At 41.6% G+C, this 243,793-nt stretch overlaps 3 protein-coding genes across 4 annotated transcripts; 2 read left to right on the forward strand and 1 right to left on the reverse strand.

Moving 5' to 3' along the window:
• Window positions 1-8,839: 8,839 nt before the first annotated feature.
• LOC134358664 (EF-hand calcium-binding domain-containing protein 6-like) lies at window positions 8,840-80,696 on the forward strand. The gene is made up of 18 exons (XM_063071118.1): window positions 8,840-9,310; window positions 14,548-14,645; window positions 36,429-36,529; window positions 40,141-40,218; window positions 40,918-41,091; window positions 46,951-47,079; window positions 60,565-60,716; window positions 63,117-63,262; window positions 63,898-64,094; window positions 64,269-64,376; window positions 65,328-65,393; window positions 66,979-67,089; window positions 69,817-69,919; window positions 73,173-73,297; window positions 73,402-73,645; window positions 76,213-76,382; window positions 78,960-79,119; window positions 80,431-80,696. Exons 1-18 carry the CDS (start codon window positions 8,926-8,928, stop codon window positions 80,647-80,649), a joined length of 2,766 nt encoding a protein of 921 aa, XP_062927188.1. The 5' UTR covers window positions 8,840-8,925; the 3' UTR covers window positions 80,650-80,696.
• Window positions 63,071-160,279, reverse strand: gucy2g (guanylate cyclase 2g). Its single transcript, XM_063071119.1, has 22 exons — window positions 159,899-160,279; window positions 157,497-157,845; window positions 152,131-152,255; window positions 139,092-139,274; window positions 136,032-136,176; window positions 134,239-134,374; window positions 132,923-133,023; window positions 129,091-129,260; window positions 128,872-128,985; window positions 123,600-123,683; window positions 122,123-122,227; window positions 119,794-119,865; window positions 110,959-111,124; window positions 110,710-110,865; window positions 109,194-109,365; window positions 108,202-108,342; window positions 104,588-104,780; window positions 102,945-103,119; window positions 99,908-100,006; window positions 98,624-98,715; window positions 95,101-95,232; window positions 63,071-63,439 (listed from the first exon to the last, which is right to left on the reverse strand). The coding sequence occupies exons 1-21, from the start codon at window positions 160,277-160,279 to the stop codon at window positions 95,125-95,127; spliced, it is 3,267 nt and encodes a 1,088-aa protein (XP_062927189.1). The 3' UTR covers window positions 63,071-63,439; window positions 95,101-95,124.
• On the forward strand, window positions 125,703-243,481 carry acsl5 (acyl-CoA synthetase long chain family member 5). Of its 2 annotated transcripts, XM_063071939.1 has the most exons (22): window positions 125,703-125,827; window positions 129,190-129,372; window positions 192,261-192,409; window positions 196,333-196,447; window positions 196,540-196,604; window positions 198,789-198,890; window positions 201,012-201,111; window positions 204,949-205,127; window positions 205,448-205,480; window positions 219,811-219,862; window positions 221,321-221,394; window positions 222,546-222,623; window positions 223,967-224,101; window positions 228,571-228,705; window positions 230,439-230,534; window positions 230,841-230,913; window positions 232,548-232,636; window positions 232,715-232,831; window positions 234,579-234,722; window positions 235,208-235,309; window positions 236,529-236,600; window positions 242,560-243,481. In XM_063071939.1, exons 3-22 carry the CDS (start codon window positions 192,287-192,289, stop codon window positions 242,698-242,700), a joined length of 2,025 nt encoding a protein of 674 aa, XP_062928009.1. In that variant the 5' UTR covers window positions 125,703-125,827; window positions 129,190-129,372; window positions 192,261-192,286; the 3' UTR covers window positions 242,701-243,481. The 2 variants fall into 2 exon arrangements, with proteins under 2 accessions (XP_062928009.1, XP_062928008.1); XM_063071938.1 differs by lacking the exons at window positions 125,703-125,827; window positions 129,190-129,372 and adding an exon at window positions 175,636-175,813.
• The last annotated feature ends 312 nt before the right edge of the window (window positions 243,482-243,793 follow it).

Genomic DNA, 243,793 nt, shown 5'->3' on the forward strand with positions numbered 1-243,793 from the left:
CTATGCAACTCCCTTGACTATTCGTTCTCCCTACTGACCTCCCTCCTGGCACTTATCCTTGCAAGCGGAATGAGTGCTACACCTGCTCCTACACCTCCTCCCTCACTACCATTCAGGGCCCCGAACAGTCCTTCCAAGTGAGGCAGCATTTCACCCGTGAGTCTGTTGGTGTCATCTTTTGTATCTGGTGCTCCCGGTGTGGCCCCTTGTATATTGGTGAGACCTGACATAGAATGGGAGACCACTTGGCTGATCACCTATGCTCCATCCACCAGAAAAAGCGGCATCTCCCAGTGGCCACCCATTTTAATTCCACTTCCCATTCCCATTCAGACATGTCCATCCATGGCCTCCTTTACTGTCCTGATGAGGTCACACTAAGGAGGAGCAACACCTTATATTCTGTCTGGGTAGCCTCCAACCTGATGGCATGAACATCGATTTCTCGAGCTTCCAGTAATATCCCCTCCCCCTTAACCATTCCCCATCCCCTTTTCCATCTCTCACTTTGCTCCTTAGCTGATCTCACCTTCCCTGTTACTCCTCCCCCTTTCCTTTCTTCCGTGGCCTTCTGTCCTCTCCTATCAGATTCCCCTTCTCTGGCCCTGAATCTCTATTCACCAATCAACATTCCAACTCTTTACTTCACCCCTCCCCCTCACAGTTTCATCTATCACCTTGTGTTTCTTCCTCCCCTCCCATCACCCTCTGACTCCTCATCTTTATTTTCTCCAGTCCTGCTGAAAGGCCCAAAATGTCGACTGTACTCTTCCATAGATGCTGCCTGGCCTACTGAGTTCCTCCAGCATTTTGCATGTGTTGCTTAAAAAAAGGGACATGTTTTATAATAAATTATTATAATAAAATATTTTTTAAAAATTAGAATAAAATACAACACTAAGTACAGGTGCAGAGCACCTTTAAAATAATATTTAAATCATAGACATCTCTGTAATCCAATCACTACCTTGGTGATGAGAGGGCATACATGAGCAAGATATACATATCAACTATTTCAGTGGGGTCGCAGCAACAACCTTGCATTCAACGTCAATCAGAACAAAGAATTGATTGTGGACTTCAGAAATGGTAAGACAAGGGAACACACACCAGTCCTCATAGAGTGATCAGAAGTGGAAAGAGTGAGCAATTTCAAGTTCCTCGCTGTCTATCAATACCATTGAGGATCTATCCTGGGCCCAACATACCGATGCAGCTACGAAGGAGGGATGACAGCAGCTATATTTCATTAGGAGTTTGAGGAAATTTGTAATGTCACCAAAGACACTTGCAAATTTCTACATGGAGAGCATTCTAACTGGCTGCCTCACCATCTACTGTACAGGATCAAAATAAGCTGCAGAGGGCTGTCAACGTTGTCAGCTCCATCATGGGCACTAGCCTCTGTAGTATCCAGGACATCTTCAAGGAGCAATGTCTCAAAAAAGCAGCGTCCATCATTAAGGACCCCGTCACCCATGACATGCCCTCTTCTCATTGCTACCATCGGGAAGGAGGTACAGAAGCTCAAAGGCACACTCTCAGGGACAGCTTCTTCCACTCTGCCATCCCATTTTTAAATGGACATTGAACCCATGAACACTACCTCACTACTTTTTAATTTTTAAAAAATTTTTAACACACTCTCTCTCTCTCTCTCTCTCTCTGTCTCTCTCTCTCTCTCTATATATATATTTACTGTAATTCACATTATTTTTCTCGATTAGTATGTATTGCAGTGTACTGCTGCCACAAAGTCATAGAAACATAGAAACATAGAAAATAGATGCAGGAGTAGGCCATTCGGCCCTTCGAGCCTGCACCGCCATTTATTATGATCATGGCTGATCATCCAACTCAGAACCCAGCCTTCCCTCCATACCCCCTGACCCCTGTAGCCACAAGGGCCATATCTAACTTCCTTTTAAACATAGCTAATGAACTGGCCTCAACAAGTCAAAAAATTTCACAGCATATGCCAATGATGTTAAACCTGATTCTGATTGACTACCATATTTACAGCCTTGATTGAGCTTTTGCAAGTTGCCGGTATATGTTCCATATTTAAGTGTCCACATCTATAACTTTTTTTCTGATCATCCAGACCTGATGTAAACACAACAAATAATACCAGATCTCAATAGAATTTGCTGTAGTTACTACAAGTAAAGATTAACAAGGATGGTTTCTCAGTGTTGGTTGATGCAATTGCCTGATTTATACTAAGAAACCCAAACTTACTTTTATAAAATACACCTAACATAAAACATGCATAAGATTGTCTAGAAGTGTGGTTTTCCACAAACAATTCTATAAACAGACATGTAGATCTCAATCCAAATAATAAGCCAATGTGGGCAAAAATCCAGATCACAATGCACAGAGCTCGTCTCGCAACCAATCAGTGACAAGACTCCCTCCCTACATCACAAACGAGTTTCTGTATGACAATCAATCAGCTGATTGATAAGTACATATATAAAGGCCAAGCATTCGGAGGACACCCCACTAGTGAACAGCGCACTGATGATGTCTCCATGTACAGAGAACAAATGTTTGCAAATGTATTACCAAGATTGGAGAACAACTCAACCCAAGCATCAACCACCAGAGCTAAGAGGGGTGATTGATAAGTTCGTGGCCTAAGTTAGAAGGAGACGAGTTATACAACTCTAGTTACATGCACCTGCAGGTCAACTCTTTTATTATGCAAAATGTTTGAAGTTAATAACTCATCTCCTTCTACTGTAGGCCATAAACTTATCAATCACCCCTGCTGTGGACACTTTCTGGAGGTCCAAGATCCGTATGTGCCACGACCGCTCGACTAAGTGTGTAAATTTAGGAGGGGACTATGTTGAAAAATAAAATGTGCTAGGTTTTCTAAAATTGACTCCTTCTACCTTAGGCCATGAACTTATCAATCACCCCTCATATACATTTTCTGAGTTATTTCCACATATACTGTATGTTTGTAAAACAGATGTAGCAATGTGCTCAGAGATTTCTGGATTAAAGCCATAGTTACTACTGGAGCCATTAAAGATGAATAGGAGGCTTTTTATCCCTTTGACTGTGTGCTGGCTCTTTGCTAGTACAAATCAAAACTAACTCTTATTATTAACACAAGACAGTCTGCAGATGCTGGAAATCCGAAGTAACACACACAAAATGCTGGAGGAACTCAGTAGGTCAGGCAGCATCTATGGAAATGAATAGGTAGTCGATGCTCTGGACTGAGACCCTTCTTCAGGACTGAGATGGAAGGGGAAAGATGCCTGAATGAAAAGGTGGGGAGGGGAAGAGGAGAAGCCTAACCTGCTGAGTTCCTGTGTGTGCAACCCTTACTATTTACTGATAGATCTGATCTTCCTCTGGTCCCTTCAGAGAACAAAGTTGCCCAAACCCATTTTCAAAATGTAGTTGTTAACAGAAGGAGATCATCTTTGAACACAGAAAAGAGTGGTAGCTGGTTGGATGCGTTATTTTTTACCTCTGGTCCGAGGAATTTGTCTCTAGGTTTATTTCTTTCTCTTGGTTTACTGAAATGTCAAGACACAATCTTCTTGGAATAATTTGAAAATATTCATTTTAATATACTGACCAGTTATATAAATTCCCAAGCAGGTACACAGTATTAATGCTGTGATTTTTGCTGCCTACATTGCATTGGCAGGATTAAAAAAGAGAATTTTGAACATCCAAATTATGTCTTCTTGAAATGACATTATGTGAAAATTCCTCATTTAGAGTTGTGCTGTCACAATGAAATGAAATTTTGAGCAAAATGTCTAAAAGTGAAGCAACTTTGAACAACCATAGAATTTGCATTCATTTACTTTTAATAATATGGAAAATGTTGTTGTTGTTGTTGTTCGTCCTTCATAGTCGAAGATGACCATGGCTTCAAAGTCAAATGGGAGATTGGTGGCTGTGGGTCCGGAGGTGACTGATGAGGCCAATCTGGGCCCTGAAGGCTCGCCCACATGTGGGACACAAGTGGGTGGGTGCTGTCGTGGCAGTGGATGCTGCTCGGGCCTTGCGCGCAGCACACTTTTGTTGCGCCTCGATGATGCGCCTGACTTCAGCTGCACGGGCTCTTGTGGTGATCTTGCTGCGCCAAGCTGGATGGTCGAGTGGTCGAGGGCAAGTGTCTCCCACGTGTTGATGTCGACACCCAGGCCTTTGAGGGACGCTTTCAGGCAGTCTTTATAACGTTTCTTCTGCCCCCCGACTGAGCGCTTGCCCTGACACAGTTCTCCGTACAGCAGCTGCTTAGGCAATCGGCTGTCTGGCATTCTGACCACATGTCCAGCCCACCTGGCTTGGGCTTTCAGCAGGAGGGTGTAGACGCTGCAGAGCCCAGTTCGTTCCAGGATTTCCGTGTCGGGGACTTTGTCCTGCCACCTGATGTGGAGGAGTCTGCAGAGACAGCTCAGGTGAAAATGGTTGAGCTGTTTGGCGTGTCTGCTGTAGACAGTCCAGTTCTCGCTGGCGTAAAGGAGGGTGGTAAGGACCACTGCACAGTAGACCTTCAGCTTGGTGGTAAGGCTGAGTCCTCTCCGCTCCCAGACGTTCTCACGGAGTCTCCCAAAGGCAGCACTGGCTTTGGCAATCCTGTTGTTGACCTCAGCGTCTATGTTCACTGCGCGAGAGAGTATGCTGCCCAGGTAGGTGAAGTTGTCGACTGCCTGGAGGTTCTGGCCCTTCACCGTGATGCGCGGCTCCTGGTATGGCTTTCCTGGGGCAGGCTGGTACATAACTTCGGTCTTTTTAGGCGCCTGCAGGCAGTTACAAAGGTGCGAGAGACTGTCATCAGAGACTTGTTGTTTGCTGATGACTGCGCACTCAACGCCAGCACAGAGCAGGAGATGCAGCGTGAAATGGACTGCTTCTCACAAGCCTGTGACAACTTCGGTCTCACTATCAGCACCAAAAAGACCGAAGTTATGTACCAGCCTGCCCCAGGAAAGCCATACCAGGAGCCGCGCATCACGGTGAGGGGCCAGAACCTCCAGGCAGCGGACAACTTCACCTATCTGGGCAGGATAATCTCGCGCAGTGAACATAGACGCTGAGGTCAATATGGAAAATATTCCAATGAGGTTAACAATGTGACTTACATTTCACCCCCAGGTGACATCCAACATTTGGAAAAGAAGTTTCCTTAGCCAGTCACAGAAAGGTTAAATCCCAGAGTCACAGAAAACATAAATGGGCTCTTGTTTTTGTATATAATTTACTATTATGTTTAATGAACTACCTGAGTCCAATTCTGTTAGAGAATCTTACTGAAGTTGGGTGTAATAATCTAATCTAATTATGATCCAAAGGTTGTTCATATTGGCCAGTCTATTCCTCTGTTTAGTCAGTTGCGACTTAGCAGTCAATCTACTTTAAACAAGTATGGTGTAATGAAAGATAAAGAGCAGGGTATTCTCCAGCAGTGCAATACCAAAGTCAGGAAATGCTCATTTCAGAAATATTAAGGTTCCTCATTGACTGTGACAGCATGGTAGTTCAACTAGCTGAGCTTCTTTGAAACTAGACTTGTGTTTTCCAAAATGGATTCTGCATTCTCTTTTTAACCCTTAAATTGTTCACCTGGAATATAATTGTAGAAGATATGTGTGATTTAGTCAAATGATACTGATTGAGTAATTATTTCATTGCTATTAACAGGGGTGTACGAGGTGTCTGGGGAGGGGTAGCACCTCTGGTGAAGGGACTTGTCATGTCCGTTCCAGGGCAGCTCACTCACCTTTGGTCCACACCGGACACTCAGCTCTCACCCGTGGCTCCAAGTGGCTGTTTGCCACACCCCGGTACGCCACTTTGACAGGCTGGCTAAATCTAGTGAGGGTAGTCCGTGATCTCTTACCCCTGTTAGATAGGGACATGTCTGTCCTAGCATGCGAATTCTGCCTCAGCAGACAGGGTGGATGAGATCTAGAGTGAAATCCAATAGCCAGGAAGACGGTTCTGCAATGCTCCATGGACAGCAAAGGGCACAGAAGACATGGTCATCCACTGTAAGCGGGGGGTCCCAGTTTGTGATGCTTGTTCATACCACTGGATCAGACTCATGAGGTTGAGAGACAGGAACTGCCCCAGTGCAATGGCTTTTCTGCTTTAAAAACTCTCCCGCACAGGCTTCCTGTCATCGTCAGACATGACAGACAACCACCAATATTAACACGGAACATAGAAAATCACTGTATGGGCACAGGCCCGTTAACCCACAATGTTTTGCTGAGCCATTGAAATTAGTAATCAAATGCTTGGCTAATCTAATCCTTTCTCCCTACAGAATATCCATGTTCTTCCATTTCCTACACAAGAGCAACTTGAATGCTTCTATCGTATTTGCCTCAACTACCACACCTAGCGGAACGTTCCAGGCACCCGACGTGCTCCGCACATCTCCTTTGAACTTTATCTCACCTTAAATGCATATCTTCTAGTGTTAGACATTTCAACCCTTGGAAAAATATGTTGGCTGACTACTCTATGTACATCTCCCTTAATTTTTTAAAAATCTGTCCCCTGCTCCGGAGAATCCAACCGGAGTTTGTCCAACCTCTCTTTATACCACGTGCCTTCTAATCCAGGCCGCATCCTGGTTAACTTCTACATCCTCTCTGAACCCTTGGCATCCTTCCCGAAAAAAAAATGCAATCAAGTTAATAAGACAGGTCTTGTCCCACACAAAACCAAGGTGACTGTCCTTAATTTTGCCACAGTTTTCCAAATACTCATAAATCCTATCCTCTTCAGTAACTTCCTTACTGTTGACATGTGTCTCCTGGTCTACTGTTTACAGGATTTCCCTTCTGGAGTAATAGAACAGCATTAGCTACTCTCCAGTCCTCCAGAACCTCACCTGTGGCTAGAATAGGTATGAAAATATTGGTCAAAGCTCCAGCAATCTTTTCTCTTGCCTCATTCAATAACCTGGGGTATATCCTATCAGATCCTGGGGATAAATGAAGTATAATGTATTTTAAAGACCTCCTTCTTTATCTTGAAATATCTAGTATATTTGCATGCTCGCACTAATCTCTCTATCCTCCACATCCTTCTCCTTGGTAAATACTGATTGCTAATTACACATTTAGGACCTCACCCATACCCTTTGCCTCCAAACACATGTTCCATCCTTTATCCTTGGATGTGTCCTATCTGCTCCATAGTTGTTCTCTTGTGCTTGATGTCTGTGACAAATTGTTCCTTGGATCTTGTGGAAAACTAGTTCAAATTTGCAGAGGCCCCAGCAGATGTGTTGGGAACACCCAGTGCCTTGAGTGATATGCCAGAGGATTGGAGGATAGCTAATGTTCTGTTGTTTGAGAAAGGCTCTAAGAATAAGCTGGGAAATTATAAGCCAGTGAGTCTGATATCAGTAGTGGGTAAGTTATTGAAAGTTATTATAAGGGACAAGATAGGTAAGCATTTGGATAGACAGAGACTTATTAGGGATAGTCAACATGGCTTGTGCATGGTAGGTGTCCAACCAAACTTATAGTGTTTTTCGAGGAGGTTACCAGAGAAGTGGATGAAAGTAAGGCAGTGGATGTAGTCTACATGGACTTTAGCAAGGAGAAGCCAAAGTTTGGTATAGGTGGTTGCCTCTCTGACTGGAGGCCTGAGACCAGTGGTGTACCACAGGAACCTGTGTTGGGTCTGTTGCTGTTTGTCACCTGTGTGACATGTAAGTGGAAACGTGAAGAAACATAATCTACACCAATATTTTTGCTCTAATATAAAATACAAAACACGATCTATTTTTAGTGTTTGTTCATGTCTCTTTCAGGACTTCTTGCCAGATGGCATTTGAGAGAAATGGACAGTATCAACCTGAAAATTTGACTGTGTCTTTTCCACCATGATGGTCCCTGATCCACTGAACTCCCCCAGCATCTTGTTTGTTCCAGATTTCAGCATCTTATATTTCAACTTTTGATCAACTTAATTATTATTATTATTATTTTTCTATATTTGCACAGTTTCTTTTGCACATTGCTTGCTTGTCAATCTTTGAGTGTAATTTTTCATTGATTCTACTGTATTTCTATGTTCTACTGTGAATGCCTGTGAGAAAATGAACCGCTGCCTGATATGGTGGTAGAGGCAAATACATTAGAGGCTTTTAAGAGATGTCTGGACAGGCACACAAGTGTGCGGAAGATGGACAAATATGGACATTGTGTCGATAGGAGGGAATAGTGTTTGGGGTGTTTTTGATTTCCTTTTTCGCTGGTTCAGCACAACACTGTGGGCTGAATGGCCTGTTCCTGTGCTGTACTCTTTGATAATAAACTTAATTTGAACTTTGAAATTGCTCTAGAGCATAGGTTCCCAATCTGGGGTCCATGGTTAATGGGAGGGGTCTAATGCATAAAAAAGTTTGGGAACCCCTACTCTATTGCATAGTGTTTGGATTGAAAAAGTCAAGACTGTCTGTATTATTGGAAAAGGCATGATGGTGTACATGAATTTGCAGAGGCAGAGAATGGAAAGAGACAGTGGGTCACCGGAAGCCTTTGTAGGTAGAAAAGCATGAGTGATGTTTAAATGAGACTTTGCGTGAAGATAGGGTAACTGCCTTTTCTTCAAGACATAATGCAATGATCTTTTTTGGGAAAGAATCAAAAGGTGAAATTTGTTTATAATGATTAGCGCAGCGTGGATTCAAGTATAGATAAAAACAGAAGAAACAATAGCACAAGGAACAAGTAAACAAAATCCTTTCTTCAAGGAAGTACGAAGGGGTGACAGACAGGTCTGAACTGTTGAGTTCTCCGATAATGACACACCATTAAATCAGTATTAGCAGGACTATGTTTAATTTAGTCATTCAGTCAGAGCTCCCCTGCAGCTAATTCCTTTCAGAGGTATTAAATTGAGGTTGCCCATAGTAACTCTATGTTGTTGCTCTGGCTAGTTCCTATCTGTTGCTTGGGAAGCAATGCTTTTCTCGATTTTGTACTTGTTCAGATAAAGACAACCAAGATGGCTCAGGTAAATATTAATAGATCTGCTTCACATTTAGGATTGTCATCCAGGTTTCCCAAATTACACCATCCTTTATCAAGGTTGGGCGATCCTGAAGCTGTTTCAGTACAGGGTATTTCCACAAGCAGAGGAAGATTTGCTTCTCAGAAGCTCAGGGATAGTAGGATGTCATTGAAATTCAGTGTCAACACATCGGAAAAGAGTGAATCTGGATCTGCATTGGAACATGCGTTAAAAATGCACAAGATGGAACAGCTGGACAACTGGAGGAAACTGGATCGTTGGTTAAATCTCAGTAAGTGGCAATATTAAATGATTTTTAATGATATCTTGAATTAAGTATACACACCATTCAGTAAATTAAACATTCTCAGTTGTCCCTCTGACCACTACCCCCCAATAAAATATGGATCTATATCACACATGAACAAGAAGAATGCATGGGTGATAAATTCTCAGGGGATTTGGAAGGAAAAACACTGAATTTCTAGTCTTCAAATGCTTTAGGGAAACATTGCTTGCTGATCAGGGTGATATCCTCTGCTCGCCTTTTCCAAAAGTGCTGCACAGTTTACTAGGAATGCACTATTTAAAATGCATGTCTAAAATGAAACACTATGGAGATTTTCTGCTGATGTTGTCTTTACAGTCCTGGAGATTAGCTGGCATTTACATTTCTACTGAATAGTACAGGAGCACTCTGGTGTATTCAAGAATCTTACCCAATGGTTAGCAATAGGTTGTGCTTGCCAACACTGTCTAGGGTTCAGAAACTACAAGCCAAGCATGAGTAAGAAATCAAAACTTTGAAGAACTTTGAAGAAAACAAATTCAATTGTATTTCTTTCTCCTCTAATTGCCTGCAAGAAAATAAATCTCAGTATATGGTAACATTTATGTACTTTGATAATAAATTTACTTTTAACTTTCAATTTACCTTGAACTTTGAAAACTGCAGAGTATAAATTTACTACCCACTCATTACAAATCTGTCCTTCCATATTCTTAAAATACCCCTGCAAGTGTCAGTGTACCTGCACTCTGAACTTCGCATGTTTGTATAGACCAGGGGTTCCCAACCTGGAGACCATGGACCCCTTGCTTAATGGTTTTGCTCCATGGCTTAAAAAGGTTGGGAACTAATTGCAAACAAGAGAGAATCTGCAAGTACTGAAAATCCAAGCAACACACACAAAATGCTAGGGGTAATCAACAGATCAGGCAGCATCTATGGAAAAGACTACAGTCAATGTTTCAGGCCAAGACGTAAGAACATAAGAAATAGGAGCAGGAGTCGGCCATCTGGCCCATTGAGCCTGCTGTACCATTCAATAAGATCATGGCTGATCTGTCTGTAAACTCAGCTCCAGCTACCTGCCTTTCCCCATAACCCCTAATTCCCTTACTATGCAAAAATCTATCCAACCGTGTCTTAAATATATTTACTGAGGTAACCTCCACTGCTTCATTGGACAGAGAATTCCACAGATTCACCACTCTTTGGGAAAAGCAGTTCCTTTTCATCTCCATCCTAAATTTACTCCCCCAAATCTTGAGGCTATGTCCCCTAGTTCTAGTCTCACTTACCAGTGGAAGCAACTTTCCTGCCTCTATCTTATCTATCCCTTTCATAATTTTATGTTTCTATAAGATCTCCTCTCATTCTTCTGAGTTCCAGTGAGTACAGTCTGACTTCATAGTCTTTCTTCATAGTCTGACTTCATCTCTCTTCATAGTCTGACTTCATCTCTCTTCATAGTCTAGCCCCCTCATCTCTGGAATCAACCTGGTGAACCTTCTCTGCACTGCCTCCAAAGCCAGTATATCCTTCTTCAAGTAAGGAGACCAGAACTGCACACAGTACTCCAGGTGCGGCCTCACCAGTACCCTGTACAGTTGCAGCATAACCTCCCTGCTCTTAAATACAATCCCTCTAGCAATGAAGGCCAATGTTCCATTTGCCTTCTTGATGGCCTGCTGCACCTGCAAACCAGCCTTTTGTGATTCATGCACAAGCACTCCTGTCCCTCTGAACAGCAGCATGCTGCAATTTTTTTACCATTTAAATAATAACCTGATCTTCCATTTTTCCTTCCTGCTGAAGGGCCTCAGCTCGAAACGTCGACTGTACTCTTTTCCATAAATGCTTCCTGGCCTGCTGAGTTCCTCCAGCATTTAATGTGGGAACTAGTCGTATACACAGCAAATGATAGTGGGATAATTAAATGTCATCCCCTCTGGAAAGCATACTAAAAACAGACTACACATATTCATCTGTTTACCAGACTTAATTGTTACCTAGGGTTGGGGTATGCCCCTGCTCTGTGTCACTTCCCACCCTCATTACTTTCAAACAAACAGCTGCATCTTCCAGCTTATTGGAAACTGGGCAGGTACTGCTTGTACCTTTCTGGCCATTGGAATCAAACCTATATCTACAGCTCCTCCAAGAGGACCACAGCCTTGCCGTGGTTTGGAGGCTCGTGTGCCTCAATGACCCAGAGAGCTCTGCTGGCTGGAGTCAGGGCTTTATGCTTTGGCTCCTGGTAGGGTCACCCACATCAAACAGGTCAAAGGGCAGAGGCCAGACTAAGAGTGGTCCACCTGTCCTCCAGTTTTGGGGGTTCAGCTCAGGGCCAACAACCTGAACTGGTAAAACAAAACTGTTACAGAAACAGCAATGAAGAATTATACATCTCAGTGTGATGGCATTCCTGAGTGTCCACCCAGGACTTGCATGACTAAGAAAAGTGAAAACCAAGCTACTGACACAATGAAGGAAGCCCTCCAGAGATGGAGGACCTCCACTGCTGCCCGAAATGCCAGCAGCATACCTGGCAGTAGGCAGGTTTACTGCTGTTCTATGGCATTAAACATTGGTACCCTGAAACTCCATGTTAACGTGCCAGTTATTTACATTAATGCACTGATACCACAGATGTATTGTATTGTAGTATGTTACAATATGATTTTGAAGCTACAACAACACATCTTGAGTGGATCCAAACTTAAGGTGGATGGGCAATCATCAAAAATGTGAGCTTACTAAACATTGTTTACATTAGCCAGAGGTGGCTTTGAAGATGAGAAGAATCTAGGGCAGGGGATCCCAACCATTTTTTATGCCATGGACCCCTGCCATTAGCCAAGGGGTCCATGGACCTCAGGTTTGAAACCCTTGATCGAGAATAAAGCCTTTCAATGTCCGTTTCAATGGGTTGCCTTCCAGAAGAGATGAGACATAAAAACATAAGATTAAAATTAGGCCATTTGGCCTATTGAGTGTTCTCTGCTATTCGATCATGGCTGATTTATTATCCCTCTTAACGTTATTCTCCTGCCTTCTCTCTGAAGCCCTTGAAACTCTTACTAATGAAGAACCTAATCAACCTCGGCCTCAAATCTACCCAATGGCTTGGCCTTTGAGATCTATGGTCCTGAATAATAGGTTGTACAAAAGTTAGTAATGCTCCCTCCAGTTCCAATAGGTTCAGTCTTGACCTTTGGCCTTATCTGTATGTAAATTAAAGTAAGGAATTTTAAACACAGACCAGTACCACAAAGGAACAGACCCTTTGGCCATTGATGTCTGTACCAAATATGATACCAAATTAAAATACATCTCTTCTGTCTGCACATGATCCAATTCTCTCCATTACCAATATATTCTTGTGTTTATTTACCTAAAATGCATGTGCTCCAGTATATGGGTGGCAAGGTGGAGATACATCTCTACTAAAGAGGTGTAAGGCACTCTTTCCCTCTGCTAGCCTGCAGATCACCCTTGGGCAAGGTGTAGCACCTGTTTAGCAACCCCACCTCCCCCACCCCGGATCAGGGTCATGTGAAGTCATGGGAGCAGGTTGTGGATGGCCGTATGAGCCGCTGGTGCATATCACAAGTCCTAGTTATGGGAGCTTTGACGCCAGGCGGACAATCTCTGAAGAGTATTGATGATGGCTGGGCTTACCCACCTTGTAAAGACACTGCCCAGAAGGAGGCAATGGCAAACCACTTTTGTACAAGAATTTGCCAAGAACAATCATGGTCATGGAAAGACCATAATGATGATATTGATGACCCTGGGACATTGAATCTGATCATCTGCCCCATCTAGGCCTCTTATAATTTTATAAGCCTCATTCAGGTCTCCCCTCACCCTCCAACACTCCAGAGAAAACAACCTAAGTTTGTCCAACCTCTTCTAATAGCACATTCCCTCTAATACAGGCAGCCTCCTGCTAGACCTCTTCTATATTCTTTCCAAAGTTTACCCTTCCTACTGAGGATTAGTTTAGTAGTGTTCAAGAAGTTGATATTAGTACAAGTTTCAAAGTTCAAAGTAAAAATTATTATCAGAGTTCATACATGTCACCACATACAACCCCGAGAGTCTTTTTCAGCAGGCATACTCGGCAAATCTATAGAACCCTAACAGTAAACAGGATCAATGGGAGAACAAGAGCACAGAAGACAACACACTGTGCAAATGCAAATATAAATAAATACCAATAAATAATGAGAGCATGAAATAACAAGGTAAAGAGTCCTTAAAGTGAGATCATTGGTTGTGGGAACATCTCAATAGATGAGTGTAGTTATCCTCTTTTGTTCAAAAGCCTGATGGCTGAGGGGTAGTAACTATTCTTGAACCTGGTGGTGTGAGTCCTGAGGTACTTGTACCTTCTACATGCTGGCAGCAGCGATAAAAGAGCATGGGTCTAGGTGGTCAGGATCTGTGATGATGGATGCTGCTTTCCTATGATAGTGTTTCATGTAGATGTGCTCAATGGTTAGGAGGGCTTTACCCGTGATATACTGGGCCAAATCAACTGCCTTCTGTAAGCCCAGCAGGAAGAGGAAGAAAGAAATTGCCTTTAAACTCACGAGAGAGCATAGGCCGTCAACTTTTTGCTGTTGATGTTTCTGTAGCAGGCAATTTCTTGTTTTACGAGGTTGAGTTGCTAGCTCGACGCTCAACCCAGCACGGATGCAAAGCGTGCCGGGGGAGTCAGCTGGACTCGGGAGACTTTGCTCCGAAGTCCGGCGCTGAAGCCACTATGCCACCAGCTGGCTCCGAGCCCAGCAGGAAACACAGGCAATTCTTTGCTGGCAGGAAGTTCTGGGTCTGTGTCCTTTTGTTTCTTTTGCTCTTATGCAATTTCCATCCTTGGATATTCTTTTGTAACAGGATGGAGAGAAAAAATAAGTGACTCACTCCCACCATGAGCCATTCCCTTGTTCTTTTGATGTCTGTTTGCAGAAAAGGATTGGTTAGTTGCCTATGCACTCTTTGAATTCAAGATTAATGCATTTTAGGACAATCCCGAAAAAAAAAGCAGATATATTTTACGTGTTTGTGGAAGTGAGAATTAAGGAAAATAATCTACAAAGATTTGGTCTTATTGGCAAAACGTCAAACGACTGAACTAGCAACTCATATTTTATTTATAGGAAACATCAATGGAGAGCTTCAGTTCATAATTTTGTAATGGTCTGCCTGATAATGATGGTAACTTTTGAATTTTCTAGAAAAGCAGTGGGCTTGTGACCCCAGATCGGTTGACCATGATTCTCAAACAGTTATCTCACCAAGGCCTGGAACACAGATGAGACTAAAAATTGACGAGGTGAGTGCTCTTTCTAAATTTGGTAAAGAAATGCTGTGAATGCTGGAAATCTTGAGCATTGGCCAGCTGTTGACCTCATGGGAAGTGACCTCTTGGTGGGGCCAAGAGAGTGTGACCCCACCATCCAGGTCATGCTTTCTTCTCATTGCTGCCATCAGGACTCACACCACAAGGTTCAGGAATAGTTATCAGGCACTTGAACCAAAGGGGATAATTTCACTTAATTTCACTTGCCCCATCAGTAAAATGTTCCCACAAACTATGGACTCACTTTCAAAGATTCTTCATCTCGTGTTCTTGATACTTAGATTAGATTAAATTATGAGGACATGCAGTCCTCTTTTATTGTTATTTAGTAATGCATGCATTAAGAAATGATACAATGTTCCTCCAGTGTGATATCACAGAAACACAAGACAAACCAAGACTAAAAAACTGATAAAAACCACATAATTATAACATATAGTTACAACAGTGCAAGGCGATACTGTAATTTGATGAAGAACAGACCATGGGCATGGTAAAAAAAAAGTCTCAAAGTCTCTCAAAAGTCCCATCATCTCACGCAGACGGTAGAAGGAAGAAAAACTCTCCCTGCCATGAACCTCCAGCACTGCAAACTTGCCGATGCAGCATCCTGGAAGCATCCGACCACAGCCGCCTCTTGAGTCCGTCTGAAAACTTCGAGCCTCCGACCAGCCCTCCGACACCGAGCACCGAGCACCATCTCTGCTGAGCGCTTTGACCCGGGCCCCGGCCACAGGCAATAGGCAAAGCCGAGGATTTGGGGCCTTCCCCTCCGGAGATTCTCAATCACACAGTAGCAGCGGCAGCGAAGCGGGCATTTCAGAAGTTTCTCCAGATGTTCCTCCATGCTTCTCACAGCTGTCTCCATCAAATCAGGATTGTGCACGGTACCTACTTAACAAATACCGATATCATTTCAGAGCAGCCGCGCGCGCTGCGTCGCGCCACTATCTTCTTCTCCTTTATGCTCATTTATTTATTATTATTATTTTTCTTTTTGTATTTGTACAGTTTGTTGTCTTTTGCGCACTGTTTTTTCATCCTGTTGGTGTGGTCTTTCATTGATTCTAGTATGGTTTTTGGATTTACTGAGTATGCCCACAAGAAAATGAATCTGGGGGGTGCATATGATGACATAGTAAATGTACTTTGATAATAAGTTTATACCGAACTTTGAACACACACAAAAATGTTGGAAGAACTCGACCACTCAGCATCTATGAAGGGGAATAAGCAGCTGAGGACAGGACTCTTCATCGGGACGGGTTGAAGGGTCTCAGATGCAACGATGAGTTGCTGACTTCCTCGAGCATTTTGTGTGTGTTGTTCTAAATTCTATATATATTTTGCACACTCTAAAGCAATTCTCAACAAGATAAGCTTTTTTTTTAGGCAAACACAAATACTTAATTGTTTAGACAAGCTGCAAAAAAGGAAGGTCATGGGTGTAGAGTTTGAATTTTATTTTTAAAAATGGCCAACAACATTTAGCATTGAATTGTACATTATTAAATATATTGTAGCAGGTGTTTGGTTGACATAGAGTGGCAAGTGGTAAGGCCAGAGTAACAGGCAGAGGTTCATATCATGGGAAATTTGCTCAAATAATGTATTATTTTGTCAGTTCAATATGCAGTATTTATGCATAATCTTTATAATTGCTTCATTTTAAAATATGGTGAGGCTGCCATAACTCGGAATAAATTCCCAGCGGTATATTCGGACAATGAAAGGCAGTACGATCAACAGCACCTTTATCTAACTGCCTGACTAGTTATACAGAAAAGACAGTGGCCTCATCTTGCATGGCCATCGTTCCTTGGCACAGGCTGTAAAAGTAGAAGGTTCTACTCTAAGACTACTGAATGAATTGTAACCTGGTGTCAGAGTGTAGTGGAATGTCCTCTATGTATCTGGTTCAGGACATTTCCGGTGATGAGGAAGAACATAGAACAGTACAACACAGGAACAGGCTTTTCGGCTTACAACATTGTGCCAAACCAAATCATTTCGCTAACTAAACAAATCTCTTCTGCCTACACATGTCCATATCCTTCCATTTTCCTCACGTTCATGTGCCTATCTAAACCTCTCTAAAAGTCTCTAATGTATCTGCCTCTCCCACCACCCAACGCAGCAAATTCCAGGCACTCACCACTCTCTGTGTAAAAGAAAACCTGCCCTCACATTTCCTTTGAAACGACCCTTTCTCACTTTAAATGCATGCCCTCTGGTATTAGACATTTTAACCCTAGGAAAAAGATGCTGTCTGTCTACTCTGTCTATTCCTGTCATAATCAGATCGCCCCCTCAGCTCCACCACATCACGGAAAACAACCTAAATTTTTCCAACCTCTTGTAATAGCACATGACTTCTAATACAGCCAGCATCCTAGTAAACCTCTTCTGCACCGTCTCCAAAGCCTTAACAGCCTTCCTATAATGGGAGACCAGAACTGTATGCAATATTCCAGAGGCAGCCTAACTAGAGTTTTACAAAGCTGCACCACAACTTCCTAACATGAACTCATTGCCTCAATGAAGGCAGGCCTGCATATTCCTTCTTAACCACCTTATCAACCTGTGTAGTCACTTTCAGGGAGCTCTAAACTTGGACCTCAAGATCCCTCTGCTCATCACCTCTGTGCTTTTGCCTTTAACAGTGTACGGTCTTTTTGCATTTGACCTACCAAAGTTCAACACTTTTAGCTGAGTTAACCTCCATCTGCCATTTCTCAGCCCATATCTGCAACTGAACCATGTCCCACCGCATTCTTTGCCAGCCATCTGATCTATCCACAGCACCAACAATCTTCCTATCGTCTGCAAACTTACTAACACATGCACTATATTTTCATCTGGGTGATTTGTACACATCACAGCAGCAGAGGTCCCAGTACAGATCCCTGCAGAACACCACTAATCACAGAACTTCAACAAGAGGTCAAGAAACATGACACTACCCAGGTCAAAGCAGACCCCTTGGTTTGATACTTCAATCACCAGCTTACTCAGTTCTTCAGCATTGCTGCAGGTTGTCTGCATTGTGTACAAGATGCACAGGAGCTTCAATAACGTCACCTCTCAAACATGCCACTTTCACCACTTGGTCATATGCCCCTAACTTGGAAATCTATCAATGCATATTAAGTTGGTAAGTTCGAGTTGGTTAAAAACCTGCATTTTTCAGTGATTTCCTTTAATACAGGGGTTCCCAACTATTTTTATGCCATGGACCAATACCATTAAGCAAAGGGTCTGTGGACACCATGTTGGGAACCCCTGCTATAATAGAAGGATTGCAATGTTCAAGAAGGCAGCTCACCACCAGCCTATAAAGGACAGTAAATACTGACCAACAGGAAAATGTGATGTTAGCATCTATTTCAAGAGGACTAGAATATAAAAGCAAGGGTGTAAAGTTGAGGCTTTATAAAGCTGTGGTGAGGCCTCTCTTGGAGTTTTGCGAACAGGTTTGGGTCCCTTATCTTTAGAAGGGATATGCAGACACTGGAGAGGGCTCAAAGGGCGTTTCCGAAAATGATTCCAGCATTGAACGGCTTGTCGTATGAAGAGCGTTTGATGGCTCTGGACACGTACTCACTGGAATTCAGAAGAATGAGAGGTGACCTAATTGAAGCCTACTGAATGTTGAAAGGCCTCGACAGAGTGGGTGTGGAGAGGATGTTTGCTATGGTGGGGGAGTCTAGGACCAGAGGACCACAGCCTCAGCAAATAGGGATATCCTTTTAGAAAGGAGATGAGGAAGAATTTCTTTAGACAGAGAATGGTGAACCTGTGGAATTCATTGCCACTGGTGGCTGTGGAGGTCAAGTCATTGGGTATAGTTAAGGCAGAGGTTGATACATTCTTGATTAGTCAGGACATGAAGGAATACAGGGAGAAGGCAGAAGATTGGGGCTGAGAGGGAAAATGGATCAGCTCTGATGAAATGGCAGAGCAGACTCGATGGACCAAATGGCCTAATTCCGCTCCTTTATCTTTTGGCGCTATGGTCTTATATCCCATGAATGAATCCAGAATAATCACAATGCATGACTCTGATGCATCACAATGCAGCATTAGGGTTAGAATGGTGTGAAAATTCTAAAAATAATAAAATAATAATTAAATTCAGTAAGATTGAACATTTTATTACTACAAATTACTGTAAATAAAAAAAGTCTCTTAAACTTTAGGGAGCTTGAAGCACAAAGTATTATCTACCTCATTTTACTAGCTGATCTCAGACATATCTACACGCCATTTCCTTCTTTGCAAGTAAACTGAAGTTAATGCAAAGAAACATGGGTAAATGTTTTACGTGCAAAAAAGCTAGAAGTGACAAAAAGAATTGAAAACACAAACACGAGAAAATCTGCAGAAGCTGGAAATCCAGAGTAATACACACAAAACACTGAAGGAACTCAGCAAGTCAGGCAGCATCTATGGAAAAGAATAAACGGTCGACATTTCAGGCCAAGACCCTTTTTCAGGATTGAGAAGGAAGGGGGAAGATGCCAGAATTCAAAGGTGGGGGAAGGGAAAGAGGAGCTAGAAGGTGATGGGCAAAGCCAGTTGGGTGGGAAAGGTCAAAGGCTGGAGAAGAAAATATCTGATAGGAGAGGAGTGTGGACAATAGGAGAAAGGGAAGGAGCAGGGGACCAAGGGGGAAGTAATAAGACCATAAGACATAAAAGTAGAATTAGGTCATTCAGCCCATCGAGTCTGCTCCGCTATTAGGCAGGTAAAAAGAAATAAAAAGTCCGAATTAGACACAGAGGAAGTGGGAGATGTTTAATTCACCGGAAGGAGAAATCGATATTCATACCACCAGGTTGGAGGGTACCCAGACAGATTATAAGGTGTTGCTCCTTCACCCTGAGGGTGGCCTCATCTTGGCACAAGGGGAGGCCATGGATCGACATGTTGGAATGGGAATGGGAATTGAAATTGAAATATTTGGCCACTGGGAAATACTGGAGGTGCACAGAAGATTGGGCAGCATTTATGGAGAGCGAAACAGTTAATATTTCAAGTCAATGTTGAAACTAGAACTGGGGAACTGAGAAAACAAAAATGCTTTGGAGCGAGGAGGAGGATTGCAATGCACAGAGGGAATGTCGATGGCTGGATGAAGACTAATCTTGACCAGGTTAACAGCTATTCTGTTGTGATTGAACAAACAGTTAATGACTTGATTCCATGCTCTGCAAATAGAATATAAATGCATTTCTTCCTCCTCTGAACTGGTTACATGAAGAATATGCTAATGATATTCTAATACTTTGGATACCTTAAAAGTTATTTGTGGCAATAACCCAGGTTTTGTGCTCAGTCGTAAAGAAAAGAGAGTTGCCCATAGAAACAAGTAACTTCTGCAGTGATTAGTAATTCCAGCTATGGGACTTCTCAGACACTGGGAAAGAGTGATGTCATCAGGCAGACACAAAGTTAATCACAGAAGTAATTTTCACAGTTACCAAGCCAGAAAGTCAACAATCAGCCAGCTATTTGAACACTTTGTACAGAGCAAAATTAAAATCTAATTACTGATAGGATTTAAGCGGAAATGGGAAAAAAAATCACAATCTCGTGCGCAGCAGTAGCGTAGCGGTCAGCGCAACTTTATTACACCTTGGGGTGTTCCTGAGTTCGGAGTTCAATTCCGGCACCATTCTCTAAGGAGTCTCTGTACATCCTCCCTGTGGAATGCTTGCGATTTCCCTGGGTGCTCCGGTTTCCTCCCACAGACCAAAGGCGTACTGAGTAGGTTAATTGGTCACTGTAAGTTGTCCTGTGATTAGGTTAGAGTTAATCCAGGGTGCTGGTGTTGCTGGTATTGTGCGGCTCAAAGGGCTGGGAGGGCCCACTCTGCGCTGTACCTTTAAATAAATAAGTAAATATTACATGCTATTGATTATTATTAGAACAATGGATTTTTAAACAGTTATCATATAGAATTATACTTCACTCACATCAAACCAGCTCTTTCAGTGTTAAAGAAGTTGATAAACTTTATCAACACACATATTTCAGAAACAACTTCTATTACAACATTACCTCTTTACCTTCATTTTATTCAACAATTGCAAGGTTTGTTTTACTACCAGGATAATTTCTAAATAGTTGAAATTCCTGTCAGTCAACAATGTAGATAATTGAATGCAGCAAAGGAGTAGAAAAACAGAGCATCATTGAGAGCAATTTCTGGATTCTATATTACATACTTCAGAAACTTCCTCTGTTACTACAGCAAATCCTGTTCACCTCACCACAACTTCTGAGTCAATAGTTTTCTCAAAATCTCAAAACGGATTTTCTATTCAATAATGTATTTAACTTACTTTAGCCTTGCAGCTGTTACATTTAATAGTGTTAACCTGCACACCACATTTTTTTCGGCTCACAGAATTGATTAATCTAATCCCATCTATTGAGAGACAAAATAAATCACTGCTCTTGGCAACAACTGGCCAGGATTTTCTGTTATTATTTCAGATTTCCAGCTTTGTTACACTTATTTCCAGGAGGATCACTGGGTATCACTCAGGAGCAGAGACGCCAACTGATTTCTTTTCCCTCTGCTGCTTATAATGATTCACCCAGAAGCTGTATTAGCGCTGCAGTTGAAAGATTGATCCTCAAGATCTATCTGTTTGGCTCAGACCCACAGCATACTCTGCAAAAATGCACTTAAGCCAGGAGCTAAAACCTCTTCAGTCAAGCAGTAGAAACAGGCCCCTTCAGTGGAGAATTCACTTGTAAACTGGCCGTACTCAGTATCGTGGAACTGACATCTCAGCTGTTCCTACCTATCTAAATAGGGACAAAGGCAAGTATCTTAAAGCTCTTTGTCTGGATGTCAACCACTGAGGGAACATCAAGTAGCACGCATTCTTCTGGTCAAAGCTATTGTGAACTTCTGAAAAAAACAACAGTGCTACAATGAAAGATCTATAATTGTGCTTAAATGCATTTTAATATTAAGTACCATTCTTCTCCAGTGAGGGACGGTCTGAACTAGATAGTGAGGCTGTGGTTTCATATTTTTTCCACTTTTTCACAATGGACTGCACTGAGCTCCAAGGTATGTTCAGTGCCTTTGAGATGGTCTTGGACCCTTTTCCAGATTTGTGCTTCACTATTATCATGTTCCTGACTCGTCTTGAATGCCCTTTTGCCTTCATTTTGGTCTGGTCTGTCGAAAATCTACCATGCTGTTGGACCTTACAGAGAGAGGGGGTATTCCTTGAAAACAGGTGATCCTCCAATTTTCTACATCAACACATGGGGTGAGTTGGTAAGATAATACAGTAAATTGCATCGAGAAAAGTTAGTGTAGTAATTACCAAGGGAATGAATACTTTTATAGCCTCACAATCTTAGTCTTTAGTTTTTAGTAAATTGTTGACAGTTTTGGAATTTTTCTTTTGATTTGACATGATGCACGCAAAAAAATCCTACTTCAATATATTGAATATTTCAACAAAAGTGGGACAGTAAAATGTGAACATAGTTGTTGAGGCTGAATACTTTCTCAAGGTACTGTAAATGGTTCTGTTCTATATAATATTACGAAAACAAGTCTACAACCTGAGCAAAGCTGGGTGTTGAATGTTAAGGGATATTTAATTTAACGTTTATGAAGGACAAGCAAAAGGGAAAAGGAAAACAACCAATGCAGTGATAAGAAATGACCTTTGTTTGGATTACTACGGTGTCAATTTGGGTCAAACTAAAAGACAGCAAAAGATGATAACGTTGGTAGGAGTTATTCATGGGCCACCATATAGTAATTGTAATATTGAGCACAGTATAAATTAGAACATTATGCAACAGGGGTGATATAATAATCATTAGGTACTTTAATCAACGTCTCCAAATCAAAATCAGATATAATACCATTAGCATATTTATTTATTTATTTGTATATAGCAGGGGTGATATAAAGAGTTGTTTAATCAACATTTCAGAAGTAGAATTAGGTATAATATCATTGGTGAAGTTATTTATCTGTTTGCTGAGATATAGAGTGACACGGGCCCTTTTGGCCTTTCCAGTAACTCCCGATTTAATCCTAGCCTAATCACAGGGCTATTTACAATGACCAATTAACCTTCCAACCAGTATATCTTTGGACTGTTGGAGGAAACCGGAGTACCCAGTGGAAACCCACGTGGTTATGGGGAGAACATGCAAACTCCTTGCAAGCAGTGGAAGGAACTGAACCTGGGTCGCTGGTACTGTAGAGTGTTGTGCGAACCACTATGCTACCGTGCTGCCCCATGCGAATAGGTAGTGAAATTTGTTGTTTGCAGCAGCAGTCCATTGCATAGCTCATAAAAAGAATTTTTTTTTTGTGTTCATCCATCATCGTCGATGAGGACTAGCACGTGATTTGGATTTAAGTGAGGGAGAGTTGCGCAGCGTCAGCCTCACTCCCTCTTCCCAATTCCCATCTGGATCCAGTGGCAAGACAGAGTCGAGACGGCTGGAGATGGGACTAGATGCAGTGGATGACCAGGACGTCTTCTGTGTCTTGTCCTGCTCTACAAGTTCCACGACACTTGCAGAGACCCCGCCTTCTTGACTGTTGGACCAATAAAAAGAGCTATAAATTACAATAAGACATTATATATATATATTTAATTAAATTAAGTAAGTAATGCAAAAAGAGAACAAAAAAGAAAAAAGAAGTGGATTCAAATTAACAGTAAGGAAGAGGGGTATACAAAATAGTTCTGAAGGTCAATATGTTGAGGAACTGTGTTCAGATCTTTTTTTTCCCAGAAGATTAATTTTGATCTTTTTATAAGGAGTCTTTGAATAAAGAGTGACCATGATGCAAAGGAATTCTTCATTACAGTGGAAAGAAAAGTAGTTTGATCCGAAGATAGGGCCCTAAATCTAAGCAAAGGAAATTGTAAATCTCTGAGGAGTACCCTGTCCCCGGTAGATTGTGGTCCTTCAGTGAAGGCATGTGCTGGAGAATAGGCAACGTTGAAGTGCTGTAACTACACCAGTTATGCATTTTGTTTTGGTATAAAAAACAAAATATGAATTAGGATTCATCCATAGCTTTTAAACAAAGTTAAGAATCTTTCCAATCCAACCACAGCATGCACTGAAGTGAAGAATAGTACCAGTTTCAAAGAGGAGTCATCCCAGATTGAATAGACAACTAGCAGCTGTTTAGAATTCACCACAAGAAATGACTACGAAATTGGTAGAGGGCAAAAAAAAAGAGTCTGAGAATAGACTTCTAAGGAACATAAAAGCAGACTATAAAATATTTTGCAACTATATATTAAGAAAACGATTGGGCAAAGTGCACCAGCACCTTCACTTTCTGATGAGGCTGAAGAGAGCTGGACTTTGCACGTCCATACTCATGTCATTCTACAGATACACGATAGAGAGCATTCTAACAAGCTGCACTGCAGCAGATACAGAGGCTCAGCGATGGGTGGCCACGATTGCCCAAAGCATCACTGGCACCAGCCTATCCACCATCAAGGAACATACACAGAAAGGTGTCGGAAGAGGTCCGATAACACCATGAAGACTCCAACCCACCCTGCTCATGGACTGTTTGTTCCACTCCCATCGGGGAGGGTTCTATGTAGCATCCACACCAGGATCACCAGCCCCAAAAACATTTGCTTTCCCCAAACAGAAAGACTGATCAACACCTCTGCCCACTAACTCCACCACTACTTTATTATTTCCCATCAGTCACAAAATGTGCAGCCTAGTGTCACTTTATGGATGTATAATCAATCAATATATATAAACTAGCTTATGTCTTTATATTTATTGTACGTTTTATTATTATTATTATTGTGTTGTTTATCTTTTCGTGTGTTTTTTGTGCTGTTTCAGATCCGGAGTAAAATTTATTTTGTTCTTCCTTTCTCTTGTACACAGGAAATGATATTGAACAATCTTGAATCTTGAAATTATAACGTGGGAACAGAATAATTTCAATTCCTTTGGTTCAGTCTTCATAGAAGACCGTACAATACATATCACAATTGTTTCATCATGTGTGATATAACAAGGGGAGTTAAGAGAAATAAGCATTGGGTTAGAAAATGTGCTGGAGAAATAAATGGGGGGAGAAACTTCAAAATCTCCAGGGTCTGATCATCGGCATGCAAGGTAGCTGTGGAAATGGTTACGGTATTAATCGTCACTTTCAAAAATTCTGTACGTCATTGAATAGACTCACATTTTGGAGGGTGACCAATGTTACTTGCTTATTTACAAAAAGCTCTGGAGAGAAAATGGAGGCCAGAACAGTCATCTTAACATCAGTTGTTTGGAAAATGCTGGAGTCTATTTTAAAGAATGTGATAACACAATGCTTAGAAAATATCAGCAAGGTTAGACAAAGTCAACATGGATTTATAAAAATAAAATCATCTTTGGCAAGCCTACTGGAGTGTTTTTGAGGATATAACTAGTGGAATAGATAAGAGAAAGCACTGGATATGGAATAATTGGATTTTCAGAAGATCTATGCTAGAGTTCCCATGTAAGAGTTAAGTGTACAATAATAAACCATATAGAATTGGCTTAATGTACTGGCATGTATTAGTTATAGACAGGAAATGCAGTAGAAATAAATGGGTCTTTTTTAAAGAGACAGTCAGACATAGGGATCAGGACTTGCGCCATGTTATTTACAATGATGGGGGAATTAAAGGTAATATTTCTTAGTCGGCTAATGACGCTGAAGTGAGGTAATAGTGAGGAGGATGCAAAAGGGCTTCAAGCCAGTCTGGACATGTTGAGTAAGTAGGCAAATGAATAGCTGACGTAGCATGAAATGGAGTCATGTGAAGTCATCCATTTTGGTAGGAAGAACAGAAAGGCATGTTGGTGATAAATGGGAAACGCTGAGACTATTTCTGGAATATTGTGTGTGGTTCTGCTCTCCTTATTAAGATACACACCCAGTGTCCACCTTATAAGGTACACTTATACATCTCGTAAATGGAAATATCTAATCAGTCAATCATCTGACAGCAACTCAATGCATACGAGTATGCAGACATGGTCAAGCAGTTCAGTTGCTGTTCAGACCAAACAGAATGGGGGAGAAATGTGATCTAAATGACTTTGACTGTGGAATGATTGTTGGCACACATTATGTGGTGTTTTGAGAATCTCAGAAGCTGCTCATCTCCTGGTATTTTCACAAGCAACAGTCTCTGGAGTTTAGTGGTACAAAAAACAGAAAAACATCCAGTGAGCAGCAGTGAGTGTGGATGAAAGAGTCTTGTTAATGAGAGAGGTCAGAGGAGAATGGTCAGACTGCTTCAAGCTGACAGGAAGGTGACAGTAAATTAAATAACCACGCATTACAACAGTGGTGTGCAGAAGAGCAGCTCTGAATGCACAACATATTGAACCTTGGAGTGGATGGGCTACAGCAGAAGACCATGAGCATATGTATATGTTATAGCGGGGATGCAAGAAAGGGTCCTAGACTGATTCCTGGGATGGCATTGACTATCATTTTAAGCGAGATTGGAGCAACCAAATCCATGTTCAGAGGAGCTTAGAAGATCAGGATTGAGGACTGGAGACCTCGAGGCGGCTGTGGAGGCCTGTCTTTGTGGGAAAGCGACTTATTCTGCTGTTGGTTTGTTCTGTTGATGTTTTTGCTGCCGTTTGTGTTGTTCTGCTGAGCATTATGGGTATGTTATGATGGCGCCAGAATGTGTGACAGCACTGGGCTGCCCCCAGTACATCCCTGGGTTGTGTTGATTGTTACACAAATAATGCATTTCACTGATGTTTTGATGTACACGTGATCAATAAATATGAATCTGAATCTGATCTCGTTTAAACATGCAGAATTTTTGACCGGCTCAGTACAGGAAGAATATTTATCTATGTATTTAGAGATACGGTGTGGAACAGGCCCTTCTGACCAACAAGCCACACTGCCCAGCAACCCACCTGTTAAAAACCTAGCCTAACCACAGGACAATTTACAATGACCGATTAACCTATCAATCGGTACATCTTTGGACTGTGGGAGGAAACCGGAGCAACCAGAGGAAGCCCATGCGGTTCACGGGGAGAACGTACAAACTCTTTTCAGATGGCTCCAGAATTGAACTCCAAACTCTGGAACGCCCCAAGATGTAGTAACGTTGTGCTAACTGCTATGCTACTGTGATGCCCGGTTATTTCTCTGTTCTTGGGTGAGGACAGTCACCGTTTCAGGGTATAGGGTAAGACATTTCAAACTGAGACGAAGAGCATTCTCTTCACACTGTTGGTGAACTTGGGGAATTCTCTACCACAGGAAGCTGTGCACAAGTTGCTGAACATATTTTGGAAGGAGATCCTGGGTCCATTGTTGTTTGCCATCTACATCAATGATCTGGATGATAGTGTGGTAAACTGGATCAGCAAATTTGCAGATGACACCAAGATTGGGGTTGGAGTGGACAGCAAGGAAGACCATCAGAGCGTGCAGTGGGATCTGGACCAGCTGGAAAAATGGGCTGAGAAGTGGCCGATGGAACTTAACATAGACAAGTGCAAGGTGTTGCACTTCAGCAGGACCAACCAGGGTAGATCATACACAGTGAACAGTAGGGCACTGAGGAGTGCGGTAGAACAAAGAGATCCAGGAATACAGGTCCATAATTCGTTGAAAGTGGCAACACAGGTAGATAGGGTTGTAAAGAATGCTTTTGGCACATTGGCTTTCATAAATTAGACTACTAAATACAGGAGTTGGGATGTTATTTTGAAGTTGTATGACACGTTGGTAAGGCCTCATTTGGACTATTGTGTGCAGTGTTGGTCACCTACTTACAGATATAAATAAGCTTGAAAAAGTATGGAGAACATTTACTGGAGGACCTGAATTATATGGAAGGATTGAATAGGTTAGAACATTATTCCTTGCATCGTTGAAGATTGATAAGAGATTTGATAGAGGTATACAAAATTATGAGGGTATAGATAGACTAAATGCAAGCAGGCTTTTTCCATTGAGGTTGGGTGGGATAACAACTAAAAGTCAGAATCAGAATCAGATTTAATATCATCGGCAAATGTGAAATTTATTAACTTAGTGGCAGCAATGCAATGCAATAAATGATAATATAGAAAATAAAGTAAGTAAATCAATTACAGTAAGCATACATACAATGCCTATAAAAATATTCAACCCCCTTGGTAATTTTCATGTTTTATTGTTTTACAACATTAATTAACAATGGATTTAATTTGGCTTGTTTTTGACACTGATCAAAATAAAAAGACTTTTATGTCAAAGTGAAAACAGATCTCTACAAAGTGATCTAAATTAATTACAAATATAAAACACAAAATAATTGATTACATAACTATTCACCCCCTTCAAGTCGGTATTTAGTAGATACTCCTTTGGCAGCAATTGCAGCCTTGAGTCTGTATGGATGGGTCTCTATCAGCTTTGCACATCTGGACACTGCAATTTTTCCCCATTCTTTACAAAACTGCTCAAGCTCTGTGAGATTGCATGAGGATCGTGAGTGAACAGCACATTTCAAGTTGCTGCAAATTCACAATTGGATTGAAGTCTGGACTCTGACTTGGGCATTCCAAGACATTTACTTTGTTGTTTTTAAGCCATTCCTGTGTAGCTTTGGCTTTATGCTTGGGGTCGTGGTCTTGCTGAAAAGCAAATGTTTTCCCAAGTAGCAGTTGCTTTGCAGACTGCAACAGGTTTTCCTGCAGGATTTCCCTGTATTTTGCTGCATTCATTTCACCCTCTACCTTCACAAGCCTTCCAGGGCCTGCTGCAGTGAAGCATCCCCACAGCACGATGCAGCCACCACCATGCTTCAGGGTGGGGATGGTATGCTTTTGATGATGTGCGGTGTTAGGCTTATGCAAACATAATGTCTAGTCTGAAGGCTGAAAAGCTCAATTTTGGTTTCATCAGACCATAGAACCTTCCTCCAGCTGACTTCAGAGTCTCCCACACGCCTTCTGGCAAACTCTAGCCAAGATTTCATTTAATTTTTTTGTTAACAGTGGCTTTCTCTTTGCCACTCTCCCATACAGCTGCGACTGGTGAAGCACCCGGGCAACAGCTGTATGCGCAGTCACTCCCATCTCAGCCACTGAAGCTTGTAACTAAGCCAGAGTTGTCATAGGTCTCTTGGTGGCCTCCCTCACCGGTCCCCTTTTTGAACGGTGTTACGAGAATACACATAAAATTAAGATGTTTGCTGGCCTGGGCTAGCATCAGTGGCATCAGCAGTTGGTCTGCCACCTGCCCTCAGGGGAAGGAGAGATAAGGAACAATGGAGCAGCGTCTGGAGATGTGTAATGAAGGGATGTGGGAGGAAGAGCTGTCTGGAGCGGCTCCCCCCTTTGAACCCTGAACTGTTTGAAGTGATGGACAGGCGATACCCCAGCAGGGGGATAAAAAGGGACAGGTTCGCTAAGACAGACACACACGCCACCCGAGGTAACGAGACCCTGGAAGCGGTGCGCTTCTCACGAGTGGGTGAGAAGTCCCGGACAACGCACAGGGTGGAAAGGTACGATCAGCGGGAACCCGGTGTGTGTCCGCCCTTGCCTGGGTGCCGGGTTCACTGCAGAGGATCGACCGCATCTGGAGGAGGGGTCACAGTCGGTGACCTCAGGTGACATCACCAAGGACCCGCCCAAATGCTGTTTGTGAGCCATCTCGCTGGTCTGTGAGTGAAGCTGTGCTGAATGATGAGTTGTTCCTACTCTATGTCTCTCTTCCCCACCTTGTCCATCGCCATGACAACGATTACTGCGAACTGAACTACTAAACTGGACTGAACTTTGAGTCATTTTGAAATTGGTCATTTACCCCTAGACAACGATAGAGCTTGATTAATGCTGTTATCTTAGTTCTGTGCACATGTGTGTTTATCATCACTGAACTGTTGCATTTATTATCCTTTCGATTACTGTGTTGCTTGTTTCTTTAATAAAACTTTCTTAGTTCTAGTACTCCAGACTCCAACTGAGTGATCCATTTCTGCTGGTTTGGCAACCCAGTTACGGGGTACGTAACATAAGTGGGGGCTCGTCCGGGATTTTGAACGCTAAATTTGGGACGGAATAAATTGATTGGGTTAAAATTCCCGAAAGAAAGAAAAGACAAACAGCAGAAATGGAGGTTGAGGAATTTATAAAGGCGCCGACCTTGGAGGCATTAGAGGATGCCAGGAAATCGGAATTGATAGCTGTGGCCAAACGGGTGAATCTTGCTAAGGTGAAGTCGACAATGAGGAGAGAGGAGATACACAGAGCTATTGTAGAGCACTATGTATCTAAAGGTGTGTTTTCCCAAGGTGAGCTGGGGGAGGTGTCTATTGAAAAACCTGCTGGAGACGCGGTACAGGTACAGCTTGAAAAACTGAGACTCGAGCACGAGTTCCGGGTACGGCAGTTAGAACACGAAGAGAAGCAGTTAGAAAGGCAGGAGAAAGAGAGAGAGTTAGAAAGGCGGGAGAGAGAGAAAGAGTTAGAAAGGCGGGAGAGAGAGAAAGAGGTAGAAAGGCAAGAGAGAGAAAGACAGTTGGAGAGAGAAGAGAGAGAGAGGGACAGACAGTTGGAGAGAGAGGAGAAACAGAGGGAAAGGGAATTTGAGCTGGAGAAGTTAAAGATAAGGGCCGAGCAGGGGCTCGTGCCGAACCAAGGTGGAGGGTTCCGGGCGACCCAGGAGGTTAGGCTGGTTCCCCCATTTGACGATACCGCTGTGGATCGGTACTTTCTCCATTTCGAAAAAGTGGCCATAAGTCAGGAATGGCCGAGGGATAAGTGGGTTGTCTTACTTCAGAGTGTACTGAAAGGGAAGGCCCAACAAGCTTACTCAGCTTTATCCGCGGAAGATGCCCAGAGGTATGAGGTGGTGAAAGAGGCCATCCTCAGGATTTATGAGTTGGTCCCGGAGGCATACCGGCAGAGGTTCCGGAATGCGAGGAAGCGGTGGGACCGCACGTATTTGGAGTTTGCTCGTGAGATGCAAACATATTGTGAGCGTTGGTGCGCCTCGAAAGGGGTAGAGGGGGATTACGACAGACTGCTGCAACTGGTTCTGATTGAGCAGTTTAAAGGTTGTGTCCCTGAGGGTATGAGACCCTACCTCGATGAGAAAGAGGCAGCCACGTTAGCCGCAACTGCTAAGTTAGCGGATGAGTATGCGTTGACGCATAAAATGAAGGTTGCCCCGAGTAAAGGCTACCAGAAGGGTGGTCAGGACGGAGGGGAGAGTCCGCCGGAAAAGTCAGAAAGTAAGCCGGGGACTAGTGAAAAGGATAAGGTAGACCGGGAGCAGTCTGGTCGGAAGTCTCCTGGGGTCGTCTGTTATAATTGTGGGAAAGTCGGACACTTTGCGTCCAGGTGCTTTGCCCCAAGGAAGGAGACGGGGAAAGGAAAAGCGGAAATTTTGAATGGCTGTATTGAGCTGTTAAGCGAACCGCTAGGGAAGGACAGGTCTGAAAAAGTCCAGGAAGGGCGCGAGAGGTTTATCTCGGCCGGACTGGTGTCAGTGAAAAAGAGGTTAAAACCAGTTCCAGTGCGGATCTGGAGAGACACGGGAGCGTGTCAGTCACTAATACTGAAGAGTGTATTAGAGTTTAGCTCAGAGACCCAGACTGGGGAGGTAGAGGTCAAAGGTGTTGGGGAAGGGACAGAGTCAGTCCCTTTGCACCAGATACATTTACAGAGCAACCTGGTCTCTGGACTAGTCACGATTGGGGTGAGGTCCGAATTACCGATGAAAGACGTGGAAGTCTTGCTCGGTAATGACATCGCCGGAGGAATCGTGTTCCCAGTCGTGAGATTGACGGGTCAGCCTGCCAGCATGGAGGCCCCGCCCGCGATGGTGAATTTGGCTGAAACATTTCTGCCAACCTTGTATGAGACAGGGTGTCGTGAGATAAGAGGTAGTGAGGGAGCTGGGACGGACGTAGCAGTAGCCAGGAAAGAATTTGTGCAGACGCAGGAGCGAGACGAGGGGCTGATGGTTTTTGCCGAGACATCCCTCTCTGACACAGCCTTGACAAGCTATTGTGCGGATGAGGAAGTGCTAAGGAAGAAAGGGAAATCAAGTACAGCATCCGCAGATGAGGAGTGGGGGGTGGTGCAAAAGAGTTATGGGGATGAGGTTTTTAACATGGCCCACGAGGTACCCCCCGGTGGACATTTTGCGGTGCTGGAGGAAACAGTTGGTGGAATCATGAAAGAGAGTTACCGGCTGCCCAGGGGAAAAATGTTATTGATCATGACCGACGCGAACTGAGACGGTCACCGGCTTTTGATATGCTAACAAACCTAGTCGGTGTTAGCGTGGAAATCAATGAAGCTAGGGGCCCCCTGCTAAGAGGAAAAAACCATTTTGAAAAGATTAGGATGGGATCGGTCAGATGGGAGAAGGCTATTGTTTTGGCCAGGTCTACTGATAAGGTCTCTCCCTTAATCCCCGAAGGAGTAATTAAACGACTCGCACCCATGTGTTTGATTGTCCCGAGGAAATGCAAAGAACTGGGACGTTGGGTTATGTCGGTTACAATAGGGCAGCCAAGCAAACAACACCCATATTTTTTGAGTAATTCAGTGACTAAAGGGCTGATGAACACAGAGGTGTGTATTGGCAATTTAACACGGCTGTCTGAAGCCAGCGTGATAGTGAGCCTTGGAAAAAATGAATTCGGCCACACGAGAGTCACTTACCTGGGAATTGTGGTGACACAGGGGCAGCTGGCAGTGATGCAAGCTACAGTGCAGGCTATCGCTGACCTCCCAACCCCGACAGACAAGAGGGCCCTCAGAAGGCTCTTGGAGATGGTGGGGTACTGCAGGAAGTTTTGCAATAACTCTGCGGTCAATACCCGTCCCCCTCCTACTAAGCCCTTGCGAGAGAAAATTGAGTCGGAATGGGACGACCCTTGTTATTGTGGTCCGGGACAAAACCAAATGAGAGGTTACATTGGTCGCAATTCATCAGTGTTTTTGGCCACTATGAAGTTTGCTGAGTTGGAGCCTGGTCTAAGGGATTATTAATAACACGTGTAAAAGGAACAGAAAATGTGATGACTGTCTGTCAAGGTGTTGACAGCTTCAAATTCTCTGTATTAGCTAAATAACTGTTAAAGATGTATATTGTGTATGTATCAGATAATGTAGTCATGTTTGTAATTTTTACCTCCCGGTAAAAATCCTTAAAGGGGGGAAGTGTTACGAGAATACACATAAAATTAAGATGTTTGCTGGCCTGGGCTAGCATCAGTGGCATCAGCAGTTGGTCTGCCACCTGCCCTCAGGGGAAGGAGAGATAAGGAACAATGGAGCAGCGTCTGGAGATGTGTAATGAAGGGATGTGGGAGGAAGAGCTGTCTGGAGCGGCTCCCCCCTTTGAACCCTGAACTGTTTGAAGTGATGGACAGGCGATACCCCAGCAGGGGGATAAAAAGGGACAGGTTCGCTAAGACAGACACACACGCCACCCGAGGTAACGAGACCCTGGAAGCGGTGCGCTTCTCACGAGTGGGTGAGAAGTCCCGGACAACGCACAGGGTGGAAAGGTACGATCAGCGGGAACCCGGTGTGTGTCCGCCCTTGCCTGGGTGCCGGGTTCACTGCAGAGGATCGACCGCATCTGGAGGAGGGGTCACAGTCGGTGACCTCAGGTGACATCACCAAGGACCCGCCCAAATGCTGTTTGTGAGCCATCTCGCTGGTCTGTGAGTGAAGCTGTGCTGAATGATGAGTTGTTCCTATTCTATGTCTCTCTTCCCCACCTTGTCCATCGCCATGACAACGATTACTGCGAACTGAACTACTAAACTGGACTGAACTTTGAGTCATTTTGAAATTGGTCATTTACCCCTAGACAACGATAGAGCTTGATTGATGCTGTTATCTTAATTCTGTGCACATGTGTGTTTATCATCACTGAACTGTTGCATTTATTATCCTTTCGATTACTGTGTTGCTTGTTTCTTTAATAAAACTTTCTTAGTTCTAGTACTCCAGACTCCAACTGAGTGATCCATTTCTGCTGGTTTGGCAACCCAGTTACGGGGTACGTAACAACGGTCACTCAGTTTTTGAGGATGGCCAGCTCTAGGCAGATTTACAGCTGTGCCATATTCTTTCCATTTCTTGATGATTGACTTAACTGTACTCCAAGGGATATTCAGTGACTTGGAAATATTATTGTATCCATCTCCTGACTTGTGCTTTTCAATAACCTTTTTGTGGAGTTGCTTGGAGTGTTCTTTTGCCTTCATGGTGTAGTTTTGCCAGGATACTGACTCACCGGCAGTTGGACCTTCCAGATACAGGTGTATTTTTACTACAATCAATTGAAACACCTTGACTGCAGACAGTCTTATCCATGTAACTAACTATGTGATGTCTAAAACCATTTTGGCTGCATCAGTGATGATTTGGTGTGTGATATTAAAGGGGTTATTTTGTGTTTACTATTTGTAATTAATTTAGGTCACTTTGTAGAGATCTGTTTTCACTTTGACAAGCAAGAGTCTTTTTCTGTTGATCAGTGTCAAAAAAAGCACAATTAAGTCCAGTGTGATTCAATGCTGTAAAACAATAAAACATGAAACTTCCAGGGGGTAGGGGTGAATACTTCTTACAGGCACTGTAGGTATATTAAGTCGTTAAATTAGAAATAGTGCAATAACAGAAATAATATAAAAAAGTAAGGTATTGTTCATTAGTTCAATGTCCATTCAGGAATGGAATGGCAGAGAGGAAGAAGCTGCACCTAAATCACTGAGTGTAAAGGTGAAAGGTGCAAAGTTTAAGGGGAACTTGGGGGGAAACTTCTTCACTCGGTGGGTCGTGAGAGTGTAGAATGAGCTGCCACTGCAAGCGGTGTATACAAGCTTGATTTCAATGTTTGAGAGAAGTTTGGATAGGTACTTGGATGGTAGGTGTATGGAGAGCTATGGTCCTGGTGCAGGTGGATGGGAGTAGGCAGTTTAAATGGTTTAGTACAGATTAGATGGGCTGAAGGGCCCGTTTCTGTGCTTTTCTATGACCCTATGTGATAGACATCAAGGGGCATTGGGAGAAAGTAGAAATATGCTTCTGAGCTAAAAGTATCAACCATAATCAGAGTGAGTGGAGAAAGATCAAAAGTACTGAACTTAGTAATTCTGTTCTTGTTTTGCAACACACACTTGCTGTTGCAAAATGCTGGAGGAACTCAGCAGGCCAGGCAGCAGTGATGGAAAAGAGTAAACAGTCGACATTTTGGGCCGGGACTCTTCTTCAGGATCCTTCTCACAGGAAGTTTCGGCCCAAAATGTCAACTGTTTACTCGTTTCCATAGATGCTGCCTGGCCTGCTGGGTTCCTTCAGCATTTTCTGTGTGTTGCTTTGGATTTCCAGCATCTGCAGATTTTGTTGTGTCTGTTCTTGTTTAGGTGCTTTGTGTTTGAATCAGATAAATCCAACCATATCAGGTGTACTACATTTGCAAATATTTGCTTATGTTTACCAGGAATTTGCTTATACCTGGTTTGCATGTTCCGTACCAAAATGTCAATTCTGATTAGCTTAACCAAGTCAAATAAAGCAGTATTTCTCTTTAGTCTAAATTGGTTTTATTCTTATTTGATTCCTAAATCCAATGTTCATATTCAACTATTGGAACCAGCCCAAAAATACAATAACTTTTGAATTATTACTAAATCAACCATGTGCAGAATTTATAAAACTTCACAACATACCAACACCATTATATGATCTACAAGGTAATGGATCTGAATGGAACACCAGGGCTCTTAAATATTTTGTTTTGGGGGCAGCTTAAGAAATGTGCAGAGCCTTATAGTAAAATAAATTGTTTACTAAATATTTTGCACAAAATTCCTCATATTCCTTAAAAATGGATTGTCCCTTAACTTCAGCCTTGGTAGTACATCTTGATAAGGTGAGGTTTTGAGGTTTTGTGTTTTTTCAGTATAGGCAGGATTGCAAGGAGAATTAGTACTTAAAACCTATTAAGATCATCGCTGTAAAATTTTCAATACTGTGCAAAAGTCTAGGCACATATATATAGCTAGCGTGCCTGAGACTTTGCACAGTACTGTAGCAATTTTAATGTATTGCACTGTACAGCTGCCACAAAAGAAACAAGTTTCATGACAAATATGAGTGATGATAAACCTGATTCTGATATGGTTTTCTGTTGTGGACCGAGAGTGGGAAGGGGGCAGGGAGAGGGGAATCACGGTTGGGAAAAGGGGAAGGGAGAGGGGAGGGAGCGGGAAATACCAGAGAGACAATCTGTAATGATCAATAAACCAATTGTTTGGAATCAAACAACTTTGCCTGGTGTCTCAGGGCTGGGTATGTCTGCATCCACGCTGCCTCCTACCCCACCCCGACACTCCTTTTCTGCCACCTGTCCCACACACCTCTCCCGTGATGCGCCACCCTTGCCATTCCCGCTAGATTTACAAACTCGCTGTCCACTCCACCTTGACAAATACAGTACTGTGCAAAAGTCTTAGGCACCCTAGCTATATACTGAATATGTGCCTAAGACTTTGGCCATACAAGTGGCATCTTTCAGATTATAGAATGCTGTGGACTTGCTTATAGAAAAAACCCTGATCTGTGACCATAGGCATTAGGAGGATCTGCAAATTATCAGTTTCAGAATAAGGTTTTATAAGCAGCATCTTGTTCAACCTGATTGCTACTTGTCTTTTTCCCCAGCTTCAATATCAACTGCATGAAAAGATCAGATCAGGTGGATTTTACAGCCTCAAGCAGCTTTTCCATGCAAACGACCCAACCGGCAGGGGTCACGTGACAAGGTGAATCACTGCACTGTTTTCCACAGCTTGTTATTTTTTCCAAATAGAGACAAATATACATTGAGATCAATTTTAGCAGAGTAAGCCATTCTTCATTTCATGGACTAAGTGGTTAGTTTTGTGAGAATTCTCTGATGATGTGGGTCGTCACTGGCAGCAATCTCAACCGAAGTCTGCACTGACAGATGTACAGTCACCGTTCTTCATGTCAGACTACTCTACCAGGTTTATGTACCCAGTTTTATCTGAACTTTAATCTCTTCTTTTCCAGCAGCACAGTTCAGACCTCTGCACACATAGGAAGGGTTGTCTCTATGATTGAAACAACCTGTGGGTCAGAGGGTATAGTTCAGAGGCAAAACAGCATCCAGGGCTTTCCCCTTGATGAGATTGGCAGCATTTTACAAAGACAAGGCATGTGCTTTCACCTTTTCCTTCTTATTAGATATAAAAGAGAGTAATACTGAGATCACTGCCAGTAATACTGATTCCCAGCGACAGATAAGTAGAAGCACAGAAACGTTGTCTGAACTGGGGGGAGGCTTCATTACAAGGAGGAACTTGAGGGGAGAAGAGGTTGCTATCTTTACCTTGCATGGAGTTCCCTGTTACGCATGAGAACAGGGTATTCAATGAAATGGAAATGTTTCAGTGTCAGGTGTTACAGAGGTAAAAGTAGTTTCAATGGTTATTTATTTGTTTATTTTATTTAGTGATACAGCATGGAGTAGACCCTTTTATCCCTTTGAGCCAGGCTGCCCAGCAGTCCAGCAGCCCCTGACTTAACCCTAGCCTAATCACAGGAAAATCTACAATGACCAATTAACCAGTCTGTCTTTGGATTGCCGGAGGAAACCGGAGGAGCTGGGGAAAACACAAACATTCCATGGGAAGGATGTACTGACTCCTTTCAGGTGATGTCAGAATTGAACTCTGATGTCCCAAGCTGTGATAATGTTGCACTAACCGCCACGCTACTGCGGACTGCTCGAATTCCAGATGTTTGCTTTTGTTGCTTCCAGTTTTCCGACAGAATCACAATGGGAGCAATGGCTTCCCCAGTGAGCTTCCCACTGAATCTGATCTTTGTTCAGGAGGAAACCGAGGTCAAGGCCACATGGTTTTTCTTCTATTTCTATTCTGTGGGTGGTGGGGTGGCAATACGTCTCTACCAAAGGAGGTGTATGGCACTCCTTCCCTCTGCCAGCCTGCAGGTTCCCCTTGAGCCAGGCGTAGCACCTGCTTAGTGCCTCCCCACCCCTCCCCGATCAGGGTCACGTGAAGCCATGGGAGGATGGTCAAATGAGCAGCTGGTGCATATCACAAGACCAGGTTATGTGACCACTGATGCTAGGCAGACAGTCTCTGAAGAGTATTGATAATGGCTGGGGTCAGCCGTCTTGTAAAGACAGCAGAAGGCAATGGTAAGCCACTTCTGAAGAAAATTTGCCATGAACAACCATGGTCATGGAAAGATCACGATTGTCTGTGTCAAACGACACAGCACATAACAAACAAATTTATCCTCTGTCACCTGTGTCCTCCTAAATATTATCTATTTTTGGGCCCTATCACTAAGTAACCCACAAAATATGCATCTAGAGCTACATCCTTCCAGGGCAATGGGAGTAGGCAGTTTAAATGGTTTAGCATGGACTAGATGGGCCAAAGAGCCTGTTTCTGCGCTGTACTTCTCTATGACTTGACAAAGAACTGATGCACATAATCAGCATTTGACACAGTGTGAGTTTTGAACCTACCTACATTGAAAAAAATAGCATTTTAATATCAATAGCTGCTTTACCCTGGGAAAACTACACCAAAAATAGGTTCTATTAGAGTCAGCCAGCATGAATTCATTAAGGGGGAAGTTATATCTAATTAATTTATTATAATTCTTTGAGTAAATATTAGCTGGAATGAATAGAAGGGAATTTGTAGATGTAATTTATTTGTATTTTCAAAAAGCATACAACAAGATATACACAAGTAATTATTTCACGTAATAGAAAGTTATATTCCTGGAAGTAATATATTACCAATGGTTAGATACTTAGCTAATTATAATTAGCAGGAAACAGTGAGTAGGGATGAGGGTGAACAACCTATTCAGGTTTGTAGCCTGGAACTGATAAGGTAATTACAGGGATGATATGCTAATGATTTAGAGAAAGGAAGTAAGTGTACTGTAAACAAATTTGCAGATGCCACAAACGTAGGGGGAATTAGGGAAATTTTTTGCCCCACAAAGCTGTGAGAAGGGTAAAAGCAGCTGGCAGATAGATAATGATGGGGTACATGATTGGGCAAAAATTGATCAAATGGAGTCAATGTAGGACGCCATTCAAAAAATGTGAATTTATTTATCATAGGGGGTGACAGAGCAGCATAGTGGTTAGCAAAATCGCTTCACACTGCCAGTGATCACTGATTAGGGTTCGATTCCCACAGCTGTCTGTAAGGAGTTTGTATGTTTTCCACATGATCATATTTGTTTCCTCCAGGTGCCCTGGTTTCTCCTACATTCCAAAGACGTACGGTTAAAGTTAGTAAGTTGTGGGCCAGAAGCATAATGACACTTGCAGCTTGTCCCCAGTACAATCCTCATGGTTTTGATATGACACAAATAACATGTTTCTTTATATGTTTCAATGTTCCGATGTACATGTGACAGATAAAGCTGATCTTTAAATCTTTACTATTTGGAATTAGAAGATCCACTCATATGAAAGCTAACTTGCACATTGTGGTTTCCCATGATAATTGGAGTATCATACTCCAATTACTCCAAACAGTAATAAACATTATTTACTCATTTCCTGCCATTATGCTTTACTTGACTTTGTTTCACCTCGGATTACAACAGTCATTACAAATTACTTCATTGGATGTCCCAGAGTAGGCTTCCAAGTATTCTGTTGGTAGTGATTAAAAAGGAGGTCTTTTAATTCCTTTCCTATCTCTAGATTGTTTACCTATTTTTCTTTCACTGTTCAAATAGATAAGCTATTGATTATGATTCGCACAACCTGGTTCAAGAACAGTTACTATCCTTCACCCATCAGGGTCTTGAACAAAACGGGTTAACTGCACTCATTTGCCCATCCATTGAAATGCTCCCACAACCAGCGATCTCACTTTAAGGACTCTTTATCTCACTATCTCCCATTCTTATTATTTATAGGTATTGATCTATAGTTGTATTTGCACAGTTTGCTGCCTTCTGCACTCTAGTTGATCTTTCATTGACCCTGTTAAAGCTACTATTCTATAGATTTGCTGAGTGTGTCTGCAGGAAAATTAATCTCAGGGTTATATATGGTGACATATATGAGCTTTGATAGTAAAATGTATGTTGAACTTTGAAGTTCGATATAGTATGTGCATTAGTCCAGATTATAAATTTGTTTCATAAATATACAATGGTGACCATCAAATCTACCAGTGTAATTTCTTATGACCAATTATATATTTACTTGGGACAGCAAATGTAACCAAATGACTAACAGTACAGAAATATGTGATCCAATACAATTCAGCACTATAAATAAAAATATTATTCACGGATATGCAATATATAATGTAACAATATTGCTTGTTTTACCCTTCAGAGAAGTCTTGTTGACAGTTCTAACTCGATTTCTGAAACGATTTATTGCTACAAATGAGTTCTATCATCTTCTGCTCAGGTACGTCCTGATAAGTACTTCAAATGGTAAGTAATGGCAGGAATTTTGGTGATCTGATTGAACAGAGGAACCTTAATAATAAAGCAGTTATAATCAGGTTTTGTTTTCCTAATAAATTGTGTAGATATTGATAATATGTGCATAATTCTAGATGTAAGATGTAATGAAAAAAATAATTCCAATATAATTTACCTTGTTTAAACTGATGTGTAAGTTTGGCTGCTTGATATGTTGGAGGAGCTTTTATAACTATCAACCAAGCCGCCAGGGAAGGACCAATATGAACATAAGCCACGGTAGCCACAGTCGCGTAGCGGCTGGTGCAACACTATTACAGTTTGGGGCATACTGGAGTTCAGAGTTCAATTCCGGCATCCTTTATAAGGAGCCTGTAGGTCCGTCCCGTCAAGTGTGCGCATTTTCCTCGGGTGCTACAGCTTACTCCCACGGTCCAAAGACATACCAGTTACTAGGTTAATTGGTCATTGTAAATTGTTCCATGATTGGGTTAGGGTTAAATCGGGGTTGTGGGGCAGCACGGCTCGAAGGCCCAGAAGGGCCCACTCCATGCTGAATCTCTAAATATAACAAACCAAAGACGGAATCCACATTGCAGTGTTCCTGTCTAATGCATGGAGGATTAATTCACTCTTCAGCTTCTTCCATTGATGGGTATTGTTCAACATTTGTCGATTACAGGCTTAAACTTAATGAAAAGACTGTCATTACTTTTGAAAACTTCTGTTCGCATTTCAAAGAACAAGAACCAAAGGGTTATCCAGCTTGGATGGATCCTGTGAAAAGACCCAATGAAAGCAAAATGCTGAGTTCAACACAAGCTCATTTGCAGCTGAAGGCAATGGTGATGGAAAGGTACTGTGACAAATACATTATACCACATTATAACATATAACTACAGGAATGTCATTTGTCAAAGCATCACTCCTTGAAGATGTCCTGGATACTACAGAGGACAGTGTCCATGATGGAGAAATTTTTTTGGTTGAAACGTTTAATAAAATGTTTCATTAAGGATGAGCTCCACCTTGCATGTTGCCCACTTTCACATGGGAATGCAACATTTAACTGGAGAGCTTGAGCAACGTTGATACCTTGCAACATAATAGATCCAGAGACTAGATGGGCTGAAGGGTCTGCTTCTGTGCTGCAGTGCATCAGAATCAGTTATGTCCCAGCTTTATAAAACTCTACTTAGACCGCCCCTAGACTATTGCAAGCAGAAGAAAATCTGCAGATGTTGGAATTACAAGCAAAACACACAAAATGCCGGAGGACTTCAGCAGGCCAGGCAGCATCTATGGAAAAGAGTACAGTTGCTATTTTGTACAACTTCTTATATTCTGTTTGGGTAGCCTCCAACCTGATGGCATGAACACTGATTTCTCAAACTTCTGGTAATGCCCCCACCCCAACCCCTCTCCTTCATCATTTCCCATCCTCTTTTCCCTCTCTCACCCGCGTTGCCCACCTATCGCCTCCCTCTGAGGCTCCTCCCCCCTTTTCTTTCTTCTGTGGTCTTCTGTCTCTTTCATCAATCAACTTCCCAGCTCTTTACTTCATCCCCTCCCCCTCCAGGTTTCACCCATCACCTGGGCTTTCTCTCTCCCCTCCCCCACCTCTTAAATCTACTCCTCAGCGTTTTTCTCCAGTCCTGCTGAAGGGTTTCGGCTCGAAACATCGACTGTACACTTTTCCTAGATGCTGCCTGGACTGCTGAATTCCTCCAACATTTTGTATGTGTGTTGCTACAGTTCTGCGTACAGAACTACAATATTGCATACAGTTCTGGTCACCCCATTAGAGGAAGAATATCGAGGCATTGAAGAGTGTTCAGAGAATGTTTAACAGGTGTTGCCTGGTTTAGACAGCATGGTCTATAATGAGAGATTGGTAATTTGCCTATCACCACAATAGGTCTTCAGCAGATGTGATCTCATTGGCTCTTCACACGGCCTTGGATTAGCTGGATGATGTAAGTACCTATGTCTGCATGCTGTTTATTGACTGCAGCTCAGCATTTAACACAATTATTCCAAATTTCTGATCAAAAAGCTCCAGAACGTGGGCTTCTGCATCTCCCTCTGCAGCTGGATCCTCGACTTCCTAACCTGAAGACCACAATCTGTGCGGATTGGAATTAACATCTCCATCTCACTGACAATCAACACTGGCGCGTCTCAGGGACGTGTGCTTAGCCCACCGCTTTACGCTCTCAATACCCGTGACTGTGGGGCAAGGCATGGCTCAAATGCCATCTATAAATTTGATGATGATACAACCATTATTGGCAGAATTTCAGATGGTGACGAGAAGGCATACAGGAGAGAGATATATCAGCTATGATTTTGCAGCAACAACCTTACACTCAACATCAGTAAGACCGAGGAACCGACTGTGGACTTCAGAAAGGGTAAGATGAGGGAACACACACCAGTCCTCATAGAGGGATCAGAAGTGGAGAGAGTGAGCAATTCCAAATTCCTTGGTGCCAATATCTCTGAGGATATATCTTTCATTAGCGGTTTGAGGAGATCTGGTATGTCAACAAAGACCCTCGCAAATTTCCACAAATGTACCATGGAGAGCATTCTAACTGGCTAATCACCACCTGGTATGGGAGGTGGGGTGGGCAACTGCACAGAATCGAAATAAGATGCAGAAAGCTGGAAGCTTCATCAACTCCATCATGGGCACTAGCCGCCATAGTAGCCAGGACACCAGGAGATCTTCAAGCAGCTTTGCATCACAAAGGTGGCATCCATCATTACGGACCCCCATCACCCAGGTCATGCCTGGTTTTCATTGCTACCATCAGGGAGAAGGTACCGGAACCTGAAGGCACACACTCAATCATTCAGTAACAGATTCTTCCCCTCTCTTATCAGATTTCTGAATGGACATTGAACCCATGAACACTACCTCACTACTTTTTCATTTTGATTTTGATGTATATTTAATCTAACTATTTAATATGCATACAGTAGTACAGTAATATACATACTTATTGTAACTCACATTTTTTTCTGTTATTAGGTATTGAGCATTATGTCGGCAATGCTGATTCTGAAACTTTGGCTGTTTTCTCTGGAGTGTTGGAAGCTGAGGGGAGATCTGATTGAGCTGTATAAGATTATAAGAGGCATCGATAATTAAACAGACTGGAGCTGTTTCCCAGGATGGAAATGTCTAATACCAGAGAGCATGTATTTTAGGTGAGGGGGGTAATTTCATAGGAGATGTTGTGAGTAAGTTTTTTACACAGAGAGTGATAGGCACCTGGAATGTGCTGTCTGGAGTGGTGGGAGAGGCAGAAACATTGGAGACTTTTAAAAGACGTTCAGATAGATACATGAATGTGAGGAAAATGGAAGGATATAGGCATTGAGTAGGCAGAGGGATTAGTTTAGATTGTCGTTTGATTACTAATTTAATTATTTTGGCACAACATTGTGGGCCGAAGGTCTTGTTCCTGCACTGTATTATTTTATGTTCTAATATTGAACCCAGATGACGGGAAATCCAGAAGAGCTTGACTTTGAAGCTTGAATTTCCTCTCTTGTTTTCTTTATGCTTTGTTCCTTTGTGTTCCTCTTATGGATATTGGGACTCAAATAATTAGGTAAATTCTATTTTAGGAAGTGACCAGGAGCTTATTGGGAGTAAATAAAAAGGCAGCATCCATCATTAAGGACCCAACTCCAGGACATGCCCTCTTCTCACTGTTACCATCGGGGAGGAGGTACAGGAGCCTGAAGGCACACACTCAGCGATTCAGGAACAGCTTCTTTCCCTCTGCCATTTATGAATGGACATTGAACTCATGAACACTATCTCACCCTCTCTTTTTGCACTACTAATTTAAATTAATTGATTTTTATATACTGTATATATGTATAGTACTGTGCAAAAGTCTTGGGGACGTAGATATAGCTAGGGTGACTAAGGCTTTTGCACAGTACTGTATTTGTCAACCTGGAGCGGAGAGTGAGATTGTAAATCTGTTGGGAACAAAGGATGTTGGGAATGGCAAGGGTGGAGCACTGTGGGAGGCGTGTGGGACAGGCAGCAGAGTAGGAATGCCATAGGCGGGGGGTGGTGGCATGGGAACAGACACACCAGCCCTGAGACACCAGGCAAGGTCATTTGATTCCAAACAATCGGTTTATTGATCATTACAAAATGTTGTTCTGGAGCTTCCCAGCTCCTCCCCTCTCCCTTCCCCTTTTCCTAAACATGATTGCCCTCTCCCTGTCCCCTTCCCACTTTCAGTCCACAATAGAGACCCATATCAGAATCAGGTTTATCATCACTCACATATGTCATGAAATTTGTTTTTTTTTGCAGCAGTACAGTGCAATACATAAAATTACTACAGTACTGTACAAAAGGCTTAGGCACTCTAGCTATATATATTCGCCCAAGACTTTTGCACACCACTGTACATATTGTAATTTATAGTTTTTTAATGATAAATTTGTGGCAGCAGTACATTGCAACACTGCTGCTGCAGAACAAATTTCACAACATATGCCGGTGATATTAAACCTGATTCTGATTCTGATATATTAGACTTTCAAAGGTCACACAAAAGTAACTCTTCTCAGAATTCACTTCACAATCGGTTGAGTCCCAGTCAATAGGACTTATGGAAGCTCAGCATTATTGACATCTATGAAGAGACTCTTAGCTTCACTGCCAATAAGAACAATGACTCATTCAAAGAAGACTCCCTGAAGACCTAGGAATTAATTAATGACAGATATTCTTGAAGTCGAAATGTCACCATATCTCATGGGAAAAGAGACAGCTCCACAGGCACCTGAAGTTTGTGTTGCAGCGGAAAATCTGGGACGAAAGGAATAGAAAATAAATGGAAAGAGCACAGGAGGCCCAGTAGAGCACTGACACTCCTGACACACACAGACGCTTTGGTGCTGACAAGACCATCTGTGGCCCAGACCCCCCTGGATCCCATCCACAAAGAGGCAAGAAACGAGGTGAACTTCACAATACAAAGACAGTCAACACCCACTGGAAGGAAAAGTTTTCTGAGCCACAGCACTGCCCTCGATTCAGTCCCACAGCAGTCTTCTTTTGTCCAGCTTCATCGCGGCTGCTGACGGATAAGCAGTTGGAAAGACCCAATGGCAACTATAGAGCAAGCTTTTGGGAACAGGTGGAATCACAGCTGAAGTTTTAAAGATTGGCTAGCAAGAGAGCTTATACCAGCTGACTGCAGAGATGCCTTTCAGAGTGGGCGTCAACACTTCTCCCTCCATAGGTGCCACCTGATCGGCTGAGTGTTTCCAGCAACTTCTCTTAATTTTTTTGATCTGTGCAAATTTCTGACGTAATTCAAGTTCATCCCTCAGTAGAAATGTTGGCCGACCTTCTGAGTTTCCCTTTCCTTGGTATTTCCAGAAAATACAGTAGGTACTTCAGGGAGTTTCTTCCAAGCATTCTTGTCAAACTGGAGCTGATATGCATAGATCGTTTTGACTACCCTCATCTCTCGTAGCAGTGATTTTGGATGCTGTGCATGCGAATCAGTAGAGTTAGGGATGCCAGCTCATAACATTCCCAAGGGGATGCCAAGAACTTCACGTGGTGTGTACCCTTGGTTGCAAATGAATAACAATTACCATCTTACTTGCATTACATCTGGTATGGTGAGCTGGGGGGGAGGGCTACTGAACAGAATTGAAAGAAGCTACAGAAAGTTCCAAAATTAGTCAGCTGCATCATGGGGTGTTAGTCTTCGAAGTATCCAAGACATCTTCAAGGAGCCGCATCTCAGAAAGATAGTGTTCATCATTAAGGACCCCGTCACTTAGGACATGCCCTCTTCTCATTGTTACAGTCAGGAAAGAGGTACAGAAGCCTGAAGGCACACACTCAGCGATTCAGGAACAGCTCATTCACCTCTGACATCCAATTCCTAAATGTACATTGAACCCATGAACATTACCTCACTTTTTTTTTATTATTTCTGATTTGGCACTATTTTTATTTTAACTATTTAATATGCATATACAGTGCCTGTAAGAAGTATTCAATCCCCTTGGAAGTTTTCATGTTGTATTGTTTTAAATACAACACAATCTTTTTCTATTGATCAGTGTCGAATGAGCCAAATTAAATCCACTGTGATTCAACGTTGTAAAACAATAAACATGAAAACATCCAAGGAGTTTGAATACTTTTTATAGACACTGTATATACTTACTGAAATTTACTGACATATTTTTTCTCTATATTAATATGTATTGCATTGCACTGTTGCCACTAAGTTAACAAATTTCTGGCCATATGCCGGTGATATTAAACCTGATTCTGATTCTGAAGATGACATGACATCACTCAACTACTATATGACAAATAAACTCTTCTCGGGCTTCCAACCGGGTGAAGGTATCGATTATAACTGACATTTCAATGTTAAACTCTTCAGAAGATGGCAGAATTTGTCATTGAAACATCAGTTATAATCGATACCTGTATCTGACTGGAAGCCCGAGAAGCGTGCATTGATCGAAAACGCTGGGAAAGCACTAGATCCTTTTTTACTCAATTACATATATATATTGAGCTTCAACACAAAACCGTTCAAATCTGTATCTCAATTTCCTGTGTGCTTATCTCTTTGCTCCATTTGCACTTTCTTTAAAAATGTGTAAATTTGAATAACTCATCAATTTTTATTAAATGCAGACCTCTGGAAGTGAGAGATCTTTTCACTAAGATGGATAATGGCAGAATGTTTCCAGCCACATTCCAAAATGCCTTGCATCAGCTAGGAATAGAAATGGAACATGAGGAATTCAAAAAACTATTGAAGAGGTATGGAATATTTTTAATGACGATGCTGCTATTATTGAAGTACTTCATAGCAAATGTTTTCATGATTTAATTGTGATTCCACAGAACCTAGTTTCTCCACATCTTTGAAGGAGGAGTCATATTAGTAGGTTTATGATCACCATTCCCTCTAAGCTGCACAGACGCGTGTCCTCACAGGAACTGAAATGCTCCCATGCACATAACCTTTGTGCTGCGCAGCTGGATGCAGCTAGGAAAAGTTTATGAAATGTGAAAGATTTTCTTTGTTGTACTGTAATTCATTATACCAATTAATAAATAAAATCAAAAGTTTGTGATTTTCCACTTTTCATCTTAAATACTCATAGAATGCATAATTACAAAAAAACTTTTAAAATGCTGTGCAATTTTTAGGCTGCGTAAAAATTTCCTGCCCTTTTGGTCTGTGCAGCTGTAAAAAGATCAGAGGGAACATTGTTTATGATATAAAAAACAATTAAGACTGCAGGGCTGAAGAATTTACCGAGATTGCAAAGAAAGGTTATGCATTGATTTGAAATCAAAGATGATAATTTTAAAGTTAACCAGTTAATTTAACTGTGAGTCAAAGTAGGTCAGTGACAACAGAGACAATGGATGAGCAGTATTTGTTCAGAGGTAGAACAGAGTGCAGATGATTTCGTAATGACTTCCAGGAAATAAAATCTGCTTGGAGCTTAAGCTCCAAGTTATGATCAACTCATTCACTGAAGTTTGCAAAAATAAGACGTTATACAGTGGATTCTGGTTAATTGGGGCAGCTGCTTATTTGGGACAATATGTCGCTTAATTGGGACAGATGAATACTGCCAAACAGTTTCTAACCAGGATCAGAAGTGTGCACTTGTGTGGCCATTAGTGTACACTGTGCTAAGAGCAAACAGTTTTTCTATGGCATAAGTTATGTGTGCTTGTGTTCAAAAAGCAGTGATTTTTTGTCACTGATAGTTAGCAAGAAACAAGCAGTAAGACAATTCAGAACTGTTTTGTTCACTGCTGTTTCAAGCATTCAGGCTTGGAGATGCCAGAAATGGCCGGAAGTGTAAATGAAACAACTTCACTCCTTCTACGAGTTAGGAACTATAAAGATTTAGATGAGTTTATACAATCATCTTGAATGTTACAATGAAAACGAAGATTTGGAGAATGCAATCATTGGAAATTGTATGAAGGCAGTTTATTATCTGCACTCAGTGTCTGTGCTAATTTTGTTCATTTACAGTCAATCAATAGAACACTGCAATGTAAATTGGATGAATTCCTTCGTCAGTGACTATTAGGAACTAATACACATTTTATACATTGGGAGTATTCTAATTTGTTCTATATTTCATTGACATACATAATTTGGTACTCAGTTTGTCTTTTTCATACTATTTTAACTACTTCTGTGAAACTTCAACTAAGTGGGACTCCCGCTTAATCGGGCCAAAATGTACTGGACCCGATGTGTCCCAAATAGCCGGAATCGACTGTAATTAAAATCTACTAAACAAAGCCCAATTCCAACCTGCCTGCAGAATAACAGCACAGTTCCCAGCTCTCTCCATAATATCAGCCTGCAGCAGGGGTTCTCAACTGGGAACCCCATGAACCCTTCGGTCAATGGTAGGGCTCCATGCCATAAAAAATTTGAGAACCCCTGGCCTGCAGACATGTTGACCATTTCCCGTTTTCTGAGAGCAGTTTCTCAATGAAGACAAATATTGACATTGAAAACCATGTGTCTGTGCCAACTTTGGCTTTCTAAGGAAAATTGTTTGAAAATCAAGATTTTAATTGCAGCACAAAATTCCTGGTTTATTAGAGTTACAGAAAACCAGAATAAATTATATTTATTTATTAATCTTATATACATCGAAACATACAGTGAACTACGTCGTTACCAGCACGATCTGAGGATATGCTTGGGGAAGCTTTGCAAGTGTCACTACACATTATGGTGCAGACCTAGCTACCACATGGAAAAGGACCTTTCAACTCACTGAGTCCGTGCCAGTGACCGACCGCCCACTTAGACTAATCCGACATTCACTGTTGCCTCTACGCTGCGTGGGCGCATGGCCGCGCCATAACTGAAATACCCCCACACACATAGTCTTTGTGCCACACGGCTGGAATTTTCTTTATATATATTTATTAAAGCGCCGCGCAATTGTCAGGCGTGTAAAAAATTCCTTGCTCAGATGCAGCTGTAAAAAAAAATTAAAGGGAGAGTTGCCTGCATTACTCATTTTTAAATATCTCCCCATATTCTCATTGTTGTGTATTTAATACTTAAGTAATCTTGAATATATATTATTTGATTAAGCATTCTTGTTCATTTAAATAATTCATTACGGGTTATATGTATAAATATGTGAATTGCGTACATCATCACTCTACCATGTGATACGGGTGTGCTTCACTTAAAGTAAACTCAAAGTTAGACCCAGAGTTCAGACTCCCGTGCCTTCCTTTGAATTAGTTTAATGTTTTGAAGTTACAAGACATAACGCACATCAGCTACCACTAGATTGTATCATTTGCCCACGAGCTGTAGGCAATTTAGATTGGCCAGTTAACATGCCAACCCGCATGTCTTTAGGGTGTGATAGGAAACCATCGCATCTCAAGGAATCCCATGCGGTTACAGGAAGAACAAATTGCACACCAGCATCTTCACCCTAAGCCCAGTTCTCTGGCAACCTGAGGCAGCAGCTCTGCGAGATTTGTCATTGTTTTGCCTAAAGCACTTGCTAACCATGTGGCAATGCATTGGTTGGAAATTGAACCTAATTCTTCTGTGTGTCAGCTGAGCGTTCTACTCTGAACCACAGATGTAACCATAGACAGAAACAATCTTGTTGGGTTCTGAGATATTACTTACATATTTATTGAGAAACAGAACAGAATAAGCCCTTCTAACTCTTTGAGCCACACCGCCCAGCACCTGTGATGTAACCCCAGCCTAATCACGGGAAAATTACAATGACCAATTAATTTGACTTTATTTGGACGAATGACTTTATGTGGAAATGCACGGAGGACTGTGTGTCTCGCAGGATGATCCGGGTATTCCTCAACCGGAAACCTTGGATGAATTATGAGGTCAAGTCCCTTTTGAAAGCTAGAGCTGCGGCTTTTAGGTCCGGAGATACCAGTCGCTACACGGAATCCAGGCATGAACTCCGGAAAGCCACTAAGGGCACCAAGAGGCAATATCGAGCCAAGTTGGAAGCCCAGGCTAACCAGAGGGATGCCAGTAGACTATGGCAGGGTCTAAATGAGATCACTGGGCACAAAGAAAAGGCTGGGAATATCAATAACTGTGGCGCTTCTCTTCCTGACGAACTTAACGTATTCTACGCAAGATTCGAACAGAAGAGGAGCGTCCTGCTCCCTCCGGACCTGGTGGCATCAAGATTCATCGTCACCGAGGAGGACGTTAGAAGGGCCTTCCTGAAGATAAATCTAAGGAAGGCGATGGGCCCAGATGGCATCCTGGGACGGGTTCTCTGGGCCTGTGCAAGAGAGCTAGCTGGAGTGTTTGCTGACATCTTCAACTGCTCCTTGCTTCAGTCTAAGATCCCCTCATATTTTAAGAAAGCAACGATAATCCCGGTGCCGAAGAAGAGCAAGATGGCATGCCTGAATGACTATCGACTTGTGGCTCTGACATCAATTGCTATGAAGTGCTTGGAGCGATTGGTTATGGGACACATCAACCACAGCCTACCGGTCAAACTCGAAGCTTTGCAATTCGCCTACTGGAGCAACAGGTCAATGGCAGGTTTCATCTCTCTGGCCCTACATTCCTCCTTAGAACACCTGGAGAGGAGACTTCCGGTAGCGCTCATGGAGTGAAGTCGCGTTCTTGACTCGCTCCATTACCTCTGAGTTTTTTCTCTCTATGGTCAGCTATACTTTAATTAACTATTAAGGCATCAATTTTTACAATACTTTGAATTAAACTGAATTCTCTGACAATTGGATGATACTGAGATCGGCTATGTCTAAGAACGGGAAAGACGGCAAGGATGGTAAACCTCCGGTTAAACCGAAAGCTACGGATCTCCCTCCGACTGAATCACCGGTGACTTTGGAAGCTATATCGGAGTTAATTCAGAGGGAAATTTCAACCTCTGTTAGGGAGATGATTCGTACAGAAATTATGGGCTTTGTTAAAGACCTGATTCATATGGAAATCTCAACTAAGTTCCAGAAAATTGCCGATTTAATTGATAAGATGCAAACATGTATTGCGGAACATCAGTCGGCTATATCTGGTCTTCAAAAATCCGCGCAACAAAGTGAGCTTAAGATGGGGAAAGTCGAAGAAACAATTAATGTAATGAAGAAGAAACTTGACTTTTTGACTTTTAAAAACTCTGACTTGGAATCTAGAATGCGACGGCAGAATTTACGAATGATTGGCGTCAGGGAAGCCGTGGAAGCTAACAACCCTATGAAATATTTCTCCCAACTTTTAAAAGATGCATTCCCTACTGTATTTCCTGACCAACCACCGCTACTGGATCGTGTTCACAGAATCCCATCATACTCGTCTAGGTCAGATAGACCTAGGCATGTTATCTTACGTTTTCATTACTTTCAAGATAAGGAGAGACTGTTTCGATTCGCTCGATCTAAAGGTTTCATTGATTTTTCGGATCTTAAGTTCCGATTCGTGGAAGATTTCAGTAAACCAATCTGGGACCAACGGGTCCGTTACAGATCCGTGATGTCGGAATTCTATAAGATGGATTTAAGACCAGCGCTGCTGTACCCTGCACGTCTAAGGATTCGCATGTTAGATGGAGCTCTTCGTTTTTTTGATTCTCCATCGGATGCCCAGAGTTATCTGGATCAACTTTCATCTTCAACATCTTAATTGCCTTTTTTTAATTTTCTCCGTTGATCGGAGGCTGTGAATTGGTTGGTTTTAACTTTTCTGTGCCCTATTTGGGCAGAAAAGTTTACTTTCGATTTCTTAATATGGCTGCTAAACTTTCTTTTTAACTGCGTCATTTCTTTCTTTTCCCAGGGGATTCTGGGTGGTTACTTCCCTTTTGTCATCTTACGTATTTCCTGTGCGGCCTTAAATTTTGTAGTTTTTTTTAAATTTTATTCTGTTTTGCTTTTTATAATCATTTTATGTTAATAATCCTATTTTTTTTGTTGCTGTGTCTATTCATGAGTTTGAGGTTTATTGTGGTTTTTTTTAATATATACTTTCCGGCTTTTGTTCTGTTCTGTGTGTATTTTAATTGAGCTAACTTTTTTTTACTTATTTTTTTTACTGTTTTACAATTAGCTGATCCTTTTCATATTTATACCTTTTTTTTAGGGAGCGTATACCGGAAGTCATGGGGGTAGTTTTAGCGCTTGCTTCTTTCTGGCGGGTCTGCTTTAGATTTCGCCTTGGGGTCCTGGGGTGGGGGGCGGTGGGAGGGGCTTCACGTTTTAGTTTGTTTCTCTTTGGGCTATATACATTATTGAAGTATTGGTTACGTCCTTTTCCCCGGTATCTTTTGTATGTTCTGTTTCCTCTCCGGGTCTGTGGGTCGCGCCTATTGTCAATCCTCCTTGTTATGGGTTGACTTTAGGATTTATGGAGTCTATTATTAATTTTGTCTCCTGGAATACTAATGGTCTTAATCATCCTATTAAAAGGAAAAAAGTTTTTAAAGTGTTCCGGAGACTTAAAGCACAAATTTTATTTTTACAAGAGACCCATGTACGGAGGGGGGACAGACTACGTTTTTTCAAATTTTGGAAGGGACAACAATTTCATTCGAACTCCAATGCTAAGATTCGAGGCGTCTCTATTTTTATAGACTCCTCAGTTACTTTTATACAACAGGATATTATCTCTGATCCGAATGGTAGATTTTTATTGGTTAGTGGTTTATTATTTAATAAAAAAGTAGTTTTGGTTAATGTTTATGCTCCTAATATGGATTGTCCGGAATTTTATAAATCATTGTTTGATCAGTTTCCGAATTTGAACGAGTTTTCATTGATTTGGGGCGGAGATCTTAATACCTGTTTATCTCCAGCTTTGGACCGTTCGGCTCCTTTACGGACTTTACCTAATAAATCTGCAAATTTGATTAATTTTTTCCTTTCTGATTCTGGGTCGACGGACATTTGGCGTTTTCTGCATCCTCAGGAAAAAGATTTTTCCTTCTTTTCACATGTTCATCATTCCTATTCAAGAATTGATTATTTTTTCATTGATTCTCGTCTCATTTCTTCAGTGATTAAATGTGATTATGATTCTATAACCATTTCGGATCATGCTCCACTTAAGCTTTCTATTAAAATTATGGCCAATATACCAAACAATAGACAATGGCGTTTTAATTCGCTGTTGCTTCAGGACTCGGACTTTGTTAATTTTATGAATGAACAGATTGAGCTTTTTTTTACAATTAACCATACAGAAGATATTTCGGTTAACACTCTTTGGGACACTTTTAAAGCCTATATTCGGGGTCAGATTATTTCGTATTCCGTTGCTTTGAGGAAGAAACAGAAGCAGGAGGAGATGGTAATTGTGGACAAGATTAAAGAAATTGATAAGAAATATGTTATGGCTCCTTCTGAGGAGCTATACAAACAAAGAACTGAACTTCAAATGGAACACAGTTTACTACTCTCGTCCTCGATTGTAAACCAATTAAAGAAAACAAGAAGTGATTTTTATGTTCACAGTGATAAAATTGGCAAGCTGCTGGCTAATCAATTGAAATCTAATTATGTTAAATCTCAAATCAATCAGATTTATAACCAAAATGATCGATTGATATTGGATCATGTGGGGATTAATCAAACCTTTTGTGATTTTTATTCTTCTTTATACCAATCAGAGTCTCCTCGAGATTCTAAATATATGAATGATTTTTTAGATAAGTTAGACTTCCCTCTGATTTCACAGGATATGTCTTCTTTATTAGATACTTCCATTACAATGGATGAGATTAAGAATGTTATTTTTTCTATGAATCTGGGGAAAGCTCCTGGCCCTGATGGGTTTACCGTTGAATTTTATAAATGTTTTGCTTCTTTATTGATTCCTTGGCTCTATAAGGTTTTTGAGGCTTCTTTGAAACTTGGTAAACTTCCGGAATCTTTTAATAGAGCATCAATTTCTTTAATACTAAAGAAGGATAAAGACCCTGCTCAATGTGCATCTTATAGACCAATATCTTTATTAAATGTTGATTCTAAAGTTTTTTCTAAGTTATTAGCAAATAGACTAGAAAAAGTACTTCCTTCTATTATTTCGGAAGACCAAACGGGTTTTATTAAAGGTCGTTACTCTTTTTATAATATTCGTACATTGTTAAATATCGTTTATACTCCCTCACAAAATGTTCCTGAGTGTGTTATTTCTTTAGATGCCGAGAAAGCTTTTGATAGAGTAGAATGGCCTTATTTATTTAAGGTGCTTGAAATGTTTAATTTTAGCTTGAAATTTATATCCTGGATTAAACTGTTATATTACTCCCCTGTAGCCTCGGTTCGTACTAACTCCTTAAACTCACCTTTTTTTCCTCTCTTTCGTGGTACTCGACAAGGCTGTCCTCTTAGTCCCCTATTATTTGATATTGCATTAGAACCTCTTGCAATTGCTATTCGAGAATCTTTAAATATTACTGGGATAACTCGGGGATTAAAGTCCCATAAATTATCACTCTATGCTGATGATTTACTTTTATATATTTCTAATCCTGAGAGATCCATTCCTGCTGTTTTAGAGTTATTAGCACAATTTGGTCTTTTCTCAGGTTATAAATTAAATCTTAGTAAGAGTGAACTTTTTCCGATTAATAAACATCTTCCCTTATATTATAAATTTCCATTTAAATTGATTAATAATTACTTTTCATATCTTGGGATTAAAATTACTTGTAAACATAAAGATTTATTTAAGACTAACTTTTTACCATTAATAGACCATATTACTCAACTTTCATCTAAATGGTTTCCCTTATATTTAACTTTGATTGGTCGTATTAATGCAGTTAAGATGTTTTTTTTGCCAAAATTTTTATATGTGTTTCAGGCATTACCAATTTTCGTTCCTAAATCTTTTTTTGATAAAGTTGACTCTAAAATTTCTTCATTTATTTGGCAGAACAAGAATCCGAGACTGGGTAAAATACATTTACAGAAAGCTAAGAGAGATGGAGGTTTAGCATTACCTAACTTTAGATTTTATTATTGGGCTATTAATATTCGACATATGAAATTTTGGTTACTTGATCGGGACATACTATTTATTCCTAAATGGGTAGCATTGGAATTACAATCTGTTCAGGGTTATACACTTGGTTCTATTTTAGGTTCCTCTCTTCCTTTTGATTCGAAACGTCTTAAGCAGGTCTCTAACCCGATAGTTAAATATGCTTTGCGCATTTGGTTTCAATTCAGAAAATTTTTTGATCTTAATCAATTCGGGTTAGCGATTCCTATTTTAGGTAACATATTTTTTCCTCCCTCTTTTACGGATCGCGCTTTTCAAACTTGGAAGACTAAGGGTATTTTACGGTTTTTGGATTTATTTTTAGATGGTTCCCTTATGTCTTTTGAACAATTATCTAACAAATATAACTTATCAAGAATACATTTTTTTAGATATTTACAAGTTAGAAATTTCCTAAGTACTATACTTACTTCCTTTCCAATGCTTCCTCCTATATATATTTTAGATTCGATAATTAACCTTAATCCATGTCAGAAAGGTGCATCGGCTATGATTTATAATATTATTATGAAACTTAGGAAAGCTCCATTTGATAAGATTAGGGTAGATTGGGAACAGGAATTGGGGCTTACCATTTCTGTGGATGATTGGGGGCAGATTTTACAATTAGTTAATACTTCCTCTATTTGTGCTAAACATTCCCTAATTCAATTTAAAGTGGTTCATAGAGCACATATGTCCAAAGATAAGTTAGCGCGTTTTTACTCGCATATTAATCCTTTCTGTGATAGATGTTCGGGGCAGATAGCCTCTTTAACTCATATGTTTTGGTCTTGCCCTACTTTGGAAACTTTTTGGAGAGATATTTTCAATATTATTTCTAAGGTATTAAATATAGATATCTCTCCTCACCCTATTACTGCTATCTTTGGACTACCTAAAATTTCTAGTAATCTTTCCCCTTCAGCCCGTAGAATGATTGCATTTCTTACTTTAATGGCGAAAAGATGTATTTTACAACATTGGAAAGAGCTTAATGCTCCAACTACCTTTTTTTGGTTTTCTCAGACGATTTTATGTTTGAATCTGGAGAAAATTAGAAGTAACCTTTATGATTCTTCATTTAAATTTGAACAGATTTGGGGACCTTTTATTCGATATTTTCATTTAATGTAATATTTACCCTTCTTGTTTTCTCTTCACTGTTTTAATGGAGGTCGGGAATTGAGGACGTGATTTTAAGTTTAACTCTGTTTGGTTTCAAGTTAGCCCATTGCTTTGCTTTGCTTTTAGTTAGTTGCACGGTGGGTTTTTTTTTGGGGTTTTTTTTTTCTTTTTTTCCATTGATATATATAAAATCTAGTATACTATTATGTTATCTTGGTTTCTTATGCTTAAATTACATTGTTTGTAGTATTTTCTTTTTGGTATTGTTATCTTTTGGAATTTTATTATACTTTAACATTGTATTAATGTTTATATGGCTTACCTTTTTTGTATACTTACTCAATAAAAAGATTTAAAAAGAAAGAAAGAACACCTGGAGAATAAAGACGCATACATAAGGCTCCTTTTCATTGACTACAGCTCTGCCTTTAATACCATCATTCCAAATAAACTGATTCCTAAGCTCCGGAACCTGGGTCTTAGCACTCAGATCTGCAGCCGGATCTTCAGCTTCCTCACAGACAGGACCCAGGCTGTAAAAATAGGGGACAAGCTCTCCTCTACAATCACTCTGAGCACTGGTGCCCCACAAGGCTGTGTACTTAGCCCCCTGCTGTACTCACTGTACACCCATGATTGTGTAGCCAAGTTTCCATCAAACTCAATATATAAGTTTGCTGATGACAACAATTGTAGTCCGTATCTCAAGTAATGATGAGTTTGAGTACAGAGAGGAAATTAAGAACCTGGTGGCATGGTGCGAAGACAATAACCTATCCCTCAACGTCAGCAAGACAAAGGAATTGGTTGTTGACTTCAGAAGGAGTAGCCGATCGCACGACCCAATTTACATCGGCGGTGCGCAAGTGGAACAGGTGAAAAGCTTTAAGTTCCTCGGGGTCAATATCACAAATGACCTGACTTGGTCCAACCAAGCAGAGTTCACTGCCAAGAAGGCCCACCAGCACCTTTACTTCCTGAGAAAACTAAAGAAATTTGGCCTGTCCCCTAAAGCCCTCACTAATTTTTATAGATGCACCGTAGAAAGCATTCTTCTAGGGTGCATCACAACCTGGTATGGAAGTTGTCCTGTCCAAGACCGGAAGAAGCTGCAGAAGATCATGAACACAGCGCAGCACATCACACAATCCAATCTTCTGTCCTTGGACTCACTTTACACTGCACGCTGTTGGAGCAATGCTGCCAGGATAATCAAGGACATGACCCACCCAGCCAACACACTCTTCATCCTTCTTTCCTCCAGGAGAAGGCTCAGGAGCTTGAAGACTTGTACAGCCAGATTTGGGAACAGCTTCTTTCCAACTGTGATAAGACTGCTGAATGGATCCTGATCTGGATCTGGGCCGTACCCTCCAAATATCCGGACCTGCATCTCAGTTTTTTTGCACTACCTTACTTTCCATTTTTATATTTTCTATTTATGATCTATAATTTAAATTTTTAATATTTACTATCGATTTGTAATCCAGGGAGCGGGAAGCGCAGAATCAAATATCGCTACGATGATTGTACATTCTAGTATCAATTGTTTGGCGACAATAAAGTATAAAGTATAAGTAAAGTACTATCTGGTATGTCTTTGGACTGTGAGAGGAAACCAGAGCACTGGGAGCGAATTCACACATTCCATGGAGAGGACATACAGACTCCTTACAGAAGATGCTGGGATTGAAGTCTGAACTCCGACACACTGAGCTGAAACAGCGTCACCCTAACTTTACTAGGTTAGCTTTATTTGCCATGTGTACATCAAGGTATGCAGTGAAATGCATTGTTTGTGTCAAAAAGCCCAACACAGTTCAAGATGTGCTGGAGGCCACACGCAAGTGTCACCACACTTCTGGTGCCAACATAGCATGCTCATAATTTACTAACACTCATCCTAATTCATATGTCCTTTTGGAACGTGGGAGGAAACCAGAGCATCTGGAGGAAACTCACACAGTCATGGGGAGAATGTACAAACTCCTTTCTTCCTTTTTCAATCTTTTTATTAGTTTCATAGTATATAAACATAACATAGCAATAATACAAAGTTATTGGGAATACATTGTTATACTTAACATGAGTAATTATAAAACCAAATGGTATTTAATTGACAAAACTCCCAATCATATAGGATACCAATGAATAATACAGGACAAAAAGAAAATATCTAGACAAAAATCATGAAAAAAGAAAAAAATATATAACCCCCTCAAAAACAAACTAATCTAAACAGAATTAATCAACTAAACTAAAAAAAAGACCTGGGCTATTTTAACAACGTAAAAAATGGGAGAAAAGAAAACCTTAGTGTCGACGACTCCCTTCCTCCCAACCAACACTACAGAGAAGTAAAATAAGTTTGGAAATTACAAACTCCTTACAGTCAAACTCCTTACAGACATGGGGAGAAAGTACAAACTCCTTACAGACAGTGGTGGGAATTGAACCCTGAATGATGATACCTAACGTTGCACTAACTGCTATGTTACTGTACTGTACATGGACTGTAATCAGCTGCAAACACTGGGGAGATGCTTTCAGTGCTGTCTCCACAATAACCTCCATATCCATGGTCACAATAAGTGACCAAAGGCAGTGTCCAAGCTTGAACCCCCAGATTTGAGGCTCTGATTATGCTCAGCCAGCTCCAACAGGCAAGCCTCCTCAATCCCAGATCCTCCAAGCAGGTGATGTCCCATTCCTGAACCATTGTATTCTATTCTGGGCTAAAGGTGACGGGTTGTATTTGAACCGGAGTGACATGGTACTCGGTGACGGCCCAGGTGCAGAGGGAGAGACACGGCAGCAGAATAAACAGTTCACTGAATTTTAATAAGAACTGTACAGAACAAAAGGAAAAATAATAAACGCTGGGCCAACAGGGCTACTAACTGAAACTCTCAAATTAAAATCTAATGCCATCACCATGGCTTGGAAGCAGTAACTTAATACTAAATAAATTCTGCCGCTTTACAGTGTCAATCTAAATTGTAATCTCCTTTTCTGGAACATGGACTAAATAAGCAGGGAGTGTTGACATCGCTGTGCTTCAGTCCTGACTTGACAAGACTGAAACGAGAGGAAGGGAGTTAAATACAACCACAAATTAATCATAATTGGCTGGAATGCGTATTCTCACGAGTGTGATTGCTGACCTCTCGACCCCTTTCAGCTATCTGTCTGTGAGGGTGTCCAGACTCCACAACAGAGTCTGTGGTTGTGACACAGAGAGGGGCCAATATCCTTGCAGGGAAATTTGTCTAGTGCTAAACAGGAGGGTTTAAAATACATCAGCTATGTGGGAGGGGACACTGAGCAAGAGCAACAGAGACTGAGAGAGAAAATAAATCCGCCATTAGTGAATGGTGGAGCAGATTTATTGGGCCAATTGGTCTTATCATCATCATCTTTACGTGTCGTGTTGTATGAGATGGTTGATCATGGTCTCATGACTATGACTGTTCTTGGCAGACTTTTGTACAGAAGTGCTTTGCCATCGCCTTCTTCTGGGCAGTGTCTTTACAGGATGGGTGACCCCAGCCATTACCAATACTCTTCAGAGATTGTCTGCCTGGTGTCAGTGGTCGCATAACCAGGACTTGTGATAAGCACCAGCTGCTCAAATGACCATCCACCACCTCCTCCCATGGCTTCACCTGACCTTGATCAGGGGGGCTAAGCAGGTGCTACATATCACCCAAGGGTGACCTGCAGCGTAACGGAGGGAAGGAGCACTTTACACCTCCTTTGGTAGTGACGTATTGCCACCCCACCACAACAGTAGTCTTATGATGTAATGTCTATAATACATAATGTTATGTCCATTTTTGAACACAGCACTTTGTTCAGCTCCATTTAGGCTTGTGCTGTTACATAGTAGCCTAGGTGTGCAAAAGCTAATCTAAGTCTTGCTAGCATCAGGTACTAATTTCTGCCTTTTCTTGACAGTGCGTTGGTCCTTTACAGACCAGAACCATCCCCCTTCCCACAGATGCTGGCTGACCTGCTAAGATTCTCCAGCAGTTTGTTTGTGGCCCTTCACATTGTTGTTTTATTTTTAAATTGACCCTGCAGGCAGTAATTTATATTTCCTTCAGGTATGACCCCCATGAAACTGGAACTGTTAAAACCGACAGTCTACTGAGAACACTGGGCTTCCAGGCTAAAAGCAATCAAGGTGAAGAAGGAAACAAAACTTCGTTAGCTCTTGGCAAGACAAAACGATTCAGGTTGTCAGAAGATCAGCCCAGTACATGTGGATATTTTTCCTATTACCAGGGGAATGGTTTTAACTCTCAAACATCTGTCTGGTAGAGTGCAGTAGCTGGGCACCCAATAGTACTGTCAGGAAGGCCATTCTGAGGATCGGTTCTCAATAGGAGGGAGGTTTGTGTGTGTGTGTGTGTGTGTGTGTGTGTGTGTGTGTGTGTGTGTGTCTGCGCGCGTGTGTGTGTGCGCGTGCGTGCGTCTTGCCGGCCAAATCCCACCTGCACCAACTGGCCTTAGGAAAAGTTATGTATCTGTGTGAGCAGTTGTTTTTTTCATTCTGGATTTGAGCTCCTGCAGTCTCTTGTGTCTGCTGAACACACACAAAATGCTGGTGGAACTCAGCAGGTCAGGCAGCATCGATGGAAAGGAGTAAACAGTTGACCCTTCATCAGGACTGGAGAAAGAAAGGATGAGGAGTTAGAGTAAGAAGGTGTGGGGAGGGGAGGAAGAAACGCAAGGTGATGGGCGAAACCGGGAGGGGAAGGGCGAGGGGTAAAGTAAAGAGCCAGGAAGTCGATTGGCGAAAGAAACAGGGCTGGAGAAGGAGGAATCTGATAGAAGAGGATAGAAGGCCATGGAAGAAAGAAAAGGGGGAGGACACCAGCGGGAGATGAGGGGCAGGTAAGGAGCTAAGGTGGAAGTGGGAAATGGTGAAGGGTGGAGGGGGGTGCTTTACCGGAGGTTTGAGAAATCGATTTTCAGGCAGTCAGGTTGGAGGCTACCCAAATGGTGTTGCTCCTCCAACCTGAGTGTGGCCTCATCGTGGCAGCAGAGGAGGCCATGGACTGACATGCTGGAATAGGAATGGGAAGTGGAATTAAAATGGGTGGCTCCTCCCCTCTCTCTCCTTCACCATTCCCCATTCCCTTTTCCCTCTCTCACCTTATCTCCTTACCTTGCCCCTCACCTCCCTCTGATGTTCCTACCCCTTTCCTTTCTTCCATGGCCTTCTGTCCTCTTCTATTAGATTCCCCCTTCTCCTGTCCTGTATCTTTTGCCAATCAACTTTCCAGCTCAGTCCCGTATTGGATCGCAAAGCATTCCAGCGGGTGGTGAAAACTGCCCAGCAGATTATCGGCACCCAATTGCTCACCATTGAGAACATCTACCATAAATGCTGTCAGGGCAGGGTGAAAAGCATTATCAAGGATGCATCTCACCCTAACCATGGACTTTTTACTCTCCTCCCATCCGGTAGGCGCTACAGGAGCCTCCGTTCCCGCACCAGCAGGCACAGGAAGAGCTTCTTCCCTGAGGCTGTGACCCTGCTGAACCTCACATCACAGCGCTAAGCAGTATTGCACCCATTTTGTACTGTCTCAGTACTTTTATATTTGTGTGCTGTAGCAGGTATTTTGTAAATAATACTATTCTTTGCATTTCTGGTCAGATGCTAACTGCATTTCATTGGCTTTGTATCTGTACTCAGCACAATGACAATAAAGTTGAATCTAATCTAATCTTTACTTCACCTTTCCCCCTCCCTCTTCCCTATTTCACTGATCACCTTGTGTTTCTTCCTCCCCTCCCCTACCTTCTTACTCTGACTCCTCAACTTTTTTCTCCAGTCCTGATGAAGGGTCTCAGCCCGAAACGTCGACTGTACGCTTTTCCATTGATGTTGCCTGGCCTGCTGAGCAGTCTGCTGATTTTCTCTCTTGAGTCTGCTTAGGATTTTGGATGTTTCATAGAGTGTCCACGACTAGAATCACATTTACATGATCAGAAACTGACTTGTGTAGGTAGATGAGGTTCCTCCATGTTGCAAGAAACTGCCTCCTCTGCCCAGCTGTAAGACCCATGCAAAATAGCTTCAGAACATGGTAATAAGACCTCACTCTCAACTTAACTCAGTTACCCTCCATTACAATCAGACCGATGGAACTAAGTGCTCCCCTGTCCGGATTAATGCGAAAATTAGATGTGGAAATAAAGATAAATATTGTAAAATCTTAAATAATATTATGGCCAACAAATCCTCATTTTCATTGCATGCATGCTTAAGATACCAGCTTGGAGGACATGAGAGCTTTGACCAACAATGTCTCATTTTGACCAGCTATGTCTAATTTTGACCAATAATGTCATATTTTGACCAACAATATTTCATTTTGTTTGTGTGTAAGGTTAAGACAGCAGTTCGGAGGATGTGAGAGCTTAATTTGGTTAATGCCAAGTCAAAAAATAATTGGTGTGTGTGTGCTTAACTTGATGCATAACTAAATCAATTTCAAGATTTCAAATACTTGATAGTAAATGTAAACATGATTTGGATGAATTTCAAAGTACACTGATATGTGTGCCAAATGGAAAAAAATCAATAGCATTCCCAAACTGAATTTTATTTTAATAATTGATAATTTTTCACATTCAAATATAGGGTTCTCGGCTAGAAACCCATCCAAAGCAGAAAGAGAGAGGAAGTTGACACTGGACATTGAGAACTGGTTGAAGGAAAAATTTAGAGAAGGTTTCAAAAGCATGAAGACTGACTTCTGTTACTATGACCAAGACAATTCTGGAAAGGTAACAATGTACACAGAAATTCTTGACATTTACCTTGGTAAAAGTACAATAGTCACTCAAAGTTATGCTTTGTTGTCAGGCAGTTTCCTTTTCGTGTTTGTCTTTGTAATTGCATTCTGTTGCAACGGCCCATTGTACGTCAGTATCGAGGGGAAGAGTTAATAAACCTCAGTGGTCCTATGTAGAAAACATAGTTTTCAGAGTTTCTTTCATTTCACAGCAGAACATGCCAAAAGGTCATAATTCCAATTTTTGTGTAACATTAGAACAGAGTTTAGATTTAATAGCATAATTTCATAGTGTTATAGAGTAGAAAAAATAAAAAGGCTTTCTTTATGGGCTAGCGTTGGAAAAATGATTTTTCACTGCTTAAATGCAACAGCATTGTTAAAGTGCAGTCAGATCATCTACAGCTGGTATCAAGATGATCTTTAATGTACTTTTAATACAATTTAAATGAAGTTTACTTTTGGAAAGGAAATATTTAATGTACCAAAGTAAGAGAAGTGTAAACAAATCTTGGTTAGAATCCAATTCCAACAAAGTTAAAGTTCTTGAAATTAATATAGGGCAGAAGCAAATTACAGTGAAATTCTCACGCAATTCTGATGGAATTATTATTATTTTATATTAAGGTAACCAGGGAAAACTTTTTGCACGTCCTGAAAAAATTTGACCTGCGACTCAAAGAAGATCAATTAAATACTTTCCTTGTGCGTTGTGGCCTTCAAGAAGATGCACCAAATGTAAATTATATAGAATTTCTTCACAATTTCCAAGACAGAAGTAAAAACGGGATACCTCACAGGATTATAACTGATGAAAATCACAGGTAAGATTAATGAGGAGTCAGGCAAACACAGATAAGTTTTTCATTTTAATCATTCTAGGATTTGTCTCTGACTACAGAAATTATACAGTGACTTCATGCAGTAATTCCTGTGAAATTATTGCAGGATGAGTTGTGTCTTTGATGTTTTTAATAACTTTCTATTATTCCACACAGATTTAATAAACTCAGCAGTTATGGCTCACAATCCTCAGTGACTGCTTTGGAAGCGAAACTAATGAATCTTTTGCATTATGAATTCCTTACACTTTTAGGACTTTTTCAGTAAGTTAATGTTATCTCACTCATAGTTATCATGAACTGATTAGAAAAAACATTGTAGTATATTGTATGTTGTATCAATAATATCTTCCTTCAGGAGATCCTAAGTTGTTTCACTGTTAATTGTTTTTAAGTGGAATCACAGTTGTTAATATTGCAAAAAAAAACATTCATAAGTACCAAGATTCCAAAATGAGCAATGAGTTAAGTGGCCAGTTAACCTGGATTACTGGTATTGGCTGTGGGATGGCTGATGACAGGAACAGCAGAAGTTTTCCTGCTCTCCCATGAATATTGTAATGGGATTTTTTTTTTACATCCCTCTATGTTGCCAGATATGAGTTGTGTAGTGGCCAAACCAAACCAAAACCAAAACAATTGCTGCTGCTGGCCACCCTATGGACTTGTTATACTTGCATGATGTGTCCTCACTCCAATAATGGTTGCTTCGAAAGTGGAGGATATGCATTTGATTGCTTATTGGCAATTAACAGACACATAATCTTGAAGCGACAAAACTAAAGGATACCCAAGTGTAGGCTCAGTGAAATTGAGCATTGTTGCATGGTCAGCAAAAGAGACGACCTCCGTCAGTCCCAGCTACAAACTAACTGTGACCAACAAAGCACAAAGGCATAATTTATTCCCTTTGCCTTTGCCACAGTCCCACTCATTTGGCTAGTTACCATAATAAACATAGTGAACACGCAGCACAGAATACATTGCAGATAGAGACATATACGTGACTCCTGCAGGTTGTTTTAATATTTTTCCAAAAGGTGGAACATTTGCCAGTGTACAATTCAGCAAACACAGCATGAAGTTTTGATGGTGACATTCTAACACAAAGGGTACTGCAAAAGTAACATGATGTCAGATGTCATGTGATCACGTAGTAGGACATTACATGCATTTTACTAACAAATAAGATCGCTGTATTATCTTATTCTGCAGTAAAATTGACAACAAGAAGCTAGATGTAATCAGCCAGCAGGACTTCTGGGCAGTCTTAAACAGCAGGTAAATAATCATACCACCTGATATAAATGTAATATCCTCCCATGCCTCACTGGTGCATCAGGCGACAAACTGGCTGCATCTTTAGCGTTTATCTGTTTTACAAGGCTGGGTTGCTAGCTCGATGCTCAACTCAGCACTAATGGAAAGCGTACTAGGAGCCGGCTGGATTTGAACCTGGGACCTCTTGCCTCAAAGTCCAGTGCAGATGCCACTACACCACTGGGCAGCTATACCAACTGATAATCTTTAATAAATTACAGGCATTATATTAATAAACTGTGATATTAATTTTGCATAACTGAATTATAAACTGCAGATTTGTATACACAATTTCTGTTTCATTTAGGCAAAATCTCTCACTCTAATTACTGGTAACACTTTGTTGCCTAAAATTTCATTCAGTATGATTGTTCTCAAAAGTTCTCAGAAGAGCCCAAGCAGTTCGATCACTCATACCAACAATAAGAGAAAGACAAATCAGACAAATTCCTAGGACATATCATGCAGAAAGATGAACTAGAATAACTCACACTCTCTGGAAAGATTGAGGGAGTAAACCTAGAGGAAGACCTCGGCTTATGTACATCAAAAGCATAGCCAGGTGGCTACACATCGAGGAAATGGAAGTCATCCAAAACACGAAGGATAGAGCTATATGGAAAACCATGGTCACCAAAGTCCGCATCGGATATGGTACCTAGACAGACATGATTGTAAAACTCCAATGATAAGGACCAACAATTATGAATAAATTGAACATGTTTACTATCAATTAAACAATACTGGATGAGACCGTACCAGTGACCAACTCCTTTTTTATTGCTATTTTTGCAAGATTTTCATTGCGGCAGACTGGCTGTGTCACCTCCCGTCAGCAAGTGACACAGCGCTAAATTGAAACGAACTAAAATGAACATTCCTGGACTGTTTCAAGGCCTCTGCTGTTTGATGTTTTACATTCTGTGTGTTTTTTTTTGCCATTTGCGCAATTTCTTCTTTTTTTGTGTGTTGGGTGTTTGACGTTTTCTTTGAAAGGGTGCCATGGTGTTTCTTTGTTTCATGGCTGCCTGTGGAAAGATGAATCTCAGGGTTGTATACTCTATCCATACTTGGTTAGCAAATGTACTTTAAGTCTTACTTCGAATATTGAACACAATTAACAGCCAGTATTACACAATGGGATATGGGCTTTTTGAATTGTTTATGTTCCTCATCTAAAGAGGACTTCCTGCTTCTCTGCTGATTACACCCTGAACCAGCTGGATAGGCTTCATATTTTAGGCTCAGCCATTTACTCTGGAGGTTAGAAAAATGGGGGAATTCCTGGGAATTGTCTCATTTTCCAAATATGGGCAAGTTTCTGATATATTGGCAGTGGATCAATAGTGGATGAGCTTTTGTTCTGACTCTTTCTTCTTGTCCAAAACAGGAGAAATAATCAACATGTCCAAATTTCTGAGCTACAGACTTGCAAATACATGGCATCATTTGTGCGTTTTACTGAAATGAACCTTTGTAAAGAGGTTAAAATTGCATCTTATTTTAATACTGCAGTGTATAATCTCATATATGTCTATCATGCAAGGTTTAGTATCAACATGACTGATGAAGAAAAGAATTATTTGAAGAATAGGATACCGCTTGATTACCAAGGGAATGTAAAATATCTTGAATTCATGTCCCTGTTTGACAAATGGTGAGTAGGTCTTTGCCAAGCTCTACTGTTAATAAATACATAAGGTATTTCCATTTTAAGACCATAAGAATCCACAGTACGTAACAGTCATTCATCAAGTTTTCTACAATAATCCCAGTTGGTAAGCACTAATCAATCTTGAGGTTTAGAAGGTTAGCTGGTACATGTCGGTCCATGGCCTCACCTTGGCACAAGAGGTTGGAGGAGCAACACCTCATATTCTCTCTCGGTAGCACCCAACCTGATGGCATGAAGATTGATTTCTCCTTCTGGTAATCTTTTCCTTCCCCCTCCCCTCTTCTTCTATCCCACACTCTGGCCTTTTACCTCTTCTTACCTGCCCCTCACTCCCCCCTCAGTCCCCTTCTCCCTCCCTTTCTCCTGTGGTCCATTCTCCTCCTACCAGATTCCTTCTTCTCCAGCCCTTGACCTTTCTCACCCATCTGGCTTCCCCTATCACCTTCTAGCTTGTCCTCCTTCCCCTTCCGTCACCTTTTTATTCTGGCATCTTCCTCCTTCCTTTCCAATCCTGAAGCATCTCGGCCTGAAACGTCAACTGTTTATTCATTTCCATAAATGCTGCCTGGCCTACAGAGTTCCTCCAGCACTGTGTGTGTTGCTGGTATTCATTATCTGTCTATCCATTGTGTAAATGAATGAACCATGTTTAGCACAGCTGCTGTAAACAATATGAACAAATGGGTTGCATTTGGCAGTGAGTGGCAAATGATTGAAGCATGCCATTCAGCTTGCACTTTCATCAGTTTTTGATTGACAGTTTGCTTTCAGATACGTATCTGAGCTGCTATAGCGTTCACGACAGAATAACATGAGTGATTGGTAAATGTGGTAGTCTGCAACTAACTGGACTATGATCCGACTGAAACATCACAGTATAAATCAGGAACTTCATCTTTAAATTATGTCAGTAAGCAAAGTAGAGAGGATGTGGTGGAAAAGCTAAGTATAAACAACGAAGATGGAAATAATTCTGAGAGTAATTAAATTCAGAAGTAACGGAACTCCTCACTTTTAAAGTAAATTTCCAGTACCAATAGGCTGCATCATTTCTCTATTAGTAAATACTTTACACTAGAATTCTCCTTCTGGTGTGACTAGTGAGTGGGTGAATTAAACAGTGTGATGTCTGAGTATTAAGTTTAAAAGCCCATCCAATGGCAAGGTACTGATGTAGTTCAAGAAGTGGAATAACTCTGATTGATTTCCCTGATTTACCCTATAGTTCATTTAAAAAAAAACCTAATCATTAAATACAGTACAGTAGTAATTTTATATATTGCATTGTACTACTGGTGCAAAAAACCCACAAATTTTATGACATATGTGAGTGATGATAAACCTGATTCTGAAACAACAGGAATTCTGCAGATGCTGGAAATTCAAGCAACACACATCAAAGTTGCTGGTGAACGCAGCAGGCCAAGCAGCATCTATAGGAAGAGGCGCAGTCGACGTTTCAGGCCGAGACCCTTCGTCAGGACCTGCGCTTTCATCGTCGACTGCGCCTCTTCCTATAGATGCTGCTTGGCCTGCTGCGTTCACCAGCAACTTTGATGTGTGTAACCTGATTCTGATATGGGTCTCTATTGTGGACTGAGAGTGGGAAGGGGTCAGGGAGAAGGGAATCATGGTTGGGAAAAGGGGAAGGGAGCGGGGAGGGAGTGGGAAGCACCGGAGAGATATTCTGTAATGATCAATAAACCAATTGTTTGGAGTCAAATTACCTAGTGTCTCGGGACTGGGTGTGTCTACACTTGCCCCACCCTCGCCCTGGGACTCCTTCTGGTGGTGCTCCGCCCTCGTCATTCCAAACTTCCTTTGCTCCTACCGGATTTACATATTCTCCCTCTGCTCCATGTTGACAAAAACAGTACTGTGTAAAAGTCTTAGGCACTCTATCTATTTATCGCTCTCTCTCTCTATATATATAACTACGACTTTTGCATAGTACTGTATATATTTGATTATTTCTAGCCAACTTTAACTGATGCTGAGAATGTGACACCCAGGATTGCTAATGTTTGATAAATTAGCCTTAGCAAACCTAGGTCAGAGGCAACATTAGTAAAGTTTGCTACTCCTGAATACTAGATGGCAGGCTTTGATGAAGTTCATGTGGTCAATATTAAATATTGGCCTTGACAGTAGTTTTGAGTAGGACTTTGGGTTCATGTTTGGTGAACAGTTTTTGCATCAGGGTCACTGAGACCAATGGGACCGTTTTATTGCAAAGGCAATATGGCCTCAGGAAATATAAAAGCTAACAAGACAACTTATTTTATAACTTTCCTATCTACTCTGAGATTAAGCTGAAAAAGGGGTGTAGCAGTTAATGTAATGCTTTATGGTGCCAAGGATTGGGATTTAGTTCCCAGCACTGTCTGGAAGGAGTTTGCATGTTCTCCCGTGTTTCCTCCGGGTGCTCTGATTTCCTCCCATGTTCCACAAACTATGGGTTGGGGTTAATATCAACATATGGGGCACGCTATGTTGGCACTGGAAGCATGGTGACGCTTGGAGGCTGCCCCTAGCACATCCTCCAACTGTGCTGGTTGTTGACTTAAACATGCATTTCACTGTGGTTTCAATGCTTCAATGCACATATGAAAAATAAAGCTGATATTTAATCTTTAGAAATAAACCATATATGCAACTTCTTGTAAATTCATATCACATTGTCAGACGTGTGCCTTGGTTGCATTGTAGCAAAGGAGCAAGGAGTCTTTTGGGTGACAAGTCCATGATGACGAACCTCAGCAAGGAACAGCCAGTGAGGAAGGAGCACAGTTCAGCAACAACCACAGATCGGGTAGGTCCTAGAGCTTTATTTTCCTGGGCTGAATGTTGATATTCTGTATCATTTTATACCGGGGTTCCCAACCTGGAGTACCTCGGTTAATGGTAGGGTCCATGGCATTAAAAAGGTTGGGAAACCCTGTTTTATACAATGTTATTATGATATGTTAGATTAGATTATGAGGACACTCAGTCCTCGTTTATTGTCATTTAGTAATGCATGCATTAAGAAATGATACAATGTTCCTCCAGTATGATATCACAGAAACACAGGACAGACCAAGACTAAACTGACAAAAACCACATAATTATAACACATAGTTACAACAGTGTAAAACAATACCGTAATTTGATAAAGAGCAGACCATGGGCATGGTAAAAAAAAAAAGTCTCAAAGTCCCGATAGCCCCAACATCTCACGCAGACGGTAGGAGGGAGAAACTCTCCCTGCCATGAGCTTCCAGCGCCGCAAACTTGCCGATGCAGCATCCTGGAAGCACCCGACCACAGCGGACTCTGAGTCCATCCGAAAACTTCGAGCCTCCGACCAGCCCTCCAACACCGAGCACCGAGCAGCATCTCTGCCGAGCGCTTCGACTCCGCCCCGGCTGCCGAGCAACAAGAAAAGCCGAGGATTCAGGGCCTTCCCCTCCGGAGATTCTGGACCACACAGTAGCAGCGGCAGTGAAACAGGCATTTCAGAAGTTTCACCAGATGTCCCTTCGTGCTCTCGTGTCTGGCTCCATCAAATCAGAATTGTGCACGGCACCCTACTTGACAGATAACAGATATAGCCGTTGCGCGCTGCATCGTGCTGCCATCTTCTCCTCTCCTCGATGTGGGTTATAACCAAAGAAAAGATGGCTGGAATCACTTAGCACTCTCGTGTGCGTCAAAACATCAAACTTACAAAAATTAGCGAAAACGGCTAAAAGGAAACGGCTAATCATCCCTGATGAAGATGACAGAGTTTGTCATTGAAACATCAGTTAAAATTGATACCAGTACCCAGTGGGACGCCCAAAAAAAGTTTATTCAAAAACTGCCGATATTTACAAAAAGATATCGGCCTGAAAATAGAATACCAGCTCCATACTTTGTCCAGTGTGAACTCCTGGAAGCCCGGTCTCTCTCTCTCTCCTACTGAGAGCAAACCACCCCAATTTTTAAGCACTAGGAAATAGCATGGCACATGAAACAGAATATGATGAACCCCACAATGTAGTTACAGTCATATTACAAAATAAACAGGTGTAGCTACAATATACAAACAACATATATAGCACACATTTACACATCCCCATTATTAAAAAAAAGGAATATTCTACCATGTATGGCGGGAAAGGCACCAGAAAGCCAAACCCTTTAGGCCCCATTGTAAGAATATGCCAGGGAAAGACATTGTGGTGCATACACACAGCATAATGGCAGCAGAATGACAAGGCAGTGTGGGTGTGTGTGTGTGTGTACAGAGTGCCTTTACGAAGCACCCGCCATCACATACTATCTTTATTCTATTTGTACAAATTATGATCTTATTCAACGTTGGGTATCACCTCAGAGTGCCCAGTATCCAAGTATATTTTATGTTCAGATAAGCTCCATAAGGGCATAAATAGATGAAGCATTGCTGACTGCGTGCTTCCAGTTTCTCAGTACACCCTCCCGTAAGATGAAGTTTTATTCGAAGTGTGTGTGTCCATTCAGTAAATTGACTCAGTGGTGGAGAGTTATTGAAAGAAATTGATAAGCTCTTCAGATAGATCTCAATATTTTTGCACAAGTGGATTCACCTCCTAATAAGCCAAAGAAATATTCATTTTTTTTAAATCATAACTATATAATCCATCTGCACACATTTGAAGAAGTTCTGGCCACACAGAGCATTTTAATGTTACCTCACAATGGATAGTTAAATATTTGTGGCAATGCATACTGTAGTGGTTACTGTAAATATTTGTGGCAATGCACACTGCAGTGGTTACTGGAAAACAAACCCAAGTTGCTGAGTGACTAAGGCCATCAACACTGTATGACGCATTTCCAAATAACAAGTTTCCAAATCAAAAAAGGTACATTTGATCCTTTATTACAAAACCAGCAAAGATGAATGATCTTGTAACGATAAAAGACTAACAACACTAAATTAGTGATATAACCAAGCGATACTAAGTGCAATTAGCAGCCCAATTAAATTAGTATTCCAATTTGCTTTTAGCGTATTTAAGCAGTATTAGAATTAGCGTTCTAAACCAATCTTCCGTCCTTGGACTCAGTTTACACCGCATGCTGTCGGAGCAGTGCTTCCAGGTTAATCAAGGACACGACCCACCCAGCCAACACACTTTTCGTCCCTCTTCCCTCCGGGAGAAGGCTCAGGAGCTTGAAGACTCGTACGGCCAGATTTAGGAACAGCTTCTTTCCAACCGTGATAAGACTGCTGAACGGATCCTGACCCCGATCTGGGCCGTACCCTCCAAATATCCGGACCTGCCTCTCGGTTTTTTTGCACTACCTTACTTTCCCTTTTCTATTTTCTATTTATGATTTATAATTTAAATTTTTAATATTTACTATCGATTTGTACTCCAGGGAGCGGGAAGCGCAGAATCAAATATCGCTGTGATGATTGTACGTTCTAGTATCAATTGTTTGGCGACAATAAAGTATAAAGTATTTAAGCAGTCCATTTAACAATTAACAAAAAAAAAATTCATTCCCGGTGGCTTACTCACTCTCCATCTGACAAAACAACTAACAAACTTATGATTGAATGGCAGAGCAGACTTGATCGGCTGAATTGCCAAATGCTGCCCCTAAGTCTTATGGTTTGTAGTCTTAAACACAGATACGTAACTATACTCACTTGCTTCTACCATGTTGCAACCCACCTGGCGGTTTACCATAATAAACATACCACAAAGTACAATACAGACAAAAAATAGACACATAGATCCTACAGCATACCTCAATATTTAGGGCATTTAGTTAAATATTGGATTGTACAAAGTGCAGGCGTATCTTTCAAAGCTGGTTTTGTGAGTGTATGAACTTAAAAAACATTGTGAACTAATGCAGATTGTAACACGCTACACACACAAAATGCTGGAGGAACTTAGTAGGCCAGGCAGCATCTATGGAAAAGAGTAAACAGTTGATGTTTTGGGCTGAAATCCTTCAGAAGGACTGGAAGAAAAAAAAGGTGAGGTGTAGACTTAACATGCTATTTTATTTCAGCAATGTTTCTGAATTTCTTCCTCCATTAGATCACAAAAATTATACAGAATCTTTTGAAGAAGCATTACGGAATGGTCGAAGAAAGTTTTAATAAGCTGGATACAATGAACACAAAGCAGCTTTCTCCTGAATCAATGTACCAGCTAATGAAGCAGTTAAGGAGACTTCTTGTATTTTGATATAGTTAACAGAAATGCACATTTCACAGTCACAGGCTTTCATTTTAGTAAATTGCTCACAGAGTATCATCTTACACAGGTTCGACATTCACCCGCCAATCTCTCGGGATGAAATCAGTATGCTCTGGAGCACCATAATTACTGGCCAGAGCAATACTTTGGATTTCCATCAGTTTGTTCGTCACTTTGGCTTCTCACCTAAGTCAGCTTGTTTCCCAAATGCAAAATTATATCCACCAGTTAAAGGTGACAGCGACTTTCTGATACGATCCAGAAAGCTGAACTGTGACACCGACATCATTGAGAATAACCTGCAAGCCAAGGTCGAGTAATAATTCAATTAAGAAATTCAAATGCATTACATTCATTGTGGTTAATTTGTGCATAATTTTATTTCAGTTACTTTTATGAAATATTGCAGAATATTGGGAATATCGTGGAATACTTTTATTATTCAATCAGAATGCATCCGGACTCAAGAAAATAAACAAACAAAATGGATGCCATATGAGTCAGGACAAAGTATCCATTTACTTTATTGTTTAGATGGTCATGTCATCACCTTTTATTGAAAATTAGAATCTTAATAGAAACATAGAAAATAGGTGCAGGAGTAGGCCATTCAGTACGATCATGGCTGATCATCCAACTCAGAACCCTATATCTGCCTTCCCTCCATACCCCCTGATCCCTTTAACCACAAGGGCCATATCTAACTCCCTCTTAAATATAGTCAATGAACTGGCCTCAACTGTTTCCTGTGGCAGAGAATTCTACAGATTCACCACTCTGTGTGAAGAAGTTTTTCCTCATCTCGGTCCTAAAAGGCTTCCCCTTTACCCTCAAACTGTGACCCCTCGTTCTGGACTTCCCCAACATCGGGAACAATCTTCCTGCATCTAGCCTGTCCAATCCCTTTAGGATTTTATACGTTTCAATCAGATCTCCCCTCAATCTTCTAAATTCCAATGAGTATAAGCCTAGTTCGTCCAGTCTTTCATCATATGAAAGTCCTGCCAACCCAGGAATCAATCTGGTGAACCTTCTTTGTACCCCCTCTATGGCAAGAATGTCTTTCCTCAGATTAGGGGACCAAAACTGCACACAATCCTCCAGGTGTGATCTCACCAAGGCCTTGTACAACTGCAGTAGTACCTCCCTGCTCCTGTACTCGAATCCTCTTGCTATGAATGCCAGCATACCATTCGCCTTTTTCACCGCCTGCTGTACTTGCATGCCCACTTTCAATGACTGGTGTATAATGACACCCAGGTCTCTTTGCACCTCCCCTTTTCCTAATTGGCCACCATTCAGATAATAATCTGTTTTCCTGTTCTTGCCACCAAAGTGGATAACCTCATATTTATCCACATTAAATTGTATCTGCCATGAATTTGCCCACTCACCTAACCTATCCAAGTCACCCTGCATCCTCTTAGCATCCTCCTCACAGCTAACACTGCCGCCCAGCTTCGTGCCATCAGCAAACTTGGAGACGCTGCATTAAATTCCCTCATCAAAATCATTAATATATATTGTAAACAACTGGGGTCCCAGCACTGAGCCGTGCGGTACCCCACTAGTCACTGCCTGCCATTCTGAAAAGGTCCCGTTTATTCCCAGTCTTTGCTTCCTGTCTGCTAACCAATTCTCTATCCACATCAATACCATACCCCCAATACCGTGTGCTTTAAGTTTGCACACTAATCTCCTGTGTGGGACCTTGTCAAAAGCCTTTTGAAAATCCAAATATACCACATCCACTGGTTCTCCCCTATCCACTCTACTAGTTACATCCTCAAAAAATTCTATGAGATTCGTCAGACATGATTTTCCTTTCACAAATCCATGCTGACTTTGTCCGATCATTTCACCGCTCTCCAAATGTGCTGTTATCACATCCTTGATAACTGGCTCTAGCATTTTCCCCACCACCATTCCATCCTGGCTGTTGTATATCAGGGGTTCCCAACATTCATTCATTTATTTGTTTGTTTGTTTGTTTATTTATTTATTAAATGAGATACTGCATGGAATAGGCCCATCTGGCCCTTCAAGCCACGGCTACTCCAGCAATCCCCCAGTTTAACCCAAGCCTAATCACAGGACAATTTACAATGACCAATTCACCTACCAACCTGTACGTCTTTGGACTGTGGGGTGAATCCCTTTCTATGCCCTCACAATTTCATACACCACTGTAAAGCCACCCTCTGTCTCCTACACTCGCATGACTAAAGTCTTACGTTGCCCAACCCCTCTTTATAACTCAGGCCTGGAAACATCCTCATAATCTTCCCTGCAGTCTTTCCAGCGAATGACATCATTTCTGTAACAGGGTAACCAAAACTGAATGCAATACTCCAAGTGCAGCCTCAGTAATGACTGTACAATTGCAACACAACATCCTGTCTTTTCTACTCCATGCCCTGGCTGATGAGGGCCAGAGGTTTACGTGCTTCTTTACCATCAAGGAGCCATGTTCCTGTGTTCCTATGTCCTGCTGTTGAGAAACACTCTGTAGAGCAGGGGTGCTCAACCTTTGTTATGCCATGGACCAATACCGTTAATCAAAGGTTCCATGGGCCCCAGGTTGGTAATCCTACTCTAGTGTAAATTAAACTCTTTCCTGAGTCTCATAAACCCCATACTATTTCGATCTCAGTAATTGCTCTGTTTCACCCTCTCGTTGACAGTTGGTTTTGTGCCCAGTGTGACACATGCAGTGCTAAAGATTAGTCATCAGTGTGTTCTGTCTGTGGGATTGCAGACACCACACTACAGCAATCTTATCACAGAGTTTGACTCTTATAGATGGTACTTATGGTGACATATATAGACTTGGATAATAAATCTACTTTGAACTCTGAAAATTACTGTCTTATCTTAGGTTCAGCTCTTGCTGAATGATCTTTGGACAAGCTTTCGTGAGTTGGATCAATTTAATACTGGTTTTGTTAGCAAGGAAGAATTCAAAGACATCCTTATGGACCTTTGTGTGGCACTGAATGATCAGGCCTGTGAAGCGATCACCAGCAAGTTTGACCATGGGCAGGACCGGTTAGTAAATCTTAACTGGTTGATTTTAAAATATATTTCCTCACATGGCTTACACCATAACAGTCAGATTGTATTAATATCATCATCATCATCATCATCATTATGTGCCGTTTCATATGACATGGGCGATCACGGTCTCCATGGACATGATTGTTCTTCGCAAATTTTTCTACAGCAGTGCTTTGCCATTACCTTCTTCTGGGCTGTGTCTTTACAAGGTGGGTGACCCCCAGCCATTATCAATACTCTTCAGAGATTGTCTGTCTGGTGTCAGTGGCCACGTAACCAGGACTTGTGATATACGCCAGCTGCTCCCATGGCTTCACGTGACCCTGACCGGGGGCTGAGCAGGTGCTACACCTCGCCCAAGGGTGACCTGCAGACTAGCAGAGGGAAGGAGCACCTTACTCCTCCATTGGTAGAGACCCCACCAGCCAGTGATATGGGTGTCAAATAAACATCCACCAAAGAAGTGTTGTCACCCGTACTCATGAAAATTACCTTGTTATTCCTCTTTATTGCACTGTTCATTTTGTAATTTATAATGATTTTTACGTCTTTCTACTGTACAGCTACCGCAAAACAACAAACTCCACATCACAAAAGTCAGTGATAATCAGCCTAATTCTGATTCAATGAATGTGACCTTCTATCCATAGTCGAAATTGCCAGCGATCCTCTGTAAAGCGGAGGTTCCAAACCTTTTCTATGCCATGGTCTCTGAGGCCCTCCGTTGGTCAAGGTTGATTATGAATGTTGTGTGCCAGCTGCAAAATGCTTTTGAGCCTTTAAGGCAGGTTGTTCCCAACCTGGGTTCCACTGACCCTCGGAAAATGGTAGGGGTCCCCTCGGCATAGGTTCCTGAAGTTGTCATAGCCGGGGGTGGGGGGGTAGTGGGGATAAGCTCCCACTACCTATTAAATGCTCCCAATGGTATGTATCTCAAAGTGCCTCTGACAACCAGGTCCACCTCCTGGTCTTCATGTGCAGATGAGCTGCTAAGCCCAGCAGAACCATTTTTACCGACAGAAGGGGCAAAGGTGGGTTTCTGTCACCTTAAAACTAGTTGCTTCAGCAGATGGGGCCTGTCGGCCGTGGTTGGCAGCTCAGCTAGGAGAAGGGAAACTCTGATCTGAAACCTCTGCTGCCTTGCAGCTATATCCACTCACGGGGAAGGCTTCGGGAGTAAACCCCCCAAGGGAAAAATTTGAAGCTGGAGTCCCTATGGCAGTCCTACTTTGAGTTCAACACTGACTGGCAACTCCTGCAAAGCTGCAGGTACCAAACTGTTCCTTTGGATTCATCAGGTGCATGGAGAGGGGAAGACTGCTTGCCTCCACATCGTACTGCCCTGGCTTGCTTGTGTACTGACTTGCGTAAAACGTAGAAAGCTAATACACAACATCCATGGTCGACCCTGACCAACCGAGAGCCTCAAAGACCACAGCATAAAAAAGATTGGGAACTCCTGCTTTTACCTTCAAACAAAGTGTAGAAATATGTCACGGGCAGTACATGGCAAAAAATGTAACACAGAGAATGTCAAACATTTTTGTGACATTGGGAAAACGGTATTAGAGTTCCTTAAGTGCCCAAAAATGTAAGATTTAACCTCAGTTGTTGTAGATGTAGAGATGAGTACAATTGAGGTTCGTCAGACTGATGTTGACTGCAAGCAAGGTTACTGGTTCCATTGCTCACCAGAAAGAGAAGTTCAAACAATTCCAGGATTGTTTGATACGGTTATTGGTAAACTGAAGAATACCCATAAGGCTTTTGGCTAGAAACTTGCTTAAAATGTACAGCACTCCAGATTGAACTACAAATACCTTCTTAGGGCTTAACTTTTCAAGGGAGCCTTGGTATAGCCTTGATATTAATTGGTTCTGCACAACATAGTGGGCGGAAGGGGCTTTTCCTGTACTGTTCTACGTTTGATATACTATAATTGGGCAGCTGGTGTGGCAAACGAGATAAAACTAGTAGTCAACAGCAGCATGGTAGTGTAGTGGTTAGCACATTGCTTTGCAGTACCAGTGACCTTGGTTCAATTCCCGCCGTTGTCTGTAAGGAGTTTGTACGTTCTCCCTGTGACCACATGGGTTTCCTCCAGATGTTCTGGTTTCCTCCCAGAGTCCAAAGGCATAGGTTGATAGGTTAATTGGTCATTGTAAATTGCCCCGTGATTCAGCTCGGATGAAACCGGGGGACTGCGGCTCAAAGGGCCGATTCTGTGCTGCATTTCAATAAATGGATAAAATAAAAATTCCACGTGCTGGATTTATTGCCTCCTTATGTAATGGGCTGAATTATTTCCTAATACTGAAGCACAGTTCTGTTCATGGCAATGTCCTCAGTGCGTTAATAATCAACAATGCATCCAAATCCATTCCTAATTGCTGCAATAACAAATGCAATTAACAGTTTTGGTGATTTCATGCAGTATGAAGTATATTTTATTGCCTATCTATACTTAAAGTGAAATGGCTTCCATTTCAAAACAATAGTCAAAAATTAATTTTGAACTTATCTGTTAGCAATACTTTTCTTTACATTAATTGCATGCACTCTGTTTAGGATCTCTTATGTCGAGTTTCTCCAGCCATTTGAGGATCAAAGGAAATCATTCAGGCTTGACAACTCAAAGACGCAAAAGCAGTCGCAGCCAGAATTTGCAGGGTACACAGAATCTGTGCATAGAGGTCTGGGTACCATTACAGAAAAACTTCGAAGGAAGGTAATAGAAAGATTATTAGTGTCCTTCAATTGACTAGCTTGGCAATTACATGTGGTGTCAAGCAAGGTATTGTCAACAGGTTCACAGCAGGTGACAAATTCCAACAGAATTATACTTTGGATTTGAAGCTATGCAGCTTTAATCATTAAATTGTGCAAAAAGACCACAGTTGAAATATTAAAAGGCTTCTCATATCTAGCTGAATAGTTCAACACTCTAGTTCTGTGATTGAAACTGAGCTAAAATGATCACCTCTGGAATAGCAAGATGTAAGCCATTTTATACACCTGCAATCGTAACCCTAGCATGTTTTCAAATTCATATAACATATAACCATATAACAATTACAGCGCAGAAACAGGCCATCTCAGCCCTTCTAGTCCGTGCCAATCTCTTATTCTCACCTAGTCCCATCAACCTGCACTCAGCCCGTAACCCTCCATTCCTTTCCTGTTCATGTATCTATCCAATTTAACTTTAAATGACAACTTATCAATAACAATAGTAATAGTAACAATAATAAAGTGAGAGCTCATTCAGCAAGCCAGCAGGCCAGGCAGTGTCTGTGAGGAAAATGGACAGGTGATGTTTAGGATTGAGAACATTCATCAGTCTTGAAACAACAGACTCTATTTCCCATCACAGATTTTGCATAGCCTGCTAAATTCATTCAGGAGTTTACTTTCTGCTTCAGGTTCCAGCATCTTGAGAATCTTGCGTCCCCGGCAATAATAATACTTGACGTCTGCACACCTGAATTGAATCCAGTGCTATCTAGATTACTGTAATGTATGGGCAGTATGGTAGTCTAGTGGATAGCACAACACTTTACAGAACCAGTGACCCAGGTTCAATTCCTGCCGCTGCCTGTACGTTCTCCCCGTGACCATATGGGCTTCCTCCGTGTGCTCCAGTTTCCTCCCACAATCCGAAGACGTATCAGTTGGTAGGTTAATTGTAAGTTGTCCCATGATTAGGTTAGAATTAAATTGGGGAATTGCTGGGTGGTGTGGTTTGAAGGGCCAGAAGGGCTTATTACGCAATCTATCTCAATTAATAAACAAATAAATATCAGGATGGAGAGAAAATGGACAAAGTAGTTTTGTTTGTTCTGAGCGAAGCATCAATTTGGTAAGAGAAAATTAGAAATCTGAAAAAATGAGCTGTTTCTGGCTGTTGCCAGTTTTTTTTCCGTTACACAATCCAATGATCTAAAATAGATTTAAAACATTACTGATTTTGATAACCTATTAAGGGTGAAGACTTGAATCCTCTGCTTGTTTCTAAGATTTCCTTCTGCTTTCCCTGCAGTTAGCGGGCAACTGGAAAACATTGGACAGAGTCTGTAAAAAACTGGATTGTGCTAGCACTGGATTTCTTACGCTGCCTGAATTTCGATCTGTTCTTCAACTCTGCAATATAGTGTTGGATGAAGAGGAAATATACCAGTTAATGTCAAAATACGATGACGATATGGTTGGTAAAATTAAATATTCAAAACTTCTCAACAAAATTTACAAGACTCCATAAACACATTTCATTTTAATTGTTCTGTGTGTATTTGTTGGTATTGTGATAGATTCCACAGCACTAAGCTCAAGTACTATTGAAATTTTACTTGGAATTTTTAATCCTACTAAATGTTACAAAAGAATTAATAAAGGTTTAAGAAAATCATTTATTTCTGAGGTCTTTTGTACTCTTTCTAACAACTACTGTTTGCTGATAATTTAATGTGAAAGAAGTTAATTTAATCCAAAAGATATTTTTGGATTGGCAATGTGCATAACACAGTAGAGGCTCTCCTGATGGCTCCAGGAACACAGGTTCAATGCTGACATTGTGTGTGATCCATGTGGAGATGTGTGTTCTCCCTGTGACGGTGGGTGGAGGGGAGAGTGAATACAGAAACAGCGGCTAGAGTGGCTGGTGGATTACGTGGCATTAAATTATAGAAAGAATGGACCTTTTGGATCATGAGGGAGAGTGTTGGCCGAGATGTAAAGAGTTCAGTATACCAAAACATTATGGAGAAGATGGATATTGGTGCACTTTGCTGGTTCAATGTTGTATTCTCTTTATTCCACTCAAAATAAGCACGCCAAAATCTTCAGTGCAGGACAAACGGGCTAATGGCAAAAGGGCAGAGCATTTTGGTATTATTGCCACATTTAGAATCAGAATCAGGTTCAATATCATCATCATATGTTGTGAAATTTGTTGTCTTTGCAGCAGTAGTACAATGCAATACATAATAATAGAAAAACTGAATTACAGTAAATATATATATTAAATTGTTAAATTATTTAAGTCGTGCAAAAATAAAAGTAAAAGAAGTGGAGAGGTGGTGTTCATGAGTTTAATGTCCATTCAGAAATCGGATGGTAGAGGGGAAGGAGCTGTTCCTGAATCGTTGAGTGTGTGCCTTCAGGCTCCTGTACCTCCTTCCTGATGGTAGCAATGAGAAGAGGGTGTGTCCTGGGTGATGGGGGTCCTTAATGATGGATGCTGCCTTTCCGTGGTACCACCCCTTGAAGATGTCTTGGATACTACGGAGGCTAGTACCCATGATGGACCTGGCTAATTTTACAACATGGTATGATCTTGTTCTGAGGTACATTGAAAATCTTTGATTTGAGTACCATCCTACTCAATGCAAGTCAACACTGGTGCACCTCAATGACATATGCTTAGCCCTCTGCTCTACACTCTACAAACACAATCATAGGCACAGCTCAAACAGCATCCATAAATTTGACGATACTATAACTATAAAAAATATTAGATGGTGATGAGAAGACATATAGGAGTGAGATAGATCAACTGGTTGAGTCGTGTTACAACAACAACCTTGCACTAAACATCAGCAAGACCAAGGAATTGATTGTGGACTTCAGGAAGAGGAAGTTGAAGAAACGCACACCAGTTCTCATCGAGGGATCAGAAGTGGAAAGGGTGAGCAGTTTCAAATTCCAGGGTGTCAGCTTCACTGATGATCTATCCTGGGCCCAACATATCAATACAATTGCAAAGGAGGCATGACAGCAGCTATATTTCATTAGGAGTTTGAGAAGAGTTGGTATGTCACCAAAGGCACTCGCAAATTTCTGCTATGGAGGGGCCATTGCACAGGATTGGAAAAAGCTGCAGAAAGTTGCACTAGCCTCCCCAGCATCCAGGATGTCTTCAAAAGGCGATGTCTCAAAATGGGAGCATCCATCTTTAAGGACCCCCAGCACCCAGGCCATGCTGTCTTCTCACTGCTGAATCCGGAAGAAGGTATAGGAGCCTTAAGACCCACACCTGCAGGTTCAGGGACAGTTATCACCCCTGAACCATCAGGATCTTGATCCCTGAGGGGATAGCTTCACTCAACTTCTCTTGCTTCATCACCGAAATGTTCCCACAACCTATGGATTCACTTTCAAGGACTCTTACTCTCACATTCTCGATATTTATTGCTCAATTGTTATTATTTCTTTTTTCTTTTGTATTTTCCCCATTTATTGTCTTCTGCACACTGGTTGTTTGCCTTGCTGGCTGTGGTCTTTCATTGATTCTATTATGATTCTTCGATTTACTGAGTATGCCCGCAAAGGAACGAATCTCAGGGTTGTATAAGGTGACATACAGTATATGTACTTAGATAATAAATTTACTTTGAACTCTGATATCTATGGAAAGGGAATCTGAGATTTCCAGCCTCTCCACCTTGCAGAAACCTTACTCGGGTCCCTGGTGGGAAGAACGCTCTGCCGTGCAAATCCCATTGACTTCATGAAGTCTAATGGAAGCAATAGTAGAACTTCCCGGCAAGATCTTCCTAGCCCCCAAGCGATTTTTATGATCAATAATTTAGCTTCGTTTTAAAAGGCGCTGCTTAATCCATTGCAGTCAGGATTTATCTGTGAAGAGAAGCTCGGTTGAAGGTTTTGAAAAGATTCAATGAAGGTAATGTATTCAATCCTATTGACATTGATTGGTGTTTGACAAGGTCATACGTAGTTCAAAGTCCATTTATTATTGTATGGGGTTGGAGGTCTACTGCACAGTATTGAGAGAAACTACGTTTGTTCATCATTAAAAACTCCAATCACACAGGACGTGCCTTCTTCTCATTGCTACCATCAGGAAGGAGGTACAGAAGTCTGAAGGCACACACTCAATGATTCAGGAACAGCTCCTTCCCTTCTGCCTTCCGATTCCTAATTAAACATTGAACCCATGAACACTACCTCACTTTTTTATTATTTCTGTTTTTGCACTATATTAATTTAATTATTATATATATATTTATTGTAATTGATTTTTTCTATATTTATCGTGTATTTCATTGTACTGCTGCCACAAAGTTAACAAATTTCATGACATCTGCCAGTGATGTTAAACCTGATTCTGATTTATTGTCAAAGTATGTGAACATTATTCAACCTTGAGATCCGTCTCCTTACAGGCAGAAACAAAATGAAGAAACACAAAGCAACCCATGAAAAAGAAGACACAATGTGTAGAGAAAAAAAAGCAAATCATGCAAATAAACGCAAAGAAATAGTGTTCTGAACTGAAGTCCACAAAGAGAGTTTGTCCACGGACCCTGGATTCAGTGCAGAGCGAAGTAAAAGCCACAGAACAGTGAGCTGGACTGGCCCACCCTCTTGCCTCAGGCCTCGACACCCTGACCTTTTCAATCTGGCTCTGCGCCTAAACTGTCGTCCAAACATCAGGTTCAATTGCTTCGATACACTCTGGGGCCTGGGGCCTGGACCCTGCCACCTCGATTCGGCCTGTACCAACATTCCAATCCGGGCCCAGCGCTCAAACCATTGTCCAAATGTCTGGCTCTGTTGCTTCAATACGCTCTGGTATACTGATCAGAAAGAAAATCATATGAGGTCCAGTGTACAGTGGATCCAAAGGTAACTCCAAGGTAGAAAACAATGGATGACGCCGAATGGGAATTTTAATACCTGTACAGGGATTTTGCAGAGATTAGTTACAAGTGTTTTGTTTTTCTTATATTATCAGTTATTAAGAGGTATAGAGAGCTATAAGAGCTTGGTAATGAGGTGGACAGTGAGGAAGAGACTCGAGATTCTGCAGATGTTGGAAATCTTGAGCAACACAACACAAAATGCTGGAGGAACTCAGCAGGTCAGGCAGCATCTATGGAGGGAAATAAACAGTCAACATTTTGGATTGAGACCTTGCATCAGTCCAATTTATTTCACTTCATGGACACTGTCTGACCTGCTGAGTTCCTTCAGCAGTTTGTGTGCGTTGACATTGGGGAATAAAACTGCCGGTCACAGTAATACTGGAACATTAGTTTAGTCTTTGGCGGCTTCCCGATAAAGAGGACTTCTCTTTGGATGTCGATTTCATTAACAAGTACATTGGCATCAGCCTCAGTGAAGTGACTGCATGACTGAATCTGCAATACCAACCTTCTCTACAATCTGTACAATGAGTTTGATCAGTAGTTGGATTTAGCACTCCCTTCATCTTTATTACTCCCCAATCTGGATGGCGAGGTGGTGATACGTCTCTACCAAATGAGGTGTACGGCAGTCCTTCCATCTGCTAGCCTGCATATCAGCTTTGGGCAAGGTGTGGCAACTGCTTAGTTCCCCAATCAGGGTCACATGAAGCCATAGGAGCAGGTGGTGGATGGTCGTACATCACAAGTCCTGGTTATGTGACCACTGACGCCAGACAGACAATCTCTGAATTGATAACGGCTGGGGTCACCCGTCTTGTCAAGACACTGCCTGGAAGAAGGCAATGGCAAACCACTTCAGTAGAAAAATTTGCCAAGAACAATCACAGTCATGGAACAACCACAATCGCCCACATCAGACGACGCAGCACATAACAAACGCACATCTTTAAAAGATGAACTAGTGCAAGAATCCCCCGAAATTCCTTAAACCAAACATGTGGTCATCATGAAAGCTCTTGCACAAGGCGTGCAGATAAAAATCAGGAATACACGTAAATAAGTTGCCGCAGGTCTCCTAGGCAGTGGCTTTTTTGATTGATCTCCTTACAGTTCAATTTCTTGGTTGCACTATCTCATTTTTGGGCTTTTCAGATTTCTCCTTCAATTTGCTTAATTACTCATTCAATAATCTCTTGAAATGCATGAAAATTTTGTAGATCATTAATTCTTTCAGAAGAATTAAATACAAGCCTGAGGACAGAAACAATAAAAACCGATTGTGATACATCGTCTGTTTTCTAGTTCCAATTGCGTCATCTGTATGAGGTTAGCAGCATCACACTGCTTTTCTAATTATCTGGTAGTGATGCAGGTTAATTATGATTCGGAGGGGAAATTTTATAGTTACCACTGTTAAGATGATAAGTACAAGCAGGTTCTTGTTATATAGTTAACTCAGCAATAACAATCCTGAGCAGCTCAAATAGACAAATGGAAAAAAGATGAGATTTAACGAGTTTGCAAAATTCTGGCTCTCAAACACTGTGCCTTGGACACAGAGAATAATCATAGGAGAACAGAAAATGGACAGGCCATTACTTTTGTTCTCTGCAAGACTTATTTAATTTTATGGATATTTCTTATTGTAATTTATAGTATAATTTATGTGTTGCACTGTACTGCTGCCACAAAACGTGTATAAAATGCTCGATGTGCTGCGGTGATATCAGACAGGTTTAAGCTCATAAACACAAGAAAGACTGCAGATGTTGGAAGACCAGAGTAACACACACAAAATGCTGCAAGAACTCAGCAGGTTAGCCGGAATCTATGGAAACGAATATACAGTCGACCTTGCAGGCCGGGAAGAAAGGGAGAAGATGCCTGAATATAAAGGTGGGTCAGGCAGCATCAATGGAAAAGGTAGGCCACGTAGGGGAAGAAGGCTAGCTGGAGGGTGATGGTGAAGATAGGTGGACTAGGATCAGTTGATCCTGTTCCATGTCATTATTTCAAAGACACATTCTGTTTGAAATGTACTTCATGGGCAGATAGAGCAGTCAATACCACGAACACAAGAAAATCTACAGATGCTAGAAATCCAACACACACACACACACACACACACAATGCTGGAGGAACTCAGCAGGTCCTGAAGAAGGGTTTCGGCCTGAAATGCTGACTGTTAACTCTTTTCCATAGATGCTGCCTGACCTGCTGAGTTCTTCCAGCATTTTGTGTGTGTTGCTTTGGAGCAGTTAGTATGTATCTTATGGTATTACGCATTTCTTTGTCTTTCACAAAACCACATTGTTCTTGTACCTATTTCGGCTTGTATCTTACTTTCAGCTCTTGTCATCAAAATTCTTAGAAGTATCTTAGTGATATAACTCATTAAACTTAGGGTCCTATGTAATTCACATTCTATTGCTCTAGGTTTCTTAAGAAGAGTGATAGATACTGATTTTTTCATCTCTTCTGGTATTATTCCAATCTCATAAATGTCATTGATTAAATCAGTTAAGTTTTTCAATTCCATAATCTTCAAGGGCATTATCTTGTTCTATTACTAATTCATCAGGACCTGCTGCCTTTCCTTTCTTCATCTTATTTATTGCATTACGAACTTCAGATTTTAAAATACTTGAGCCTTCAATGTTCTTCTTAATTTCTGGTTTTTTGCCTTGATCGTCTTCAAACAATTCCTGAATATACTCAGTCCATCTGAGTATCCACTAAGAGAAATAATATATGCGATCATGAAAAGGCAACGTAGCTTCATTGGACATGTGATTAGGAAAGAGGAGTTAGAATGCATGGTAATTATGGGAAAGATTGAAGGGAAGAAAGCAAGAGCAAGGCAAAGACAAATGATGATGGAGACAGCAGCCAGAGAACTGGAAATGAATACCAATGAATTGATCCACTTGACCCAAAACAGCAGTGTGTGGGCTATGGCAGTCAAAGTTCAAACTGGGCACAGCCCCTGATGATGATGATGATGGTATTATGGGGGAGAAGGCGGACGACTGGGGCTGAGAGAGAAATGGATCAGCCATGATGAAACGGGGAGCAGACTCGATGGGCCAAATGTCCTAATTCTGCTCCTATATCTTATGGTCTTATATATACCCACAGTCAGAAATGAGGTGAAAGATGAGTCACAGAATTTTGGCAAAGGCGGCAAGAGAAAAATGATGGATAGGAAGCTTGAAGAACTTCCTGCATTTCTTGTTGGAAAGTACTGTATGAACAGTAACTCCTTTATCTTAGAATCTCACTCTGATGGCAATATTCCCTCTCTCTCATACTTAATAGGATCATCTTCTAGTAATGGAGGGGGTACTTTTATTTTTAGGGTGGCTTCTGCTAGCCTGCAGGTCAACCTTGGGCAAGGTGGAGCACCTGCTAAGCCCCCACCCCAACCCCCACCAATCAGGGTCACGTGAAGTCATGGAAACAGGTGGTGGATGGTCGTATGAGCAGCTGGTGCGTATCACAAGTCTCGGTTATGCGACCACTGACATCAGGCAGACAATCTATAAAGAGTATTGATAATGGATGGGGTCACCCATCTTGTAAAGACACTGCTCGGAAGAAGGCAATGGCAAACCACTTCAGTAGAAAAATTTGCCAAGAACAGTTATGGTCAAACCCCGTGATCATACAACATGGCACATAACAGTCATGATGACTTTTATTTTTAATGTTCAGACTCAGAAAGCAGGGTGAACCAAACTTGCAGTGTTGCTGAGATACATCCTAAGGTGCACTGGAACACATCTCAGTGATGTAACCTGGGGTTATTAGGTGTTTTGAGTCATTCAACATTAGACACCCTCACTCAGGTGACCCAGCCAGGGTTGATCAGGCCCCAGCTTGTGTCCCAGCAGTATTGGTCCATGGGCCACTCTTCTTAATCCATAGGCATCTGGAGGCTCGCTCAGCAGCCTCTGTGATGGTCCTGATGGCCCTTTCTTTACAGCCCCTGTAATGCCAAGGAGAGAGTAGGTTCTGCACAGCGAGCAGCCAGCAAAATCACAACCCCCTACCTCTATAGGCTCACATCGGCCCCTTCACCTCTATCTCTGGCATTGCTCTACCAGCTCCTGGTATTCAGCTTTCTTACGTTCAAACGTCTCCTCAATCGGTCTTCCCAAGGCACTGTCAGTTCTAGCACGAGCACTTGCTTCATTCTGACAGAATGACCATATCAGTGATGATGATGCGATGAAGTGAGGGATCTTTATTTGCTTGCTTGCCAAGATTGACTTTCAGTTTCCAGTCAGACGTCATGGTGAGCAAGCCTGCTGGTCATCTGGGCAGAGGCTGTGGATGCTCTCCAGCCTTGACAAAGGCTATGGGCTTTCTAATGATTGTAGAATGCAATGGAAAACTGTAGCTGCTACGCTTGGTCCTAATAATACCATGATTGGAAACAGACATATTCGAGATCATAAGCACAAGAGATTCTGCAGATGCTGGAGATCTTGAGCAACAGAGACAAAATGCCGGAGGAACTCAGCAAATCAGGCAGCATCTATGGAGGAGGACAAACAGATGACGTTTTGGACCAAGACAAGTGTCTCAGACCAAAACATCAAATGTATATTCTCCTCCATAGATTCCGTTTGACTTGCTGAAATCTTTGAGGATATTAGTTTCAAAACAACAAAATGATACAGATGTCCAACAGATGGCGATATGATCCTAGCAACATCCATCTTTCACATTCAGTTCTTTCAGTTCCAGGACTTGCTACAGTACCCAAAATACCACAATTGCCAGTGTGGTGATGAATGTATTAAATTCTTGTGCCAGACTATTGTAATTGTAATCAGATTTAATTAATATAATGAAACACCATGGAGACTTCAGGCTGCTGATCACAGCTAAATCAGCAGAGGGAACAGAGTAATGTTAAATTTAATTGGTGAGTGTATTACATGTAATGGAACATTAATTGAGAAAATAGGATTAGTAAATGTTACAATTATGTTTAGCAATTAGTTATTGAATAAATATCTTTCATTTGGCTCTGATGAATGTAGGTGGATTAATCAGAACTACGGGATATTTTGTAGGGGGGACTTGCATATTCACGTATCTGGGCACCATGGTACGATAGCGGTTAGAGTGTCGCTGTTACAGCTCAGCGCACTCCCCAGTTCAGAGTTCAATTCTGGCAACGTTTTATACGGAGTCTATACACCCTCTCTGTGGAATGCGTGGGGTTTCCCCAGGTGCTCAGGTTTCCTCCCACAGTCCAACGACATGCCGGGTAGGTAATTGGTTATTGTAAATTGTCCTGTGATTAGGTTAAGGTTAATCAGATGTGTCAGAAGTTGTTGGGGCGGCGTGGCTCAACGCATTGGCAGGGTCTACTCCGTGCTGTATCGCTAAAATATTTTGTAAGTATGTAATTTAATACACGGATTATATAAGACCATACTTCACAGAAGATAAAACCATGCATTATGCTAATAATTTATTCACTATGGTTTACACATCTCCTGGTTAGTAGGAGTGCGGAATGTACATGCACAGTACTGTATTTGCCAACGTAGAGCGGAGAGCGAGTTTGTAAATCTGGCGGGAACAAAGGACGTTGGGAATGGTGAGGTTGGAGTGCTGTGGGAGGGTGTGCCGGGGGACAGGGATGGGTGTGGGGGGGGGGTGGTGCAGACACACCCAGCCCTGAGATACCAGGCAAAGTCATTTGAGTCCAAACAATTGGTTTATGGATCATTACAGAATGTCTCTCTGGTGCTTCCTGCTCCCCGCCTTCTCCCTTCTCCTTTCCCCAAGCATGATTCCCCTCTCCCTGCCACCTTCCCACTCTCAGTCCACAATAGACCCAGATCAGAATCAGGTTTATCATCACTCACATACGTCATGAGATTAGAGGGTTTTTTTGTGTGGCAGCAGTACAGTGTAATATATAAAATTGCTGCAATACTGTGCAAAAGTCTTAGGCATTCTAGCTATATATGTGTGCCTAAGACTTTTGCACAGTACTGAATGTGATTTTTTGTGAATAATAATTACTGCCCAACTGCAGAATATTGCATGCTTAGATGCTGCAATAAATATCTTCTGAGTAAGAAGACGGAGAGTTCAAAATCCCAAGCTCATAATCGATGTGTGGTACATACCACAGGGGTGATTATGCATGAGTTCGCACCATCTTTTTGTGATGGATAGAAATGGCTGTTCCCCTCTTTGTTTAGTTCAACTTGACACCACATTGACAGAAGCGATAAATTTATTTTTGTTCAGACAAGGCAAGAGGTACATTAAAAATGAAACTGTAATTAACAGCTTCTGATCAGAAGGAAGCCATGAGCTTCTGACACAAACATGAGAAATTCTGCAGAAGCTGGAAATCCAAGGAGTCACACACAAAATGCTGGAGGAACTCAGCAGGTCAAGGAGCATTTATGGAAATGAATGAAGAGTCGACATTTCAGGACTGAGAAGAAAGCGGGAAGATGTGCCAGAATATAAAGGTGGGGGGAATGGGAAGGGCGTTAGTTGGAAGGTGATAGGTGGGTAGGAGAGATAAGGGGCTGGACACTGGTGAAGAAAGATCAGAGGAGAGTGGACAATAGGAGCTAGGGAAGGAATGCACTCACGGGGAGGTAATAGGCAGGTGAGCAGAGGTAAAAGCTCAGAGTGGGAAATAGAAAGAGGGGCGGAACTTGTTTATTGGAAGGAGAAATTGATATTCATTCCATCAGGCTGGAGGCTACCCAGCTGGAATATAAGGTGTTGCTCCTCTTGTGCCAAGGTGAGGCCTATGGACTGACACGTCAGAATGGGAATGCCATGTCCTGATGTGTAAGGGTGCCTCTTGTGTTGCATTGTTCCCGCTGCCCTCGTGTGTCTTCTCTCATCCATTGTCCCCATCATTTCCCCACCACCCGTTGTTCTTGCACTCACAGTGTATCTGTCCTCATAATAAGTGTATTTTTTTCACCACATCACCTCAGCTCCTCTGTTGTTGAAACCTTCTTCATGTTTCAGGAACTTCTTATTCCAAGTGTGGCTCCAGTCTTTAGCTCCCCGTTGACTCTATTTCACCTGGAACCCCGCTCTCTGTATCCTATCATGATAAGTCTCACCAATGTACAAAAAAACCACAATGTTTGACGTACTATCATGCCCATGACTATTTGCTTTGGACATGTTGTCACACAGAAATAGTCTCTCTGGTTTACAGCAACTTATGCATGATTTGTGCCTGAAAATAGTGCCAATTCAACCAAATTTCAAGGTTTATGTCTCTAGACCTCCACCAGGGCTGCTATCCTCATGCATTACAGCTTTCACCCTTCTGGCTTTTGTTAGTTATCCTCTGAAATTTTATTCCTAAACTCCTCCACCTCTCTGCCCTTTCAGATCCTACAATATCCACCCATTTCACCAACTCTCCCAGTTTCTCCTTCATATTCACTGATTTGCCTTCTATTGAGCACCTCAGAATGCAAGTTCATAAAGGCATCATGAACTTTTACCATCGAGAGAACTGTTATAGAAGGCAGACTCACAAGCCCATACAAAGTTTTTAACCCATCCACCTTTAATATATTCTGATTTGTGTTACATTAGTAAGCATACACCAATAAAAAGGCTCTACATTAGAATACATCTCCTACCATGCTCTGTACTAAATGTATGCTTATGACACCGTGAAGCTGGATCACAAACAATAGTTATTATTTCTCATCATTCCAAACTTGGAAGAAATCTAGTAGAGGTTCCTCAGAGAAATGTTGTCCCATCTGCACAGGTATGTTAACAACATCTATCCTTGAATATCCTGTGCCATAACAATAGTAAGTGTCAAACAGACAGGTGATGTTCATGGAGACACAGGAGGCTGCAGGTACCGGAGTCTGGAAGAACACACAAAACGCTGGAGGAACTCAGCAGATCGGCCACCATCTATGAAGGGAAGTGGAGAGTCAACGTTTTTCATCTGGTAGTCTTGACCTAAGACATCGACTGTCCACTACTCTCCATAGATGCCCCCTGACCTGCTGAGGCTCTCCAACTTCTTTAGATGCTTTTGTTTTGGTGGAAAGGTATAAAATCATAGGCTATGTTTACATCAAAAACTTACTAAATCTAAAACTCTAAGTATTAGATATTTCCAGTTAAAATAGCTCTTTCTACAACCATACTCTAAAGAGTTTGTAAGCTCTCCCCATGACCGCATGGACTTCCACCTGGTGCTCTGGTTTCCTCGCACAGTCCAAAGACAAACTGGTTGGTAGTGATTGGACATTGTAAATTGCCCTCTGATTAGGTTAGGATTAAATCAGGGAATTGCTGGGCAGCACAGCTCGAAGGGCTGGAAGGCTGAATCTCAACAAACAAATGAAAAACCAGACAAGAAAGCTCATGGTAGCCAAACTGCAACAACACAGATTACAACTGCCATGATGGAGATGAAGTTTGCATGGGAGACAGAGAGAAGACCCACATTCCCTCAGAAAAACATACAGAATTGATAGTAACTTGACTTGCAAATACACTGAGTAAATTGATGGATTACTTTTTGTGCTTCTATCCAAAACTTCTCTATATTTTCATCTGAGTGCTTTGTGTCAGTAAGGAGGGTTTGTTTTCCACTTGCTGCCACAGTGGTGCAGCAGTTAGCACAATGCCATTACATATCAGGATGTCAGAGTTCAGAGCTCAATTCTGACGTCATCTGCAGGGAGTTTTACATCCTCCCATGTGGGTTTCCTCCAGGTGCTCTGGTTTCCTTCCACATTCTGAAGGTGCACTGGTTAGTAGGTCAGTTGGTCATTGTAAGTTGTCCCTTGATTAGACTGGGGTTGAATTGGCAGGGTTACTGGTGGTGCAGTTCAAAGGGCCGGAAGGCTCTAAACAACTAAATAAAGGGTCCTTTCTAAACGGGATCCAAGGGCCAGGTACATTTCTTTCCTAGAACACCTGTTGCAGAATTTCCTCGTTATGGTTTTGACGCAGATATTGCTGTCAAAGAAAAAGTTGTAGTAAGAAACATGGTCATGTTTGGTTAGAGTTTAAGCAAAGCATTGCATGGTAGACCCAGAACAGGACCAGCAAATTTTGTGTGGGAGTCTGGCAAACAATATCAGTTCTATACAATTCACATTTAAAACAGAGAGCTAGAGGTTTCAGAGGCTGGGATGAACTTACTGAATCTAAAACTGAGAACCAGCTTTGGGATGGGAAGGCTGCAAGGGCTGGGACAGAAGTAAGTGACCATGAGAGGGGCTACAAGCTGCTGAGTGGAAGCCAGGAGATTGGCTGAAGGAGATACGGTGGATGGGAGACGGAGAGAAGGGATGGAGCGGGCATTTATTGAGAGGGTGAAAAGGGAAATGTATTTTGTTCTGAAGGTATCCTCCCTTTGGTGCTAAGTAAGACTGGTAACACACCCAGTTTCAATGGGAAATGTTCCTAATTTTAACAATGAACTTTAAAGATGATCGGTGTGAAGATACATCTAATTGTTTGTGCTACCTGGAATGAGGTGTGTGCGTCAGATTACATGGGAAGTTTCTCTTTGATGGTGATTGTCCATTGTGTCTGACTATCACAGGAAGCCTGTGCGGGAGAGTTTTTAATGTTGAAGAACCATTGCACTGGGCAGTTCTACTCTCTCAACCTCGAAAATCCAGGACCCGAAGTACAAACAAGCGTCATAAACCGGGGTCTTCCTTGGTTGCAGCAGTTGACCATGACGTCTTCTGTGCCTTCCCATGCCCTTCACTCTCTACTGCCGTCCTGGACGCTGGATCTCACTGTAGATCTCATCCACTGTAGGAGGGAGGAGAAGATGGCGGCACGACGCAGCGTGGACAGCCGTTCCGAATGATATCGTATATATTAACTAGGGGGCCGTTCACAATCCTGATTTGATGGAGACAGCTGTGAGAAGCACGGAGGAACTTCTGGAGAAACTTCTGAAATGCCCGCTTCGCTGCCACTGCTACTGTACGAATGAGAATCTCCGGAGGGGAAGGCCCCAAATCCTTGGCTTTGCCTATTGCCTGTTGCCGGGACCAGGGACGAAGCACTCGGCAGAGATGGTGCTCGGTGCTGGAGAGGTGGTCGGAGGCTCGGAGTTTTCGGACGGACTCGGAGTCGGACTGTAGTCAGATGCTTTCAGGATGCTGCATCGGCAAGTTTGTGGTGCTGGGAGTTCACCGTCTGCGTGAGATGGTGGGACTTTCGAGAGACTTCAAGACTTTTTACCGTGCCCATGGTCTGTTCTTATCAAATTACGGTATTGCTTTGCACTGTTATAACTATATGTTATAATTATGTGGTTTTTGTCAGTTTTTCAGTCTTGGTTTGTCTTGTGTTTCTGTGATACCATTCTGGAGAAACATTGTATCATTTCTTAATGCATGCATTACTGAATGACAATAAAAGAGGACTGTGTGTCCTCATAATCTAATCTAATCTCATCCACCCAGTGTGCTGGAGCTGCCTTTGCATGATAGGACAGGCACATCCCTAACTCACTGGGGGAAGAGACTACGACTATGACTTAGCCCGCCTATGGGATGTCCGGGGAGGGGTAGCACCTCTGGTGAAGGGGCTTTGTTGTGTCCATTCTGGGGCAGCTCACTCACCTTTGATCCCAACCAGATACCAAGCTGTCACCTGTGGCTCTAAGTAGCTGTTTGCATGTGACAGTGGTCACACTCTGGTAGAATGCTTTGATAGGCAGGCTAAACCAGGCACTTCGATACAATCAATAAAATCTCAACACCATTATAACAGCTTTTCTTATGGAGGAACCTAACGTTTCAATTTCCTTCATAACCACAGTAACTGATGACTTTTTAAGTGCAGCAGTTGGCAGGGGAGTTCAGAGGATATAGACCATGCTATAATATCACGAGTCTTTCCTTCTTTAGGTAGAAGACTTTCAATATCTGACCATGAGGGAAAGAGATCCCTACAGATATCTCAAACAACATTTTTACATCAAAAGATTTGTGCAGCTGGTGTTCATTATATAAGGTGAAACTTACCTCTAATTCATCCACTTCTCCCACCTATATTGAGCCATTAAGATCATCTTCCATATTTTGTTCAAACTTTGGTAAAGGCATGTTAAATCCCTCTTTACTTTTAAGCCAGTATGTTGACTGAGTTCCTTTTCCCTTAGGAAAAATACAAAGGAGATATTTAAAATTGATAACAATTGAAAAGGAATTTTCATTTATTTATTAAAATATGCGCCTTGTCACAGAAGTGTGGATGAAGTTATTTTTATGGATGTATATATTTTTCTTTAATAAATAGCAATCATATTTGAATTTGCTGAAGGGGTATAGAAGTGATGTGTTTCTCCTCTTTGGAACTGCAGACAGCAGGAAACTGCAGAGTTATCAGGTATACAAACCCTCCACATCGAATAATATTCATCGATTTTACTGCAGGAAGGTAGAAAAGGTGAGAGGGAATCAACCTGGTCTCAAGGTCGATTATTTCAGTCAACCTCACAACACTTTTTCTTTTTTTCTCAAATCTTTTTATTGTTATATTATACAAAAGAGATAACACGAGTGCATTGAAGTAACAACACTTACAATGACTCAAAAAAAGACATTATCTTAAAGATTGAAAAAAATTTTTGTGACAACAAAAAAACCTACTAAGCAGAAGAAGTGAGAGAAAAAAGAACCCATTAGGTGTACAACCCCGGAGCCATGCAGCATACAAAAAGCTTCTAAAAATAAACATCAAACCGCCAGCAAGAAAAGAAAATATACTAAAAAAATTTACAATTAGATTGTGGAAAAAATCTATCAATTAACTCAAGTGATAATAACGAGCAAATGAGCCCCATCTTTTCTCAAAATCAAATAAAGGTTCAAAGGTTCGACTTCTTATTTTCTCCAAACTAAGACCTAGCATCACTTGAGGGAACCATTGTGACAAAGTGGGAGCTGATGTATCCTTCCACTTCAACAAAATGGCCCTTCTAGCTATAAATGTAACAAATGCAATAACATGTTGGTCAGACACAGAAATACCATGAATATTTTGAGGAATTATTCCAAAAAGCACAGTTAATTTATTACAACACTTACTTAAATCCATGTAACACCAGTTTCAGAGAACATAGAACAGTACAGCACAGTAAGGCCTTTCAGCCCACAGTACTGTACTGGCTGATGGGTTAATTGGTTATCATAAGTTATAGGCTAGGGTTAAATTGGGAGGGATTGCTGGGTGGTACGTCTTGAAGGGCTGTAAGGGCTTGTCCCACAACATAAATAAATAAATAAACAAAAAAAACAAACAGAAATCTCTTAACCTAGTCCATTATCAATCCATTATCAATCTCAAACAACAGGAATTCTGTAGATGCTGGAAATTCAAGCAACACACATCAAAGTTGCTGGTGAACACAGCAGGCCAAGCAGCATCTATAGGAAGAGGTGCAGTCGACGTTTCAGGCCGAGACCCTTCATCAGGACCCTTAGTCCTGACGAAGGGTCTCGGCCTGAAACGTCAACTGCACTTCTTCCTATAGATGCTGCTTGGCCTGCTGTGTTCACCAGCAACTTTGATGTGTGTTGCTCCATTATCAATCTAATCCTTCCCTCCTACACAAAACACAACTCTCCATTTTCCTATCATCTATGTGCCTGAGCTTCTCTTAAAGGTCCCTGAAGTGTCAGCCTCTGCCACTGCCCCGGCAGTGCATTCCACACATTTACCATTCTCTGTTTAACAAACCTACCTCTGACATCTCCACCAGACCTCTCTCCACTCACTTTAAACAGATGTCCTCCAGTATTTGTCATGCTGTCCTGGACGCCACGTGGGCATGTGGCCAAATGGTTAAGGCATTGGACTAGCGACCTGAAGGTCGTGAGTTCCAGCCCCAGTCGAGGCAACATGTGTTGTGTCCTTGGGCAAGGCACTTAATCACACATTGCTCTGCGACGACACTGGTGCCAAGCTGTATGGGTCCTAATGCCCTTCCCTTGGACAACATCGGTGGCGTGTTGTGGAGAGGGGAAACTTGCAGCATGGGCAACTGCTGGTCTTCCATACAACCTTGCCCAGGCCTGCGCCCTGGAGAGTGAAGACTTTCCAGGTGCAGATCCATGGTCTCGCAAGACTAACGGATGCCTAGAAAAAGCACCAGCTGTTCACTCTATCGAAGTCTTTTATAAGTTAGTAGAGAAGGACCACGGTATAGAGTTCTGTTATTGGAGAGTGTAAAAGCTGTGTATCTGTTCTCTATCTGCTTTGTGTTCTGTGTTGAGCGTTTATTATGCTTATTGCGGTAACTAGTCACATTAGCAGGCGTATGGTAAAAGCAAAGGGAATAAGCTACGTACTCTTACTTATTTCATGCCAGTTTGTAGCTTAGAGCCTGCTGAGATAACACCTGGTATCACTGCAAGATTGTGTGTTTGCTAATTGCTAATAAAGGATTTGACTCTCTGGAAGATCATTTCATTGGAGCTGAGGGTGCATCATGCAAAAATAACAACACTGTGGCGGCAATTGTTTTGAGTTTGGATTAGTTTTGCCGCTACAGAGAGGCAGGGGTTGGGTTGTGTGAGGAAGCCCTTCAATCACTGAAACACCCCGGGGGGGGGGCACTTGAGTGACAACAGAGCTATTGGTGTGTAGGAATGTAACAGAACAGTACTGAAAGCATTGACTGTGAATGCAAGAATGCCAGGTTTATTTCAGTAAATATGTTTCACTTTGATATCAAAGAAACACCTCTATCAAGTCACTTTCCTTCAAAAGGACCACAACCTTATTGTAGTTTGGAGGCTTGCTTGCCCCAGTGTTCCGGAAAGCGATGCTGGCTGGACTCAGGGCTTTATGCTTTGCCTCCTGGTAGGGTCCCCCATGCCAAACAGGTCAAAGGATAGAGACCAGACTAAGAGTGGTCCACCAGCCCTCCAGCTTCAAGGATCCAGCTCAGGGCTAACAACCCTGACTAGTAAAACAAAATTGTTACGGAAACAGCAATGGAAAATTGTTCCACATCGGAGTGTGATGGTATTCCTGAGACTTGCACGGCTGACAGTAGTGAAAACTGGGAGAAGGTTACTGACATGACGAAGGAAGCCCTGACCACCACCAAGACTAAAAGACCAACGACAGACAGAGATGGAGGACCTTCTTTGCTGCTTATACACCAGTAACGGTACGGGATGTAAGAGTGAGTAGATCACACTAAAATTGTACAGTAAATGCTGGAGGAACTCAGCAGGTCAGGCAGCCTTGACGGATATGAATAGACTGTGGATATTTCAATAGATGCTGCCTGATCTGCTTAGGTTCTCCAGCATTGTCTGTGTGTGGTGCTTTGGATTTGAAGCATCTGCAGAATTTCTTGTGTTTATATTGTATATTAATGTTGTTGCAAAATGGAGTTCAGTACAGGTAAAGAACCAGAACTGAATAAAATAGCCACATACAGTACATTACTTCAGCAAAAGCTGTTAAAATTGTACTATGTGCTGGAAAACAAACATAAAAAGATACTGCATGTTGGAAAATTTGATTCCCTACCTTCACTTTTATTGTCCCTCTCTCCACGACCTCATATCCTCCAAATCCCCACAGGACATCAGCTGTGCTTTGTGACATGTGTATTTTCAAGGCTAAGGAGCACAAGAGGTTCATTATGCAGGTTGCAGCTCGTAAGGATAAAAGCTGCAGTGTACATTGGTCAAGGAGCATTGTATCAGCTGCCCTGTCACCATGTCACTGTTTAGTTCACACCTGGGTCAATGTAATGCTCCATATGGTGTTAAGCTGCACACAGTTTTTGCCCGTATTTAGTTAGCCAGACCTCCTTGTTCTAAAGCTTGAAGGCTTACCAACCAAGTCAAAGAGTAGACCCCCGACTAAGAGTGATCCACCGGTCCCCCAGGTTCGGGGGTTCAGCTCAGGGCCAACAACCCTGACTGGTCAAACAAAAATTGTTACGGAAGCAGCAATGAAGAATTCTTCTATATCTGCATGTGACAGTATATGGCCAAGGACGGACAGAAATGGCTGCCCGAAATGCCAACACCATAACAGGCAATAGCCAATCTCACATTCTGTGAACTCTTCTATGAAGCACCGTAATTTTGCTTCTTTTTCACAGGCACTGATTAAAAACAAGTTGCATGCCGATAAGATAAAGAATATTCACAATTATCACAAAAAATGTCTCCAAATGATATACCTAAGCATGTGTAGAATACTTTTTACTCACACCTTAATGTAAATAATGAAGGCAAATTTGGTGAAAGAGCCAATTCCAAAATCTGACTGGAAATTTAAAACTTTAAGGAAGTCATTTCTATTGACCCTCTAATGTAAAAGTTGATTACTTTTATTTGTTTAGTTGTTACAGTGCTTTATTTAAATACCAAGTAAATCCTTTCCCGGTTACTCATACTGGGCTGAATCTCCTTAATCGAAGACTATGCTTCATGCTTACTCCCCACTCTAGCGCAAATTTTTCTGGCCATGCAGGTCTGAATGTTTCAATCCTTCAGCAAGGTGCAGTACTAACAATTAGCCTGCAGGTGGCAGGAATAAAGGGCCCTTCCAAAGACTGAACTACGGCCTACTGGCAGTGTGTGCTATCGCAGTCCATTCCCACTGCTTCCAAATGTCTGACAAACATTTAAAACAAAATGATAAGTGGTTTTAAAGACTCCTGGAACTGTTTTTAATTAAATTTTCCAGTTTTGATGGAAGGTAATGCATCTGAAATTTTCACTCTCTTTCTTCAGATGCTGCTCAACTAGATGGACATTCTTAACATTTTTATTTAGCGAAAAAGAAACAAATACTTACGTAAACTGTTGCTTTCCATCCTTGATGCTGCGTTGACAGTGTCTCCAAAGAGACAGTACCTGGGCATGAGTACTCCAACCACACCAGCAACCACTGGGCCTACAGAAGCAAATTAACAGATTTAAGTGTGTTAGTTAATATCTGAGATTGCCGTCCTTCAAAAATGCCATATATTATTCTGATGTAGTTTCCATGATTGTCATAATATCCACAGATTAGAAGTATCCGCCGAAACAAAGCTTGTGACAATATCCCTGAAATTGTGAATCAGAAGTCAATGTGCGACAGATGGATATACAAAATATAATGATATGGAAATATTGAAGAATTTTTCATCGTCTTATTGGAAGATCAGAGGGGAATATGGCCAATGAAAGCAAAATTAACAATTATTTGTCACCTTTAAAATACGGAGGGTACTTTACAAAGTACATAAATGTCTCCATTAACTGCCTTGAGATTTATTTTCTTGCAGACAGTAATAAGAAAAAGAAAGAAATATAATCCTCCAAGAAGTCAAACGACCTTGTTGTAGGATTGGAGGCTTTTGTGCCTCTGTGACCCACAGAGCTATGCTGACTTTATGCTTTGGTTCTTGGTAGGGTCTTCCAGGCCACACAGGTCAAAGGGCAGAGGCCAGGCCCGGAGTAGTCCACTGGTCCTCCAATTTCGGGGGTTCAGCTCAGGACTTCAGGACTAAAACCCCTGATTGGTGAGACGAAGTTGTTGTGGAAACAATGAAGAATCCTTCCACATCTGAGTGGTTATGGACAGACCTTCACTGTTGCCCTAAGCACAGCAGCGTAACAGGCAGAAAGTAAAGAAAAATTAATAGAAATTATGAAAAATTATAACTAACAAAGACTGACAACCAAAGTGCAAAAGAAGAGAAATCAGTCAAAAAAATACTGAGAACATGAGATCTAAATTTCTTGAAGGTGAGTCCATAGGTGTGGAGTCAGTTCAGTGTTGCGATGAGTGATGTTATCCCTCTGGTTCAGGAGCCTGATGATTGTAGGGTAATAACTCTTCCTGAACCTGGTGGTGTGGGACAAGTGTCATCATTCAGACTGGCCTTGCACAAACAAACAAACTTAAATGAGACATAACTATTATAATCAGCCACATCCCTTCCATTTCACACATGTCTGCCTTCACCCCATTCTCCTGCCACCCCACCAGGGATAGGGTTCCTCTTGTCTTCACCTACCACTCCACCAGCCTCTGCATCCTGCACGTAATTCTCTGGAACTTCCGCCATCTCCAACAGGATCCCCCCACCAAGCACATCTTTCCCTCCTACCCCACTTTCTGCTTTCCACAGGGATCGCTCCCTACGTAACTCCCTTATCCATTTGTCCCTCCCCACTGATATCCCTGCTGGCACTTATCCCTGCAAGCGGAAAAAAGTGCTACACATTACCCCTACACCTCCTCCCTCGCTACCATTCAGGGCACCAAACAGTCCTTCCAGATGAGACACTTCACCTGAGAGTCTGTTGGGGTCATCTACTGCATCCAGTGCTCCTGGTGTGACCTCCTGTATATCAGTGAGACCTGACATAGATTGGGAGACCACTTTGCCGAGCACCTAGACTCCGTCCACCAGATAAAGCAGGATCACTCGGTTGCCACCCATTTTAATTCCACTTTCCATTCCCATTCTGACATGTCAGTCCATGGCCTCCTCCACTGTTACGATGAGGCCACACTCGGGTTGGAGGAGCAACACTTTATATTTCGTCTCTGTAGCCTCCAACCTGATGGCATGAACATGAACTTCTCAAACTCCCAGTAACATTCCGCATGCCCCCTCCCCCCACCCCATCACCATTCCCCATTTCCATTTCCCTCTCTCACCTATGTCCTTACCTGCCCATCACCACCTGTTGCTCCTCCCCCTTTTCTTTCTTCCATGGCCTTCTGTTCTCTCCTATTAGATTCCCCCCACTCCAGCCCTGCATCTCTTACACCAATCAACTTCCCAGTTCTTTACTTCACCCCCTCCCGTTTCACCTATCACCTTGTGTTTCTTCCTCCCCTCCCCCAACTTCTAACTCTGACTCCTCAGCTTTTCTTCTCCAGTCCTGCCGAAGGGTCTCAGCCTGAAACGTTGACTGGACTCTTTTCCATAGATGCTGCCTGGCCTGCTGAGTTCCTCCATCATTTTGTGTGTAATAATTGGCTGTTCTTTCTTAGCAAGTTTTGGCTTCATTGGCGTGTCATCCCCATACAACAATGCTAATATTGCATCTAATTTAATCCCAGACCATTGTTTCAATTTTGATGCATAATGAAAATAATACAACACCTTAATGGTAAGAATTAGCAACTTAAACCAAATAACTTCCCAAGGAGTTTGTGAAGATTCAGCATGACATCTACAACTTCGACAAACTTCTGTAGATGTGTGGTGGAGAGTATATTGACTGGCTGCACCATGGCCTGGAATGGAAAATTCTACAAAAAGTAGTGGATATGGCCCAGTCTATCATGGGTAAAGCTCTCCCCACCACTGAGCACATCTACATGAAACGCTGTCACAGGAAAGCAGCATCCGTCATCAGGAACCTCCATCACCCAGGATGTGCTCTCTTCTCCCTTCTGCCATCATGAAGAAGGTACCAGTGCTTCGGGACTCACACCAACAGGTTTACTACCCCCTCAGCCATCAGGCGCTTGAACCAAAGGGAATAGCTTCACTTGCCCCATCATTGAAATATTCCCACAACCTATGGTCTCACTTTTTAGAACTCTTCATCTCATGTTCTTGATATTCATTGCTTATTTATTATTTTAATTTTGTATTTGAACAGTTTTTTTTGCCTTTTTGCTCACTGGTTGAATGCCCTGGTTGGGTGGTCTTTCATTGATTCCCTTACGGCTATCATTCGATAGATTTATTGAGTATACCCACAAGAAAATGAATCTCAGGGTTGTGGATGGTGACATACATGTACTTTGATAATAAGTTTATTTTGAACTTTTCGAACTTGGATAATGTTCTCCAAATAGAAAACAGAAGATTTTGTATTACCTGTATTGAGACCTATGTGAAGTTGCAGTTGTACATTGTTGATGTGTCTTATCTTAAAGACCGCAATGGAGCTGAGAAAATGCAAAGACATGGTAGCAATTTCCCCAGCATGCTGCATCCCGTTGCGAATTGGAAGTCCACTTGCCACCATGTAGGCATCTCCTATTGTTTCAACCTATAGTGACAGAAACAGCAGAGTGAAAGCTACACACACACCTGAGGCTAATCAGGTGGACAAGTAACACAAGGGATTCTGCAAATGCTGGAAATCCAGAGCAACACAAAGGTGGTGGGGGGGGATGGGGGGCGGTAGGATAGCTAGAAAGATGATACGTTAGCATAGTGGTTCGTAGAACGCTTTATAGTTCCAGCGACCTGGGTTCAATTGTCACTGCAGTCTAGAAGGAGTTTGTACGTACTCCCAGTGACTGCGTTGGTTTCTTGCGGGTGCTCTAGTTTCCTCCCACAGTCCAAAGATGTACTGATTGGTAGTTAATTGGTCATTGTAAATTGTCCTGCGATTAGGCTGGGATTAAGTTGGATAGGTGGGTGGGTAGATGGGTGGATGGATGAAACCAGGTGCATGGGAAAGTTAAGGAGCTAGAGAGGAAGGACTGTGATAGGAGAGGAGAGTGGACGATAGGAGAAAGGGAAGGAGGAGAGACGAAAAAAGTGGTATCTCCCAATGGCTAACCATTTTAATTCCACTTCCCATTCGGATATTTCTAACCATGGCCTCCTACACTGTTGTGATAAGGCCACATGTAGGTTGTAGGAACAACACCTTATATTCTGTCTGGGTAGCCTTCAACCTGATAGCGATAGACAATAGACAATAGGTGCAGGAGTAGGCCATTCAGCCCTTCGAGCCAGCACCGCCATTCACTGTGATCATGGCTGGTCATCCACAATCTGTATCCAGTTCCTGCCTTATCCCCATAACCTTTGATTCCACTATCTTTAAGAGCTCTATCTATCTCTTTCTTGAAAGCATCCAGAGACCTGGCCTCCACAGCCTTCTGGGGCAGAGCATTCCACAGATCCACCACTCACAGCATGAACATCGATTTCTCAAACTTTCAGTAATGCGCCCACCCCTCTTCCTCCTTCACCTTTCCCCATCCCCTTTTCCCTCTCTCACCTTACCTCCTTGCCCGCCTATCGCCTCCCTCTTGTGATCCTCCCACCTTTTCTTTCTTCCATGGCGTTCTGTCCTCTCCTGTCAGATTCCTCCTTCTCCAGCCCTGTATCTCTTTCACCAATCAGCTTCCCAGCTCTTTCCTTCCCCCTTCTGGTTTCACCTTTCACTTTGCGCTTCTCTCTCCCCTCCCCCACCTTTTAAAACTTCTCCTCAGCTTTTTCTCTCCAGTCCTGCCGAAGGGTTTCGGCCCGAAATGTCTACTGTACTCTTTTCCGTTGATGCTGCCTCCTGGCCTGCTGAGTTCCTCCACCATTTTGTGTGTGTTGCTTGTATTTCCAGCATCTGCAGACTTTCTCTTGTTTCGAGTTAGGAACCAATTGTTGGTGTTTTGGGCCGAGATACTTAATATTTACCACAGAGTGTATGGAAAGTCATGGGAGAAATTGTTGAAATTCACTCAATATTTAGTATGGTTAGTATTGTCCAGCAAGCACTCTCTTACCTTGTACACATCGTACGATTTGATAATGCCATCAAACAAACTGTAAAGATCATTGAGCATATCCACAACCTGCATGGGCGTACTGATGGAGCAAAGCTTCGTGAAGCCAACGATGTCGGAGAAGAAGATGGTAACCGATTCAAAGGATTCCGGCTCCACAGCCTTTCCCAGAATGAGTTGCTCGGCAATGAAGCTGTCGATAAATAAAACGATAACCATCATCCTAAACAGGTGACTGCCTTCACTTCCTAAGAAGATTGAGGCAAGCAAGGCTCCCTCTCCTCCCCCCACCATCTTAACTGCATTTTATCGGAGCACCATTGAAAGCATCCTGACAAGTTGCATCTCCATCTGGGATGGGAACAGCCAAGCATCGGACCAGAGGTCCCTACAAGGGACTGAGAGAACAGCTAAGGGGATCATAAGGGTCCCTCTACCATCCATAGGGGACATTTATCAGGAGCACTTCACACGCACGGCCTTAACATTATTAAGGATCACACACATCCATCCAGCAGCCTCTTAAACTTGCTACCATCAGGCAGGAGACTCCGATGCATAAAAACAAGAACAGTCAGGAAGGAAGACAACACACATCAAAGTTGCTGGTGAACGCAGCAGGCCAGGCAGCATCTCTAGGAAGAGGTACAGTCGATGTTTCAGGCTGAGACCCTTCGTCAGGACTAACTGAAGGAAGACAGTTTCTTTCCTCAGACCATTAGGCTTCAGAACTCCCTGCCACATCACATTCAGTTAATCTGTTCTGCATCTGATAATATTTAATTTATGCACTTTACTTTGTTTACTTATGCATAATTCATCTGTGGATTTAATTCTTACTTTCATAAGTTATTGTGTGTTATGTGTACTCCTGTGCTTTACACGCTGGCTTGGTGAAATGTTGCCTTGTTTGATAGTATATGTGCACTGTACAGTATATAGTTAAACGACAACAAACTTGACCTGACAACTCATGTGAAGAAGATCTGTCAACTGTTGAAGGGATAAGGCCAAGTCGTTTATCTGAAAGAATAGAAATTAGATCTGCAAGGTTTCTGTTCCTTTACCAAATGATACTTATGTGAATTTTGCTTGACTGAGAATTTTGCATTAACGTTTAGGTCTGACTTTTTTTAATATACATTTTTTTTATTTATTACTAACAAACAAACGAACAAAAAAAACACAGCACATCCACAAAAACCACAACCATAGCAAAATCAAATTAAATATTGAGCAGCAAAAGAGAGAAAAATATAAAGGCAAAAGTAAACATACACAGAAAGGTGCACCGCACCAAAAAACCTCAGTCCTCACCCCGTAAGAAAGCCAATACAGGGCCCCATATCCTTTCAAAGATGTCCCCTCGGAGGCTTTTTAATCTCTTGAGTCTAGCCATGCAGTGTGTTCAAAGTTCAAAGTACATTTATTATCAAAGTATGTATTCATTATACAACCTTGAGATTCGTCTCCTTACAGGCAGCCACAAAACAAGAAACCCAATAGGACCCATTATTAAAAAAAGACAAACACCCAAAGTGCAGAGAGAAAAAAAATCACGCAAACAATAAAAGCAAGCAAGTAGTGTTCAGAACTGAAGCTTTACAAAAGACGTGAAGCCAGGCAATCCTGAAGCTGGAACAGGCCACAACTTCAGTTCATCACAGAGCCAAGTTAAAAGTGATTGGCATGTGCAGGCTGGCAATTGTTCAATGCTTTTCGCTCCAGCCTTGAGGTTGAATGGTATCTGAATGGGCACATTATAAAGATAGTGAAATGGGGAATCAATGAAAGTTCTGATCAAGGTTCTGCAAATTACTGCAAAATTCTATAATTTACAAGGCCCTAGCTATTGTGTGCTACAGGATAGATTGTACGAGCTCAAAGCTCTTTCATTTGCAGGTTCTGCTATTCTGAAGGGGAGTAATTCAGTTACTGGGAATTAGGCACTGAGGGTGAGGTGGGAACAGGGATACCAGTCACGTTTCAAGGAATCCACACCTTGAGAGAAACGTTGTGTGATTGAGTGAGAGAGGTGTTAATCAGCCAGTTGCGGCAGTGAGACTTGAACTGTTTGGTTTGGCGGGTGGGTGGGTAGGTCTTTGTGTGTCTGGGGTTCGGTGTGGGCTGTGCAAAGCCCGAGGAAGATCTGCCAAGCTGATTAGCAATTTCCTCAGACAGGTCCCCTTTAGGGAATGTTGAAGCAGGCCTGAGTGTGCAAAAATTTTAAATCCAATCTGTGTATGTCAAAGAGGCCTCTTTTCACTAACAAAGCAATTGTGCGATGGCCTTGTTTTTCCTACAGCATGTAACAAGCCCGTGTGAAGAGATGTGTATGTAACTTTAGTGCTCCCTTTAACATGGGCACTATGCACTCATTGGTTCACACTGAAAACCAGGGAGAATTCACTACAGGTGCTCCATACGGACATACTACTCCGAGAGGACCACAACCTTGGCGTAGTTTGGAGGCTTACGTGCTTCAATGATCCAGAGATCTATGTTAGTTTCAGTCAAGGCTTTATGCTTTGGCTCTTGGTAGGGTCGCCCTTTGTCAACCAAGTCAGAGGTAGAGGCCAGACTAAGAGTGATCCACCAGCCCTCGGTTTGGGGGTTCAGCTCAGGGCTAACAACCCTGACTAGTAAAACAAAATTGTTAGGTAAACAGCAATGAAGAATCCTTCTACATCTGAGTGCGACGGTATTCCTGAGTCTCCACCTGGGAGCTGCACGACTGACAGGAGTGAAAAGTGAGGGGAAGTTACTGAGATGATGAAGGAAGCCCTGAACACTGCCAGACATGGCGGACATTCACCGCTGCCCTAAACGACAGCGGTGTAACAGGCCGTCAGTATGTGGACATATCGTTAGTGCTGTCGATTGCGAAGTCTTGATGCATTGTTTCCCACTCAGTTCACTTACCAGCTCATCCTTCCAGTAAGCTGCAAAACAACAAATTTAAAGGCCTGCATGCTGGAGGTCACATCTAGTTAATGCCAGAGGGTTACAGTTACCGTCATGATAGGATGTGGACCCTGCAATCTCAACATGCTAAACATGGTTGCAAAGTGACTGCTTGGTGAGATACAGTGCTTCATGATAGTGTCACCTTCCTGTATATAATTATTCACAGTCCTACTTACGTTGAGAATAGTTCTTTTATAGACCCATCATCATCATCATGCGCCATGTCATATGGCACAGGCAATCACGGTCTTTGACCATCATTGTTCTTGGTAAATTTTCCTACAGAAGTCTTCTGGGCAGTGTCTTTACAATGCTGGTCACCCCAGCCATTATCAATACTCTTCAGAGATAGTCTGCCTGGTGTCAGTAGTCACATAACTAGGACTTGTGATGTGCACCGGCTGCTCGTACGACCATCCGCCACCTGCTCCCGTGGCTCCACATGACCCTGATCTGGGGTGGTGGGGTAAAGCAGGTGCTACACCCTGCCCGAGGGTGACCTGCAGGCTAACGGGAGGAATGCCTTACACCTCCTTTGGCAGAGTCATATCTCCACCCCACCACCTACTTTTACATACTACAAATAAAACTCTTATAAAGATAATTTTGTGACTTTCTGTAACATCAGTAAGTTCCAGAGTTCATACCCTGGCGGCATGTTGGTCAATAGCTGGTCAGTTTTCCCCTTCTCCAGTGTGAGTTGTTGTGTCCTCTCTGCAACCACTTCTTCCAAGTGATTGGAATATCTTTCCAGTTTATCCACCATAGAATCTAGAATGGTTATTTCACTGTAAAGGTGAAGGGAAATGTATCAGTGGAAGATCATTCATTCCTGGAGCTCACTCAGTGTGCTCTTGCCTTTCACACTGAATTGGATCTGAACACGAGTGCAACAGCTGAAAGTTCAGTACACGATGCATCACAGTCTTTCTGCTATTGGGTCAACTTCACTCATAAAGAGTAGTAACATAAAAATACAATATAACATATACTTTGGAAAACAGAAGTTAAAACGAAGAGAAAAGCAGTCCAAGGCCCAGGCTGCATCTCTGGAGAGGGGCCAAACCCAGAGGAGCAGGACAAGGTACCTGGAAAAGACCTTCCGTGTTCATTTGTTATGCGCCGTGTCATATGCCGTGGGCGATCTTAGTCTTTCCATGACCATGACTGCTCTTGGCAAACTTTTCTACAAGCGGGGTTCGCCGTTGTTTTCTTCTGGGCAGTGTCTTTACAAGACAGGTGACCCCAGACATTACCAATAATCTTCAGAGATTGTCCGTCTGGCGACAGTGGTCACCTAACCAGGACTTGTGATACGCACCAGCTGATAATACGACCATCTACCGCCTGCTCCCCTGGCTTTACGTGACCCTGATCGGGGGCTAAGCAGGTGCTACACCTTGCCCAAGGGTGACCTGCAGGCTAGCGGAGGAGAGGAGTGTGTTACACCTCCTTTGGTAGAGATGTATCTCCACCCCATCACACAAATAAACTAATAACAGTTCTTAAAAACAGCTACCCAAGTGAGAATGCAAAGCATTGATTTGACCAGAGTTGTTGTGAACTTTCATTATAGAAGTCAATACTGAAGACAGGTGAAGCATCCATCAGTGTCAAGGAGTGAATCTTTAAGACTCACCCTTTGGGGTTTTCCTTTCGCAGTGTATGTTTGATCGATTGAAAGGTTGGCCTTCTGTCTCCACTCTCATCCCAACAGGCTCTCAGCAGGGAAGTAATCCGTTCATTACATTTCTCCGCTGACAGAGTAGGCCTCAGCAGCATTACAGGGCTTATAATTTTACTGATGATTTCTAAATACAATGAAATGAAGAGTGAAATAACATTCTAATCATGTCAAATCTTTTATTTTATTTATTTCTTTAGCAATTCAGTGAGGAGCAGGCCCTTCTGACCCTTCGAGCCAGGCTGCCCTGTGATCCCTGACAACCCTGATTAACCCTAACCTAACCACGGGACAATTCACAATGACCAATTGACCTACCCAGTAGGTCTTTGGACTGTGGGAGGAAACTGGAGTACCCAGAGAAAACTCACACATTCCGCACGGGGAGACATACAGAGACTTCTTACAGAATGGCACCAAAATTGAACTCTGGAAAACCTTCCTCCCACTTTCTAAAGACATAGCAATAGAGTTTATTTCTCAATATAAAGGTTAAAGAAAAGAAACGTTCCTTATGGTTGTCACAGCCAGTTGTGGTAGCGGGGATAAGCTCCCTATTAAATCCTTGCGTGCTCAGTGGAGGGTGCCGATGCTTTTTTGCTGGTGGGGGTGGGGGTTTTCATTGCCTTGCTGCTGTTTGTACATGGAAGGGGGAGTTGTGGTGGGGGGCTTTGGGGCTCTAACTTTTTATCTGTCATTCATTCTTTGGGGCTCTCCTCTGTTTGGTGATGTCTGTGAAGAAAAAGAATTTCAGGATGTATATTGTAGACATTTTTCTGATATTGAATGCACCTACTGTCCTATTGAAACCTATTGAAGGCATGCATTTCAGATAGCCCCGGACAACCATGTCCAGCTTCTGGCCTTCACATGTGGCTTAGCTACTAAGCCCGGCGGAACAGCTTCTACTGACAGGAGAAGGGGCAAAGGCGGATTACTGGCATCTTTAAACCAGTTGCTTTGGGCAGACAGGGCTCATCAGCCGTGAATGACAGCTCACCTAAACTCACCTAGCTGATATCGTGGTTAATATCACCTACCAACCACACTATCTGATATCAAACCTCTGCTGCCTTGCAACTATACCCACTCATGGAGAAACCTTCGGCAGTGAACCTTGAGGGAAAAGCAAGAGACCCTAACATAGCCCTGTGTTGAGTCCAACACTGACTCGCAACACGCCGCTGGGGCCAAACTGTATCAGTCTCTGCCGTTCCTTTGGATTCATCAGCTGTGTGGAGAGGGCATCAGGTCACTCTCCATATTGTACTGCCTGGTTTACGTATCACGTAGGCGGCTGGGACACAACATGCACGGTCGACTCCGACCAGCAGAGGACCTCAATGAGGCAAAAATACAACGACAAGCAGATCAATCCTACAGGTCTAGGCAGTTAAAAGGAAAAGTGCAGAATAAAATCCACGACACCAATAACAATAGATATAAGTGATATAAGACATAACTGTTTTACCTTTTGGGTCCATCTGATAATCATGGTATGGACCATTTTCCCCATGATAAATCAATTCTTTCACAATAATAGCAAAACTGTACACATCTCCTTTCTGGGACCCCCAGGATGTGTATTCGTCAAGACGCAGTAGTTCTGGCGCTGTCCAGTATAGATCTGCCAGAAAACAAATTAAACACATGTGAAGATAACTGTAATTCTCTAAATGCTTACATTTTCTAAGCTACTCTTTAGGGTAATTAAATGTACCTGTATAATCCATATCTTCAAAGATTATTTTCCTTTTGCCTTCATACTGAAGCTCCCACAGCCCAAATGCTGATAATTTGACTTGCATTTGGCTATCTATTAGGCAGGTTGTAGGCTTTAAGTTACCATGAGACTTCAGCGGACTGTCATGTAAAAATATCATACCCTAATTAAAATACAAAACATCATTCAGTCCTTCCGTAGACAACATTTAACACGGCAGTTGAATTTAATAATCATCAGTAATGCAGGATCTGGGAATACCCAAGATGCAATGTTTGTGTAACTAATTAACTTCTGTGATTAAATTTAGAGTTAATGAGACACAGATCTCAGAAATCAGACTTCCAGCAAACCAGTTCATCACGACCTTCAAGAACCCATCTCTTTCAATCCCATTTACCATGGTTTTCTGTGCTTTGGTGATTCAAGTGCTCAAATGAATACTCAGAATTAGAATCAGAATCAGGTTAATATTATCACCGGCATGTGACAAGAAACTTGTTAACTCAGCAGCAGCAGTTCAATGCAATACACAATCTAGCAGAGAAAAGATAATAACAATAAATAAAATAAAAACAGTGTAAGAGTTACTGCCTCCACCATTATTTCAGGTAGGACTTCCTGAATTGCAGCTATTCCCTGGTGAAAAAATTTTTTGTTAAATCCCCTCTAAAACTTTTACCCTTCACTTTAAACCTATGCAGTCTACAGTATGTTAAGGGGCAAAGTTTCTCACTATCCACACTATCTTGGTAATAATTATCATTTTGCGAACCTCCGTCCAGTTACTCTCAGCCTCTTCTGCTCTAAGGAAACAAATCCAATGCATCCACTTTCTTTTTATTAATAAAGCCCTCCAAATCAGGAAGCATTCTCACAAATCTCCTTTGCACACTCCCCAGTGCTACCCTCCTGTAGAGTAGTGACCAGAATTGCACTTAATGTACCAGCTGTGGTCTAAGCAAAGTTTTATAAAGTTGTCCCCCGACCTCCATTCACTTTTATTCCATGTCCTGGCTGATGAATGTATCCCTCATGACTTCTTCAACATTTTATCTGCCTCTGCTGTCAGTTTGATCGATGGACTTTAATACCAAGGACCCGAGCCTTGATCTGATCTGTACGAACAGCGTGTAAGTCAAGATTTTCACTGCATCTTTGTACATGTGACAATAATAAACCAATTCTAATTCCCATTCCTTTGTCTTCAGCTGACTGTTGAGAGGCCAGTAGTATGCCACATGCAAAGAAGATTTGACTCTTTTTCCCCAAGCTTTAGCTACTTGGCCTCAGCTGAACAACCTTCAATGATATCCACCCTCATCTCCTTATCCAATGTTTAAACACCACCCCCAATAATGTCTGGAACCTCTTTATCCTGGTTCATCAGAATTACGACCAGGTTGATTATCACTGGCTTTACAAGATATGAAAATCGTTGTTTTGTAGCAGCAGTGTAATGCAAGGACATAAAAATACTACAATGTACAAAGTACTTTATGCAAAAATGTTGCCAGTCCAGGCCGTCATTCAACTTTGTCCCTAATTTTATTCTATTTAGTTGAGTAAGGAATAACAGTTACCATTTGATCCTGTGAGCATCTGACATCCATAGACCTGAACCTGTCAGCCAAAGTTCAAAGTTCAAAGTAAATTGTATTATCAAAGTACATATATGTCTCGATATACAACCCTGAGATTCGTTTTCTTGTGGGCATACTCAATAAATCTATAGAACCATAACTGTAACAGAATCAAGAGAATACCAGCCCAACAAGAACGTCCAACCAGAGTGCAGAAGACACCAAAATGTAAATGCAAGAAGAAATAGTAATGTAAGTAGACAAGCAATAAATATCAATAACATGAGATGAAGAGTCATCAATTGGTTGTGGGAGCATTTCAGTGATGGTACAAGTGAAGTTGTGTAACGTTATCCACTTTGGTTCAAGAACCTGTTGGTTGAGTGGTAATAACTGTTCCTGAACCTGGTGGTGTGAGTCCTGAGGCTCCTGTACCTTCTTCCTGAAGGCAGCAGTGACAAGAGAGCATTCCTGGGTGGTGGGGTCCCTGATGATGGATACTGCTTTCCTGTGCCTGTGTTTCATGTAGATGTGCTCAATGATTGGGAGGGCTTTACCTATAGTGGACTGGGATGTTTCCACTACTTTTTGTAGGATCTTCCATTCAAGGGCATTGATGTTTCCGTACCAAACAGTGATGCAGCTAGTCAATACATTCTCCACCACCCAGCTATAGTCTCTTATTACACAAATACAGGTGTCTCCCGCTTTTCGAACGTTCGCTTTATGAAACCTCACTGTTACGAAAGACCTACATTAGTCCCCTGTTTTCGCTAACAGAAGGTGTTTTCACTGTTATGCAAAAAGCAGCGTGCACCCCGAGCAGCCGCTCTCCCCCGGAATCAGAACTGCATTCTCGCCAGCATTGCTTAAACACGTGCCTGTGAGCAGCCGTTTGCAAGATGAGTTCTATGGTTTCAGAAAAGCCTAAAAGAGCTTGTAAGGGTGTTACACTTAGCGTAAAACTAGACATAATTAAGCGTTTTGATTGTGGTGAACGAAGTAAGAACTAAGTGAGTTTGGCTTGTGGAAGCTGACGAAGATGATGTTGAAGAGGTTTTGGCATCCCATGACCAAGAACTGATAGATGAAGAGCTGATGCAATTGGAAGAGGAAAGGATAACAATCGAAACCGAGTGAGTAATGATAAAGTACGACTTTAATTTTGAAAGGGTACGTCGGTTTAGGGGATATTTGCAGGATGGTTTGAGTGCTTACAAAGAACTGTATGATAGAAAAATGCACGAGGCTCAGCAGTCAAGCAAGCCTTCCCCATCAGCCACAGCAGATGACGAACCTCAACCTTCGACATCGAGGTAGACAGTCATAGAAGAGATGACCTGCCTGCCCTAATGGAAACAGACAATGAGATGACACAGCAGTGTCCCACCACCCCAACCCCCAGGCCGCGGATAGATACCGACTCGCGGAGAATGCAGCAGTAGCCAGGAGACACACAGCACATCTTTAAGAAAAAAGCCGAAATTAATTAATTAGGTGCCGCCCGACACATAATTGTCGGCCCAGATCAGAGGCGATGCAATTGGCAATCATTCAAGAGGCAGCATTCAAGTCTCTTCAACAGGACTGGTAAGGAAGGGGGAAGATGCCAGAATAAGTAGGTGGGGAAAGGGGGAAGCAGGACAAGCTATAAGGTGAGAGGTGAAGCCAGGTGGGTGGGGGGGGGGGATGAAATAAGAAGCTGGGAGGTGACAGGTGGAAAATGCAAAGGGATGGAGAAGAAGGAATCTGTTAGGAGAGGAAAGGGGATCTTGGGAGAAAGGGAAGGAGGAGGGGCACCTGGGGAACAATTCCTGGACATTTAATGTCATAGAATTACTCAACAGACACAATGGTCCAGGTTCTCTCAATGCCCACTACTGATCTCAGTGACTTCAGAGATAAAATGGGTGGCTCGGTCCCACAGATAAAATGGTACCACAGATAGTGGCCCCACTGTCTAGCAGAGCCAGTGACCCATGTTCAGTCCTCACCTTGAGTGTTGTCTGCGTGGAGTTTGCCAGCTCTCCCTGTGTACAAGATATACAAGGTGTACAAGATGATAAGGGGCATCAGCCAAGTGGACAACCAGAGACTTTTTCCAAAGGTAGAAATGGCTAATATAAGGGGGCATAATTTGAAGGTGATTGGAGGGAAGGATTGGGGGGATGTCAGAGGTAAGTTCTTTTACACAGAGAGTGATGGGTGAATGCAACGCCCTGCCAGAGATGATGGTAGAGGCAGATACATTAGTGACATTTAAGAACCTCTTAAATAGGCACATGGATGATAGAAAGGCGATGTAGGAAGGAAGGGTTAGATTGATCTTAGAGTAGGTTAAAAGTTCAGTACAACATCAACAGTAAATTATCGCCCTTGAAGATTATGGAATTGAAAAACTTACTGATTTAATCAATGACATTTATGAGACTGGAATAATACCAGAGATGAAAAAAATCAATATTTATCACTCTTCCTGTGAAACCTGGAGCAATAGAATGTGAATTACATAGGACCATAAATTAAATGAGTCATATCACCAAGATACTTCTAAGAATTTTGATGACAACAGCTAAAAGTAAGATACAAGCTGAAATGGGTAAAGAACAATGAGGTTTTGTGAAAGACAAAGGTACAAGAAACGCAGTATTGAGGTTAAGGATACTATGAGAACGAGCTATTCAAGTGCAAAGAGATTTGTTTGTTTGTTTCATCGATTACACAAAAGTATTTTATAAAGTGAAGCACAATAAGTTATTTGAACTATTACAGGAAACTCCAGGTCTAGATTCAAAAGACCACCGCCTAATCAGAAATCTGTACTGGGAACAAACTGCCGCTGTAAGAATAGATGGAGAAGTGAGTCAGTTTACGAAAATCAAGAGAGGCGTTAGACAAGGGTGTGTTTTCTCCCCTGATTTGTTTAGTGTGTACATTGAAACAGTATTACAAAAAAAAGACATCTTGGGAATCAAAGTTGACGGTGAAAACATCAATAATTTCAGATATGCAGATGACACTGTGTTAATTGCAAGTACGGAGGAAGAACTACAAAACTTAATTGATATAGTTGTTGAAGAAAGTGCAAAAATGGGTCTATCTATCAATCGCAAGAAGACAGAATGTATGGTGATATCCAAAAAGAAGGAGAATCCTATCCTGCAGGCTGAAAATAAACGGGGAAGACATAAAACAAGTACAGAACTTTTGCTACTTAGGAAGTTGGGTGACATCAGATGGCAGGTGCGACATGAACATCAAAAGAAGAATAGGGATGGCAAAAGACACTTTTGAGCACAAGAGTATACTGACCAACACTAAACTAGGCATGACAACCTGCCTCAGAGTACAGAAATATTACGTTTATCCAGTTATGTTATATGGATCAGAATGTTGGACAATATCTAGTACAGGTGTCCCCCACTTCTCGAACGTTCGCTTTACGAAACCTCACTGTTACGAAAGACCTACATTAGTACCCTGTTTTCGCTTTCAGAAGGTGTTTCACTGTTACAAAGAAAGGCAGCGTGCGATAAAAAAATCAGCACGTGAAAAAATCAGCGCACGATAAAAGGCAGCGCGCGCCCCAAGCAGCCACTATCCCCTGGATTCAGAACTGCATTCTCGCCAGCATTGCTTAAACACGTGCCTGTGAGCAGCCGTTTGCAAGATGAGTTCTGAGGTATTGGAAAAGCCTAAGAGAGCTCGTAAGGGTGTTACACTTAGCGTAAAACTAGACATAATTAAGCGTTTCGATTGTGGTGAACGAAGCAAGGACAAAGTGAGTTTGCCTTGTGGAAGCTGACGAAGATGATGTTGAAGAAGTTTTGGCATCCCATGACCAAGACCTGACAGATGAAGAGCTGATGCAGTTAGAAGAGGAAAGGATAACAATGGAAACCGAATGCAATCGAAGGCAGAAAGTGAAGCAACTGCGTGAGATTTTCGCTGCAATGATAAAGTACGACTTTAATTTTGAAAGGGTACGTAAGTTTAGGGGATATTTGCAGGATGGTTTGAGTCCTTACAAACAACTGTATGATAGAAAAATGCACGAGGCTCAGCAGTCCAGCAAGCCTTCCTCATCAGCCACAGCAGACGACGAACCTTGATCTTCGACATCGAGGCGGACAGTCATAGGAGAAGATGAGCTGCCTGCCCTGATCGACGATGATATGACACCCCCATGTCCCACCACCCCAACACCCGGGCCCCGGACAGATACTGTACCGATTCGCGGAGAATGCAGCAGTAGCCGGGAAGCACACGGCACACCTTTAAGAAAAAGCCGAAATAAACAAGCTAATTAATTAGGTGCCGCCGACACGTAATTGTCGGCCCAGATCAGTGCTGATTTCCAATTGCATCGTTCTGATCTGGGCCGACAATTACGTGTTGGCGGCACCTAATTAATTAGCATGTTTATTTTGGCTTTTTTCTTAGATGTGCTGTGTGTCTCCCGGCTATTGCTGCATTCTTTGCAGCAATGTATCAGGTCGGCGGCCCGGAGGGTGGGGGCCAGTGCACCACCCAACCTGCGATGACTCAGTCTCAGTGTGCTCGGCGCTGTCTTCCCAATTCCGGTAAGTGATACTACACTGTACATACATTATTTCTACTTTATATAGGCTGTGTATTTTTACGTGTTATTTGGTAGATTTGGCAGCCTCATAGCTTAAAGGTTACTGGAGAGCATGTTTATGCCAACAGCGCTTGCGTGAGATTTTCTCCCAAGAGCACTTGCGTGAGATTTTCGCTACGGAGATCTGTGCAGGCAATTATTGTAGAGAAGTATTTCTACTTTATATAGGCTGTGTATTTATCATATCATTCCTGCTTTTACTATATGTTACTGTTATTTTAGGTTTTACGTGTTATTTGTCATGATTTTGTAGGTTATTTTTGGTCTGCGAATGCTCACAAAATTTTCCCGTATAAATAAATGGTAATTGCTTCTTTGCTTTACAACATTTCGGCTTATGAACCGTTTCATAGGAACGCTCCACCTTCGGATGGCGGGGGAAACCTGTAACATGAGGAAACGAATTGAAGCAACAGAGATGTGGTTTTTGAGAAGGATGCAAAGAATATCATGGACGAAACAAATATCTAACGAGGATGTCATGAACAGAGCAAACACAAAAAGAGAAATAGTGTATGGGATCATGAAAAGGCAACGTGACTTCATTGGACATGTGATTAGGAAAGAGGAGTTAGAATGCACGGTAATTATGGGAAAGATTGAAGTGAAGAAAGCAAGAGGAAGGCAAAGACAAATGATGATGGAGACAGCAGCCAGAGAACTGGAAATGAATACCAATGAATTGATCCACTTGACCTGAAACAGGAGTGTGTGGGCCATGGCAGTCAAAGCTCAAAATGGGCATGGCACCTGATGATGATGATGATATTGACGGCCAAAGGGCCTGTACTGTGCTGTCCTGTGTTCTTGCTGTGATAATCTCAGTGATGAGAGGTAGGTTGATTTGCAAAGGTAAGTTGCCCCTGACGTGTACGTGAGTGGAAGGCTCTGAGAAGTGTACAATGGGTTATTGTAGGATTTGTGTGAATGTGCCACATGGTCAGTATAGTCTCGGGGTGCTGCATCACGTAATGACCATGAAGCTAAATTGAAACCTACTTTCCAAGGGCCACAGGAAAGACAAAGCTAACCCTACCTGCAACCAGTCCTGCCTGCAAAAAAACCTGCCAACAGCAATTCCTTCACTTCGAGATATATGGAAAACGGAATGTACAACCCACCGAGTAAAATTAACATGGCCTATGTTTACAATACTGACAGAATGATTTTCCATTCAAAGAGGAATAATCAATTATAGTGGATGCTTTAAAGCTGAATGCATTTTCATCAAGGTAAGTGAATAAAGAAAAATTATTAGGTTACTTTGTGATTATTTCAGACTATGTTGTGCTTTTAGCTTGTGTAGGTCTTACTGAGAATTAGGAGACTCTCCTCCACATTACTCACCAACCTGATTTGAAAGTATCAACATGACTCTATCAGTGAAGGAACATCACTTCCTTTATCACCGCTGGATCTCAGTCCTGGAATTTTTTCTCTTGTGACAAAACTAATAGAGGCAGCCTGAAGAAATATTTGGGAGGCACGGTAGTGTAGTGGTTAGCACAACGCTTTACAGTACCGGTGACCCGGGTTCAATTACCGCCACTGCCTGTCGGAAGTTTGTACGCTCTCTTCGCGACTGTGTGGGTTTCCTCTGAATGCTCTGGTTTCCTCCCACAGTCCAAAGATGTACCAGTTGGTAGGTTAATTGGTCATTGTAAATTGTCCCATAATTAGGCTAGGAGGAAATTGCAGGGTTGCTGGGTGGTGTGGCTCGAAGGGACGAAAGGCCTCTTCCATGCTGTATCTCAATAGAAAAAGGAACATTTGATAGTTCCCAGTATGTATGTGAAGTCCATTACTTCACACCTATTTGATGGAGAATGGATGTGAAAGCACAGAGGAACATCTGGAGAAATTTCTAAAACGCCTGTTCGCTACTGTCGTTACTGTGTGGTCGGGAATCTTTCGGAGGGTAGGCCTCAAAATCCCCGGCCTTGCCTGCTTTTGGCGACCGAGAAGGAGTTCGAATCGTTTGGACAGAGATGGCCCTCAGTACTCGGTGTCGGAGAGCTGATCAGAGCTCGAAGTTTTCGGATGATTCAGAGTCGGACCGTGGTTGGGAATGGCAGGGAGAGTTTTTCTTCCTTCTCCCGTCTGCGTGAGATGTGGGACATTTGAGAGACTTTGAACTTTACTGTGCTCATGGACTTCTTCATCAAGTTATGGTATTGTTACACTGTTTGTAACTATATGTTATAATTATGTGGATTTGTCAGTTTTTTTCAGTCTTGGTCTGTCCTGTGTTTTGTGATATCACACCGGAGGAAATATTGTATCATTTCTTAACGCATGCATTACTAAATGACAATAAAAGAGGACTACATGTCTTCATAATCTAATCTAATCCAAATCTAGCCCATGATAAAACAATTATAAATCTGATCCCAGTTTTGAACACCCTGGCCCATTCTTGGTTAACTGACCTCCATTGGATGGTGTAGGGACTGGTGAGGCCTCAGTCAGGAAAGGCTACAGGGAATGCAGAAGGAAAGGGTGAAACTAAATCCCAACCAGCTGTAGTACTTTGAACAATGGCTGATAACAGAAGGCAGACACAGCGTCACAATGAATCTTTACTAAGGTCAATGCATTGGTACTCACATTAATAATATCAAAGACAAGTAAGAGTTTGAAAATCCAGTCCAGTACAAAATCTATGTTTTTCAGAATATCCTAGAAAGAAAAAATATGGATGAATTGAGTAAAAGGAGGCAGCACGGTAGCATAATGGTTAACACAACGCTTTACAGTACCAGCAACCTGGGTTCAATTCCAGCCGCTGCCTGTAAGAAGTTCGTACGTTCTCCCTGTGACTGTGTGCGCTTCCTCTGGTTGCTCCAATTTCCACCACAGTCCAAAGACGCACTAGTTGGTAGGTAATTGGTCGTTGTAAATTGTCCCGTGATTAGGTTAGGGTTAAATTTGGAGATTGCTAGGCGGCGTGGCCAAAAGACTGGGAGGGCCTGCTCCACAGTATATCTCAATAAATAAATTTTTAAAAATGGAATAGCTAGAAAGTTCTACAGACCTTTACTTCTATTTTAGTGATTGGAAAATGGACATGATGATCAAAAGTTTGCACCTGTGTAAAGACAAGCATCCTTGACAAATGTCTGACTTCTAGAAGCTGCAATTAGTAAATCTGTTGGGTTTTGTTCACTCCCTACTTAAACCTACTACAAACCACACTTCACAACAACACACACAACGCGCTGGAGGAACTCAGCAGATCGGGCAGCATCCGTGGAAACGATCAGTCAATGTTTCGGGCTGAGACCCTTCATCAGGACTGAAGAGGGAGGGGACAGGGGCCCTAGAAGGAAGGTGGGGAGAGGGTGGGAAGGAGAAGGCTGGTAGGTGCCAGGTGAAAAACCGGTAAGGGGAAAGATCAAGGGGTGGGGGAGGGGTTACCAAAAGTCATTGAATTAATGAAAGAGGACATTTGTGATATCCTGGAACAGAAAGCCTCATCCTGGGAGCAGATGCGACGGAGACAGAGGAACTGGGAATAGGGAATAGCACTTTTAGGCCTCCTCTACATCGGTGAGACCCGACGCAGATTGGGAGACCACTTCGTTGAGCACCTCCGCTCCATCCGCCACAACAGACAGGATCTCCCAGTTGCCACCCACTTCATCTCTGCTTCACATTCCCATTCGGATATTACCATATATAACATATAACCATATAACAATTACAGCACAGAAACAGGACATCTCGGCCCTTCTAGTCCGTGCCGAACTCTTACTCTCACCTAGTCCCACCGACCTGCACTCAGCCCATAACCCTCCATTCCTTTCCTGTCCATATAGCTATCCAATTTAACTTTAAACGACAACATCGAACCTGCCTCAACCACTTCTGCTGGAATGTCCATACATGGCCTCCTCTACTGCCATGATGAGGCCAAATTCAGGTTGGAGAAGCAACACCTCATATACCGTCTGGGTGGTCTCCAGCCCCTTGGCATGAACATTGAATTCTCCAACTTCTGGTAATTCCCTCCCCCTCCCTTCCCACATCCCAGTTTCACTCTGCCCCCTCCCCCAACTGCCTATCACCTCCCTCATGGTTCCGCCTCCTTCAACTACCCATTGTGTTTTCTCCTATTCCTTCTTCACCTTTCCTGCCTATCTCCTCCCTGCTTCCCCTCCCCCACTCCTTGATCTTTCCCCTTACTGGTTTTTCACCTGGAACCTACCAGCCTTCTCCTTCCCACCCTCCCCCACCTTCTTTATAGGACTCCTGACCCCTCCCTCTTCAGTCCTGATGAAGGGTATCGGCCCAAAACGTTGACCGATCGTTTCCACAGATGCTGCCCGACCTGCTGAGTTCCTCCAGCGTGTTGTGTGTGTTGCTTTGATCCCAGCGTCCGCAGAGTATTTTGTGTTTACACTTCACAACAAACCCCTTTCTTATGCTTCAACATTAAAAAGAAGTGTTTTAACAAATCGATTAAGTTGTGGGTTTAGAGGAAAGTCTGAGAAGAATTCCGTTGGTGGACAAGATGAAGTGAAGGTAATAGTTGAAGCAGTTGGCCATTTCAGCTATTTAGGGGGTCACGGTAGTGTTGTGGCTAGCACAATGCAAATTACAGCTCAAGGTGTTGGAGTTCAGAGTTCAATTCTGGTGTCGTCTGTAAGGAGTTTATACGTTCTCCCCGTGACTGCATGGGTTTCTTCCAGGTGCTCTGGTTTCCTCCCACAGTCCAAAGACATACTGGTTAGTAGGTTAATTTGTCATTGTAAATTGTCCCATGTTTAGGCTAATGTTAAACAGGTGGGTTGCTGGGCAGTGTGTCTCAATGGACCGGAATTCCGCGCTGTGTCACTAAATAATAAATATCCCTTCCTTTATAAGCAGGAAAAAACACATTACGCAGTGATGCCCCCAATCACTGCCCCCCCAATTCTATTTTCAAGCAGCTTACCAGTAGACTTCCTCTTTTGCAGTACTGCATAATGATAAAATCTTTTGTTGCATCAATGCACACACCGAAGAACATCACCAGATTTTCATGCCTTAGTTCTCGCATCTGGGAAAAAATGCATAGTAATAATTCATTGAGCCAGCCGACAGAAATTGAATGCATGTATATTTTCCTTCAAGTTCATAGATCTGAACCAATGAAATGTAACAGATTAAATTTGCCCTTCAAGTTCCCAAAGCAGAAGTGTATTACAATCATGACTGTCTCCTTCTCAGTTGTTCTTTTGATGACAGAATTAATATAATGTCCTGAGGAGTTATTTAATCAGTGATTTAACTAAATGGAATGCTTAATGGTTCTCTGTGTTAGTCAAGCCAATTATCAAAGCTATTTGATAATTCTCTCCCCAACACAAAGTAGTTGGTCCTGATTGGCACCTGGTTAACTCTTCAGTGATGGGATGAGGTAGTGGGGAGTGGCATTGGTGGAATGAGAGAGGAGGAAGGGGGAGTGTGGAAGGAACTGGTTAAAGTCACAATAGATATCTGGACAATGTGCTGAACTGAATTTGTGGCCTGCAACTAACGAACTCCTAAACTGGCAGCAGTGATGGCTGACTTTGTGGCTGTGGACTCACTTCCATGAACTTCAGTGCTAAATGTTACTTGCTTTTATTGTTTGCACGATTTGTTCTATTTCTTTGCACATTGAGTGTTTGACGGTCTTCTCTTTTTAAAATGGGTTCTATTGGGTTTCTTTGTTTAATAGCTGCATGAAAGGAGACGAATCCCAAGGTTGTATAGAAAATACATGTTTTGATAATAAACATACTTTGAACTATGACAATGGATGAGAAAAACTAGATAAACAAAACTACTGTTCCTAACCATTGGTAGGACGTCCTACTAGTTAATGTGTGATATTACTCCTGTATAACTGTATTATATCGGGAGCAAACTTAATCGTTTGTAGTGCTGCTACTGAAAGACAGCCTGTCCAGGCTTTTTCATGAACATAGAGCATAAGAAACAGGAGCAGGAGTCGGCCATCTAGCCCGTTGAGCCTGCTCCACCATTCAATAAGATCATTGGCTGATCTGGACATGAAGATCATTGGTCAAGATGTGAAGTTGAAATAGCTAAGAGAACCAGAGGGTTCGAACTACCAAAAAGGAGGAAAAGGGTGGAAGAAGCAAAAATTTTTTTAGAAAAGTCCTTTTTAAAGAGTCTGTAAGGAGTTTGTACATTCTCCCCATGGTTGTGAGGGCTTCCTCCAGGTGCTCTGATTTCCTCCCACGATCCAAAGAGGTGCAGGTTAGTTGGTTGCGTGGGTGTAACTGGTTAGAGCAGGCCCATTGTGCCTGAAGGGTCTGTTATCATGCTGTACCTATCTTTAAATCAAATTTAAAAATTAAATTAAAGTGAGTTTTCTGGGGTGTTTAATTGTGTGGTTGTAACTGTGAACACATTTATCTTACCAGCTGTACTTCATTCAGAATTGTCCTCTTGCTCATATCTGGAGCAGTCTTTCTTTCAAAGCTCTGAACTGTCACATAATTTCCCTGTGAAAACAAAGGAGAATGAGTGCAATAGCAATTAGTTCTGCTTTCAAGCAGTGCACCCACAGTTTCAGCTGGGGGTGGAGCAAAAACCATGTCATGAAAGTCACACTGTAGTTCTGAGAATGCTTATTTCCCAGGGACCATGAAAGTTGGACAATGCTGGATGTAGACTCTGCTTGGAATCTTATGGATCTCCACTGTGTTGTCTTCAGATGAAACCAGAAGGACCCGCCAACGCTAATTGTGTGTGTTGCCAGTTACTATGGAAGGCTTAATGACACAGAATTTATTCTGAGGGACAAAGTATGATTCTGACCAGTGTTGTTCACATTAGAGTACTGGCTGTTTGAGTTACAGGAGGACATTTCAATCATTCTAGATGTTGCTGACCAGACTTGGGTGGTGGGGGTAGCAAATATCTTATTTTTGTTAGACAGACCTGGGATCAGGGATAACTTGCTTCCTCTCTGATTTTGTGATGTTCTTTCCACTCTTGTTTCCAGAGTGGAACGAGATTGGATGAGGTCAGTATGAGGCCACAGAACCTTTGGCCGCAGGGCTGCATTGGGAGTTTGTCCATTACTAGAGCAGTTTGTCCGTTGGTAAAGTTCCTCTGTCACAAGTTGCAAGGCTTCTCTGTGCTTCTGATGGATGCACTCTGTAACATTCCTAATACCTCTCTTTACTGTGTGTCAATACAGCTCTGATCAATATAGCTCTGATCCAGGCCCTTCTGCCCAATCGGTCTATGCTAGCCACTTTGTCCACCCATCTCATCCTAGATGAACTAGACTTCTTGTGGATTATTACTGGAACTATCCAACAGTCATTTTTATTTTAAAAATCTTCCAGTTGATTGGAGGAAGAAGATAAACAGGTTGGTCTTAGTGGAAAAGGATTATGTAAGAACTGTTAAACCTTCTTCATAGACAGAGTATGAAGACTCCACTGACTCTTGGGAATCTCTTGCTCATGATCACTTGAAGTGGAGGAGGAGCATTAGGATGGGATTGGGAACCTTGGTTCATGCATTCAGAGCATGAAGCTCTGACCGAGCAAGTGGGCAGAGAGCACTGTGATGTTTTGTAACTTTAAATCGTCATGTTAATTCACAGAAAACACAGGAAGTCTGGGAATGCAAGTCTAACTTTGTGTTTACTTTAAATGAGGCACACACATATCACATGGGTGGCATGATGATGTACAATAAAGTATTTTTACATATAACTGGTTATTATTCAGATATAACTAAAATATTAAATACACAACATGCACCACCTCACAAACTACCCACACTGTCAGTCACCTCCGGTGGCGGGGTGGGGGGGTGGGGGAAGTCTTCAGTTCCCACACTGGCCATGTCGAAACCCACAGAAGCCCCCAGTGGAAGCAAACTATCCTGGACTTCACAGTACTGTCTATGAAGAAGGTTTGACTGTTCTTACATAATCCTTTTCCACTAAGACCAAACTGGTTATCTTCTTTCTCTGATCAACTGGAAAGATTTTTAAAATAGGGCAGACTGTTGGATACTTCTCAGAATAATCCACAAGTAATCCAGTTCATCTACTACGAAAGCTAATGCAGACTGTGTCTGAGGTAACACAAGTCATTCCGTTGTTGATCTTTCCAGTATGCAGCTCGAAAGTGAAAGCACAAACTATGCAGAAGTCTTACACACACATATTTAACTAGGATGCCTGAGACTCTTGCACGGTACCTGTAGTAATTTTATGTATTGCATTGTACTGCTGCCTCAAAAAAAAACAAATTTCATGATGTGAGCGATGATTAACTTGATTCTGATATGGATCTCTATTGTGGACTGAGAGCGGGAAGGGGGGTCAGGGAGAGGGGAGCGAGTGGGAAGCACCAGGGAGACATTCTGTAATGATTAATAAACCAGTTGTTTGGAATCAAATTACCTTGCTTGCTGTCTTGGGGCTGGGTGTGTCTACACCCACGCCACCTCCTACCTCTGGCATTCCTTCCCTGCCACCTGTCCCACACTCCTTTTGTAGAGCTTCACCCTCACCATTCCCAACATCCTTTGTTCCCGTCAGATTTACAAACTCGCTCTCCGCTCCACATTGACAAATACAGTACAGTGCAAATTATCGGGCACCCTCGTGAGATATATATAGGTAAGAAATTTAAGTTACTTTCACCTCTGATATCACAGGGAGATTTCACAAGCTGCTTCAGTTTATTCATTCAGTACTGTTAGTGATAGTCACTCTGTTGTTTCACACCTCTGCCATGGAGATTAAGCTGCCGAAAGGCCTTCGGGGATAAGGTCTCAGACTCTGCTCCTGAGGCATAGTTCGTACTTGAGAACTGCTCTGCTTTGTGGGGAAAGTTTACTTATTTTTTTATGTATGTATTTTATTTATTTATTGAGATACAACATGAAACAGGCCCTTTTGGCCCTTCAAGCCACACCACCCCGTAATCCCCTAATTTAACACTAGTTTAATCACGGGACAATTTACAGCGACCAATTAATCTACCAACCGGTACTTCTTTGGACTGTGGGAGGCAACGCATGTGGTCATGGGGAGAATGTACAAATTCCTTTCGGACAGTGGCGGAATGGAACCTAGATCGCCTGTACTACAGTGGCAAGATCTCCAGACTGCTCAAAGCCCTACCGAAAGAAAGGATTCGTGATACCACAGGAACCCTGTGGGAGGTGAGGATGAGAGCAGCGATACTGGCCACATTATAACTTCAAAGAATTGTACATCCTCTGGAAAATCACACACCAATATACGTTAATGATACAACTGGGATTTTTTATGCACAAACTTAAGTCGAGAAACATAAAATCATTAATGTAGGAAGAATAAAGGCAAATATCTTGCATATATATTCTGAAAAGTTATTCAAGAGCAGTTAACAGCCAATGAGATTTATTTGAGTTTAGTCACTGTTATTTAATGGGCAATGGATCACAGTAGTTTTCTGGAGAATGCTGGCTGACAACTTGAGCACAGTGAGATTCCCAAAGAAGAAATAAAACAACCGAAAGACCATCGATATAGGAGCAGGGTTAAGCCACTTAACCCACTGGGTCTGTTCCACCTTTGAATCATGCCTGTTGTTTTACATATCTCAACCCCATTCTCCCAACATTTCCCCATAATCCTTTAATGGCCTTGCCAATCAAGTACCTATGCAATTCTGCCTTAAATTTGTCCAAGGACTAGGTCTCCACAGCCTGCTGAGGGAATGCATTCCACAGCTTCATCACCTTCTGACTGAAGAAATTCTTCCTCATTGCAGTTGTACACAGACATCACTCTATTCTGCGTCTGTGCCCTCAGATCCTAAACTCTCCTGTGAATGAAGACATTTTCTTCCTGTCCATCCTACCCATGTCTTTCAGAATTCTGCAGACCCACTCTCTTCTCCCCCACTCATCCCTCTGAATCCAGACCAAGAAGTGGCTGACGAATAGTATGGTGCTTGGAAAGAGTTATTAACTCACGGGTCGCAATTTGCATGTGAAAATTTTTTGTCATATTATGTTTTTCCTTCATTCGTCAGGGTTTTAAAAGTCTGGGTCTGGCTTTGACTGATGAAAATTCTTGATCTAATCCTCCTGCTGCTATGTCGAGCCTGTGTCCTTGCCCATTCAACAAGGAGAGAACAGGAGAGACTGTAGTGCTGTGTGCACAGTGGTGGAACACCTGCAGGGTTTAAGCTGGGATATGCCAGCGTTAGAACATTCCAATAAAAATGTGTGATCTACAGTCTCTCAGTGTACGTGAAATCCCTTATTGTGAAGCTAAAACCCCACTGGGATGAATTGGCCTACAGTTCAAGTTTGCATTTTATATATATTTCAAATACCATTTCAAACATATTTTGTTAACACTTTTTGCAAAAGATCTGACCTTGAACAAGAAATCAGGATGGAATGGTAGTGTAGTGGTCAGCCCAATGTTTTGCAGTAGCAGTGACCCAGGTTGAATTCCTGCCCCTGCCTGTAAGGAGCTTATACGTTCTCCCCGTGACCGCGTGGGTTTCCTCCTGGTGCTCCGGTTTCCTCCCACATCCAAAGATGTACCGATTGGTAGGTTAATTAGTCATTGTAAATTGTCCTGTGATTAGGCTAGGGTTAAGTCAGGGGGAATTGCTGGGCAGTGCAGCTCGATGTGTTCTATCAGTTTGTTGTCGCCAGTGCAATCTTCTACGTGGTGGTGTGCTGGGGCAATGGCATCAACACGGGTGATGCCAACAGGCTCAATAAACTGATTAGAAAGGCTGGCTCTGCTATAGGAGTCAAACTGGACACACTGGAGGCTGTGGTAGAACAAAGGACTCCACGGAAAACCCTGGCAATTCTGAACAATACTTCTCACTCTCTGCATGCCACCTTGGCTGAAAAGAGGAGCAATTTTTAGTAATAGACTAAGACAACTGCGCTGCTCCAAAGAGCAATATGAGGTCATTCTTACCCTCGGCCACTAGATTAGATTAGATTATGAGGACACGCAGTCCTCTTTTATTGTCATTTAGTAATGCATGCATTAAGAAATGATACAATATTCCTCTGGTGTGATATCACAGAAACACAGGACAGACCAAGACTGAAAAACTAACAAAAACCACATAATTGTAACATATAGTTACAACAGTGCAACAATACCATAACTTGATGAAGAACAGGCCCTGGTCACAGTAAAAAAGTTCAAAGGCTCTATACTGAATCAAGCTAAGGCCAGGAAGTGTTGAACTCCTCCTGTTAGACCATTTGTGGTAACTTACTTTTTATTCTTTCTTACTTCTCTTCTAATATTTATATCTGTGCACTTGTAATGCTACTATGACACTGTAATTGCCTTTGGGATCAATAAAGTATATATCGATCTATTCCGCACTGAATCTCAATCAATCAATCAATAAACAAACAAATAGATGGATAGATAAATAGGTGACAAGTGAAGCCAGGTAGGTGGGAGAGGTTACCCTAAACCAGTCGACCTCTAGGCCCAGTCTCAGCTGGAAACTAGGCTGGAAAAGAAGGGATCTGAGAGGAGAGGAGAGTGGACCATAGGAGAAAGGGAAGGAGGAGAGGACACAGGGAAAGGTGATTAGGCAGGTGAGAAGAGGAGTCTCAATAATTAATAAAAAAAGAAATACTACTTTTAAAACATTGCCTGAATTCATGAAGTGAACTTGCCTGGTGAAGGGCAACGTTGATATTAGCAGATTTGATTTCCACTTTTTCTTTAAGGCTGTAATTGTGATGACTTGAAACATTACTTCTGGACCCATTGTTTCCAGCTTCATGTTTCTGCGCAGGAGTATGAAAATGAAAAAAAACACATTTGTATAAAAATGGTCCTTTATATTACTTCTCATCTAAAATAACAGCAAAGTAATTCAAATTATGACAAGCCTGTGCTTTGACATCCTTCAGGAAAACTATATCTTCATAATTTATTTTCCACCATGTCTCCTGAAATTGATTTATGGATTTGTGCTTGTGTGCCATCAGGAAACCGATGATAAGGGCTGTCGCCAACACAATGACCACAGTCACAATGATTAAAATCACCACGTAGTTATCTGGAAGACAGAAGAACAAGTGAGTACAGAGCCAGACCAGGTTGACAACAGTCACTGAAGATGCACCCGGCCTGGTTGGCTGAGACTGGGCCTAGAGGTCGACCGATTTAGGGTAAGAGGTGAAATACATAAGGGGTATCTGAGAGGCAGGTCAATCAGAGGGTGGTGTGAGTGTGGACAAGTTGTTAACTGAAGTGGTAGATCAGAATCAGGTTTAATATCACTGGCATAAGTCGTGAAATTTGTTGTCTTTGCAATACATAATAACAGGAAAAAACGGTGAACTCTAGTAAATATATAGTTACATTAAATAAGTAGTGCAAAAATAGAGATAAAGAAGTAGTGAGGTAGATGCGGGTTCAGTAGTAATATTTAAGAGAGGTTTGGATAGGTACATGAGAGGGATATGGAGGGCAATGGTTTGGATGCAGGTAGATGAGATTAGGTTGAAGGCCAGTTCAGCATGGAGTAGATGGGCTGAAGGGCCTGTTCCTATGCAGTAGTACTCTATAACTATGTCTCAATGTTGAAGCGCATTTGGTATTGTATTGGTTTGTTATTGTCACATGTACCAAGATAGAAAGTAAACTTGTCTTGCACACTGTTTATCCAGGTCGAATCATTACACAGTGCTTTGAAACAGAACAAAGTAAAACCATAACAATGCAGAATAAAGTGTAAAAGCTACTGAAATGACACAGTGCAGGTAAACAACAAAGGGCAAGATCATAATGAGGTAGGTTGCGATGCCAAGGGTCCATTTTATTGTACAAGATGTCCAACTTTGTCCACCTTTGTATCTATTGTACAAAAGTCTGGTAAGAGTGGGATAGAAGCTGTCGGTGAGCCTGGTGGGTCGTGTTTTCAGGGTTTTGTATCTTCTGCCCGATGGGAGGGGAGAAGAGAGGATGACTAGTGTGGGTGGGGTCTTTGATTATACTGGCTGTTTTACTGGGGCAGCGAGAAGGATAGACGGAGACCATGGAGAGGAGGTTGGTTCCTGTGATGCACTGAGCTGTGTCTACAGCTCTTTGCATTTTCTTGTGGTCACATGCAGGGCAGTTGCCATACCAAACTGTTCTGCATATGGATCAAACACACTCCTTATTTAAATCCTATTGTGGGCAGTATTAAGACAAGAATGATTTTACTCCCAGAGGAGAATTTGTTGACCATCTGTCTCTTCCATCCTGTTGCAGTCCAGACCTAGTAAGCACTAGTGTGGACTATCTGATCCTCAACACAAGAGATTCTGCAGATGCCAGGAATCCAGAGCAACACGCTCTCAAAATGCTGGATGGACCTGATCTTCTCTTACATGTTCCATTGTGCAAAAGAGAGAGCACAAGGACTTCAGGAACAGCTGAGTTTTGTTGCAGGAGGTCCACACTAAAGTGATTGTCAGCAATCCGTGCTCCACCCTCGTCCTTCTCCAGCAGCAGTTCCATTTCCAGACCCACATCACTTTGGAATCTCATAAACATTGCAGGAGAGACAAAGAGACAGACACAGAGACAGAAAGACAGAGAGAGACTGAATTCCAGATAATCTCTGCTTTGTACAGGGCAGAGGACCCTGATGTTACTCTACATGAGCCAGCTAACCCCCTTAACTCTGGGTTCCTCAGCCAGTGGAAATGGGCCATCTCTCTCCTCTCTACCAAATCTTTTAATCATCTTCTGCACGTCATGTGGATCACCTCTTAATCTTCCATCCTCATTGCAACAGAGACCTTTTCTCCTCCCTCCCATCAATCGCCTGCATCATTTAACCCTTTAGCTGCTGGTATCATTTGCTGGTTCTATGAAAGGGTGGCGTGAAAGGGAATTGCATGAAGGAGTGAAATTCATCCTCCTGGTTCAAGCAGAACAAAGGTCAGCGATGACACAACAGTTAGTGCTGCTGCTTCACAGGTTCGATCCTTGCTCTAGGGTGCTTTCTCTCTGGAGTTTGCTTGCTCTTCCCTGTGACTGCCTGAATCTTCTGAATGCTCCATTTCCTCCCACATTCCAAAGTAGATTAATCGGCTATTGTAAAATAGTCTAGGGAGGCAGCAACAGAACCAAATGGAAAAGAACCTGATGGATATGAGAGACAGAATCATGGTTGGCTACAGAGGAAGTACAGAGCAGGACCACTGGGGTAGCTCTGTTAGGAGCTGCCATGAACACAATGGGCCAAGTGGCCTTCCATGCTTTAATAAAGCACTGATTTCTACAGATGCTAACATCCCACCTGGATTCATCACATCCCTGCTTTGACCAAGACTGTTATGTTTTGTAACTTCAAAACATCAGATTAATTGGAAGAAAAACAGGACAGCTAGGAATGAAAGCTTTAGTTCACCTTTTTAGTTTAGGCGAGGTGTATACGTATCACCGTGTAGCATCATGATATATGCAATTCATGTATTTATACATATAACCCATAATTAATTACTTAAACAAATAAAGAATGCTTAATCACACAATATATTTACAATATTACTCAAATATTACTAACATTAAATACACAACAAAGACCACAACCCAGTCCATAATACAAACCAAGCTCTCCTCTGTGGACTCTGTCCACACTTCCCATTACCCTGAGAAGTCGCACCCCACCCCAGTATTCTCTCTTCTACCCCATCCATCAGGCAGAAGATACAACAGCTTGAGAGAATATACTGCCACACTCAGGGCAGTGTCTATCCTGCTGTTTATTCTTAAACAGACCTCTCATACACTGAAAGATAAACTCCTGATCTGCCAGTGAACTTTGTTGTAGACCTTGCTCTGTACCTGTCAATCTCCATTGTACCTTCTATTTAACTGTAACACTATTCTTCATTTTGTTTTGATTTTTAATACCTCAATGTACCTAAATGTATGGCATGATTGTCTAGATGGCAGGCAAACAAAATATTTTCTCTATCAATACATGTGACAATTATAAACCAATAATAAGTCTACCCAGTGGCCACTTTATTAGGTACACCAGCTCATTAGTGCAAATATCTAATCAGTCAATCTTGTGGCAGCAACTCAATGCATAACAGCATGCAGACATGGTCAAGGGGTTCAGTTGTCGTTCAGACCGAATATCAGAATGGGGAAGAAGTGTGATCTAATTGACTTTGACCATGGAATAATTTTTGGTGCCGGAGGGGGTGGTTTGAGTATTTCAGAAAATGCTTATCTCCTGGGATTTTCACACACAGTCCCTACAGAGCATGGCGCAAGAAGCAAAATATCCAGTGAGTGGCCGTTCTTGGGTGAAAATGCCTTGTTAATGAGTGAGGTCAGAGGATAATGGCCAGGGTGGTTCAAGCTGACAGGAAAGTGACAGCAACTCAGACAACCACAGTGATGTGCAGAAGAGCATCTCTGAATGCACAACATACTGAACCTTGAAGTGGATGGGCTACAGCAGTAAAAGACCAGAGAGACACTACACTCAGTGTTCGCTTTTTTAGGTATAGCAGGTACCTCATGAAGGGGCCACTGTGCAAGTTATAATGGCAGAGAGTGCATTAATGCTGACTTTCTCAGTCAAATGGTCAACTGCAGAAATTTTAGTCTCCTTATTGCCATAATTAGCAAAGAACATACACAACAGGATTTATGAAAGATGGCAGGTAAAGATGTCATTACTGGTGTTTGATTTGGGGAAATGCTTACCAAGCCCCTTGTGACAAATCTCATTGTCCAGCCCACATTCGGGGAGATCTTTAATAGGAGTTCCATCAGGCCATGCAATGTTAGCTAAATCATCAGTTGCACTGAAAAATAAAAGAGGGTTACAACTCAACCTGAAGATATATTCTTTTCCATGAGAAGGTAATCTCTCTTGAGTTATGCATACTATACAATATTCTGGCTTTCCACATTAATATCAGGCACCAAGTTGTATCAATCCCACTCTATTCTTTGACATTCCCAACAAAATTTCCCAGATACTTCAGTTCACCTATTCAATTTCGTGTGGTCAGTTAACCTACCAGCCGCCTTATCTTGGGGATGTGGGAGGGAACGGGAGCACTCTGTACAGTCAGGGGAAGAACATTCAGACTCCACACAGACACCATTGGGTGTCAGGATTAAACCTAAGGCATCGGACATTTGAAACAGAATAATAACTGCTTCTGCTTTCCGTCCTTTTGTGGTACTGAGTTCTTCTGTACATTATGTGTAATAAAAGAACATGTTTGTTCTCAGCATTTTCAGGATTTTGATCAAAATGTAGAGTACTCGCTTTCCCATTTGAGATATTGAGTGAGATTGAGATCACTGACTGCCTGTCCCTATGGCTATGGATTCTGGCTGAGCAAACCATTGACTTCTAAAGAGCATACTTACACAGACACTTCTTATCAAATGCTTAGATTAATTCATTGCAGTATCCATCATCAGAGATCCTCTCCACCCAGGTCATGCTCCTCTTCTCCCTGCTGCCATCAGATAAAAGGTACAAGAGCCCCAGGGCTCACACCACCAGGTTCGAGAACAGTTACTACCCCACAAATATCAGGCTCTTAAACGAAAGGGGATAATTACACTCACTTGCCCATCCATTGAGATGTTCCCACAACCAATGATCTCACTTTATGGACTCTTTACCTTGTTATTTCCTGTTCTCATTATTTATTACTGTTCACTTATATCAGCATTTGAACAATTTGTTGTCGTCTGCACTCTGGTTGATCTTGCTTTGATCCTGTTGTAGTTACTATTCTATAGATTTGCCGAGTATGCCAAGAAGATGATGAATCTCAAGGTTTTATGTGGTGACATATATGCACTTTGATAATAAAATTTACTTTGAACTCTGAAACATGTCATCGAGCAATTTAAAAGCAATATTACAGTGATCACTAAAGGAGAAGTGATTATGACAAACAGTTCTTTTCTAAGCCATCAGACTGACGAGGCCGGGTCCAGACACAAGAGAATGTTGCAAATCCACACAATATTCAATGTTCCAATAATTAACCTACCTCAGCAACTGGCTGAAGCTGTCGTATTGTAGAACAGGGACAAACTTCGTGCCATTGACATACTTTTGCAGGTCATAAACCGAGTAATTCAAGTACCTTTTCCCAGAAATATCTATCTCCACCAAGCCAGTCAGACCTGCTTAGAAAAGGAAAGAAATGAATTCGTCTTCCTCATCTTGATGGACTTCCTGTCCTCTACATAAATGATCTAATCTCCAGTATATTTTTGATACCCTTAAAGCGTTGTTATGATGAGATGCAGCGTAGAGGTTGAAATCTGCATGAAGAGTGCACAGGGAGTTCATTGCTCGCTGGTGATGGAGCAATCACTCACAACAACCAAAACGTAGTCACCAGTGGTGGGTGAGGACCGAAGCGAAGCTGGATGTCTGGAAACTAGGCATCTGGGGAATAGGTGTCTAGGTAATTGACATCAGGGAATTGGAGATCTAAAAAGCTTGGATCCTGGGGAAATTGGATAACAGGAAAACTGGCATCTGGGAAATAGGCATCTGGAAAACCTTGGTGTGGGGAAATTGGGAATAGAGGAAAACACTGGGATTTTGAAATACAAACTGGACAAGGCACTCTTTACCTCTTTAACCAATCTGATTAATGGATTAAAACAATGAGTAATGCTATGGTAGAGAAGGCAGCACAACCAGTGATATCCACACCAAATCATTTGGGTAAAAGGATGTAAAGGAAGGGAAAGAAAGATTAAATAAAATAAAGAAAACAAAGATAATAGATTGTGTGAACATTGCCAGATCTCTGGTAAACACTAAAGTGGAATGGTTTAAAATGGTCCATTTCATATATGGGAAGGTAGAAAACAGATAGTAATTCACCAAATGTGCTCTCTGCTGGTTGAAGAAGACAATTGGAGATGAAGCTCAGATCTGTATACTGAACACATACTTTGATAATTAATGTACCTTGAACTTTGAACCTTGAATATCATTGGATGATCATGGAAGCCATCTTACATTTCTAGTTGGAGCAGGATTATAGTCACCACCAACATAAAATGTTATGTTTCATGTCAGCCTGGCCTGGGGCTACTCGGAGTTGGAATGCCTTACCTTGGAAGATAAGGAATTTTGCATCATCCGGCCTACACTGCAATACATCCTGGCCCTTGCCTTCAATAATGTGGAATTTACACCTTCCCTCTAAAGTGCAGGATTGTAAAAGCTGAGTGCCAGTGAGTACCCATGTGGAGAAAGCAATCAAACAAGCTGTGTAAGAATTTACTGTTGCCGTTGACATTTTGATTTTCTTAGCATATCCGTGAATCTGTGTATTTCATTGCTATCGGCAGCTATGGAGGCCCGGTCACTGGGTGTAAGTAAGGCGGAGGTTGATAGGTTCTTGATTAGTCAGGGCATGAAAGGTTACGAGGAGAAGACAAGATTGGGGTTGAGAGGGAAATGGATCAGTCATGATGAAATGGCAGAGCAGACTCGATGATCTGAATGGCCTAACCCTGCTCCTATATCTTATAGTTCTATACATTAAAGTTGTGTGTTTCACCGACAAAAAAGTTAATTTGCAATCGTTTAAAGAAATCACTCTGAGCCAATTTGAATTTATTTTGCTAATCATTCGTGCTGTTTTAGTAGTAAGGAAGTTCATCAGCAAATAAAGGCAGCCAAGATTATGCTACTCCAATAAGTTTGCAAGTTACCATGACTTGCCTCTAAGTTACTGCAGACAGAACGAATGAAATGGGAAATGCTGTGTGGGCAAGTAACTGAAAGAAGTATGAGACACGATGTTTTCTTACTTACCGTAAAGTTGCCTTTTGCCCAAACCTTTCAAATTCTTAACAAATGTTCTTCCATCACGTGGATCCATCCCTGCTTCCATCATTTCTTGAAAAACAGCAGCATAGAGCATGACCGCATCATGAAGATAAGCTGAATCAGAGCTCATCTGTTAAAATGATGTTGTTAGAATGTAAGATGTAACTTTGCTTTCTTATCTGTACTAAATTAAATCTGTAGAATAGTGTTCATCTGCTCTCAGGATGAGGCTTTTCATTCTAGGACGAGGGAGATGTCTTCATTTTTTAAAGAAAGGGGCTTCCCTTCCTCCACTATCAACTCTGCTCTTAAACGCATCTCCCCCATTTCACGTACATCTGCTCTCACTCCATCCTCCCACCACCCCACTAGGAATAGGGCTCCCCTGGTCCTCACCTACCACCCCACCAGCCTCCGGGTCCAACATATTATTCTCCGTAACTTCCGCCACCTCCAACGGGATCCCACCACTAAGTACATCTTTCCCTCCCCCCCTCTCTCTGCATTCCGCAGGGATCGCTCCCTACACAACTCCCTTGTCCATTCGTCCCCCCCATCCCTCCCCACTGATCTCCCTCCTGGCACTTATCCGTGTAAGCGGAACAAGTGCTACACATGCCCTTACACTTCCTCCCTTACCACCATTCAGGGCCCCAAACAGTCCTTCCAGGTGAGGCATCACTTCACCTATGAGTCGACTGGGGTGATATACTGCGTCCGGTGCTCCCGATGTGGCCTTTTATATATTGGTGAGACCCGACGCAGACTGGGAGACCGCTTTGCTGAACATCTACGCTCTGTCCGCCAGAGAAAGCAGGATCTCCCAGTGGCCACACATTTTAATTCTACATCCCATTCCCATTCTGACATGTTTATCCACGGCCTCCTCTACTGTAAAGATGAAGCCACACTCAGGTTGGAGGAACAACACCTTATATTCCGTCTGGGTAGCCTCCAACCTGATGGCATGAACATTGACTTCTCTAACTTCCGCTAGGCCCCACCTCCCCCTCGTACCCCATCTGTTACTCATTTTTATGCACACATTCTTTCTCTCACTCTCCTTTTTCTCCCTCTGTCCCTCTGAATATACCTCTTGCCCATCCTCTGGGTCAACCCCCCCCCCACCCCGTCTTTCTTCCCGGACCTCCTGTCCCATGATCCTCTCGTATCCCCTTTTGCCTATCACCTGTCCAGCTCTCGGCTCTATCCCTCCCCCTCCTGTCTTCTCCTATCATTTTGCATCTCCCCCTCCCCCTCCAGCTTTCAAATCCCTTACTCACTCTTCCTTCAGTTAGTCCTGACGAAGGGTCTCGGCCTGAAACGTCGACTGCACCTCTTCCTACAGATGCTGCTTGGCCTGCTGCGTTCACCAGCAACTTTGATGTGTGTTGTAGAATAGTGTTGTTCATTTGAGTGTCTATTAGCATGATTCTATGTCATTTTGCTCTATATGTCCTGAAGCAAGTTTTCTATTTTTTTTCCCAGGGCTTACTTACTAGTAGCACTCAGTAAGAAACAGCCAAGTTATAAGCACATAACCATTTTGGTAGATATATTTACAGAAAATTCCTGGAGTAGTTTGAAATGCAAAATACTGTAACAGTGGAAAATCTGAAATAAAACTGAAAATGTTACGCGACAGGTCAAGCAGTGAAGAGAGGTACAAAGTCACTGATGAGGTGCAAGGTCAATGGTGTTTCATCCAGAAGAAGCTGGATGTAAAGGAAGTTTTAATAGAAAGGCCAAAGAATGCAAGAGGCCGTGGTCTAACTGACTTGCAGGCCGAGTCAGTGGTAGAGAAGGCAAATGCAATGTTAGCATTTGTTTTGAGAGGACATAGCTCTTCCCCATCACAGGGTGGAGATATGTCTCTACCGAAGGAGGCTCCTTCCCTGCACTACCCTGCAGGTCACCCTTGGGCAAGGCGTAGCACCTGCTTAGCCCCCGCGATCAGGGTCACGTGAAGCCATGGGAGCAGGTGATGGATGGTCGTACGAGCAGCTGGTGCATATCACGTCCTGGTTATGTGACCATTGACACCAGGCAGGCAATCTCTGATGAGTATTGATAATGGCTGGGGTCACCCGTCTTGAAAAGACACTGCCCAGAAGAAGGCAAAGGCAAACCACTTGTGTCCTAAATTGTGCCAAGAGCAATCATAGTCATGAGACCACGATCGGCTACATCATACAACACGACACATATTAATGATGATGAGAATATAAAAGCAAGGATGTAATGCTGAGGCTTTATAATGCACTGGTCAGACCACAGTTGGAGTATTGTGAGCATATCTTAGGAATTCTAAGTATTCTTTTCCAAGAAAGGATATGCCAGCATTGGAGAGGGTCCAGGGGAAAATCATGAGAATGATTCCTGAATGGAAAGGTCAACATATAAGGCGCATTTGACAGCTTTGGGCCTGTACTCACTGGAGTTTATAAGAATGATGAGAGAATTTCATTAAAACCCATTGATAATTGGAATGCTTAGATAGAGTGGGTGTGGAGAGGATATTTCCTATGGTGATTGAGACCAGGACCACAGGACACAGCCTCAGATTAGAGGGGTGTCCACTTAGAACAGAGATGAGGAGGAATTCCTTTAGCCAGAGGTTGGTGAATCTGTGGATGGCTTCTGGAGGCTGTCATTGGGTATATTTAAGGTGGATGTTCATAGGTTCCTGATTAGTAAGAGTGTCAAAGGGCGAAGGCTGGAGAATGGGGTTGAGGGGCATTATAAATCAGCCATGATCAAATGGTGAAACAGGCTCGATGGGCTGAATAGCCTAATTCTGCATCCTATGTCTTATGGTTTTATGGACCGGGATTAAAGGTTAAGTGACAAAACGGGCAGTGGAGCCACTTGAAAGAAAGTGCAAAGGCACGAGAGCATAAGAAAAGGAAGCTCATTTTCCAATTGCATTAGTCTTTCCTCACAGATGCTCCTTGATCCCCCATTTTCTGTGTTACACTAAAATTACTTTCTTTCTACCAAGGAATGAAAATGAGTTGCAGGACATTATTAAATTGAATAATAAACCTCTGTCACTGAAGACAAATTACTGTAAAACGGAGGCCCTTTTGATCGTTGGTAGGCTTCTTGTAGGAAGGCGTAATATTCGTATTCACTGTATGACTGTAAAGTAATCAGGAAAACTGGCTCATACACCTCAAAGGTAGCTGCATTTCTCCCATCCGCCAAATTTGATTTCCAAAAAGTATCCTGTGGAGAAGACGGAAGAATTAAACGATTTCCAACCAGGTGTCACACAGGCATTGCCTTCATGTATGAAGCTTACTGAATGCACCTGAAAATGGGTGGATTAAAATGTCCAAGGTTTTACACCACACAAGTTTTAGCTATGATTACCTCCTTCACTCCCTGTACCATTAACATCTGCTGCCCAATAGAACCATTGCAAACTGGGAAGAAACTGTGTTCCATGTTTGAAGATACAATAAACTTTGCTACCATTTTTAAGAGTCTTAGAGACATACAGCACAGAAACAGACCCTTTGGCCCATCTAGTCCATGCCAAAATCATCAAAACTGCCTACTCCTTTTACACTTTTTTTAGGGAGCGTATACCGGAAGTCATGGGGGTAGTTTTAGTGCTTGCTTCTTTCTGGCTGGTCTGTGTTAGATTTAACCTTGGGGTCATGGGGTGGGGGGGGGTGGTGGGAGGGGCTTCACATTTTAGTTTCTTTCTTCTTGGGCTATGTACACTATTGAAGTATTGGTTGCGTTCTCCTTCCCGGTATCTCTTATTTGTTCTGTTCCCTTTCCGGGTTCATGGGTCGAGCCTATCGTCAATCTTCCTTGTTGCGGGTTGACTTTAGGGTTTATGGAGTCTATTGTTAATTTTGTCTCCTGGAATACTAATGGTCTTAATCATCCTATTAAAAGGAAAAAAGTTTTTAAAGTGTTCCGGAGACTTAAAGCACAAATCTTATTTTTACAAGAGACCCATGTGCGGAGGGGGGACAGACTACATTTTTTTAAATTCTGGAAGGAACAACAGTTTCATTCGAACTCCAACGCTAAGATTCGAGGCGTCTCTATTTTTATAGACTCCTCAGTTACTTTTATACAACATGATATTATTTCTGATCCGAATGGTAGATTTCTACTGGTTAGTGGTCTACTATTTAATAAAAAGGTAGTTTTGGTTAATGTTTATGCTCCTAATATGGACTGTCCGGAATTTTATAAATCATTATTCAATCAGTTCCCGAATTTGAATGAGTTTTCATTGATCTGGGGTGGAGATCTTAATACCTGTTTATCTCCAGCTTTGGACCGTTCGGCTCCTCTATGGACCTTACTTAATAAATCTGCAACTTTGATTAATTCATTCCTCTCTGATTCTGGGTCGACGGATATTTGGCGTTTTTTGCATCCTCAGGAAAAAGATTTTTCTTTTTTTTCACATATTCACCATTCCTATTCAAGAATTGATTATTTCTTTATTGACTCTCGTCTTATTTCTTCAGTGATTAAATGTGATTATGACTCTATAACCATTTCGGATCATGCTCCACTTAAGCTTTCTATTAAAATTCAGGCCAATACACAAAATAATAGACAATGGTGTTTTAATTCGCTGTTGCTTCAGGACTCGGACTTTGTTAACTTTATGAATGAACAGATTGATTTTTTTTTACAATCAACTATACAGAGGATATTTCTGTGAACATTCTTTGGGATACTTTTAAAGCTTATATTCGTGGTCAGATTATCTCGTATTCTGCTGCTTTGAGGAAGAAGCTGAAGCAGGAGGAGTTGGTAATTGTGGACAAGATTAAGGAAATTGATAGGAAATATGTTACAGCTCCCTCTGAGGAGTTATATAAACAAAGAACTGAACTTCAAATGGAACACTGTTTATTACTTTCGTCCTCGATTGTAAACCAATTAAAGAAAACAAGAAGTGAATTTTATGTACACAGTGACAAAATTGGCAAACTGCTGGCTAACCAATTGAAGTCTAATTATGCTAAATCTCAAATTAATCAGATTTATAATCAAAATGACCGACTGATACTTGATCATGCGGGGATTAATCAAACCTTCTGTGATTTTTATTCTTCCTTATATCAATCAGAGTCTCCTCGAGACTCTAAATATATGAATGATTTTTTAGACAACCTAGACTTCCCTGAGATTTCACAGGATATGTCTTCTATGTTAGATACTCCCATTACCACTGATGAGATTAAGAATGTTATTTCCTCTATGAATTTGGGGAAAGCTCCTGGCCCTGATGGGTTTACCGTAGAATTTTATAAATGTTTTGCACCTTCATTAATCCCTTGGCTCTGTAGGGTTTTTGAGGCTTCATTAAAACTTGATAAACTTCCCGAATCTTTCAACAGAGCGTCAATCCCTCCAATATTAAAGAAAGATAAAGATCCTGCTCAATGTGCATCTTATAGACCAATATCTTTATTAAATGTTGATTCTAAAGTTTTTTCTAAGTTATTAGCAAACAGATTAGAAAAAGTACTTCCTTTTATTATTTCGGAAGACCAAACGGGTTTTATTAAAGGTCATTACTCTTTTCATAACATTTGCACACTGTTAAATATTGTTTATACCCCCTCACAAAATGTTCCTGAGTGTGTTATCTCTTTAGATGCTGAGAAAACTTTTGATAGAGTAGAATGGCCTTACTTATTTAAGGTGCTTAAAATGTTTAATTTTAGCTCGAAATTTATATCCTGGATCAAACTGTTATATCATTCTCCTGTGGCCTCGGTCCATACTAACTCTCTAAGCTCACCTTTTTTCCCTCTTTTTCGAGGCACTCGACAAGGTTGTCCTCTTAGTCCTTTATTATTTGATATTGCATTAGAACCTCTTGCAATTGCCATTCGAGAATCTCCAAATATTACTGGGATAACTCGGGGCTTAAAGTCCCATAAAATATCACTCTATGCTGATGACTTACTTTTATATATTTCTAATCCTCAAAAATCCATCCCGGCTGTTTTAGAGTTATTAGCACAATTTAGTCTCTTTTCAGGTTATAAATTAAATCTTAGTAAGAGTGAACTCTTTCCGATTAATAAACAACTTCCCTTATATCATAACTTTCCATTTAAATTGATTAATAATTATTTTTCATATCTTGGGATTAAAATTACTTGTAAATACAAATATTTATTTAAGATTAACTTTTTACCCTTAATTGACCATATTACTCAACTTTCATCTAAATGGTTTCCTTTATATTTAACTTTGATTGGTCGTATTAATGCAGTTAAGATTTTTTTTTGCCAAAATTTCTATATATATTTCAGGCATTACCAATCTTTGTTCCAAAATCTTTTTTTGATAAAGTTGGCTCAAAAATTTCTTCATTTATTTGGCAAAATAAAAACCCGAGACTGGGTAAAATACATTTACAGAAAGCTAAGAGAGATGGAGGTTTAGCATTACCCAACTTTAGATTTTATTATTGGGCAATTAATATTCGACATATGAAATTTTGGTTACTTGACCAGGATATACTATCCATTCCTAAATAGGTAGCATTGGAATTACAATCTGTTCAGGGCTATACACTTGGCTCTATTTTAGGTTCCTCTCTTCCTTTTGATTTGAAATGCCTCAAACAGGTATCTAACCCGATAGTCAAATATACCTTACGTATTTGGTTTCAATTCAGAAAATTTTTTGATCTTAACCAATTTGGGCTAGCGATTCCTATTTTAGGTAACATATTTTTTCCTCCCTCTTTTACGGATCGTGCTTTTCAAATTTGGAAGATTAAGGGTATTTCACGGTTTTTGAATTTATTTTTAGATGGTTTCCTTATGTCTTTTGAACAATTATCTAATAAATATAATTTATCAAGAATACATTTTTTTAGATATCTACAAGTTAGAAATTTCCTAAGTACTATACTTTCTTCTTTTCCAATGCTTCCTCCTACATACATTTTAGATACTATAATTAACCTTAATCCATGTCAGAAAGGTGCATCGGCTATGATTTGTAATATTATTATGAAACTTAGGAAAGCTCCATTTGATAAGATTAGGGTAGATTGGGAACAGGAATTGGGGTTTACCATTTCCGTGGATGACTGGGGGCAGATTTTACAATTAGTCAATACTTCCTCTATTTGTGCTAAACATTCCCTAATTCAATTTAAAGTTGTTCATAGAGCACATATGTCCAAAGATAAATTAGCTCGCTTTTATTCTCATATTAATCCTTTTTGTGATGGATGTCCGGGGCAGATAGCCTCTTTAACTGATATGTTTTGGTCTTGTCCTACTCTGGAAACTTTTTGGAGAGACATTTTTAATATTATCTCCAAGGTATTGAATATAGATATCTCTCCTCACCCTATTACTGCTATCTTTGGACTATCTAAAATTTCCAGTAATCTTTCTCCTTCAGCCCGTAGAATGATTGCATTTCTTACTTTAATGGCGAAAAGATGTATCTTACAATACTGGAAAGAGCTTAATGCTCCAACTACCTTTTTTTGGTTTTCTCAGATGATATTATGCTTGAATTTGGAGAAAATTAGAAGCAATCTTTATGATTCCTCACTTAAATTTGAACAGACCTGGAGATCTTTTATTCAATATTTTCATTTAATGTAATTTTTTTCTCCTCTTTTTTTGCTCCATATTTATATACCCTTCTTGTTTTTTTTTACTGTTTTTAATGGAGGTCGGGATTGAGGACGTGATTTTAAGTTTTTTAACTCTGCTTGGTTCCAAGTTAGCCCATTGCTTTGCTTTTAGTTAGTTGCACGGTGGGTTTTTTTGGGGTTTTTTTTTTCCTTTTCTCTATTGGTATATATATATAAAAATTAGTATACTATTATGTTACCTTAGTATGTTATGTTTAAATTACATTGTTTGTATCATTTCTTTTGTATTAATATCTCCTGTAATTTTATTATATTCTAACAGTGTATTAGTGCCTTTATGGCTTACCTTTTTGTATACTTATTCAATAAAAAGATTTAAAAAGAAAGAAAACTGCCTACTCCCATTGACCTGCCCTCCATATCCCTACCATCCATGTACCTATCCAAACTTCACTTAAATGTTGAAATCGAGCTCGCATGCAGCACCGGCAGCTCATTCCACACTCTCATGACCCTCTGAGTGAAGGAGGTTCCCTTTATGTTCCCCTTAAACTTCTCACCGTTCACCCTTAACCCATGATCCTGGTTGTGGTCCCACCCAACCTCGGTGGAAAAAGCCTACTTGCATTCACCCTATTTATACCCCTCATAATTTTGTATACCTCTATCAAATCTCCTCTCAATCTTCTATATTCTAAGGAATAAAGTCCTAACCTATTCAATCTTTCCTTATAACTCAGGTCCTCCAGATCTGGCAACATCCTTGTGAACTTTCTCTGGACTCTTTGAATCTTATTTCCATCTTTCCTGCAGGGAGGTGACCGAAACTGCGTACAGTATTCCGAATTAGGCCTCAGTAAGGCAACACAAGGAGCTCGCAGACCCTCCTTGGTTCATAAATGCCAGATTTATACACAGTGTGTACTGACAAATGTATGCTTGGGAGACCGGCAGGGTGGATTTCTTGGTTTGGGTGCCTTCTGCCATATAGTAACTCGGATCCTGCCTGCATTTCCAACTTGTGAACTGTTTGGGTTAGGAACAGTTCACAGGAACGGAACTCAGTCATAACCAGAGAGGACCGGTATCTAATTATTTAAATGGAAAGGCACAGTTAGTAAGAGTTTCCATCGATTGTTAAATAACACCAAGGTCATGGGTTAGGACATAATTCCCTAGAGCATAGGAGAAAAAGGGGGGGGTTTGATAGAGGAATATAAAATTTTAAGGGGTATAGATAGGGGAATTGTGAGCAGGCTTTGTCCACCAAGGTTGGGTGAGACTAGAACTAGAAGTTGTGGGTTAAGGGAAAAAGGTGAACACTTAAATCCTAGGGGGACCAATATCCTGGCAGGGAGATTAGCGGGGGCTACTGAGGTGACTTTAAACTAGAATGGTTGGGGGGTGGGAATCAAATTAAAGCGGCTAGGTGTGAGGAGGTTAGTTCACAACAGAGGGATGGGAACCAGTGCAGAGAGACAGAGGGGTGTAAAGTGAGCGTAGAAGCAAAAAGTACAAAGGGGAAAAGTAAAAGTGGCAGGCCGACAAATCCAGGGCAAGCATTAAAAAGGGCTAAGAGAGTTGTAAAAGAGCGCCTGAAGGCTTTATGTGTCAATGCAAGGAGCATTCGTAATAAGGTGGATGAATTGAAAGTGCAGATTGTTATTAATGATTATGATATAGTTGGGATCACAGAGACATGGCTCCAGGGTGACCAGGGATGGGAGCTCAACGTTCAGGGATATTCAATATTCAGGAGGGATAGACATGAAGGAAGGGGAGGTGGGGTGGCGTTGCTGGTTAAAAAAGAGATTAACGCAATAGAAAGGAAGGACATAAGCCGGGAAGATGTGGAATCGATATGGGTAGAGCTGCGTAACACTAAGGGGCAGAAGACGCTGCTGGGAGTTGTGTACAGGCCACCTAACAGTAGTAGTGAGGTCGGAGATGGTATTAAACAGGAAATTAGAAATGTGTGCAATAAAGGAACAGCAGTTATAATGGGTGACTTCAATCTACATGTAGACTGGGTGAACCAAATTGGTAAAGGTGCTGAGGAAGAGGATTTCTTGGAATGTATGCGGGATGGTTTTTTGAACCAACATGTCGAGGAACCGACTAGAGAGCAGGCTATTCTGGACTGGGTTTTGAGCAATGAGGAAGGGTTAATTAGCGATCTTGTCGTGAGAGGCCCCTTGGGTAAGAGTGACCATAATATGGTGGAATTCTTCATTAACATGGAGAGTGACGTAGTTAATTCAGAAACAAAGGTTCTGAACTTAAAGAGGGGTAACTTTGAAGGTATGAGACATGAATTAGCTAAGATAGACTGGCAAATGACACTTCAAGGATTGACGGTGGATATGCAATGGCAGGCATTTAAAGGTTGCATGGATGAACTACAACAATTGTTCATCCCAGTTTGGCAAAAGAATAAATCAAGGAAGGTAGTGCACCCGTGGCTGACAAGAGAAATTAGGGATAGTATCAATTCCAAAGAAGTAGCATACAAATTAGCCAGAGAAAGTGGCTCACCTGAGGACTGGGAGAAATTCAGAGTTCAGCAGAGGAGGACAAAGGGCTTAATTAGGAAGGGGAAAAAAGATTATGAGAGAAAACTGGCAGAGAACATAAAAACGGACTGTAAAAGCTTTTATAGATATGTAAAAAGGAAAAGACTGATAAAGACAAATGTAGGTCCCCTGCAAACAGAAACAGGTGAATTGATTATGGGGAGCAAGGACATGGCAGACCAATTGAATAATTACTTTGGTTCTGTCTTCACTAAGGAGGACATAAATAATCTTCCAGAAATAGTAAAGGACAGAGGGTCCAGTGAGATGGAGGAACTGAGCGAAATACATGTTAGTAGGGAAGTGGTGTTAGGTAAATTGAAGGGATTGAAGGCAGATAAATCCCCAGGGCCAGATGGTCTGCATCCCAGAGTGCTTAAGGAAGTGGCCCAAGAAATAGTGGATGCATTAGTGATAATTTTTCAAAACTCGTTAGATTCTGGACTAGTTCCTGAGGATTGGAGGGTGGCTAATGTAACCCCACTTTTTAAAAAAGGAGGGAGAGAGAAACCGGGGAATTATAGGCCGGTTAGCCTAACGTCGGTGGTGGGGAAACTGCTGGAGTCAGTTATCAAGGATGTGATAACAGCACATTTGGAAAGCGGTGAAATGATCGGACAAAGTCAGCATGGATTTGTGGAAGGAAAATCATGTCTGACGAATCTCATAGAATTTTTTGAGGATGTAACTAGTAGAGTGGATAGGGGAGAACCAGTGGATGTGGTATATTTGGATTTTCAAAAGGCTTTTGACAAGGTCCCACACAGGAGATTAGTGTGCAAACTTAAAGCACATGGTATTGGGGGTAAGGTATTGGTGTGGGTGGAGAATTGGTTAGCAGACAGGAAGCAAAGAGTGGGAATAAACGGGACCTTTTCAGAATGGCAGGCGGTGACTAGTGGGGTACCGCAAGGCTCAGTGCTGGGACCCCAGTTGTTTACAATATATATTAATGACTTGGATGAGGGAATTAAATGCAGCATCTCCAAGTTTGCGGATGACACGAAGCTGGGTGGCAGTGTTAGCAGTGAGGAGGATGCTAAGAGGATGCAGGGTGACTTGGATAGGTTGGGTGAGTGGGCAAACTCATGGCAGATGCAATTTAATGTGGATAAATGTGAAGTTATCCACTTTGGTGGCAAAAATAGGAAAACAGATTATTATCTGAATGGTGGACGATTAGGAAAAGGGGAGGTGCAACGAGACCTGGGTGTCATTATACACCAGTCATTGAAAGTGGGCATGCAGGTACAGCAGGCGGTGAAAAAGGCGAACGGTATGCTGGCATTTATAGCGAGAGGATTCGAGTACAGGAGCAGGGAGGTACTATTGCAGTTGTACAAGGCCTTGGTGAGACCACACCTGGAGTATTGTGTGCAGTTTTGGTCCCCTAATCTGAGGAAAGACATCCTTGCCATAGAGGGAGTACAAAGAAGGTTCACCAGATTGATTCCTGGGATGGCAGGTCTTTCATATGAAGAAAGACTGGATGAACTGGGCTTGTACTCGTTGGAATTTGAAGATTGAGGGGGGATCTGATTGAAACGTATAAGATCCTAAAGGGATTGGACAGGCTAGATGCGGGAAGATTGTTCCCGATGTTGGGGAGGTCTAGAACGAGGGGTCACAGTTTGAGGATAGAGGGGAAGCCTTTTAGGACCGAGGTTAGGAAAAACTTCTTCACACAGAGAGTGGTGAATCTGTGGAATTCTCTGCCACAGCAAACTGTTGAGGCCAGTTCATTAGCTATGTTTAAAAGGAAGTTAGATATGGCCCTTGTGGCTACAGGGGTCACGGGGTATGGAGGGAAGGCTGGGTTCTGAGTTGGATGATCAGCCATGATCATAATAAATGGCGGTGCAGGCTCGAAGGGCCGAATGGCCTACTCCTGCACCTATTTTCTATGTTTCTATGTTTCTATGTTTCTATTTAAGGGGAATGCGAAGGGGTGCTTCTTCACTCAGAGGACAGTGAGAGTGTAGAAAGAGCTGCTAGCCGAAGTGGTGGATGCGGGTTCAATGTCAATATTTTAGAGAAGTTTGGATAGGTACATGGATGGAGGGATATGGAGGCTATAGTCCAGGTGCCCGTCGATGGGACTAGGCAGAATAATGGTTCAACGTGGACTAGATGGGCCAAAGGGCCTGTGGTATTCTATGATTCTAAGAAGGGTAACAAATTGAGCACTGTTCATGTAGTAAGCAAATCTGGGAAAGTAACAATAGAGAAGAAAGAGCTGTAGATAAATTAAACAGGTATTTTACATCAGCATTTCCTACAGAAAAATACCTGCAAATAGCAAACTGGAAGTTAGGGAACAGCTCAAGAAAATTACAAATATTAAACAATGGTACTGAACAAATGGTTGGAACGGCAAATTAACTGTTACTAGTTCCTAATGGTCTCCTTTCAGGTGTTGTAAAGAAAGCAAGAAATGTGCCCAGTTTTAATTGATGTATCAGCTTTAATTTTGCAAAATTCCCTGGATCTGAGCAAATTACTGTTAGATAGGGATTTAGCAAATGCAACTCCTTTATTCAACAACTGAGGGAGACAGAAAGTAGGAACTTACAGGTCAGTGCAGGAAAAATGAAAGCTTTTATGAGCGATGGCAATGCAGTTAAATAAAATGAATGTAACCAGGCAAAGTCAGCATGGTTTTGTTAAAGGAAAATCATGTTTGATTAATTTTTTGCCGTTCTTTGAAGAAGTAATCCTGTAATTGACTCCGAACCAATCAGGAATAGGAATAAGAATGGAGACGGGCTAACCCCTATTGACATCAATGGATCTGGGGTTGAGAGAGTGGACAGCTTCAAGATCCTCAGCAAGGATCTCACGTGGTCTGTTCACAGCAGTGCCTCTTTCACCTCAGACAGTTGAGGAAGTTTGATATGGACCCCCAAATCCTAAGAACTTTCTACAGGGGCACAATTGAGAGCATCCAGTCTGGCTGCATCACTGCCTGGTGTGGGAACTGTACTTCCCTCAGTCGCAGGACTCTGCAGAAAGAGATGCGGACAGCTCAACGCATCTGTAGTTGTGAACTTCCCATGATTTAGGATATTTACAATGACAGGTGTGAAAAAAGGGCCCGAAGGATCATTGGGGACCCAAGTCACCCTAACCACAAACTGATCCAGCTGCTACCATCCGGGAAACAGTACTGCAGCATAAAATCCAGGACCAACAAGCTCCGGGACAGCTTCTTCCACCAGGCCATCAGACTGATTAACTCATGCTGTTTTGAGTGTATTTCTATGTTACATTGACTGTTCTATTTATTATAAATTACTATGATTGCACTTTACACATTTAGACAGGGAGATAATGCAAAGATTTTTGCTCCTCATGTATGTGAAGGATGTAAGAAATAAAGTCAATTTAATTCAATTTAGATCCTGCCAATCAGGATCAAACATTAAGCACCACTCGGGCCCTGCTCACTTAAGAGGGTATACAAGGAGGTGTCTCTGGGGGACTTGTCATTGAACTAACTTAGGCCTGAGGAAGATGCTTGGGTTTACTGTTGAAATGGTGTAATCAATATCTGTAAGTATGTCATTGTTAATGCCAAAGGGTAGTATGACTAAAGGTAACCCTGTGTCATGACAAAGATGAACTGGTGGGTGTACGAAGGCATCAAAAACATTCTTTATCAATGCTCCCTCTGGAAAATAAAGGCTCATGTATGGGAGGTAACCTCTCAGTGGGATTAGAAGACTGGTTGTCCAATAAAAAAGGTAGACTTTGTATAAGTGTACATTTTTCTGATTGGCAAGATGTAATGTGTGGTGTAGGATGGGTGTTTATTCTCAACCTTTCACCGTGTATATAATTGACCTGAATGAAGGCATAGCTGTTAGGTTTTCTGATAGAAAATGTAGGTAGGAAAGTCAGTTGTGAAGAGGCTATAAAGAGATATAGATAGATTAAGTGAGTGGGCAAAGATCTGGAAAATGAAGAATAATGTAGGAAAATGTGAAATTGTTCATTTTGACAGGAAAACGCCTAAAAGTAAGCATATTATATAATTTATGAGAGCTAACTAGAAGCTCTCTTGGGCAAACAGACACATTGCTATGGAGAAAATAACATTACATGTATTATGTTCAAAGAAGCATGGCAGGTGGAATCTCTTAACAGATGCTCTCAGTGGATTGACCTACTCAGGGAATTAGTACCATTGTTATTAGACATACTTTATTGATCCCGAGGGAAACTGGGTTTCATTACAGCTGCACCAACCAAGAATAGAGCATAAACATAGCAATACAAAAACCACAAACAATCAAACAGCAATATGCAAACTATGCCAGATGGAAATAAGTCCAGGACCAGCCAATTGGCTCAGGGTGTCTGACCCTCCACGGGAGGAGCTGCAAAGTTCGATGGCCACAGGCAGGAACGACCTCCCATGACGCCCAGTGTTGTATCTCGGTGGAATATGGCCGGAGTCCAACAGTAAAAAGTTCAATATCCAGGCTACAAACACGTTCCTCGATCGTAATATGACAAGGATTGCACCATCCGTTGTTAACCAGAACAGCAAGCCCCCAACTCCTTTACGCTTACCGCTGTCAGCGCACTTCCGGTCAGCCCGAATGGTCTGGAAGCCATCCATGGAAAAGTTTTGGTCGGGTATGTCCTCATGCAGCCACGTTTCAGTAAAACACATAACACTGCTCTCCCGAAATGTTCTCTGACTCCTGGCTAGCGCCTTCAACTCGACCATTTTATTACCCAACGAACTTCTCTTCTCCATAAGTCTGTGTTGTCTCGACCCTCAACCATCAGGCTTTTGAACTAAGGGAATAACTTCACTCCACTTGCCCCTTCATGGAAATGTTCCTACAACCAAGGACTCACTTTCATGTTCTCAATATTTATTGCTTATTTATTATTATTTATTTCTATATTTGCTCTGTTTATTGTCTTTAGCACACTGGTTGAACACCCTGGCTGGGCAGTCTTTTGTTGATTCTGTGATAGTTATTATTTGATAGATTTGTAGAGCATGCCCAGAAGAAAATGAATCTCATGGTTGCGTATGGTGACATACTCCGAATATAAATTAACTTTGAAATTTGAAGCTTATGACCTGGGCAGCAAGTTATTTTACATTATTGAATATTTGGCTTATTGTAAATAATTTAGTGCAAACCAATAAAGGATCAGAAAAGTTTCCAATACAAATATGCTATCAACTCAAAATTGAAGGGGGCAGAACAGATTTTGCGGACTGCAGGAGAAGTGATAGATGTTATGCTTTGAAAGTGATTGAGAACAAACAGAAGAAATTTGAAATTGAAGAACTGCTTAACTATGTGGCAAAGGACTGATGGGTGAATGGCTTTTCTTTAGTTAGGAAATGGGTGGTAAGAAGTTTGGAAGGTTGTGGGTGGAGTAAGGGGAGGCCAGCTAGGAATAGTATGTGGTCACCTCTATGGATTGGAAACACTAAAATTATGGGATGATGAGCCTTCATAACTACCAAAATCTCCTATATTACCATGAAGGCAAAGAGTTTTGATATTGTTTATTTTTTAGAGCTACAGCATAGTAACGGGTCCTTCCGGTCCAACAAGCCCACACCGCCTGATTACACCCCTGTGACCAATTCACCTACTAACTTGTGTCTTTGGAATGTGAGAGGAAAGCAGAGCTCCTAGAAAACAAACCATACAGTCATGGAAGATGGTACAAATTTCCTCAGAGAGTGCGGCAGAATTGAACCTGGGTTGCTGGTACTGTAATAACGTTATGCTAACTGCTACACTGCCATGCTCCCTGCCCCCCCCCCCAAATGTGAGTGATGGTTCTTGTCATATAAGTAATATGATTGCTGGCTAACGTGTTCATGTGAACAAAAACTTTCTTCAAAAGTACTCACCACATAACTGCTGAGTTCAAACAGCTGAATAATAAAGAACACGTATTGCCCGCTCGTCATTCCAAGACGATATGCTTCCAAGATTATCGACTTCGCCACCCCAGGGTTACAAATTAAAATCACAACTGGAAAGTAAATGCGAAGTACCGTTATTGATCACGAACATAAGGAAGAGTCAACGTCACTACTACAATATTTCACTGACCATTGTCCATTGCGGTTATTCTATTTGTACACCTGTATATCTAACATAAGTTTAGAAATCTTTGATCATACACCATGAGCCAATTACAGATCCTGAGACGGGGCAGGTGACAAGCAAGGGTGGGTAAATGGGTAAGGGAGAAACCAATGGGCAAGGGAAGATTCATTAATGAGGCTGCAAACAAAACTAGTGAAAATATCTCAACATTTACCAATTTCACCTTCGTACCATTCGAATCGCCCTTATTCACGCTGAAGACAGTGGTTCAGGTGCTGTGATGTTCACCCTCAAACTGCAAATGTAATTCTATTATACTTTGGTCTCTACCTTCAGGGGATCTTTAACCACCAGGTCTTTTATTAATCCTTCCCTATTACGTGTGACCAAATCTAACAGCTATTTTCTGTCCCTTAAATACTGCTCCAAGAAGCAATCCCTGACACAATCTATAAATTCTTTTTCTATAAACCTGGACTGAAACTTCACTGGAAGCGGTCTCTGGAGCTCTCTACCCATCTCTTCATCAATCACATCATCCCGGTCCTAATCATTTACCAGTTGAGAGATAGCTGACCCCAACAGGCCTGGAGTCAGAGATTAGTCAGGATGATATTGTGGGCATCACTGAAAGAAGGCCATAGTTCAGAGATTAACATCAAAGGATATACTTTATATCAAAAGCACAGGCAGGAAGGCATAGACAGTGGTGTGGCTTTGTTGGTAAGAGATGGCATTACATCTTTAGAAAGAGGTGACATAGGGTCAGAGAATGCTGAATCTTTGTGGGTGGAGTTAAGAAACTGTAAGGGTTTAAAAAAAAACATTATGGGAATCATATATAGGTTTGCAAATAGTAACCCAGATGTGGGGTTGAGATTGCAAAGGGAGCTGGAAAAGGCACGTAATAAGGGTAATGACACAATTGTAATGGGGAACCTTAATATGCAAAGGGATTGGGAAAATCAGGTTGGTGTCGGATTGCAAGAGAGGGAATTTGTTGAATGCCTATGAGATGGATTTTTAAAGCAGCTTGTGCTTGAGCCTACTTGGAGATAGGTATCTTAGATTGGGTGTTGTGTAATAACCCAGTTCTTATTAGGGAGCGTAACATAAAGGAACCCTTAGGAGGCAGTGATCATTGTGATTGAATTCACACTGCAATTTGAGAGGGAGAAGCATAAGTCACATGTATCAGTATTCCAATGGAATAAGAGGAATTACAGACGGGTGAGATAGGAGCTTGCCCAGGTGGATTGGAGGAGGATACTGGTAGGGATGACGACAGAGCAGAGATGGCTGAAGTTCCTGGGAATAGTTCACAAGGTGCAGGTTAGATATGTCCCACAGAGGAAGAAATTCTCAAATGGCAGGGCTAGGCAACCATGGCTGACAAAGGAAGTTAAGGACTGCATAAAAGCCAAGGAAAGGGCATATAAAGTGGCAAAAGTGAGTAGGAACTTGGATGATTGGGAAGCTTTTAAAATTCAACAAAATGCAACTAAAAAAGCTATGAGAAGGGAAAAGGTAAAATATGAGGGCAGATTAGCCAATAGTATAAAGCAGGGTTATAAATAGTTGTACAAAGTGTAAAAGGGAGGTGAGAATTGATATTGGAAAATGATACTGGTGAGGTAGTAATGTGGGACAAAGAAATGGCAGATGAACCTAATGAGTACTTTGCATTTATCTTCACTGTGGAAGACACCAGAAATGTGCCAGAGGTCTTTGACTATCAGGGAGCAGGAGCGAGTGCCATTGCTATTATAAGGGAAAGAAGTGCTAGGCAAACTCAAATGTTTTGAGAAGGATGTCACCTAGCCCAGATGGACTACATCCCAGAGTCCTGAGAGAGGTTGCTGAAGAGATAATGGATGCATTGGTCATGATCTTTCAAGAATCACTTGATTCTGGCATGGTCCTGGAGGACTGGAAGATTGCAAATGTCACTCCACTCTTTAAGAAGGGAGGAAGGCAAAAGGAAGGAAACTATAGGTCAATTAGCCTAACCTCAGTGGTTGAGAAAGTGTTGGAGTCTATTACTAAGGATGAGGTTTAGGGGTATTTGGAGTCTAATGATAATGATTTCTGTGAAGGGAAATCTTGCTTGACAAATCTGTTAGAGTTCTTTGAGGAAGTAACAAGCAAGGTGTACAAAAGAGAGGCAGTCGATCAAGTCAAGTCAAGTCAAGTCGCTTTTTATTGTCATTTCGATCATAACTGCTGGTACAGTACACAGTAAAAATGAGCCAACGTTTTTCAGGACCATGGTGCTACATGAAACAATACAAAAACTACACTGAACTACATAAAACAACACAAAACTACACTAGACTACAGACCTACCCAGGACTGCATAAAGTGCACAAAACAGTGCAGGCATTACAATAAATAATAAACAAGACAATAGGCACAGTAGAGGGCAGTAGGTTGGTGTCAGTCCAGGCTCTGGGTATGGAGGAGTCTGATGACTTGGGGGAAGAAACTGTTACATAGTCTGGTTGTAAGAGCCCGAATACTTCGGTGCCTTTTGCCAGATGGCAGGAGGGAGAAGAGTTTGTATGAGGGGTGTGTGGGGTCCTTCAAAATGCTGTTTGCTTTATGGATGCAGCGTGTGGTGTAAATGTCTGTAATGGCGGGAAGAGAGACCCCGATGATCTTCTCAGCTGACCTCACTATCCGCTGCAGGGTCTTGCGATCTGAGATGGTGCAATTTCCGAACCAGGCAGTGATGCAGCTGCTCAGGATGCTCTCAATACAACCTCTGCAGAATGTGGTGAGGATGGGGGGTGGGAAATGGACTTTTCTCAGCCTTCGCAGAAAGTAGAGACGCTGCTGGGCTTTTTTTTGCTATGGAGCTGGTGTTGAGGGACCAGGTGAGATTCTCTGCCAGGTGAACACCAAGAAATTTGGTGCTGTTAACGATCTCTACGGAGGAGTCATCGATGTTCTTACTTGGATTTTCAGAAGGTGTTTGATAAGGTGCCACACATGAGGCTGCTTAACAAGATAAAATCCTGTGGTGTTACAGGAAAGATACTGGAAAGGAGAGCAGAATGGCTGACAGGCAGGAGGCAGCAAGTGGGAATAAAAAGGGACCTTTTCTGTTTGGCTGCCAGTGACTAGTGATGTTCCTCAGGGATCAGTATTGGGACTGCTACTTTTATACTTTATACTTTATTGTCGCCAAACAATTGATACTAGAACGTACAATCATCACAATGATATTTGATTCTGCACTTCCTGCTCCCTGGATTACAAATCGATAGTAAATATTAAAAATTTAAATTATAAATCATAAATAGAAAATAGAAAAATGGAAAGTAAGGTAGTGGAAAAAAAACCAAGAGGCAGGTCCGGATATTTGGAGGGTACGGCCCAGATCTGGGTCAGGATCCATTCAGCGGTCAGGTTCCATTTCACAGTTGGAAAGAAGCTGTTCCTAAATCTGGCCATAGGAGTCTTCAAGCTCCTGAGCCTTCTCCCGGAGGGAAGAGGGACGCAAAGTGTGTTGGCTGGGTGGGTCGTGTCCTTGATTATCCTGGCAGCACTGCTCCGACAGCGTGCGGTGTAAAGTGAGTCCAAGGACAGAAGATTGGTTTTTGTGATGTGCTGTGCCGTGTTAACGATCTTCTGCAGCTTCTTCTGGTCTTGGACAGGACAACTTCCATACCAGGTTGTGATACCAGGTTTCATGTTGTTTGTCAATGATTTGGATAATGGAATTGATGGCTTTGTTATCAATTATATTGTAAGTAGTTTTCTTGTCAAAGCAAATCATCCCAAAATACATTTAGGAAGTGATTTGACTGAGTTCTATAACGAGGCAAGCTTAGGGTCTGTCTTAACTGAAGAAAAAGTGAGGGGACTAAGTTTAGAAGGTCTGAGCGATTGGACTTAACCTCACTGAAGATCAAACAGTTTAATTCTGGAAGGAGAAATGGTCAGAATTGAAAGGGTGGGAACAGATCTTGTGGACTTCAGGAGAAGCAAGCGGTAGATGTTATGTTTTGAAGGTAATCGAGAACAAACAGAAGAAATTTGAAAATGAAGAACTGTTTAACTACCTGGCAACAAGGTGATGGGTGAATGGCTTTTGACAGCAGTCAAATGTTTCGATAGCAGGTATATTAGTAGTACTTTCACTTGCACAAATATTTGAAGAGGTTTTCACTTGTATTAGCAATTCAGTAGGACCTAGCCGAGTGGGTCTTACACAGTGAATGGTAGGGCACTGAGGAGCGCTGTAGAACAAAGAGATCTGGGAATACGGGTCCATAATTCATTGAAAGTGGCAGCACAGGTAGACAGGGTCATAAAGAGACCTTTTGGTGTATTAGCCTTCATAGATCAATGCATTGAATACAGGAGATGGGATGTTATGTTGAAGTTGTATAAGATGTTGGTGAGGCCTAATTTGGAGTATTGTGTGTAGTTTTGATCACCTTCCTACAGGAAAAGTGTAAAATAAGGTTGAAAGAGTACAGAAAAAATTTACAGGGACGTTGCTGGGACTGGAGGACCTGAGTTATAAGGAAAGATTGGACTTTTGTCCTAGGAATGAAGAAGACTGAGGGGAGATTTGATAGTAGTGCACAAAATTGAGGGGTATAGATAGGGTAAATGCAAGTAGGCTTTTTCCACTGAGGTTGGGTGGGACAAAAACTAGAAGTCATGGGTTAAGGGTGAAAGGTGAAGTGTTTAAGGGGACCATGAGGGGAAACTTTTTCACTCAGAAGGTCTGGAAAGTGTGGAAAGAGCTGCCAGCATTTGAGCTCGATTTCAACATTTAAGAGAAGTTTAGGTAGGTACATGGATGGTAGGGGTATGGAGGGCACTGAGGAGTGCTGTAGAACAAAAGGATCTGGGAATACAGGTCCATAATTCATTGAAAATGGTGGCACAGGTAGACAGGGTCATAAAGAGAGCTTTTGGTATATTAGCCTTCATAGATCAATGCACTGAATACATGAGTCCAGGAGCAGGTCGACGGGAGTAGGCAGTTTAAATGTTTCGGCACAGACTAGATGGACCAAAGGACCTGTTTCTATGTTGTACTTTTCTATGACTTCTATGTTATCTTTAATTTGCTTGGAAGGCTGTAGATTTAATCGATTAATAAATGCAAACTAAGTGGTGGTACAGGATAATAAGTAACACTTACTGCTCGCTGAAGCTACAGCTTCCTTGAGCTTTATCTGATGAAGGGCCATGTTGCCTGTGTCGTATCGGACCTGAGCTGTTATGGTGAAGTTGGCTTGCAGCTCTTTTGCAATGATTTTCCAGAGCTCCTCAGTCATGTCCCACATGGTTTGCTCAGCAGACCCTCCCAAGAGGACAACATGCCTCCAGCCAAAGAAATGCAATGTTTTAGTGAGGACGTTCCCCATGTTCTGGAGTGAAGACAGCAGACTCACGTAGGTGTCATACACATAGAAGTCATCGAATGCAAGTGACTGAACCGCAAATCCAAAGACAGGGATGTTCCACTGAGAGGCAAGCAGACCTAGAATCTAAAGAGCAATTCCCAGGGGGAGTCAATGCACAGTGGATTTAACAAAAAGTGATGCAACAAACTTGGTAATGAAGGATCTAATTAGCATTTCTACCGCTAATCACCCCCTTGTCTACTACTTATTTAGAGATACGGTGTGGCTACGCCACCCAGCAATCCCTGAAAACCCCCGATTCAAACCCCAGCTTAATCACGGGACAATTTACAATGACCGATTAACCTACTAACCCATACGTCTTTGGACTGTGGGAAGAAACTGGAGCACCCGGAGAAAACCCACACATTCCACAGGGTGAACGGGCAAGCTCCTTACAGAGGATGCTGGATCTGAATTCTGAACTCTGACTCCCCAAGCTGTGATACGCTGTGCTGCTACGCTACTGTAGTGCCCGGTATCTTCTGTGTCGCACAGAAGATAAGATTCTTCATCTTACTTCATTACTTCAAATTTTCTCCACTTTGTGTTCCTTTCCCACATCAATCTTTTTGTTTCCTTTTTGTTTTTAGTTTCAAATTTCATTAATTTTTATAGTGTCTAATTTCATTTTATTGCCTTTGAAAGCAATTTGTTTTCTGAGCTGATGCAATCCCTCTCTTGCTTTTTAATCATTTATATCTGGAAATCTCCTGAAACTGCCCTCATATCTGCCCATTCAGTCCATCATGGTGGTTATTGTCCTCTGTGTCCAACGATGACAGGAAACCTGTGTGGGAGAGTATTTAAAGTGGAAAAGCTATTGAACTGAGGCAGTTCCACTCTCTGGACCTCGGAAGTCTGGGTCCACTGGGACGAACAAGTGTCACAAACTGGGGTCTTCCATCACAAACACAAGAAATTCTGTAAAGTAACACACACAAGAAGCTGGAGAAACTCAGCAGGGCAGGTAGCATCTATGGAAGAGTAAACAGTCGACGTTTCAGGCCAAGACCCTTCATCAGGGCTCTTCAATAGGTCTTGGCCCAAAACATCAACTGTTTACTCTTTTACATAAATGCTGCCTGGCTGTTGAGTTCCTCCAGTATTTTGTGTGTTTTTTGGTGTCTCCCTTGGTTCAGTGGATGACCGTGACGTCTTCTGTGTCTCATCTTGCCTTTTGCTCTCCACAGAGCAGTGCAGAGCCACCTTCCTGGCCTTTGGATCTCACTCTAGATCTCATCTGCTCAGTCCACCAGAGCTGACTTCACGTGCTAGGACAGGCATGTCCCTGTCTCACCAGGGTACGAGGCTGAAGGCTACCTTTACCTGGTTTAGCCCGCCTGTCGAACCAGTGTACCGGGGCGTGGCCGCTGTCACATGCAATCAGCTACTTGGAGCCACAGGTGGGAGCTGAGTGTCTGGTGGGGACCAAAGGTGAGTGAGCTGCCCAGAATGGACACAAACAGCCCCTTCACCAGAGTGCTATCCTACCCTGGACATCTCCTGCACCCCAACACCCATAATATCAGATAATTAGCTGCTTTTTTAGGATGTTTGTTATCCACAGGTCCTTTAGTTTCAGCGTCTATGTAAAAATAATCAACACAACCAAAAACAGAGAAAATAATTGTTATAGAACATAGGTCATAGAAGAGTACAACACAGGAGCAGGCCACCTGGCCCACAATGTTGTGCTGAATTTGCCAAAAAGCAAATCAAAAACACTCAAACACTAATCCCTCCAACTTACATCATGTCCCCATCTTCCTGACACCCATGTCCCTACCCAAACGTCTTTTAACAGCGTCTAATGTATTTGCCTCTACCACCAGATCAGGCAGCACATTCCGGGCATCCAGCACTCCCTGAGTAAAAAAACTTACCTCTCACATCCCCCCTAGAACCTTGCTCCTTTCTCCTTCAAAATGATCTAAATATTAAAAAAAATTGGTTCTATTTTTCTCCTTAAAAATATTAATTGGTTCTGTTTTTCTCCTCAAGCTAAAAAATCATGTCTGAGCTGAATTTCCCTTTCCTAATAATTCTAATTATGTTCATTTTTCAGCATATATCATTTAACAGATGATAATTTATTAATTACTAAACACAAAGTCCTCTCTAACTAGTCTCTTACCTCTGACACTTCTGTACAAGCTGGTCCAAACAGAGCAGAAATATTGTACCTCTGGGTCTGGTGAAAGAATTCACGAAGGGACACCTTGGGGTTGCAGTCACTGTCGGCGTACACAAAGTCCAACGTGTGATTTGGCAGGAGGAAGGGGTCTGAATTTATTTTGTCTACAGCGATCTGGATGGTAGATCCCAGCTTCAAGGCACTGAAGGGGAAGGAGATGTTTCTGGGAACCTGAAGTCCGAGGTAGATTTTAGAGACCCCAGCACAATGGGGAAGTAAAAAGGCCATAAAAAGAACTAATAACTCAACTTTTGCATGTTGTTTCCCATAATGATACAAACAAATCTGCTTCTGATTAAACCTGGATTTCTTTGGCATCATCTCTCAAATATTGAGTGTTGAGGCTTCTGTGGTCAGTTTCTCAGACAATGATACAACCTGCCCTCACTTGTATTTATATCCAACGCACAGGTGGATGTGTTCAGCAGTACAGGGACTGTTTTGTCGCTAATTAACAAAACTTCCTGACTCCTAGGTAATGACTTTGATTTAAGTGTTAGGCACAGGTTGAAACAAATAAGCTCAAGAAGTTGCACCTGGGTACTACAATCACAAACAAGAGAAAATCTGCAGATGCTGGAAATCCGAGCAACACACTCAAAATGCTGGAGGAACTCAGCAGGCCAGGCAGCATCTAGGAAAAGAGCAACACTTTCAGTACACTGGATGAACTCAGTAGGTCGGGCAGCATCAGTTAGAAACGATGAGTCGACGTTTCGGGCCGGAACCCTTCATCAGGACTGAAGAAGACTTTCATTCTTCAGTCCTGACGAAGGGTTCCGGCCCGAAACATCGACTCATCGTTTCTAACTGATGCTGCCCGACCTGCTGAGTTTATCCAGCGTACTGAAAGTGTTGCTTTGATAACAGCGTCTGCAGATTATTTTGTATCTAGGAAAAGAGTACAGTCGACGTTTTGGGCTGAAACTCGAGCATTTTGTGTGTGTTCCTGGGTACTACAAGTTGCTTTTCTTTGCTTGCTCACTTTGCCCCTCTCCTATGCAAAATCAGGATTAATATAAACAGCATATGTCGTGAAATTTGTCTTTGAGGCAGCAGTACAATGCAATACATAATTGAGGAAAAAAATGAGAATTACTCTAAGTGTGTGTGTGTTGTGTATAAGATAGTTAAATTAAATTAGTGCAAATTAAAAACTAGTGAGGTAGTGTTCATCAGTTCAATGTCCATTCAGAAATCTGATGGCAGAGGGGAAGAAGCTGTTCCTGAATCATTGAGTGAGTGCCTTCGGGTTCTTGTACCTCCTTCCTGATGGTAGCAATGAGAACAAGGTATGATCTGGGTGATGGGGGTCCTTAATGATGGATGCTGCCTTTTTGCGGCACCACTCAAACCCCACTTGGAGTACTGTGCTCAGTTCTGGTCACCTCACTACCGGAAGGATGTGGATACTATAGAGAGAGTGCAGAGGAGATTTATAAGGATGTTGCCTGGATTGGGGAGCATGCCTTATGAGAATAGGTTGAGTGAACTTGGCCTTTTCTCTTTGGAGCGACGGAGGATGAGAGGTGACCTGATAGAGGTGTACAAGATGATGAGAGGCATTGATCGTGTTTTTAGCTAGAGGTTTTTTCCCAGGGCTGAAATGGCTAGCACAGGGGGGCATAGTTTTAAGGTGCTTGGGAAATGGGTACTAGAGGGATGTCAGGGGTAAGTTTTTCACATAGAGAGTGGTGGGTGCGTGGACTGCACTGCTGGTGGCGGTGGTGGAAGCGGATACAATAGGGTCTTTTAAGAACCTGTTAGATAGGTACATGGAGTTGGTATAGATTCTTCCAGATGTATAAACATTGACTTTTTAAAAATCATCAGGAGCGGTTTAATTGGTCTTGGGTCATTATGATACTCACTTTACTGTACACAGAGCACCATGGTAACAGAGCGGTTAGTGCATCCTACTACAGCTCGTGGGATCAGAGCTGGGAGTTCCATTCTGGTGTCCTCTATAAGGAGGCTGTGTGTCCTCCCAGTGGAAGGCATGGGCTTTCTCTGGGTCCTCCAGTTTCCTCCCACAGTCCAAAGACGTACCAGATAGTCGGTTAATTGCTCATTTTAAATTGTCCCATGATTCATTCAGGGTTAAATTGGGGGGTTGTCAGGGGAGGGGATGCTGGGTGGTGAGGTTCAAAGGCCTGGAAGGGATTATTCTGCACTGTATCGCTAAATAAAAATAAAATAAATAAACAAATAAATAGCATGCATTTACACGTACTATCCCACTAGATGCCCCCACATTTTGCCATCTGAGGACTATCCTTGTCTGTGTTTATCAATATCTTTTCAAACTTCATGTGTTCACAATTTCATTGTACCTCTTGTGTACTCCTAGCTTCCTACTTTGATGGGCTCTCTTTAGCTGTTATAAGCTTCCGGCCTCTGATCTAGCAGGCCCTCCATTGACCAGGGTCAACCATGGATGTTGAGTCCTTGCTGTCTACACAAGCCAGGGCAGTACGATGTGGAGAGCAAGCTGCTACCCATGTAGCAGGTTCCCCCTCTCCACGTTGCTGATGAATCCAAAGGAACGGCAGAGAGCGATACAGTTTGGTACCAGCAGCATCACAGGAGTTTCTAGTTGGCATTGAACTCCATGTAGGATTGCCTAAGCAACTCCAGCTCTGGATTTTCCTTCAGGGATTACTCCCGAAGTCTTCCCCATGTGTGGGTATAGCCCCAAGGCAGCAGAGTTTTGAGATCCTTCTCCTAGATGAGCTGCCAACCACGGCTTACAAGCCGAATCTGCCCGAAGCGACTGGTTTTAACATACTAGTTACCCACCTTTGCACCTTCTGCTGCCAACAGAAGCAGTTCCATCAGGTTTAGTAGCTAAGACACATGTGAAGGCCGGGAGATGGACTTGGTTGTCAGAGGCTGTCTGAGATGCATGTTCTTGGGAGCATTTAATAGGTAGTGGGAGCTTGTCTCCACTACCTCCCCCCAGCTATAACAACCTTCAGGAACCTGTCTCTGATTACCCCTGCCTTCATTGTCCAAGAGAGATAAATTCATTCAGTTGTTCAGAAAATAAGGTCAAAGGTGTTGACTGGACAGTTGAGTAAACAAATAATTTTGGATTGATGGTGACGTTTCTACCCCTCAGTTTGGTAGTACCAGCAGGTGCAGAGCAGCTGCCCACTGAAGGAAAGGAGAAGGATATAGGAGTAGGGAGATAGTGAAGGATGGAGGAACGGCATTGAGGGAGTTTTATTCCAGCCCAGAGGCTGCAGATGCTCAATTACTGAGTGCGTTCAAGACCGAGGTACTGAGACTGCTGGGGCCCAGTGCAATCGAGGGAAATGGGATTGGGCAGGAAGGCTGATATGAGGTAGATTCTGTGGTAAGGAAGAATAAGTGAGCATTCAGGAACCCACTCATACAATATTGTAGGGTTGGGCCATTTTATTAATTTGAACTAGTTTTGAGCCCCACATCTTGGCTAATAGGGCATGTGGAAAAATATGCTCCCCATTTAATGCTCACTTGTTGTAGAAAGGTGCAAAGTTAAATGGCAAAATTTAAATATTTGCTGCCCTCACGGAGCACTACAGCACAGAAACAGACCCATGTAGTCCATGCTGAACTGCTGTTCTGCCTACCACATGGTCCTCTAGACCACTCCTGTCCATGTACCTACCCAATCTTCTCTTAACTGTTGCAATCGAACCCGCATCCACCACTTCAACTGGCAGCTCGATCCACACTCCCACCACTCCTTGAGCAAAGAAGACCCTCCCCGGGTTTCCCTTAAGTATTTCACCTCTCGCCCTTACCCTATGACCTCTAGTTCTAGTCTCACCCAACCTCAGCGGAAATGGTCAGCCTGCATTTACCCTATCTGTACGCCTCATATAAAGTGGACAAACAAACTGAGTCTGAAGACAGGTAAGGAATTTTGCCAGACGTCTTTATATAATTGGAGGAACTGATGCAATGGATGAGAATAAATTGTTTCTGGCGCCTGAACAGGCTTTAACCAGAATTTGAAACGGATTTAAAGCAGCTGGCAAGAGAGGCATTATTGAAATGGAGAAGCATTCTTTGGTACAGCAGGTTGCTGTGATCTGGAACGAATGGTGCTGGACCAAGGTCTAATCACTGTGGTTTGTAGAGTTGAGCTCTAGTTCCGGTTTATGATGTGTTCTAATTCTGGTCACTCCTTTCCTGTTGCTACTTTTGGGCGATTTATTGGATTGCTGGATAATGAACACTGAGCTGAACTGAAATATGCCTTTTGATTTTGTCTCAAATTCCGTGTTTTCACTTTTTTTTGTTGCCGTATGCATGAGGGGAGGGTTTGATAGTTTTCTTTGAATGGGTTGGTTCCGTGGCTCTTTGTTTTGCGGTTGTCTGTGGGGAAGACGAGTTTCAGGGTTGTATGCAGCATATGTACCTTGCAAATTTAATAATGTAATTGAAAAGAGAGTAAGATAAATACTCAGAAAAAAACAACAATAAGAGAGTGTGAGGACTGGGAAAGAGTTGGGCCCAATCCAGTAAAAATAACGAAGAACTATGATAGGTCATGATGACTCAAGCCCAGCCTTCTGTCTTGCATGATTCACTGATTCTACGATGGAACAGTGCGGCACACGGTACAAAATATGAACATACAAACCAAGAGCAGGAGTAAGCCACTCGGCCCTTCACAGCTGATTTGCTACTGAATCAGATCACAGGCAAATCTATACTCCTGTCTACTCACATTTTTGTATCTCTCCCTTATCAAACAGTCTGCTTCTTTCATCCTTTGAGGTAAAGATTTCCAATAATTCACAAACATCTGAGGGGAAAAAATGTTCATCTCGTCTCTGCTTTAGACGGATAAGCTTAGGGTCATCCCAGATCTGGATTCTTACACAAGACAAAACATTCTCCTCACATCCTCAGAACACTGAGCTGAACTGAAATATGCCTTTTGATTTTGTCTTAAGTTCCGTGTTTTCATTTTTTTTTTGTTGCTGTATGCATGAGGAGAGGATCTGATATTTTTCTTTGAATGGGTTGGTTCTGTGGCTCTTTGTTTTGTGGCTGTCTGTGGGGAGGATCTTATGATGTTTTGGGACCTGACTTAGTTAGGAAATTAACAATGATGTTGTCTTTGAATAATCTAAAAGGAATTTCTCCAGTTCTTCAGAGTTGCCTCTGCAGAATCTAGCAGTGTAGCAAATCCATTAGCTGGTGACCCTAATGGTTTAGAGAGTATCTTGATGTCCTCAAGAATACAATGGACCCTTGGAAACGCAGTCAAAAGTGCTGAGCTCCTTTGTTGAAAGAAAATACCAAATATATTGTATTTTGATAATGCAGTTCTATCTGTATACCTGCAATGTCAGTAGATGGAAAAGTTGAGGAGGAGTTAAACCTAAAGACAATGATAGTGTCCATAATTAAGGGAACAGCCAGCCCTGTGGTGCATTTATCAGTAGTACAACTCCTGGAGCTGCTGTGGATACATGGAAACTTTCTTGATGAGGTGGATGAAGTCTTGATAATTCACGCTCAACCAGCACTGTTTGAATTCTAAAGCAATGTCCTACCATGGGCTCTCTGAATTGAATGTGAAGAGCAGGAGAGGCAGGAGGAGATGGAAATAGGAAAAATCTAACAGTGAAATGAATGACAGAAAGGGATTGCTGAACAAACACTGCAATGAGACAAAATATTTTAAACAGTAATGAAAATTGACAGTAGGAAGCTAATTTCCAATAGGCCATATTAAAAACTGAATGCTGAATTTGGCTCATAGGTGACAGTGCTACAACCAGGTGGACTGGAAGATGACTAAGCCCAATATTGCACTTATATTTAAATGATGTTTTTAGTGTTGCAAAATACTGAGAACCATCTGCCTCTGCCTCCAGTTTGCAGACCACGATTACTCTGAGCATGGAGTGGTTACACATTCAGAGCACTATAAATGTTGTGAGGTAGTTTTCATTGATCCTACCATCCCCTACAAGCAACTGTGAACACTGTACCTGTCTGTTCTTTTATCAAGTCCCTCCTGCCATTTGGTTCCAACCAACAGCTTCATTATAATTCTGTTTTGTGTCCTTTTGCCCTTTGCCAACATTTACAAATTTCCTTTTACCTTGCACTTAGGGGTCTCCTATAACCTTTTACTTTATCATCTCTGGCAAATATACTGGCAAAGGTAATAAAAATATAGGAGCCTAGATGACTTTTGCATAGGTTGATAGAAGCTTTTTAATCATTTGGTAATTAATTAACAGCAGACTTCCATTCAATATTTGCAGTCATTTCAAAATAAGTAGAACAAAGGACAGGTCAATATGAAACGTGTACTATTGGAAGCAAAGTGCACCCGGACACGAAGGAAATGACAGTGGAGTGTAGGGGAGAGTCTGAAAACGTGACATCACAGCCCAGCAGAGGAGCTACTCAATGAATCAAATGCATAGGAGAGCTATTTAACAGGCTTTAGATTGGGTTATCAACTAAATTAAAGCAGGATGGGCATGCCCCAGCACTATAGTGTGTGCTGACTTGAAAGTAGATCAGAATCTCTTTATTGCTCGTATGTGAAACTTAACAGAATTGGTTGTGGTTCAGTGCAAGCATACGTAACACACAGGACAATACCATAACAGCGAACACAATAGCGACCAATAATTTACAAGACAATAGTGCAAACAGCTATGAGCAATCAACAATCATGTGCAAATATCAATAATCAAACTTAAATAAACGTGACTATATGAACAGACTTAATAGTTATCAACAGATCAAGGAGAGCAGGAAAGTCCATTTAACACAGGGGTTCCAAATCTGGGGTCCCTGGACCCCTTGCTTCATGGTATTGCTCCATAGAAACATAGAAAATAGGTGCAGGAGTAGGCCATTCAGCCCTTCGAGCCTGCACCGCCATTCAGTATGATCATGGCTGATCATCCAACTCAGAACCCCGTACCTGCCTTCTCTCCATACCCCCGATCCCTTTAGCCACAAGGGCCATATCTAACTCCCTCTTAAATATAGCCAATGAACTGGCCTCAACTGTTTCCTGTGGCAGAGAATTCCACAGATTCACCACTCTCTGTGTGAAGAAGTTTTTCCTAATCTCAGTCCTAAAAGGCTTCCCCTTTATCCTCAAACTGTGACCCCTCGTTCTGGACTTCCCCAACATCGGGAAAAATCTTCCTGCATAAACAAGGTTGGGAACTCCTGATTTATCAGATATTGTGCAGGGATAGTTGGGGAATTACACCCAAGTGAGTTTTGTTTATAAGTTGGATAGCTACAAGAAAGAAACCTTGGAGGTAATGTGTAGTCCTTGTGGTGATGGACTTCTAGCGTCTCCCTGACGGCAATTTGGTGAATAGGTGACTGCTAGGGTGAGTGGAGTCAGTAGTAATTTTTCAAGCTCTTTTCTTCACTCTGACGATGAACAGACCTTTCTAGTTCCGACACGTACAAGGACTGCTTTGTGTGTCATCAGCTCAGAGTCATTTAGCAGGAGAGTAAGTCTGTGGCACCCTAAAATATCAAGGACAGGGAAGAGCTTTACCTGAAACACAGATATGGTTAATATATACCCATTTTAAGCTTTTTTTTAAAGATATACAGGCTTATTGTTCAAGAAACCAACTCACCCAGGTGTTCCCTTTCTGGGGTCCACGGACTCCCTCTGTTGATGGTAGAGAGTCATGGCATAAGAAAGTTTGGGAAACCCTGCTCTAAATAGATATCAGTTTTAACAATTAAATTTGGGGGTCCAAGCATGAGTCCAATTGTTAGAATTATTCCACAAAAACTAAATTTAAACTCTTCAAGTTCCAAAGGTTCATTTAAAGCACTCCACTTGTGTTTATCAGTGGGATGGTTTCATATTCCAAGATCGCTGAGAGACCAGATATCCTATCAAAACAATGTATCAAGATATCAAAAGTCAAAGGTGCCTGATACTGTACTTTGATAAAATTTCCCACAGCCTTTTCTTATTTCAAGCAATTAAACACATAAATATAACCTGCAGTTAGATTAATTTAAAATATTGTGTAGTCAATGAACTATTGGAGATCTGCAGTTACTGTCATAATGCAGGAGAAGTGAGCCCACGAAAGAATGTGGAAAGTTATCAGGAAGAAAAGTAGTCATGACTTTGGAAAGAGTTCCTGTAGTCTTCTCTGGAGAGTGTAGTGGGATTTTTTTTTATATCTACCTTACACAGTAGCCTTGAGGTAGAAGGAAGACCTACATCTGCAAGAAATGTTTGAGCATCTCCAGCTCAGAACCATTGAGCAGACGTATGAGATACTCTGAACTCTGAACTCTGAACGTCAGGGTATTAAACTAGTAAGACTCACGTTCAAAGTACATCTATTATCAAAGTATGTATACATTTTTTCAACCTTGAGATACACCTCCTAACAAAACAAGAAATTCAAAAGAACACATTAAATAAAAAGACCCATCAAACACACAATATGCAGAGAGAGAGAGAGAGAGAGAGAGAGAGAGAGAGAAAGAGGGAAAAATACACATTGTGCAAAGAATAAAAGTAAGCAAATAGCATTCAGAATGAAAGTGAGTCCTCAGACACGAAGCCTGGAACAGGCCACAGCCTCAGGCTCAGTTCCACACGTAGCAGAGTAAACATTGCGGAGGCTGCAGCCACGAAGCCTGGAGCAGCCTGAGCAGGCCACAGCCTCAGCTCAGTGCAGAGCAGCGAGCAGAACTGGCCCGACCCTCGCCTTTTGTCCTGACACCCTGCCTATCAAATGTTGTGGTATAAAATGACCTGGGGATTCTAATACACAGAAAGACAGAACAGTACAATACAGGGATACTATGATGCCAGATAAATTCATCTCACCTGCCCACACATGAACTATATTCTTCTGCTAATTCATGAGCCTGTCTAACTGCATCCCTGAACATCCATATCATGTCTGCTTTTCCTACCTGTGAGCCTCTAGAGCAGGGTTTCCCAGGCCTGGTTAATGATTAATGGCATTGGTCCATGGTTTAAAAAGTTTGGGAACCCCTGCTCCAGTATTTCACATTTCCATCCTGCAAAAATGACTCTGACTCTCTATCTTATCGAAGCCTCTCATAACTTTACAGACTTCTTTCAGGTTCCCTCTGCCTCCGGGTTCAGGGAAAACAATCCAAGCTTGTTTAATCTCTCTGAACAGCTAATACCTTTTAGCCCAGTCTGCTATGTCATTGTGGATTCCACATGTCTTAATCTTCCAGTCAGCCTTGCCATATGCTTTACTGAAGTTCATGTAGACAGCATCCAATGTCCTATACCCTCTTCAGTCATCTTCATTACCTCCTCAAAAAACTCAGTCAAGTTTATAAGGCATGACCTGCCCTGCATAAAGTCAGATTGACCATCCATAGTAACATTCCCTTAAAATTACAATCATTTGGCTATGGCAAGTAATAGGATATCAGCCTTTGTGCAAAGATATAAACTCAGAAAGTTTCAAAATTATTTATTGAGATACCATACAGAGGAGGTCCCTCTGGCCCTTCAAGTCATGCTGCCCAGCCAATCCTAATCACAGGACAACTTACTAACCTACTAACCAATACATTTTTGGACTGTTAGAGGAAACTGGAGCACCCGTTCACAGGGAGAACCTAGAGTTCTCAGTGCCTAAGGAAAGCTACAAGCATCTATAAGGACAATACACACCCATGCAATCTTCTGTTTGAACTTCTTCCATCTGGCAGACGTTATAAGATTTTCTATGCCCGCACTTCCAGACTGAAAAATAGCTTTTTCCCCAGAGCTATAATTGCTCTGAACCAATCGATCAAGCATCATCCATAAATTTGTTATATTGCTACTTTAATACTGGTTTTATGGCTGTCCTGCATCTGAGTTGTGCTGGACGTTGCTTGTACTGGCTGGTTACTTGATTTCATTTATTGTTTATTTATTTTATTTGTTGTTTTATAGCATTGAGTATGAGAGTTGCAAACTCATTTTCACTGTATTGGTGCATGACAAATAAGATATTTCAATTTCAATTTCAACTCCTTACAGGCAGCGACGGGAATTGAACCCAGGTCGCTGGTACTGTAAAGTGTTTTGCTAATCACTACACTACCATGCTGTCCCATTCTGATGCTGGTGAGATTGGACTTGACACAGATGTGGTCTCCATATTTAATGAATGATATGCTTGCAATGAAGCCATTGCTCAGAAGTTTCTTGTGATATTTGAAAAATGTTGAGTAAGCTGAATGAAAACTATTGGAGTATGGAAGAATGAAGATTATGAAGAGATTCTTGAAGAAGTTGACAGGATTGAAAGAGGATTGAGCATTATTTGGGGAAATATAATTAAGGTTATAGTTTCAGAATAAGATCTCACATATTTGAGAGAGAGATTAAGGGACTTGCTTTTCTCAGAAGATTGAGAATCTTTATACCAGGTGTCCGAAGTTGCAGATTAATTGAATTCAATTAAACTACAAGGAAATTAAGAGTCCCAGGGAAACAGCCAGAAGGAGGTGCTGAGGCCAATCACAAGCAAGAGAAAATCTTTAAATGCATAAAGTCCAAGCACCATACAAAGTGCTGGAGGAACTCAGCAGGTCAGGCAGCATCTAGGAAAAGAGTGAACAGTCATCAGTCCTGATGAAGGGTCTTGGGTTGCAACGTTGACCGTCCTCTTTTCCATAGATGGGGCTGACCTGCTGAGTTCCTCCAACATTTTGTGTGTGTTGCTTAGGCCAAGCTCAGATCTTATAAGTGATGAAGCATATTTGAGAGGCCAACCAATTTAAACCTACCTTTTGTTTCTATATTCTTTTACAGCATAAAGTTGATCTAGGTTGGATGAATTTCATTATTTCTTTCAGTTGAACATTAATTCTGATGCCAGTTAGTCATAGAGTCATAGAGCATGGAGTCAGGCCCTTGGCTTAACTTGTCTAAGCCAACCAAGATGCTCAATAAGCTTATCCCATTTACCCATGTTTGGCCTATATTCTATCCACGCAGTTATCCAAATATCTTTTAAATATTGTGATTAGACCTCCCTCAAACACTTTCTTTGGTAGCTCATTTCATTCATGTCAATAAGTTGCCCCTCAGGTCCCTATTAAATATTTCTCCTCTCACCTTAAGCTTATGCCTTTAGTTTTGAGTTCCCCTTTGCTGTGAAATGGATGTGTTCCCCTTCAAACTTTCACCTTTCACACTTAACCCATGACCTCTAGTAATAGTCCTGCCTAACCTCAGTTGAAAAAGCCTGCTTTCATTCACCCTACCGACACCACTCAAGAGTGAAAGGGAGGTAAGAGTTCATATTAGACCACTGGAAAATGATGCTGGTGACGTGGTAATGGGGGACAAAGAAATGGCAGGTGAACTTAATGAGTACTTGCACCAGACTTCGTTGTGGAAGACACTAGCAGTGTGCCAGAGGTCCGTGAGTGTCAGGGAGCAGGAGTGAGTGCCATTGCTATTACAAAGGAAAGAGTGCAGGGCAAAATCAAATGTCTTAAGGTGGATAAGTCACCTGGACCAAATGGACTACATCCCAGAGTCCTGAGAGAGGTCGGGGAAGAGAAGATGGATGCATTGGTCATGATCTTTCAAGAAACACTTGATTGTGGCATGGCCCTGGAGGACTGGAAGATTTCAAATGTCACTCCATTCTTTAAGAGGGAGGGAGGCAAAAGAAAGGAAATTATAGGCCAGTTAGCCTAACCTCAGTGGTCTGGGTAAGTGTTGGATTCTAATATTAAGGATGAGGTTTCAGGGTACTTGGAGACTAATGATAAAATAAGTCAAAGTCAACATGGTTTCTGTAAAGGGAAATCTTGCTTGACAAATCTGTTAGAGTTCTTCGAGGAAGTAACAAGCAGGGTAGCCAAAGGAGAGGCAGTGGATGTCACTTACTTGGATTTTCAAAAAGCATTTGATAAGGTGCAACACATGAGGCTGCTTAACAAGATAAAATTCTATGGCCTTACAGAAAAAATACTGGCATAAACAGAGGAATGGCTGACAGGCAGGAGGCAGTGAGTCAGAATAAAAGGGGCCTTTTCTAGTTGGCTACCAATGATTAGTGGTGTTCCTCAGGGGTCAGTATTGGGACCGCTACTTTTCACATTGTTTGTCAGTGATTTGGGTAATGGAATTGATGGTTTTGTGGCAAAGTTTGTGGATGATACGAACATAGATGGAGGTAGGTAGTGCTGAGGAAGCAGGACCTAGACAGATTGGAAGAATGGGCAAAAAAGTGGCAGATGGAATACAATGTTGAGAAATGTATGATAATGCATTTTGGTAAAAGGAACAGTTATGTGGACTATTATCTAAATGGGGAAGAAGGCTGAAACTTCAGTGGTGCAGAGGGACTTGGGAGGGACTTCATGCAATATTCCCAGAAGGTTAATTTGCATGTAACGGTGGCATTTATTTAGGGGAATCGAATATAAAAGCAAGGAAATAATGATGAGGCTTTATAAGGTACTATAAGGAGCATTTGGCAGTTTTGAGCCTGTACTCACTGGAATTTAGAACAATGCAGGGGTATCTCATTGAAACCTACTGAATGTTGAAAGGACTAGATGGGGTGGATGTGGACAGGATATTTCCTATGGAGGGGGTATCCAGAACTAGAGGGCACAGCCTCAAAATTGAGGGGTGACCTTTTAGAACAGAGGTAAGGAGGAACTTCTTTTAGCCAGAGAGTGGTGAATCTGTGGAATGCCCTGCTACAGAATGTGGTGGAGGCCAAGTCCGTGGGTATATTTAAGGTGGAAGTTGATTGTTCCCTGTTCAGTCAGGGCATCAAAGGATACAACGAGAAGGTAGGTGTATGGGGTTGAGTGGGATCTGGGATTAGCCATGATGGAATGATGGAGCACACTCGAGGGGCTGAGTGACCTAATTCTGCTCCCAGGTCGTATGGTCTTATGATTTTCCAATACTTGTCGTGACTCTGGTTTCTCTACGTTCCTACAAATGGAAGCTCTTTCTCTGCTCCATTAAAAAACCCTTTACAATATTGAACACTTCAATTAAATATCCCTTTTACATAATCCACTCTGAGAACAGCCCAGAGCTTTACCTCTGCTATTATTATAGTAGTCTCCCTTAATGATTGCCCAAGGGAATCCCTTCTGAGGCATGCCCAGAAGCAAACATAATACCTGTACTCCAGTAGACAGCTGACTGGTGACTTATGAAGTTGTAGCACAACTTTTTGTTTGTTCTTTTTGTCTGAAAGTTAATATACAGCTAGCGTGAGAGTTCTCAATGTTCATAAGATCAGCCAATAATACTTGTTGATACTATGGGAATATCAGTCATAATGCACCTGTACATAATTGTTAAGATATGTTTCATGTATAGTACGGTGCAAAAATTGTGGGCATATGTAGCTAGCCAGGGTGTCTAAGATTTTGCACGGTATTGTATTTGTCAAGGTGGAGCAGAAAGTGAGTTTGTAAATCTGGTAGGAGCAAAGGATGTTAGGAATGGTGAGGGTGGAGTGCCAGGGGAGGGGTGTGGGACAGGTGGCAGAGAAGGAGTGCCAGGGTGGGTGTTGGCACAGGTGCAGACACACCCATCCCTAAGACACCAGACAAGGTCATTTGAATCCAAACAATAGGTTTATTGATCATTACAGAATGTCTCTCTGGTGCTTCCCACCCCTTCCCGCTCCTTCCCTCTCCCTTTCCCTTTTCCCAACCATGATTCGCCTTTCCCTGCCCCCTTCCCATCTCAGTACACAACAGAGACCCATATCTGAATTGGGTTTATCATCACTCACATATGTCATGAAATTTGTTTTTTGCAGCAGCAGTACAGTGTAATATTACTAGGGTGCTGTGCAAAACTCTTAGGCACACTAGCTACACATGCATGTTTCAGACTTCTGCACAGTACTATATACATGCTCACGTATCAGTACATCCTCAAACCTTTTCCACCTTTTGATAAGATTGCAGCTGAACTTGCCCTTTTAGTTTTACAACCCTTAACTTCCTTTGTGTCTAAAATTTATTGACGTCAGTCATAAGCAGGCTCATTGATTGACCACCCACAGATGCAGAGAATTCCAAAGGTTCTCAAGGGAGCTCCTCCTCACCTTAGTCCTATTTCTTCATGTTTAATCTTATAACAATGATCTACAGTTAGACAGTGTGGCAGAGGGAGGAGCTTCTCAAAATCTACTCTGTGTATTACAGAGTTTCAGGTTTCAATGAGTTCATCCATTATTCTCCTGAATTCAGATATATAATATATATATACACACACACACATATTTTACTTCATCTCTCCGCAAAGACAATGAGATCCAATTGATAAACACGAGGGAATCTGCAGATGCTGGAAATCCAAAGCAAAAGTGCTGGAGGAACCCAGCAGGTCAGGCAGCATCTGTGGAAATGAATAAGCAGTCAATGTTTTGGGCTGAGACCCGTCTTCAGGACCGAGAAAGAAGGGGGAAGATGCCATAATGAAAACATGGGGAGGTGGAGGGGAAGAAGGCTAGCTGGAAGTTGATAGGTGAAACCAGGTGGTCAAGAAAGGCCAAAATCCAATTGATCTAATTTTAGCAATTAATCTGGCAGATCAATATTGCACCACCTTAGAGAAAAATATATCTTGCCTCAGATAAACAGAGCAATCACACACTCATTCCAGTTGTAATCTCACCAAAGCTGTACCTTACAATGAAATTTCCTTGTTCTTGTATTCCAACAAGTTTGCAATGAAAGTTGACACAGAAAAAACTGTGGAATTCATTAGCACAGATGACCGTAGAGGCCAAGTCATTTTGTATAATTAAAATGGAGGTTGCTCGGTTCCTGTTTAGTAAGGTGTTGGTGTAGGTCTCCTTTGCAATAACATAGTGACGTGAGAACACAATGGCAAACGTTATGGGGAGAAGACAAGAGAATAGTGTTGAGAGGGACAATAAATCAGCCATGATGGAATGGTGGAGCAGACTCGATGGAACAAGTGGTCTAATTCTGCTTCTATGTCTTAGGGTCTTGTGGTTTAAATGTTAACAATCTAATTAGGATGAACTGCATGTGTCTGCACAACAACTTCCTTTCACTTGTTTACAAGTTTCCTTAATTACTTCCACAAATCAATATTTATACAATGTGGAAAATGTTAACAATAGCTGCAAGACACCCCCTCCCCCCGGCCATTAAAAGGAACACTGCTCTTCTATTCTGTTCATAGTGGCCGCTTACAAACTTGCCCACATTGCATTCCATCTGCCATTTCCTTCTTGAATCATTTTTTTTGAGCTCTGTATATCTTGCAGAATCTTCATGTCCTCCTCAAAGCTGATAATCCCACCTGGCTTTGAATTATCAGCAAACAAGGAAAGAGCACACACATTTTACTCATTTAAACCATCGATATCGAATTAAACTGCTGAATCTCGAGTACTGACCCTTCTGAGACCTACCAATTATACGCTGGATCGAGCTCGGATCTGTGCCGAAATCAACTTGTCCAGCGGTACCAAACCACTTGAGACTTATTCTCTTATTGAGCCATTGTTGGAACAATCAACAATGTTTGAGCAAATTGAACCTTTGAACTCATATCAGCAGAGGTTCAAAGATTACCTGGGCACAGTGGCCTCTTTGAACAGGTGTTGGCTACTTGCCACAGGGTTACAGGAGTGAAATTCCACTATGGAAGGAATGATCTTGAGTAAGTGCTGTGTGAGCAGTCTGTCCATACATATAAACTTTAAACCCAAACTACTGGTTGGAGTACCTGTCATAAAACAGTTCCAGCAGTGCGGCAGGAGGTTCAGCCTTAAGCACTCCATTTCAACTGACTGTTTTTAGCTGCTCAACTAACAGGTATGTAAAATGGCTTTTACTCTGCTGATTTAAAATGGTATAGTTACCCTTGTATAAACAGCACCATGCTTTTGACATTTTGAGTCCTATGCTCGTGATAAGGTGAAAATAATAACAGTTTTCTTCTACTCTCGTCTTTCTATTTGATATACTTGACATTTAAACAGGATTTTTTTCTGAGCTGAGTGAAAAATTTTCTTTAACTGTAGCCTTTCAGCTCAGGAAAATCCAATTCTAACTTTCAGGTCCTTTGCTGAAGATTTTGAGTTTATAAAATTAAACTGATGCACAATATTACTAAAGATTGGAATCTACTGGAGATCTGATAGAGAGTTACAAGGTTATGAGAGGCATGGTGTGGGAGGGAGGGATTGGTGTTTGGCTGTTCATGCTTTGCTTCTTAGCTAATTTGGCAGAACATTGTGGGTCGAATAGCCTGTTCCTGTGCTGTACTATTTTAACAGCAAAATCAGAAGTGTGCTAATGATATTTCTTTTACCCATTTGTGGTTTATGATTCTGTGTTTTGTGAGGACAGAATTAAAACTGATCAATGCCCTGGTTAAAAGGTTATACCTATCAGTGTTGGACTCCATTGCATTGACATAGTGATGTGTGACCCAAATGGAAAATCAAAACTAATCAAGAGAGTGCCAATGTTGGAATCTGGAGCAACTGAGTTTGCTAGAGAAACTCAGTGAGTTGAACTGCATCTGTGAGAGGAAGTGAATTGTTACTGTGTTAGTCAAAATCTTGCATTGAGATTTGGGTCCTGATACTGCTCGACCTGCTGAGTTCCTCCCGCAGATTGTTGAAATGAACCGAATTTTTTTTTAAAAGTATAATTGATAACAATGCATATTGTAGCATCTGGAGATAGACTTGAGTTAAAAATCAGTAATTTCAGATTAAACTCTAGAGATTCTACAGATGTTGGAAAGCCAGAGTAACACACTAAATGTCGGAGGAACTCAGCATCTATGGAAAGGAATAAACATTCGCCACTTTGGGCCAAGACCCTTCATCAGACTGTTTTGTTTTGATGTTTTTCTTTGCCAAAGTAATTTTCTAAAATAATTTAGATACTGTTCAGTATCGACACTGACTGGCGCATACACTCTCACTTCTAACAGATAAATATTTAATTTTATTGTTATTTGTTCTTGGTGAATATTGCTTTTTTTATTTTGTAGCTTTATTTTTCCTTAACATTGGATTTTAAATTTTCTTGTTTACTGTTTATGTCAATAATCAGACTTGGCAGAAAAAATTCTCATTAGATGAAATATCTTTAGCCTATATTAGTTTGGTTGCAATCAGTTTGAAAGCTCCTATATTCAGCATGAAGGTATCTATATTTTTAATTTTGAAATGAATGTAGCAGATTTCTATGTGACTGCAGACTTTTTTACCTATTGCAGCACCAATAAAATCAATTCAACTTCTTGTCAGCAGAAAGTCAGGATTTTGCCCTGTGAGCTTTGTACTTTGTGAAATGTGAACGTTGATGCGCCATGTCGGGTAATCTCCACAATAACAAACAGATGACTGATTATCCTTTGACTAGTAGCAATGCTTGTAATTGCTGTTCCGAGCTAAAGGTTACTCAATCAAAAATTTAACAGCTGAAATAAAAGCTTTGATTTATTTGGACATAGGTTTAATTTGTTGATGGTCTTTTGAATTTGCTGTTGGTGCATCCTTTGTTGCTAGCTCTTTCAAACTTTCAGAACTACTATTGAATGCTTTTCCCGATAGTGGATGTGTTAGTCAATCAGAATATAGACCTTGCTTCTAACTAACAAGACTACACATGAAGGGTTAACTAATAGCAACACACACAAAATACTGGAGGATCTCAGCAGTCAGGCAGCATCTGTGGGAAAGAGTAAACTGTCAACATTTCAGGCTGAGACCTTTCTTCAGGACCCATGCAGGACTCTCCTGAAGAAGGGTCTCGACCTGAAATGTCAACTGTTTACTCTTTTCCATAGATGCTGCCTGGCCTGCTGAGATCCTCCAGTATTTTGTGTGTGAGTTGCTTTGGATTTCCAGCATCTGCAGATTTTCTCATGGCTGTAGCTAATTAATGACATCTCCTATATAATCATTCTATAATGGAGGGCAATTTTCATTGAACTATATCTGTGGTAGAATTGTGCATCCCAGGAATCCAAAAGTATCAAGTTGATGTCATATGGGCAAAAACTCAAATTTCTCTGAGAGAAGATTGCATTAGGCTGTGTTATTTTATTTATTAGAGTCAGAATCAGGTTCAGTATCACTGACTTGTGTCATGAAATAGTTTTGTAGCAGCAATACACTGCAATACTAGGGGGACCAATATCCTGGTGGGGAGATTTGCAAAGGCTACTGGGGAGACTTTAAATTAGAATGGTTGGTGGGGGAGTGGGAATCAAATTGAAGAGACTAGGAGAGAGGAGGTTAGTTCACAAACAGAGAAAGCTAGTAGACAGTGTATGAGGGAGGATAGGCAGGGAACAGAGAACGGGAGCACTCAGACCGAAGATGTAGGGGAGAAGGAAGAAAAAGGTAACAAAGTTGTTTGCTCCATTAGGGATAAACAGAGAGTAAGAGGTGGAGAGTTTTTTAAATGCATCTATTTTAATGCTAGGAGCATTGTAAGAAACGTGGATGAGTTTAGAGCATGGGTTGATACCTGGAAATATGATGTTGTAGCTATTAGTGAAATATGGTTGCAGGAGGGGTGTGTTTGGCAACTAAATATTCCTGGATTTCGTTGCTTCAGGTGTAATAGAATTGGAGGGGCAAGAGAGGGAGGTGTTGCATTGTTTGTCAGGGAAAATATTACAGCGGTGCTTTGGCAGGATAAATTAGAGGACTCTTCTAGGGAGGCTATTTGGGTGGAACTAAGGAATGGGAAAGGTGTAGTAATGCTTATAGGGGTGTATTATAGACCACCTAATGGGGAGCGAGAATTGGAGGAGCAAATTTGTAAGGAGCTAGCAGATATTTGTAGTAAGCACAAGGTTGTGATTGTGGGAGATTTTAATTTTCCACACATAGACTGGGAAGCCCATTCTGTAAAAGGGCTGGATGGTTTGGAGTTTGTAAAATGTGTGCAAGATAGTTTTTTACAGCAATACATAGAGGTACCAACTAGAGAAGGGGCAGTGTTGGATCTCCTGTTAGAGAATGAGACAGGGCAGGTGACGAAGGTATGTGTTGGGGAGCACTTCAGGTCCAGTGATCACAATGCCATTAGTTTCAAGATAATTATGGAGAAGGATAGGACTGGACCCAGGGTTGAGATTTTTGATTGGAGAAAGGCTAACTTTGAGGAGATGCGAAAGGATTTAGAAGGAGTGGGTTGGGACAATTTGTTTTATGGGAAGGATGTAATAGAGAAATGGAGGTCATTTAAAGGTGATATTTTGAGGGTACAGAATCTTTATGTTCCTGTTAGGTTGAAAAGAAAAGTTAAAAGTTTGAGAGAGCTATGGTTTTCAAGGGATATTGGAAACTTGGTTCGGAAAAAGAGAGAAATCTACAATAAATATAGGCAACTTGGAGTAAATGAGGTGCTCGAGGGATATAAAGAATGTAGAAAAAATCTTAAGAAAGAAATTAGAAAAGCTAAAAGAAGATATGAGGGTGCTTTGGCAAGTAAGGTGAAAATGAATCCAAAGGGTTTCTACATTATATTAATAGCAAAAGGATAGCGAGGGATAAAATTGGTCCCTTAGAGAATCAGAGTAGACGGCTATGTGCGGAGCCAAAAGAGATGGGGGAGATTTTGAACAATTTTGTTTCTTCAGTATTCATTAAGGAGAAGGATATTGAATTGTGTAATGTAATGGAAACAAGTAGGGTAGTTATGGAAACTATGATGATTAAAGAAGAGGAAGTACTGGTGCTTTTAAGGAATATAAAAGTGGATAAGTCTCCGGGTCCTGACAGGATTTTCCCTAGGACCTTGAAGGAAGTTAGTGTGGAAATAGCAGGGGCTCTGACAGAAATATTTCAAATGTCATTAGAAACGGGGATGGTGCCGGAGGATTGGCATATTGCTCATTCTGTTCCATTGTTAAAAAAGGGTTCTAAGAGTAAACCTAGCAATTATCGGCCTGTGAGTTTGACGTCAGTGGTGGGTAAATTGATGGAAAGTATTCTTAGAGATGGTATATATAATTATTTGGATAGACAGGGCCTGATTAGGAACAGCCAACATGGATTTGTGCATGGAGTAAGTATGCAGGGATAGGTGGAGTTGTGGATAATGAAGTAGGTTTTCAAAGCTTGCAGAGAGATTTAAGCCAGTTAGAAGAGTGGGCTAAAAGATGGCAGATGGAGTTTAATGCTGATAAATGTGAGGTTTGGTAGGACTAATCAAAATAGAACATACATGGTAAATGGTAGGGCATTGAAGAATGCAGTAGAACAGAGGGATCAAGGAATAATGGTGCATAGTTCCCTGAAGGTGGAATCTCATGTGGATAGGGTGGTGAAGAAAGCCTTTATAAATCAGAGCATTGAGTATAGGAGTTGGGATGTAATGTTGAAATTGTACAAGGCCAAATTTGGAGTATTTTGTACAGTTCTAGTCACCAAATTATAGGAAAGATGTCAACAAAATTGAGAGAATACAGAGAAGATTTACTAGAATGTTACCTGGATTTCAGCACCTAATTTACAGAGAAAGGTTGAACAAGTTGGGTCTTTATTCTTTGGAGTGTAGAAGGTTGAGGGGGGACTTGATAGAGGTATTTAAAATTATGAGAGGGATAGATAGAGTTGACATGGATAGACTTTTTCCATTGAGAGTGGGGGAGATTCAAACAAGAGGACATGAGTTGAAAGTTAAAGGGCAAAAGTTTAGGGGTAACGTGAGGGGGAACTTCTTTACTCAGAGAGTGGTAGCTGTGTGGAACGAGCTTCCAGCAGAAGTGGTTGAGGCAGGTTCAATGTTGTTATTTAAAGTTAAATTGGATAGATATATCGACAGGAATGGAATGGAGGGTTATGGGCCGAGTGCAGGTGGGTGGGACTAGGTGAGAGTAAGAGTTCGGCATGGACTAGAAGGGCCGAGATGGCCTGTTTCCATGCTGTAATTGTTAACTGGTTATATGGTTATAATGCTTAAAACAATATTACTACTAGTTACAATACATATTAAAAAGAAGTGCAAAAAAAAAACAAAATAGTGAGGTAGTGTTCATGGACCATTCAGAAATCTGATAGTAGAGGGGAAGAAGTTGTTCCTAAAATGCTCCCTGGTGCTTCTTTGTGTTGTGGCTGTCTGAGGGAAGACAAATCTCGGGGCCGTATCTGCATACATGCTTTGATAACAAATGTGCTTTGAATCGTTTGAGTGTGTATCCTCAGGCTCCTGTACTACCTCCTTGATGTTAGTAATGAGGATCCTTAATGATAGATGGTGCCGATGAGAACATATTTAACAGTAATACAACTTGCTCCTATTGTGTAGGTGTTTAGTAAACCCTGAGGAGAGTTGATAGGAATGCGGAGAGATGAAATGACTTTGTGTAGGATTAGTGTAATGGCGGGTAGTTGATGGTTGCTCTGGACTCGGGGGTCGTGTGCGAAGATTCCACTTCCATACTGTGTAACATCCTACAACCCGGGGTCCCTACCAGTAATAACAGCAAACAATCAGAAAGACCTGATTTTCCAGAACAAACTAAAGATCATGCTGCATTTCCCTAATGGATAAACTTATTCAATGTAAACATCAGGGCAGATATTTCAGCCACTGTCTGCTGTTATTTACAAATCTTTTCCCTTTTAAAAAACCAACTCTTTCATTAAATATAAATTTTACAAAACTATCGTGCTTGACTGCAAACTGCTACAACATTCACGGACTCAGGGTTTTGGACGTTTTTTGCGCAACTGTATTTTACTGATTTCATGTACGTGCTTGCTATCTTGTATGCGCTGTATGTGCCTTGTGTTGTGTATGACTGTCGGTATTGTGTTTTGCACCTTGGCCCTGGAGTAAACTGTTTTGTTTGGCTGTATTTGTGTATGCTTGAATGGCAGTTAAAGAGATCCAAATTGTGACAAAGCTATTTGACATTGTTTTGTAGGTCACTTTATTTGTTCTTTTAAACTTTCTCTCACTATTGCAGGTAACTTCCTGCAGAGAGCTAATATGAATTCCTTCAGCATCTCTCCAGTTCATGAAATCTCAAGGGAGTGGAAGAGACAATTAATTTAACCATCTCTCCGGGCTTCGCTCATTCTCAATGAATAGATGTCTTGGGTTAAGCCTACTGAGTCACTGACCATCATGTTCCATTTTAAATACCTCACTTTATTCTCCTCATACTTCAGTATCAGAATCTCATTTAAAAGTTCAAAGTGAATTTCTTGTCAAAGTACAACCCTGAGATTCTCAATAAACCTGTAATAGAATAATAACCATAACAGAATCAATGGAATACCACACCAATCTCCATCCCATATGCTGATTCACCACCACCTTTGATCTGGCCTACAACAGAGGCATCATCAGCAAACTTGAACCTGACATTGGAGCTGTGCTGAACCACACAGTCATAAGTGTAAAGTGCATAGAGCAGAGGGCTAAGCACACATCCTTGTGGTGCAACAGTGCTGATGGGGGTTGTGGAAGAGATATTGCCTATCAGACTGACTGAGGTCTGCAAGTGAGGAAATCCAGGATCCGATTGCACAAGGAAGTATTGAAGCCAAGGTCTTAGCAACACTCATAACATGCTGGAGGAAATCAGCAGGTCAGGCAGCATCCGTGGAAACGATCAGTCAATGTTTCGGGCCGGAACCCTCAAGGTTTGAAGCTTATTGATTAGTCTTGAGGGGCTGATGGTATTGAATGCTGAGCTGTAGTTGATCAAGAGCATCCTGATGTATGCATCTTTGTTGTCCAGATGTTCCATGGTTGAGTGAAGCCCCAATAACATGCAATCTGCTATGGGCCTGTTGCTCCAGTAATATCATTAATATCATTGTCATGAAATTTGTTCTGCAGCAGCTCTGTGCCATACATAAATACTATACTTCTTAAGAAAGGAAGGAGGGAGAAAACAGAGAACTATCACCCTGTTAGCCTAGCATCAGTAGTGGGGAAGATGCTAGAGTCCATTATTAAAGATGAAATAGCGGCATATCTTGATAGCAGTGATAGGATTGGGCTGAGCCAGCATGGATTTACCAAGGGCAAATCATGCTTGACTAATCTATTGGAGTTTTTTGAGGATGTAACCAGGAAGATAGACATGGGAGATCCAGTGGATGTGGTGTACCTTGACTTTCAGAAGGCATTTGATAAGGTACCACATAGGAGATTGATGGGTAAAATCAGAGCTCATGGCATGGGGGGCAGATATTGACATGGATAGAAAACTGGTTGGCAGATAGAAAGCAAAGGGTAGCAGTGAATGGGTGTTTCTCGGAATGGCAGGTGGTGACTAGTGGGGTGCCACAGGGCTCGGTATTGGGACCACAGCTGTTTACGATTTACGCCAATGATTTAGAGGAAGGCATTGTGAATAACATCAGCAAGTTTGCTGATGATACTAAGCTGGGTGGCAGAGTGTCATGTGTTGAGGATGTTGGGAGAATTCAAGGTGACTTGGATAGGCTGAGTAAGTGGGCAGAAACTTGGCAGATGGCGTTTAATGTGAATAAGTGTGAGGTTATTCACTTTGGGAGCAAGAACAGGAAGGCAGATTATTATCTGAACGGTGTGAAGTTAGGTAAGGGAGAAATACAAAAAGATCTAGGAGTACTTGTTCATCAGTCTCTGAAGGTGAATGAGCAAGTGCAGCAGGCAGTGAAGAAGGCTAATGGAGTGTTGGCCTTTATTACAAAGGGAATTGAGTACAAGAGTAAGGACATCCTTTTGCATTTGTACAGGGCCCTGGTGAGACCACATCTGGAGTATTGTGTGCAGTTTTGGTCTCCAGGGTTAAGGAAGGACATCCCGGCTGTGGAGGAGGTGCAGCGTAGGTTCACTAGGTTAATTCCTGGAATGTCCGGACTGTCTTACGCAGAGAGGTTAGAGACACTGGGCTTATACACGCTGGAATTAAGGAGATTGAGGGGGGATCTGATTGAGACATATAAGATTATTAAGGGATTGGACAAGATAGAGGCAGGAAATATGTTCCAGATGCTAGGACAGTCCAGTACCAGAGGGCATCGTTTAAGAACAAGGGGTAGGTCATTTAGGACAGAGTTGAGGAGGAATTTCTTCTCCCAGAGAGTTGTGGAGGTGTGGAACGTGCTGCCTCAGAAGGCAGTGGAGGGCAATTCTCTGGATACTTTCAAGAAGGAGCTAGTTAGGTATCTTATGGATAGGGGAATCAAGGGTTATGGGGACAAGGCAGGAACCGGGTATTGATAGTAGATGATCAGCCATGATCTCAGAATGGCGGTGCAGGCTCGAAGGGCCGAATGGTCTTCTTCTGCACCTATTGTCTGTTGTCTATACATTTCTGGCTGCTGTACTTTTTCCCTGATGGTAACAATGAGAAGTGAGCATGTCCTGGGTGATGATAGATGCTGCCTTTTTGAAGCATCACTCCTTTGAAGATGTCCTCTAATCAGGGGAGGCTGGTGCCCATGATGGATCTGGCTGAGTTTGCAACCCTCTGCGGCTTTTTCTGACCCTGTGCAGTGGCCATTCCATACCAGATGGTGATGCAACAATTTGAAACGCTCTGGGAAATTTGCAAGAGCCTTTGGTGATAGAGCAAATCTCCATCAAACAAACTCCAACTTCACTCACTGACACAAAAATGAAAATTTACAAAACCTAATTGACCTATCAACCCGCAAAGCCTTTAGCCTGATAAGTCCAGAGGAACACTCTCAAAATGCTGGAGGAACTCAGCAGGTCAGGCAGCATCTGTGGAAATGAATAGACAGTTGATGATATGGGCTGAGATCCTTCTTCAGGACTGGAAAGGAAAGGGGAAGATGTCAGAATGAAAAGGTAGGTGAGGGGAAGCAGGGTAGCTCAGTGATAGATGAAGCCAGGTGGTTTGGAAAGGTAGAGGACTGGAGAAGAAGGAATCTGATAGAGGAGAGCGGAACGATAGGATAAAGGAAAAGTGGGGGAGTGATAGGCAGGTGAGAAAAGGTAAGAGGCCAGAGAGGGGAATAGATGAGAAGAGAGGGAGGGAATTTTTTTTAACTGCAAGGAGAAATTGATTTTCTTGCTGGTAGGTTAATCAGAGCACTTGGAGGAAACCCACACAGTCACAGGAAGGACATGGAGACTCTCCACAGACTGCGGCAGAGATTACAGTTGAACCCAGGTTGCCGAAGTGGAGAAGCAGTGGCTCTACCAGGGGGACCCCATCACCCAGAACATGCCCTCTTCTCTTTGCTACCAGAGAGGTGACACCAGATCAATAACTAACTCTTAAAGCTGCATCAAAAAAGGATCTGATTACAACAGATTGAAGGTTTGAATCTGATGGTATTCAACATTCTTTTTCATTAAACCAGCTATCAAGACTAGATGATCTCTAATACTATTTGCCATATCTTGATTACTGGAATCAGGTTCAGTATCACCAGCATATGTTGTGAAATTTGTTGCTATGCCACAGCAGTACATTCTAATACATAATTTAACTTTCGTATACTTTCATTCAGTTTTAGTAAGTGTTGCAAAAAAAAGCAGCAAGGTAGAGTGCATATGGGTTCAGTGTCCATTCAGAAATCTGACGGCAGAGGGGAAAAAGCCGTTCCTGAATCATTGAGTGTGTGACTTCAGGCTCCTGTACCTCCTTCCTGACAGTAGCAATGAAGAGCATGTCCTGGGTGATGGGGGTCCTTAATGATGAATGCCACCTTTGCGGCATCTCTCTTTGAGGATGTCCTGGATACGACAGAGGCTAGTGTCCACAATGGAGCTGACTAAATTTACAAATCTCTGCAGCTTGTTTGGATCCTGTGCAGTAGCTCCCCACCCCCACTTGGGATATATTCCTCCGGATGTATTAACATAAATGACTTTTTAAAAAGTCATCAGGAGTGGTTTAGTTAGTCTTTAGTCATTCTGATGCCTATCGGGTTCCGATCTTGTGCCATAGCCACCCACCCCTGACTGTGATGCAGCCAGTTAGAATGCTCCCCAAAGTACATCTGTCACAAAATGAGTATTCAGAAAAATTGCAAAAGGATAGTTTGTTGTGAGGAGATGCATCATATTACACATGAAAATCTTGTAGCAAACCAGGATTAATGTGTTCATTAGCTGCTATTTTGCATTTCTGATGTAATCAATCTGTGGAAATTTAAGAATGTTATTTCACAAACCCCACCTTATTAAACAAACTTGTCTTGAAGCTGCAATGTATTGTTAACTTGCATACAAAGCAGATTGCTTCATGATTTGTCAATACAATAGTTAAATTGCATCCTGCAGATAAATAACAATCATATAGGTTTAATCATAAGCATCATTCCGTGATAAATAACTATTGTGCAAGTGTGCTTGAGCAAGAATTTACTGCATCTCATACCGTCCCATATCCTAATATCAATTCATTGAACCATAAACTAGGGTATAGGCTACATTTGTGATGCTGTATTTTCTGAAAACTACCAATGCCACAGCTGACTAGGTAACTTGGAGTGCGAGACACAGGAACGGAATCACAAACAAAAGAAAATCTGCAGATGCTGGAAATCTGGGCAACACACACAAAATGCTGGAGGAACTCAGCAGGCCAGGCAGCATCTGTGGAAAAGAGTACAGTTGACGTTCGGGTCTTGGCCTGAAACATCGACTATATTTTTTTTCCCCACAGATTCTGCCTGGCCTGCCAAGTTCCTCCAGCATTTTGTGTGTGTTGCTTGGGTTTCCAGCATCTGCAGGCTTTCTCTGGTTTGTGTGGAAGGGTCTCGGCCTGAAATGTCGACTGTACTTTTTTCCATAGATGCTGCCTGGCCTGCTGAGTTCCTCCAGCATTCTGTGTGTGTGTGTGTGTGTGTGTGTGTGTTGCTAGGAGCAAAATTAAGCCATTTGGCCCATCGAGTCTGTTCCACCATTCTATCATGGCTGATCCTTTTTCCCTCCTCAGCCTTAATCCCCATAACCTTTGATCCCATGGCCAATCAAGAACCTAGTAATCTCCATCTTAAATACATCCAGCGACCTGGCCTCCACAGTTGCCTGTGTAACACATTCCACAAGTTCTTCATCCTCTGGCTAAAGAAATTTCTCTGCATCTGTTTTAAATGGATGTCCCTCTAGCTTGAGGCTGTGCCCTCTTGTCCTAGACTCCCCCACCATGGGAAACATCCTTTCCACATCGACTGTCTAGACCTTTCAACATTTGAAAGGTTTCAATGAGGTACACCTTCACCCCCAAATCCTTCTAAATTCCAGAGAGTACAGGCCAGGCCCAGAGCCATCAGACATTCTTCATATGGTAACCCTTTCATTCCCAGAATCATCCTTGTCAACCTCCTCTGAACTTTCTCCAATGCCAGCACATCCTTTATTCGATGAGGAGCCCAAACCTGCGCAATACTCAAGGTGAGGCCACACCAGTGCCTTAAATCCTCAGTATCACATCCTTGCTCTTTTCGGCTAGACTTCTTGAAATGAATGCCAACATTGCATGTGCCTTCCTCACCACTGACTCAACCTGCAAGTTAACCTTTAGGGAGTTCTGTACAAGGAGTCCCAAGCCCCTTTGCATCTCAGATTTTTGTATTTTCTCTTCATTTAGAAAATAGTCTGCACATTTATTTTCATCTACCGAAGTACATGACCATGCATTTTCCAACATTGTATTTCATTTGCCACATTCTTGCCCATTCTACTAATCTGTCCAAGTGCTTCTGCTACCGTCCCATTTCCTCACTATATCTGCCACTCTACAAATCTTCATATCATCTGCAAACTTGGCAACAACGCCATCTATTTCATCATCTAAATCATTGATATACAGTACAGCATGAAAAGCAGACCCAACACTGACCCCTGCGGAACACCACTGGTCACTGGCAGCCAACCAGAAAAGGATCCTTTTATTTCCACTCGCTGCCTCCTACCAATCAGCTAATGCTCTAACCAAACTAGTAACTTTCTCGTAATACCATGGGCTCTTAACTTAGTAAGCATCCTCATGTGCGGCATCTTGTCAAAGGCCTTCTGAGAGTCCAGATATACAACATCCACTACATCTCCTTTATCTATCCTACTTGTAATCTCCTCAAAGAATTCCAGAAGGCTCATTAGGCAAGATTTTCCCTGAAGGAAAGCATGCTAACTTTGTCCAATCTTGTCCTATGTCACCAAGCACTCTGTAACCTCATCCTTAACGATTGACATCAACATCTTCCCAACCACTGGGGCCAGGCTAATCATTCTATAATTTCCTTTCGTAAAGAATGGGGTGACATTCTCAATTCTCCAGTCCTACAAAACCATGCCAGAGTCCAATGATTCTTGAAAGAACATTACTAATACCTCCACAATATCTACTGCTACTTTTTTCAGAACTCTAAGGAGCAGTTCAGCTGGTCCAGGTGATTTATGTACCCTTAGGTCTTTCAGCTTTTGGAACACCTTCTCCCTTGTAATAATATCTGTACTTACTTCTCTTCCCACACCTTTCAACATCTGGCACACTGCTAGTGTCTTCCACAGTGAAGACTGATGCAAAATACTCACTTAGTTCATCTGCCATCTCCTTGTCCCAAATTATTATTTCTCCAGCCTCATTTTCTAAAGGTTCTATATCAACTCTCATCTCCCATTTTTTTAAACATACTTGAAAAAGCTATTTCTATCCTCTTTGATATTTTTTGCTAGCTTGCTTTCGTATTTCATCTTTTTCCTCCAAATGACTCTTTTAGTTGCTTTCTGTACATTTTTCAAAGCTTCCCAATCCCCTGTCTTTCCACTAATTTTTGCTTTGTTGTATGCCCTCTTTTGCTTTTCATTAGCTTTGACTTCCTTTGTCAGCCACAGTTCTATTTTGCCACAGGTACTTCTTTGTTTTCAGAATACCTCTATCCTGCACCTTCCTAATCTTTTCCCAGAAACTCACGCCATTGCTGCTCTGCTGACATCCCTGCCAGTTGCTCCTTCCAGTTTACTTTGGATATCCCCTCTCTCAGGCCACTGTAATTTCCTTCACTCCACTGAAATACTGCTGTGTCAGACTTTACTTTCTCCCTTTCAACTTCCATCACACTAAATACTGGTGAGCCCAGTTGCAAAGGTAAGTCACATAAAATTAGAGGAAAAAAAATCAAATGAGGTTTTTTGGATTGTCCAACTAGATTCCTTAGCAGGTAAGGTACAGTCAAAGTCCAAAAAACATTAAACTGGAGCTTCCTACAATGGTAAGACTTCACTTACAAGATGACTCCAAGACTGAGTAAAGAAATAAGGGACAATGAACAAAAATAGGGTTCAAACAAGGCACAGCCGATAACAATGAGCTAATATTTTGTCTAATATGCAGGTGAGCAGGAGGGGTTGGTCTTGTCATCTCTGACTCCCTCTGGTGGACAGTTTGATGTGTGACACAAAGGAAGTTAAATAATACTTTGAAATACATAATCATGGTGCTTTAAGGTATCGGGAAATAACATAAAATCACAAGATCAAATTTAAGATTATTCATTATACACATGAATCACATTAATATTACACAGAGCTCATTTTTCATAGTCATAGTCATACTTTATTGATCCCAGGGGGAAATTGGTTAATTTAGAATGTCAAAGCAGGCTATCCATCCCTCAGTGCCTGTGCCAGTGTTTAGCTCAGAATGCTGTGCCCATGTTTTTAGTGTGAGCTTAATTTTATAGAGCAACAACCATAATCATACTGCAGGATGGGTGCATCCAGTCTGTACCAATGCCCTCGAATGACTCCACTCCCAGGTCCTTCCTCGTGGGGCTCACCCAAGATTGGACACCTGACTAGAGCAGGGACTGCAGACCCAGACCCATGGTAGTCATGGCTGTGATAGTGAGAGGCTAACTTGTCCTGTCTGATCCCCTCGGCCCAAGTTCAGCATCGCACTGAGAAAACATGGTTCAGTCAGTATAAAATGAGTGCAGTGCTGCAGAGTTCTGATGTCACACTCTGTCATAGGGTACAATGCAGGTGGGTACAGGTCTGGCCAGGGGCAGAGCACAAAGAAGAGTCAGTGGATGATGCAAATTATAGCAGCAAGGGGCAGTGGCTTGGCCAGTGAGGCAGTGGCGTCAATGAAGGAAGGAGCAAGGAGGCAATGGATCAGTGAGGAGGCATTGCGAATCAATGAGAACTGTAATTTAGACAGTTTATAATATTAAACACAAGTATTTTTGATAAGTGGATATTTTAATAATGGAATTAATTAATTATAAAGACACCATTATTAAAAATTATAAGCAATTTACAGTTTACAGTTATAATTTTCTCATGAAGGTAATGAACTTCTGGATTTGTTTGTCCTCTGTTCAGTCTAAGATGCTTTGCCTTCTTGATTGAAAAAGTGGTTACTTTATTCCAACTGATACGGAGCAGAGTCACCCTACAACCCACAAGTTAAGCTTGGCCTAATCGCGGGATAATTTACAATGATCAATTAACTGACTAACTTCGGACTGTGGAAGGAAACCAGAGTACCTGGAGAAAACCCACACATTCCACGGGGAGAACTACAGACCCCTTACAGAAGATGTTGGAATTGAACTGCAAACTCTGACGCCCTGAGTTGTAATAGCGTTACACAAACCGCTACACTACCATGGCGTCAGTGAGAATCATTTATGCCACAAGTAAAGATGAGCGAGGTCATTACCCTTCTTAATGGAATCACTGAAGATCATACTAATGTTTTATTTTGCCTTCTGCAGCCTCACAGTAGTTTAACCCCATCTCTCTTCCTTAGAGTGCAATCAATATGCTTATCATTCTGGTTGATAAACAACCTTCTGAGGCCATCCTAATACTTGTTTCAGCTAGTACTTCCTTCAGAGATACTATGGTCATTGAGGGGGATGCTCTTCTCCACAAACTAGGCCATTAAACAAAGAAGCATGCAGGTGAGAGGGGTGAGGGAAATAACAATGAGGGCAGGGGAAAATGGAAAACCGATGAGGAAAGTTTGAATTGGCTAGGACATTGTTCCTTGGAATGTCGAAGACTGAGGGGAGATTTGATAGAGGTATACAAAATTATGAGGGGTATTGATAGGGTAAATGCAAGCAGGCTTTTTCCTTTGAGGTGAGTGGGACTACAACTAGAGGGCATGGGTTAAGGGTGAAAGGCAAAAATTTCACGGGGAACATGAGGGGAAACTTCCTTACTCAGAGGGTCACAAGAGTGTGGAACGAGCTGCCAGTGCAAGTGGTGCATGTGAGCCCTATTTCAAGATTTAAGAGAAGTTTCAATAGGTACATGGATGATAGGGGTATTGCGGCGGGGCGGGGGAAGAGGGTGATGGTGCAGGTCGATGGGACTAGGCAGTTTAAATGGTTTGGCACAGACTAGATGGGCCAAAGGGCCTGTTTCTGCGCTGTACTTGCCTATGACTCTATTGCAGTTAACTGCTATAGGAAGTTAATGAAGATAACAAAGAGAAATATTCTAGCAGAAACCTAGGGTGACCTCATTGAAACCTTTCGAATGTTGAAAGACCTTAATAAAGAGGATGTGGAGAGGTTGGTTCCTGTGGTGGGAATGTCTAAGACCAAAGGACACAGCCTCAGAATAGAGGGACATCCATTTAGAATGGAGATGAAGAAAAATTTCTTTGGCCAGAAGCTGGCAAATTTGTGGAATTTGTTGCCACAGGCAGCTTGGAGCCAAAGTCTTTATGTATACTTAAGGCAGAGGTTGATTGATTCTTGATTATTCAGGTCATGAAGCGATATGGGGAGCAGGCAGGAGATTGGGACTGAGACAGAAAATAGTTCAGCCATGATGAAATTGGGGAGCAGTCTCAATAGGCCAAATGGCCTAATTTTGTTCCCATCTCTCATGGTCTTATGGTCTAAACCCTTATGAAATGAGATAGTCGAAGGCAGGTATGCCATTATCTTAGTTAAAGTTCAGAGGAACTTTGGATATTAATGTGTTGTCATGACATCTGGTTGTCAGTTGTTAGAATGCAGAATATACCAACAATTGTCAATTGCCGAGCTTGAAGTTGGGGTATTCAAATATACTAGAAGGTGTTTCTGTTGTTTGATGGCTCTTTGAAATTTGTGATGCAGTTTTCAGATCTCTTAATCAAAATCCTTCAACATTTACAAATCATTTCACCTGCTTCACACAACAATATGAAGTTTTCAATTCTCAGTCTCTGGGTGTAAGCAAAATTAGATACCACATAAATCTATTTGTTATAAGAGCAATTAAGACAGGTAGATAAGTTGAGATAGTGAGTATTGCAAACTGATTGATAATTATTTTTATATTAATATTACAGCCACATCTTTGCTGCAGAATTTAACAATGAGTATCTTGATCCCAGTGTTAATTCTGATCTTGATTGGTGCGATCTATTACTGGTTGAGGCCCAAAGCAAAACCTATCAAGTTGTTGAATGATCTTTCTAGGCAATCTGTACAAGTCAAGGTGAGTTGAACTAAATTTTCTTGACAGAGATGACATGAGTAGATAAAATGTATTTAAGGAAATGTTTTTATTCATAACTTTTAATTTAATCTGTGTGAAATTTGTGTTAGATTTATGAACAAGATTTTCCTTTAATAGAAGAGAACCAATAATCAATCACAATTACTTCTCTTAAACCACTTTTGACTATTTCCGTAATGTTTTCTTTCTGAGTGTGTTAAATGCTCCTGACCAAAAATTATCAACCATGCAGAGTAGCTTGTAAAAGCACTCATCCCCAGCCCTTTGTTCACATAAATGAGTATTACAAACAGTAATTTTGATCAATTTAACTGAGAATTTTTATTTGTGAATCACGTTCTTTTTTTTATAGTAGAGTCCAAAACACAGGGAAGCATGAAAACTAAAAAATCAAAACCGAGATGTCAGCAGTTCAAAAGTATTCATCCCTTTTTGCTCATACTTAGTTGAACCACCTCTCAGGGCTATTACAGACAGTATTCTTTTGGATGAGCCTCCATTAGCTTTGCACAACATGATGGAGTGAGATTTGCATATTCCTCCTTGCTAAATTTCTCCAGCTGTGCCAGGTTAATTGGGGAACGGTGGGGACAGCAATCTTTAGTTCTCGCCAGAGAAGTTCGACCGGGTTAAGTTCAGGACTCTGACTGGGCCTCTCAAGGACATCAATGTTCTTCAATTGAAGCCACTCCATGGTTGCTCTGACTGTGTGCTTTGGCTCATTGTCCTGCTGAAAGGTGAACTTCCTCCCCGGTTTAAGCTTTCCGGCAGAAGAGAGCAGGTTTTATCCAGGATTTCTCTGTATTTAGCAAACATTCATCTTTCCATCAATCCTGACTAGATTTCCAGTCCCTGCTGTTGTAAAGCATTCCCATAACATGAAGCTAACTTCACCGTACTTTACTGTAGGGTGGTGGTGCCTGGCTGATGTGGAGTATTTGATTTACACTACATATACCGCTTAATATTGAGGCCAAACTGTTCCACTTTAGTCTCTACCGACCACAAGACCTTCTTCCACATCTTTATGGTATCTTCTAAGTGACACTATGCAAAGTCTTCACAGGCAAGGATATGTTTTTTTTTAGCTAAGGCTTCTTTCTTGTCACTCTTCAATAAATACGTTTTTTTGTGCAAGGCCTTAGAGACTGGGGAGCCATGAATGTCATCCCCAGTTGCAGCCGCTGGCACCTACAGTTTACTCACAGTGATTGTTGGTGTCACAGTAGCCTCTCCTACAAATGCCATTCTTCCTTAGTGACTAAGTGTAGAATGGTGGCCTGACCTAGGCAGTGTGGTTGTGGCTTCATCTCTGCACTGAGCTCTGAGGTATGTTCAGTGTTTTTGAGATAGTCTTGTACCCTTCCCCATACTTTGGCTTCTCTATTATTATTTCCCTAATTTGGCTCGGAGCCTCTTTTGTCTTCATTTTGGTTTGGTCTGTTGAAATTCTACGACACTGTTGGACCTTACAGAGAGACGGGGTAGATATTCTTATGAATTCATTGAAGGCAGGTGATCCTCCAATTTTCTACATCAACAAATTGGGTGAGTTGATAAGGTAATACTGAATATTGCACCTGAGGAAAGTTAGCAGAATAATTACAAAGGGGATTGATACTTTTCAGCCCCGTAATTTTGGTTTTTAATTTTAAGTAAGTTGTTGACATGTTTGGGAATTTTTCTTTTGATTTGAAATGATGCACAAAGTTTTGTAGATTAGCTCAAAAATCCCACTTTAATGTATCTTAAATTTAGAAAATTAGACAATAAAATGTGAAAATAGTTGTGGGGGGCTAAATACTTTCCACGCACTGTATAAATATTTCTTGTGGAGATCAGTTCTTGCGTCTCTTACCCAACCCGTGTCAGCTGCGTCATTATGCACTGTGAACTCAGTCTTCCTTAATATGATTCATTATGTGTTTGATGATGAATTTGTGTTTTATGGAGTTCGATAAAATTTTGGCCTTTCTAAATATTTTACTATGGTGACTTTGTTTATTCAGTGGGTGTGTGTCAGAGTAAGGATTAGGATAGGGGAGGGGCAAGAGGAGTAAAGGGAGAAAGGAGGGTTGCAAAAGCGGAGGAGTGGGGTGAGATCGTGTCTCATGACCCTCGGTGTAGATTCACTCTAGTCAAGTTAAGATTGTGAATCAAGTCCTTCGTCTCCACTAGACAGAAGAGTTTAAATTTCTTTGGGCTGCTTCAGCTTACTAATGAAGTTTTTCTGAATTCTTAGGCATGCTTAAAAATTATAACTCGCAAGGGAAAAAGTAATTAATCTTTCTGTTGCCCATAAAGCTTTCAAGATCTGGATAGTAAAAATGCACAGAGGTAGTGCAGTGGGAGGAGTGTGTTGCATTTCTATCAGAATCAGGTTTAATATCACTGGCATGCGTCGCAAAATTTGTTGTCTTTGAGGCAGCAATACAAAGCAATACATATTATGTCATAAGGTGGTGGATGGGGACGGGCCCAAGTGCAAGACACAGACACTGAAGTACTAGGGACAGGACAAGGATACAGGGTGAGGGCTAGGACATAGACACGATAACTGGGGACCCGGAACGGGACTGGACAAGAGAGCTAGGAGCCTGGGCTTGGACTCCGAGCCAGAGACTGGACAAGGACCCAGAACCTGGGTCTTGCCTCTAGCTTGGACCCCAGAACTAGACAAGGACGAGGCCTGGCTGGCAGGCAGAGACCAGGGGTTTGAGGCGAGGCTGGAGACCAGGGGTTTGAGGCGAGGCTCAGCTAGAGGCTTGGAGGCTTGAAGCTCCTCCTGGGCAGGGCGCAGATCACCTGGGCAGGGTGCGGATCTCCACCCGACAGAGGTAAGGGACAGAACCCACCACAGGGCAAAGGCAATCTGGCCTGACTTACCCGATGGAGGGCAAGCGACAGGAAGGGACAGGACCCACTGCAGGGTAACGGCAATCTGGCCTGGCTTACCCGATGGAGGCAAGGAACAGGAAGGGAGCTAGGTATGGGGTGGCTCCAAGACAAGACTTCAGGTGAGACAAGGCGAGAGTTACCGGCAAGACAAGGCAAGGCTTCAGGTAATGCAAGGCGAGGCAAGGCTTCAGGCCAGGAAACAGAAGGCAGGGGAAGGGATACAAGGAGTAAGAACAAGAATGATCCAGCAGCCACGCGCTGGTCTCTGGAGGTAATTATGCAGCCAGCCCCAACGAGCATCGGCTGCCTCAATTAGTGCACAACAAGAACAGAAACAGGGTAGACAGGAAAACCTGGAGCAAGGGTCGATGGACCGGACCATGAACCGGAATGCGGACTACACGGACCGGACCATGATATATTAATAGAAAAAACATGAATCACAGTAAGTATATATATATTTTAAATAGTTAAATTAAATAAGTAGATCATAATAGTAGTAAGGTAGTGTTCATGGGTTCAATGTTCATTCAGAAATTGAATGGCAGAGGGGAAGAAGCTGTTCCTGAATCGTTGAGTGTGTGCCTTCAGGTCCTGTACCTCCTTCCTGATGGTAGCAATGAGAACAGGTGGTGGAGGTCTTGAGGCGTCACTCCTTGAATATATCCTGGAAACTACGAAGCCTAGTAACCACGATGGAGCTGACTAAGTTTGCATCTCTCAGCAGCTTATTTCAATCCTGTGCAGAGGTGCCCCCCACCCCCATACCAGACGGTGATGCAGCCAGTCAGAATGCTCTCCATGGTACATCTATGGAAGTTTGTGACTGTCCTTGCTGACATACCAAATCTCCTCAAACTCCTATTGAAATATAGCTACTGTCATGCCTTCTTTGTAGCTGCATTGAACATGTATCCATTTTGCTAATATACATTTCATCAGTCTGAATTTCAGTATCTTCAATTTCATAAAAGAAAGTTCATTTTACTACTTTTCATTTACAGAATAGCAAAGATGCCAGGAGAAATGCAATGTTGAAAAGCGATGAAGTGACATCTTACTATTACGATGATGTCAGAACACTCTATGATGCTTTCCAAAGAGGCATACATGTATCAGGTATTAATACACAAGCAAAATTCTAAATGGGATCTACTGTTTTTTTTAACCTTTTCACTATTCAACAATACTAAGTATTTTTCTCCTGTCAGGTGATGGACCTTGTCTGGGTTACCGCAAACGTAACCAGCCTTATCAGTGGCTTTCTTACAAGCAGGTACATGTTGAATTCATAATAAAATCCTGGAAATAGTATGGAGGCCCAAGCCTGTGGAATGGGAAGACACAATTTGCAATATCTTAGGATTGCATCTTGATTCAGGGACGAGGAAAGTAATGATTAGTGTATTTTTTGTATCTGGTGGGAGAAGCAATTATGAGCTGTCATCGCTCAACTCCACACCCCACCACATTTAAATACACCTTAGCTCTCCAAAGATTTGATTCACCCTGTGAATTGTAAACATATGCAATTGAACTTTGGACCACAGTTTCCTTTTGCATAAGGTGCAATTGACTGTTAGTCAAGAGTTTATATAAAAATTAGCAATGATAAGGATCTGTTTTTTGGAAAATCATGAAACTACAGGAAGGCACAATATAACTCTCTTTGTAAGTTCCAACATGTTCACATCCAAAACTAGGAAAAGTTGTTTATTGGACAATGAACAGGTGTAAAACAGATCCAGGTAATGATTCAACCCAAAACTACTGCTTCAAGACTCTTGGATAATTTTGATATTTTGTATTTATTTTTACAATCGACACTTTTTATGAAAAGTGAAACTGAATGGCACTATTATAATGTGTCCAAAGTGCGACTGCAATTGAAAGACCTGAATATCCAACTCCTAAAAATCAATAACAGCAGGGTTTTTTTGTGGGCAGAACCTGTCACTATGCCAACACTCCAGTGATGCTAACTGCATTACTGTATTTCCAAGTCAGGTGCAAGTAATGCCCTCCTGCAGAAAGCATTGTTGTAAAGAGCAACTTGCAATTCCATAGAGCTCCAATGCCTGCACTTTGGCTGGGGGTGGTGGGAAGGAGGTGTAGGGGCAAAATGACAGGAACGTTTCGTCAGCACCGAGGCCATTGAGACGCAAGCTGTCATCCCATCATCCAATCACACACACTTTCTCCAAAATCTCCTCAGCACTTACACTTGATAAATTCATCTATCCTCAATCCAATCCTTCTCACTTTGTTGAGCTTTTTGACCAGAATGGTTCATAATGGTATTCCTCCTCTGTTGCTTCTGGAGCTGTCACTTTATCCAAACACTTTTAGCTCTTTTCTATCATCCTATGTTCTTAATTATGGGTGGCAGGTTGGAGATACTTCTCTACCAAAGGAGGTGTAGGGCGCCCCTTCCCTCTGCTAGCCTACAGGTGACCCTTGGGCAAGGTGTAGCACCTGCTTACCCCGCTGATCAGGGTCACGTGAAGCCATGGGAGCAGGTGGTGGACGGTCATATGAGCAGCTGGTGCATCTCACAAGTCCTGATTATGCGACCACTGATGCCAAGCAGACAATTTCTGAAGAGTATTGATAATGGCTGAGGTCACCTGTCTAATAGGACACTGCCTGGAAGAAGGCAATGGCAAATCACTTCTGTAGAAAAATTTGCTAGGAGCAGTCATGGCCATGAAAAGAGCATGACTGCCCATGTCATACAACACGGCACATGACGATCAAACGATGCTTTTCCTCGTAGAAACATAGAAACATCAAAAACCTACAGCACAATACAGGTCCTTCGGCGCCCAAAGCTGTGCCGAACATGTCCCTACCTTAGAAATTACCTAGGGTTGCCCATAGCCCTCTATTCTTCTGAGCTCCATATACCTGTCCAGGAGTTTCTTGAAAGACCCTATCGTATCTGCAAAAGACCCTATCGTATCCACTTCTTTATTCGTATCTTCTCCTTCCTCATCTCTTACTGCTACTTAGCTTCTGCTTGGCAACCACGCATTCCCTGATGATACAAGCATCTCACATCCATTTAACTGAATCCAGAGGCTATACCAGATTAAACCTTTATTAAAATTGTATTGCAAGTGGCCCCAATTGGCAGTGTTCCCTGTTTATTTTTGAGCCTGGATCTTCCATTCTTGCTTTTTTCCTCCACCTAATGTAAATATTGGAAGCAGTTGACACCAATAGCAGTTGACAACAACAAATTATGGACAAATATGACATTCATTATTGAGCTTAATATTTTTGGATGGATAGAGGCTGAGGGAGTCAACTTTGAGCCATACAGGAATTAGGGGTATTGAGTTAAAAGTATGACATTATAGAGAGCAGGAGACTTAGCAATGTAGATTGGATGGAAGAGGTGAAGAATACACGTGTTCTGTGTAAATCTAGATTCTTATCTTTTCTCGTTTACCTGTAGGTGTCCGATCGAGCAGAATATCTTGGATCAGGCCTTTTACATCGTGGAAGTAAGCCATGCCCGGAACAGTACATCGGGGTGTTTGCTCAGAACAGGCCTGAGGTAAAGGATGTTAACCTATTGAACCATGGTATTTTTACTATGAATAGCTGTGCTTCACAAGCCCATCGCATTAGTCTTTCATTTTTGGCAACTTGTACCATTTCAGTTATTTCTCCTTCCTCATCTCTTCCACAGGCTCTTTAGATGTCTCACAAACATACAAGACCTGTGGTGACTTTACCTGTCTATAAAGAGCAGGAAAGGACCTTAATTTGAGCTTACTACAATATTTTCCTGTAACAGCTTGCCAAATTCGATCTAATAATGGCAAAGTCCCCTTTCTAGCTGTAACTGATTAATTGAAATGAATTGAAATGTCCTGTACCAACATGAACAGTTAGCAGATAAAGTATGTTTCATTTGTAAAAAGAAACCAAAACTCTCAAATCTATTGCTATAACTATTACTGTAGTTCATCACTTTGGTCCCCACCTGGCGCTCAGCTCTCACCTGTGGCTCCAAGTAGCTGTAACACGCGCAGCGGCCACACCCCCGGTAAACCGTCTCGGCAGACGGGCCAAACCAGGTGAGGGTAGCTGGCGGGTCTTCGATCCTTGGTGAGGTAGGGGATCTGTCTGTTTCAGCGTGTGAAGTCTGGCCCTGGCAGACTGAGCGGAGGAGACCGATTAATGGTCCAACGGTCAAGAAGGCAGGCCCAGCAGGCATTGTGGAGCGCTAAGAGCACGACAAGACACGTAGATGTCCTGGTCATCCACTGCAGTCGGAGAGGTCTCCAGCCGTAACGGTTGTCCATGCCACTGGATCAAGGTCTCTTCTGCCGAGAGAGTGGGATTGCCCCTGTGCAACAGCTGTTCCACTTAAAACTCCATCATGCACAGGTTTCATGTGTCTTCTTCAAATCTGAAGGACTACCAGTCAGTTCATCACTTAGACTATAAAGTCAGATAATTAATTAGGGCTCCATGGGCAGGCTTTTCAGAGTTAACCTACTTGATTTGGGTTGAACTCAGAGATCAAAGTACAAGCTTAAGAATATTAAAAAAGATAAGAGACATTTAAACCGTTAGTATTTATCCATGCTTCATATAACAAAGCTCTATTTTTAACGTATCTTGCCCTTTTTTGGAGAATATGGTTTTCTTCCTGTAGCAATCATTTTCATTCATATTAATTTGACTTGGGACTATATTTAAGTACAACACATACAGTATATATTGCTGATATGAACACAAGAAAGTCTGCAGATGCTGGAAATCCAAAGCAACACACACAAAATGCTGAAGGAACTCAGCAGGTCAGGTAGCATTTATGGAAATGAATAAACAGCTGTCGTTTTGGGTTGAGATCCTTCATCAGGTCTGAAAAGGAAGCAGGAAGATGCCAGAACAAAAAGGTAGAGGGAGTGGAAGGGGGATAGCTAGAAGGTGATAGGTGAACCCTGGGGCTAGGAGAGGTAAAAGGCCGATGAGGAAGGAATCTGATGGAGAGGAGAGTGGACGACAGGAGAAAGGGAGGGAGGCGGGACCCAGTGAGAAGAGGCAAGAGTCAGATTTGGGAATAGAAGAGGGGAGGAGGAGGGATATTTTTTAATCAGAAGGAAAAATAGGTATTCATGCCATCAAGCTGGAATATAGGGTGTTGCTTCTTAACCCCAATGGTAATCATAGGCATATTGCTATTATACTGCTTTCAAGCGTAACATGTATGTGGTCTGAAAGAGGAGTGCACAGCCATTGCATTTTCTTCACAAACAAGAGAAAATCTGCAGATGCTGGAAATCCAAGCAACACGCACAAAATGCTGGAGGAACTCAGATGCCACTACTTTTTCCCATAGATGCTGACTGACTTGCTGAGTTTCTCCAGCATTTTGTGCCTGTTGCATTGCATTTTCCTGCTGTTTCTATTGTAGTACTACTACAATGTTGACTCAGGCCTAGGGGGCCGACGTCGGGCACGATGACGGACTCTCCACTTCTCCCTCTCCCTTATCAATGCGTTCAGTTCATCTACACAAGTCTTTCGCTTCGCGCCTTGTAAGGCATTATGATGACAGACAACCCATACTTATTGTAGAACAGTATTTTATAAACTGAGGTAATCTGTCTTCCGGACTTGTTTTGGTTCTCAAATAACAGACCTTTTCTTTTTTCCCCATTAGTGGGTAATTTCTGAGTTGGCTTGCTATACCTACTCTATGTCAGTGATACCCCTGTACGACACCCTTGGACCTGATGCCATTCTGTACATTATCAATAAGGGTAGGTATAAGTGAAGAGCAGATCTTCAATTTATTTTTGCATTCATTCATTTAAACCTAAAGAGAAAGGTGTCAAAGATTGACTATGAACTCTCTGTATAGAGCAGGGGTTCCCAAGGTCCATGGACCCCTCTGTCAATAGTAGGGGTTCATGGCATAAAAAGGGTTGGGAATCACTGATCAGAAACATCCGCCCAGTGGGTTAGTTATGTTGTATATCTCTGCAAGTCACCCTTGTATTGCATTGACATGCTTCTGAGTTTGTATCCTTCAGTTGCTGTATGTGAACTCATAATTGTTTGTATTTATACCTCGTCAATAATAATGGCTGGCCATCTTGTACTTATTTACCTCCAACAATCTTTTCCCAGACTAAAATATGTAGCAATCGAAGGTATGTTGTTATATTGAAGAAATGGTTAAGACTGGTCTAGTGGCATTCATCAGGACAGCAAAAACAACTCTGGCTCAGTTCACTTCCAAGAACTTTTCATCTTATGTTCTCAATATTATTTCTTTTTTGTTGCATTGGCACAGTTCGCTGTCCTTTGCTCGTTGGTTGTTTGTCGTGTTGAGCATGGCCTTTCATTGATTCTATTGTGTTTCTTGTATTTACCGTGAATACCCACAAGAAAATGAATCTCAGGGTTGTATATGGTGAAATATGTACTTTGATAATAAACTTACTTTGAACAACAAAATAGCTGAACTCCATTAAGATTACAGTGTGCATAGTATCAGTGCGTATGTGCAAATTGCAGTGGAAAAGACTTTGGCAGACTTGACCAATGGGTAAATGGCCAGTGTCTCTTCTTGGCAACGAAACTGAAGTAGACAATTGAAAGGCAAAGAAGCATGGTAGAGGGGAGTAGCCTCAAAGTTTATGGGCTGAGCATGGGGAATTGGGGCCAGCTAAGTAGTCAATATGGTTGGCGTGGACGGGTTGGGCAGAATGTGTGTGATACAGTGAAAACCAGGAGAGTCTGGATGATACAAGTGATGCATGCAAGCTCAATTTCAACGTTGAAGAGAAGTTTGGATAGGTACATGGATGGCAGGTTGATGGGAGTAGGCAGTTTAAATGGCTCGGCACAGACTAGATGGGCCGAAGGACCTGTTTCTGTGCTGCATTTTTCTGTGACTCCAGGGACTGTCTGTGACACAGTGAAAACCAGGAGAGTCTGAATGATACAAGTGGTCACGGTGCCTGCTAAGGGAGGGTGATAAAGGTTTGTTAAGTGCAAGTGATCTCTCCGGGGGTAAGATATCTGTGTGAAAGTGGAGAAGGAGAGAAACAAAAAGAAAAAGAATTCTGGAAATATGAAAGCAAAACTTTGAATAAGAAACAGCAGGAAATTGAATAAAAAGTTCAAAGTTCAAAGTAAATATATTATCAAAGTACATATATATCACACTGAGATACACTATATTTATATGATACACACACACACACACACACACTTATGTATGTAGTGCAAAAATAGAAATAAAAAAGTAGTGGGGTTGTGTTCATGGTTCAATGTCCACTCAAAAATCCAGAGGCAGAGGGGAAGAAGCTGTTCCTGCATCGTTGAGTGTGTGTCTTCAGGCTCCTGTACCCCCCTAATAAGAAGAATGCGTTTCCTGAGTGATGGGGGTCCTTAATGATAGATGCCTCCTTTTTGAGGCATTGCTCCTTGACGTCCTGAATACTACGGAGGCTAGTGCTCATGATGAAGCTGACTGAGTTTACAAATCTCTGCAGCTTATTTTGATCCTGTGTAGTAGTCACCTCCCGCCATAACCAGACAGTGATGCAGCCAGTTGGAATCCTCTCCACACACTAGAACATTCAACTAGAGTGCACAAGACAGCAAACTGCAAGTACAGAAAGAAAGAAACTAATAATAAGAAGAAATATTGGGAACATGTGATGAAGAGTCCATTGGTTGTGGAAACAGCATGTTATAGATGCTGAGAAGTTCAGGCAGTGACTGTGGAGAGAAAAAGTAATAGGATTAATGATACAGGTTCATGAACCAGCCATTTCTGATACACACCAAGGGTTGAATCTGTAATGTACCAAGTCAGAAGATGAGGTTACTTTGGACTATATTAGAAGAATGAAAGACGCAGAGTCAGAGAGAGATGGAGAGTTAAAGTGATGGGCAGTTGGAAGCTCGTGCCACCCTTGCAGACTGAAAGGACTCACTCTATCTGTGCTTGGCTTCTCCAGTGAGCTAGAGACACGTTATTATAAATGAATGTGGCACACCATATTGGAAGAAGAAAAAGAATCACTTGGAAGGAATATTTCGGTCCATGAATGGTGGGGAATGATTAGATTGTTGTGTAGAATTTGAATTTATATTAAAGGCTCTCTACTGCTAAGAGGTGAAAAGCTTTCTTAACTTTAGTCAATGCCTTAAATGCAAAAACAAGTTACATGTAATCACACCAGCACCATCCACAACATAATGTTGTTAGACTCAGCCAGACTTGTGGCTTCCCTAGGTATCTGAGTCCTAGACTCTGGGTCTTTCCCTGTACATAATAATCCTTGGGTATCTTTGCAATCCCAGTTTTTCATGCTGATCCAAGGATTAGTAAGGATTAAGTCACATTTCTAAGCCCTATCATTTCTATTACTTTTCTACTCTAATGAGGCAGCACTATGTTGATAGCCTAGTTCAGGTCTGTCCACTTCAGGCATCTTTGTCCTGTTGCAACTGGACTCTGAACTCCACAGTATCACCTCTTTTTTTACATCACCAAATGGGTAGCATCTTAGATACTGGCACAAAGCCAGTCAGCTGCAGAGGAGAGTGGAATTGATTGCCCCTGTTTGTTTTTCAAAGACTCCTCTCTCCACGTACGTCCGATGGCCGGGCCTTTGCATTTAGGTATTTTCCTGCCTCAACCTTGGTCACTAGGCATCTATATTACCATGGAAATGACCAGTGCCTCTGCCTGCCACTGAGGCCCGAGATGCCACTGGGTATGTCTTAGAGTGGAACTTCTGTTTCTTGCCTAACTGCAAACAACTGGATAAGGTCTTCCAATCAGAAACAAGAGAAAATCTACAGATGCTGGAAATCTAAACAACACACACAAAATGCTGGAGGAACTCAGCAAGCCAGGCAGCATCTATGGAAAAGAGTACAGTCAACGTTTCAGGCCGAGACCCTTCAGCAGAACTTGTTGTTCTTGTGATGTTGGGTCTTAGTAAAGAAAGCTGATTTTCAAAATTGTGCCTCTGCACAGGGAAGCTGCAGGTTCATCCAGCGGGTTGTTAAAATCTAGGAACATTGTGAGAGGTTGACGGAGACAGAGAATTCACAACTTTTAATTATCTAGATGAGCACTTGAGATATAATGGCAGAGAAGGCTGTGGACTGTTGGAAAATATTATTATATAAATATGAGTTCTGTGATGGAATGGCTATTTTCCTGGTTGTATGACTCGATGATTTCGGAAGCAGCCAAGTGCAGAGAATTAAGCTCTGTTAGCCACTGAGGAAAATCACAAAGGATCATGGAGAGAACAACACCTTCAGCGTGCTGGAAGAAGAGGGGAGGTCGTTTGCTGGTGACAAGGTGATGGTGATGGTGATGGTGAAGGACAATCTGTAAAATCTGATGGGGTAGAAGGAAGAGACAAGGAGACCCCTCTCTGCACTTTTTTTTTTGGAAGGCATAAAAATTAATGATTAAAGGTTACTTGAGTATTTATTCATTTTGATGTAATATTTGAGTGCATGACTTATCTGTGTTAAACAGTGGTTACTCAATTCTCTTTGATATGGTTATGGGTAAGGATTTATGATTTATTGTTAAAATTAATATTCCAATCTTGTAGCTGAAATTTCGACTGTGATCTGTGACAAGATGAACAAAGCAATCACTTTGCTGGAAAACTGTGAAGCAAAGCGCACAGCGCACTTGACAACTATTATTCTGATGGATCCGTTTGACGATGCTTTAAAAGAACGTGGAGAAAAATGTAACGTGAAAGTTCTCACCCTGAAAGAAGTTGAGGTAAGATTACAAAACTGAAAAATTAGAGAGGCTAATATGACAGGTAATGCATTTCAGTAGGAAACAAGGTTTGGTTTGAGATAACTATTATGATCCTGTATGTAACTTCTGAGATAGTGACATTCTGAATGTGCGGCAAAGTGCTAGACTTGTCAGCAGTGTCCACATTCCAGTTTGTGAATTTGGGGAATGTAATTAATTTGACAACTAAGCAAATTCCTCGTTCAATTTATTTTCTTATATCTCAGTAGCTGTAATGTTCTGACTCTCTTGAGCAACACCATGGAAGCATAATTTTATTGATGTGTTTTTCTTCACAGGATCTTGGAAGGGAGAATCATAGAACACCAATTGTAAGTATTGTAGCTAAATTAATTGTGTAACAGTGCTGTTGTTCATGAATCCCTAATCCCTTTTTATCCATATTTTATTGGAAAAGTGAAATACGGGATTTCATTGAAGCCCATCAAATATTGACAGATCTAGATAGAGTGGAGAGGACTGGGAAGTGTTTAAAAACCAACAAAGGGCAACTAAAAGAGTCATTAAGAAGGTAAAGATAGAATACAAAAGTAAGCTAGCAAATAATATTAATGAGGATAATAAAAGTTTCTTCAGATACATAGTGTAAAAGAGAGAGTAAAAGTGGATATCGAACTATTGGAAAATGATACCAGAGAGGTCGTAATGGGGGACCATAAGATAAGATAAGTAATAGGAGCAGAAGTAGGCCATTCAGCCCATCAAGTCTGCTCTGCCATTCAATCATGGGTTGATCCACTTCATCCAGTCAAGGAAATGAAGGACAAACTAAAGAAGTATTTTGCATCAACCTTCACTGTGGAAGACACCAGCAGTATGGTGGAAGTTCCAGGTGTCAGGGGTCATGAAGTGCGTGCAGTTACTATTACTAGAGAGAAGGTTCTTGGGAAAGTGAAAGGTCTGAAGATAAGTCATCTAGACCAGATGATGTACACCCCAGGGTTCTGAAAGAACTGACTGAAGAGATTATGGAGGCATTAGTAATGGTCTTTCAAGAATCACTAGATTCTGGAATGGTTCTGGAAGACTGGAAAATTGCAAATGTCACTCTACTCTTCAAGAAGGGAGAGAGGCAGAAGAAAGGAAACTATAGGCCAGTTAGTCTGACCTCAGTAGTTGGGAAGATGTTGGAGTCAATCAGAGGTGCATGATAAAATAGACTGTAGTCAGTATGGTTTCCTCAAAGGAAAATCTTGCCTGACAAATCTGTTGGAATTCTTTGAAGAAGTAACAAGCAGTATAAACAAAGGAGAAATGGTTGATGTTGTGTACTTGGATTTTCAGAAGGCCTTGTGAATGGTGAAAGGCCTTGATAGCGTGGATATGGAGAGGATGTTTCCTATGGTGTGAGAGTCTAAGACTAGAGGACAGAGCCTCAGAAGAGAGGGACGTCCTTTTAGAATGGAGATGAGGAAGAATTACTTCAGCCAGATGAATCTGTGGAATTCTTTGCCACATGCAGCTGCAGAGGCCAAGGGTTTATGTATATTTAAGGCAGAGGTTGATAGATACTTGATTGTTCAGGCCATGAAGGGATACGGGGGGAGGGGTGGGGGGAGGCATGAGATTGGAGCTGAGAGGAAAAATAGATCAGTCCTGATGAAATGGTGGAGCAGACTCAATGGGCCAAATGGTCAGTATCTTATGGTCTTGTTTCTATTGTGGGGTACTCTAGGACCAGAAGGCACAGCCTCAGAATAGAAGGATGTCTGTTTAGAACAGGGATGCGAAGAAATTTTTTTAGCCAGAGGGTGGTGAATCTATGGAATTTGTTGCCACGGGCGGCAGTGGAGGCCAAGTCAATGGGTGTATTTAAGGCAGAGATTGATAGGTATCTGAGTAGCCAGGGCATCAAAGGTTATGGTGAGAAGGCAGGGGAGTGGGACTAAATGGGAGAATGGATCAGCTCATGATAAAATGGCGGAGCAGACTCGATGGGCCGAATGGCCGACTTCTGCTCCTTTGTCTTATGGTCTTATGGAATTTCTTTAGCCAGAGAGTGGTAATTCTACAGAATTCATTGCCACAGAAGGCTATAAGGTCAAGTCATTGGGTACATATGACGTGGAGGTTAATAGACTCTTGATTAGTCAGGGCATTAGGGGTTATAGGGAGCAGCTATGAGGAGAGGTGGTCAGGAAAATCAATGTGGACTTTACCCACCCAGTAAACTACCGTTTTCCAAAAGCTTCCTTCTGGAAAACATTATAGACTCATTAATACAAAATCATCACAACATCTTAAAAGTGTCTTCCCCCAGGTAGTTAATCTGATCAACAATTTTAGTTACCCCTCCCCACCACCTCCCTGATCTATTATCTCAATCACTGCGCTGCACCACAAACCACTTTTTATAATGCTGTTTATATTGTAAATGCATGCTAGTATTTATGCACATTTTATTCAATATCTGTACTTTAACCTTTAAATTTAATTTTTATACAATTCTTTATTGTTTAATAAGAGAGAGAGTTTGTAGAATGTCTAAAGGATGGCTTTTTAGAACAGCTTGTTGTTGAGCCCACTAGGGTTGGCTGTTGTGCAATGATCTGGAGGTGATAAGAGAGCTTAATGTTAAGGAGCCCTTAGAGAACGGTGATCACAATATGATTGAGTTCACTTTGAAATTTGAGAAGGAGAAACTAAAATCCAATGTGTTGGTATTTCAGTGGAGTAAAGGAAATTACAATGGCATGAGAGGGGAACTGGCCAAAGTTGAATGGAAAGGGACACTAGCAGGAAGGACAGCAGAGCAGCAATGGCTGGAGTTTCTGTGACAAATGAGGGAAGTGCAAGACAGATATATTCCAAATAAGAAGAAATTTTCAAATGCAAGAAGGACATTACCATGGCTGACAAATGAAGCCAGAGCCAAAGTAAAAGCAAAAGAGAGGACATACACAGAAGCCAAAGCTAGTGGGAGGATAGAGGATTGGGAAGCTTCTAAAAACTTTCAGAAGGAAACTAAGAAGGTCATTAGGAAGGAAAAGGTGAATTATGAAACGAAGCTGGCAACTAATATCAAAGCAGATACTAAAAGCTTTTTTAAGTATATCAAGGGTAAAAGAGAGTCGAGGGTAGATATAGGACCAATAGAAAATGATACTGGAGATATTGTAATAAGAGATGCAGGGTTGGCAGAGGAACTGAATGTGTATTTTGTCTCAGTCTTCAAAGTGGAAGACATCTGCAGTATACCGGACATTTAAGAGTGTCAGGGAAGTGAAGTATGTGCAGTGAAAATTACCACTGAGAAGGTGCTCAGGAAGCTTAATGGTCTGAGGGTGGATAAATCTCCTGGACCTGATGGAATGCACCCTCAGGGTCTGAAGGAAGTAGCTGGAGAGATTGCGGAGGCATTAACAATGATCTTTCAGGAATCAATAGATTCTGGCATTGTTCTGGATGACTGGAAAATTGCAAATGTTACTCTGCTATTGAAGAAGGGTGGGAGGCAGTAGAAACGAAACAATAGACCTGTTAGCCTGACATTAGTGGTTGGGAAGTTGTTGGAATCAATTGTTAGGAATGAGATTATGGAGTATCCGGAGGCACATGACAAGATAGGCCAAAGCCAGCATGGTTTCCTGAAAGGAAGATCCTGCCTGACAATCCTACTGCAATTCTTTAAAGAAATTAGAAGCAGGGTAGACAAAAGAGATGCAGTAGATGTGGTATACTTTGATTTTCAGAAGGACTTTGACCAGGTGCCACACATGAGGCTGCTTAGCAAGATAAGAGCCCATGGAATTACAGGGAAGTTACTAGCATGGGTGGAGCATTGGCTAATTGGCAGAAAACAGAGACTGGGAATAAAGGGATCTTATTCTGACTGGCTGTCAGTTACCAGTGGAGTTCCACAGGGGACGGTGTTGGGACTGCTGCTTTTTACAATGTATGTCAATGATTTGGACTATGGAATTAATGGATTTGTGGCTAAATTTGCCGATGATACAAAGATAGGTGGAGGAGTGGGTAGTGTTGAGGAAACAGAGAGACTTAGATAGTTTAGAAGAATGGGCAAAGAAGTGGCAAATTAAATGCAATGTTGGAAAGTGTATGGTCATGCACTTTGGTGGAAGAAATAAATGGGTAAACTATTATTTCGAAGGGGAGAGAATTCAAAATGCAGAGATGCAAAGGGACTTGGGAGTCCTTGTGCAGGATACCCTAAAGGTTAACCTACAGGTTGAGTCGGTGGTGAAGAAGGCGAATGCAATGTTGGCATTCATTTCTAGAGGTATAGAATATAAGAGCAGGGATGTGATGTTGAGGGTCTATACGGCACTCGAGAGACCAAACTTGGAGTATTGTGTGCAGTTTTGGGCTCCTTATTTTAGGAAGGGTATACTGAGATTGGAGAGGGTTCAGAGAAGATTCACGAGAATGATTCCAGGAATGAAAGGATTACCAAATGAGGAATGTCTGGCAACTCTTGTGCTGTATTCCCTGGAGTTCAGGAGAATGAGGCGGGATCTCATAGAAACATTCCGAACGTTAAAAGGCCTGAACAGATTAGATATGGCAGTTATTTCCCATGCTAAGGCAGTGTAGGACAAGAGGGCACGACTTCAGGATTGAAGGACGTCCATTTAGGACAGAGATGCGGAGAAATTACTTTAGTCAGAGGGTGGTAAATCTGTGGAATTTGTTGCCACAAGTGGCTGTGGAGGCCAAGTCATTGGGTGCATTTAAGGCAGAGTTGGATAGGTTCTTGATTAGCCAGGGCAAAAGTGTATGGGAGAAAGCAGGGGAGTGGGGATGACTCGAAGAATTGGATCAGCCCATGATTAAATGGCAGAGCAGACTCGATGAGCTGAATGGCCTATTTCTGCTCCCATGTCATATGGTCTTATAATTGTTGAATGCTGTTGTTTTGTTCCATGTCACCACAGCAAATTCCTAATGCATGTAAATGTATATGGTGAATAAAGCTGATCACTGATCTTTGATCACCCATTTCCTCAAATCAGTGTTTATTTAATAAGGTAAATTGTTATCTGCATTTTTGTTTGTTCTAATATCCTGTCAACTGTTATTTTGCAATTTCCTTCTGCATTCTGTATTTGTGTTGCCTACTAAAGTCTCCATCTTATCATTATCTACAAATTTGGACTTAACTCCAAACTCTGACATCTCAATCATTCATTAGGACATTAATTAGGTGCAGTTTTGAGAAAATCTTAACAAATCCTCCCATATCAATCATTTTGTTTTATATCTGAATTAGTAAATTTTACTGTTCCCCTGTCCCCTCTTCTGCTTTTCCCCAGTCTTGCCTCTTCTCACCCACATATCTCCTCCTCCTGGGCCCCCTCCTTCTTCCCTTTCTCCTGTGGCCCACTCTCCTCTCCTGTCGGATTCCTTTCTCTCCAACCTTTTGTCTTTCCTGCCCACCTGATTTCACCTATCGACTTCTGGCTTGTCCTTCTTCGCCTCCCCACACCTCATAGTTCTGGCATCTTCCTTCTTCCTGACCAGTCCTGGGGAGGTGCCTCGGCCTGAAACATCGACTGTTTATTCATTTCCAGAGATACTGCCTGACCCGCTGAGTTCCTCTGTGTGTTGCTTTGAATTAGTACCTGCTTGTTAATTCTATCTTCATGTTGTTCTTGTACACCTTTATGCATAAACCTGCCAGTCTTTTCTCATATCAACATGCAGTGCATTTCCCCTTATCCAGGGTATCTGTTGTCATTTCATTGACTCCATATGTCAGAATCAGAATCTGGTTTAAAATCACTGGCGTATATCGTGGAATTTATTGTTTTGCCACAACAGAGCAGTCCAATACATAATACTAAAATCCATAAATTACAATAAGTATATATAAAAAAAAGGAAATTAAATAAGTCGTGTAAAAAGAGAGGGAAAATACTGAGGTGGTGTTCATGGGCTCAATGTCCATTCAGAAATCTGATGGCAGGGCGGAAAGATCTGTTCCTGAAACTTTGAGTGCCTGTCTTTAGGCTCCTGTATCTCGCCCTGTTTGTAGCAATGAGAAGAGGGCATGTCCGAGATGACGGGGATCACTCCTGTTGATCTAGATGTTTAGTGACAACATTTCTTAATAATTCCAAAATGATCCACATTCCAAACTAGAACTGTAAGTGGTATGACAAGGATAAAATACATAGTTTTAGATGTGTCACCTGATAAGCACAATCAAAGGAGTGTCAATATGATAATAAAAATGTCCTACAGGAAACAGATGATTAATTACATATCTGAGTTGTTAATAGCTTTCAGACATAAATCTATCCATTTAAAATTTACATATGAGCTCCTAGATTTGACCCAGTCCTTGAAATTGATGCAATCGTAGTTCTACTGTGATAATTGAAGCAAGGCAGTTCTGCATTCTGCTGATTATCTTAGATCTTCAAAGTTCAAAGTAAATTTATTATCAAACTACATATATAACCCTCACATTAATTTACTTACAGGCATACTTAATAAATCCATAATAGAATAATAGCTATAATAGAATCAATGAAAAACCTCACCAACTTGGGCTTCCAACTGGTGTGCAAAAGACAACTAACTCTGTAAATACAAAAAGAAAGAAATTATAATAATAAATAAATAAGAAATTAATTTTGAGAGCATGAGATGAGGATTCCTTGAAAGTGAGTTTGTAGGTTGTGGGAACATTTCAATGACTGGACAAGTGAAGCTGAGTGAAGTTATTCCTGTTGGTTCAGAGCCTGATGGTTGAGGGGTAGTAGATGTACCCGAACCTGGAGGTGTGAGTCCTGAGGTCCCTGTACCTTCTTCCTGCAGCATAAAGCACACATCCAAACCAAGGCTCAATACCTGCACTATTGCTTTCTAGACAATGTGTTAATTCTGTTTCAAATACCTGAGCACAAAATGTTTGCTGCTATGTCAGTGTAAGATTTCCAGTCTGATTACCAATCTTCCAGATGAGACATTAAGCAGGGACTCCATCAGCTATGCCGAGATGATCTTGGCACTATTTTGTCCTGTTGTAGGATAACTATCGTTTGTATCTGGTGTAGCATTTATTCCCCAACCAACATTATCGAACAGAAACGTCTAATCGTTTGTTTGTGGGGTGCTATTGTGCCTAAGTTACCTATTACGTTGCAACGTTGGTTGCATTTCAAGTATTTCAGTGTCTGTAATGTACTGTGGAACATGGTGACTGGCTGATGATGTTGGTGTGAATGCAAGCCAGTCAGTGCATCTTTCGAAGCACAGTAACTCGTAATGTATTCAAAGATCCAAACATTTCCTTCCATTTTACTTCATTATATTTTTGTTTCTCTTCCCTTTAAATAATAATATTAATGGATTGTATATGAATCTGCTTTTTTCAACTTTTGCATTTCTCATCAAACTCATATACCTTGCTCTAATTTCAAAGTAAATTCAAAATAAAGTAAATTTAAATTTATTATTTAAGTATACTGTATATACTACCATATACTACCCTAAGATTCATTTTCTTGTGAGCATTTACAATAAATACAAAGAAACACAATATAATTATTGAAAACACAAAGACAGACAAACAACCAATATGTGTGAAACATGACAAATTGTGCAAATATAAAAAGAAAAGCAGAATAATAATAATAATAGATAAATAAGTAATAAATAATATTGAGAACAGGAGTTGTAGAGTCATTGAAAGTGAGTCTGTAGCTTGTTGAAACTGTGGGGACCTCGGTGTTGGGGTGAGTGAAGTTATCCCCTCTGATTCAGGAGTCTGTTTGGTTGATGGGTAATAACTGTTCCTGAACCTGATGGTGTGGGTCATGTAGCTCCTGTGCCCCCTTTCTGATAGCAGCAGCAAGAAGAGAGCATGGCCCGGAAGGTGGGGGTCTTTAATGATAGAAGCTACCTTCCTGAACAGCGCTCCTTGTAAATGTGCTCGGTGGTTGGAAGCACTTCTCTTGTAAAGGACTTTGAATTTACCTTTACCTTAATTTCTTCTACTCAGATTTTTACAAAATAATGTCATTTAATTTCCCTGGCATTTCATTTGGGTACAAAAACAGCTCACTTTTTTAAATGTGTTTCATCAGAATTAAGTTTAAAAAAGGATCTACTGCTTTCCTGGCGTATGTGATGGACAAACTCTTCTTGGACTTCCTGCCCAACACAGGTGTCGATTTTAATTGATGTTTCAATGACAAAGTCTGCCATCTTCATCAGGGATGGTGGCTGGACATGTCTAGTCCAGTGGTATTTATACCCCCATTGTCTGTCCCTCCTGATTGGTTACTCCTCATCCAATCAGGTTTCCGCTGTCCCACCGTGTTTACAATCGAATTCCAGTTCTTAGAGCGAAACTTTCATCTTTGTTAAAGTTCTTTTCCTTTACTTTTATTTCAATGGCTTCTTTCACCAAGTAGTCCCAAAAGCTATTGGCGTGGCACAATAGTTTTTGCAATGTTCTGTTACCGTTGATTTATCCAGGGAACGCAAACGGATACACCTCCTGTGCTCCTTGATTCGGGTTTCCACCGTGCATCCCATATGCCCAATGTAAGACCACAAAACCATAAGATATGGGAGCAAAATTAGGCCATTTGTCCCATCCAGTCTGTTCCGCCATTTCATCGTAGCTGATCCAATTTTTTTCTCAGCCTCAAAGTCCTGCCTTCTCCCTGTATTCCTTCATGCCCTGACCGATCAAGAAACTATCAACTTTTGCCTTAAATATACATAAAGACTTGGCCTCATCTACAGCCTGTGAAAATGAATTCCACAGATTCACCACCCTCTGGCTAAAGAAATTCTTCCTCGTCTGTTCCAAAAGGATGCCCTTTTATTCTGATGCTGTGTCCTCTGGTCTTAGACTTTTCCACCATAGGAGACATCCTCTCCACGTCCACTCGATTAAAGCCTTTCACTATATGATAGGTTCCAAAGAAGTCACCCCTCATTCTTCTGAATTCTAGTGAATACAAGCCCAGAACCATCAGACATTCTTCATACGACAAGTCATTCAATCCTGGAATCATTTTTGTGAATCTCCTTTTACCCCTCTCCAGTTTCAACACATCCTTTCTAAGATAAGGGGCCCAGAGCTACTCTCAATACTCCAAGTGAGGCATCACCAGTGCTTTATAAAGTCTCAACATTACATCCTTGCTTTTATATTCTAGTCCTTTTGCAATGAATGCTAACAGTGCATTTGTCTTCCTCACCACAGACCCAACCTGCAAATTCAGGGAATCCTGCATCTCAGTTTTTTTGTATATTCTCTCCATTTAGAAAATTGGCAACCCTTTACCAAAGTGCATGACCAAACACTTTCCAGCTCTGCATTCCATCTACCATTTCTTTGCCCATTCTATTAACCTGTCCAAGTTCTTCCTACCTAAACCCTCCACCGATCTTCATATTGCCTTCGAACTTTGCAACAAAGCCATAAATTCCATCATCCAGATTATTGACAAAAAATGTAAAAAGAATTGATTCCAACACAGACCCCTGTGGAACACCACTGGTCACTGGCAGCCAGCCAGAAAAGGCTTCCTTTATTCCCACTCTTTGCCTCCTGCCAATCAGCCACTGCTTTATCCATGCCAGAATCTTTCCTCTAATAAAATGGGCTCATGGCTTGTTAAGCAGCCTCATGTGTGCCACCTTGTCAAAGGCTTTCTGAAAATCCAAATTCCCAACATCAACTGATTCTCCTTTGACTACCCTGCTTGTTACTTCAAAGAATTCTGACAGATTTGTCAGGCAAGATTTTCCCTGGGGTAACCATGCTAATTACGGCTTATTTCATTAAGTGCCTCTAAGTACCCTAAAACCTCATTCTTAATAACTGACTCAAACATCTTCCCAACTACTGAGTTCAGACTCACTGGTCCATAGTTTCCTTTCTTCTGCTTCCCTCCCTTCTTGAAGAGTGGAGTGACATTTGCAATTTTCCTGTCTTCCAGACCAGTTCTAGAATCTAGTGACTCTTGAAAGACCATTACTCTCTCTGGTTATCCATCCCATAGGATGATGATTGTTCCTTTCAGTCAGTTAGTGGGGTTTATACCCCACTCCTCAGAAAGGAACAGCATGTGCGTGAGTGGATTTTAGGTGAGTAGGGGGTTGTACAGGTCCAGACCCACCCTCTCGACATCTCCTCCCGGATCCAGCGGCATGGTGGGGTCCAAGACGGCTGGGGGACGTTCTGTTGCAGTGAATGGCCAGACCAAGCTTCGATGCAAGGGATGCCCTTTCCGCGTCTCATGGCACGTGTTTGCTAGATGGCCATTGACCCTACCAGAGTGTTCATCCACCCTTTGACAGGTCTTGTTTTTCGTCCTGCAGGGTGTCTAGCCACCCTCCTCACCAGGCAAGCCTGGTGGGGGAGCTGATTTAGTCGCCGACCACCCGACCATGCGACAGGTAGTACTGGGTTACATGGTACCAGCAGCACTGAGACGAGTGACCTGACATGATCATTACAAAAGATCATTACTAGTGCCTCCATGATCTCTTCAACCACCTTTTTCAGAACCCTGGGGTGTACACCATCTGATCTAGGTGACTTATCTACCTTCAGACCTTTCAGTTTCCCAAGAACCTTCTCTCTAGTAATGGTAACTTCACACACTTCATGTTCCCTGATACCTGGAACTTCCACCATACTGCTAGTGTCTTCCACAGTGATGACTGATGCAAAATACTTATTCAGTTCATCCACGATTTCATTATTCCCCCAATATACGTTGCTCCGCATTCACAGGGAATCTTGCAAACACTAGCCATCCTGAGTAACAGGTCATCTTTGCACTGCATAAGCAGTGACTTTCACTTCCTTACGTTTGGGTTACCCGGAGGAACTGGCGGTAACAGAACATTGCAATTGCAATGGCCATTGGATTGACTTTGATAGCACGAAACTACCGTGCCGCACCGATGGCTTTCGGGACCACTGGCAGAAGGAAGCCATTGAAATAAAAGTGGAGGAAAAGAACTTTAACAAAGATGAAGGTCTCACTCTAAGTAAGAACTAGAATTCGAGTGTTGGGACAGCGGAAACCTGATTGGATGAGGTCTAACCAATCAGGAGGGACGGATGATGGGAGTATAAATACCACCAGACTAAACATGCCCAGGCGTCATTCCTGATGAATATGGCAGAGCTTGTCATCATAATGTTGGTTATAATCGATACCTGTAGAACAAAGTTACAGTATTTTAAACTCTCTTCCACCTTATCACTGCTCCAACTATAACACAATACTGAGTGACCATTAAAGATGATCACAGGGTGAAATATGGGCAATCCTTAACATTATGACCTTTATTACTACCTCCTAGTTGTCAATTACAGACTTTATGATTTCAAGTTCTTATAGAATGGTTGGGGGTTGGGAATCAAATTAAAGAGGCTAGGCGAGAGGAGGTTAGTTCACAACAGGGGGATAGGAACCAGTGCAGAGAGACAGAGGGGTGTAAAGTGAGGGTAGAAGCAAAAAGTACTAAGGAGAAAAGTAAAAGTGGCAGGCCGACAAATCCAGGGCAAACATTAAAAAGGGCCACTTTTCAACATAATTGTATAAGGGCTAAGAGAGTTGTAAAAGAGCGCCTGAAGGCTTTGTGTGTCAATGCAAGGAGCATTCGTAATAAGGTGGATGAATTGAAAGTGCAGATTGTTATTAATGATTATGATATAGTTGGGATCACAGAGACATGGCTCCAGGGTGACCAAGGATGGGAGATCAACGTTCAGGGATATTCAATATTCAGGAGGGATAGACATGAAGGAAGGGGAGGTGGGGTGGCGTTGCTGGTTAAAGAAGAGATTAACGCAATAGAGAGGAAGGACATAAGCCGGGAAGATGTGGAATCGATATGGGTAGAGCTGCGTAACACTAGGGGGCAGAAGACGCTGGTGGGAGCTGTGTACAGGCCACCTAACAGTAGTAGTGAGGTCGGAGATGGTATTAAACAGGAAATTAGAAATGTGTGCAATAAAGGAACAGCAGTTATAATGGGTGACTTCAATCTACATGTAGATTGGGTGAACCAAATTGGTAAAGGTGCTGAGGAAGAGGATTTCTTGGAATGTATGCGGGATGGTTTTTTGAACCAACATGTCGAGGAACCAACTAGAGAGCAGGCTATTCTGGACTGGGTTTTGAGCAATGAGGAAGGGTTAATTAGCAATCTTGTCGTGAGAGGACCCTTGGGTAAGAGTGGCCATAATATGGTGGAATTCTTCATTAAGATGGAGAGTGACATAGTTAATTCAGAAACAAAGGTTCTGAACTTAAAGAGGGGTAACTTTGAAGGTATGAGACGTGAATTAGCTAAGATAGACTGGCAAATGACACTTAAAGGATTGACGGTGGATATGCAATGGCAAGCATTTAAAGGTTGCATGGATGAACTACAACAATTGTTCATCCCAGTTTGGCAAAAGAATAAATCAAGGAAGGTAGTGCACCCGTGGCTGACAAGAGAAATTAGGGATAGTATCAATTCCAAAGAAGAAGCGTACAAATTAGCCAGAAAAAGTGGCTCACCTGAGGACTGGGAGAAATTCAGAGTTCAGCAGAGGAGGACAAAGGGCTTAATTAGGAAAGGGAAAAAAGATTATGAGAGAAAACTGGCAGGGAACATAAAAACTGACTGTAAAAGCTTTTATAGATATGTAAAAAGGAAAAGACTGGTAAAGACAAATGTAGGTCCCCTGCAGACAGAAACAGGTGAATTGATTATGGGGAGCAAGGACATGGCAGACTAATTGAATAATTACTTTGGTTCTGTCTTCACTAAGGAGGACATAAATAATCTTCCAGAAATAGTAAGGGACAGAGGGTCCAGTGAGATGGAGGAACTGAGCGAAATACATGTTAGTAGGGAAGTGGTGTTAGGTAAATTGAAGGGATTGAAGGCAGATAAATCCCCAGGGCCAGATGGTCTGCATCCTAGAGTGCTTAAGGAAGTAGCCCAAGAAATAGTGGATGCATTAGTGATAATTTTTCAAAACTCGTTAGATTCTGGACTAGTTCCTGAGGATTGGAGGGTGGCTAATGTAACCCCACTTTTTAAAAAAGGAGGGAGAGAGAAACCGGGGAATTATAGACCGGTTAGCCTAACGTCGGTGATGGGGAAACTGCTGGAGTCAGTTATCAAAGATGTGATAACAGCACATTTGGAAAGTGGTGAAATGATCGGACAAAGTCAGCATGGATTTGTGAAAGGAAAATCATGTCTGACGAATCTCATACAATTTTTTGAGGATGTAACTAGTAGAGTGGATAGGGGAGAACCAGTGGATGTTGTATATTTGGATTTTCAGAAGGCTTTTGACAAGGTCCCACACAGGAGATTAGTGTGCAAACTTAAAGCACACGGTATTGGGGTTAAGGTATTGATGTGGATGGAGAATTGGTTAGCAGACAGGAAGCAAAGAGTGGGAATAAACGGGACCTTTTCAGAATGGCAGGCGGTGACTAGTGCGGTACCGCAAGTCTCAGTGCTGGGACCCCAGTTGTTTACAATATATATTAATGACTTGGATGAGGGAATTAAATGCAGCATCTCCAAGTTTGCGGATGACACGAAGCTGGGTGCAGTGTTAGCTGTGAGGAGGATGCTAAGAGGATGCAGAGTGACTTGGATAGGTTGGGTGAGTGGGCAAATTCATGGCAGATGCAATTTAATGTGGATAAATGTGAAGTTATCCACTTTGGTGGCAAAAATAGGAAAACAGATTATTATCTGAATGGTGGCCGATTAGGAAAAGGGGAGGTGCAACGAGACCTGGGTGTCATTATACACCAGTCATTGAAAGTGGGCATGCAGGTAGAGCAGGCGGTGAAAAAGGCGAATGGTATGCTGGCATTTATAGCGAGAGGATTCGAGTACAGGAGCAGGGAGGTACTACTGCAGTTGTACAAGGCCTTGGTGAGACCACACCTGGAGTATTGTGTGCAGTTTTGGTCCCCTAATCTGAGGAAAGACATCCTTGCCATAGAGGGAGTACAAAGAAGGTTCACCAGATTGATTCCTGGGATGGCAGGACTTTCATATGAAGAAAGACTGGATGAACTGGGCTTGTACTCGTTGGAATTTATAAGATTGAGGGGGGATCTGATTGAAACGTATAAGATCCTAAAGGGATTCGACAGGCTAGATGCAGGAAGATTGTTCCTGATGTTGGGGAAGTCCAGAACAAGGGGTCACAGTTTGAGGATAAAGGGGAAGCCTTTTAGGACCGAGATTAGGAAAAACTTCTTCACACAGAGAGCGGTGAATCTGTGGAATTCTCTGCCACAGGAAACAGTTGAAGCCAGTTCATTGGCTATATTTAAGAGGGAGTTCGATATGGCCCTTGTGGCTACGGGGATCAGGGGGTATGGAGGGAAGGCTGGGGCGGGGTTCTGAGTTGGATGATCAGCCATGATCATAATAAATGGCGGTGCAGGCTCGAAGGGCCGAATGGCCTACTCCTGCACCTATTTTCTATGTTTCTATGTTTCTATATTAGAAGGAATTTATTTTTTCCTTTCATTTTAATTGATTACCAAGTTAATGTGTTTCAATGCTTAATTTTAAAGTCAATTTTAAATGTAGAATAAATTGTATCTTTTTTTCAAAATAAAATATTACTTAATCAAGTTTATAATTTTAAAATAATGTTTTCTAGCCACCAAAACCTGATGACTTGAGTATCGTGTGCTTTACAAGCGGAACAACAGGTACTTCAGTTCTCAAGTTTGAGAGATTTCTTCCATCATGACTTTTTCCCTTAACATGTTGATTGTAATGAGAATAACACATTTCTCATGCAAGGAACAGAAAGGACAATGTGCACCTTGTCCTTTAATCCCAAGCACCCGATTTCAATCTGCCCAAGATATTTACCGAGCCCTGTCTGGCATAATTTGGGAATCTTTCTTTAGTTCCATGTATCTAGAAAGACATGAATATTGGCCATGATATTTGAAGATCTGCACTGTTGAAAGTTAGCTTCATGGGATTTTAGCATCTTAGAATCCAACTCTTTAAAAAATACTGCCAGAGCTTAATCAGTTTAAGTACTGACTGCATGATTGAGCAACCTTGGAAAGAGTTTCCTCATGAATCTTTTCCCAAGTAACTCACAAAATTTTAAACCTGTTTTTTTTTAAATAACCTCATTTCCTGAGTCTAATTTAGTCAAGCATTGGGGACACAACTGGCAGAACAGAAAATGATGGAGGAACTCAGCAGGTCAGGCCGTGTTTATGGAAATGAATAAACAGTCAATATTTCGGGCCGAGACCCTCATCAGGACTGAGAAGGAAGGGGGAAGATGCCAGAATAAAAAGGTGGGGGGAGGGGAAGGAGGCTAGCTGGAAGTGAAAGGTGAAGCCAGGTGGGTGGGAAAGGTCAAGGGTTGAAGAAGAAATCTGGTGGGAGAGGAGAGAGGACCGTAGGAGAAAGAGGTGGAGGAAGGGAACAAGGGAAGTGTTAGGCAGTGAGAAGTAAAAGGTCAGAGTGGGGAATAGAAGAGGGGTGGGAATTTTTTTTCACTAGAAGGAGAAATCTATATTCATGCCATCATGTTGGAGAGTACCCAGGCAGAATATAAGATGTTGCTCCTCCACCCTGTTGTTGGCCTCTTCTTGGCCCAAGAGGAAGTTCCGCTTGTGGCGGAGGGAGCAGAGCTGTGTCCATCACAAACTGGCAGAAGTCTCATCTTCCGTGTCATTTTACTTCAAAAAAACTGCAGATGCTGGAAATCTGAAACTAAAAACAGAAAACGCTGCAGAGAGTCTGCAGGAGCAGAGAGAAATGGTTATCATTTTAAGTCTGGGATCCTTGAAGTTCTGAAGCTTCATTTTCCATAGATGCCGCCTGGCCTGCTGCCTGTTTCCACCATTTTCTATTTTTATTTTAAATGGATTGTAATTCCCTGATGCATTGAGCGTAAATTAAAACAATCTACCTTGATCAATAAAAGATGATTGCATATCTTAATACAGGGATTCCCAATTTGGGGTCCACGGATCCCTCGGTTAATGATAGGGATTCATGGCATAAAAAAGGTTGGGAAATCCTGTCTTAATGGATTTGAGTATAGGAGAGTGTGATCCTGAGTGAGCAATGATTTTTAATTTGCATATAGTAAATGATGGGTAATGATTGATAATATTTTGTATTTTCTGAAACAGGTGACCCTAAAGGAGCCATGTTGACTCATGGAAACGTTGTGGCTAATTCGGCGGCATTCTTTGAGACGGTGGGGGTACGTATAATGAAATTATAGAGGCTGAGATATGAGCAAAAGTTGCAGTTCCAGTGGTTAAAGATAACTTTGCAATGGTATTTTACAGAACTGATTGAGACAAACATATAATATGCTTCAAATAGGGCTCTTCTTGTTTTTGTGCACTTTGCATTTGTTTGCTTGTCCTTTGGTGTGATATTTCCCAATCTAACTCTCTTGTGTTTTTGCATTACTCTTTAAACTCAGGTACTTTAAGATAGGAAAGATAGAGACATTACTTAAAATGTTGAAAGAGAAGTAAGAATGTGCCTTCAAAGGGTAAAATTTTGTCAAAAATTTTGTTTAATTTAGACCATAAGACACAAGAGCAGAATTGGGCCATTTGGTCTATCGAGTCTGCTCCACCGTTTCATCATGGCTGGTCCATTTCCCTCTCAACTCCATTCGTCAGCCTTCTCAATGTAATCTTTCATGCCCTGACTAATCAAGAACCCATCAACCTCCGCTTTAAATACACACAATGACCTGGACTCCACAGCTACCTGTGGCAACAAACTCCACAGATTCACCACCCTCTGGCTAAAGAAATTCCTCCTCATCTCTACATGGATGTCCCTTTATTCTGAGGCTGTTCATTCTGGTCCTAGACTCCCCTACTATAGGTCATTTATGTCTGTCTTGTGAATGTTGTGTCTTTAATGTTATGTGCCTGCCATAAAGCTGCAAGTGTTTCATTGCACCTATGCACACACATACTCATGCTTTATTTAGTACACACGACTTGACTTGAAAACAACGCATTAAATGGGACTAGAAGTCTTCTTAAAGCAGTTATTGCATATTTGGGAAAGTCAAAGGGGCCAGAAACTCTTCTGTGCTGCAACGTTCTCTTTTTGAAAGGTGGCAAATTGTTGCTCTAGATTTCAGTCCTATGACAATGTGTGCTTACTGTACATGCCTGACCTAAAGCTGATTGCTTTTCAATAATCAAGTTTTGTTTGATTTGGATAAAGCATTGAATCCATAATCTTCAGTGCTAATAGCTGTAGTTGCTATTATCGAACTGAAATTCCCAATTGATTAATTTTCCTTTGAAGAATCTTGTGCTGACATGTCTCGCCATTTGTTGCTTAGTTGTATTGTAATGACCTCCCTTTTTATTTATACAGTCCACCCTTAGACCCAGCAGTGATGATATTTCGATCTCCTACCTTCCCCTGGCACATATGTTTGAAAGAGTGGTGCAGGTAATCATATCAACTTTCTTGCAATTTCGAGGGCAGAATTAAACTTCATACTCCTGCAAAGCAAGTAGTCTTGAGATGAGGATGTTAATTTTGGGCAAGATTTTGAGGTGTGAATAATTTGGGTTTCTAATTTAATTAAATTAAGAGTCTCCATATTTTACACCTCAACATTATTATTGGCGTCCCAAGAACAACTTGCCGGGCGCTGGTGTAGTGGCATCCGCACCGGACGTGGAGGCGAGTGGTGCCAGATTTGAATCCAGCTGGCTCCCACATGGTTTCTGTCTGTGCGGGGCTGAGCATCAAGCTAGTAACTCATCCACGTAAAAAAAAAACACAGAGCGATGTGAAAGAAACAGCAAGGTTGCCATCCAATGTGCCACAAGGCATGGAGATGAACAACAACAACAACAAGCAACTTGCCTGGATGTAATATTAAATTTCTGGGCATTGTTATTTCGGAAGACCTCTCCTGGACCCAGCACGTAAGTGCAATTATGAAGAAAGCATGCCAGCACCTCTACTTCCTCAGGGGTCTGCGGAGGTTCAGCATGACACCTAAAACTTTGACAGGCTTCTATAGGTGTGTGGTGGACAGTATATTGACTGGCTGCATCATGGCCTGGTATGGAAACACCAATGACTTTGACTGGAAAATCCCACAAAAGGTAGGAGATTCAACCCAGTACATCATGGGTAAAGCCCTCCCCGCCATTGAGCACATCTACATGAAATGCTGTTGTAGAAAAGCAGCATCCATCATCAAAGATCCCTGCCACCCAGGCCATGCTCTTTTCTCGCTGCTGCCATCAGGTAGAAGGTACACGAGCTTCAGGACTCACACCACCAGGTTCAAGAACAGTTACTACCCCTCAACCATCAGGTTCCTGGACAAAAGGGGATACCTATGCTCACTTGGCACATCATTGAGATGTTCCCATAACCAATCATCTCACTTTAAAGATTCTTTACCTTGTTACCTTATGTTGTCATTATTTATTGCTATTTTTTATATATTTGCATTTGCAAAGTTTGTTGTCTTCTGCACTCTGGTTGATCTTTCATTGATCCGGTTATAGTTACTATTCTATAGGTTTGTTGAGTATGCCCGCAGGAAAATGAATCTCAGGGTTGTATACAGTGACATGTATGTACTTTGATAATAAAATTTCCTCTGTAGCTAACTTAGTTATTCACAGGGATCCATTAGCTTTAAAGTGAAATTATGTAGTTTTTGCATATATCATTGTCTTTTTTTTTACAGTAGCTTATGGTTAGGATGCAATTTATTCATGGGGTCATGATGAAAATAGCTTATTAAATGGATTTAATTGTATTGTCAGATAGCACTCTACTGCAGCGGTGCCAAAGTCGGGTTCTTCCAAGGTGACATTCGACTGCTGCCAGACGACATGAAGACCCTTCGGCCGACAATCTTTCCTGTTGTGCCTAGACTTCTGACCCGGGCCTATGATAAGGTTTGTTCCTTTTGTAGAAGGTAATATGGACAAAGTAACACACACAAAATGCTGGTGGAACTCAGTAGGTCTACAGAAATGAATAAACAGGTGATGCTATGGGTCAACACCTTTCCTCATGACTGGAAAGGAAGGGGGAAGATGCCAGAATAAAAAGGTGGGGGAGCGGAAAGGATGATCGCTAGAAGGTGATAGGTGAAGCCTGGTGAGTTGGAAAGATAAAGGGCTGGAGAAGGAGGAATCTGGTAGGAGAGGAGAGTGGCCCATAGGAGAAAGGGAAGGTGGAAAGGCACCAGGCGGAGGTGACAGGCAGGTGAGAAGAGGCAAGAGGTCAGAGTAGGAAATAGAAGAAGGGAGGTAAAGGGGATTTTATTTACCAGGAGAAATCGATGTTCATGCTATCAGGTCAGAGGCTTCTCAGACAGAATATGAGGTGTCTCTCCTCCACCCTGAGAGTGGCCTCATTGTGGCACAAGAAGAGGCCATGGACCGATATGTGGAAGAAGTTGAATATTTTGTTTTTCGAGATGATTATAACAAGGACCTTACATTTCCCTTTCTTCACTTCCCCTACCAGTCTCCAATTAATGGCACAACTTTAGGTCCACTGGTTGGACAGGAAAGAGTATCTATCTTTGTAGAGGGCAATGTCTGATCTGTCTTTCAATGTCACTCACCTTTTGAGGTTTTTTAACTTCTGTTGCCTTTGCCTAACACAACTAAGCTGATTTTAAAAATTTCCAATGCCTGGCAATTTTGTTGGGTTTTGCTCAGAGAGTCCCATGTTTCCAGTAAAACTTATGTGAAGAAGTGCTTCCTAACTTCATCCTTGAAGGATATAGGGAGTTCCAGTTATTAGTTTTTGAAAAACTACGGGCAACAGTTTTCTCTCTCAAGTCCATCAAATCATTTGATCAGATTAAACATCCGAATTTAATCACTCTTAATGTTGGAGCTTAGGATAACTAATTATAAATTATAATCAAATTTTAATAGCATGATTTGTGTTTAAAGTTCTCAAAGATAACAACTAATTTTATCCGTGCTGAAATTTTAATATTCCAGTTTCTGCAATTTTCAAAAAGCCCTTAAAATCAGGTGTTCTTTTGCCAAAATTGTTCAGAAGAGAACAGCTTCCTTCTCTGCTTGGTTGACTATTTGAGATTTGGTTGGCTTCTCAGACAGAAAATCTTAATGCACCACTCTCTGCAAAGAGCATTCTGACTGGCTGCACCATCGTGGGGTAGGGGGCTACGGTACAGGATCAAAGTAAGCTGCAGAGAGTTGTAAACTCAGTCAGCTCCATCATGGGCACTAGCCTCCATGGTGGCCAGGATTTCTTCAAGGAGCAATGCCTCAAAAAAAGCGGCATCCATCATCAGGGACTCCCATCACCCAGGACCTGCCCTCTTCTCATTGTTACCATCAGGAAGTAGGTGTCCTGAAGGCACTCAGTGATTCAGAAACAGCTTCTTCCGCTCTGCCATCCTATTTCTGAATGGACATTGAACCCATGAACACTACCTCACTACTTTTTTATATCTGTTTTTGCACTACTTATTCAATTTAATTATTTGATGTACTTGTATATATATTTGCTATATTTCAGTTTTTCCGTATATTTTCATGTATTGCATTTGCCACCAAGTTAATTAATTTCACAACATATGCCAGTGACATTAAATCTGATTCTGATTGAGAAAGGAACTGTAATGGCAAATTTTATTAACTGCCTTTAATGTCCTGCCATTTGAAGTGGAAGTCCCCTGGTAAGTACATAGCATGAAGATTCACAATGACAATTATCGATGAGAATACTGGTATATTGCTTAGTGGCCAGTGAGTGATATGTCCATATATCAAAGGTCATTTGGATACATTGCATTCGATCCAGTCTGCTCCTCACACTCTTTTCTCTCCCCACCAGCCCCTTCCCCAAGGTATTCCTACTACCACACTAAAATCCTTCAGTCTCGTGAACGCAGTGGAGATGCTGCCACACTGTTGACAGCTGCCCAACAATGCAGAGTGGGTTAGGAGGGATAACTGTGATTTGGGCAATGGCTCCTAGAGTTCTCTGACATCCTTCTATATGTTCACTGCTGTCAAGCATATGAACAAACAAATATATAAATTAAAAACAGGTGTAGGCCATTCAACCCCTTCAGCCTGCTCTGCATATTAATAAGATCATGAATGACCTGATCGAAAACTCAACTCTGCACGCCTGTATGCCCGTGATGACCTTTCACCCCACACTTATTAAGAATCCACCCACCTCTTCTTCAAAATATTCAAATATTCAAAGAATCTGCTTCCATCTGCCTTGCTGAGGAGAGTTTCAAAGACTCACATCTGTCCACCTGAGAAGACTTCAATTTAAACAGTGACTCCCCCACCCCCAGTTCTGGATATTCTCACTGGAAGAACTCCTCTCACCTAATCACTTATTATGCTTTCGATGGAGGTTATTTGATCACAGGGCCTCAGCCACCTCTCACAAGAGCAAATTGTTTATTTCCCTGTACGATTGTAATTCACTCTCTCACTCTCTCACACAAACTCCCCTTGGGTAATTTTGCCAATTGCCTATACTGAGCAGTAATTTACAGTTACTAATTAACACATCAGCACCTGGGCCAAACTTGTACAGTCCCAAGGAGACTGTGCAAACTTCACATGGACACACACCGGAGGTCAGATTACTGTAAACCCCAGCTGCTGGAGCTCTGAAGAAGTAGCATTAGCATTCTAACTGGCCGCATCACCGTCTGGTATGGCGGGGGGCACATTGGGGGACTACTGCACAGGATCACAGTAAACTGCAGAGAGTTGTAAAATTGGTCTGCTCCATCAAAGGTACAAGCCTCTATAGTTTCCAGGGCATCTTCAAGGAGCAAGGCCTCAGAAGGTGGCATCCATCATCAAGGACCCAATCACCCTCTTCTCGTTGTTACCATCAGGAAGGAGGTACAGAAGCCTGGAGGCACACACTCAGCCATTCAGGAATAGCTTTCTCTCCAACCCGCCATCAGATTTCTGAGTGGACATTGAACCCATGAACACTACCTCAATACTTCTGCTTTCCAATTTTTCTTGCACTACTTATTTACTTTAACTACAAATTACAGTAAATATATAAGTAAACAGGTATACAGTACTTACTGTAATCCATAGATTCTTTTCTCTCTACTGTCATGTTTTGCATTGTACTGCTGCCGCAAAGACAACACGTTTCATGACATATGCCGATGATATTAAACCTAATTCTGAAATCCTGCACCAATGCTCCATTCTCTCATCCAGCCTGCTGGAATCCCTCAGGATTTTGTACATTTCAAATGTTCCCTTTCACTCCCATTTGAACCTACCCCCTCCCACCTTCAGTGCATGCCCTGCTATAAAGTCTTGAAAAATCAGATACATCTAATCAACAGTGGCATTAGATGTAAACAACTATATATTCCAAAAGTATTTTAATTATGTGTGTAAATTTCAAGGTGTTACTTAAAAACATTGAGTAAAATGCTAAACGAACACAATCACCTGCCTTTTCAACCCAGTTTGGTGACTGTATTGAAGTACCCGTATGCCAGCTATGGCTGGTGTAAAGCTCAAGGAATCTTGGATAGCACAATCTGAAATTTTACACTTTTTTAAAATCTATTTAATATACATATATACCTACAGTAATTGATTTACTTTTTTTTCTGTATTATCGTGTATTGCATTGAACTGCTGCTGCTAAACTGACAAATTTCACAACACATGTTGGTGATAATAAACCTGATTCTGACTTCCCTGACTCGTCTTGAATGCTCTTTTATCTTCATTTTGGTCTGGTTTGTTGAAAATCTACCATACTGTTGGACCTTACAGAGAGAGGGTATACTTACTCTTATCAATCTTTGAAAATAGGCGCTCCTCCAATTTTCTACATCAACAAATTGGGTGAGTTGATCAGGTTACAAGTATATTGCACTTGAGGAAGTTAGTGTAGTAATTACAAAATGGATGGACACTTCAATTTTGGTTTTTAATTTTTAGTAAATTGTTGACAGGTTTGGGAATTTTTCTTTTGAATTAACATGATGCACAAAGTTTTGTAAATTGGCTCAAAAGATTGTACTTTTATATATTTTAAATTTAGAAAATGAGACAGTAAAATGTGAAAATAATTGTGGGAGCTGAATACTTTTTTAAGGTAGTTATGTATATGTCCCTATCACTTTTGCACAGTACTGTAAGAGAGATTAGAAGTTGAAGTTGACCTCATTGCTTGAATGCATGGAGTTGTTTCTATTTAATCTAATCTTATTACAGCTATTAAGAGAGATTATCTGTGCTTTCTACTGAAATGTGCCCTCATTAACCAGTCTTCCTTAATTCAAAACCAAAATATCTATGGTTAAGTAACTCTGAAATCGTATTTATGGTGAATTTATTTTGTGTTGATTTATTTATCATAGGTGCAAGCTGAGTTTCAATCCCCCTTTAAGAAATGGCTATTAAATACCGCTATTAGCAGCAAACAAGCTGAATTATCCAGAGGAATTATTAGAAATGACAGTTTCTGGGACAAACTGATCTTCAACAAAGTTCAGGTATGTATAGACAGTTCATCTCATAATGGCCAGAGAGAACATAATTTAGTTGATATTTATCTGTTTATAGGAGTGGTTATGGTGATTATTGGTTCCTGCATGGTGTTTTGGTCATCTCAACATAGCACTGAGCCATACAACTCTTCAGAGGATTTGGATAATAATGAGTACACCTGTCTATAAATGTTTTTTTGCCAGGAGAACACCATGACGATAATGCTTACAAACTTCTATTCTGCAGCTAATTCACCACAAGGTTCATGGTAGAGTGAAAATTGAACTGCTGTAAGAACTCAGTGGGGAGAGCAGCATATATGAAGACAAAGGGTGTGGTCAATATATTGGACTGAGACCCTGCATCAGGACTCAGTAGTCATTTTTAATGAAGATTCCACCATCTGCAGTCACTTGTGAATTTATGGCAGACTAACTGCTTTATAGATGCCAAAAAGGAGTTACGTAAAGAAAGGGAAATCCATTTCCAGAACAATCCATTACACCAAACATCCTTGTATGTTTACAATTCTGAGTGCATTCATAATGAGGAATATTAAATACATAGATTTATCCATTATAAGACTAATGGCGCAGAATTAGGCCATTCCATCTGCTCTGCCCTTCCATCATAGCATCATAGCTGATACATTATCCCTCTCATTGAAATTTACAACTTTGTAAACCAGAAGTTTACAACCTCTGGTTACAACCTGAACCAGAGGGGATAACTTCACTTGCCCCATCACTGAACTGTTCCCACAAACTATGGGCCCACTTTCAAGGATTCTTCTTCTCATGTTCTCAATATTTATTGCTTATTTATTATTTTTGATTTTTTTCTTTTTGTATTTGCACAGTTTGTTTTCTTTTTGCACACTGGGTGTCCGCTCTGTGCGGTCTTTCATTGATTCTGTGTAGTTATTGGATTTACTGAGTGTGTCCACAAGAAAATGGATCTCAGGGTCATATATGGTGACATATTTGTACTTTGATTATAAACTTACTTTGAACTTTGAATTCAACCTCATTCTCCTGCCTGTTCCCTGTAACTTTTGATGCCCTGATTATGACTGGCCAAGGAAAAGGACCTCTGTTTTCAAACCCATTTAGCTATAATGCATTTTTTTGCTGTTCATGGTTTTCATTATGGAAAATATCAAATAGTGTTTATTTACACCAATGCATTTAAGAATTTAAAACTCTTGACAAAAGTTAGACCCTACAGTATCCACAGTCCTATATTGCCACTGGGGAGTGCATTGCAATATAATACAACTTCGTTAGATCTTTGAACAAATGCAGTTCTTGAAGTTCTAACAATGGAGGTCAATGGATTTTTCAATACTGAAGGATGTGCGGTCAGTATAGGAAAGCGGTGTTGAGGTAAATGATCAGTCATGATTTTATTGTGTAGCGGATCATGTGTGAGGGGTTAAGTGGCCTTTTCCTTCTGTTTCTTATGATTTTAACTGAATGTGTGACTTGATGTCAAACTTTATCTGATAATTGTCATATGAAATATTGAAAGTGCTTTATAAATGTAATCTGCTTGCAAATGGATGTAACATATTAAATAGATCTTGGTAACTCCCTAATACCAATACAAATTCTGTTAACTGATACCTCATAGCTTATAAATTGCAGATTCTAGTTTAATCCTGAAGGGAGCAGCTCATTGTGTGTTTAGTTTCAATAAACATTTAAAATGTTTTTCTAAATTGTTCTACCTACGGAAGGCTACCTTGGGAGGACGTGTTCGTATAATGGTGACAGGAGCGGCCCCCATTTCCCCTACAATTCTGACATTTCTTCGAGCGGCGTTAGGCTGTCCAGTAGGTATCGATTTACGGCTTATGTTTTTATTTTTGTTGTTCATTTGCTTCTACTCCAGATTTACATTCCACCCTGCAGATGATTTCTTTTAAAATTTCAGGTCTGCAAACATTTTGAACAATTAAAAGTTTTGTGTAAAAACAGAGCAAAACATTGTATTTCTTAGAATGGAAAGAAGTGGCTTCAAATTTAAAGTTGTTATTGCATTGAGTGAACAAAACATTGTTTTAGATTATCACAAACATGGTTTTGAATTTTAAAAAATACAACTGAACTGGGATCCTGTATCTTTACTTTATCAATAGATTTTTGAAGGATACGGACAAACTGAATGCACTGCTGGATGTACCTTCTCGATGGCTGGAGATTCTGCAGCTGGTAACTTGTCTTTTAACACTTAGTCTCCATTCCTCTTCTCTCAAAGAAGTTAATTAACATTTTTCATTTGTTTCTTCAGATGTTTGATTAAGTCTGCATATCAATGTGATATGTCTATTGGCTGTTGAATTTATAAATGGGTTACCAATGAACAGGGGGGGCTGCCCAGAAAAATGTGTATGGGTCTCACAAAAAATAAACTTTAGTAAGTTCATGGATCATCAGCAGTTTGGTCAGATACACACAGTCTTATAGCAGCGATGAAATCCACTTGGTAAAAGGGCTGGAAAGAAACAAGCTATCAGGAAAGAGCTGCTGAACAAGCCTCCAGATGGCAATGGATCAAGAGATGTGACCTGTGGATCAATGCTGCCGGGACACACACCGGGACCTGCAAACATTTTGGAAAGTGTAGCAGAAGCTTTACCTTCCACAAATGCTCAGTATCTTTTTTTATGAATAATTGCAAATTTATGTACAAATGTAGATTGTAACTTAAAATCTATATATGCTACATACACAAAATGCTGGAGGTACTCAGCAGGTCAGGCATCATCTGTGGAAAAGAATAAACACGAGAGATTCTGCAGATGCTGGAAATTCAGATTAACACACACAAGATGCTGGAGGAGCCCAGCAGGTCAGGCAGTATTTATAGAAATGAATAAACAGTTGACCTTTTGGACCGAGACCCTTCTTCCCTTCTTCAGGATTGGAAAGGAAGGCGGGAAGATGCCAGAATAAAAAAGTGTTGGGGGGGAGGGAAGGAGAATAACTGGAAGGTGATGGGTGAAGCCGGGTGGTGAGAAAAGGTAAAGGGCTGGAGAGGAGAGAATCTGATAGGACAGGAGAGTGGACCACAGGAGGAAGGGAAGGAGGTGATAGGCAGGTGAGAAGAGGCCAGAGTGGGGAATAGAATCATTTTTTTACCGGAAGGAGAAATCGATATTCATGGCAATATACACTACCTTGAAGGCTAAACATAAAGTTTCATGTACTCTGCCGATTAAGTTCCATGTGTTTTTGTTTACTTTTTTTTTACTATTTGCGCAATCTGTCCTCTTTTGCACATTGGATATGTAGCAGTCTTTGGTGCTGTCTGGGAATTCTATTGTGTTTCTTTGTTTTGTGAGTACCTGCAGGAAGGTGAATCTCAAGTTTGTATATGACATATATCCTTTGATAATAAATTTGAACTTTGAAATGGTTAACTGGTCAAACCAGAGGTTCCCAACCTGGGGTCCAGAGATTCCTTGCTTAATGGCTTTGCTCCATGGCATAAAAAAGGTTGCAAACTACCGGATCAAAATGAGAGTCTGATATCTTGTATAACTAAAGAGGTCAAAGAAACATTGATGTGGTATCTTGCAGGCAGTCTCTACTGCAAGGAAATCCAGCAAGGTGAAGGAAATGATATGGTCACATCTATTGAAGACAAAAGCAATTGGAAGACTTTTTCTCAAATCATTTTCTTCGATCAATGCAGTAGATTCTGACAAACCTAGTACAAACATTCTTGAGTGAGTGACTCACTTGCCCTGCGCACTAATTGACCAGCCTAGGGGAGAATTGTGATCACAAGCTTTCTTCTGGTACACTGATCCAAGATATTTCCGTACTATTTTTCATTCTAGGCCACGTTGGTCCACCACTTCCTTGCAACATTGTGAAATTAGTTGATGTTGAAGACATGAATTACTTTGCTTCTAAAGGGGAAGGAGAGGTAAAGAAAAACATATTTTAAACTGTTTTGGTTCTTGTATACAAACACTTACTGATCATGTGGGCTCTTCCATTCTAGGTTTGCATCAAAGGTACAAATGTATTCAAAGGTTATCTGAAAGACCCAGAGAGGACCTCTGAAGCTATAGATGCTGAAGGATGGCTCCATACAGGGGACATAGGAAAGTGGCTGCCGGTAAGACCATTTATCCCTGAAAACTTATTCATTGTGAGTAGCCTTTTCTGATCCTGCTCTCATGTCTGTTTGCATAACAGACTCTTAAAGGTCCTGTACTAAATTCATTGAGAAAGATTAATGTTCACTTTAGTGGACCTATTTATTTGGCACTTAATTGGAACAGGACAAATGGCTGAACATTGAAATATACCTGTTGGGTCGTCATCTCTTTTTCTCCTTCGAGGAATTTGTCCAAAATAGAAATTATATTGTTTGTAGTGCTATTTCTTTGTCGGGAAGATACTTTTGAATGATGACTTCCCACATTTTGAACAAATTCAGCTTTATTTGGTGGTGAGCTTAATTGTTAGTTTTGTTTGATCTAAAGTACAGTGTAAGAATCAGGGGTAAGAAAAAAAGACTTTTGCACAGTAATGTATTTGTCGCTGTGGATGGGTGAGAGAGTGAGAGATAGTAAATTTAGCAGGAGCAAAGGATGTTGGAAATGGTGAGGGTGGAGCGCTGTGGGAGGTGTGGGGGACAGATGGCAGAGAAGGAGTGCTGGGGTTGGGTGGGGGGGGAGTGATGAGGGTCCAGACACACCCTGGCCTGAGACACCAGACAAGGTCATTTGATTCCAAACAATTGGTTTATTGATCATTACAGAATGTCTCTCTGGTGCTTCCCGCTCCTTCTGCTCTCCCTTCCCCTTTCCCCAACCATGATTCCCCTCTCCCTGCCCCCTTCCCACTCTCAGTCCACAATAGAGACCCATATCAGAATGAGGTTTATCATCACTCACGTATGACATGAAATGTGTTTTTTTTCCAGCAGCAGTACAGTGCAAATACATAAAATCACTACAGCACTGTGCAAAAGTCTTGGGGACCCCAGCCAAACAGCTATGAAACTACATTTAATCAATAAACTCTTCAGGCAGTAGCAGTTCTTTAAAAAGAGATTTGACCTAAAATTTTGTATTTGGTACTTGTCTTTCTCCTCAGCTGAATTATTGCAGAGTCATTGCACCGGAGCTAATTATCTCCCAATGCGAAGGAAAAAGTTCTTTTTGTCTCAATCTGATTAATCAATTGCTTATTAACAAGCTAAGAAGCTTGTTTCACCTTGAACAATTAACCAGCCCTGTGCCTCTAACTGCAATGCACCTGTCCAGACAAGTTTACAACTAATGAGTGCCTCAATATTACCTGGAAAATAATAAGCAGGATAATCTTCTGTAGATGAAATGTTTTAGACCGTAAGACATAGGAGCAGAATTAAGTCACTTGACCCACTGAGTTATGGCTGATTTATTATCCCTCTCAACCCCGTTCTCCTGCATTCTTCCTGTAACCTTTGACACCATGGTAAATCAATAATCTATCAACTCTGCCTTAAATACTCCCAATGAACTGGCCTGCACAGCTGTCCATGGCAAAGAATTCTACAGTATCACCACCTTTTAGCTAATCTGTGTTCTAAATGGATGTCCAACCATTCTGAGGGTATTCCCTCTGGTTTTAGACTCCCCCTTGCAGGAAACATCCTTTTCACATCCACTCTATCCTGACCTTTCAATATTTGATAAGTTTCCATGAAATCCCCCCTCATTCTTCTAAACTCCAGTGAGTATAGGCCCATTACTTTCTAACAAGTGTTGGATGATTTGTGCCGTTTACATTTTTGTTTTCAAGTGTTTATAATGGAAAACTTTGGAGAGACAATCTACAAGTAGTTTGGATAGTGAAACAATTTCTTATTTCAGAATGGAACTTTGAAAATAATTGACCGGAAGAAGAATATATTTAAACTGGCGCAGGGTGAATACATTGCACCTGAGAAGATAGAGAATGTGTACATTCAGAGCAGTTTTGTAGCTCATGTTTTTGTGGCTGGAGATAGCTTGCAGGTAAGTCTAAAATTACTTCATCAATCCTTACATTTTAATTTAGTTCCATAGTCATTTTGGATAATGTCATGATTACTATTAACCTTATGCAAAAATATGGCCCATAATACTGTTATGTTTTGTAACTTCAAAACATTAAACTAATTCCAAGAAACTCATAGAGAGTGAGAAATATGGGTTTGCTTGAAGCAAGATGTGAACATCACATGGTAGTGCAATGACATATGAAATTAACATATTTTTACATATAACCCATAGTCATTTAAATGAGCATGAATGCTTAATCAAACAACATATATGCAAGATTTCTCAAATATTATTGAAATATTAAATACATAACAAATGAGTTTAATCAAAATGCTTTTATAACTTTCCCTTGTATGGTTAAATGAAATATTTTTGTACAAGCTGATTTCTTTTGGAAGGAATGATCTTTTGTGGTTATATTGAATTAATAATTTTATGCCTTCTTTCTTTCTTCTTAGTCATATTTGGTGGGCATTGTGGTGCCTGACCCAGAGGTGCTTCCAGAGTTTGCGGCCAGTAAGGGATTCAAAGGCTCTTATGAAGAATTATGCCAGATTCCGGTATGAGTATTGTTTTAATTTTCAAGATGTTAACTGAACAATTTTTTTATTATGATAGCTCCCGCAACCAGTTGGCATATCATTTCTTGGTTTGTTGAAACTGATGAAGATATAAATTGTACTGATATTTGGGCACATCATTAAAACGGTTATAGTCATAGTTGTAACTGGTTGGATCTTTCATTTAACCTATTTTTGGCTTTTGCAATTGGAAGAATAAAGATGGCTTAATTTGTTGAGTTGGACCCAGAATGCAAGTGTTAATTGTAAAGAAAGTATAGCAGCGCCTTTACTTCCTCAGGAAGATTCGGCATGACAGCTAAAACTTTGCCAAACTTCTATAGACGTGTGGTAGAGAGTATATTGACTGGTTGCATCACAGACTGGTATGGAAACACTAATGCCCTTGAACAGAAAATTCCACATAATGTAATAGATTCGGCCCAGTATATCACAGGTAACATCCTCTCCATCATTGAGCACATCTAAATGAATAGCTGTAGTAGGGAAACCACCTCCATCATCAAAGATCCTCACCACCCAGGTCATGCTCTCTCCTTGCTGCTGCCATCAGGTAGAAGGTACAAGAGCCTCAGGACTCGCACCACCAAGTTCAAGAACCGTTACTACCTCTCAATCACAAGGCTCTTGGAAAAATAGGGGATAACCACACTCTCGTGCCCATCAGTGAAATGTTCCAATGATCTCATTTTCAATGACTCTTTATCTCTGTCTCACATTCTCGTTACTTATTGATATATATTTATATTTGGATTTGCACATTTTGTTATCTTCTGCACTCTGGTTGATCCTGTCATAGTTACTTTTCTAAAGATTTGCTGAGTGTGCCCACAAGAAGACATGCAGTATATGTACGTTGATAATAAATTTACTTTGAACTTTAAGGTTTCAAACTCATATTGAATTGTAGATGCTTGTCATTAAATGGACTAAAATTGTTCTGATAACTTTTAAGGATCCTGATTATTTAGTTTCCTCTTTGTAAGTAACTAACTATACCATGAGTCTTATTCTTTTTCAATTTCCCTAAATTCTGCATCACTGCAAAAAAAAATCACAGTGCTCCTGGAAGATAAAGAAAAATAAAACTAAACTACCAGATTGATTCCAATACATCGGATTGCCTTGAGTTTGCCAAAAATATGAGCTAGTTAAACCTGTAACGTTTTCCTTTTTCTTTCTCCCACCTACATTTTAGGAAATAAAGAAGGCTATTTTGGATGACCTGGTCAAATTGGGAAAACAAGCTGGACTAAAATCATTTGAACAGGTACATTACAAAGCCACAATTACCAAGTAGCTGCTGTGGGGATTAGTGAAGGAACACCATAATAAATGAACTGCTCTTGTTGGCCAACAATTATTAACCCTTCCTCTGCTGCTCACTGTTCAGACTGAATGATTGTTTTTAAACAAGCCACGTAGAAGGGTCAGATTGTAATCTCCTTCATGTAATTATGTGCACATGCACAGTTCTATCCAGTCTGCAGGCTTTAAATTGGGATTGAAGAGCTTATTAAACTCCATTGGTTGCAAGACAGTATTTAAGACCTAATGGGGTCTTGTTGGTACCGATTCTGCAGCTATAATCTCGAACTAATCACTATAATATAAATAAGGTACAGGCATCTTCGCTGGTCAATAAATTGGATTTGCTTTCCCAGCATCAAGCTGTCATTAAGGAAGAAATAGCAAAACATTTAGAAAGGAGTGCTTCCATTAGACAGATGCAGCATGGATTCAGAAAGGGCAGGTCCTGTTTGACAAACTTACTGGAGTTCTTTGAGAACATAATATGTGCAGTGGATAGAGGGGAACAGGTGGATGTCGTATACTTGGATTTCCAGAAGGCATTTGATACGGTGCCGCACAAGAGACATAAATAGGATACGGATGCGTGGAGTCTGAGGAAGTGTATTGGCATGGATAGTGGATTGGTTAACCAATAGTAGGCAGATTTGGTATAAATGGGTGTTTCTCCGGTTGGCAGTCTGTGGTGAGTGGGGTACCGCAGGGGTCGGTGCTGGGCCCGCAGCTGTTTACCATTTACATTGATGATTTGGAAGAGGGGACTGAGTGTAGCGTAGCAAAGTTTGCTGATGACACGAAACTAAGTGGAAAAGCAAATTGTACAGAGGATGTGGGGAGTCTGCAGAGGGATATAGATAGGTTAAGTGAGTGGGCCAAGTTCTGGCAGATGGAATACAACATTAGCAAATGTGAGATCATCCACTTTGGAAGGAATAATAGAAGAGCAGATTATTATTTAAGTGGTGAAAGATTGCAGCATGCTGTTGTGCAGAGGGACTTGGGAGTGCTTGTGCATGAATCGCAAAAAGTTGGCTTGAAGGAAAACGGGTTATTAAGAAAGAAAACAGAATGTTGGTCTTCATTGCTAGAGGAATTGAATTCAAGAGCAGGGTCATGCTGCAACTATACAGGGTACTGGTGAGGCTGCACCTGGAGTACTGTGTGCATTTCTGGTCTCCATACTTGAGGAAGGATATACTGGCTTTGGAGGCAGTGCAGAGGAGGTTCACCAGGTTGATTCCAGGGATGAAGGGGTTAACCTATGAGGAGAGATTGAGTTGCCTGGGACTATATGCCCTGGAATTCAGAAGAATGAGAGGGGATCTTATAGAAACATACAAAATTTTGAAAGGGATAGATAAGATAGAAGTAGGAAGTTGTTTCCATTGGTAAGTGAGACTAGAACTAGGGGACATTGCCTCAAAATTCAGGGGAGAAGATTTAGGACGGAGATGAGGAGAAACAACCCAGAGAGTGGTGAATTCTCTGCCAGGGAAGCAGTTGAGGCTTCTTCACTAAACATATTTAAGATAATTAGATATATTTTTACATAGTAGGGGAATTAAGGGTTATGGGGGAAAGGCAGGTAGATGGAGCTGAGTTTACAGACAGATCAGCCATGATCTTATTGAATGGTGGAGCAGGCTCGATGGGCCGGGTGGCCGACTCCTGCTCCTATTTCTTATGTTCTTCACATTTACAACATCTCATCAGATATATTGAGCTTCTGTGGGTATATTCCCCAAGAAATCACAGTTATCTCATAGCAGAGTTTGAATATACTGCCTAGTTTTCCTTTGACTATATGTCTATATTCTCACCTAACTGTATGCTTTTGCTTCATAAGTAGAAATTTTTGTTTCATAGGAGTGGAGATTTCACAGCATAGCCCACATAATCTTGCTTCATGGAGTGCAGATTTTTGCTTCATAAGAATGGAAATTTCATAGCATAGCATAGCCTAGATAATCTTGGCAAGAACATTAGTGGTCGGTACCCCTCTCAATGTCTGTAATGAAGTGTTGTTATGAGTCTCACAAAAGCTGTTATTCGTGACTAATATAGATAACAAGAACTAGTTAAAGATTATCAGCATTGCCTTTCATTTTTTTTCTTTCAGTAGGGCCTTGTACTTCTCAGGGTGGACTTCTCATTTTTATCACCTCTTAATAAGTCATAGAAAAGTACAGTGCAGAAACAGGCCCTTCGGCCTATCTAGTCTATGCTGAAACCATTTAAACTGCCCACTCCCATCAACCTGTACCAGGACCATGTCCCTCCATACCCCTACCATCCGTGTACCTATCCAAACTTTGCTTGCACATTGGAATCGAGCTCGCATGCACCACTTGTGCTGGCAACTCGTTAGACACTCTCATGACCCCTCTGAGTGAAGATGTTTCGCCTCATGTGATCCTTAAGTGTTTCACCTTTCACCCTTAACCCATGACCTTTGGTTGTAGTCTCACCGAACCTCAGTGGAAAAAGCCTGGCTGCATTCACCCTGTCTATACTCCACATAACTTTGTATACCTCTATCAAATCTCCCTTCAAACTTCTATGTTTCAAGGAATGAAGTCCTAACCTATTCAATCTCCCTTTTATAACTCAGGTCCTCCAGTCCCAGCAATTTCCTTGTAAATTTTCTCTGTACTCTTTCAACTTTATTTACATCTTTCCTGTAGGTAGGTGACCAAAACTGCACACAATACTCCAAATTAGGCCTCACCAACATCTTCCATAACTTTAATGTAACATTCCATCTCCTGTACTCAATACTTTGATTTCTGAAAGTCAATGTACCCAAAGATTTCTTTATGGCCCTCTCTACCTATAACATCACTTTCAATAAATTATGGACCTGTATTTCCAGATCCTTTTGCTCCACCACACTCCTGACTTTTTTCACACATTTCTTTACTGCTACAGTCAGATTTGTAATAAAGAGCTGTTTCCAATGCAATTTCCAGAACTGTACGTAACACTCCATATGTGGTCTAATCAGCAATAGTCTTTATTGCTGTTACGAAAGCATCCCCTCTCCCTGTTTTTTTTCTACCTTGAGTAATATCTGTTAATGAATGTACTCTTTTTGGGCTTCCAGTCAGGTCAACTATAACTGACGTTTCGATGACAAACTTGACCATCTTCATTAGGGATGATGCCTGGAGATGTCAGGTCCAGAGGTATTTTTACCCCTGTAGACCATCCCTCCTGATTGGTTAGTCCTCATCCAATCAGGTTTCCACTCTCCCACCTTGCTTACAATCGAATTCCAGTTCTTACTTAGAGCAAGACCTTTGTTAAAATTCTTTCCCTCTAGTTTATTTCAATGGCTTCCTTCACCAGGTGGTCCCAAAGCCACTGGCACAGAACAGCAATTTTTATATTGTATTTTCCTAATGCAATTTATTGATGCACAGTCTTTTTGCATTTTTTTCCTCGATTAACATCATATTTTCACTATATGAATAGTTGGTAATTTCATAATATTGCAGAAAAATGTGTCAATGAAAAGTTCGTAAATTAAAAAGCCATTTCCCATTCACTTAAATGTGAAATTTCTGGTTGCATTCCAGAGCTTGAGAAATCTAGCCTATACATTTAAAAATATACCAAAACAAATATGAAATAAAACTATTAGCAATTAAATCTTAAGATGATGAAAATATACATAATGTAGACTTTTGGGGTGCTTGATCAATGAAATGTGTATGATCTTGAGGGTTTTTGATAAGGTAGATAGAAAATTTATGGGAGAACCTAGGATTAAGCATCACAATCAATGTCTCACACATTTCAAGCTGCTTTGAGAAAAGAGAGTTTCAAATCTTTTTTTCAAACAGAGTTATGATAAATTTTGGAGGTTAAACATTATAGCTCTACTAATGTCTCCACAATCTCTTGAGCTGCCTTTTTCAGAACACTAGGGTGTAGTCCATCTGGTCCAGTGACTTCACAACTTTCAGGGTTTCAGCTTCCCAAACACCTTCTTAGTAATAGCAATGGCACTCACTTTGGCACATAAAGAACAAATGAGTGATTGACACTTGCAAAACAATATTTTTAATGGTGTTTTATCTATTTCCAGAAACATTCCAATCAGCCATGGCTGGCTTTGAGCTGACTGTATGGGTATTTTCTGAGAAACATTGCTTTCTTTTTAAATTTTGCATAACGATCCCCCTTTATCCTGAAACCTCATTAAACTTGGATGCCTGCCATTCATTCTGACCTTCTAGCCACATGTGTAATTAATTTTCTTTTCTCCCTATCTCTACGTTTTGTAACACATAATGAACTTAGAGGTAACATTCTGCTTTTGGTATTGGTACGAGATGCCAGTCTTCCAAATATTGTATCACTTGTCTTGTAGATCCAGTGCTATCTGTATAGGCTCTGAACATTCTCCCTGTAACTGTATGGGTTTCCTGTGCATGCTCTGGATTCCTTCCACACCCCATAGACTACAAGATATAGGAGCAGAATTAGGCCATTTGGCCTATTGAGTCTGCTCCACCACTTCATCTTGACTAATCCACTTCCTTCTCAGCTCCAATCTCTTGTCTTCTCCCCATACCCTTTCATGCCCTGTCAGATCAAGGACCTATCAACATCTGCCTGAAATATATACAAAGACTTGGCCTCCCTGGCTACCAATGGCAACACATTCCACAGATTCACCCCCTTCTAGCTAAAGAAATTCCTCCTTATCTCTATTCTAAATGGATGGAGTATTCCAAAGGACTGTTGGTTGATTGGCCATTGAGTGGCAGTCTTTGTCAAAAATGGTTTGTGTAAATACTGGGTTTAGTTTCATGACCCAAATATGAAGTGGAATCCATTATGTCAAGTATGTGGTCTCAAGGCATCTGTGTCTACAAGGTGCAGCTGTCAAATAATCAGTATTGATCTTGACTCAGCTGCATTTGAGATTCAGTTGCTGCTTATTGCTTATCAATAATGTTGGCCTGGAAGCTCCCACAATGTCAACGTGGGGTACCATAGAAAATGGTCTGGACAGAGCAGCTGAAGTAAGTTTGGTCTGATGGGGAGAACATAGGGAGTTGTATTAAGACAATGGACTGATCAAAGGCTGCCGCCTTTGGTGTATTGAGGCAGTTAACAGTTAAAGTTTTAATGCACATCAAAACCTAACTGTTAACTGCCTCAATACAGTATACGAGGGGTGATAGGTTCGTGGCCTAAGGTAGAAGGAGTCAATTTTAGAAAACCTAGCACATTTATTTTTCAACATGGTCCCCTCCTACATGTACACACTTAGTCCAGCGGTCGTGGAGCATACGGATCCCTTCTTTGTAGAAGTGGTCCACAGCAGGGGTGATTGATAAGTTCGTGACCCATGGTAGAAGGAAATGAATTATTAACTTCAAACTTTCTGCATTATCACTCAAAGAGTTGAACTCCACGTGCATGTAATGAGAGCGTCTTGGACCTCCAGGTGGTCCACAGCAGGGGTGATTGATAAATTCGGGGCCTAAGGTACAAGGTGAGTTATACAGCTCTCGTTACATGCATGTGCAGTTCAACTCAGTGCAAATGCAGAAAGTTTGAAGAACCCATCTCCTTCTACCTTAGGACATGAATTTATCAACCACCCCTGCTGTGGACCACTTCTACAAAGAAGGGATCCGTATGCTCCACAACTGCTGGACTAAGTGTGTACATGTAGGAGTGGACTATGTTGAAAAATAAATGTGCTAGGTTTTCTAAAATTGACTCCTTCTACCTTAGGCCACAAATTTATCAATCACCCCTTGTATTTTAGTAATAAGAGATAAAATTGTATATCCAAATAGTGTAATTTTGACTCGTAACCATTGATTCAACTTGGTTGCTTATTGACATTGTAAGAGTGCACAGATTTTTGGTCTAAATGCTTTCATGGTCTTTTCCAGGTAAAGGACTTGTACCTGCACACAGAGATGTTCACTATTGAAAATGGATTCTTGACCCCAACACTGAAGGCTAAAAGATCAGAACTAAGCAAATTTTTCAAAAAGCAGATTGACCATCTCTATGGAAACACACAGGCATAGGTTTCCTCCAGTACATTGACAATGATAGTTTCATATCTTGGACATGTTGAGAAGAACATTGTTAATGTAGACAGTGCTGAAATTCTTTTTCCACAAAAAATGACTTTTTCTCCCAGATAACATGTTTGTGTTTGTCATATTTCAAAATGAGTCCTGTTAAAATGGTATTTTATAACAGCTAGAAGTGGCAAAATAAATGTTTGCTGGTCAAGAAGCCATGTTTGCCGTTATTCGACCCATTGAATAAAATGGAGCATTTTATTCAACATATGAACAGATTTTGGTTTTAAAAAATGCTTTGTTTATGATATTAAATCCAAAAAAAGACTACCTATATTTCAGATAATCCTTTCACACACAGGAATTGATGATACTAAACTCCACTTCAATGCACACTTGCCTGGACTTCTGCTCCTGGTGGAGAATTAAATGATTTAATCCTACATACATGAAAAGTACAATCAGGCAAAATAGTCAGAGGTGGCTAAATCTTAGGAGAAATACCGCTGAGGCCCACCTAAAAATGCCCCGACAGTCTTTTGCTGGAGAGTGAGAGCCCATTGGACCCTGAGACAAGGGGCTTGAAGAAGCATTGCGGAAGATGGCAACACCAGAACAGGTCGTTGTTCTCGTTACTTACTGCAGCAACCTCTCACTCCCTCAATGGAAAGAGAGAGCCTGTCTGAGATACCAAAGTGCTGTGTTATGGACTGTAGTTTTTCGGTGGACTCTAGATTAAGATCGCTTTGGGGGCTTTTGCCATTACTTGCATGGTGGGGGGTGTGGGGGCATGGTTTCTGTTGATGCAAGCAGGAGAGGGGGAGGGTCGATGCTTGTGCGATGGGAGGATGAGGAGGGCTTCAGTGTTCTGGTGTTCTTATAATTCCTTCTATGGGGTTTCTTTCTTTGTGGATGTCTGTGAAGAGCAAGAATTTCAGGGTGTATACTGTATACATTCTCTGATATTAAATGGAACTATTTGAGTGCCTGCTGTTTTTTAAAAAATGTCAAAAGCATTTAAACCATTTTGAAATATGTATAATTTAAGCATGCTACTTAATCCTTTAAAGTAATTAAAAGTATTAATATAATT

The sequence above is a fragment of the Mobula hypostoma genome, chromosome 19, assembly GCF_963921235.1.
Source record: "Mobula hypostoma chromosome 19, sMobHyp1.1, whole genome shotgun sequence".
In the NCBI taxonomy this organism is placed as follows: Eukaryota; Metazoa; Chordata; class Chondrichthyes; order Myliobatiformes; family Myliobatidae; genus Mobula; species Mobula hypostoma.

Coding starts and splice junctions, on each gene's coding strand:
- LOC134358664 (XM_063071118.1), top strand. CDS start 8,926: ATGTTGTTGCTCTGGCTAGTTCCTATCTGTTGCTTGGGAAGCAATGCT. Junction 14,646..36,428: donor TGAGACTAAAAATTGACGAG/GTGAGTGCTCTT, acceptor CTTTTTCCCCAG/CTTCAATATCAACTGCATGA. Junction 73,646..76,212: donor AGAATAACCTGCAAGCCAAG/GTCGAGTAATAA, acceptor GTCTTATCTTAG/GTTCAGCTCTTGCTGAATGA.
- gucy2g (XM_063071119.1), bottom strand. CDS start 160,279: ATGATGCCAAAGAAATCCAGGTTTAATCAGAAGCAGATTTGTTTGTAT. Junction 157,846..159,898: donor CTTGTACAGAAGTGTCAGAG/GTAAGAGACTAG, acceptor ATTGCTCTTTAG/ATTCTAGGTCTGCTTGCCTC. Junction 134,375..136,031: donor GGGCAAAAGGCAACTTTACG/GTAAGTAAGAAA, acceptor TTTTCTAAGCAG/GTCTGACTGGCTTGGTGGAG.
- acsl5 (XM_063071939.1), top strand. CDS start 192,287: ATGAGTATCTTGATCCCAGTGTTAATTCTGATCTTGATTGGTGCGATC. Junction 192,410..196,332: donor GGCAATCTGTACAAGTCAAG/GTGAGTTGAACT, acceptor TTTCATTTACAG/AATAGCAAAGATGCCAGGAG. Junction 230,914..232,547: donor GGCTGGAGATTCTGCAGCTG/GTAACTTGTCTT, acceptor TTTTCATTCTAG/GCCACGTTGGTCCACCACTT.